The sequence below is a fragment of the Antedon mediterranea genome, chromosome 10 (assembly GCF_964355755.1).
Source record: "Antedon mediterranea chromosome 10, ecAntMedi1.1, whole genome shotgun sequence".
NCBI classification, from domain to species: domain Eukaryota; kingdom Metazoa; phylum Echinodermata; class Crinoidea; order Comatulida; family Antedonidae; genus Antedon; species Antedon mediterranea.
The window spans coordinates 23953526-24239243 of record NC_092679.1 but is presented as its reverse complement, the minus strand read 5'-3'; the positions used below and the strand labels follow the sequence as shown (position 1 = coordinate 24239243).

At 33.2% G+C, this 285718-nt stretch overlaps 13 protein-coding genes, 1 non-coding gene and 1 pseudogene across 19 annotated transcripts; 9 read left to right on the top strand and 6 right to left on the bottom strand.

Moving 5' to 3' along the window:
• The first annotated feature begins 27093 nt into the window (after positions 1 to 27093).
• LOC140061398 (5S ribosomal RNA) lies at positions 27094 to 27211 on the top strand (annotated as a pseudogene).
• Positions 27212 to 29483: 2272 nt separating this feature from the next.
• LOC140061340 (CUB and zona pellucida-like domain-containing protein 1) lies at positions 29484 to 32642 on the top strand. The gene is made up of 4 exons (XM_072107849.1): positions 29484 to 29566; positions 30252 to 30360; positions 31895 to 32081; positions 32482 to 32642. The coding sequence occupies exons 1-4, from the start codon at positions 29484 to 29486 to the stop codon at positions 32640 to 32642; spliced, it is 540 nt and encodes a 179-aa protein (XP_071963950.1).
• An 11854-nt stretch (positions 32643 to 44496) lies between these two features.
• On the top strand, positions 44497 to 49167 carry LOC140060344 (netrin receptor UNC5B-b-like). The gene is made up of 5 exons (XM_072106506.1): positions 44497 to 44816; positions 45788 to 46614; positions 46959 to 47099; positions 47544 to 47711; positions 48014 to 49167. The coding sequence occupies exons 1-5, from the start codon at positions 44654 to 44656 to the stop codon at positions 48362 to 48364; spliced, it is 1650 nt and encodes a 549-aa protein (XP_071962607.1). The 5' UTR covers positions 44497 to 44653; the 3' UTR covers positions 48365 to 49167.
• Positions 49168 to 49736: 569 nt separating this feature from the next.
• On the top strand, positions 49737 to 69669 carry LOC140060689 (ciliated left-right organizer metallopeptidase-like). Of its 3 annotated transcripts, none has more exons than XM_072107003.1 (18): positions 49737 to 49800; positions 50436 to 50896; positions 51132 to 51219; positions 51533 to 51584; positions 52611 to 52751; positions 53275 to 53388; positions 53696 to 53774; positions 54251 to 54399; positions 57263 to 57328; positions 57941 to 58110; positions 58364 to 58451; positions 59090 to 59188; positions 59469 to 59594; positions 59701 to 59839; positions 64327 to 64471; positions 64635 to 64720; positions 65006 to 65108; positions 68690 to 69669. In XM_072107003.1, the coding sequence occupies exons 2-18, from the start codon at positions 50605 to 50607 to the stop codon at positions 68931 to 68933; spliced, it is 2181 nt and encodes a 726-aa protein (XP_071963104.1). In that variant the 5' UTR covers positions 49737 to 49800; positions 50436 to 50604; the 3' UTR covers positions 68934 to 69669. The 3 variants fall into 3 exon arrangements, with proteins under 3 accessions (XP_071963104.1, XP_071963103.1, XP_071963105.1); XM_072107002.1 differs by having other exon boundaries at positions 49740 to 49795; XM_072107004.1 differs by lacking the exon at positions 68690 to 69669 and adding an exon at positions 68063 to 68654 and having other exon boundaries at positions 49740 to 49795.
• Trnad-auc (transfer RNA aspartic acid (anticodon AUC)) lies at positions 60498 to 60569 on the top strand. Its single transcript has one exon. It is a non-coding gene; the product is annotated as a tRNA-Asp (tRNA).
• Positions 69670 to 76038: 6369 nt separating the features above from the next.
• LOC140059886 (cyclin-dependent kinase-like 1) lies at positions 76039 to 99565 on the bottom strand. Its single transcript, XM_072105862.1, has 10 exons — positions 99168 to 99565; positions 98010 to 98271; positions 85179 to 85300; positions 84362 to 84434; positions 83926 to 84016; positions 79801 to 79998; positions 79087 to 79169; positions 78422 to 78478; positions 77090 to 77245; positions 76039 to 76885 (listed from the first exon to the last, which is right to left on the bottom strand). Exons 2-10 carry the CDS (start codon positions 98175 to 98177, stop codon positions 76754 to 76756), a joined length of 1080 nt encoding a protein of 359 aa, XP_071961963.1. The 5' UTR covers positions 98178 to 98271; positions 99168 to 99565; the 3' UTR covers positions 76039 to 76753.
• A 1685-nt stretch (positions 99566 to 101250) lies between these two features.
• Positions 101251 to 156412, bottom strand: LOC140061142 (mitogen-activated protein kinase kinase kinase kinase 5-like). The gene is made up of 25 exons (XM_072107602.1): positions 156231 to 156412; positions 145138 to 145195; positions 140701 to 140856; positions 134325 to 134428; positions 133117 to 133159; positions 129458 to 129582; positions 124598 to 124677; positions 123846 to 123990; positions 121018 to 121137; positions 120492 to 120558; positions 119170 to 119305; positions 114498 to 114536; positions 113413 to 113484; positions 111153 to 111179; positions 109817 to 109865; positions 109097 to 109372; positions 108818 to 108902; positions 108545 to 108624; positions 107951 to 108011; positions 107407 to 107589; positions 107099 to 107202; positions 106873 to 106970; positions 106045 to 106190; positions 105743 to 105906; positions 101251 to 105391 (listed from the first exon to the last, which is right to left on the bottom strand). The coding sequence occupies exons 1-25, from the start codon at positions 156330 to 156332 to the stop codon at positions 105248 to 105250; spliced, it is 2664 nt and encodes an 887-aa protein (XP_071963703.1). The 5' UTR covers positions 156333 to 156412; the 3' UTR covers positions 101251 to 105247.
• A 987-nt stretch (positions 156413 to 157399) lies between these two features.
• On the top strand, positions 157400 to 162301 carry LOC140060286 (protein arginine methyltransferase NDUFAF7, mitochondrial-like). Of its 2 annotated transcripts, none has more exons than XM_072106434.1 (11): positions 157400 to 157504; positions 157882 to 158033; positions 158190 to 158270; positions 158648 to 158758; positions 159075 to 159276; positions 159712 to 159770; positions 159937 to 160050; positions 160325 to 160468; positions 160950 to 161055; positions 161322 to 161389; positions 161621 to 162301. In XM_072106434.1, exons 1-11 carry the CDS (start codon positions 157408 to 157410, stop codon positions 161780 to 161782), a joined length of 1296 nt encoding a protein of 431 aa, XP_071962535.1. In that variant the 5' UTR covers positions 157400 to 157407; the 3' UTR covers positions 161783 to 162301. The 2 variants fall into 2 exon arrangements, with proteins under 2 accessions (XP_071962535.1, XP_071962536.1); XM_072106435.1 differs by having other exon boundaries at positions 157401 to 157517.
• Positions 162302 to 162701: 400 nt separating this feature from the next.
• Positions 162702 to 178261, bottom strand: LOC140060285 (ESF1 homolog). 2 transcript variants are annotated; one of them, XM_072106432.1, is made up of 10 exons: positions 178170 to 178261; positions 174539 to 175325; positions 173657 to 173811; positions 172264 to 172377; positions 171616 to 171869; positions 171081 to 171221; positions 170176 to 170321; positions 166853 to 166949; positions 164189 to 164268; positions 162702 to 163847 (listed from the first exon to the last, which is right to left on the bottom strand). In XM_072106432.1, the coding sequence occupies exons 2-10, from the start codon at positions 175301 to 175303 to the stop codon at positions 163413 to 163415; spliced, it is 2187 nt and encodes a 728-aa protein (XP_071962533.1). In that variant the 5' UTR covers positions 175304 to 175325; positions 178170 to 178261; the 3' UTR covers positions 162702 to 163412. The 2 variants fall into 2 exon arrangements, with proteins under 2 accessions (XP_071962533.1, XP_071962534.1); XM_072106433.1 differs by lacking the exon at positions 178170 to 178261 and adding an exon at positions 177445 to 177866.
• A 15359-nt stretch (positions 178262 to 193620) lies between these two features.
• Positions 193621 to 196949, top strand: LOC140060719 (insulinoma-associated protein 1a-like). The gene has a single exon (XM_072107042.1). It carries the CDS (start codon positions 193888 to 193890, stop codon positions 195241 to 195243), a length of 1356 nt encoding a protein of 451 aa, XP_071963143.1. The 5' UTR covers positions 193621 to 193887; the 3' UTR covers positions 195244 to 196949.
• Positions 196950 to 221905: 24956 nt separating this feature from the next.
• LOC140061187 (ral GTPase-activating protein subunit alpha-2-like) lies at positions 221906 to 259796 on the bottom strand. The gene is made up of 42 exons (XM_072107677.1): positions 259604 to 259796; positions 258743 to 258903; positions 256233 to 256290; positions 255133 to 255176; positions 254498 to 254687; positions 254065 to 254177; positions 252974 to 253112; positions 252388 to 252505; positions 252019 to 252268; positions 251849 to 251920; positions 251176 to 251346; positions 250595 to 250807; positions 250191 to 250264; positions 249634 to 249742; positions 249121 to 249243; positions 248231 to 248570; positions 246747 to 246875; positions 246442 to 246543; positions 245788 to 246111; positions 245202 to 245485; positions 244380 to 244535; positions 244103 to 244231; positions 243872 to 243997; positions 243302 to 243469; positions 243093 to 243203; positions 242789 to 242857; positions 242270 to 242395; positions 241514 to 241694; positions 241165 to 241235; positions 240757 to 240966; positions 240453 to 240606; positions 239935 to 240086; positions 239428 to 239609; positions 238882 to 238989; positions 238303 to 238374; positions 237730 to 237853; positions 233979 to 234131; positions 233731 to 233889; positions 231472 to 231599; positions 225478 to 225596; positions 224956 to 225171; positions 221906 to 223884 (listed from the first exon to the last, which is right to left on the bottom strand). Exons 1-42 carry the CDS (start codon positions 259737 to 259739, stop codon positions 223700 to 223702), a joined length of 6249 nt encoding a protein of 2082 aa, XP_071963778.1. The 5' UTR covers positions 259740 to 259796; the 3' UTR covers positions 221906 to 223699.
• A 4734-nt stretch (positions 259797 to 264530) lies between these two features.
• LOC140061339 (NLR family CARD domain-containing protein 4-like) lies at positions 264531 to 265838 on the bottom strand. Its single transcript, XM_072107848.1, has 2 exons — positions 265805 to 265838; positions 264531 to 265630 (listed from the first exon to the last, which is right to left on the bottom strand). Exons 1-2 carry the CDS (start codon positions 265836 to 265838, stop codon positions 264531 to 264533), a joined length of 1134 nt encoding a protein of 377 aa, XP_071963949.1.
• A 3443-nt stretch (positions 265839 to 269281) lies between these two features.
• LOC140061338 (uncharacterized MFS-type transporter C09D4.1-like) lies at positions 269282 to 270595 on the top strand. Its single transcript, XM_072107846.1, has one exon. The coding sequence runs from the start codon at positions 269282 to 269284 to the stop codon at positions 270593 to 270595; it is 1314 nt and encodes a 437-aa protein (XP_071963947.1).
• Positions 270596 to 274210: 3615 nt separating this feature from the next.
• LOC140060308 (uncharacterized) lies at positions 274211 to 280497 on the bottom strand. 2 transcript variants are annotated; one of them, XM_072106457.1, is made up of 5 exons: positions 280321 to 280497; positions 279687 to 279785; positions 278660 to 279053; positions 277065 to 277160; positions 274211 to 276793 (listed from the first exon to the last, which is right to left on the bottom strand). In XM_072106457.1, exons 4-5 carry the CDS (start codon positions 277132 to 277134, stop codon positions 274317 to 274319), a joined length of 2547 nt encoding a protein of 848 aa, XP_071962558.1. In that variant the 5' UTR covers positions 277135 to 277160; positions 278660 to 279053; positions 279687 to 279785; positions 280321 to 280497; the 3' UTR covers positions 274211 to 274316. The 2 variants fall into 2 exon arrangements, with proteins under 2 accessions (XP_071962558.1, XP_071962557.1); XM_072106456.1 differs by lacking the exon at positions 280321 to 280497 and having other exon boundaries at positions 279687 to 280077.
• Positions 280498 to 281466: 969 nt separating this feature from the next.
• On the top strand, positions 281467 to 282780 carry LOC140061337 (uncharacterized MFS-type transporter C09D4.1-like). The gene has a single exon (XM_072107845.1). It carries the CDS (start codon positions 281467 to 281469, stop codon positions 282778 to 282780), a length of 1314 nt encoding a protein of 437 aa, XP_071963946.1.
• The last annotated feature ends 2938 nt before the right edge of the window (positions 282781 to 285718 follow it).

The window sequence follows — 285718 nt, the reverse complement described above, 5'->3', positions numbered from 1 at the left end:
TTCTGTTTTCGTTTGTTATTTCAAGTGTCCATGCAGGTAAGTTGTTGACACTTATTTTTTATTACAACATAGAATTTATCCCACCTGACCTGCGACAAGAGGCGATCGGCAACCGGCGATCGGCAACTGGCGATCGGCAACAGGCGATCGGCAACAGGCGATCAGACAGCTATTGTTGCAGTTATAGTTGTTGTAGTTATAATAAATAGGCCTATACTGGAAGTATCCATATCCAAAAAAAGGTTAATTACTTTTCCCGCCAATTATACAACTTAATCCAAATATTTCAAAGGGTGGGCATATCTATACTCGTGTGCCTTACCTTGTCTAAATTAATATTTGTTTTGAAGTTTAGAAAGATGCGTTTTAAAAAGCATTGATATTTATATTATAATCTGAAGGAGAAATGTTTTTTTAATTTTTGTTTTATCATTCCTGTTGTTGTTTAATCCTAAAAAATATGTTTTTCCAACTTATATACGAAAAATTTATCTTTATTTATAATCTTAAGAAGAAAAGATTTGTATTTGTTATTTTGTCATTTTTGTTTTTTTTTCATTTCGTTATTTATTCCTTAGAAATAGAGTTGTTTCAACTATTGTAAGTTTTTACTTCGCATGTTTAATTCTTCGGACTAACTTAATATTTCTTTTTTAGTTTAGGAAGATTTTTTTCAACAAATTGATCTTTATAATAAATATAATCTTAATGAAACTAATTTTTGTTTTTCATTTTGTTTTTGTTTCGTCTATTTCATCTATTAAAATGATGTAAATGTAATGGAACATTGTTATCTGTTTTTCAGCAAATTTGTCATACAATAAGACCGTCACTGCGAGGTCATCTGCTCCAGGTTTTGATCCTAACGTACTTACAAACGGAGATGACAAGTCTGGAAAGTTTGCACAATGTTTTAAAACAGGTAAGGAAGAAATAACTACACTTTATGTGTTTACATTTTAGATCGATTCATTATTATATATGCCTATAGCGTAATATATATATTTTTTTTTCAATGAATCTCAGCAAAATTAAAAAGTTACGAGAAAATTGTATTTATAATAGGCCCTAATAACAAACAAATGTTTATTTTGTTCGGTCATCTGGTATAAGATGTTTAAATGTTAGATAAAATACAATTTAGTTTTACCAGCCTTCAGTTAACAGTAATCATTTATCCTGGCGTAGAGATGATGATTTTGGAATTGACTCCTAGTACTCCTCCTTCTTCTTCTAGCTAATACAGACGATGAATGGATTAAAATAGATCTGGGCAAAGAATACTTTATAACGAAAGTGACTATCATAAACGGAGTAACTAACTGTATGTTTTAGCTTTGTTTCCGTCGTACCTTAACAAATAAAAAACAACTTATGGCATAATATAAGGACCACACATTATTTAACGCATGATCAAGATTTCGAGAGGCATTACATTACTGTATCAGATTGTACTTGTTTACTTACTTGTATCCGGAGCTCAGCGGTGCTGGGTCCGGAGTCGAGGCTAGGCTTTGCCTATAAGCCTCTCTTGATAATTACATCAACTCTTGAATATGGCGCAATGTTTAGAGGGTGGTTGGACTATGCCCGTTCAAGACCTGACTTAAATTGATTGGTTGATCTTGAAGATACTACATCCTCCGATAACGAATTCCATAGTATAATAGCTTTTCGAGCAAACGAGTCCCTCATCCAAGTTGTGCGTGAGAACTTAAATTTTAATTTTAATTTGGAAATAGATCAATTAGTATTAATGAAAATAATCTTGGAATTTTGCTGTTAATAGTAATTTTAATCAATTAAGTTAAATTGAATAAATACAAGTTAATCACATACACAATTTATTATAGGCCTATGATATAAAAATGAGACCTAAACTCTCGAGTTTACTTTCGAAATTAGACGATACTGTAGGCTTTTGTGTATCAGTAATATTATATAGTAATTAATACAATACAGAATGTCTACTGTTCATTTACATACTTCTTCTTCTGGGAAATTAATTTTCAGCGTATGATGGAGGGGACTTGGAAGGTAGCAGAATTACAATCTCTACCGGTGATACTGAACAAGACTGTACAGAACACACTGTTTCCAAGGCTCAAATTGAAAAGAGCATTGTTATTGATCTAGCATGTAATAAAGATGTGGCAGGCCGATATGTTGTGTTAAGAAACAATAAAAGACTTCGAGTATGCCACATTCGTGTTTACAGCGAGTATGAACTTGAGACAGAACAAGGTAACAATTTTTTTTTTAATAGGGAGCTTACACACGAGCACGTACGTATGCGTAAACGTTAACTTTAATGTTATTTCCCAACTTGCAACGCGCAAGCTCCACCCACTTTTAAAACAAGTCGATCTGCGCGTGCAGTACTATAACTTTATTTACGTGCGTCTGAAAAAATTCGTCAATGAAAAACGTTAACCGAAAGGGTATCGAAACATGGAACAATCATCAATTTATGTTTTTTATTAAGTCAAATAATCTGATTTGTTAATTTCAATACGCTATTGTATCACCCAATGTGGAATTGAAAACAAAACTAGCCAGGCCCAAGAAGCATTCCATGATTTGTTAATGCGAAGGCCGTATGTTGCATGCGTGGAACATGCGTTCCTTTCTACACCGTTGAAGTGAAATCAAAACGAATTGTTAGTACGTCAAAGCTATTTGTCCGTGAACATTGTTATTATGCAATGAGTATAATGCTGACGTCATCCCTTAAAGTTAACGTTCATGCGAAACCTCCCTAATAATCATCAATAATACAAATTTGTTATGCCTAAAATACGTATTCAATATAGTAGGCCTATAATATGGAAAATAAGATGAACAAATTGATAGCACAACTTTTGTTATTTTGGTAGATGTGATTAACAGTTTTATAATTATGATGAATGCAAATTGTAGGCCTATATTTTGTATTATATTTTGCAGACCCAGCAACAATTAAACATCTAGATGCCATACATAATTTCGAAATGGATTTGACATGCTTGACCTCTTGGTTTGCCTACAAAACATCAGAAACGTACTTTTCTCCATCGATGAACCTGTCCTGTGACTTTCAATTTAAAAATCCGGAGCCTGTCAATTTTAATACCGTGTGGTTGAGTAACGAACTAATTGCGTTTACGTTAGCATTCTACGTTTACCCGCAACATTCGTCTCATTCGATAATCCTGAGCACAACCGGTAATAAAAATACTACTAAGCTTTTTAAACTTTCACAGGTATATGAGAACCACCATCCCTTTCACTCAAGCGTCAACGTCATATATGATGATGTACTTTTAACAAGAGCGCATATGCTGTTACCTTCGGAGTGGACGTTTCTTGCAGTTACATTTGATGGCAGTAAGAAGACAATTACACTTTGGAGAGATGGAGAAATCGCCAGTGTAGGATATACAGATTTTGAAAGCATAACATCACGTTTCAATGTATTGCGGATTGGAAATAAAGGTGGAAAATTCATTGCGAAATTGGCCATGTTCCAGCTATATGATCGTGCATTAAATGAAGCTGAAATGAAAGCAGCGAGAGATGCGCCGTTTCAAAGTAAGGATTGTTGATTTGTCGATGAACGAGAACTATTCAGTGCATTTTGTAGGCTGTAAACGGACACCTCTTTTATAGACACCCGAATATCTTTTTACAACGACCTAATATTTACAAAATACTGAACATCATATTAGGCCCTACTGAACCAACGTAAAAACCCTTTAAAGAGTTGGTCTTCTTTAGTCGAATCTTGTAAATGAGCACTTTCTCTTAGCTAGAATGTTTCAGTTTTGGTCCATTCGGTCTATATTTGTATCCTTTAAATGAGTGTGCATGCGCCTACTGTTTGTCGCTTTAGTGGTGACCTGTTCTCGTATCTTGATTTTCCCCTGCATCAGCCTTAAATTAAATACAGAAGTCTGGTTTGTAGTAGAAACTTGGAAAAATAATTTCTTGTAGCGTCTTGCACAATCCTTTTATTTTCACACCTTATTTAAAACCATGTGGATAAAGTAGCTTTTTCGCAGATTAATATCAGACCTTCACCATCAGGTATGAAAAAATCAAATCGCTTCATATATCGGATAAATTCGTGTTTACGAATAGATTAGCTCAACTCTAGCAACAACAACAATATTCCAAGGAGCGTATACAAAATACTTCATTACACTCGGTCGATCACTCAATGATTGATTTGTTACCAATATAATAACACTAATGCGCATGTACACTCAATCAAAGAACACAAAATAGACCGAACCCATCGTGTAATTGGCGAGTAGTTACTCGCTGTGGATGCGTATGGAATAAAACAACACAATTGTATACTAAAATAGAACTTTGTATTTTTTAACTTACAGCTTGGAATTTCGATTCAAATGGAAAATTTGTGAAGTTAAAGCCACCGAGCAGTATTACAGGAACTAAAATACTTAACAGTACCAACTCGTTGAAGTTAGACTGCGTAAAGATGTGTTTGCAGCAAACATGTTGTAAGGGAGTTCAGATTCATCTTGTGAAGAAGTCGTGTATTTTGTTCTCAAAGGTTAATTTGACCAATATGAGTGAGCCGTACGAATCTGATGTCGAGTACTATCAGAAGGAGTCACAGTCGCATAACCTTGTTAAGCACTGTTAATTTCCTCATTTTTCACTGCCATTATTATTTAGCACTATTTATCACAAATCATTGAATGTTCAAAAGGTATCATAACGTGCATTATTAATTCATTATCGTGGTAAATCCATAAACAATACTAATTGTTAAAGTATTATAATAAGTTTTGTATTAATCAGTAAAACTTTGTTTCTTGGTGGTAGACATACTAAAAGCACGTTAATGTATACAAATAATCAATTTGTTCATGTGTATAAAATATTGTACACTGTTATCAGGTCTTGACTTTTGTCCTCCCTTAAAATAGAACTATCCCTGAATGATGGATCATCGTGACCAAGCGAGATACGATAAGTGTGGCTTCTAGGCTGTTCATAGCCAAACTCATAATTAAGCATACAGGAATAAAAACAACCTCCTAGACGCCTTTGTAAATGTCTCGCTTGAGTTACGGTAGAAGAAACTTGGTCTCTGATTGGTTGAATGTTCTTGTTCTATTGTTACGCATGACAGTTTAGGCAAAGATTGTATAGCGACACAACAACTGGGTAGTTGTGATAAATTTACACAATAAAGTAACTGAAAGATAATTAAATTGTAATTACTAATAATATTTTGTAATAAAATAATCGTTTATAAAATAAATTATTATAGACACTAATTACAATCACCCTAAGAGTAAACAATATGTGTCCGTTCCAATGGCGTCCATGGGATTACAGGGAGCGTATAGTGTTGTAGAATAGGACCTAGAAACAGTTCTCTATCTTACACAGCGTAGCTGCGCTATTATAATCTTTGGTTTAAGGTCCAGGCTGTATTCAGGTAATAGCAATGTTTTACGCGTTAAGTGCACCCTCAATGTGTTACTGTACGTGGTCTTAGCTAAGATTGTTTTATAGCAATGGTCTAACAGAGGTGGCTTTAGTAAGACCATCAGCTCATAAAGCCGGCTTTAATCGGGAAGTTTAGACCATCAGTTATGTTTTATATCATACCGCCCAGGTTAAACGTCCTATCTTAATCAGGGTGAGCATAACTTTATATAATAGTTGAGTTGTTTTATTCAGTGAAGATGTATTATAAATTTTGAATTGTTCAAAACTTTTTAACATTTTAATTTTTTCATCAATATTTGTATTGTTATGTATATTCTAATATTCGTAATTTGAAATGTTTCTAGGGTGCAGTGAATTGAGATGTGTAATGTAATGCTATAAAGAATAAATACATTCATTCAATAACGTTTATCCTAATAAACGAAATTTGTCATTAGTCCCTTCATTAACTTAATATTTATTTCCATAGGTCTTTGAATTAAAGACAATTTTAACAAATTCATTTTTCTGTAAAAGGTATTTAAATTGAAACATGGCGATCGTATTGGCTGTCTACGCCCACTACTCAACATCGAGTTATCGTATTGACTGTCTACGCCCACTACTCAACATCGAGTTATCGTATTGGCTGTCTACGCCCACAACTAAACATCGATTTATCGTATTGGCTGTCTACGCCCACTACTAAACATAGATTTATCGTATTGGCTGTCTACGCCCACTACTAAACATCGATTTATCGTATTGGCTGTCTACGCCCACTACTAAACATCGATTTATCGCATTGGATGTCTACGCCCACTACTAAACATCGATTTATCGTATTGGCTGTCTACGCCCACTACTCAACATCGAGTTATCGTATTGGCTGTCTACGCCCACTACTAAACATCGATTTATCTTATCATATTTCAATCTATACTGAAAAGCTTATCGATAACAATAGAATTGATAATGTAAAATAATTAGTGATTAATTAAGTTCGAGAACAGGTCAGTAAACATATGTATTGATATATTATTATACATTCATTAATTTAATAGATAACGTACATGAACAACTTTGCAAAACACATTTCTTTAACATTGTGCAACATTTTTTTAATTAATTGAATACGAGGTCTGATAACTCTTTCTAACAATAGGTACATCGCGTGACAAAATAATTATCTTAACACAATTATTGTTTGAAGACGTTCTTAATTTCATAATCAAGTCAAACCATTCATCATAATGTCATGACTATGTCATTATTACCACGCAATCATCACTTATTATTATCAAAACGTATCACCAAACGCATCAGGAGAAAGGCGAATGGAGAGAGAAGACTATGAAATCGGAATATTTTCAAATGATTTTTTAATCATGTATCATTAATCTATTTGTAATTGAAAATAGTATACGTAAAATTGATTTTTCTTTTGATTTATGTCACTTTTTTCGTTAAATTTACATAAATGTAAGTCAATTTTCAAGAATTTCCTATTCTATATAACACACTGCAAACACATCCTGTAGCAGCAACCAAAAGAATATTTTGTGGTAGACGCCTAGAATATTTAACAATAATAATTTTAATCACGAAGCCTTTAAAGTTGAATTCAGCTCAACTTCAACGACTTTGTAATCATTAATTTTTTTGATCCCCTTTTCTGTCAATCATTACAAATCTTAGTGATCCGAACGAACTACGTTGACGTAAAACTTACAACTTTTTTTAGTTGAAAGAAAGCTTTACCTTAAGCGCAGCGCAATAATCGTCATTGGTCAACTCGTTTGCGTTGCGCTAGTCTCCCCGGAAACGTAAATATGTGAATTTGACAGATGGACAATAATATATGAATACTCTATTATCGCTATCATTGCTAGATTATTCGCTGATTAATTTAATAATTTATCTAGACTTAAATTTAACAGTGAAATCGAAACAGGTTTTTGGTCCCACGAAAGATAAACATATTTCAAAATCACCGAAACCAAGCCCATAATGACAATATAAATTGAAAAATAATAAGCCACCTTTATTGAACATTTAGCTTTCCGTGTATTAACACTGTTTTTGAAATGAGAGCTGAAATGTGTTACAGTACGCTGCTTTTGCTGTACTGTGTGTCCTATGCCACAGGTAAGAAATGTGTTACAGTACGCTGCTTTTGTTGTACTGTGTGTCCTATGCCACAGGTAAGAAATGTGTTACAGTACGCTGCTTTTGCTGTACTGTGTGTCCTATGCCACAGGTAAGAAATGTGTTACAGTACGCTGCTTTTGTTGTACTGTGTGTCCTATGCCACAGGTAAGAAATGTGTTACAGTACGCTGCTTTTGTTGTACTGTGTGTCCTATGCCACAGGTAAGAAATGTGTTACAGTACGCTGCTTTTGTTGTACTGTGTGTCCTATGCCACAGGTAAGAAATGTGTTACAGTACGCTGCTTTTGTTGTACTGTGTGTCCTATGCCACAGGTAAGAAATGTGTTACAGTACGCTGCTTTTGTTGTACTGTGTGTCCTATGCCACAGGTAAGAAATGTGTTACAGTACGCTGCTTTTGCTGTACTGTGTGTCCTATGCCACAGGTAAGAAATGTGTTACAGTACGCTGCTTTTGTTGTACTGTGTGTCCTATGCCACAGGTAAGAAATGTGTTACAGTACGCTGCTTTTGTTGTACTGTGTGTCCTATGCCACAGGTAAGAAATGTGTTACAGTACGCTGCTTTTGTTGTACTGTGTGTCCTATGCCACAGGTAAGAAATGTGTTACAGTACGCTGCTTTTGTTGTACTGTGTGTCCTATGCCACAGGTAAGAAATGTGTTACAGTACGCTGCTTTTGTTGTACTGTGTGTCCTATGCCACAGGTAAGAAATGTGTTACAGTACGCTGCTTTTGTTGTACTGTGTGTCCTATGCCACAGGTAAGAAATGTGTTACAGTACGCTGCTTTTGTTGTACTGTGTGTCCTATGCCACAGGTGAGAAATGTGTTACAGTGCGCTGCTTTTGTTGTACTGTGTGTCCTATGCCACAGGTAAGAAATGTGTTACAGTACGCTGCTTTTGTTGTACTGTGTGTCCTATGCCACAGGTAAGAAATGTGTTACAGTACGCTGCTTTTGTTGTACTGTGTGTCCTATGCCACAGGTAAGAAATGTGTTACAGTACGCTGCTTTTGCTGTACTGTGTGTCCTATGCCACAGGTAAGAAATGTGTTACAGTACGCTGCTTTTGTTGTACTGTGTGTCCTATGCCACAGGTAAGAAATGTGTTACAGTGCGCTGCTTTTGTTGTACTGTGTGTCCTATGCCACAGGTAAGAAATGTGTTACAGTACGCTGCTTTTGTTGTACTGTGTGTCCTATGCCACAGGTAAGAAATGTGTTACAGTACGCTGCTTTTGCTGTACTGTGTGTCCTATGCCACAGGTGAGAAATGTGTTACAGTGCGCTGCTTTTGTTGTACTGTGTGTCCTATGCCACAGGTAAGAAATGTGTTACAGTACGCTGCTTTTGTTGTACTGTGTGTCCTATGCCACAGGTGAGAAATGTGTTACAGTACGCTGCTTTTGTTGTACTGTGTGTCCTATGCCACAGGTAAGAAATGTGTTACAGTACGCTGCTTTTGTTGTACTGTGTGTCCTATGCCACAGGTAAGAAATATGTTACAGTACGCTGCTTTTGTTGTACTGTGTGTCCTATGCCACAGGTAAGAAATATGTTACAGTACGCTGCTTTTGTTGTACTGTGTGTCCTATGCCACAGGTAAGAAATATGTTACAGTACGCTGCTTTTGTTGTACTGTGTAGCCTATGCCACAGGTAAGAAATATGTTACAGTACGCTGCTTTTGTTGTACTGTGTGTCCTATGCCACAGGTAAGAAATGTGTTACAGTACGCTGCTTTTGTTGTACTGTGTGTCCTATGCCACAGGTAAGAAATGTGTTACAGTACGCTGCTTTTGTTGTACTGTGTGTCCTATGCCACAGGTAAGAAATATGTTACAGTACGCTGCTTTTGTTGTACTGTGTGTCCTATGCCACAGGTAAGAAATGTGTTACAGTACGCTGCTTTTGTTGTACTGTGTGTCCTATGCCACAGGTAAGAAATGTGTTACAGTACGCTGCTTTTGCTGTACTGTGTGTCCTATGCCACAGGTAAGAAATGTGTTACAGTACGCTGCTTTTGTTGTACTGTGTGTCCTATGCCACAGGTAAGAAATGTGTTACAGTACGCTGCTTTTGTTGTACTGTGTGTCCTATGCCACAGGTAAGAAATGTGTTACAGTACGCTGCTTTTGTTGTACTGTGTGTCCTATGCCACAGGTAAGAAATGTGTTACAGTACGCTGCTTTTGTTGTACTGTGTGTCCTATGCCACAGGTAAGAAATGTGTTACAGTACGCTGCTTTTGCTGTACTGTGTGTCCTATGCCACAGGTAAGAAATGTGTTACAGTACGCTGCTTTTGTTGTACTGTGTGTCCTATGCCACAGTTAAGAAATGTGTTACAGTACGCTGCTTTTGTTGTACTGTGTGTCCTATGCCACAGGTAAGAAATGTGTTACAGTACGCTGCTTTTGTTGTACTGTGTGTCCTATGCCACAGGTAAGAAATGTGTTACAGTACGCTGCTTTTGCGGTACTGTGTGTCCTATGCCACAGGTAAGAAATGTGTTACAGTACGCTGCTTTTGTTGTACTGTGTGTCCTATGCCACAGGTAAGAAATGTGTTACAGTACGCTGCTTTTGTTGTACTGTGTGTCCTATGCCACAGGTAAGAAATGTGTTACAGTACGCTGCTTTTGTTGTACTGTGTGTCCTATGCCATAGGTAAGAAATGTGTTATAGTACGCTGCTTTTGTTGTACTGTGTGTCCTATGCCACAGGTAAGAAATGTGTTACAGTACGCTGCTTTTGCTGTACTGTGTGTCCTATGCCACAGGTGAGAAATGTGTTACAGTACGCTGCTTTTGTTGTACTGTGTGTCCTATGCCACAGGTAAGAAATGTGTTACAGTACGCTGCTTTTGTTGTACTGTGTGTCCTATGCCACAGGTAAGAAATGTGTTACAGTACGCTGCTTTTGCTGTACTGTGTGTCCTATGCCACAGGTAAGAAATGTGTTACAGTACGCTGCTTTTGTTGTACTGTGTGTCCTATGCCACAGGTAAGAAATGTGTTACAGTACGCTGCTTTTGCTGTACTGTGTGTCCTATGCCACAGGTAAGAAATGTGTTACAGTACGCTGCTTTTGCTGTACTGTGTGTCCTATGCCACAGGTAAGAAATGTGTTACAGTACGCTGCTTTTGTTGTACTGTGTGTCCTATGCCACAGGTAAGAAATGTGTTACAGTACGCTGCTTTTGCGGTACTGTGTGTCCTATGCCACAGGTAAGAAATGTGTTACAGTACGCTGCTTTTGTTGTACTGTGTGTCCTATGCCACAGGTAAGAAATGTGTTACAGTACGCTGCTTTTGTTGTACTGTGTGTCCTATGCCACAGGTAAGAAATGTGTTACAGTACGCTGCTTTTGTTGTACTGTGTGTCCTATGCCATAGGTAAGAAATGTGTTACAGTACGCTGCTTTTGTTGTACTGTGTGTCCTATGCCACAGGTGAGAAATGTGTTACAGTACGCTGCTTTTGCTGTACTGTGTGTCCTATGCCACAGGTGAGAAATGTGTTACAGTACGCTGCTTTTGTTGTACTGTGTGTCCTATGCCACAGGTAAGAAATGTGTTACAGTACGCTGCTTTTGCGGTACTGTGTGTCCTATGCCACAGGTAAGAAATGTGTTACAGTACGCTGCTTTTGTTGTACTGTGTGTCCTATGCCACAGGTAAGAAATGTGTTACAGTACGCTGCTTTTGTTGTACTGTGTGTCCTATGCCACAGGTAAGAAATGTGTTACAGTACGCTGCTTTTGTTGTACTGTGTGTCCTATGCCACAGGTAAGAAATATGTTACAGTACGCTGCTTTTGTTGTACTGTGTGTCCTATGCCACAGGTAAGAAATATGTTACAGTACGCTGCTTTTGTTGTACTGTGTAGCCTATGCCACAGGTAAGAAATATGTTACAGTACGCTGCTTTTGTTGTACTGTGTAGCCTATGCCACAGGTAAGAAATGTGTTACAGTACGCTGCTTTTGTTGTACTGTGTGTCCTATGCCACAGGTAAGAAATGTGTTACAGTACGCTGCTTTTGCTGTACTGTGTGTCCTATGCCACAGGTAAGAAATGTGTTACAGTACGCTGCTTTTGTTGTACTGTGTGTCCTATGCCACAGGTAAGAAATGTGTTACAGTACGCTGCTTTTGCTGTACTGTGTGTCCTATGCCACAGGTAAGAAATGTGTTACAGTACGCTGCTTTTGTTGTACTGTGTGTCCTATGCCACAGGTAAGAAATGTGTTACAGTACGCTGCTTTTGCTGTACTGTGTGTCCTATGCCACAGGTAAGAAATGTGTTACAGTACGCTGCTTTTGTTGTACTGTGTGTCCTATGCCACAGGTAAGAAATGTGTTACAGTACGCTGCTTTTGTTGTACTGTGTGTCCTATGCCACAGGTAAGAAATGTGTTACAGTACGCTGCTTTTGTTGTACTGTGTGTCCTATGCCACAGGTAAGAAATGTGTTACAGTACGCTGCTTTTGTTGTACTGTGTGTCCTATGCCACAGGTAAGAAATGTGTTACAGTACGCTGCTTTTGCTGTACTGTGTGTCCTATGCCACAGGTAAGAAATGTGTTACAGTACGCTGCTTTTGTTGTACTGTGTGTCCTATGCCACAGGTAAGAAATGTGTTACAGTACGCTGCTTTTGTTGTACTGTGTGTCCTATGCCACAGGTAAGAAATGTGTTACAGTACGCTGCTTTTGTTGTACTGTGTGTCCTATGCCACAGGTAAGAAATGTGTTACAGTACGCTGCTTTTGCGGTACTGTGTGTCCTATGCCACAGGTAAGAAATGTGTTACAGTACGCTGCTTTTGTTGTACTGTGTGTCCTATGCCACAGGTAAGAAATGTGTTACAGTACGCTGCTTTTGTTGTACTGTGTGTCCTATGCCACAGGTAAGAAATGTGTTACAGTACGCTGCTTTTGTTGTACTGTGTGTCCTATGCCATAGGTAAGAAATGTGTTACAGTACGCTGCTTTTGTTGTACTGTGTGTCCTATGCCACAGGTGAGAAATGTGTTACAGTACGCTGCTTTTGCTGTACTGTGTGTCCTATGCCACAGGTGAGAAATGTGTTACAGTACGCTGCTTTTGTTGTACTGTGTGTCCTATGCCACAGGTAAGAAATGTGTTACAGTACGCTGCTTTTGTTGTACTGTGTGTCCTATGCCACAGGTAAGAAATGTGTTACAGTGCGCTGCTTTTGTTGTACTGTGTGTCCTATGCCACAGGTAAGAAATGTGTTACAGTGCGCTGCTTTTGTTGTACTGTGTGTCCTATGCCACAGGTAAGAAATGTGTTACAGTACGCTGCTTTTGTTGTACTGTGTGTCCTATGCCACAGGTAAGAAATGTGTTACAGTACGCTGCTTTTGTTGTACTGTGTGTCCTATGCCACAGGTAAGAAATGTGTTACAGTACGCTGCTTTTGTTGTACTGTGTGTCCTATGCCACAGGTAAGAAATGTGTTACAGTACGCTGCTTTTGTTGTACTGTGTGTCCTATGCCACAGGTAAGAAATGTGTTACAGTACGCTGCTTTTGCTGTACTGTGTGTCCTATGCCACAGGTAAGAAATATGTTACAGTACGCTGCTTTTGTTGTACTGTGTGTCCTATGCCACAGGTAAGAAATGTGTTACAGTACGCTGCTTTTGTTGTACTGTGTGTCCTATGCCACAGGTAAGAAATGTGTTACAGTGCGCTGCTTTTGTTGTACTGTGTGTCCTATGCCACAGGTAAGAAATGTGTTACAGTACGCTGCTTTTGTTGTACTGTGTGTCCTATGCCACAGGTAAGAAATGTGTTACAGTGCGCTGCTTTTGTTGTACTGTGTGTCCTATGCCACAGGTAAGAAATGTGTTACAGTACGCTGCTTTTGTTGTACTGTGTGTCCTATGCCACAGGTAAGAAATGTGTTACAGTACGCTGCTTTTGCTGTACTGTGTGTCCTATGCCACAGGTAAGAAATGTGTTACAGTACGCTGCTTTTGTTGTACTGTGTGTCCTATGCCACAGGTGAGAAATGTGTTACAGTGCGCTGCTTTTGCTGTACTGTGTGTCCTATGCCACAGGTGAGAAATGTGTTACAGTGCGCTGCTTTTGTTGTACTGTGTGTCCTATGCCACAGGTAAGAAATGCGTTACAGTACGCTGCTTTTGTTGTACTGTGTGTCCTATGCCACAGGTAAGAAATGTGTTACAGTACGCTGCTTTTGTTGTACTGTGTGTCCTATGCCACAGGTAAGAAATGTGTTACAGTACGCTGCTTTTGTTGTACTGTGTGTCCTATGCCACAGGTAAGAAATGTGTTACAGTACGCTGCTTTTGTTGTACTGTGTGTCCTATGCCACAGGTAAGAAATATGTTACAGTACGCTGCTTTTGTTGTACTGTGTGTCCTATGCCACAGGTAAGAAATGTGTTACAGTACGCTGCTTTTGTTGTACTGTGTGTCCTATGCCACAGGTAAGAAATGTGTTACAGTACGCTGCTTTTGTTGTACTGTGTGTCCTATGCCACAGGTAAGAAATGTGTTACAGTATGCTGCTTTTGTTGTACTGTGTGTCCTATGCCACAGGTAAGAAATGTGTTACAGTACGCTGCTTTTGTTGTACTGTGTGTCCTATGCCACAGGTAAGAAATGTGTTACAGTACGCTGCTTTTGCTGTACTGTGTGTCCTATGCCACAGGTAAGAAATGTGTTACAGTACGCTGCTTTTGTTGTACTGTGTGTCCTATGCCACAGGTAAGAAATGTGTTACAGTACGCTGCTTTTGTTGTACTGTGTGTCCTATGCCACAGGTAAGAAATGTGTTACAGTATGCTGCTTTTGTTGTACTGTGTGTCCTATGCCACAGGTAAGAAATGTGTTACAGTACGCTGCTTTTGTTGTACTGTGTGTCCTATGCCACAGGTAAGAAATGTGTTACAGTACGCTGCTTTTGCTGTACTGTGTGTCCTATGCCACAGGTAAGAAATGTGTTACAGTACGCTGCTTTTGTTGTACTGTGTGTCCTATGCCACAGGTAAGAAATGTGTTACAGTACGCTGCTTTTGTTGTACTGTGTGTCCTATGCCACAGGTAAGAAATGTGTTACAGTACGCTGCTTTTGTTGTACTGTGTGTCCTATGCCACAGGTAAGAAATGTGTTACAGTACGCTGCTTTTGTTGTACTGTGTGTCCTATGCCACAGGTAAGAAATGTGTTACAGTACGCTGCTTTTGTTGTACTGTGTGTCCTATGCCACAGGTAAGAAATGTGTTACAGTACGCTGCTTTTGCTGTACTGTGTGTCCTATGCCACAGGTAAGAAATGTGTTACAGTACGCTGCTTTTGCTGTACTGTGTGTCCTATGCCACAGGTAAGAAATGTGTTACAGTACGCTGCTTTTGTTGTACTGTGTGTCCTATGCCACAGGTAAGAAATGTGTTACAGTACGCTGCTTTTGTTGTACTGTGTGTCCTATGCCACAGGTAAGAAATGTGTTACAGTACGCTGCTTTTGTTGTACTGTGTGTCCTATGCCACAGGTAAGAAATGTGTTACAGTACGCTGCTTTTGCGGTACTGTGTGTCCTATGCCACAGGTAAGAAATGTGTTACAGTACGCTGCTTTTGTTGTACTGTGTGTCCTATGCCACAGGTAAGAAATGTGTTACAGTACGCTGCTTTTGTTGTACTGTGTGTCCTATGCCACAGGTAAGAAATGTGTTACAGTACGCTGCTTTTGTTGTACTGTGTGTCCTATGCCATAGGTAAGAAATGTGTTATAGTACGCTGCTTTTGTTGTACTGTGTGTCCTATGCCACAGGTAAGAAATGTGTTACAGTACGCTGCTTTTGCTGTACTGTGTGTCCTATGCCACAGGTGAGAAATGTGTTACAGTACGCTGCTTTTGTTGTACTGTGTGTCCTATGCCACAGGTAAGAAATGTGTTACAGTACGCTGCTTTTGTTGTACTGTGTGTCCTATGCCACAGGTAAGAAATGTGTTACAGTACGCTGCTTTTGCTGTACTGTGTGTCCTATGCCACAGGTAAGAAATGTGTTACAGTACGCTGCTTTTGTTGTACTGTGTGTCCTATGCCACAGGTAAGAAATGTGTTACAGTACGCTGCTTTTGCTGTACTGTGTGTCCTATGCCACAGGTAAGAAATGTGTTACAGTACGCTGCTTTTGCTGTACTGTGTGTCCTATGCCACAGGTAAGAAATGTGTTACAGTACGCTGCTTTTGTTGTACTGTGTGTCCTATGCCACAGGTAAGAAATGTGTTACAGTACGCTGCTTTTGTTGTACTGTGTGTCCTATGCCACAGGTAAGAAATGTGTTACAGTACGCTGCTTTTGTTGTACTGTGTGTCCTATGCCACAGGTAAGAAATGTGTTACAGTACGCTGCTTTTGTTGTACTGTGTGTCCTATGCCACAGGTAAGAAATGTGTTACAGTACGCTGCTTTTGTTGTACTGTGTGTCCTATGCCACAGGTAAGAAATGTGTTACAGTACGCTGCTTTTGTTGTACTGTGTGTCCTATGCCACAGGTGAGAAATGTGTTACAGTGCGCTGCTTTTGTTGTACTGTGTGTCCTATGCCACAGGTGAGAAATGTGTTACAGTGCGCTGCTTTTGTTGTACTGTGTGTCCTATGCCACAGGTAAGAAATGTGTTACAGTACGCTGCTTTTGTTGTACTGTGTGTCCTATGCCACAGGTAAGAAATGTGTTACAGTACGCTGCTTTTGTTGTACTGTGTGTCCTATGCCACAGGTAAGAAATGTGTTACAGTACGCTGCTTTTGCTGTACTGTGTGTCCTATGCCACAGGTAAGAAATGTGTTACAGTGCGCTGCTTTTGTTGTACTGTGTGTCCTATGCCACAGGTAAGAAATGTGTTACAGTGCGCTGCTTTTGTTGTACTGTGTGTCCTATGCCACAGGTAAGAAATGTGTTACAGTACGCTGCTTTTGTTGTACTGTGTGTCCTATGCCACAGGTAAGAAATGTGTTACAGTGCGCTGCTTTTGCTGTACTGTGTGTCCTATGCCACAGGTGAGAATTGTGTTACAGTGCGCTGCTTTTGTTGTACTGTGTGTCCTATGCCACAGGTAAGAAATGTGTTACAGTACGCTGCTTTTGTTGTACTGTGTGTCCTATGCCACAGGTGAGAAATGTGTTACAGTACGCTGCTTTTGTTGTACTGTGTGTCCTATGCCACAGGTGAGAAATGTGTTACAGTACGCTGCTTTTGTTGTACTGTGTGTCCTATGCCACAGGTAAGAAATGTGTTACAGTACGCTGCTTTTGTTGTACTGTGTGTCCTATGCCACAGGTAAGAAATATGTTACAGTACGCTGCTTTTGTTGTACTGTGTGTCCTATGCCACAGGTAAGAAATATGTTACAGTACGCTGCTTTTGTTGTACTGTGTAGCCTATGCCACAGGTAAGAAATATGTTACAGTACGCTGCTTTTGTTGTACTGTGTAGCCTATGCCACAGGTAAGAAATGTGTTACAGTACGCTGCTTTTGTTGTACTGTGTGTCCTATGCCACAGGTAAGAAATGTGTTACAGTACGCTGCTTTTGTTGTACTGTGTGTCCTATGCCACAGGTAAGAAATGTGTTACAGTACGCTGCTTTTGTTGTACTGTGTGTCCTATGCCACAGGTAAGAAATATGTTACAGTACGCTGCTTTTGTTGTACTGTGTGTCCTATGCCACAGGTAAGAAATGTGTTACAGTACGCTGCTTTTGTTGTACTGTGTGTCCTATGCCACAGGTAAGAAATGTGTTACAGTACGCTGCTTTTGCTGTACTGTGTGTCCTATGCCACAGGTAAGAAATGTGTTACAGTACGCTGCTTTTGTTGTACTGTGTGTCCTATGCCACAGGTAAGAAATGTGTTACAGTACGCTGCTTTTGTTGTACTGTGTGTCCTATGCCACAGGTAAGAAATGTGTTACAGTACGCTGCTTTTGTTGTACTGTGTGTCCTATGCCACAGGTAAGAAATGTGTTACAGTACGCTGCTTTTGTTGTACTGTGTGTCCTATGCCACAGGTAAGAAATGTGTTACAGTACGCTGCTTTTGCTGTACTGTGTGTCCTATGCCACAGGTAAGAAATGTGTTACAGTACGCTGCTTTTGTTGTACTGTGTGTCCTATGCCACAGGTAAGAAATGTGTTACAGTACGCTGCTTTTGTTGTACTGTGTGTCCTATGCCACAGGTAAGAAATGTGTTACAGTACGCTGCTTTTGTTGTACTGTGTGTCCTATGCCACAGGTAAGAAATGTGTTACAGTACGCTGCTTTTGCGGTACTGTGTGTCCTATGCCACAGGTAAGAAATGTGTTACAGTACGCTGCTTTTGTTGTACTGTGTGTCCTATGCCACAGGTAAGAAATGTGTTACAGTACGCTGCTTTTGTTGTACTGTGTGTCCTATGCCACAGGTAAGAAATGTGTTACAGTACGCTGCTTTTGTTGTACTGTGTGTCCTATGCCATAGGTAAGAAATGTGTTACAGTACGCTGCTTTTGTTGTACTGTGTGTCCTATGCCACAGGTGAGAAATGTGTTACAGTACGCTGCTTTTGCTGTACTGTGTGTCCTATGCCACAGGTGAGAAATGTGTTACAGTACGCTGCTTTTGTTGTACTGTGTGTCCTATGCCACAGGTAAGAAATGTGTTACAGTACGCTGCTTTTGTTGTACTGTGTGTCCTATGCCACAGGTAAGAAATGTGTTACAGTGCGCTGCTTTTGTTGTACTGTGTGTCCTATGCCACAGGTAAGAAATGTGTTACAGTGCGCTGCTTTTGTTGTACTGTGTGTCCTATGCCACAGGTAAGAAATGTGTTACAGTACGCTGCTTTTGTTGTACTGTGTGTCCTATGCCACAGGTAAGAAATGTGTTACAGTACGCTGCTTTTGTTGTACTGTGTGTCCTATGCCACAGGTAAGAAATGTGTTACAGTACGCTGCTTTTGTTGTACTGTGTGTCCTATGCCACAGGTAAGAAATGTGTTACAGTACGCTGCTTTTGTTGTACTGTGTGTCCTATGCCACAGGTAAGAAATGTGTTACAGTACGCTGCTTTTGCTGTACTGTGTGTCCTATGCCACAGGTAAGAAATATGTTACAGTACGCTGCTTTTGTTGTACTGTGTGTCCTATGCCACAGGTAAGAAATGTGTTACAGTACGCTGCTTTTGTTGTACTGTGTGTCCTATGCCACAGGTAAGAAATGTGTTACAGTGCGCTGCTTTTGTTGTACTGTGTGTCCTATGCCACAGGTAAGAAATGTGTTACAGTACGCTGCTTTTGTTGTACTGTGTGTCCTATGCCACAGGTAAGAAATGTGTTACAGTGCGCTGCTTTTGTTGTACTGTGTGTCCTATGCCACAGGTAAGAAATGTGTTACAGTACGCTGCTTTTGTTGTACTGTGTGTCCTATGCCACAGGTAAGAAATGTGTTACAGTACGCTGCTTTTGCTGTACTGTGTGTCCTATGCCACAGGTAAGAAATGTGTTACAGTACGCTGCTTTTGTTGTACTGTGTGTCCTATGCCACAGGTGAGAAATGTGTTACAGTGCGCTGCTTTTGCTGTACTGTGTGTCCTATGCCACAGGTGAGAAATGTGTTACAGTGCGCTGCTTTTGTTGTACTGTGTGTCCTATGCCACAGGTAAGAAATGCGTTACAGTACGCTGCTTTTGTTGTACTGTGTGTCCTATGCCACAGGTAAGAAATGTGTTACAGTACGCTGCTTTTGTTGTACTGTGTGTCCTATGCCACAGGTAAGAAATGTGTTACAGTACGCTGCTTTTGTTGTACTGTGTGTCCTATGCCACAGGTAAGAAATGTGTTACAGTACGCTGCTTTTGTTGTACTGTGTGTCCTATGCCACAGGTAAGAAATATGTTACAGTACGCTGCTTTTGTTGTACTGTGTGTCCTATGCCACAGGTAAGAAATGTGTTACAGTACGCTGCTTTTGTTGTACTGTGTGTCCTATGCCACAGGTAAGAAATGTGTTACAGTACGCTGCTTTTGTTGTACTGTGTGTCCTATGCCACAGGTAAGAAATGTGTTACAGTATGCTGCTTTTGTTGTACTGTGTGTCCTATGCCACAGGTAAGAAATGTGTTACAGTACGCTGCTTTTGTTGTACTGTGTGTCCTATGCCACAGGTAAGAAATGTGTTACAGTACGCTGCTTTTGCTGTACTGTGTGTCCTATGCCACAGGTAAGAAATGTGTTACAGTACGCTGCTTTTGTTGTACTGTGTGTCCTATGCCACAGGTAAGAAATGTGTTACAGTACGCTGCTTTTGTTGTACTGTGTGTCCTATGCCACAGGTAAGAAATGTGTTACAGTACGCTGCTTTTGTTGTACTGTGTGTCCTATGCCACAGGTAAGAAATGTGTTACAGTACGCTGCTTTTGTTGTACTGTGTGTCCTATGCCACAGGTAAGAAATGTGTTACAGTACGCTGCTTTTGTTGTACTGTGTGTCCTATGCCACAGGTAAGAAATGTGTTACAGTACGCTGCTTTTGCTGTACTGTGTGTCCTATGCCACAGGTAAGAAATGTGTTACAGTACGCTGCTTTTGCTGTACTGTGTGTCCTATGCCACAGGTAAGAAATGTGTTACAGTACGCTGCTTTTGTTGTACTGTGTGTCCTATGCCACAGGTAAGAAATGTGTTACAGTACGCTGCTTTTGTTGTACTGTGTGTCCTATGCCACAGGTAAGAAATGTGTTACAGTACGCTGCTTTTGTTGTACTGTGTGTCCTATGCCACAGGTAAGAAATGTGTTACAGTACGCTGCTTTTGCTGTACTGTGTGTCCTATGCCACAGGTAAGAAATGTGTTACAGTGCGCTGCTTTTGTTGTACTGTGTGTCCTATGCCACAGGTAAGAAATGTGTTACAGTACGCTGCTTTTGTTGTACTGTGTGTCCTATGCCACAGGTAAGAAATGTGTTACAGTACGCTGCTTTTGTTGTACTGTGTGTCCTATGCCACAGGTAAGAAATGTGTTACAGTACGCTGCTTTTGTTGTACTGTGTAGCCTATGCCACAGGTAAGAAATGTGTTACAGTACGCTGCTTTTGTTGTACTGTGTGTCCTATGCCACAGGTAAGAAATGTGTTACAGTACGCTGCTTTTGCTGTACTGTGTGTCCTATGCCACAGGTAAGAAATGTGTTACAGTACGCTGCTTTTGTTGTACTGTGTGTCCTATGCCACAGGTAAGAAATGTGTTACAGTACGCTGCTTTTGCTGTACTGTGTGTCCTATGCCACAGGTAAGAAATGTGTTACAGTACGCTGCTTTTGTTGTACTGTGTGTCCTATGCCACAGGTAAGAAATGTGTTACAGTACGCTGCTTTTGTTGTACTGTGTAGCCTATGCCACAGGTAAGAAATGTGTTACAGTACGCTGCTTTTGTTGTACTGTGTGTCCTATGCCACAGGTAAGAAATGTGTTACAGTACGCTGCTTTTGCTGTACTGTGTGTCCTATGCCACAGGTAAGAAATGTGTTACAGTACGCTGCTTTTGTTGTACTGTGTGTCCTATGCCACAGGTAAGAAATGTGTTACAGTACGCTGCTTTTGTTGTACTGTGTGTCCTATGCCACAGGTAAGAAATGTGTTACAGTACGCTGCTTTTGTTGTACTGTGTGTCCTATGCCACAGGTAAGAAATGTGTTACAGTACGCTGCTTTTGTTGTACTGTGTGTCCTATGCCACAGGTAAGAAATGTGTTACAGTACGCTGCTTTTGTTGTACTGTGTGTCCTATGCCACAGGTAAGAAATGTGTTACAGTACGCTGCTTTTGTTGTACTGTGTGTCCTATGCCACAGGTAAGAAATGTTTACAATATGTATTTATAAGCAAGCGTTTTTAATATTATTTTAGATTTTTGTTGTATGTTTTAACTATACTTTTCTTTTTAATTAACTTGTGTTTACTGTTTTAATTTCGAACTATTAAAATACTACCGAACTTGCCAAATGTGCCACTGTATAAAATGTATATATTATACAAACACAATTAATACACTAAAATATCAAAAACATATTTGTTGATACAAGACAACCATGTTATTACTGGCGATAAAGCGAATAATTTCTTCATGAAATCTACATAGTTGTGTATACGTTTTGATTTAGCTTTTCGCCATTTTTTTTGTATCTCTATTGAGATCCAGCCATTGATACCCACAGCATTGTCATTTTTCAGTAATTTGCCTTTGGATTTATATATAAACACATATTATACAGTGGGACATTTGGTAAGTTCGGTAGTATTTTAATAATGACGAATTGAATTTCAAAATTGATATTGTCATGAAATTGAATATCAATATTTTATTTTCTTTATTTACCATAGTGCCTATGACTGCTGCACTAGAGATCACAATAAGTGATGTGCAAGTATTTCCCGAGAATTCAGACGCGTTACTGGCATGCGACTACACGCCAACCAGTGCGACGGGGGTTGATATCTCGTGGACTCGAGTCAATGAAAGCGAAATTACTAATTTGGTAGTACGAAGTGAAGTGACTCCTGAATTCAAACCACGTATGGAGCTCCAGGTTGCTGATACTTTCCAGGGTAAAGCTGGTTTAATAATTCATAATGTCACTAAAGAGGATGCTATGTCGTATCTGTGTGCAGTATTCTCTACTAGTGATGGTCAAGAACAAGGAACAACTAGTTTACAAGTACAATGTAAGTATTGTTAATATTATTTTTCCCCAATGAATAAAAAGACTTTTTTAACTTACAAATTTAGAATCCGACAATTCTTACCAAGAATCTAAAAAATTGTAATCAGGAAAATAATTCGTAGTAAGAAATAACAATTCTCAAAACAATAATTATTATTACCAAGATATGTGAATGTTTTTTTATTCAATTAAGACATTCTTGTTTTGAGCAGTATATAATTTTTATATTTTTGTCTGAAATCAGTACTAAATACTACTCTTACCAAGAATACCCCAGATGCTCAAGTAAAAATATATTTACTTCAAGCAATATTTTTCTTAAATTAAATAAAAATTCTATTTTAGAGAATTCTTGTTTCAAGAAATATTCTTCTTAAAATAAGTATATACCAATTTTTATTTCATAGAATTCAAGGAATAATTTTAGGAAACCTGTACTGTGACAATGAGTCGTCCCAACCGAGATTTTAATATATAATTATAATTTAATGATAAATATAATAACTTATTTTTTAACTTTATCTTTTTGCAGTAGATATAGGGCCTATGAACTTAATTATTCCTCAGACACTTAATACAGTTGAATATGCCGGCGCTAGCTGGCTGTTGAATCACGGTTTTATATTAAATTCTCATTTAGCATAGTGGTAAAATATACCGTATTTACACACGAACACGGCAATTTATCGCATAAATGTACTATTTGCATTCTTTCTTTTGTTAAACGCTTCGTGGATACATTCCCAAAATTGAGGGCCAATATATGTTTTAACACTAATAGAACGGGGAAACTTATTTTGGGACAATTTCTTGTGTCAATCAATTATTGTTAATTTTGGTATATTTGTTTGTTTGTTTTTTCCGCGAAAAGGCCTACATCCCTTAATAAGGGTGTCCCCTGACTTCTATTCAGGGGACACCCCTATTAAGGAGATACTTGTTGTGGCTCCCGAAGGTGTCTTCCTTTGAATTAATCAATATATTAAAAAATGTTTCTCAGCACCTTCTTTAGAAACAAAACCATTTCTCTGTGGGAATGATACTCAATTCCTATCATCTCCTGGATATCCAAATCAATATGGAAACAACCAGTACATCGAATGGACATTCACTACTCACGTCAGAAGTTTGCTGTCTGTTGAATTCTACGATTTTGATCTTGAAGGATGCTGCGACTATGTAACTATATACAGTGATGGAGACATGATTGGTAGATTCGGCGGTTCTAATACGCCGCCAAAAACCATATCAACTATTAACGCAATAACAGTAGTTTTCAGTACAGATAGCAGTGCGATGTATAGAGGATTTCAGGCTAAAGTATCTGTCTACCCTGACGCTCCAGGTAGGAATCATATAGTTATAAGATATACCGTATTATATATAACACCTAAATAAATTCCTGTCATTTGATTGGACGAATGTGGGTCACATAGCTTGCAATAGTACGCACTATTAAACGATCGTTTATTATAACATTTAATTTTTGTAAGGTGACTCGTAGTCACATCACTCCTTTTTCTTAAACTAATACACTAATAATAAAGTAACCGATTCACTGTATTAATAATTTGCACAGTAGTACTGTATCATAGCTAATTCTGTAATACATTGTCACATATAACTTATGACATCTTGTACCCTAACCTTAACATAACACAGGCACTGTTTTACATAATTTGCCTATGATACGGCTAGGTAATGCCATAATGTGGAGATATAGAGAATCCTATGAATAAGGAAATCATTTTGAACAAAGAATACCTACATTTTAATTGAACGTTTTAACATTTAAATCATTGTTTTTCGTACATTTGGTAAAACATAAACTTGGTGAATTCAATTTAATTAGTTTTCATTATGCCTTATTATTCTGTATGTATATTGGTAATATCGCCGTTTTGGGATTATGAGCCTACGCGGACAAAACAAGAATGAAGCAATTTGAATTCTTACGCTTTGACATTTTCCTATAAATTCATTCTATTCTCAGATGGTTTTTGTTCTGATTTCAACAATGGATTTTCTGGATGGACTCATTATAGTGACAATCTATGGACAAGATCCTCAGAAAGAAATTATAATGTTGACGATTTAGGAAACCGTTATTCAGGATCAGGTAACAAGATTAATCTGATGAATAAATAAATTATCAAGTAATGTTTTCTGAGATGTTATAAATGCTTACTGCATGATATTGTAAAGTGATCAGATTCTTTTTTTTTATTCTGTTTTCTATTTTATACATTTTTATGTCTCTGTGGATGTTTAATTTTAATAGGTACAATTTTTATGTAATTTGTAACTAGCAATTTGGCCTTTGGCCACGAGATGTTACATAGATGTTATTGAATTGAATAAAAGTGATATATAGATTAGACTTTTGGTATTTATGTTAGAAATTATTATACCGTTTCAATTAAATGCACATTTTTTTAACTACATAATTGTGTTTATTAATAAGAAATTTAAATATTATTATTTTTAATGGAAATAGAAATATCATTATATATTCTGAAAAATAGAATAGATCGAAAGCATTGGTTTATACGCATGCGTATAGGCCTATATAAAGTATTTCTTGAAAATTAGAAATTAGTACCTAATTAGCTTTAACTTCTTTATCAGTTTCTTTGCTGGATGCTAACACTCATTGACCAAGATAAGCTATTTTCAGAATGTAATTATTGTTCGAAATTTACTTATGTATAATACCTTAGTAAAGCAAATGTCAAAAATAAAGAATAATAACTAAATATAACTCGAAATTAAAAAATCACTGAAACCATTTTACATATTCATTTAATTTATAAATATTTTCAGATGATTATTACATTTATGTTGGAAAAGACAATGGTGAAAATGGATACAAATTTGGCTACATTAAAAGCCCATATCTACCAGACAGGTGGGAAGAAGCGTGTGCCAGGTTTCATTACTATATGAGTGGAAATTCATACCAATACATTTACATCGATCAATATTATAACAACTACTATTCCACCAGCATTTTCAACAAATATCATGACAACATTCCAGGATGGAAATCTGCAAGTGTTACTGTTAACCTTGTGAATAGATTTAATTCTTTATTGAGAATTGACGGTAGAGTATATGGTGACACCGGTGATACAGCAATAGTTGCTGTCGACGATGTTTATATTAGCGAGGGCGCATGCTCTGATTATCCTGGTAAGTTTTGTTCAATATTATTTGTCCATGTACTGTTAGTTATAACATGTATCATACCAATTAGAACAATAAACATACACACAGTTTAAATGGCTTTTTAACAACATATTTTATATTCGGTACCGTAAAACCTCAAAAAGAAGCCCATAGGATTCTTTTTTAGTGCTCTTGGGTGGCATTCTTTTCAAGATGGTTTTCTTCAAGATTACTTTGTCTTTTTGAGATTACTTTTGCAAACTGAAGAGGAAGCTTCTTTTCGAAATGAATTATGTAAATTTTGTGAATTGCACTAAAATAAATAGATTGCCTGCCAATTTTAAACATTTGTGTTCAAAATATAATTTTAAACTGTAAAATAGATATATGATATCAACTCGATCATATCTGCAATACAAGTTATCTGGCATTAACTTCTTTGATATTAAAATTATATATCTCTTAAAATACTTTCTCTCTTTCTTCCCCATCATTGCTTTGATTTATGATATCTAATTCAACTGTTTGTGTGTAGTTGTACCTGACGTCACTACTACCGGTTATACCGTTTCGAAAACTGATTGGTCAAGAACAACAGGTAAGTCAAACATTCCTTAATGTAATGTTTTAAACCAGGGAGTACAACTCCCTGTTTTAAACTGCTGTAATATAATGTTGTATGCAGTAATTCTTACATGACAGCTTACATTGACGCATTGACGTGAGCTCTGCACATTTCATCGATCCACGTGTGGCATGATGTCGTCATTGACATCAACTACTTGTCTCTCTCGGTGATGTCACTAAAGACAAAATAACGTTCATGTCCAATAAATAATTCCAAGTATTTAAGTTTAACTACGTGAAGAGTTTTCCATTTTCTCGTTTTTCTCGTCTATAAAGATTCTACTACCGTCTTGGTTTCTACTAAATGGGCTACAACATCAAACAACATAGAAACAACAAGTGGTAACTTTATTTTTCATTTACTCTGTTACAATTTACACAAACGTAGTAAAAATATTATGATACTGAGCTCGCCTTGCCAATATAGGGCATTATTACAATACTTCGAGGGCCCTAAATGATCAGTTCCATTAGGAACTGGATAGGCTACCCTCAGTAAAGATGATAATAAATAAATAAATAAACTTTGATCTTATGATTGGCTGCGACAAATTGTGTACATTATTCATCATTATCATTATACAACCAAACATTTGAGAAAGCCAATTGACCAATCGGAAATCAATCAAAAGTTTAGGGGCGTGCAACAGATCGTGTAGCAACCACACATACACACTTTGAACTAACGAAGCTCAACATTCTGTTGTTATATTGGCTTGGTTTAACCAGGGAGGTATACAAATATAACCATTCTGATACACGATTGATAAACAAATTAATATTTCTATTTGAGTGCAACAAACGAATACCTGTTTACTGACAGAATAGCTTTTTTTTATGGATCTCTGTTCACTTTTATTTCTTCTAAATAGCTCATAAATAAATAGTACATTTGTTTACGGATTATCATATATTGAATATAATAATATACAGTATGTAATTATAATTACGGCTTTACCACGTTGAAACACCGGTTCTCCTCAGATCACCGAAGTTAAGCAACGTTGGGCCTGGTTAGAGCTTGGATGGGAGACCATCTAGGAATAGCGGGTGCTGTATACGGAGCTGGGGTCCCGTTAGGCATTTGAAATCAGCACTGCTGACTCTTATGGCAGCCCCTGTATCTAGTATCTGCCTCAGACCGCTGGTCAAGGTGGGCACTGGACGAGAGAAGCCCTTGATCAATGTCAGGACCAATCAAGCTGCTTTAAACTGTCCTGGCTTTGTTTGTATCAAACCTGTTAGTGGCGGTAATTATCGCTGTTGGTTTCGATTGAATAAAATAAAATAAAAATAAAATAAAATAAAATTTACTAATAAAATACCAGTTTTTTTATTGCTTTTCGCGTCGGGATTATGGACTAAATTATTCCTTAGAACCTTGAATAATGTTGAATATGTCTCAAGCTTTTACATCACTGTGTTTATATTAAAAGCCTCATATAGGTCTAGGTATATACATAAACACGGCAATTTATCGTAGCCTATACATTTACTCGTGTTTAATTTTTGTTGTTGAATGCTTATTTGAACATTATAACCATGGCTAAGTTATGTGAAGTTTGTTATGAAATATTGTAGAAACAAAAATAAATTACATAAATAATTGTCAACTAGTAAATAATAACGTTTAAAAACATTGATGAAATGTTGTTTTCCCATAGTATCATTATGGTTTTACTTGGGTTATAGTTGACAGATTTAGAAAGCAAAGTTAAAAGAAAATACTAAGTGTTTTATACAAATACTAAGTTTTTTAACAAATAATAAGTGTGTTTATACAATTAATAAGTGTTTTATACTAATAATAAGTGTTTTATACTAATACTAAGTGTTGTATACAAATAATAAGTGTTTTATACAAATAATAAGTGTTTTATACAAATACTAAGTGTTTTATACAAATACTAAGTGTTTTATACAAAAATACTAAGTGTTTTATACAAAAATACCAAGTGTTTTATACTAATACTAAGTTTTTTAACAAATAATAAGTGTTTTTATACAATTAATAAGTGTTTTATACTAATACTAAGTGTTTTATACTAATACTAAGTGTTTTATACAAATAATAAGTGTTTTATACAAATACTAAGTGTTTTATACAAATACTAAGTGTTTTATACAAAAATACTAAGTGTTTTATACAAAAATACCAAGTGTTTTATACTAATGTTTTTTTCATTTGATTTCCAGATCAATCACAGAGTACAGTGTTGCCTACCACTCAATCAATTATTACAACCCCTGAATATATAGAAACCGGTAAGTTTACAGAATGGAAATGTGTACACTGTTTGAACGTTTAGTAACTTGTAAGCCTACATCAGATATCATTTAAAAAAAGGCTACATTGCTTCATTCAAAATCTTCGATTTCGACATGATTTTACATCAGTATGAATGTACAGGTTAGTTTGATACTGATAATTAATTATTCATGATTTCTGCTTTAAAACAACGTAGTAAACGAACTCGTATGTGTCAATTGTTGGATTGAGGTACGGTAAACAAAAGGACATCAAATGGTTAATTTTGTTTACGGTTCCATGTTCTAATATGAGTTTTCATTAATTAATTATTATTATGTTCTATTCTTTTACATTAACAACACTTTTTCCAGATATTGTATGCAGTAATTCATACATGACAGTTTACCTTGACGCGGCTTCACTTGGAAGTAATAGCACCGCACACTTTATAGACCCGACGTGTGGCATGATGGGATACACGTATCGCAACGGAATGTATTGGCTGTATTTATATACTAGATACGACCAATGCAAAACAACAATAAAGGTAACAAAAAGAATTATACTCACATGAACAATGACAGAATATCACCAAACGGGACTATATCATTAATTTTACAAATAATATAAATCTATAAAAATGTATGGAAGAGATGAGATTAAATCGCTTGCTACATTTTACTTACAGTGTTTGTATGGGCCTTTTGTTGTTTTAAAGAACATCTTGTATACAACATCGTGTATGTCTTTATATTTTCTTTCTAGTCGACATTGATTTCGACAACTTACCAAAACCAAGTGATCGTATCAAACGAAGGCGATTCAACGGTATACAGGAGAGATGACAGTCGCATTACGGTCGAGTGTGAACTTAAAAATGCAGGTCACTCATCCGTTAGTTTTGACCCAGTTGGAACACAAAAAGATTTCCTAAAACGCGAACATGACAACTTTACATTCGCAATGGAGCTGTATACAGACAGCAGTTATTCTACTCCATACCCGAGCTGGCAGTATCCAATCGAATTGGAGCTTGGAAGTAAAGTGTTTATTGGTGCGAGTGTGAAGACTTTTAGTAACGATATGGTTCTGTTTGTCGATTCGTGCAAAGCCACACCAAACCCAGACCCTGATGCTCAGCCTAAATATGACTTAATTAAAAATAGGTAATTGAAGAATTTGATTATAAATGATGATAACTTATAGATATCCAAGTGACTATCAAAGCCGTAATTAATTAATTTCAACACATGATACCGAACAGAATTTTTAAAACATACTGTATGTTTGTATTTTCATATTTTTAAACTGATAATTACTTAAAGATGTATTGTTCCCCAAAAACATGAAAAATTAAGATTAATGAAATCAGACTTTGAATATGTTTTCATAGAAAAAATAATATGTTCACTTGTAAAATGTCAAAATTCAACCAAAAATCCATTGGCTGGCAGCCAATTTGACAATTTGTTGCTTTAAATTACATTTTTTTCAGGTAAATACATTTTTTTTTCGATCCAATTTTTGGTCAAAGTGGATAACTATTATGTTACATTAAAATGGAATATTCAAAAAATAAGTTTTTCTGAATTATTTTTTCAGGGGGACAATACATCTTTAAGATATATTTTACTACAATAAATATTTTTTAAGTGTGGATTTCACTTTATGTTGAACAAACTAACTAATTAATGTATGTTAGCTTTTCAGTTTGAATAAGTCAGCAGGTCGTTGACGAATTAATTTAAGATAAAATATCGATATGTTTAATTGAGTTCAACAAAAGGCAAACAATTCACTCTTTATATTTATTGGAAACCGATACATTCAATAATTTTTTTTCTCTTGTAGTTGTGGTGTAGACTCGACTGTCAGTTTTGATGGAAAATCAGCTTACGGAGATTTATCTCATGCATTCTTTTCGTTTGAAACGTTTGGCTTCAGCGGCGAATACTCAACGGTATGAATCAGTAGATTAGGAGAATTATTATTAAATTAGACAAACATATCGTATCATCACGATAGATGAAAAAGAAAGAATTGTTAAATATAATTTAAATAGCACTCAGCAGATTGTCCCTCGCTTAAAATAATAATAATAATGAAACAAAAAGAAAACAGAGTGAAGGTAATTCTAGATTGGGTGGGAAGATTGTTCTACAGTATGAGGAGCTGCAACTATTATCAATATATAACGCTAGCTCGTTTGGGCATTTGACTTTCGCTTTCTTTTGTTATGCTAATGAGCCAGATCTGTACATGCTCAAACATAATAAAGTTCCTACACTTTAACCTCTAATAACAACTCCCTGCTTTAACAATGTATCACTATCACTATCAGGAATACTCATACCCCGCCTCACATCCTTTTTTTCATTAGACTTTTCGCAGAGAGGGTGGGGGGGGGGGGGTGGGGGCGCTTAGCCTTGGATTAATTTACGGTAAACAGTGCAAAATAGGAGTATCAATTCCACTTATTTGCAGTCAGTTAACACATTTGTCATGCCAAACCGTAAAATAATAACATGAAACTAATTATAAATGAAGTGTAATTATCTATTATGTTTACTACATATAAAAATGTAATTGTATTGCTTAAAGATGTATTGTCCCTTTGACTAATTCCAAAAAAAAAAAAAAAGATTTCGAAAAAAAGTGGGTCATTTTGAAGTATCATAATAGTTATTAACTTTCACAAAAAATTAGTCGGAAAAAAAATAATTTAACTAAAATACAGACGTTTTTTTGTTCAAAAAATAACTTTGACTTCCAGTCAAAGTTTTTATCAAAACATATCTCATAATGCAACGCGCTCGTTTGGCTACTCTGTATACATAATCATAAAACTTCCTCGTGATCTGTGTTAAAACACCTTTTCAACCTTTACGAGTTGTAAACAATCCTAATTAGCATCATGCATAATGCATACTCGTGGTTTGAAATCTTTGTTTACTCGGTCACGACGATTTTCCAGATGAAATGTAATCAAATTAATTTACCTGTTAATTACGTAAACTTGTTGTTTTTGGCTCGAATTTTCGAGTTAAAGTGAATAACTTTAATATTACTTTGATATGGCCAATTTAAATTTAGAATATTTTGACCTTCATTTTTGTGTTTCAAGGGACATCTTTAAAAAATCATATATTTGTTTGGTTTTGACCCAGTCAGTCAGTCTGATTTTAACCTGTGACAACTATTAAATTCAATTCAGTGCAACGCAATTCTGAGCGTGCGAATATCGGGCTTATCTCGATCATTAGCATAGCAAAAGTATGTGAAAGGAAGAATGAAGCACATGTAAGACCCAACTGAGCCATCTTCACATTATGGTAAATGCAATAAGTCCTTGATCTTGGAAATTTTATGCAAAAAAATTATTATTTAAACTGATTTACAAATTAATTCGACCTAATTTGAGCTATTTTTTAAACTGCGTTATGTGAACTACACTCGATTGTAAAATCCTGTTTAAAAATCATCTTTATATGCAGGTGTTTGTTCATTGTCTATTGTCCATCTGCAATGATAGTGATTGGAGATGCTCTAGAAACTGTAACCAACGACAACGCCGTGACGTCACTGTACCAAATAAATTGTCTGATAGCATTTCAATTGAACTTGGACCTTTGGTGTTAAAACGGCCAGATACAAATTCAAACATTGAACTCGAAGCTAAAGGTACTGACAAAACCCAATACTGACTTATGCTATATTGCTATATCATAATGTGTATTAAACTAAGCAAAAACTGCTGCTTACCAACGTTTTTACATTGTGGTATGGTAGGCTTCTAATTGCAATGCAAATTTCATCGTAATTATATTTGTGTTTAATAACGTTTGTTTTGTGTTTCCCAAAAGTAAAAGATGGTGTGCCTAGCATTTTTCCAGAAGACGGTAGTAACAGAACAACCGATACATCAAGATATTCTCAACAACCATACTTTATTTTCTTTTGGAAAACACATGGTGTGCCGCAAACCTAACTTCACCAGTGTTCATTCGCCATGCAAACATTTAAACAATGTAATATGTGTATGGTACCATGTTATATTAAAGAAAAAAAATTATTTTTTCAGAGTCAAAATCAAAGAGAATATTTCCCGCAATTCCAGCAACGCTAATGGTCCTAAGTCTGATTGTCTTCACAATAGGATGTATTGTTTTCATTACTGGCTTAAGGAAGCATAGTGGCCTTTCATACCAGAAACTGGAGAACCACGTGGAAGATGTGATGTGAAAGAAGATCCTACGTTTTATTTTGATTTACGCTTAAATAATTTATTGAAAACGCCTAAATAATTTAAATTATATTTCAATGTCATTATATTGCTTTGACCACAACATTATATTGTTCTTCTTAGTAGTCAGTCAGAAATTATTTTCATGTTTTCTTAAATTTGGTGTGATTAAAATAGATATAATTAATTATATTCTTGCTTCTTAAGCCCTGTCTACACTACCAAACGTTATGATTTAAAAAAAAAGGGATGTGACCATATGGACATGATGACGTCATACACTACCATATTTGGGCATATCACTACCATATTTGTCAAACTAGTTTGATCGTGTAGACAGAGCTTTAGTTGCTATCTTAAATTTATTTGTGCTTTATGTTCGTATTCGAGAAATAATCATTCTGATCATGAATAAAAATGTTCTGGTTTAATGAAACGTGTGATTGTGTTCGTTTGTTAGGAAGAAATGGAGGGGTTGGATGAGATGTTTGTTATAAGACGTTTGAGCTGCATCATACGCGTGGATAATCGTTATAGCTATTTTTTTTATTGAAGGTTAAATTATACATTACTAATTCAGTAAGTATGGCATTTGCATCTAAGGAGTGACGGTGCATTTTTGCTGCAACATCACCATCAAGGTAAAGCATTGTTACTATTGTAATTTTTTTTCTTGTTTTTTTAATATGAAATTCATTTTCATATATTGATTGGTTAGCATTTCGTAGGACGGAAACTGAAAACACTATTAATGCATGTCCACGATTCTCAGTCGATTTAATAAACATGAACGAATTACAAATACCTAATATATAACAATACAGATATCAAAGTAAGTTGAGTAGAACTGCGTGCGAGCTTGTAGACACATATCATTTATCTAACAGTATTCAAGCAATAATGAAGATCTACGCCAGTGCAACTGTGTTTCTTTGTTGTGGTTTTATTTTAAATGTCTTCAATGCCCATGCAGGTATGTTTTTTTGTAATGTATTATAATAGGCATATAGCACTGCTGATCATGATACTTAACGTAAAATTCTGAACGGTAAGTATAACACAAAGAATGTGTTTCTAGAAGTTCCGCTTATTAGAAAAGATTAAATAAGACAAACAATAATAATTTCAAAATTAAAAAAAAAAATAAACGATAAAAGAAATATTGTTTAATTAATGTTCTCTAATAAAGATAATAATGATAAAATATAATCATTTGCTTTTCTTTTCTTCAGTAATGTGGTAAAAAAAATAAGATCAGGTAGTTATTTAGAAAATTACAATGAGATAATGAGTTTATTGGTTGTCAATTAGAAATAAGTTTTAATTTACTGTGGTTGAAACTTTGGTAAAGTGTTTCCTTCGACTAACATTCACTTTTTCTAATTACCCTGTAGAAACATTGTACCATTCATCCTAACACTTCTATTACTCTGAATTCTACTCAAATACATATACCACATTTTCATTAAAAGAAACTACGTATGCTATGTATAAACTATAATTTATTACTTTAAATTTCCTTTTAAATCTATTGGTTTTTTTTATTATTAAATTATATTTATGTATGTCCATCAGTAGTTAGTTGTCGTCTGAATAAACTTATGAATACGCCAAGCCCCATAATTGATAATTATCTGTTTTTATTTATTTATTCTTATTGTTAAAATTACCGTAATATAATTTATGTAACATTATTATTAATATTATTTTGTTAATTTCTGGTGAAATTGTTTCTCTTTTTGATTTTTTTTGTGTGTATGTTTTGTATACTACTATCCGAAATAAAGAAAATAAATGAATGAATGAAAGAATGAATAAATTAAGATGAAATTAAATGAACGCATCAAACACCATGATAATAACGAATTTATATCATGACATTTGAATTCATAGACGCGAAACATTATTTAACCTGAGAATGTTATTTGTTTCAGCATATTTATCATATAAGAAGATAGTAACTGCCTCAACTATTCAAAGCGGTGTTCCTAATAGACTCACAGACGGAAATGACGTGTCAGGATATGGTGCAAAGTGTTTTCAAACATGTTAGTCAAAACTTGTTTTTATTAAATAGTACAAAGTAGTAAAATATAATAGTTAATTATATCTCAACCGTAATAGTAATAGTAAATAACGATTATTTTATTTACCTGACGTTTCGCCAACTATCAGTTGGCTTTTTCAAAGTGTAGTGACACGTCACAGTTGACCTCTAGATGACGGGGTCAACACATTGGTCCACACTTGACTGAGTTTGTAACCGCCCTCATCTCTATTAAAATTGGGAGTCTTCCTGATCCAGATGGATTCCTTAACCCAGCGTCTTAATCTGACCGATTCCCTGTCAACTACTCTCAAATTATCCCAATCAATGGCGTGATGTTCAGTCTCCTAACCCTTGGTAGGGTTGTTGAGGCATCACTGCTGACTTTTGGACAATCCTCCTCCATCGATTTCTGTCCTCTGTAGCTCGTTGTGAGTCCTGAAAACCTGTTCATTCCTTGATGTTGTCTACCCACCTCTTTCTCTTTCTGCCTCTCCTTCTCCCTCCTGGTACGGTACCCCGTAGGATGGTCTTGGCCAGCCCACTGGATCGCGACACGTGTCCGTACCAATCCAGCTTTTTGCTTTTCATAATTGATAGCAGGTCTTTGTATGGTCCAATTGCTCTCTTGATCCTGTTGCTGACTTCCTCATTTGTGACACGGTCTTTATATGAGATGTTCAAGATCTTGCGGTAGCATCTCATTTCCAGGGCTTTTATCCGTCTCTGTAGATCAGCTGTGAGAGTCAGAGCACTATGTGAAAATAGACGCTTGGCCTGTTGAACACATCTACTTTGATTGACAGTATTTTATTTTCAACTGAATATATTTCAGAAGTACATGGCATAGTTTTCAATTATTATTATTTTTTATTTTTAGGGGGTCAATTTGCAGATAAAGCCTTTTCCGAATAATTTGTAATTAAAAATAGCAGGACATACTTTGAAAACAGGGCACTTTTGCACTTGTTACACTCAACCGTAATCTTCATTTTGTGAATTATCGTATCTACTTGTCAGATATCAATTACATTCACTACACATAGACTTCAGGTCAAGTGTCAACATTTATGCACAACAAAATGTGTTACTTACATATAAATGGATTATTACACAAACCTAAATTTTGTATGCTATTCATTTTTATTCAGATAATAAAGCATATAAAAAGGATTGGATTCAAATAGATTTGGGCAAAGAATACAATGTAACGAAAGTGACAATTATAAATCAATTAACTGAAGGTAATATATTTCGTATCCTTTTATAAACTATAAATTCGTTATTGCTGTGAAAGTAATACTTTCGTAATCATTTTATACAGAATAACAAATCGACTATTGGTAATAGCACTAACTTTTATCTTCTTAATAAATTTGATGCCAAAACGCATTGCTGTGACATTTAAAGATTCAATTACTTCACACTTGATACCGTGTGCGTAATAAATGGAAATCTCTACTCTTGATAATTCTCTGGAAAACATTGAGTGCAATCTTGATTGATTTGAGATGTGAACGGGTCTAGAATTCAGCCTCACATTAGCACCATTATAGTTCAAACCTTCTAAAGATAGTCTTCTGGTACTGAGATTTTAGTGAGTATAAAAGAGTTCTGGGCACCTAAGCATATTTTCCCTCAGTTCCAACGATTGTGAGGCTGAGTTGGTGCTGTATTTGACCACCAAGTATATCAATCCCATTCCAGAACACCGTTTTGTATTAGTTAAGAAGTAATTGTTTTTTTTTATTCCGTCGTTTAATTGTGTTAGTACGCACGGATAAACTGTGGACACGTACAATTTCTCAGGGAGCCGGGCTTCCAGGGGGATTCTCTCTAGACCCACCGGAGTCCCTTGGCGGCCCCTGACTCTCTGCCCACAAAGTAGTGAATATTTGTTGCCCTCTCACCTTTCGAAAAGGATATCCGCCATTTTGTATAAAACCAAATTATACTGTATAAGTGTTCCAAATTTAATTTGTACTACTGTAGACCGCTACGAGCAATCTTCCGGGAATATTGAGACTTTACATTTTACATTTCATTATTTTTTCAGAATATAATGGCTGGCGTTTAAGAGATGCCAGAATTACAATCGGTGCCAACGATCATTCTCAGACTGGACAGTACTGTACAAAACAACGCATTTCGAATAAGCAAACTCTAGCGAGCAGTGTTGTTGATATTATGTGTGATAAGGAAGTGCCCGGCCGATATGTTGTGTTAAGAAGCCAGATAAAACTTCAAATGTGCCAGATTCGTGTTTACAGCGAGTATGAACTTGATATAGGTAATTTTTTTTCCAAAATTAAAAAAAAAGAATTTTGTTATCACAGTGTCAGTCAAATAAATATAAGAGCCATACTGATAAAAACTATGAAAACAATTAAGAAATAACTTCGGAACATTTTTTTTAAATAGAACTAAAGATAATTTACCCATTTTTTTTTTATTGTTTCCTGAGAAGTATATATTTAATTTATAAACATTCTTTACTTGTTATCTTGTCAACAGACCCGGCAGCAATTTGGCAACGTTTAAATGCTGTCAATATGTTTGAACTGAATTTGACCTGTTTGACCTCTTGGTTTGCCTATAAAACATCAGAAACGATGAACGTGTTCTGTGACTTTCAATTTAAAAATCAGGAGCCTATATTTCAAGATTACCCTATTGACACTCGGTGGTTCAACGGTAACAACGTATTTTCGTTTACATTGTCGTTGTACGTGTATGTACATCAATCCTCTTCTGGTCTGTTCCTCAGCACAATGGGTCCAAATCCTTTACAGATTACACAGACATATACTTTTGGGAACACCCAATATTTTAACTCAAGTGTCGAAGTCACCTATCGTGACCAAGTGATAACGAGAGCACATGTGCTCATTCCTTTGGAATGGATATTCCTTGCAGTTACATACAATGCTAACAACAGAAGACTTACCTTATGGAGAAATGGAGAAATCGCCAGTTCAGGAATTTCAAATTTTGAAATAACTTTTTTTGGTAAATTACGGATTGGAAATTCAGATGGAAAATTCATTGGGAAAGTGGCCATGTTGCAGCTATATGATCGTGCATTAAATGAATCTGAAATAAAAGCAGCGAGAGATGTGCAAAGTAAGCTGCATTAGTGATCTAAGTTGTTATATTACAGACCCTTTACAAGAGATTCTTGTGTGTTTCTGTTTATATATATAAAAGATCCCGCTTCTTGAATAAAAATACTGAAAGATGAGGGCGTACAAATGAGGAACTAGTGCTGCGAGGTACACGCTGAGAGTGTTAAAGAGTCGCTATCCAATCGGGTATTGAACAATACTATGAAAGTCTCAGTGGTCCAATGGTTATGACATCTGCATATTAAGCAGAAGGCCCTGGGTTCAAATTTCGGTTGGGCGACTTGTTCTATGTGGGAACACCAGGGAAGAGTTCACTCTTCCTTGGAAACACTCAATATTTTAACCCAAGTGTCCTTGTCAGCTGTCGTGATCAAGGGATAACTAGAGTACATGTGCTCATTCCTGTAGTTCATTAATTTAATTAATTAATGTGAACGATAAAGATGAGGAAATCTCTGAGAATGAGAAAAAGTCGGCCCAGCCGAGATTCGAAACCGGAACCTTGTGCTTGATATATTTATCTTTCATTTTCCGGCTGTTTTACATCGTTTTGTTTTAGCTTTTTGCTTATTTTATTTTGTATCTCCATTGAGATCAAGCCATTGATAACCAAAGAATTGTGATTTTTCAGTAATTTTCCTTTGAATTTATATATATGTATATATTAAAACTTCATAGTTGCGAGGAACACTCTTAGAAATTTATAAATATTGTCATTGTATACTAAAGTAAGCCGAATTATTGTCTGTTTTCAGTACTATGGCAATTCAATGCAAATGGTAAATTTGTTAAGCTGAATCCAGCCAAAATTATCACAGGAACTGAAATGCATACCAGCACCGAATCGTCGAAGTTAAACTGCGCAAAAATGTGTTTGCAGCGAACATGCTGTAAGGGATTCAAAATTCATCGTGTGAAGAAATCGTGTATTCTGTTCTCAAAGTATAATTTGACCAATATTGGGGAGCCGTACGAATCTGATGTTAAATATTATCAGAAGGAGTCACAGTCGTATAACCTGGTTAAGCACTGTTAATAATCTTCATTCTCCACTTTTACCAATTACCAATATTTGGCACTAAATTTTAAATGGTAACGTTCACAATCAATGGTGTGCGTAAAATCCGTATCAATTGACAAATATATATACACGTAGAGCTACATTAAAACATGGAGTAATAATTAATGAATTATTAATCCATGATTAAAACAATTAATTTTTTTGATGACAATTACTACCGTACGCATGTATGGCGTACGGAAGAACAAAGATCTTGATCTATTATTGGATGTGTGAAGTTCTATATTCATGAAATCTCTTTTTATTGGAGTTTGTTTGGTTTTATTGTGTGTATAGATAGATATATATTAGTATTGGGATCCTTCTAGTGGTGAACTCAGGGTAGTACATGATCCTCTACTTTTTTTCGAAGAGTGCTCTGTGTACCCCATAGCTATGTTGCACACGCCACCAACGGCTTAACATCTCATATACATGTATACTAACCGTCCACATGGAGACCGACAATAGGATTCGAACCGTGGTAAAAGAAAACCGTTGTAAAAGAAAATTTTGCACATTGCACAACACACTGACTACCACCAGTTTAGCCGAGCACCAGTAGGCCCTCCGTCTCTTTTATCACATTTTCAAGGTAAAGATTATCAAACCATAATTGTTTTTAATATTTTGACGTGTAAAATTAAATCAATTACGAACATAGTTTATTTTAATGGCCTCAAGCCATAATAGTGACAAACAATAGGGGAACTTGTTGTATTATGTGTAGTAGACCCTACGTTTTCTCTCGTAATTCGAGTTTACAAATTTCAAACTGAATCCAGGTTCATGTTCATCGCATTAATAATGCAATGTAATATTGTAGACATTTGCATTATTTTAGATTGTTTATAACATTTTTTCCTCCTTTTAATTGTGAGCCTCAAGTTTTAACTTTCTGTATTGTAACATTGTTATGTAATCATGTATTTTATGTTGATTATGAAGGAATAAATGAATGAATGAATGAATGTAATATTCGCATGGCGTACTGTAGTAAATTAATGTTTGTGTAGGTAGGCCTACCGTAGACCATGTGTTTCCAAAATAAAATCAGTTGAGAATGGCTCGACGTTTCGGTTAATATGTATTAAGCATACAGGTGAGAACTCTAAAGAGTTCTATGAATATGTTAATAAACACACGTTGCTTTACTGTGGCTCGAACCATACGTACAAGAGAATAGCGTTTACTTATTGAAAATAGTGGAATCAAGGAGGATGATTTGCCATGAGATTCTGAATCCGTGGTAAAGCTGTTAGGAATTGCTTGATTTCCGTGTGTACGGAGGTTTGAGGTAATATAACTGTTTGGATAAGTACTAATAAGTAAAACTAGAAGATAACTTTTTAATTTGTGTAACGTAAGCTTAAACTGAGATGTACCAAGAAATTAGGAATACACCAATCACAGTAACAAAAACGTTGTATTACGTTCCAGATTCCTTTTTGTTATTATATTTGTTTAATTTGTAAAAGAGAATACCATGATTATATAAACTCTGACTTGTATTTTTTGACCTGGCTAAATAGCTGATCATTTGATGATGATTTCATTTGAAACCAACAGTGAAGGCAAAAGTAGAAATGTAGCTTTTATGTTTGTTGCACATGTCCTCCACTGTGGAACAATATTGACCCAGGGTTTTAAAGATCAATCAATCAAGTCCTTTAAATATCAATATAATTATGTGTTATTATTAATTCTTGTACATAGAAATATTTATTATTACTACTACTGCTACTAAGGCCTTTTTGATACTTTTTGTCTGATTGTATTTTTAAAGTAAGAATTTGCATGTATAATAAACTGTAAAATACACAGAATTTGGACGATGGCTGAGGAAAGAAAAGAAAGAATAGTTGGTAAAGATATTTTAAAATCAAATTCGAAATGATACGTCCATTTATACTAAACACGATAAATAGATAAATATTCCTTTACAAAAAAAAATTTATACTATTTTCAAAATCAAACGATGTCATAATCGTTGTTTTGTTACGATTTTATTGTTTTTAGATTATTAATTGGATTATTTTTTTCTAAAAATAAGTTTTATATATAATTTGTTAGGTTACGGAATGTGAATTAAAAGATCCAAAAGTGTACAGCAATAAGTATCTGCGTAAATTCCGGAAGGTTTGTTCGCTTTAGTCAACTTTATGTATTAAAGAAAGTGTCAGTGGTGACTTGTATTATTACTGTAGTAAACATCTTTTTCGTAGACTTTTGGTAATAGGCAACATCACTAATTCTACCGTTTTGCTTAATGTGTATGCTCCAATTATGTAATTATATTTATAATGTTCACATTCATTCACTCATCTATTTCTGTCAACTTTTAATAAACAATGAAATTGGCACTGTGACTTGTTTACAGCACTTGTAAGTTGCAATTATGTACATTTGTAATGCTTAATGAAAATTATTTTAAGTTACTATAATTGTTTAATGACCTTTCTGAAATAAATGAGAATAATATTGCCACAAAATTAGAGTACTAACATTGAAGCCAAGATCATTATTTTATACGCTTTTTAAAACCAAATGAAAATAAACAATGAAGACAAATTATTTTTTCAATTAGCTTTTCAAATTAAATGGAAATCAATGAATGAATTATTTATTTATTGTCGATCGTTATCGTGCTAAAGTACGGCTAGTAGTAGCCTTCGTGAGTACCGTTACGTGTCGTCCTCATATAGTCCTGTAGGCATAATGTTCGCCTTAATAGCTTCTGATCTAATGACATCTGAAAAACACATAATTGAAACCAACAAACAAGTACATACCAGAATACACAGTGCACAATGGCATTAAGAAAAGTGACGTATTTCTAGAATAGAACAATTATTGTTGTTGTTACTATTATTATGACAGTTTCTAATAAGCGACTTCGATAACTTTGGAGGGCGCCATATTTAAAAGGTCAAACGGAACAAAAATAGTTCCATCGATTGACCTTTGAAATATGGCGCCCTCCAAAGTTATCGAAGTTGCTTATTGATAGTGATTAACAACAAACAGATAGCTTTGCAATTGTTTAAAACCATCAAACAACAAGTGGGTTTACCAGGATACAGTCGGCTAAGGTAGAGGCTACTGTAGGTAGCAGGCCACCCATAGCAGTGTATCACCAAAGATTGTATAGCGCCGATAAATGGCTGTAAATGACACTTTATTTAGCGAAATGCGGCAGGATCATTTGGTTCTAGTAATATTTCGATGGATTGTTGCGTCGTCGACGGGTATAATTGGAAACTCTATTGCTATAGCTGTTTTTGTTTACAACAAAACGTACAAGAAGTTTCTGTCGCTTAAACTACTTTTAAACCAGACCATTATTGATCTGTTGGGGTCGTTGGCATTTTTGTTGTTTATTTGTCCTGGTAACATTACAGAAACTATTTGTAAACTACATATTGTTTTTTTCGCTTTGACAGCAGCATCTACACAGAACTTTATTACGCTTACAATTGAAAAATACATTGCTATTATCTATCCAGTATATTATCGTAAGAGGGGTCTTAGTAAAAAGAATACATATTCTTCGATTATTTCATCATACGTTTGTGGTTCCTTCTCTCCTGTAGGTTTTCAATTATTAGGAAATACAGTTACCTGAAAATGATGTTAACGTTAAAAATGTCAATCAATAAAATAGTACCGCAATCACATCAGCCAAGCGTCAGACCAAATAATTTGAATTTGATAAAAACTCTTGTTTTAATAGGAACAGTGTATGTTGTTACATTACCTCCACATTTTATTGGTTTACTGACGTTATATTTATGGAGTTATGAAGTTCAGAACACTGTGTACAACGTTTCTATGTTATGTTTTGCTATAAATATGATGGTTAATCCGTTTATCTATTGCCTCGTGTACAAAGACTTTCAACGTGGTATTAGTAAAATAAAAGAAGACATCATTTCGGTCTTCTGTCAATGAATTGGTTTTTCGTTTGTAAATATTTGAGAATTAATATAATTTGAGTATCATCATTTACATAGACTAATTTTGCCTGAGAAATTAGTAGTTACGTCAACCGAGACTGAGATTACGTTTTGTAACGGTAAAACACTTAAAGATTGATATGTGTCGGTCAAACTGATATTGATTTATGTATTGAATAGCTTCGATGTTGAATTAGATTCATAGCTCTGTGTGCCTCTGGCAGAGATGAATTTCTGTCAATCGAAACTGAGATTGATGATTTGTATAAATATGAAAAACTTTGCAATCAAATATTGAATTGTGTCGACATGGACTTATATTGTATAAATTAACCCAAACTTTTTGGAAGCAGATACAGGACAAATTGTTAATAGGCCTAACTTATAGCAGCCCGAATATAACGGTTAAAACGACCAGTTGACTCGGTGTTAGAACGCGATTTGAACCGGTTATCGATGTCTGTAACGCCAACATAACGGTTATTTTATTGAGAGCTGTAGTATCTTGAACGTTTGACCTCAGGATCGCATTGCATTTTGGTTAATGTTAACGTTATTAGTTAACAACCATCCAATGTAAACGGTTTATTTTGGATCAGAAACGCGATCGGCCTAATTTTGTTAACGGTTTATTCGGCGCTATGCAGCAGAAACAGTCCCAGCGGCCACTAAAACTTGGTTTCCACTAGAAACAACTCCAGCTGAAACTCAACGACGCAACGTAAGAACTACAGTATACTCTTATATTCAAGTTCTTTTCGAAAATAATCCCATCTCGAAATCAAGCCCACTGAGCTTTTCTTTAAGATAGTATGGGATTCTTTTTGAGATTTTTGAATATCAAAGGAACAAGATGATTTAATGCCAGATAACTTGATGCAGATAGGCCTATAATGTATGATGATGATTTATATCATACATTTATTTTACAGTTTAAAATGGTATTTTGATCACAAACTATGTAAAATTGGCAGGTAATGTCTAAACAATTACAGTATTGTAGTAGCAATTTACAAACTTTACAGCACTCATTTCGAAAAGAAGCCCCCTCTTTAGTTCGCAAAAGTAATCTAAAAAAGAAGAAGCCCATCTTGAAAAGAAGCCAAAGAATACTAAAAAACGAGCTTGTTAACGAAAGGTTGTCGTCACGATTCCTGACAAGAGGTGACGAAGTGGTCACCTATTATGAGAAGCGGTTATATACAAAAGGTGGTCGTTTAAAGTTGTGGTCGCTTACGAGAGGTTTTCTTTAACGATTATTTGAAGAGTTAGTCGTTGACAAAGGTGGTCGCTTACGATAGATGGTCGTATTGGGGAGCTGATCGCTTATGAGAGGTGATAGCTAAGCAAGAGATGCATTTGCACACATTTAGACATAGGTTTGTCAATTAATATATACAATGTTCTACATTTGCTGGCGATAGTAAATACATTAGCTGGAAGGCAACTTCCGCTACTACATATTAGCCGTTGACTGTGCTAAATTAGCTGCTGTTGATTTTTTATTTACTACATAAGCTGTTGGTGTTTCTACATTAGCTGGAGGTTTTACTACATTTCCGGTGAATTGTTGTTCCGACAATAAGCGGCTGTAACAAAGCCGAAAGGAACCTATTTGTTGCCTGAATGATTCTTAAATAGAGTATGTTGCTGACGTCTCTATCGGATATTGCACAATTTGTTCGTCATCAGAACTATGGACTAAAGAACTCTCTAGTCCATGGAACTGTATACTATATATAGAAATTCTATGTTTCTATCGTTTTAGTGGGTCATAAGAAAACTATGAATAGTGGAATGCAATGCAATAGATTTTGCTAATATGGAGGAAGATTACAATCAAACAGATGTCACACCTTATTTCACACCTTATTCGTGTGCCAACTGTGAGTGCTGCTTAGCCGTAGAAGGTAGTGGTATAGTTCTACTCGTGTCATGTGTTCTGATTGCTTTTTTTCTTTTCGCTGTTCTACCACCGTTGATAGGTATGTATATGTGTTTTTTGTGCTTTCCATGATAAAGTACGGTAACCACCGTGATAATTATTACCGGTAACACGGTCTATAAAAAAAGTGCGGTTTTTTTTAGCTTTTCAAGTTGTGGATTTCTTTTAAACATACTTGATTATTCAAATGTACAAATAACAATTAGTCATGGTATTTTATTTATTTTATATTTATAAAACTTGAAGCCTCGATTAACTCAGGCGGGGATAAAGAATAACTATAATGGAATGCTAACGTCATCTTAAAGATCAAACTTAGTATGCTGTATACATTGTGTATTGGTAAAGGCGTTGTAGCTATACTACGTTTATTAAAAATAAACTGAACCTACATGTTTGTTGCATGAGTAATGCTGGATACAGTATTGTATTTGTTATATGTGTTATTAATAGTATTGACGTCTGTGTTTAACCCTGCACTATTGTTAGATGCTTTCAATCATGTGCGTCATAAGGAGAATGTGAATATTTGAAAACATACTGTTAATAGAAAAGTTAATCCTTAATAACAAAATATTATTGTGCCAGCTGATAGATTGTTAATAAATGGATTTAGAGTAGGCCTAAATGGAGGGCATCTGAATGTGATTATTTTTGTTTGCGGCCGTTTATCAGTTGGAGAGTCCAAACCCATCTCAGCATCACCATGATTGGTGTGTTGTGGTTGAGATGAACACGAATTTTAGAATATGGCTCCTCTAGATGTGTGCAATGTTATGTTACATCTATAGCCTAAGTGTAACTCTTATATACATAGTCTATATGTTTTATCCAATTGTATTTTTGTAAGTTTAACGTTTTCGGCTTTTGGGCTGCTTGTTGTTTATTATATGTTGTTTTATTCCGTAATAAATAAATAAAATGTATTTATTAATAGACGATTTAAACCTGTTGTTTTTCGGTATATCATATTAATTCTTATGAATCATAACTGTTTTTTTGGATTTGCAGCAATTTTCCATCGCAGACGTAAATCTAGACCTCATAAAGAGAATTCTGAGTCACAAATACAAGATTTAAATGATTTGGAAACAGTTGAACTCAATAGCAATGTTCTTCAAAGAGAAACGGGCAATGTCAACGAAGGATATCTATACGTTGAGACAGAATGTGAAATTATTAATAAAGATAGTGCCTTTAGAACATGTATTGAGAAAGCAGAAGTTTGGAAAAGTGCTTTAACTTCTACGAATTATGACCAGAACGCGTTCTGCCTTCCGTATTTTCGAGCTGGTATTTTTGACAAACGTGGTGGTTCGTTAACGTTTGAAGAAGCGGGTATAACCTTGTTGATACCACCCGGTGCCATTCAGCAACCAACACCTCAGTTAATATACATATATTTACACAATGGAAACCAGAATAGTTTAGGGATAACTTCGAATATGATGGCAACAAGCCCGGTTGTATTCTGTGGTCCTTCTGGAATGAAGTTTAACGAAAGAGTATTACTGTCGTATCAACACTGTGCCAACATTATAAACAACAATGTTGAATTGATTACGCTGCGAACAGAAACAGAACCAGATCAAATTCCAAATTTCTATAACCTCTCTGACGACAATGATTCATTAACGCTAGTTAAAGGGAACACAGTGACTCTGATGCTGCCTCACTTTACTGGACACACTACTGTAGTACAGTGTGAACAAGAATCTGTACCTATTGTCCAAGAAAAGTGGCTTGATCTGATGTTGTTTTCGTCACAAATGCAGGAAGATGAGTATTACTTACAGGTTCGTCTGTATTGCTCCAACCAAACTCCTGATGCTAGATATGTATGTTGTTTTTTTTTATAGAACTAGTAACATGTGTTCTACTTTCGTAAATGTTTGGTACTTCATACATAAACTTATTAATGCAGCGACATTTAGGTCTAGTGAAAAGTGAAAGCAAATCCCATCATGCAAATGATCATTACAACATAAACCATGATAATAACAAAGATAAGTGTAAAGTTGCAGGCTGAAGTTTTTGACTTTATAGTTTACACAACCAGCAGCCTGTTTTGACTATGACGTGATATTTAAAAAGTAAAACATCAAATACATTATAGAAATTTTAAACGTAAAACAATTTTTTTTAATTTAGTAAATAAAATTTATCAATTGTCATTTGCAAGCTCATTTTGGAAGATGAACGTCTTCTCAACGGTTCCATGTGCTCGCCTACAACCCCGTTCCTGTTTGCGCATGTCAGTGACTTAACTGTTCTCTTAAACCCTGAAGGTGATTGGACAGTGACTGGAGGTAAAACCAAACAGGTAACCTCACAATTAAGTATTGGAATTTAACAACCTACCATATTCGTTTGGCGGAGGAATATTGTTTTGTATAATTTTGTTTGGCAATGAGAACAATCATACTATTTTTACGAGTCATGTATCCGTAGGCCTATTGAAATTGTGATTGAACTATTTGTTAGGCCTATTGTTGTATGATGAATAAGTATAGAAATGAACGGCAAGCACAATATGCTCGTACAACTCAGTCTCTGTAGCCCATTGCCATAACAGTACCAATGATTCTGAACTTGCATTGGTGGTTTTTAGTAGAAATTTATTCGTTTGATGTTTTTTGTTTACATTTTATGTACGCCCCTTCATAAGTGGAAATGCGTCACTGATAAAGTACAGTATAATATTTAAAACTAAAACAAACACAAACATTGTGAAGCTAATATTCCAGTCACAATTTTTAACTATTAGGTAATTTCAAGGAAATGTTTAATTGAAAATGTGCGAGTTCCATGTGTATATCTACTTGAGTACGATAAAGATAAAATGGTGACGTCAACGAAATGTCGTGTACACGTGACTCAAGATGAGCGTGAAGAATCGCATGGTAAAATTATCGATGTACTAGTAAAAACGCAGGTATAATATGTTTACATGACTTGTTATTTCATGCAGTGTAGTTGTTGCTTCAAACACTCTTGCATGCCACCTACATTACTACTGTGGCATACATACTACGACGAAACTGACACCGAAGATACAATAGTTTGAACGTCGTCAGTGAGAGCAGTTGCATGTTTAAAAATGTTTTTTTTTTTCTTATGCGAATCAAAACAGTTCAGTCAGTAACTGGTACTGTTATACATACGCGGCCTGTAAGATTTGTTACCACTATTAATACTAATACCAACATTGTTTATCATAGTATTTTCTTTTTACAGAAATCTGCTGAACCTGAAAAAGTTCCAAATACTAGACTCGTTCGTAGACGTCTTCTGTTGCCCTACCCTTTACGGGAAAGCATCCGAAAGAAGCTGGACGTGCCTAACACACTCGGAAAAGACTGGAAACACCTAGCCTACTCCATTGGTTACGACGACTGCATTCACCAATGGGAGGATCAGCTTCGTAAAGGTCTGATTTTTAGTCCGACCAATGAGCTGCTTAATATCTGGGAATCTACAAGGTCTGGTGATGAAAAGCATGATCTTGAAGAAATTCTAGAAATATTCAAAAACATGGAAAGATTAGATGTTTTATCAGATATAACATCTTTGAACTTAACTGTGTAGTTAAGTACACTAATCAGTATCACGAATTGAAATTCGATTCGATTTAGTCTGAGAAGATGAAAAGGGATCTTTAAATGAACATATTATTTTAATAGATAGGCCTTCTGTTAACTGGAGCAGATCCCCTTCCATTGTATTCCATAAGGAACGACGTGTATCATTTGTTAAATCCTTTACACATTATACAATTGACAATTTTATATGTTTTTTTAAACTTCTTTTTCATTACTATAAATGGTAGTAATGTGTTTTTTTATATCGTTTGTAAATACAATGTTTTCAGCTTTTGCTTCATTTTGTATTATCTTGTACGGAAATAAATGACAGTCGCGGGAACACAGACTTGATGGAGAGCCACCATCTCATGCACATCTTTCTTTGAAGCAAAAACAGATCGGATACAAATCTCTAATCTTCATCGAATGTAAGCTTATTTAGAGACATATATCTCTGGCTTATCGTACGGTATAAGTATCCATACTTACGGTAAAATATACATAGAACAACACACACAAAAAAGAGAATAAATGTGTAGATGGAAAGAGTGTAATCGGAAACTTTATTATTTATATTTTTAGTATTAGTTACATTAACCATTAACATTATCATTTATAGCTTCGTACAATAACCAATCATTATTTTGAAAATTAGGAAAAATTGTGTTTTCCTTCACTCATTCATTAATTTCATTTATTTTCCATAATATACAAAATAAAAAAGTAGATCAAAACTTAGAGATTGAAATGAAATAGTATAACATAGAAGGATGCCTTTATAGGACAACATTTCACTTAAGCTAAGACACAAGGAATTTTTAAAATAAAATATTTGCCATTGACTTGAATTGCGTATTGTTTTAGTGAGGTTATTCCACGGGCCAAGCTTTGAAAACGAATGTTCGGCAGATGATGATCGGTAAACAAGAGGAACATAATTGCGTACAGACAGTACGAACGAGTACCCTAATGGTACACCGAATAACAATCTTAAAGATCGATTTTGCTTTTGTAATTGACTGATCGATCAATTGTGATGATAGTTTAGTGGAATAATCTAGAAGACTAGGATATTCATAAATGGATTGGAACGGATTGTAGATTTAGAATTTTTGATTAAAAAAAGTGTAAACGAAAAGAGTTATTACTAAATATAATAGGTAGACTCCAATAATTAGAAATTATTAAAAAAATTTAGCCTACCAATACCAGATAAATACCAGAAAGGCCTAACTGATTTGATAGTAGCGTACTTTGAAGAGCAAAACTCTTATTATGAAGAACATTCGAATAATTTTCTTTTCTTCACAAAAGTTTTCACTATCAAAACGTTGATGGCGCTTTCACAAATTCAAGGAAGGAAATGTAAACAAAGAAGAAGTGAAGTTGAGTTGGGTTAACTTTTTGTGTCGTCCAAAGAATAATAAAAGAGAGGGTAAAGTATGTTAATATGAATCATTTTAATACTATTTGAACTACAGTAATGCGTTGCTAATCTATGCATTCAGGCATTCTATATTATCTCAGTCAGCGCCGGCCAGGCTAGACTAGGCCTACCTAGTAGGCTAGTGTACTAGCTAGGCCTTTATTTAGATAAGCAGTGACCAGCAGTGCATCCATAGCTAGATTACTTATAGCTCACAGTCAGGCTAGTAGTAGGAGGCTAGCTAGGCCTATACTTCTTCTCCTTCAGTCAACTACTTTAGTAGGCATTGCCTAGAATAAGGCATAGAGCACAGGCCTAGCATAGCTCCATTAAAATGGCATATTCATCAACAAATAATGTAAACAAATAATTTTTTCAGGGGAGAAATATAATGAAAACTCAGGAAAAGTCTACAAACTCTGGGAACTTTCGAACTATAAAAAGTTCCCCAGTAAAATTCTCAGTCTGGTCATTTTGTTACCCAATTACCCCAATCCCATAACAAACGGGCGATTCAAATGTACTTAGTTAAAAGCTTTCTCCGTGTAATGCCAGTCATTCATTTATTTTGATAACCCTATTTATAATTGATAAAAATGTATAATTCCTGCTTCATACTCCACAAACCATATTGTTTTTGTTTTTACAGGAAAGAAAGAAAGTAATTTTCCAGTTAATTTACAGTCGCCATGCTCTAGTTCATGTCACTATGTACAAATCATTGCAAACAAAAATAAACATGGGCAAAGTCTCCATCAATGGTTAAGCATTAGTTCTGTTACTATATAGAATTGATATGCTTGTACAAATAGTTCATCATGAACTATGTTTTATGGTTCTCAAACATTCTGATTATTCTATCAATGGTTGAATCCCACCAACAGGCTGTTCATAAATGCATTCATGATGAACAGCCAACTACTCACGTTCACAGTGCAACCCTTAACTATGCTGATCCAACGCGAAATAAACGAGATGCAAGTGCTGTATACAAAAACATACGGATTACTCCGTACTATTATGATATTAGTAAATTAAATTCAGAGAGACAAGATAAAGTGGTAATTGCAGTGGAAAAGGCTAGTAATTTAGTTCAGCATGTTTTATCAGGTATGTACAGTAAATTTAAAACCTTTTAATTGTTTTTAGGATTACTGAGCCTGTAGGAGATGAATTAGGGAGGATGGAAATCTGAGAATGGCACCCCACCCTAAAATATGAATTAACTATTGTACAGGTAGTCTATCCCCCACCTCCTGTCCGAGTGTCCTGATATGTGAAATTGTTGTTATAGATTAGTTTTAATTTACTTATCACTGTATTTTGAAACATTTTTATTTTCAAGTTATCCCTGTGGTTGGCACGCTAATCTTTCAAAGAACTCTAAACGATTACTGTAGTGGAATACTCAGTAGTGGCATTAATCAAGGAAAGTAAGTTGAATGTTATGTTACAATAATTGTAACGGACAACTACCCTCAGGACAACTACCACCCGGACAACTACCACCCAAACAATTAACCTAGGTTAACTACCCCCTAGGACAACTACCACCTTGGTTCCATAGCCGTTATACTGTGTCTCATAAATGTATGTATAAACTTGGTCCAGTCCCATTCTAAAATGTCAGTATTTCTGTAATACAGCTACAGTTACAGTAGGCATGTGACTACTTTTAAATTCCCTGACATGTCTAAATGTTTCTGAAATTCATAAGCTTTTTTTAATTTTTCGAATGGGTTATAGGTGTTCGTTAGCACAGCATGGATATGCATATGAAGTCTGTGATTCTGTACAAGTAAGTTCATACATTCTATTATAACACACCTTATTGTATTCTTGAAATTTGATTGGATAATATGCATCACATGTTGTTCGGTATTAGTTACCTAATGACGGTAATGGGCTCTAATCCATGTTTAACTTTTCCGTAAACATTTTGAGAATTTTGCCATGCGAGGTTGTTGATTGAAAATATGTATTGTGCATCATCTATAAACTGTTCTACTTCAAATTTGGAGCACTGCCTTTTTGAATGGCCTAGCTTCCTAACCCCTGATTTATGATGGATAAATTGAATAAAAGTTAATTAGTAGGTATGTTATAAAACATATAATGAATGTTTATATTCATTTGATGAAAGATTGAATGCTATATTTAACTTAAATCTTTCAACTCAACTCGCCATCCAATTCATAAACATTCATTATTGCAATTATAATATTTATTTTGTATGTTCCATTGTTTGAATAAATCCTCCTTTTGTCATTATAAAAAGCCATTAAAACCCAAATCCTGTATTTACAAAAGAACAATTTACCATATTTCTCAAGTGATTCAATTACTCATCAAGGTCCTATCAACTTCTACTAAACAATGAAATTATTTAAGTAAAAAGTGATTGTAGAATGTACATAATAATTCTGTATAATATTGAAAAGAAAATAACCCTTTGATGCTTCATTTTCGTTTTATTTCAATTCAAATTTATTCTTGTTTAAAACTGAAACTTTAAAAAAATTATTCTTACTGTTTAAAGTATTCCTGTTTTTTAAATTGCATCCAATTGTTAACTCAAGTTCATCTTCACAATCTGAGCTTGTGCATAAATCAGTATATGTAAAATTATATTAAATGATTGACTCCAAAAAAAAAGAAGAGCTAAATGTTCATAAAGTTGCAATCATTTTTGGAAATGGTTAAACACATGCAAAAAAAAACCGTAATATAGATTAAAGTGAGGAGAGAAAAGAACAAAATGAAATCAAAAACTAATTAATTTTCCAGAATTCAAATTAAAAAATGTGTTTACTTTTATTATTAGATTCCAGATGATCATCTAGAAGGAGCATGGTTGTGGGATTCGACCCAATCCTCCCCAGTACATGAGATTAAACCACAGGGCAGTGGTTTACAAAAGACAGATGTTGTTATCTATGTAACATCTATAGACTGTCCATCAGATGTAAGGAAATTTGTTTTGTTAAAGCCTGTTTGTGCGAATCGAAAGCGTCGGCTATACGCATTCGTATTCTTCCATCTTCCAAATCCCATTCTGCGGCAAATTCTAGTTCCTTGAGTGAAATTAGTAGTTTGAACAGTTTCTACTTTTAGTGAAGTGAAAAAAATCGTAACCAACAGAGCAAATGAAATGAGTTGACATGGGTTTTCATAAGCACTTACATGAATTGACAAGCTCAGCAGTCATGCAATGCAAATTAATAAATCACACTTTTGTAGTGGAAAGTGTATTGCAATTTTTTCTCTGAGAAACATTGTAGTCACAGCAACAAATTTTCTGGTGAAAATACAGTGCATATAAAAAATGAATGAAACTTAAAACAAACTATATTGCACTGGACACCATAGTAAACACAACTGCTTACCAATGTAGGTAGAGGTGCATCTGAACTCTACTTATTGCTTGATTGTAAGACAAACACTGAAATTATAAATTAACTCTGATGGTTGTTTATGTTTTTTTATAGGGAGTACTAGCTGAAGCAAAATATTGCAGAGTAGATCAAAATGGAAGGCCAGTTGCTGGTGTGCTAAACTTGTGTCCACACCAGTTAGATTCTGATCTGGATATACTCACAACAGTATGTTTAACATTTTGTTTTATTATTCAAAGGGCATATATTTCTGGGAGAATCACCACTCCTAAACATGTCCACAAATCTTGCTTACTGCCAAATATCTTCAATTTTGCTCTCAAGTTGTGAAATACGATAACTAATAAATTTTGTATTTTCCAACAGGAATGCATCCACAAACATGGTGTTGCTCATTCATTTCATAACATTACAGTAAAATTTAAAAATATATTAAAACATAACTATGTAACTTCAGAATGTTTAGTTTGGCCTAATGATACTATATATTTTATATATATTTATTGTTTTATAGGTAACGGTACATGAGATGTTCCATATACTAGGTTTCACACAGCATTTGTATGATAAGTTTAGAGACTGCTCAGATTCAGGTTAGTTTGTTGTTGTTATTCTTTCATTTATCTAAACAAAATATCAGGATTGTTTCTTATGGCAACAAAACAACTCCACTCTCGAAAGACTTTATAAAGAATTTGTTTACAATATGCAAAAGTAAGGGAAGAGAGAGAATAAAATATTGTTTTTATTTTTAAATATTTACAAAATACACAAACTCCTATATAGTAATGTCATAGTTCAATTCAAAGCAATTTTATTTTCCAAAAGAATAAATTAAGAAGAAGGTTGTTGAAAATGACCACAGTTTTAAACATCTTTAGAAAATTATTATTATTTTTTTTTTTAAATGTAAGACCATAAATGTCTCAACAAAAGCAATTACTGAGTTTTTTCATCATTGTAGAAGTCTCTCTTATACCTTCCATAAGTTCATCAAATATGAATTTCCTTTGGACAAATAATATGAACTATGAACCCTGACCTATAAGATTCTATGATGTATTTTTAGAAACAGGATTAGATTGCCCTATACGAGAGAATACATTGGCAACAGACCATAATGGACAAACTGTCATGCTCACTCCTAAGGTACAACAAAAGGCTAAAGAACACTTTAACTGTTCTCAGGCAGACTTCAGTGTTCCTCTAGAAAATCAGGTGAGACAAGTAACTTTTTATTTATAATTATTTAAAATTTCTGAAATAATCCAGTTTATGGCTATGATTAAAGTAAAGGGCAAGTGAACATTTCACTTACAGTATGGCTGAAGCAAAATTAGTCAATCATATAAAACCCCTTGCTTAGACATGCAAAATACTACGCCAGTGCCTAGTAAATTTGAGCATATTCACTTTACATGAAAAAATAAATGCGACTATAAACATTGTTTTGTATGCAATTTATTTAAACTTTAAAAATTATGTTATTTTCCATGTTGCATTCATTTAATAGAACAGTTGAAGCTATGATTTTAATACCCCAATTCTCCCGATAATCGCCAATATTGTGATTATTGTTGTACTGGTATTGTTATCTGTGGTCTCAGCTGAGACATTCTGAACATCTTTGGTTGTGAATTCTATCTCAGCTGAGGTATTCTGAACATCAGTACTCACCAGACACTTGACAGTGTATTTACCAGCTTGTAAATTATTGAAGCACCTTTCACTTGGTTGGTTTTCATCATCCTCTGAAAGTTTATCTCCATTTAAACTCCAATGGTAAATTTTGTTGTCACCAAATCTACCTTCTGCATAGCATTTAATTTTAAAGCAATTAAGCACAGGAGAAGTGTCAGACATTTTATATAACCTTTTGACCTCAACAATTAATCGTGAGTGAACTTTCAATGTTAGTGTGTTGCACCAAGTTTTTATATTATAGTTATTATATTGTGCAAAACTTAAGACACAGTAGAACAATAATCCTTCTCCAGAATAAAAACCTTTAAATGTCTGATTATACCTGACATCACTTCCAGTATCTGATTTGAAAGAATGTATAATGCTGTGATTTCCTTGGATCCATCCACTTGTGACTTCAGATTCGCCATCCAGTCTGCTTATTTTACATGGAACTACAAACTGTTCTCCATCGATGATGTCTTTCAAACCTTCACAAGAAAATGTTTTTCTGTTTCTTTGTCTTGTCCATCCGACATCTGATGAATGAATGATATATTGTAATTGATCATCATCTTGACATGTGTATAGTCCTTGTTGGTCAAGAAATGATATCAACAGTGAACATTTAACTGTAGTGGGCTTTTCTGTCCAATAATAGTGTGAGAGGTGCTTTTCAGAGTTGTCTTTAATAGTAAAATCAGTTGTAATTGTCTTAACAAATTGGTAAATTTCACTTGATGGTATGATTTTCACAGATTGAACAGAGCTATAGGAATAATGATAATAATAATAATAATTATCAAACTGAACAAACTTGTCTGCAACTCCATGTCTGAATATCAGCAAGCAGATCACCATTACAAAGACGCTATTAAAAGATTTCAAAGACATCTTACAAACTACTGTAGTTTGATCTGTTTTGGAGAATCAAAGTAATAACTGTGTTAGTGTTTGTATGTGATGTTTGTACTTAGTACAAAGTATTGATTTATCATTTTGCAACAAGGAAACAACAAAATTCCTTTGTTTTTGTTTTTAATATCAATATCAAAATTTTTTTTAAATGCTCACGTTAACTAAAAAAACATTGCATGTTTCGTTTGATTTAATAGTACAACAGTATTACACAATACTGCCACCAGGCAAGATAACTTGATCAAAATGGATTTTTTTTTCATTCATTTTTCATACGCATCCAATTGCGAGCACAAACTCACCAATTATAGGATGGGTAAACTATTTTAGGATTTATCATGCAATGTTAGTGTGTGGCACCAGATTTTATAAATAATAGTTACTATGTCTTTCTAAAGTTAAAACACAGTAGAACAATAATCCTTCTCCAGAATAAAACTTTTAAATGTCTGATTATAACTGACATCACTTCCAGTATCTGATTCGAAAGAATGTATAATGCTGTGATTTCCTTGGATCCATCCACTTGTGACTTGTGATTTGCCTCTCAGTCTGCTTATTTTACACGGAACTATGAATTCTTCTCCATCAATGATGTCTTTCAAACATTCACAAGAAAATGTGTTACTGTCACTTTGTCTTCTCCATGTGACGTCTGATGAATGAATGACATATTGTAATTGATCATCATTTTGACATGTGTATATAGTACTTGTTGTTCATGAAATTATATCAACAGTGAACATTTAACTGTAATGATCTTTTTCGACCAATTAGTGCTTAATGTCCGCTTTGAAGGCTAACCTTCTCCAACCAAAATCACCTGGTATATTTCACTTGATGCTATGATTTTAACCGATTGATCTTGATAATGATAATAATAATGATTGTCAAACTGGACACAACTTTCTAGAACTCCATATCTGAAAATCAGCAAGTAGATCACCATTATAAAGACGCTATTAATAGATTTCAAAGACACCTTTCATCTACATCATCATCTAAATAGATCTGTTTGTGGAAATCCAAGTTAATATCTGAGTGAGTGTTTGTTTGTAGTTGCTGTGTGGTACTTTAAAATACAGATTATCAATTTATCATTTCACAACAAGGAAGCAAAATAAATGTACTTGCTTTAGTTTTGAATGTTACTATCAAATCTATTTTCAAGTTTGTCTCATATAATTTATTGTATCTTTTTTCTGTTTCTTTCGTTGCTGTTGGGTTTGATGAAATAAAATAAAATAAAATACAATTTTAATCCTCCATTTACATGGAAAGCAGGTTTATTGTACTTTATGTACTATATATTGCACACAAGTTAAAACATTTTTCCATTATTTTTGTGTTTTAAACTATATAATAATATTTTATTACTTTGTTGAATCATGTTCATTACTGTAAGTTACATTGACAAAAATACTTGCAGTATCTTTACAATGATATTGTATTATTAAACGGTTTTCTTTATTGTCAACAGCAATCTCGTTCACACTGGGAAATGAGAGTAATGGCTGGATCTATCATGGCACCTGTTATTACAGAGGTAAGAATGCCAGTGTGAACTGAATGCAAACTGAAGTTAGAAAACAGATTTCCATTTTTAGTAAAGAATCTTGATTTCTAGCAATGTTAAAAGTGGGAACTATATATCTATTTTAATTGGGTAAAGTCATAGCCTGTTCTGGATCATATACAATGTTGGTTGATGTAGAAGAGGACATTGCATTTGTCCATTCCAGAACTGTATCCTTTTAATACACTTTCAGCAAAAGTTTTGAGATTATAGGAATTTAGAACTTTTACTTTATTGAAATCGTTTTACTTTAGTGAGTTTTTTCTTTTAGTATATTTAAACTGTTTAAAATAATTTGACCCTCAAATGTGAACATACCGTTTCAAAGTTATCATTGTCGTACTAAGGCCTTTGTCATATTAACACCTAACAACCTCCTAAACTGCCCTTGAGGAGTGCAATCAACACACTTAAATTTGGTAAACTTCTACACACCAATATACAAACGGCACACCTACAGCATCCCTGAATGTATTAAGGAGTGCAATTTGTATCACACATACCATCTTCAAAAGATGAGGCCTGCATATTGAAATAAATGTTAGGAATTAATTATCAGCGTTTTTGAAATTTTTATTCTAGGCCCATGTAACATTTCTGGATCCTATCACTCTAGCATTATTTGAAGATACAGGTTGGTACAAGGCTAACTTTGAGCATGCTCAGAGCATGTTGTGGGGCATGAATGCAGGCTGTGACTTTGGACTACCTGACACCTGTACAGATTCACTTTTCTTTTGCACGAATGAAAGGTAAAAACATTTTAATAATTTGGTTTTTCATTCAAAAGTCTCAACAAGGAATATGTAAAAAATATTCTACTGCAGTTATGCATAATGACTATTTGGCGTTATGCATAAGCTAATCAATTTTTATATTTTCTACAGAAATTGTTTACCCCGATTACTGACATTATTTATAGAAAGTAGAGAACTCTGTCAAAATAACATTGAAACTTACTTTTTTTATTGATTGAAAGTAAATTAATCTCTGTTTTATTTTCAGTTTACCAGGATGTCATTACCTTCACAATGACAAAGCAAGCTGCTCCACTACCACTTACTTAGATTCTTGTCTTCTTTTTAAAGTCACGGTAAGATAAAATAGTCCTATTGATATTTGAAATAACCTTTAAAAAATTGATAATTCACAGTTTGTAGTCAAATAGAATTAAACTAAAACATCGTTGAAAGAAAGAGAAGTGGAGCTGCAGAAATAAATGGTCGATTACCCCATGATTTTGTACTACATTCCCAGAAAATTATCGCGAGATCATTTGATTGATGGTTTTAGTAAACGTAAACGCAGTTTTATGACTTCATACGTCTACTTGTATCTTAGTCACAGAGCATATGGCAAGATGCACATTCTCAAATAGGCCAACTCAGACTACGTCGTACCACCAGGCCCGACAAGTCATCTTGTCGGGAGAAAATTAAACATGTTTAATGTTCTCCCGACATTGAAACTATAAACTTTTTTTTTATTCAAATGATGTATAAACATTTCTTTTTGTACATGCTTTGAATATTAAATAATCTAAAACTACGCCCGAAGTTATGACAAGACAACATGTCTCTTTGGAGTTCAATTAAGACAGAACCGACGTATCAATACTGTTTCATCTGGCCTTGTCGTACGACACTGTCTAAGTTGGCATTTGCAAATCAAAAAGTCCTGGTTGAACTCCCAAACAGCTGGCCATATTTGATTCATTTCATATCTTTGTAGGAATCTTGTTTTGTGGAAAAATATGTTTCTGAAGATTCAGAACATAGTGAAGAGCAGTTTGGCATTGGTAGCAAGTGTTTTGTCAGCAACTTAAATCAAGTAGGTTCGAATTCGTAAATATATTTTATTTAGTATCGTGGTCAGGTTTTAATGAATATAGAGAATAATGAATATATAAATAACCTGAATATTAATGACATAAAGGTAATTACTCTTGAGAACAATCTGTTCTCAGTAATCATATATACTGTTTATTGCAGGGACTGCCTCATAAACACTACATAAACAAAACTGAAATTATGCAATCAAATATATTTAGTATGCTGCAGTAGAATAATTTTGACATGATCCCTAAATTAAAATATTTGTTGCTATATAGACGTCTACAGAAGATGATCTGAGAGGGCAGTGTTACCAAACCCGATGCAACATAGAGCAAGGAACTTATGAGATCTCAGTTGATGAATCGCAATGGTATACTTGTCAATCTGACAATGTCCTTTCAGTAAGTCACCTTTGAACTCTACCGTACGCAGATACATTTCGTTTCTTGATAAACTGTCAACTTACTGGCCACAGTATCAATTGATTTTAATTTTTTCTATTTTCAGATCAGTGGTTATAGCGGTCAAGTTCATTGTCCTTCGTTTGAGTTAATTTGTCACAATTTGTCTTCCATACTTACTCTTATAAATACCCTTCCAGTCATTGCTGAACCCAGCACATTGCCTCCTACCACCAGGAATGAAGGTAAACTGTCACGATTATAGTATAATATAGAGTAAAGTTTGCCATATTATATATATATATATGCCATATATTCAGTTTCGAATTAATGTTCATTGCCTAATGTTTTAATGTATATATATATATATATATCTCTTCTGAGATCCCGCCTCGTGAATAAAAATACTGTAAGATGAGGGCGTATCAATTTGATCTCTGGTGCGCGTGCGTACAACTGAGGACTAGTGCTGTTCCGCCGTACCACGCCGAGAATGTTAAAGAGTCGCTATCCAATCGAGTTCGAACAATACCATGAAAGCCCCAGTGGTCTAATGGTTAGGCCATCTGCATATCAAGCAGGCGGTCCGAGTTCGAGTCTCGGTTGGGGCGACTTTTTCTCATTCTCACAGATTTCCTCATCTTTATCGTTTCAAATTAATTAATTAAATTTCAGTATATCACCGGGCGGTTTAGAATTAATGTTCTGTGCCTGATTTGTTTATATATATAAAAGTATCTCTTCTGAGATCCCGCCTCGTGAATAAAAATACTGTAAGATGAGGGCGTATCAATTTGATCTCTGGTGCGCGTGCGTACAACTGAGGACTAGTGCTGTTCCGCCGTACCACGCCGAGAATGTTAAAGAGTCGCTATCCAATCGAGTTCGAACAATACCATGAAAGCCCCAGTGGTCTAATGGTTAGGACATCTGCATATCAAGCAGGCGGTCCGAGTTCGAGTCTCGGTTGGGGCGACTTTTTCTCATTCTCACAGATTTCCTCATCTTTATCGTTTCAAATTAATTAATCAAATTTCAGTATATTACCGGGCGGTTTAGAATTAATGTTCTGTGCCTGATTTGTTTATATATATATATATATATGTTGAGAAACATATGCCCATTCTACAGTCCACAGAACGTCTCAGGACTGTTTTTCCGGAACCACCCATTATTGAATCTCGTAGACCTCCCAACCTTCGTGATATATTAGTCAGATCCAAATTTAAGAGTGAAATTAACTCTCATGACAGCCAAAATTTGGGCAGTCACCTTTGCGGCAAATCTTACAAAACTTGTTCATTGGTTGATTCTACTGAAAAATTTGAGAGTAACCAAACTGGCCGCATTTTTCGGATAAGACAATCAATTAATTGTCTAACCAAAAACGTCATTTATCTCATATACTGTAATATTTGTGGCAAACAGTACGTCGGAGAAACAAAAAACACTCTCCGTATGAGAATGACACAACATAGATCAGCTATCAAAACATTAAAGCTTGATCAACCTGTAGCCGAACATTTTAATTCAGCTGGTCACTCGATTGCAAATTTCAGAGTTATTGCAATAGACCACGATGTCAAATGGAGCGACAAAACTCGCAAAGACAAAGAAAACCACTGGGAATTACTACTTAAAACCACAAAACCTTTTGGACTTAACATTAGGAACATACTCCCAGATCGGTAAAATTATTATTATTTTTAGTCTCATTCCAAAATTGTTTATATCTCTACCAAGCTACCTTCTTTGTTTTCTGCTCTTATTCAGACTCCACCCTGGTTCCCTTTGTTATATTTCTTTTATTCCTGTCCACCCAGGCAGCACTCGCCAGCTTTATACTATGACGTCCAAATTCCTTCACTTGCACTGATGAAGGGCTAGTGTTGCCCGAAAGCTCTGCTAACTTTTCTGTCTGTTTACTTTATCGTTTTGATTTAGCTTTTCGCTTTTTATTTTTGTATCTCCATTAAGATCCAGCCACTGATACCCACAGCATTGTCATTTTTTTCAGTAATTTGCCTTTGGATTTATATATATATATATATATATGAAGGGCTAGTGTTGCCCGAAAGCTCTGCTAACTTTTCTGGCTGTTTAATTTATCGTTTTGATTTAGCTTTTCGCTTTTTATTTTTGTATCTCCATTGAGATCCAGCCACTGATACCCACAGCATTGTCATTTTTTTCAGTAACTTGCCTTTGGATTTATATATATATATATATATAAATGTTCGGTTCAATGTAACCGTCTAAAAAGTGCTCAATACGGTAAAGTAGAGCTAAAACCACAAATTTCTACAAACTAGACCCACCGACGTATGACAACCTCCTAGAAGAAAACATCACCAAATCATACAAGAAAGCAGAATCTGAACTCGTACAAACGATTCATAGAAAAAACAAAAGTATTGCAACAAAATTGAACATCGCCGACAGAGTGGATACAACTGCAAATAAAGATGCTTTCATAACCCTCAAAGACCACAAACCGAACTTCACTAACAAACCTACTTGCCGATTAATAAACCCGACCAAATCAGAGATAGGCAAGATAAGCAAAACTATACTCGATCGTATTAACAGCAAAATTACATCAAAACTACGCACCAATCAATGGAAAAATACCTCATTGGTCATCGAATGGTTTAAGAGCATCGACAAGAAACAACAACACAACTTTATATGCTTCGACATCGTAGAATTTTACCCCTCTATCAGCAATGACCTGCTGAATAAAGCACTAGACTTCGCTAATAGATACGATGATATTACCAACGACGAAAGAGACATCATCGTACATACCAAAACATCAATATTATCACACAAACAGCAACCATGGCAAAAGAAAGGCCCCACAGCATTCGATGTGACTATGGGTAGTTATGATGGCGCAGAAACGTGTGAACTTGTTGGAAGCTTCCTGTTACACCAATTACAACAGAAACTCGGAATCAACATAGGACTTTACAGAGATGACGGCCTTGCTGTCACAGACACCACACCTAAAAGCACAGAAAACATTAAAAAAGACATATGCCAAATATTCAAAGATAACGGCCTACGCATTACCATAGAAGCAAACAAACAAGTCATTAACTTCTTAGACGTCACACTAAACCTAGCGAGGAACACATACCAGCTCTACACCAAACCAAACGCCACGTTACAGTATATCCATCAACAAAGTAACCACCCACCGACCATCCTAAAGAATATACCCGCCGGAATAAACAAACGACTCTCGTCCTTGTCATCCGACAAGAATTCATTCAACCAAGCCGCCCCTGTATACCAGAAAACTCTCAACGACAGTGGATACCAGTACACACTAAAATACGAGCCGGTAACCCAGACAAGACGAAAAAACAGACAACGAAAAGACATTCTGTGGTACAACCCACCGTTCAGCAAGAAATTCCTATCCCTAGTAGACAAACATTTTCCAAAAGATAACAAACTAAGAAAAATCTTCAACCGAAACACCATCAAGATTAGCTACAGTTGTATGAACAATATGAAACAGATAATAGACAGTCACAACAAGAGAATACTCAACCAGCCCGAAACAACATCCATGGAAAATACGCAAGAAATCAAAACATGCAACTGCCGACAGAAAAACACATGCCCGCTAAACGGAAATTGCCTACACTCATCTATAATATACCAAGCCACAGTTACACGCAAAGACAAATCCACCTCGGAAACTTATATCGGACTCACTGAAAATGATTTTAAAACGCGATACAGGAATCACACCTCATCATTCCGTCATACACGTTCTAGAAACTCAACCGAACTCAGTAAACATATTTGGACACTCAAGGACAACAACACAGACTATTCAATCACATGGCGCATCTTGACATCTACTAAAGCATATAGTAGCGCAAACAAAAAATGCAACCTCTGCCTCAAAGGGAAATTATTTATCATCCGCCACCCTGAATTATCGACATTAAACAAACGCAACAAACTCGTGTCCGCCTGCCGGCACAGAAAGAAAGCATTGTTACATAACAGCTGACATTCCAAAACATATCACCTGTAAATGCTAATTCTACAAGTAAATGTGCTTAAGCAACGTTGTAATTGATTGTTCTCATTATAGTCTCCTGATGAGTGAGTTGCACGACTCACGAAACAAGCCTGTAGAGATCAAACTGTAGTTTTTACTGCTTTTCCAGACTTAACGTATATATATATATATTGCACTGATGAAGGGCTAGTGTTGCCCGAAAGCTCTGCCAACTTTTCTGGCTGTTTACTTTATCGATTTGATTTAGATTTTCGCTTTTTATTTTTGTATCTCCATTGAGATCCAGCCACTGATACCCACAGCATTGTCATTTTTTTCAGTAATTTGCCTTTGGATTTATATATATATATATATAAACAAATCAGGCAAAGAACATTAATTCTAAACCGCCCGGTAATATACTGAAATTTAATTAATTAATTTGTATAATTTGTATAATAATCTGTGTGTTGGGCTTGATGGAAGGCATAAACAGTGCTCAATACAAAAGCAGAGCAACGTACATAAATTAAAAAAAAATCAATGTTTTGTGTGCACACTACAGACTGTTACAGGTTGAGTCAGATAATTTGTTATTGACAATTAAAACATAGATTAAACCCTTTATCTTGAATGTCAATGTTCTTAAAATGTTGTAAACATTATCTATGGATGTCCATGCTTATTTTTTTTAAATATTTTTGACAGAGACCGGCTTAAGTCTTGCCAAAGATGACGATCTAGTGATTGAGGTTGAGTTTAATGACACATCCAATTCACTTGATGAACAAAAAGATGAAGAATTCTTAGATGCTGTCAATCAAATGGTTCTTACATTAACTAATATATCACAGTAAGTGCAATAACACTGATCAAATTTATATATTACATTACATATTTACATTGACCATAACTGGAAAAACAATATGTAATGTCAAGGTTCAAGTGTATTTACAATTTATAATATTTATCAAATACCAGATTTTTAAATATTTTTCTTCTATTTCTATTGTTAGGGATCGATTGGAAGTGTATGAGATGAAGATCATAAATGATGATATCTTTGTAACATTAACTATACAGCATGCCACTCCTCAATGTAGTAAGTAATATTTTTATTTTCTAAATAGAAATTTAGATCTTCTTCTGTGTGATCTTTTTCAAATTTTTCGGAACCTCTTTTTTAAATTGTTGCCATGTAAATGAAAACGGTTCTTAATAATATAATGAAAAAAAGTTAACAAACACTACAGTACTATTTCATGTACAGATTATAAATAGATGGAAAATACAAAGTTTGATGATGTGAATGATTTTTCGTAGTATTATTGGCTATCTTGGAAAGTAAGTGTGTTATCATGTTTTTATGTCACACATTGTTTTTCAGGAATAGCTTCATATGATGTATACAACTCATTAGAAACTGCTATTGAATCTGGCAACTTTATAGTCTCTCATAACAATCAAAGTCTCACAGCAATAACAATAAGGTATTTTTTATTTATTTCAAAAATATTAATAGATTGTGGTTCAATTCTTTAACATCTATCTAGGCAATTAGTTCATCCATTGTTGAATGAAGCCCTCCTCATAACATTTCCATTTCTGTCTAATTCTTGCTGTCCTAGTCCATGCAGCCGTTCCAATGTATGTTGTTAGATCATCTCTCCACCTTCTTTTTTGTCTTCCTCTTTTCCTCTTTCCTACCCTTGGTTGCCATTCTGTTAATCTGTATGTCCATCTATTATCTTGAAATCTCGCCACATGCCCAGCCCATCTCCATTTTGATTGTCTTACTTTCTCCATTATATCTGTAACACCTGTCTTTTTTCTTATGATTGTATGATTTACCCTGTCTCGAAGCGATAAGTTCATCATCTTCCTTTCCATTGCTCTTTGAGTAGTTGTAAGTTTCTGTTCAAGTTCCTTTGTTATTGCCCATGTCTCTGAACCATATGTCATACTTGATAGCACACATTGGTTAAATAATTTCTTTCTCAGTGACATTGGTATACTCTTGTCAGTCAACATGTGTTTGTGTCTGCCAAAATTCATCCATCCTGCTTTTGTTCTTAACATAACTTCTTCCTTCGTGGTGTCTTCCATTTTCAGTGTTTGTCCTAGATATTTATATTCTTCCACTTTTTCTAGTTTCCGGCCCTCTATTTCAATGTCTTCCTGTGTGTCAAAGTTAGTCATGTATTTTGTTTTGTCTTTGTGCATAGTTAGTCCGATTGATTTACTCTCCTTATTCAGACTTGAGAGTTGGTTTTTCATATCTGCAACTGATGTTGAAATCAATGCCACGTCATCCGCAAAACGAAGGTCTGTAAGCATTTCTCCATCAATAGTTATACCTCCATTAAGCTGAGCCTTTTTGAATACTTCTTCGATGGTTGCTGTGAATATCTTTGGGGACAGAGTATCACCTTGTCGTACCCCCCTCTGTATATGAACCTCTCTTGATATATCATTATCAATATGGATTCTGGCTATTGCATCAGTGTAGATATCTTCTATGATTCTGACGTAACCTTCATCAACATTTATTTTTCGGAGCGCCTCAAACATATCCAAATGATCAATAGAATCGAATGCCTTTTGGTAATCCACAAAGCCAAGACAGAGTTTGAGTTGGTATTCACTTGCCTTTTCAATTAGCTGGTTTATTGCTTGTAGATGATCTATTGTCGAGTACCCTGCTCTGAAACCTGCTTGTTCTCTAGGTTGGTTGTTGTCTAAAACATCTCTTATTCTGTTATGGATTATTTTAGTGAAGATTTTGTACAGATGAGACAAGAGGCTAATGGGACGGTAGTTTTTAACATCTGCTTTGTCCCCTTTCTTGAACAAAAGAATGATCTTGGCTTCTTTCCATGCTCTTGGTATCTTCTGTATCACTAAGATTTGGTTGAAAAGTTTTATTAGCTGTTGGATTATCTCCTCCCCTCCTTGCTTGATGATGTCGCTTGTAAGTTCATCTTTTCCTGGTGCTTTATCATCCTTCATGCTCTTTAATGCTTCCTCCACTTCTTTTTCCAGTATCGGTGGTATATCTGTATTTCTTGATGAAATGTTTATATGTTCAGACTGTTGGGTTGATGATTTGTAGAGATCTTGGTAGAAATCTGCACAAATATCTAGCAGTTCAGATCTCTTTGAGGTTTCAGTTCCATCTTTTTTCTTTAGTTTACTCATTCTAGATTTTTTGCATTGCTTTTTTTGTATTGTCTTTGGCCCCCTTCCTCTTTCCAGTGATTCTAAGATGAATTTAGCAGTTCTCCGCCTCTTTCTTTGTCTGCGCTTCTTCTTCACTGTTTTCACTACTTCAGCATATTCCACCTTTTCATGTACAGACATTGTTTCTTTTAATCTAAGTTCTTTCCTTCTTTGATCTAACTCCTCTATTTCTTTATCCTCCTCCGATCTTTGGACCTTTTTTTTTTCTGCTGGAGCTACAGCTCTGGCTTCTTCTAACATAATGGTTGTCACCATATTACATTGCTCATCAATATCCGACTCTTCCAACTCCAACCCTGCGAAGCGGTTTTTTATTTTTAGTTGAAATTCCTCTCTATTCTCTTTCAACTTCATGATGTTAATTCTTCTCTTCTTTTTATTTTGGATAAACTTCAGCCTGGCTAGTCTTTTGTTGATTTTGAGAGTTGCCCTGACCATTCTATGGTCACTTGCAATATCTACACTGGTTATTACTTCACAATTCTGAATTATTCCCCGCTGGTTGCTTAGTATGTAGTCAATCTGGTTTTTGTGTTTTCTGTTGGGACTCTCCCAAGTCCAGTACCTAGTTTTGTGTTTTTTGAAATACGTATTTGCCACATTTAGGTTGTGTTCCATTGCAAATTCTACCATTCTAACTCCTCTCTTGTTCCTTTCTCCTAATCCAAATGTTCCCATTATGTTTTCTTCCCCCTCTTCTCTTTGTCCAATTTTAGCGTTGAAGTCCCCCATTAGTATTGTATATGTACTTGGAAAATCTGTCATGATCTTGTTGATGTCTTCATACAATTCCTCTACCACTGCATCATCATAATCACTTGTGGGAGCATAAACTTGTATGATGCACATTTCAGTTTTTCCTGTTAGTTGTACCATCATGTATGCTACCCTATTAGAGACACTTTTTACTTCTTTGACATAGTCCTTAAATTTCGTATGAATCAGGAATCCAATTCCTTTTGCATTTTTGTCCTGTTCTGTTTTGCCCCTGTTGTAAAGCCATACACCTCCCTCAAGTTCAGTTAATCCTTCACCATGTATCTTGGTTTCTGCTAGCCCAATAACATCCCATTTGAATCCATCTAGTTCCTCTAATAGGCTTTCGATATTTTCCTTGTTTCTCAAAGTTCTGACATTATAAGTGCATATATTGATTTCAGTTTTCCCGTTGTGACCAGATTTATTACATTCATCCATTTTACAGCTTCCCGAAGGCTTTGACTGCAAAACATCATACGAAGAAGAAGCTCCTTCAATGCTTTTACTGGTCGAATTGCAACTAATGTTGCGCCCGTTATGGCCATGGGCTCTACGGCCTCCTATATAAACTTTCTCCATATTTGTTATGTGGGTTTTTTGCCATATACTGACGCGCTGGCAGGGCGTGTTGTCAGTAGGGGTAGCGACTACTAATCAAGATAGTAACACTTTAACACTGGCAAATAAATTCATATAACATTTTAAAAACAATTACATTTCAATATTTTAAAAATATTAAAACATTAAAATATTTAAAATATAAAATACCATAATAATAATAAATGGGGCTTTTACTGTATAGCGCATTATGCAAAGCCTCAGTGCACAAAAAAGAAAATAAAAAGCAGAAAACTAAGAGAAAACAAGAGTTTAAAAGGGTTAGTTTTTTCAGAGCAGCCTTAAAATAAGCGATTGAAGAAGATAAATTAAAATACAATATTGCTAAAAAATATATTTTTTAGGTTTTAAAAATAGCTATAAATATCATGGGCTGTATATTATTCTAAACAAATACAGATCTTTGGTGTTTTGATTAAAAAGACGTATTATATTATTAATATTGTTATTGTAGGATAGTTGAAGACTTCATTACAACAGATTCTAAAGGGTCATCATCTGTAGTAGTATGGGTGTTCTCAGCAATTGCTGCTGCTCTTCTTCTCGCTGTGTTTCTATGTGTTTGTAAAAGAAAGGCTTTTTCACACAGAGTTGCTCCTCTTGACATCCATGGAACAAGTAACGCTAATTCTCAACCAGATGCCAAAACAAAAACTCGTAGAAAAAGGTCACAGTCTATCAAGTTACAATCTAAATAAGTTTACTCGTTAGCAGCTGAAAGTTTTATATACCGTATTTATTCAAATACACGTCGTGAGGAATTTATTGTTTGGGAGGCGTTTATTTTTTTTTTATGTAATCGTAACATATAGTATAATCGTATGAATTTTCCTAAATACAAAAAAAAAACGAAAAGAAATGAAGTGGTAAACATTCAAAATGCTTTCGGTCAGTTGTACTGTAGATTATGAATGTTAAAAACAAATAGAAATGTGTTGTGATACAATATTGTGTGTATATTCGTGTGGCGGGCCATACAAATTTGTTTTCAAAAGCAAACGTCATACACATGGGGTATCAAAATGACCCCAATTGTACAGGGAAGGTTTTAAAACAATATTTGAATTTCTCCAGTAAAGATTAAGGATTAGGAAATGCAGCACCAGAATTGCACTGGGACTGTTTTAAACTACATTTAAGTGGAGTTGGGTTGATAATCTAATTATGTATGTTGAGTTTAGGTATGTTTTGATGAAAGTATATTTTTTTATAATACATGAATTTTATTATATTTGTTTTAAGAAAATTTTATGTTTTCATAATGGAATATAGATCTATATTTTACACTGATGTGTTTTGCGCATGTTACCTCAATACATATTGAAAAAATGGCCAAAATATCAAGTTTTTAAAATTTGATAGTATTGCTTTATATGATCATATATTGCATTATCATCATCTTATAGTGCCATAGAAACCAGTTAAGTCGAAAAATAAAATGGTCGAAAATTGGCTATTTTGGAAAAAATCCCTGTACTATAGTTCAGGGATTTTTTCGAAAAATGGCCAAAATATCAAGTTTTTAAAATTCAATTATTATTCGATAATATTGCTTTATATGATCATTTTTACGTTATCATAATCTTATAGTGCCATAGAAACCAGTTAAGTTGAAAAATAAAATGGTCGAAAATTGGCTATTTTGGAAAAAATCCCTGTACTATAGTTCAGGGATTTTTTCGAAAAATGGCCAAAATATCAAGTTTTTAAAATTCAATTATTATTCGATAATATTGCTTTATATGATCATTTTTACGTTATCATCATCTTATAGTGCCATAGAAACCAGTTAAGTTGAAAAATAAAATGGTCGAAAATTGGCTATTTTGGAAAAAATCCCTGTACTATAGTTCAGGGATTTTTTCGAAAAAAGGCCAAAATATCAAGTTTTTAAAATTCAATTATTATTCGATAATATTGCTTTATATGATCATATATTGCATTATCATCATCTTATAGTGCCATAGAAACCAGTTAAGGTGAAAAATAAAATGGTCGAAAATTGGCTATTTTGGAAAAAATCCCTGTACTATAGTTCAGGGATTTTTTCGAAAAATGGCCAAAATATCAAGTTTTTAAAATTCAATTATTATTCGATAATATTGCTTTATATGATCATTTTTACGTTATCATAATCTTATAGTGCCATAGAAACCAGTTAAGTTGAAACATAAAATGGTCGAAAATTGGCTATTTTGGAAAAAATCCCTGTACTATAGTTCAGGGATTTTTTCGAAAAATGGCCAAAATATCAAGTTTTTTAAATTCAATTATTATTCGATAATATTGCTTTATATGATCATTTTTACGTTATCATCATCTTATAGTGCCATAGAAACCAGTTAAGTTGAAAAATAAAATGGTCGAAAATTGGCTATTTTGGAAAAAATCCCTGTACTATAGTTCAGGGATTTTTTCGAAAAATGGCCAAAATATCAAGTTTTTAAAATTCAATTATTATTCGATAATATTGCTTTATATGATCATATATTGCATTATCATCATCTTATAGTGCCATAGAAACCAGTTAAGTTGAAAAATAAAATGGTCGAAAATTGGCTATTTTGGAAAAAATCCCTGTACTATAGTTCAGGGATTTTTTCGAAAAATGGCCAAAATATCAAGTTTTTAAAATTCAATTATTATTCGATAATATTGCTTTATATGATCATTTTTACGTTATCATCATCTTATAGTGCCATAGAAACCAGTTAAGTTGAAAAATAAAATGGTCGAAAATTGGCTATTTTGGAAAAAATCCCTGTACTATAGTTCAGGGATTTTTTCGAAAAAAGCCCAAAATATCAAGTTTTTAAAATTCAATTATTATTCGATAATATTGCTTTATATGATCATATATTGCATTATCATCATCTTATAGTGCCATAGAAACCAGTTAAGTTGAAAAATAAAATGGTCGAAAATTGGCTATTTTGGAAAAAATCCCTATACTATTAGTTCAGGGATTTTTTCGAAAAATGGCCAAAATATCAAGTTTTTAAAATTCAATTATTATTCGATAATATTGCTTTATATGATCATATATTGCATTATCATCATCTTATAGTGCCATAGAAACCAGTTAAGTTGAAAAATAAAATGGTCGAAAATTGGCTATTTTGGAAAAAATCCCTGTACTATAGTTCAGGGATTTTTTTCGAAAAATGGCCAAAATATCAAGTTTTTAAAATTCAATTATTATTCGATAATATAGCTTTATATGATCATTATATTGCGTTATCATCATCTTTCCATAGAAACCAGTTAAGTAAAATTGGCTATTTTTGAAAAAGTCTCTATACCAGGGATTTTCAGATTAGAATGAGTACATTTTTAAACACAAAAAATAATAATTAGGAAGTCACAATTCAATACATTTTCTGATAAAACATTTATTTCTAGAATACAGTGATGCATTTAAACGTCTATACTCGTCAGGATAACATAAACTATGTAATGCTAGAAGTAGCTTTACAGTTATAAATAAACTATGTACATTTATATTCGGCATTTAAACCTGTTTGTAACGTATATAGAGAACAAATGGTTGATTATTTTGCTGAAATGTTTATACAGTAAGGGGAAACCTTCCGCACTTTAAATTTATCCCCTTAATAGGGGTATAGGGGTTCCACTGTATATAAAGTTAATATGCAAAGTGATCATCTTAGCTTATTTTTACCATATACAGTATTTGCTGATTTAACAATAAAACATATCCTAACAATATTACTAGCTAATATTATATTTTACTATTATTTCATTCGTTTGAGGAACATTTAAGATTAATACATGAACGTTGTACCAAACATATTTGGTTCAAAGAAAAAGTACCTCGCTTAAAAAAATTATGAAAGCAGATGAATTATTATTATTAATTAAAAGTATTTAAATTTATTTTACTTCTTTAATTGTGTTACAATTTTACTAGCAAATCTAATTGGAAACAGTAGATTATACAATATGTATACAATTATGTTTAAATGACTCGTCCAAAATAACTATTTTATCACAGAGCAAAATTAGCAAATACACAAAATTGTTGTACCTAAATTGGTCTTCAATTGGAGACCTGTACTAAATACATTAAAGCAATGTTTGCAATTCTTTAATTTTTATCGGAATAATTTGTAAGTAAAATTTTAAAAAAATCATTTACTAAAATAATCATATTTATCACGAGTTATCACAAATGGCATGTTTGCAATTGTGAATATTCAATTGAGACTTGGGAAACAAAATCATAGCTGGGCAACAATGGGCCTACACAAATCTTGTAAACCAAAATGGAGAGGGGCATGTGACGTCAAATAGCAAGAAGGGAGGGCAGCAGATGGAGCAAGTGAATGACAGATTGCAACCAAGAAACAGTGAAAGAAAAATGGAACAAAAAACAAAAACTGAGACAAGATCTTGACAAGATTTTTAAGAAAAATAAAAAAGAAATTGAAGCAAAAAAAAATCAAGATGCCCTCACAACATATTCAAGAAATAGAAAAGAGGAAATAATGAGATAATATCGTGTTTACCCAGACAATACTGGATAAAAAGAGTAAAACATAAATTTGAATTGTTAAAAATGTTATAAATATTTTCTAGACATATGTTTTCAAATCAATAGTGTCTGAACGAGAGGCAGCTTTCAGATGGATATTGTTATGAACATGCAATAAAGATGGCAACCTTTAGATCAACACTCAACAGTGAATCTAGTTGAAATGCAATAAGGATAACAACATTTAGATCAACACTCAACACTGAATCTAGTTGAAATGCAATAAGGATAACAACATTTAGATCAACACTCAACACTGAATCTAGTTGAAATGCAATAAGGACAAAACAACATTTAGATCAACACTCAACACTGAATCTAGTTGAAATGCAATAAGGACAAAACAACATTTAGATCAACACTCAACACTGAATCTAGTTGACCGCATTTTTGGTAGCTAATAGCAACAAAATGCTATTAAATTATCGTAAAATATCTTGTTTCCAAGTAAATATGTTATTGTTTGTTAAAAGAAAATGACTCTTTGGCATTCAAAGTACAACAGGTGTTTTAAGATACAAACTTAAAATGATGACAAATGACTGGAATATAAAAGATTTGATGTAGCCACATTACAACATTATTACCATGGTAACAACACTTATGGGATTCTATATTTAGATTTCTGATTTATTGTAAAACGTAGCAACAAATATGTTTATGTTAATTGGATTTTAGAATGGATTTTAACATTGGATCTTACTAATAGCAATACTGCTATGATAAAGGTATGGTTTTGAAAGAAGCAAAAACCAGAAAAACCATTTGAACAATCACATACTAGAATGGGCCCTTTCATTGTTCAATCCAATCGTACATTGTTATTTTTTATTATTATTATTATTATTATTTTCCAAACTTCAAAACAATTTATGCATTTTTAAATGGGTCATTATGGCAATTTTCAAATAAAATAAGAACAAATAAATCATTTTAATCCAATATACTATATATCTAAAACTCTATTTCTCTTTTCTATGAATAAAAAAAATATATAGTGAATATAACATTCCTAGTCAATAAAATACTGAAATGTATGTTTTTTTTAATAAAGCAATTTTTTTGGAACTACCCTAGTAAACATACCTATAACATGCATATTAATTTTTACATTATATACAAAGACAAATAACATTCATTAAAAATGTGTACAATTTGATTAAATATGAAAAAAAAATAACATAAATAATCGTAACCATGCATTCTGTACGCGTTTGTGTTTACTACAAGCTGTAACCTAATCCAAATAACTGGTATGCCCGAGTTACTGCATATTCTTGTGTATACGAAATATGACCAAAATAATTTAGTTGAAAATTCTATATTTTACAAATTACCATAAAAATTTGGCCTACCCGAGTTTATTGATTTAAATGTAAAAATGAGAGATTCGTTATAGTGTTATAATTGGCCCTCGTTTGTTTCACAGGGAAAAAACCTTCAAAAACATGAAAAATGAAGGTTAATAAAATCAGACTTTCATTTGTAGTTTTAATAAAGTTAATCTCTTCCATAAAAAAAAAAATGAAAACCAATGTTTCCACTTATAAAAAGAAAAAATAAACAATTAAATTTCATTTTGTTCATGTGTTGTTGAATGCATGGATAGTAAGATGGCTGCCTTGGCACCTAGTATAGGAATTCTAATAAGTACTTTTCAATACAGTAGTTTTTGTAGATTATATCTATTGTGAGAATGATAATGAAATGAATAATAATTAAAATCCAAGTATCTTTAAAGAATATATTCATGGTGCTATTATGCACAAATTGCTGTAAGCTTTGTAGCAGCTTTAAACCGGTATTGGATTAGTTGATTCGAAACAGCCATTGTATATGAAAATCATAGTGCTTTTGAGTATTCAACTTTGATTATTTATCCTATGTTTTATTCACAAGAATATACAGTAACCAGTAATGTCTAAATTAATATAACCAGAGGACAGTGAAATACACTCTTCCCTGATATAACCAAATTAAATTTAAAGTTTACTAAAAATGATAATGAAAAGTAGAATTTAAGATAGAAATCATCAGCATTTGAGTCACTGCGATAACAGTGTTGTCGTGCGTGCAGTGAGCATACAACATCTACAGCAACAACTATTTTATTTTTAATTACAGCAAAAAGATTTGGTAAAATGAACACCAATACGCAGCAAAAAAGGAATTGGCAACTGTAGAATTCGTAAAATTACGACGGCATCCTGACCGCGGTTGGAATGGAAAATGACTTTCAAGCATTATGACAGTTTGGAATAAAGTTAGTATAATAATACTTAACAGTATATCAATAATACTTAACAGTATATCAATAATACTTAACAGTATATCAATAATACTTAACAGTATATTAATAATACTTAACAGTATATCAATAATACTTAACAGTATATCAATAATACTTAACAGTATATCAATAATACTTAACAGTATATCAATAATACTTAACAGTATATCAATAATACTTAACAGTATATCAATAATACTTAACAGTATATCAATAATACTTAACAGTATATCAATAATACTTAACAGTATATCAATAATACTTAACAGTATATCAATAATACTTAACAGTATATCAATAATACTTAACAGTATATCAATAATACTTAACAGTATATCAATAATACTTAACAGTATATCAATAATACTTAACAGTATATCAATAATACTTAACAGTATATCAATAATACTTAACAGTATATCAATAATACTTAACAGTATATCAATAATACTTAACAGTATATCAATAATACTTAACAGTATATCAATAATACTTAACAGTATATCAATAATACTTAACAGTATATCAATAATACTTAACAGTATATCAATAATACTTAACAGTATATCAATAATACTTAACAGTATATTAATAATACTTAACAGTATATCAATAATACTTAACAGTATATCAATAATACTTAACAGTATATCAATAATACTTAACAGTACAGTATATCAATAATACTTAACAGTATATTAATAATACTTAACAGTATATCAATAATACTTAACAGTATATCAATAATACTTAACAGTATATCAATAATACTTAACAGTATATCAATAATACTTAACAGTATATCAATAATACTTAACAGTATATCAATAATACTTAACAGTATATCAATAATACTTAACAGTATATCAATAATACTTAACAGTATATCAATAATACTTAACAGTATATTAATAATACTTAACAGTATATTAATAATACTTAGATAAAGATTGTTCAACGTTATTAGAGAAGAACTAATCAGTCTGCAATATCATGTCGGCCGACGGACACAGCCATCCCACATGGGCTACTGAATAGCATCTCCTGACTTTTTCAAAAGTGTTGTGTTAACGCCTCTATGCAATTCAGCTGTTTAGCTGAATGGTTAATGGTTAGTTAAGGCCAATTTACTGACAAGCGGTAATGGTAAGCTTAAAAAGAGAAATAATATAGATTCTATATTTATACCGTTTATGGCTTACCATTACCGCTCGTAAATTGGTATTTAGTTTTCCAATCAGTAGACCAACCTTATAAATGTAGTTGTTATTTTTTTAGAGAGACAGATACAGTAACTTAATATTAGGTATTATGAATGGGTCTGCTGTCATCAGCAGACACAATACTGCAGACTGTTTACTGTCATTAGATGATACTGTATGAGGATTGGCTGATGTATACACTCATGTGTACACACTTTTAAATTTATAAATGAATAACTATCAATTTCCACCACTCTTGACTCTAGGTAACAGATAGAGGGGGTCATGTAAGCGAGGTGGTTCCGGTAGATGTGGCGGTTGTAATCGAGCAGCGTCACTTTTAACGCTTAGTTTTGTTTCTCTACCGTCGCCACGCACTTCACTAGGTCCTCGAGGGTCATCTGCTACCGAGAAGCCTCGTAAGTGGAGTTGTAGGGTGTCTTTACATACGCGGACAGGATGCACAGCCAGTCAATTATTAGAGATGTGGGGAAGATGAGAGTACAGTTTGCTCTTGGAGTCTGAATCCTTTAGGAACGGTTTGGTTTTCTTGGGTAATACAACTGAAGGAGTCCCCGAAAGGTGAGGTAGCGGAAATCTTGGCTAAAAAATAAAATAAAAAGTTCATATAATCATATCATAATTTTTTAATGGTATCTGTGAAAAAACACTATTTTATTTATTTTATTTTGTGTCATACTGTATCACTACCATATTTGAGCATATCACTACTATATTTGGGCACATCACACTTTTTGATAGTGTAGACAGAGCTTCATACCAACAATAAAAACTAGTGACACTTACTCTATCCCCCTTTTGCTTAGATTGTAGTTGAGTTCGTTGTGATATCTTATGTGATGACCGCTTTCCATCAAATTCTTCTCTTATTTCATTAAAGTAGTCCATGTCCATTAACTCCTTACAGGTCTTACGATTGGCAGGATCCATTTCCAGACATGACTAGATGACGACGATGAAAGATTAGAATTATAAAAATGGATTGATTTGTGAATGTGGTTTAAGTTTTTGATTAAAGAGCTTGCCATACTCTGTTTGACACACCGGTGCTCATGATATCACCGTAGTTAACAGCATTGAGTCTGGTTGCTTTCTTGGATGGGAAACTGTCTGGTAACATCATTTCGGTTGCTGTATATGGTGTTTGGATAAAGGAATTGATCTACCATGCAATAGGCATGGGTTCAAGCTGCCATATATCCTTTTAGGCAAGATGCTTTACTCTTTATTGCCTTGTTGTTTGGATGGGAAGTACAGCTGTTGGTTCCATGTATATATAGTGCATGTTAAATACACTTGGTACACTAAAGAGTAGGGGATTGTCTGCTAGTCAAGGACAAGGCAACTAGAGTAAAGCATCTTGCCTAAAGGATACAAGCAATATGGTACGGACAAGCTTTAAACCCCTGCCACACACAAGCTACTCTGCTTCTACCTAACCTTTACGCTTTATTGCTCTTTATAATGTTTGCACATTAAGCTGTCCCACTTTACCATTGTATTACACTTCAAGTGATCCGCAAGCTGTTGATGCATTTGCCGAAACATCAATATTTTCTCAGCTTTTCATTAAGCTAATATGTCTTTTAGTATTTTTAAAGTATTGTCACCATGGAAACTTTCAAGCATCAATGATTCTTAATATAATTTATAAGTGTATTATGTTATTGTTTATTAAGTCATAATTTAATGTTCATTTGCCAGACGGTAAAGGGCCGATACTGACGACAGTCATAAATATGTGCACATTACTTTTAACAATAAAATTTACTCCATACTGTCCAGGAGTGGATCCATCATTGCGTATATTAAAAGAGGAGGAGCGAATAATAGGCTTGGAGCATGGGTTATGTATTTTTAATTTTTTTTAAAGTGAAAAATAAGGAGGGCGTGTGCCTCTCTAAATCTGGTTCTGCTGTCTACAATCATTACTATTCTGATTAGACGGAGGAATGGCATTTGAGATAAGTTTAACATAAAAATAAGGGATATTTCTACATTTCATATTGGTGAATAGTAAAACAGGATTGTTTATTTTACTATTGAAAATAATACAACACAATTTGTTACCACTGATCTCCTACTAGAAATAAATCAACATCAATTAAAATCACATACCTTCAAAAATGTCAACAAAGCATTTGGTAACCTTGGAAACTTGACTTCCAAAGGTTCCTAAATGTATTGAAAAATATCAAACATTATTAATAAAAAAAAACAAATTAAAGTGATGATATTGAATTAATTACCATTTATATGTTATGCACTTATTATATTATGTTGACATTATATAATGTGGCGCACACAAGTGAGACGCGCAATGTCTTATGCCGATTACCGTTTAAGATGTAATGTTGTGTGGCGCACACAAGTGAGACGCGCAATGTCTTATGCCGATTACCGTTTAAGATGTAATGTTGTTTGATTTATATAGCGCTTAAATACAATCAAAAGATTGTCCGAAAGCGATGAGAGAAAAAACCAAAAATAAATTACAAAGAAAAAAGATGGGTTTTTAAGAGTGTTTAATAGGATCAGGAAGATTGTTCCGCAGTTTAGGAGCTGCAACTGCAAAAGCTCAATCACCATAGGTTTTAAGGCGGCTGGGTGGAACAAAAAGTGCCGATGGATTGTGGTCGACCTTAGAGATCTTTTGCAAACTGAAGATCTACGTACAGTATAATTATATAATGATATATTGAAATGAATGTTGAATAAATTATTGTTACAAAATATGAACATTTTAGAAAAAGATTGAAGAAATTAAAACATAATTATCATACCTGACTTTTTGGTTCCGGTATTTGTAGGCCTTGAAAGAACTGGTTGGTACTAAATATTTGAATATGTCTGGGTATTAAATCACCTAGTGTAATATTAATAATAATTCATGATTATTCATTTATTTATTCAGCCACAAAAGTAACAAGAAAAATTAGCTTGCACTGGTCAAAGGTCTACTCTTCACTTTAACTAAATATTAAATTTACTCAATACAAAAATAAACATAATAAATATATCAACAAAAAAAAGATTAAATAATACTTTAAAAGTGAAGCACATGTGTGTGCCAAAACCAAAATGCTGCATTCCTGAATGAGGACGAGAGAGCAAGGATATAGCCAGAGTACAGTGTCAGAAATATAAAACAGTAATTTCAACAAGCATTTTGTTTTATATATTCAGGCAAATTGCCAAGGATAACCATAAGCGAATTCACTCATTCACTTCTTAAGATTACAATCTTAAAGATTACAATCCTGTTCACAAGACAAACATATACACAAGATGCTCTACATAAACAAAGTCTTATTACAAGTCTTTGGGAGTGGAGTTGTAAATTGTATTGTAAAATCCTGACATACATGACAGGAATTGAACCCAGGACCCTTGAATTGGTAGCCAAGCATCACAACCACCAAGCCACAACTCCACTCCAAGAAAGTGACGAAACACAGGATTGCATATTTCTTGGCACTCTACACACTATACTTTACCTAGTGTCTTCTTGATTAAGTAGAGTTGGTCAACATCAGATCTACCTGGCCACAACGGCTGACCATTACTCAGTTCAGCCATGACACAGCCGATGGCCCAGACATCAACTGGTGGTCCATATTGAGTATCACCTACAAGAAGCTCTGGCGCTCTGTACCACCTTGTTGCTACATAATCTGTATACTCATCACCAGGATCTAAAGTGCAAAACAGAAACACCAACATTATTGAAGTTTTTTTTTCTTTTATGAAAGATTTTAAGACACTCAAGGAGCTGTAGTGCTAGTGCAATGTTTGTTGATAACCATGTTCCCTCCTTCTAAGTTCTATGAGTACATTCGGAAAATCGATTTTTTGTTTCAAAACAAAAATTGAAAAAAGCTGTAATACTTTAATAACGTGTGTTTTTTCTCGAATTCTAAAAGATTCAAAGTTGCACAGAAAATGGATTGAACTTCTGTATACAATTTCATGTATACTTTTACGTATGTTAACTTGTATCAGTATACCCATAATAATGTTGTTTTTTGTTTGTTTTTTTTTTCACTCCTAGTTGAAAACCGACGGTTTTCCGACAGCATTATTATGTGCGACATGTGGTATACTACTTACTTACATTTATTTATTGAATATTATTATTTGTTATGACATGGACTTTGTTCTGAAATAAAAGTGAATTGAATTGAATTGAATTACACAAAAGGCATGCTAAAAAATGTATTAATCATATGCCATGTATCAAAATCATAATCAGTTTATACAAGTATATAACTGATGTAGAATAAATTTGATATTACAGTAATCATCCACTACTTCTTGGGTTAAAACAGAATACAAAATCTATTTATAGATATCCCCTTTCATATTTCAGTATGAAATGAATGATTATACAGTGCCATCTTATAAACCAGACCTACATCTCATATTTCATATTCAAAGCAATCATACAATTTATAGAAAATCTGTTTTTGCAATATTTACAAAACAGTAGCTAAGAGACGTTAGGAAGTAGAGGAATGGAGTAGTCTTGTTACGTACACAATATTGTATACAGACGACAAATTGATGATAGTTCTTTCACATGATTTCACAAATATAATCATTTCAATATTAAGACATCTAAATATAATTGGTTGAGACTGTATTACATGAAACCATATACTGCTGTATCCAAAAATGAACAAATAAAGTTTGAAATATTGAAACACAATAGTCTGCCTCACTTTTATTGGGATTGTTCTATATTATCATATTATTTACCATCTCATTACTTCTTGTTCAATTATCTACAGTACTGTAATTATGTTACTTAATAATACATCTTATCTCTTGCTTTTTACCTTCATTTTTTTTCATAAAAATTGTCAACAAATACAAGCAAATACTATTATAGGCTTGATTTAATTAATTAGCCTCAATCTGTAAAATCGATGTCATAAAAATAATGAGTTGAATAATATTATAATTATATAATATTTAATAACATATTCATATATTCGCTCAAGGCACGTAAGACAACCAAAGGAAAACTAATCCATAAACCTAAAAACTAATCTAGACAAAAACCCACATAACTGCATTCAGTTTACCAGAAATCTAAAGTGCACAGACCAAATTAACATTTTACATACTCACATAGAGAAGGTTGTTTTTTTATCATGATGACATAAAATTGCATTGTAAAATCGGGGTTTGTACAGAGAGTTTTTACTGCATACATTGGGGAAATTTCCCCAGCTTTTACATAATAAATATAATTATATTATAATGTATATTACTAAACTGTTTAATCTCACGCAAGTGATTACAAGCTTTACTAATTGTGAATGCAGTATCAAATGCATGCATCAATTACTACATTAAAAGATGATAACGTATCACACACTACACGACAATTACACTAATTAAAACAAGTAAATAAATAATCATAATCAACATGACGCATTGTTACAACCAAGTCAAGCGTAAAATAGAGGCAAGATTGTATCAGGCAAGTATGGTGGCAATCAATACCGTCTAGTTGGTAAGCAGCGCGCAATCGCTTTGTAATTAGGTTAACTACCGAAGCTCAATAATGCCGTATTGTAAGTCGTGCATTTGCCTAGAAAAAAACCTAATCAATTGAGAAATAAGAAAGCGTACTGTAGTCATCTGTAGAAACGACCTTTCCTTAAAGGTCACTAAAGTACTAGGAAATATGTTTTTTGTAATCTAACAGTTTATAACACAAATAATAATAATTACAAATTTAAAATTCTAAATTTAAAAGTATATTCCATTACGAAGGAAACTGCTGCCTAGTTACGTATAAATAATTAGTAGTAGAATATCATTTTTACGTCACACTCACAGTACAAACCAAATTTGACCATTGTACTGTAATGTTGCTATGCAGTCATAAGCTGCAGCCCTAAAAACATTACCACAGATAGCACATCGTCATGTGGAAGCCTCGCTGTACTGTATGAGTGTATGTGATTGTGAACAATAAAAAACTATATTAATACGAGTTTATAACTGTGTATGTGCCTAAGTTAGATCTAGTTATTTTAGTCAGTCACATGGTATACAAATAATGAATGTTATGAGTTTTAATGGTTAGAATATTTTATGAGTTTGACTGCTCCATTTAACAAGGTGGAGTGAAGAGCAGTTAATCTCTGTACCAATCTTTCATCTATTGTTTTCAACTAATCTACTTTTCTATTTTGAATCATTGTCGAAAGGCGAGGCCGGAAAGCTAGGCCATTAAAAAATAAAGCACGGCAATTGTTAGCGCTTTAGTAATATATTGTGCGCACTACAGGTTGATTTTTTTAAACTGTCAACATTCGTGTGGCAGAAAATTCTTTAAAATGTTTACAAAAAGCTGAACATGTATTACTGTAGAAGAACCATAAATTATCACTTTTTCTAAAGAAATAATACCAAATGGAAATGATACCATCAAATATGGCTGTGGGAATATACACTGCTGTGTGTGTGCCAGGAATTGTGACCTAGTTTTGTAATGCATTTACTAAGGTATACTAGTATTACTATGTGTAGACTACATACTGTTTAATCATCACAGCAAACATCAATATCATTTATTACGAACATTGACAAAGAATCAATAGTAAGATTGTAAACAAGACCCTATACAAAAGTAGGTATTATCAGATGAACTATTGTGATGAACTATGGTGATGAACTACAGTGATGAACTATGGTTATGAACTACGGTGATGAACTACGGTGATGAACTATGGTGATGAACTATGGTGATGAACTACGGTGATGAACTATGGTGATGAACTATGGTGATGAACTACAGTGATGAACTATGGTGATACAGTCATTTGTTGGCCTACAGTATAGCTACCACAACAACCCAAGGTAAATCAGCAAAATACTGTACTGTATCTTGAAATTTATGAAAGGTGTTGTACTAGCTACCTTGAATGAAAGATATGAAAAAACGCGATCCAGGTTCAACAACAATAATACCAAAACGACGTCCAGTTAACTTAGCTGCATAAGTTCCTAACAGCTCATTATCCTACTGTACATTCAAAATCAATACAGAACTTAACTTTATACCTTATTCTATTAATTTTCATATTATATTTTCTCATAACAAAAAAATTAATTACATTTAATTGATTCTGATGTCCATTGATATTTATTAATTACCCCTTTTCCTCATCCCTTCTCCCAAAAAAAAAGAAGATTTCAAATTAAAGATTTCTTTAAAGTACAGTATATTCTATTAATTCTACATAATCTACAAGAATTTTCAAATGACTATTATAACGATACACTCAATTATGTACATTTCCATGACATGTATACTTCATTGCCATGGTAACGATTAACATCATTAGTTTTACGACTCTAGCGTAATATGCCACAATAGCACGATCTAAAAAGTACTTAAAAAACAGAAATAATATTGATACTTTGTAATGCTCTATTCAAAAGTTCAAATTTCCATGTTTAAAAGCAACAATTTATTCTTTCTGTAATGAATCGCTGATGTTATACAGGATGCAGTCACAAAGTTTTTATTTCTAATCAAATGGCAACACATGAATATGTATAATAAACAAATACATTGGTTGTGACAATTATAAAATACTTACTGAGAATTCTAGCAAAACCAAAATCACAAAGTTTTACAATTCCATCCTTAGTGAGTAAAATGTTTTCTGGTTTCACATCTCGATGTATACACTGAAATAAGTCAAAGTCCACAAATCAAATGTTAACTTTATAAATAATTATTAAAATAGTAAAATTTACAAACAAGTTCAGCTGGTAAAAAGTGGCATTTTCCAACTGAGCTATCATAAGCACCATCAATGCAACTAGAAATTAATTATTAAAAATGAATTGTCCACCAAAACATGAAAAATGATCAGACTTTGAATACCCCATTTTGCAGTTTCAGAAACTTATTTCATTACGTCGAAAAAGAACAAATAAAAGTTATGATTTTGATTATAAAAATGCAAAATCAACGTTCCTTCAAAAATGTTTGCGGAACGTCGCTATGGAATCAAATACTACTGTACTTACATTATGTGTATGACAAAAGTTAACAGCTTTTAATGTCTGGTAAATAATCTTCATGTAACTTTCTTCTGGCACACTATAAAACAAATCATTATTAAATACATAGTTTAGTAAAATAAGATACAGTATAGGTATTGTAGAAAAATGTTAACATAGTATTATAGTAATCGCTAACAAATACATGACCTGCCTCAATATTTGGTACAAACTTTTAAAGCATGCTGTAGAACAACTAAACAAACCCAATAAACTTCACCTTTGCGGTAATAACACAAACAAGATGAGACAACCACAACAATGACTTAGAAATACTATACGATATAACTAGAAACATCGCTTTATTTTGAATGTTTATAATAGAAATATATGTTTGTTCCATTTGACTTCTTTAACTTATCACCTAAAGGTTAGTCTTGTATGACAGTTTGAATACATAAATACAAATATTTTAAAAATTGTAAGCTATAGAAAAAGGCTATAGAATTTATTAATGAGTTCAATACAGTTGATATGGCATGACATTAAAAAAGGACATCTATTATGAGCTACAGTAGTAATAATATTGATTATTTATGTAGTAAAAGTTTTAATACTATTGTACAAATATGTACAGTATCATCCATAATCATACAATTATTATACAATTTCAACAAGTACAAGTATGCTTTTTCATCTTAAAAAGGGGAATAAAATTGGTTTTGAAATTTTTTATATTACTGTAGGATTTAGATAATGGTATAAGCCTATTGTAGTCAGCAGGCATGATACTGCAGGATGTTTCATGTTGCTAGACATCATACAGTATAAGATCTTATCTTACCCATTTGGATGTGCTTCCAGTTCATTAAGAACTGTATGCTCACAGTATTCAAACACCAAGTGTAGCTTTCGTTTCCTCTTGAATACCTCTAGTAAGTTCACTAAGTTTTCATGTTTTAATTGCTAAAAAGAATAACAAATAAGAATCGTGATAAATACATGTAATACTGTAACATAAAACACAGAATATTGGCCGTTTTTTAACTTGAACTAGATCACAGAGATTCACCAGTAGCATACAGTAGTTCATTATTTTGAGAACCCATTTCTGGTCAGTAGAAACTGGCCGGCCCAGAAACTGGCCGTTTTTTAATTATGAACTTGAACTAGATCACAGAAATAGTTCATTATTTTGAGAACCCATTTCTGGTCAGTAGAAACTGGCCGGCCCAGAAACTGGCCGTTTTTTGGTTATCCGCAACTTAAAGTTGCGGATAACCCTTGTGATTGTAAATATCTTTTTCTTCTTCATCTTCTTTGTTATTAGTTATCCGCTTAGTAGCGGATAACTCCTTGTAATCGTCCTGTTTCATCAAATTTTTTTTTTTTGGTTATCCGCAACTAGTAAGTTGCGGATAACCCTTGTTATTGTAAATATCTTTTTTCTTCATCTTTATTCTTCTTTCTTTCCCGGATTTTTGTGCGTCGCATATCTCTCATCCTTGTCAACATAAGATTGTATAACTTTGTCATAAGATTGACCTGTAGCTGTAGATGTGCAAGAAACTTCGTTATATGACTTTAGAGTCGCGCAGCGTAAGTTACGCGCGATTTTATGAATTTCAATGATTGGTCATAGATTATAAACCAAAAGTAATTTTATATTGAAACTTGGTGAAAATTTAAGTTAAATTAAGGGCAAACTTTCTATGGATTAAAAATGACATGTTTCACAAGAAGTTACGCGCGCACGCGCATTTAAAAATTTAAAATGCGCAAAATTAATTTCTAATCAACTTTCTACGCTGATCATGACATTTTGAGCATGTCAAAAATTCCCACGCGCGCGAAAAAAATTACGCGTAAGGTGCGCACGGAGCATGAAAATCATGTGTTTTTCTCTTGAATTATAATTTTACAGTCTTTCCTAGTTATTTTAAAAAAGATTGACATCATTTCAAATTAAAATGACGTCATACGAACACGTTGATTTACACCATTTGCGTGCGTTTTAGTTGCAAAAGTGACAACATATTGTCAAAATTAAGCCTATTTTTAATCTATTATAGCTCCTCAGGATCATCCACGACCCCCAATTTTTTTAATTTAATATGTAAGCAGATATGTTGTAGATATGAATTCATGCCGAACCTTTACCACTCGAATGTTATGACGTCATCGTATGGCCACACGAATGTAAAATATAGGATTTTTTACTCTTTCGTTATTGCTCATCACATTCAACAAACCGCATCTCGCTTATACGTATTCCATTTCCCCCGAAATTGTAATATTGTCTACGTCAATCAACTATCTTTCGCATGAATTAAAAATATTTTAATTTTTATGACGTCATCATGTCTAAAAACGTAAATAACTTGGGTCACTTATTTTCATCTTTACAGTAAATATCAATCTGTTATAGCTCGTCAGATTAAAAAGTAATAATCATGATTAAAACGTTTTCTGGAAGCTATTGGATTGTAGATATGAATTGATGTGAATATTTTGCCAATCAGATGTTGTGACGTCATCATATGGCCAGTTGAATTAAAAAAGTCATATTTTCATCTCTTGCGTCAAAGTTCATTGCGTTTAAACGAGAGCGCATCTCACTTTTACGTTCCCAAAATTCTTCAAATTTGTTTTAATGTAATTATTTAGATAATTATCTTCCAAAGTGGTTATCTTTATATGTCAATTTGATGATGTCATCGTGTTAATAATTGGATTTAAAAGATGGGTCTCGTAATTCCGTCTATGCTACACTGTATATAACATATATACAGTTTATTCTGTAAAATACTGTAATATGGTGTATGCTACATAATAGGTACAATTCAGCACTGTAAACATTTTTATTTCATGTCAAAGGATGGCATAATAATTGTCGAGGTTCATATAGTTTAAAGTACGTGCATGTTGCGTATGCGCGGATAACCCGAACTCGTCAAAGTGACGAGTTCAAATCTAGTTTTCTGTATTATACTTCTTTCTTTCTGTCATTTTTGTGCGTCGCGTTTCTCTAAAACGTGTAAACAGAACATATCGTAACTTTGTCAACACATCGACATTTACGTGAACTTGTGCACCTCCTATTTTTGAATGACGTCAGAGTTGCGCAACGTGACGTACGCGCGATTTTATGAATTTCAATGATTGATCATAGACTAAAAACCAAACATAATTTTGTTTTGACACTTTGTGAAAATTTAAGTCATATCAAGCGCAAACTTTCTATGGATTAAAAATAGCATGTTTCACAAAAAGTTACGCGCGTACGTGCGTTTAAAATTTTAGGATGCGAAAAATCAACTTCTAATCAACTTTCTATGCGTTTCATGTCATTTTGAGCATGTCAAAAATTCCCACGCGCGCGAAAATTTTTACGCACGCGGTGCACACGTAGCGTTAAAAACATATTTTTTTCGCGTGATTTATGTTTTTTCAGCCTTTTCTAGTAATATTACCAACTTTTAAACAATTTCGACTTAAAATTACGTCATACGAGCACGTCGAATTACATAATTTGCACGCGTTTTTGGTGAAAAAGTTCAAAAATTTTTCAAAATTATGCCTATTTTTAAACAGTCATAGATTCTAAACTACATGGAGAACTTTTTTTTAATTACATATTCTGGAAGTTGATGAGTTGTAGATATCGGATCATGCATTAATATGGGTAACCGGACATTGTGACGTCATCGTATGGCCACGCGAATATAAAATATAGGATTTTTGTCTCTTTCGTCATAGCTCATCACATTTAATAGAGCGCATCTCCACTTATTCGTTGTCTATTTTCACCCCGATTTTAATATATTCTAGGTCAATCAACTATCTTTTGCATGAATTAAAATTTTTTTAATTTTTTTAACGTCATCATGCCTAAAAATTTAAATTACGTTGGTCATTAATTTCATCTTTACAGTAAATTTTAATCTGTTATACCTCGTAAGAATAAAATGTGATAATCACGATTAAAACGTTTTCAGGAAGCTATTGTATTGTAGATACAAAATCATGTGTAAATTGTGCCAATTGAATGTCGTGACGTCATCATATGGCCAGTTAAATAAAAAAAGTCGTATTTTCATCTTTTGCATTATATTTCATTACATTTAAAAGAGCGCGCATCAATATTTCACGTATTCAAATTTCTTCTACACGTTAATATGTTGTTGCTGAGATAATTTCATTCTGAAATTTCTACTTTTGCATTTCATTTTGAAACCGTCAAGATGTTAAAAATTACAATAAAATACGGGTCCCGTAATTTCACCTATTTTACACTGTTTGTGATATGTATACAGATTGTACTGTGTATACTATATGACACAAAATAACAGAATTCAGAAATAACAACATATCATATTCTTCAGTTCAGGTCATAATGCCTTAATATTTTTCTGTGCGCAATATTGTAACGTATGACGTGCACGTGGCGTTTGTCGAGCGGATAACTAACTCGTCAAAGTGACGAGTTTCATGTCTAGTACTTCTTTCCTTCTGTCATTTTTGTGCGTCGCGTTTCTCTAAAACGTGTAAACAGAACATATCGTAACTTTGTCAATATATCGACATTTACGTGAACTTGTGCACCTCCTATTTTTGAATGACGTCAGAGTTGCGCAACGTGACTTACGCGCGATTTTATGAATTTCAATGATTGATCATAGACTAAAAACCAAACATAATTTTGTTTTGACACTTTGTGAAAATTTAAGTCACATCAAGCGCAAACTTTCTATGGATTAAAAATAGCATCTTTCAAAAAAAGTTACGCACGCACGCGCGTTTAAAATTTTAGAGTGCGAAAAATCAACTTCTAATCAACTTTCTATGCGTTTTATGTCATTTTGAGCATGTCAAAAATTCCCACGCGCGCGAAACTTTTTACGCACGCGGTGCACACGTAGCGTTAAAAACATGCTTTTTTCGCGTGATTTATGTTTTTTCAGCCTTTTATAGTAATGTTACCAACTTTTAAACAATTTCGACTTAAAATTACGTCATACGAGCACGTCGAATTAAATAATTTGCACGCGTTTCTGGTGAAAAAGTTCAAAAATTTGTCAAAATTATGCCTATTTTTAAACAGTCATAGATTCTAAACTACATGGAGAACTTTTTTTTAATTACATATTCTGGAAGTTGATGAGTTGTAGATATCGAATCATGCATTAATATGGCTAACCGGACATTGTGACGTCATCGTATGGCCACGCGAATATAAAATATAGGATTTTTGTCTCTTTCGTCATAGCTCATCACATTTAATAGAGCGCATCTCCACTTATTCGTTGTCCATTTTCACCCCGATTTTAATATGTTCTAGGTCAATCAACTATCTTTTGCATGAATTAAATTTTATTTTTTCAACGTCATCATGCCTAAAAATTTAAATTACGTTGGTCATTAATTTCATCTTTACAGTAAATTTTAATCTGTTATAGCTCGTAAGAATAAAATGTGATAATCACGATTAAAACGTTTTCAGGAAGCTATTGTATTGTAGATACAAAATCATGTGAAAATTGTGCCAATCGAATGTTGTGCCGTCATCATATGGCCAGTTAAATACAAAAAGTCGTATTTTCATCTTTTGCGTTATATTTCATTACATTTAAAAGAGCGCGCATCAATATTTCACGTATTCAAATTTCTTCTACACGTTAATATGTTGTTCCTGAGATAATTTCATTCTGAAATTTCTACTTTTGCATTTCATTTTGAAACCGTCAAGATGTTAAAAATTACAATAAAATACGGGTCCCGTAATTTCACCTATTTTACACTGTTTGTGATATGTATACAGATTGTACTGTGTATACTATGTATATGACACAAAATAACAGAATTCAGAAATAACAACATATCATATTCTTCAGTTCAGGTCATAATGCCTTAATATTTTTCTGTGTGCAATATTCTAACGTATGACGTGCACGTGGCGTTTGTCGAGCGGATAACTAACTCGTCAAAGTGACGAGTTTCATGTCTAGTTCTTCTTTCTTTCCCGGATTTTTGTGACCAGCATATCTCTATTGCTTGTGAACATAACTTTGTATAACTTTGTCAAAAGATTGACCTGTAGCTGTAGATGTGCAAGAAACTTCGTTATATGACGTTAGAGTCGCGCAGCGTGAGTTACGCGCGATTTTATGAATTTAAATGGTTGATCATAGATTATAAACCAAAAGTCATTAAATATTGACACTTTGTGAAAATTTAAGTTAAATTAAGGGCAAACTTTCTATGGATTAAAAATGACATGTTTCACAAGAAGTTACGCGCGCACGCGCATTTAAAATTTAAAAATGCGCAAAATTAATTTCTAATCAACTTTCTACGCTGATCATGACATTTTGAGCATGTCAAAAATTCCCACGCGCGCGAAAAAAATTACGCGTAAGGTGCGCACGGAGCACGAAAATCATGTGTTTTTCTCTTGAATTATGATTTGACAGTCTTTCCTAGTTATTTTAAAAAAGATTGACATCATTTCAAATTAAAATGACGTCATACGAACACGTTGATTTACACCATTTGCGCACGTTTTAGTTGCAAAAGTGACAACATATTGTCAAAATTAAGCCTATTTTTAATCTATTATAGCTCCTCAGGATCAACCGTTACCCCCAATTTTTTTAATTTAATATGTAAGCAGATATGTTGTAGATATGAATTCATGCAGAATCTTTACCACTCGGATGTTATGACGTCATCGTATGGCCACACGAATGTAAAATATTGGATTTATTACTGTTTCGCTATTGCTCATCACATTCAACAAAGCGCATCTCGCTTATACGTATTCCATTTCCCCCGAAATTGTAATATTGTCTACGTCAATCAACTATCTTTCGCATGAATTAAAAATATTTTAATTTTTATGACGTCATCATGTCTAAAAACGTAAATAACTTGGGTCACTTATTTTCATCTTTACAGTAAATTTCAATCTGTTATAGCTCGTCAGATTAAAAAGTGATAATCATGATTAAAACGTTTTCTGGAAGCTATTGGATTGTAGATACGAATTGATGTGAATATTTTGCCAATCAGATGTTGTGACGTCATCATATGGCCAGTTGAATTCAAAAAGTCATATTTTCATCTCTTGCGTCAAAGTTCATTGCGTTTAAACGAGAGCGCATCTCACTTTTACGTTCCCAAAATTCTTCAAATTTGTTTTAATGTAATTATTTAGATAATTATCTTCTAAAATGGTTATCTTTATATGTCAATTTGATGATGTCATCGTGTTAATAATTGGATTTAAAAGATGGGTCTCGTAATTGCGTCTATGCTACACTGTATATAACATATATACAGTTTATTCTGTAAAATACTGTAATATGGTGTATGCTACATAATAGGTACAATTCAGCACTGTAAACATATTTATTTCATGTCAAAGGATGGCATAATAATTGTCGAGGTTCATATAGTTTAAAGTATGTGCATGTTGCGTATGCGCGGATAACCCGAACTCGTCAAAGTGACGAGTTCAAATCTAGTTAACTATGAACTTGAACTAGATCACAGAGATTCACCAGTAGCATAGTTCATTATTTTGAGAACCCATTTCTGGTCAGTAGAAACTGGCCGGCCCATTATTTCAAGGATAATGGCCCTTGAAATACTGCTCAAACTTGCTGGTTCACAAAGATTTAAGATCATAGTGGTTGTTTTGACTTCAATACTTTTTACATGGGGACAACCAGGGTGGGTCGCTTTCCCCTGCAGACCACCACTCTTGGCATGCTGGCAAGGAACCTGATAGTTACTCAAACTTATTGTCAAAAGATCTAGTGGCCTCATTCACACTAAAGATTTTAAATAGGCCTACCATTTATTATAAGGAAAATTTTGTGATTAGCAAACACAACCATAAAATTTACTTTTAACAAGATCCATTTATGTTTGTAAAACTACCTGTGATCAGGTGCTTGAACCAAAAATAAATCTTTAGTAATTTAATAATTCAGATACTACAGTAGAATAACAACAAAGTTAATATTTACATTATTACTATGATGAAAGACGCTGATATTACAAGCTAAGTGTTTACATTAACGAGCAGGATGTCTAATTAGAGTTAATTGAAATTGATTGCGCTAATAACACTATGTTTGATAATAGTGGTTTATTGTCCTTTAGTGGTACTGACAGGTCATCTACCATAGTTCATTAAACTGAAAGCCGAATGAAAATAGAACATCTTTCGCTGAATGAAATTATTTGTTCTATTGCACAAATTATATAAAACATTCATTTTGTTTTATGCCAAGACCTAAATCAATCGGACAGGCAGAGCACGTTTTTGGACTCGTAGAACAATTGTAGACCGCGCAAAATACAGGCTTATTTCTTAACATGATTATGGTTTAAATTAATTAAATGCATAGGAACAAGAATGATGTATGCACAACAGAATCAGCTCGCATGATATTGCATTTTGCATTAATGAAATTGCACTATTGATGATGTAAGGGTTCATTTGAGTAGTTGTCATGTGACCCATAATCCTCCAATCAAATGGCATCGTTTGGAAAGCAAGTGTTAACATGATGGATCAGGCCAAAACAATTAAATCTGGACCCTTATGTGTTAATGAGGTCGAAGAGCCCAATCATTTTGAGTCAAACATAGTTTTTGCTCAAATAATTTCAAAGGGCTCCATGGATACCAACAGACTGTAAACATACTAATTCTGACCTACTTCTAGCCATTAAACAGAAAAACAAAAACAGGACAAGGATAAAATATAATTTTATATCAATCCCATGAGGTTTATAAATCTAACTGTATCAATGGTACTATTGTGTACAGGGTATGTAGCTTATACTGAATAATCCAACCATCCAGTCCTAATGTTTGCTAGCATCTCAGAATGATGTAGTAAGCAACAAGATTATAAACATTCTTACTATGTACTCCTAAAATCAAAATCATAATTTTATTGTACTACAGTATATTTTAGTAAACCTTTAATTATATTTCAGGGGAAGAGCTATTTCAATTGTGTATCTTAAGCTCTGTCTATACAATCAAACGTTTTATGTGACAACAAAATGTGATTTGCCCATTATTATATGATGATGTCATATCACTACCATATTTGAGAATCACTACCATACCATATTTATGCACATCACACTTTTTTGTTTTGATTTAATGCAAGATACTTTACTTTCATTGCTTCGTCCTTTAAATCCGGCATAGCTGTCTGGTTATGTATAAAAATTGTACATGTGCAGTACACGAGTTTAGAATTTTGGAATCAAAAACATGTTTTCAGGGGAAACAATGGAAATTTGGGAGAAATTTAGACTTCTGGAACAATTTAGAATGTCATTTAAAAAATATGTTTCACTTTTGATTGTTGTCCTCATTCAATATAAATACATTATCATTGTTTAAACACTTTGAGGAAGGCTAGTGTACAGTTGACAATATTATTGCAAGTGAAATGTATCCACAACAATGTGAATGACAATAATGTTGCCTGAGCACTTTGCTTCCATTCTTTCAAGGCTTACAGCACATCACAAGGTATCCTAAAAAACAGCTGTAGGTATTTATCTATGACAAAACCAATTGTTACACTGTTATACACACATTTGACAGTTGCCATGGTAATGCTACCTTGAAGTTCATGGGAACAATATCCTGCTGTTTTTTGGGAGAATATAGTGGCCATTTATGCTTACTATTTTAATCTCAAATTAATCACGAAAAATCAAATCACAGGGTCATTCCATCTCAGTTCACCCAAAAAAAATGGAATTTTAAACCCTACCTCTTCCAATTTTGATGAAATTTGGTATATGGGTGATTCATAGCAATTAAAACCAAATTTTCAAATTTTAACCTTATCGGACCAACGGTTTTCGAGATATCGCAATTTCAATTTTCGGTTTTTACGCAAAAAAGCGCGCGGCCGCCACGTTTCAAAGAGCTGTATCTCGGGAACTATAGGTTCGATTTTAAAAACAAAGGTATTTTTGTAAAGGGGAGACCATAAGGAACCTAAATATACTAATTGTGTGTGTTTTATGTTAATTTTAAGTTGAATAAAACTTTGACATATATTTTGACCTTGAAATTGACCCCGTGGAACACGCCCAATTTGTTGGTGACTATCACGAAAAATGTAGCCCTACGTGTCAACTACAACATATAAAAAAATTGGAGGGGTTTTTTTCTTTGTTTCCATGAAATTACAATTTGAAGTTGACATACCTCTTCCTTTTAGTGTATTTTTGGTGTTGTTATACTTATACACAGTGTGAACACTAACTGTTAAGGTGTCTTATTGTTACGCTTTCTCATCAGGCCCACTTAAACAGTAGATATATTTTGATATGAGAAATACTGGGTAACTCACATACTTTTAAAATCAATTTTGACACATAGTTTAGTGTCCTTACTATGTTATTATGCACATTAACATATGCATAATAAGTGATTGCAGAGAACATACAACAGTTACTGTATATGCCTTTTTAAAGGTTGTCATCCCCTATAGAAAAACAAAACTACCAACCATGAAAAAAGTTCATTATTTCACAGATGGATGTGGCGGCCAATACAAAAACAAATATAACTTTATTAACCTTTGCCACCACCAGGAAGATTTTGGTTTAGACGCCGAGTGGAATTTTTTTGCTACATCACATGGCAAGAGTGCGTGTGATGGCATAGGTGGAACCGTTAAGAGGCTTGTCACTATGAGAAGCTTACAGCGTTTGACTGAATGTCATATTATCACATCTCTCAGTATGTTCGACTACTGTGTAATTTTTTATTTTTATTTTATGTCTTTAGGCAATGTGGCCAAGGATTACCAATAGTGAATTAATCACTGTCCTATCAGATAGGTGGTAATCCCCCTGATACAGGGGCTATTGTGTGAACCAGTTCACCGGGGTAACCCCCTACTCTTTTTCAAATAATGAACTGGGTTCTTTAAAGTACACACATGTTATAACTGTGTACACTGGACCTACGGTTTATAGTCCTTATCCGAGAAGACTTGTTCCACCACCAGAACTAGGAGCGAGTCGGCCTCGAACCCTTGCCGATGTTGTTGTTGGCTCTTTTAGGTACGGTAAACGGCGCCCCTGCCTTAACCGCTCGGCCATATGACTCGCTCATATGGACATTCCAGGCATCAACTTTTTTCATGAGGGAATAGATGAGGTATCTACTGTGGAAAAAGAAATAAAGCTGAGATTCAACCTCGCCCAGACCATCAAGGGTACATTACAATATCATCGCTTTGTTCCCGTTTCTCTGGCACAGATGCAGGTCTACAAACTTAGTACCCAGATAAACCCTCCGGATGTGGTAGTGATTCAAGAATCTTTCAGTGATGAAAATGAAATTGTTGCTGATACACAACCCACCATTATTAGACTTCAGAATTTTGTGTGCTGTAGTTATGATGGTGTCCCATGGATTGGTTTGGTGGTGGATGTCTCACTCTCAGAAGAGTTTGGGGATTTTCAAATTAAATTTATGCATCCTCATGGGTCAGCGAAAACCTTTTATTGGCCCTCCAAAGAAGACTGTTGTTGGATTCCTGAATCAAATGTACATTGTATTATAGCCTCTCCGTTTATAAAATCCTCTTCGACTAGGAATTACAGTATTTCCCAAAATGAGTAAAGGCCAGACATAGACAATTGTAACATTATAATAATATTTAGTTTGTAATAAAATTAATTTTGGAATACATCAAATTGACATTGAAGTAATGCATGGACAGACACCAAAAATACACTAAAAGGAAGAGGTATGTCAACTTCAAATTGTAATTTCATGGAAACAAAGAAAAAAACCCCTCCAATTTTTTTATATGTTGTAGTTGACACGTAGGGCTACATTTTTCATGATAGTCACCAACAAAACGGGCGTGTTCCACGGGGTCAATTTCAAGGTCAAAATATATGTCAAAGTTTTATTCAACTTAAAATTAACATAAAACACACACAATTAGTATATTTAGATTCCTTATGGTCTCCCCTTTACAAAAATACCTTTGCTTTTAAAATCGAACCTATAGTTCCCGAGATACAGCTCTTTGAAACGTGGCGGACGCGCCCTTTTTTGCGTAAAAACCGAAAATTGAAATTGCGATATCTTGAAAACCGTTGGTCCGATAAAGTTAAAATTTGAAATTTTGGCTTTAATTGCTATGAATCACCCATATACCAAATTTCATCAAAATTGGAAGAGGTAGGGTTTAACTCATTGGGTGATCTGAGATGGAATGACCCCACACTTAAACCATCATTTTAAATACATACAAAAATTTAATTATTGAATGACCTATGGACATTACTTATTAACTATTTTTAAATATTAATAATTAACTGATGAAAACAAACTAAGTTGTACCTTAGGAGGAGAGTCTGTTTCTCTTTCTAATAAAAATAAACAATATATTTGATAAATTAATTTAAGTTCTACATCGATAGAAACGATCCTCTTTAAAGTACTCCCAATGATCAATTTATAGTATGTATTGCTGCTTATAAATAGTTTTTATTTTATTTTTAGTTAAATAAAGCTTAGTCATTTATGTACTTTTTTTTCTCAATATGTTCTGTTTCGTTTCTTGGACCTCACCACATATTGTGAGTGCCATCAATTCAAAGGTATGCATGGTCAACAAATAACATGTACATGACTAGGTACACATACAGTATTATATTGAAGTGCAACTATGTTTCGTTTCATGCTGTTTAATGTTAAATAAGAATGAACATGCTTTGTTTGAATAGATTTCACATTTGTATGTGAATTGATTTAACATTCTTGTTACAGATGCTATCATAAGTCCTAGCCTAAGCCTACTATCACATTTTTCTGATTCATACAGTGGACCTTTTGTTCCAGTTTTTCAGTCTTACAAATTAATCTCTAGTCTTTAAAAATACTGTATATATACTGTTATATTGAAAAATCACAATCTGAATAATTCAACTTTATGTGCAGCTCAAGAGCTATTTTAAAACAATAAACATACTGTGAGCTTTGTACCACTTAACTGTAGAATGTAATTACCTACATTGAAATAGCAGAAATAATTGATGACTTGACTGTTTGAAAAGATAAATCAATGGAATCGTTTACACATGCATCAAAAGTCTGTTGTAGTCAGAGAATAACATTATTCCACTATCCAAGAATTCATTAATGCGCATACCATTTTCAATGAGCTTTTAAAATTCTATGCAGAATTATTTTACTGATAAAATAACAAAACAAACCATGTCTCAAAATTCATGCTAGCAAACTAGCATTTGCTAGCAAACTAGCATTTGCTAGTAGATGTTTTATAATTGCTAGATGAAAATTTATATTTATATTTGTTATTTGTAATTTGTAAAAAAATATAGGTACATTTTAGCTTAGGCTCATGCGATCACTGTCGGCAAGGGCTATTAGAAACCAAATTGTTGGATCACACGCCACTGCGTCGACGTCAAAGATACGTAAATAGCACTGTGAATCATGTGGTAGGACAGTTAAACGATTTGCTTTGCATCTCAAATACTTTCAGTTTCATACCTGCCTGGATGGAATTAAATTTCATGTACAGCATTGGGTATGAAGATCAACAAACATTTTACAAAATATGACCTTGTGACCTTACCTTTAACATTCTCACTTCCCTGAGAGCAATTTTCTTTATCAAGGGGTCATCTTCAGATTCAACAAATTTCTTAATGGCTACAATTTGTCTTGTGTCTTTGCGTTTACATTTGAACACCACTCCATAAGACCCCTCGCCGATCTTTCCTAATTTATCATATTTGTCCATAGTGTTCTTGTTTTATATATAAATAAATATATAAAGTTCAACTTTATTTTAAATTATTAGCAGTTGGTGCTTCAACTGGTTGAGTATGATGAATCTGTGGAAAAACAAAACAACTAATTGATTAATTTGATTGATAGCTAATAACTTGTAGACTAACATTTGTTTTAAAAAGCTAAAACTATTTTTTATCTGTACATAGGCCAAAGGAATTATGGCTCCTCACATAAGCTAAAACATTTTTGATATAGGATTTTGAAGGCATGTATTGTGAAAATATTGTGGATTGATTTAATCGCTCAGTTTTTACATTTTCAACAATTAATCTTATTGTTTGTCATTAAAAAAATAAAATGATGTGGGACAAAATATTGCACGCAGACAGACAGTAATCATGGAAGAAAACTGGAACTTGATGAAAAGTCAATAAAGAATGCCGATTTTTAGCCTTCTCAAAACTACAGGTCAGTTTTTGTTGGGGCGCATGTTAAACTCTTCATAATTTTATATATTATTTAATGTAGGCCTCCTACTAGTAATACTAATAGTTTGGACTAAAGATTTTCACATATGTGTGTATCTCGGGTGTTTGTTGTCAGATTATTTGGGGGCACACATTTCTACGGACATTGAATGCAGACCCCAGTGTCAATGGTGTGATTCGACTGACACTCCGGACTGCTGCTGTGAATTTTAAATTAAAAAAGGAACACATTATTCTGTCTAATTTTTATTTATATATCAGACATTGAACAACAATGCGATTCAATTTCAACTTATCAACAATGTTTATCTTGGGCCTAGTAGTAGGCCTAGTAGTAATCACACTACATAAACATTATACAATATAAAGTCTAATCCTAGGCCTAGCTAGATAGAATAGGCCTAGTAGTATGTGACCTAGCCTAGGTATAAGCCTACCTAGTAAACAATTGATTATAAATTACCAACACTGTCAGGTATTTTTTCTATGTTCGTCGTGTGGCTACTTACCCAACTCACTCCATCATAATGTTCGGTTATCGAGGTAGGCTATCCATATCAATTTAAGCTGTCCTATAAACGATTTAATAAAATATGAATTAACTTTATTCTAGATAGGCTAGTAATTTGACTTAAAACATGTGTTTAAAACACAGAAATATGTACCACATCGATTTACCCATCCAGGAAAAATATTGTTTACCGCGATGTCTTCGCACCACAGAGATCTCGACGAGAGAAGAACCATTTGCAATTAATGACCCCAGATACAAGATTATTCCGCGATGTGATACGGTCTCTTCTTTACAATATAGTTTGTTTTGGTAAATGAATATTAAAAAGAACATACAAATTCATGTATTAATCAAGATTTTACAATTTGTTAAAATGGGTATTTTTACAATATAAACATTGTATTAATCTTCAAAATGTTTAATATTACTCGCGAGAGACGCGCAAGCGTACTCCAGGAAAAGTAGATCGTACTTAACACCAGGGTCAAATACTTAATATGTAAATTGGTTTACCATAGCAACCGTTAGTAAACAATAGGAATTCTTAACTGCGGCAAAAGATAAAACAATACTTGACATAATATCAACCTGGAGAATCAAAAAAACAAATTTGATAAATTACTGATGAAACAAATTTGTTTACTTGTTTCATAATGATATTCGTTATCACTTTATCAAAACATAAACATAGTTTCAATGGCACTATGAGGTTTGAATGAAATAGAAAATAAACAATGCAGAGGATGGATTGCTTGCATGCATTTTTTTTATAAAAAATATAAGTTTTAATCAATTTTAATTCTTATTTTTTTAAACATTAATTGTATATCATAGTCACACATAAAGTCAATCGAAAGGGGAATTTTGAAAACTAGTACTTCAATTGGGAGGAGAGGATTTTGTTTCTTATTCCCATTTTATATTGTTTTGACAATTTTTATTTGCATATATTTTGTAAAAATTTGATAACATATTGTGTGGTGGATAAAACCATTGTAAAATGATTTTAAACATAGACATGGATAGATGATGTATATGAAAATAGAGAAAAACTGCTGTATCTATATAAATTTACGTAAGAGCGAATTCCGGTTGAGGAAAGACACTTGCTCTTCATTGAAATTTACATATGGATGATATCTTTAAAAAAAAAGAGGATTAAATTTAACCAGCAAACTATCTTTGTTTTAGGTAAAGGTTTTGAGCCCTGAGTTGGCATATCAACCCATCCTATAATTTATCGTACTGTTAACAATTTTACAATAGAGGGCAGTATATTTGTTTTAACCCCATTTAATGGTCAGTGGTCATAATATTTATTTAGATTGAAACATTAATACAGCAGCTAGTCTATTACAATTTCTTCTCAATTATTATCGTCTAACAGCATCCAGAAAATGAAATAGATTAAAACATCATTGTACTCCCTAGTGTGTTTACGAATGATTTGATTGGTGCAAAAAGTAGACATAACATCATTGTAATCCCTAGCGTATGTTTATGAGTGATTCGATTGGTGCAAAATGTTATCCTGGTATCTTGAACCAATATAAATGACGCTTGATCAAGTGGATTGATAATCAAGTATTAACAATAAACAACACCAGTAAATGGTTAAATGTTAGTTATGTTGTTCTGTATCTAATTGCAATGAGAAGAACATGCATGTGTTACGGGTCTTTCACACCATATTCAGATCTGGCTAAGTGCATATTGATTAGTGCATAGCCGCCTGGAGCATCATGAAAACGAAACATTGGTATTAAAATTGATTTTCTGCCGTCGGACTGGAACCGTGCCGGAACAGAAAGATCCTTAAAATTAGAGGATATATTTTGAGTGGACTTTGATTTAGATGCTCGGCTACTGACCCATGGGTCCTGGGTTCAATCCTGTCAGATGTCAGGATCTTATTCACGACATGTTCTACTCACAAAGATTTGTTTATAGTAGTAGTGTTTTTTGTGGAGTTAAACATGATAATAATACGGCCATCTGACAGGACTTGAACACAGAATTGCCACCTCTGAGGCTGTGTGTGTCTAAGAAAATCACAATATATTAACAAAAAGACGTAATTAAATGTATGGTCTAATAAGGCCAAACGGTAACCTTTATTATAGAGTTACAACATGAAATTCTGACAGACTTTTTCCTGACAAATTCATACTTTCCAATTATTACTTGCCCAATTATTACTCACTCATAGATACATACTGTAGAAAAAGTTTAATTTTTACATTTTGATATATGGTAATTATTTTATTGGACAAACATGAAAAACTACACATAGAAGGTAGGAGGATATTGTAAATTATTCGCTAATTTTAACAACTCCAAAATTATCCCTGTGTGTATTATATAGATAACCACAAATAAAAATAATGACTGAAAAAAGAAAAAATCTGCAACTTTTTTAAGCTATAAATTCTACAAATTAGTAAAAAAAGATCAAAAATTAGTTTTATGCATATTTACACTCTAAAATCAACAATGATTAAATACAAAGATGAAATTAATAATATTACTATTTCATTAACTATCATTAATTTTTTTAAATCTTCATATAAATACAAAATCATAGATTCTTATTAAAGTTTAATGAACAGAGGAATTGCAACATAATCGTTAGCAACTTAAACACTCTCTATAATTGTTTTAGTACATTTTTACAACAAGATAAGGACACAACTTATGTTACATATGCCCTAACACAGTACAAAAACAGAAAGCTGTTGGAATACAGTTTACAGTACAAATTCATTTTGTAAATTAAATTATTACATTGATTGATTGATTGATTGAATAATTATAATAATTTTATTATTTACCTATTAAACAATAAAAAATAAAATAATATTCTAACATTCTTTTATTTTAATATTTATTCCATTTACTAACTTTCACAAACAAATATAGGAACAGATTAGCTACACAATACCATGTAAGTAAGCTCTAGTATTGATTTTACAGCAAAATTATAACAATAATAATTATTCAACTCAAAATGATATCTTTGGTCATATATTAAGTGAAATATTTTCTTTATTCCATAGTATAATTTCATCATTCTGATAAAATAAATTCTTTTACACAAATTCATTAACGTTTATATTTGTATTACCATTGGTATAACCAGTCTATTTGGAGCCAATATGATTCTTTATCATCAATAATAACAAATACAGTATTCCAACAGCCTTCTCTAGAAACTTATTCTAAATACACGTCGCTTCATATACACGCTTCAAAACCTATACACACATATACATAAGTACACAAAACAATGCAAGTGTTTCAAAAAAGAAATCTTTATAAACATCTATTTTTATTTTTCTCTGCCGATATTACACAATTGTAAAAAATCTTACGTTTCATGGATTTTACGTACGTATACAATCCATAATTTTTTTTTGCAATTTAACAAATGATATGAAGTTGTTAAGCTGTATTTCCCCCTTTAGAAAGCTAAAATGAGTTTGAGCTAAACAAATTTTCTGCAAAGGATTGATGTAAAAATTCCATGTTTTCCCAATGAAAAATATAGGTTATACAGTACCTGCATATTGATCTCAAATTTACAATAGAAAACTGAATTAAAATTCAACTATCATCATAAGTATATTTTCAAGTGCCTGAATATTTATAAAGAATGAAATATTTTGAGAACATGATCAGAATATATTTTCATAACAAGATTGCTATATCAAATTTACCCACAACTCATCAATGAATTCGAAAAAAACAAACTTTCCATCAGGTTGAACATTATTTTCTACCCCTCAAAAAGGAATTTCTGTATTTTAATATATAGCTGGCTTTGACTTGTTGTTACAAAGATTTCATTGTTTACATTTGATGACAGCAGCCTGTTTTAGCAATAACATAATACACTATGTATTTGCTAATAAAATAAGTTAGTAACTATATCCTATTCATTTCCATTATTATAATATATTTTTGTTTCTTAAAATTGCTAACTTGTATGAGGCCAATTTTGAGTAATTATTTTATACTGCAATTAATGCAACGAACCCTTATAGGAGTTAATAGTAGAAGGAGTATACTGCAATTAATGCAACGAACCCTTATAGGAGTTAATAGTAGAAGGAGTAAGAAATATAAAATATACTTATCTTTTTTAAAGTTTTGATATTGTTATTACTCTAGGCTATTCAATAATATTATAATATCTTTTAGGAATATCGGAAAAAGAAAAATTAAATTAATTAAAGTTAAATTTGAGACCTTTGTTTAAAGTTGCCATTTTGAGTTCAAAGCTAAGTTAATCTAAATGGTAATAACAGTAAAATCTCTACTTTTGGACATGAGACATCCTTATTAAAGGACACTTCCATGTGTACATTTTGGAGTTGGGTCTCAGGTGTCCCATCAATACACCTCTATTAAGTGGACATTTTGAGTTGGGTCTCAGGTGTCCCCTCAATAAACCTCTATTAAGTGGACATTTTGAGTTGGGTCTCAGGTGTCCCCTCAATACACCTCTATTAAGTGGACATTTTGAGTTGGGTCTCAGGTGTCCCCTCAATACACCTCTATTAAGTGGACATTTTGAGTTGGGTCTCAGGTGTCCCCTCAATACACCTCTATTAAGTGGACATTTTGAGTTGGGTCTCAGGTGTCCCCTCAATACACCTCTATTAAGTGGACATTTTGAGTTGGGTCTCAGGTGTCCCCTCAATACAGGTTCTACTGTAGTGTAGTAATATTATTTTATTGCCTAAAGGGTTACATTACAAAGTTACCCCAAGTTTTGTTTCTATTACATTTTATCCCAGATATGTTATAAATCAAACAAAAATTAAATACTAGAATTTTAGTAAGTAAATCAAAATAAATTATATGCGATATGCATTTCTAAAATACACAAAAATGATATTAGCAGCACAATCAAATTCAGAGTATTCAAATTAGATGAGACATTCAACGATATTTTGCTAACTACTTGGGAGAGACAGTACTTTTCAATATCCTTGCATTTTGGTCATAGCTAAGATCATCCAGTAATGCTGAGATAATACAAGTCTTTATTTTATTATACAGCAATCGTACATAGATAGTATTTTACAAAATGCTGAGCGGAACAATAGGATTCACCCCTATTGATGGGACACAACAAGGGGTAATGCTGTAACACTACAGCCAACCCCTATTCAGGGGAAACATTTGGGTCCTAAAGGTGTCCTTTAATAAGACAAGAACATTGCGAGACAGTTTTTACATATTAAATACAATACAGATGTCAATACTTAATGTATTTGTTAACCACAATACACTGCAAAATTCTAATGTAAATATCTTATGACAAAATGTCATAAACTGCTAACAGTCATTCAAATACTGTATATAATTCCTAGTTTTAATATTAGAAGTTGGTCTCATATCTAAGTCTCACAAAATAGTACTTGATTCTCACTAGATTTGTATGTACTTGATCTTGTTGTACTTGATCTTGTTATACTTGATCTTGTTGTACTTGATCTTGTTGTACTTGCATGATTGTATTGTACTCAGATAATCTCATGACAAAACCAATTGGTTTGTAAGATTTTACTGATTCATCTTTACTCTCATTAAATGATTAGATGAATCTCACAATTCTCCTATTATATTGGTAAGAGATCTTCATCCTTAATATTATATTATTATCACTATGGAACTATACTTTAATCTCACACTTTGATAATTGTTGTTGATTATCATATATCTTTATGAGTTTTAAAACATTCTCGCACATTGTCCCTACTTCCTACGAATCTCACGCTTGTCAATTGTCAGATATTTTCCGAGTTCTGCAATACAATTCTTCATTCTCACATGTTGCTGCCAATATCCCATGATTTTGGATCTTGCAAAATTAATTGACTTTATATTTTGCTGAAAACTTTCAGATAATTTTCCATTCTTATGTGTTGTCGCTACCAAAAAAATAAAAATGATCCTCAAACTTTGTTATAATTTGTTTTTTCTCATACTATTTTTTTATGAGTTCTGCGAGAAAATTCTTCATTATAACATGTTTTTCAGCAAAATTGTTCTTGCATCTGTTGATTTTCACATTGTATTCTCGTGCCCCGTCAATAAGTACACATTGGACTTGCCTTCACTAGTGTCTGTCTGACTACTTTTTAATATAATCAGTCTTTCCGATCCTAGTAGTGTAAACATCTTGGATTTGTCACAAATTTCTTGTGTTACCTAAGCAAAAAATAATTATTACTTTTAATTGTTTCTTAACATCAAAATATTTCAAATACTGAAAATAAGAGATCATTTCATATACAGTATGTCACTCAAAGCAATACCATAATTAAAAAAACAGATGTGTTCTATTATTCTATGATATTTTTTTGTTAAAAGCATTAAATATGTTTTAAAACACTATGGCCAACACTGATTTAATGGACACCAAAAGTGGATACCAAATGGACATCAAAAGTGGACACCAAATGGACACCAAAAGTGGACAAATGGACACCAAAAGTGTTCCTTAATATAGATTCTACTCTATTATATTTATTTGTTAAAAAAATTAAATAAACGACGTACTTCATTTGTTTTAAAACTCCTTCCCTGCATGCCGTTCTTGTGGAATGCTAACACACTGTCTTGCAACACAACTAGCGCCTCAACTGGAAAGTCAAAATGCAATTCAGCTGATAATTTCTTGCTGGATTTTGGCCTGCCGTTTAGATTCACTACTTGAACAATCCCTGTAAGTTGAAATAAAATAGGTAGATGAACATAAATTTCTAATAAGTAACTTCAGGATGTTTAAATACAGAAAGTGCCTAGTATCATATTACTTTGTCATTCCAGAGTGTAAATAGAAAAAGATTTAAATAACTTACTATCTGAACAGACTAGGACTGTGTCTTTCTCCAATTGAGAAACTGTTACAACATCTAGAAGGTTATCCTGAGGAGGGTGCTCAACAAACCAACTTGAGGCTGAGTTTAAGTTGATTATGTCAAACGAAAGGTGTCTTCGATCAGCTCTACAAAAACAAGATGTCATTATTTATTACATGTATATAACATCATTTTAATCTTTAACACCATCGTTGTGGTACGGCGGAACAGCACTAGTTCCTAATTGTACGCCCTCATCTTGTATACATATTCTCTTTAACACCATCATTGTGGTACGGCGGAACAGCACTAGTTCCTAATTGTACGCCCTCATCTTGTATACATATTCTCTTTAACACCATCATTGTGGTACGGCGGAACAGCACTAGTTCCTAATTGTACGCCCTCATCTTGTATACATATTCTCTTTAACACCATCATTGTGGTACGGCGGAACAGCACTAGTTCCTAATTGTACGCCCTCATCTTGTATACATATTCTCTTTAACACCATCATTGTGGTACGGCGGAACAGCACTAGTTCCTAATTGTACGCCCTCATCTTGTATACATATTCTCTTTAACACCATCATTGTGGTACGGCGGAACAGCACTAGTTCCTAATTGTACGCCATCATTGTGGTAGGGCGGAACAGCACTAGTTCCTAATTGTACGCCCTCATCTTGTATACATATTCTCATTCTCGCATATTTCTTCATCTTTCAAAATTAATTCATTTTCTAAAACCAACCTAGAGTTTCTTTATGCCTATAAATATATAAGTTATGTTTTAATTATATATCAAAAAATATTGTATAAATTCTCACCCTCTGGCAACACCAATGCAAACTATAGGATACTCTGATTCAGGTTTAATCAGCATCTCAAATATTTTCAAATCTGGTGGCAACATGCAATCAAATATCTAAAAAAAGATAAAACAAATAATAATATCACTTATTTAAGAACTAAGCTTTAACTTAGACTAGTATTAGTTTGAACAGCTTGTGTGCAACCAGTAACATACTTTTTTTATAACTGAAAACCACTTACCTTAACCTGTAAGAATTTGTTCATAGGTTCGTACCATTGAAGTAGAACAATACCATTAGGAATAGCGCCACCTAGATAACGATGACCATTGTAAGGATTCCTCACTAAAAAAGAGATAAAATGATGTAACAATCACTCAGCAATGTATATTGATTATGTATTTATATAATGACCAAATTATTTAGGGTTGTTGAAAATTGGAAAATGTCATAAGATAGTAATAAAACTTGTGAGAATAACAAAGGTTGTAGAAACAATTTTTAATGTTGAGAAATAAATCATAAAATTCAGTCAAAAGGTTTCCTTACCAGCACAGCAATGGGTACAGCCTTTGGTATCAGATACTTTGTGACTCAATGAGTACTTCCTTGGAATCAATTTGTCTGGAATTTTTTGCAGTTTATCACCCAAATTGCCAGGCATGTGGAATCGATGTGGGTTTTTATCTATCATACCTAGTAGATTGTGTGAATATATATATTGTGCTTTCCCTATTTGAAAAAATAAAGAAGATAAAAATATATTTAAACATTTATATAATTCATTAATACTACTGGGAAACGAGCAAATAACAGTGGGGTTTCCCAATATTAAACATCTTTGGAAAAATCGACTTTGTTTGGTATAAATTTAGATGCTTACAAGGGAATGGCCAATTCACAGTCACAAATCCAGATACAGCCTACCGTTTGGACAAGCGATTTTTGGTTTAGTAAAAAGTCAGGAACATGGGTGTCATCAGCAAGTCAGAAAACGTAACTGCGATAGACGGTTTAGGAATATGAATTTTTGATAGCATACAAAATTACATAAGCGGTCCATAATTTGAAGATAAAAAATGACGCAACAAACCTGAGAGAGACATCATCATGTTGTTGACTACATAGATCCATGTTGTCTTTCTTGGAAATATCTAACAAGAAAAAGTCACCTTTTATTTACTAGCCTTAAGGAAATATTTAATTTCAGCTAACCAAGCCATAAGCTTGTTTGCCAAAGATATATAGCGCATCTTGCTATGCAAGAAAGATCTGTTGCTTCTATCCTATAACACTATGTACCCAAGTAATTAAAAGACCTTAATTGATCAAGTTCAATTTTTTTTTATTCAATTCATTGCTTGTGTCCTTAGACAAGACACTTGCATTTGCCTCTCTCCACCCACATAATTACTAAGAGCAATAATATTGTGGTGATACGATTCTATTTTGATTGGATCGTTTGATTGGATATTAAAATATATAATTTTTATCAACAAAGGCATAAATGGTTATTCTATATTTCTAAAATAAAAACTTTTTGAATTTCTATTGGTTTATGCAAGAAAAATGTACGTTTATCTTGTTCTCTTCGATCTTTATCATCATAGTGTGTCGCAGCCTTAATGAAACAAACACCCTGACATTTTAAGGTAACACCAAGCCCTTACTAAAAATGTAAACTTACTTGGTCCATGACACCTTCATGGATTTCTGTTAGGTTAAAGGCATATATACCTTCATCTGCACCAAATAGTACATATTGATCTAGAAAGTACAATTGTATTTTAATTGACAATGTCACCTTCACTATCATGAAATCAGGGCCTTTAGTTTATGTAATGCACCAGATATGTAAACATGCTGGTTTAGAATATTAACAGGAGTGTTTTTAAAATAAAGAAAAATTATATCATTATATAAAAAATTGTTGCCCACAAAAGCACAACACAATCCTTACCTTTTTTCTCTGGATGCACCCAACTTGCTGAGCAGTGTATATTCAATGGACATTCATTGAATATTTTTGAAAAACAGGCTCCCATCTGAAAAAAAAAAATAATATTGTTATTATAAATCAAATAATTTCTGACAGTTTTCAATTTTCTCAATTGAAGATGAATGATCGTAACAAACAAATTTTTCAATAAAACTAAGAACCAATAAAAGTTTTACATTTACATTGAGACAACAACAGCCGATGTATTGATTTAGTATAATATCGGAGGACATAACCTACCGTAACCTTTGGTGTCTTTGGTAAGCCTTTACTGTCTGCATACGGCTCTCTAGTGTGAAATCTATTAATAGCTTTCCTGGGAGGAACCTTAGGGATATCCGTTGCTTCTTCGTCGTCAATGCTTTCTCCGTTACTCTTTGGTGCCAGACCGTTTGATCGTGTATGGTAGATAACTCGTGCAGAGGATTCACTTGATGTACCTGAGGCGGATGAGGAAGGCCTACTAATTTGCGAATTACCATTTTGATGTGGTGGTGCCGATGATCTACTAGACAACTTTTAAAAAAAAGAACCAAAATATTATTATCAACTTCAAACTTATTTCTCAAATGATAACAAAAACTGATGATTGGTACCCACTAAAGACACATTATATATATGATAATTTTTAAGTTTAATCATAGTTGCATAATGAAGTATGATAGGCCTGTGTAAACTTATTCGTGACACATAAACTTTAAATGCCTTATTTTATGTATTTTATGAGAGATACGTTTAAAATTAGTATTATCTAGTATAGTACAACCCACGCCAATAATAATTGATCGAAAATGTATATCACTAGAGTATTAAAATATAGTAGAATAGTCCTGCATAAAGCATTTGGGTCAACTTAAATTAACATTTGAAAACTTAGACAGAATAAATTTATTTGCAACATAAACCTTAGATTTAAACATATTTTATAAAATAATATAAAACAGAGTAGAATTGCCGTACCTTTGGTGGAAGGGGTGGTGGATTTTCCCCACATTTTGGCAAGGTTTCTCTGTAAAGAAAAAAAAAAACCTTCAATATAAAAAAAATATTTTAAATCATTCATTCACTATTTGCATACCAAATTGTCATACTCTTGACGTTCTACGCAGCTTCACATCAGTCAGTCTGCACATGCTCATAAGTTTCTAAGCATGGGCAGAATAACTTTTCAACAGTTTAACCGTTTCATAGTCGATCAGCGCATTGTGAAAATCTTGGGTCATCATTACTATTAGCAACCCACATTGAACATCGTTCATGTTTTGTAAAAGTTGTTTAGGAAAAAATGCATTAATTAACAATGTCTGTTGTTATGTATGTATGTATATGTATACATACAATAATATAGCAAACATTATAATAAACAGTAAGACAACATCATGCAAATATAGCAAACATTATAATAAACAGTAAGACAACATCATGCAAATATATAACATACTACCATTGATATTAAACCATAATTATGATATTAATGTATTGTAATACAGAACAGTAGCAATACAGTGCACCACATTCTACAAGTAGTAATATTCAAACAATGATTGGACACATAGATTAAATATAAAACAAATTATATCAATCAAGATCCACATGCGTCAGGCCGTCTCATTCTCATTTTCCCTAAAAATGCAATAGCATTAAAGTTAACATGCAAGCTAATGTAATTGTAGCTCTTAGAAAAGATGATCGAAATAAAAATATCAATAATGAATGATCAAAAAACGTTGTTACAATTGTAACTTTAATGTTTTTTTTAGTCCATTGTGTTTTTAATTTAAAGTCAAATTACAAAAGGATCTAAGTTACTGTAAGATTTGGTACTGAAAAAATCCAACAAAACATATTTGAATTGTTTCCCTTATAAATTTGACACCAAACAAAACAGTATGAATAAAATACAGTAGAACCCCTATAAAATTGACACTAGGACACTTTGGGACGCCACAAAGGACACTTTGGGACGCCACAAAGGTGTTTCCACTGAATTGGGGTAGGTATTGATGTTAACACATGCCCCATAAAACTGTCCCCCTTAAAGTTGACACTAGGACACTTTGGGACGCCACAAAGGTGTTTCCACTGAATTGGGGTAGGTATTGATGTTAACACATGCCCCATAAAACTGTCCCCCTTAAAGTTGACACTAGTACACTTTGGGACGCCAAAAAGGTGTTTCCACTGAATTTGGGTAGGTATTGATGTTAACACATGTGTGCCCCATGAAACTGTCCCCCTTAAAAGGGTTGTCACAAAGCAGGGATTCTACTGTATGTACTGTGTTAGGGTTATTTACCTTGTAGTATAGTCAACAGTGAAAGGCCTAGTAATAACGAAAACCAAGTGTTTTACAAAGAGATACTTTAAAAATGAATCAAATTTAATTCAGTGACCAATTTAAAGTTTCTATACCTATAAAACAAAATGTACAAATGCCAAAGGAAGGGCATGTTTACACACAATTTCACATGAATCCACAATGGATCAAAGCACACTCATTCTATACAGATGATTATTACATAACTGATTACATGTGTGTTCACATGGGACACTCAACGCTTATCACTGCTAACACACAACATTTACAAGTACCAAATTTAAACTGTGTTCACATGAGGATTCAGCACTAATCAATGTTATTCTTAGAAATGCATTGTTTATACACGCAATTAACAGCGTATTCACATGAGACATTTTTTCTGGAATTTATTACATAGCTATCATACGTCTTTAATAATTTTTAAAAAATGTTTTAGCAATTTAAGAAGTGCAAAATAGAAAGTGGAATAGTTTAATTATCAGATACATTTAAGTTTGTCGCTTGTGTGCTAGTCGGTTTCTCTCTGTGTACCGGCCAATTAAAAAGCCGGCAAGCATGTACTAATTGAATTTTTCAGAGAGTTGCATCTCGACATTCAAGATGACAAGGAAGTGTATCCTTCCAGAGGAAAGTAATCTAAACAGAAAGTAAATAAGGTGATAGAAATCAATGCAGGAGGTATGCTGACGTACTTGCACTACCTACACGCGTACAGTAGTATCCATGTTTTACAGCATTGCACTACCAATTACTGTAGCCCTATGCATGCTTTTATTTTTCTGTATGTTATCGATTTTCTTTACTTTTAAAACTTTGTAACTAGACCATTTTTAAAAGCAGTACTACGTTACTGAAAATGCAATCCAGTCAAAAGAATAAATAAATAGTTAAACTGCTTTATGGATAATGACTAAATTATTATAACAATAAAATATACAATAAATAAACCTCAAAATTGCTTTATAATAGTCTTATTTCATCACAAGTACAAAAATAAAAAGTTGACCTTCGTAAAAAGGTTAACAACAAATGGGTGGAGTAGTTGTCTTTATTAATTAAGATTTAATGACAAAATTAATTAGTAAGCTTCCTTGGTGTGATGCATACCTAAGTATGTGTAACTAATAGTTTACGTAAACATTAGCAACTAAACATTGAAAAACACATGGATGGCAACACTACTTTTGAGAAAGGGTCAAATAAAAATGAGAAAGGGTCAAATAAAAAGAAGAAAGTGTCAAACTAAAATGAAAAATGGTCAAATAAAAAGGACAAGGCACATTTTAGGCACAGATTTTGGCAAGATCTAAACAGCTTTAGTAACCCCCTAAAAAAACAATTAAGAGACATGATCTTTTTTACTTAAAAAAAATAATTAAATACTGACTTAGTACACATTGATCGCAAATAAAAACGAAACATCATCGATTCACTGTGCAAGGTTCTCTATGTGAAGAGCCTGTGGCTCAAATTCTTAGTGTCTGAGCCTCCACCCCTATTTCAAATTCATGGATCTGCCCCTGCATTTATCAAACACCTTATGAATTATCAATACCTTAAAATATGTAATATAACACAGCACACACATATGGAAGGATTAGTATAGCACATGTCATAATACAAAATAATGTAATGTTCACACAGAATGAATTTAAGATACTTTTAATTTTTAGGGGACATTTTACTGTGAGCAAAGTGTCCCCTTTGTATGTCCAGCTGAATAGATTGGCCATAGTGTAAAAATTCACATGAATAGTATTCATATAGTATAAAGTAAGGTCTCTGCTTAAGTGGCAACATCTAAAATAGACACCAACCCTGTCTAACAAGCAACAACCTAATAATACTATTCTAGGTATGGCCGTAATATTTGAATATTGTAACATTACAATCCAGGACTAACCATCACCAGGCGACATTTATACAAGTCAATCGAAAGTGTCAGTTTATCGCATTAATTTTCTGCTGAACACTTTCTGCGACAATTTTTAATTCCGTCTATTTTTCACTTCACCATAATGAATAGCTTTCAAACAGTTTCAGAGTTCTCAATGCGTTTATGAGAAAAGGTCAGCACACACAACAAGATGGAAATGAAAACGGCAAGTATTATAAATGGCACAATGTACTACATAAACTTACTATGTGCACATTAGAAATAACGAATATTGAACACACATCAAGTACGGTACAACTATAATGAAAACAATGAACACACGGCACAAGGTATACTCACTCTATAGATGGTTCTTTGCTCGTTTCTTTCGTTTTCTCTTCAAGTTCAGTAAGTTTTGAACTTGTGTGTCCCCTAGAGATAGAGTGAGCATGCATATATTGAAATATATAACAAATTTCACCAGTAATATAATTTTATCAGGAATAATAAATAATTAGAAATGTTTTAAAAGATGATACTGTATACTGTAGTAGCTACCAAAATTATAAAATTATTATACTATACTTTATAGTATAAAGTATAAATAACATATGAACATTAATACTAGATGATAGGTTTGTAGATCTACAGTAATGTCTAGTAACAGTGCATACTATGTTAGAACATAGAAAATACAGTTATTTATTAACTATAATAACTAAGCTACAGAAAACATTAAGAGCAACACAAACTATATTAGTTGACTAAACAAACCGATGATAAATATAAAATATTAACAAATGTTGTAATAGTCTAGCTAAAGAATCTAGTTAAAGAACTTTTTATTTAATTATTTCAACTTTCTTTTTTAATTATCGGTTAAGAATCCCAAATTAAAAGTATAATCAATAATTCAATATCCAATTTGGAAAAGCCACCGTAAGGGTTATTGCACACGACAGTATTACATGTCTGTTTATGAATGTGCAGTATGAGAAATTTCAATATGTTTTCAGGAGTTTTTATTAAATAACTAAGCAATTGTAAAAGTTTACCCCCAAAAAATAATTTGCAATTACTTAATTTATGCGTATTATGCTTCAGTAGGTTTACACTAATTTATAGAACTATAAGGTATTATGTATTATATGCAGTTAGGATAAAATGTTAATGGACTGGCCTCTCCAGGAGACCTGTTTCCAAACTGTCATAAAATAGATGGTAAAAGGTTTATGGGTTCCCTCGAAAACGGCCTAATAATTAGTTCATGTCGGTTGGCCGTGCCTCTACCAATCTCATTTCTCGCTCCAATTGCTTCGTGATTTTTTTGTGCGGCAAAGAGCAAATAAGAGTTCCAATTGGTTAGTAATAAAGTGAATCGCAGGACAGCAGATAGTGAATAAAACAACCTTATTATTAGAATGCAAATGATGTGTTAACCATACCGTTTGCTTAACTCTTCTTCTACACACTCAAGCAGACTTCTTTCAGAAACAGAAAGAAAGAAAAAAGTAGATTAAATCTTAATTCAACTCTTGCTTTAATGCCTTTTTTAGCAGCAACTCTATAAGGTGTACTTTACATGCAGCTAGATGGGGAGGTAGGTATGTAGGTGATGAAATGTCAAGGTGTTGTGTCAGAAATATAATATTATGAAGCATTTCCATTTAAATAATATAAATGTATCCTAGTACTGAAATAAGATTTTCTAGTATAATAAACAATAGTCTGAACATTTCAAAAGTATTCTTATGAAGACTGTATGTTTTACATAGCTTTATTGTTTTAATAATAATATTAATTAGGTAACCAATAAAAAATAAACAGAAGTGAGAATAGGCCAAAGTTAAAACAGATTCTGCACTCACTCCATAAATAAACCATTCTATTTCTTATATTGGTCTAAAATGCCTTTAAAAACAGAATTGTGCGCTCAGAACATAATATTAGTGGACTTTTCGACTCAACAGCTAAAGTGGCGCATTATGAAAACATAATGGTCACCCATACTAACATTGTTCTCTGGTTCCCGGCCATGGCAAGAATTTTATAACATATACACTGTGAACCTAGCTATAGTAAAAATACCAATTTTATGAATGAACTTTGTCAAATTAGGTGAACAGACATGTGGTATAAGACAAGATATTACTGAGCTGCAATGTGACAGAAGAATTGAGTAATATACTCATCCAATCAAAGTCAAATTCCATAATATAAATAAAAAATATTCCATATGCTATGCTATGCTATTTAAAGTCCAAAACAATTTAGATCAAAATATTCAAGTCCACACTTATCTACCTAACTTTAATAAGAATTCATACAGCTGAATATATTTACAATAAGCAATATAAAATCTGTTTTTAACTAGAAAATCAAATTAATAATAATAGGCTACATGTCAAGCTGGTGTTCTCAAGACATGCTATCAGTGGGAGTGTTGTTGTGTTTATGTGCATTAGCGTAGCCCCTACTCCTCTAGCTCAGCCAGTTTCAAGAGCGTTTAGTTAATAAACATATTAGCCACACAGATTAAGCACTTCCTGTCAAGCAATAGTTCAATTTCAAATAAATCAGATAGGAAAGATGTTGGCGTAGAAACACACAGATGCGAAAGCTACTGTGCCACTGTACAATATCGAGGTCAGGAGGTCGGGAGATAGATTTCTACTCAACCTTCAAATTTAAACTGCCTTTATGTGAAAAACTATATTTGCCTATAATTCTTACAAATATACTGTATTTAAATTCAGTTTAAATCCTAAATGGTAAACTATGGCTATTAAAAAATTCAATAAAGTGTCCCTTTAGAATTGGAAGAGTCTAACTGGGAAACAATTGCCTACTATTACTAAAACAAAATGTTGTCTTTAACTAACAGTACTGTATATTACTCAGAATAATTTTTTAAGGGAAGGCATGGACCTATACATTTATAGGTCCATGGTGAAATTAAAAAGTATCTTACAAACAAGTCTTAACCTTATACTTTGTCGCACATAAGCCTGAATAAAAATAGCGACAACTTGCTCTCACACCGTTCCACGACAAAACAATAATAGTCTATAATAAAATTACATTGACATCGTTTGTAGGCAATGTGCTATGAAGCGTAACACTGAAGCTATGTGGTCAGCCGTCAGCGGTTGATACGGTCTAGATACTACTGCGGTAGTCGTGGGAGCATTTGTTGGCATTTCCTAACACCTTGGTGCCTACACTCAACTCACTCATCATCAACGAACTAACTGCCGGTTATTATCAATATTTTGCTGTGCACTCAATAACAAGAGGTCAAGCAAGGGTCAAATGAATGACTACAGTATACAAAATCAGATTATATTAGTGTATTTACACTGTGTGCAAAGTGTATATTCATATTATTATTATCCTTAGGCACCTTACACATCCATTACTCATATTATTATGGTAATTCAGTGTGAAAGGGGTCTGGAATGTCCTAGTGCCTAGTCAAATTCTGGTGTTTTAGCCCTCTGGTATATGTGGCCGGATTACACATTGTGTTCTCAGTAAATGAGGACCTCTATATCAACATCATTCTGCCTTAATACCTCTCACACATGTACACATCACACACACACACTGTAGTTGAAGACACTACAATCAATTCAATTCATTGATAAATTAAAAACAAGCTTTTCAAGTGGATTGACCTTGACCTGATGTCTAATGTAATTAGGACTCTGTCCTGATTAAAACTAATACATCTTATGATGAGGTATAATGTACTATGCAAGTGGCAACAGCACTCTTTTTAAATTTAATATAAATATAATTTCCTATGCAAATGCATCCCACTGGCATATAATGTAAAAAGTGGATAACAAATCATATTTTTCATAATATTTTGCACTACAATCAAATATTTGCCAATGCTTCTCATTATATTTGTTGCTACTGTACTAGTACTATGAAGTAGTAACTGTAAGGTAAGGTAGCCAAGTACAGTAGAACTCTATTAAGGGGGGCCTTTATCTTCTTACTAAAGCTCTGTCTACACTATAAAACTTTAGGTGACAAAAAAAATGTCATGTGCCCATTACTGTATATGGGCATGACGTCATATCACAAGCATATTTGGGCATAATACTACCATATTTGGGCATACCACACCTTTTTTGTCAAACTAGTTTGATAGTGTAGACACACCTTTAGAGTGTTCCATGAATATGGACTGGCCACGAGTTCAAACATATATTTTCCCTGTTTATTTCACAAAGGTTCCCCCCCCCCCCCCTAATAAAGGGTGTCTTCAAGGAGGGGTTTCTTGTAGTCAGATGTTTTGCCTATGATTATAATTACATTGAATACCCAATACATGAGAATATGTGAACAGAATCGGCACGTTCTCAAGACTCAATTGCCAGACTAAGTCATGAATTAGAGAATCTCATCCTAGAATAGCTTACAAATTTATACCCATTTTTCTCATAATGCGTCTCAACATTTTTGTTTTTCAGCGAATCATTTTCTTAATTTGACTACCTTTTAAAAACATAGGGTTGTGGTTTCCGCAATAAAGTGAACTTGTGTCGAAATTAAGACTATGCCTTGCATTGCTCTACTTAACCGTTTGGCAACTATACTCTATTAACATATTATATATAATAGTATCCTATACTACAGTATTGTTTAATTAGTTTTCTTTTTTTTTATAGTTTTATGTTTTCATTTCAGTTTTTTAATAATATAAAATCTGTTTATGCTAAAGAAATAAAAAAGAACTTATTTGCATTTACAGTAATTTGCTAAATGCTAACTGTTAAATGATTGAATCTATGGGAAAATAGATTAACCATTGAAGTAAAAATGTAAGAGCTAAAAGCCATAGGTCGTTAAAGCACCTGTTGATGACATCACGGTAGCAGACTGTCAAAGCTAAAGGATGTTGGTGTTAAATACAGGCAACACAAGAAACACAGACATCTTGCGACACTTCTTTGCTAGAATATTTAAACGTTCAAAATGCAACAAAATATTAAGCAAGCAATAAGCAGAACTAGAATACAGTGAATTCATACCGTAAAACCTCGACAGAAAACGTGAATAATAATAAAATGAATTTTGACACAGTAGCGGCCCTATTAAATGGACAGGGCTAGGGTGTATACGGATTGGCGGTAGTGTTTACAAAAACATAAATTTCCTGATGGCTTTTTTCACAAATAAGGGTGTCTCAACGGAGTAGATGTATTTAGTATAATGTTAAAAGAGAAATACATGTATTGTACATAATACACTGTTTTTCTCGCAACATTAGAACTCTTTAAAAAAAAAAATTTTACTTAATATTTTATTCACACCGGGTAGCCGGCCACTTACAGAATGGAAAACAAATTGTAAAAAGCAAAACATATAAAACTGTTGAAGGTTTTACGGTATTATTAGTAAACAACAGCTGTCTGACACTGGTGAGTTAGACCCACAAACACACCTGTATGAAGATGATTTAGATGATTTGGATGATTTAGATGATTTTCGTGAATATAAATTTCTTGACCTGAAATAAAGAGCCTGCCATGTTGAGTTAGGGGTTGGACAACTATCTGTTAAAAGCATCATTTCATAATAATACAAGTGCTAATAAGGGGTGGGGATAGGAGCAATGAGAATGGAATAAAGGGATGTTATTACCAACACCAAATTTAAGAGGAAAAAATGAAATATTTCTACAATTGTATAAAATGCATGCATGTACCCCTATGTGTATAGCCTGATTTTGATAATATAATATTAGTATTGTGTATTTTGTTATATTATACTAAATATACATGCAATTAAATTACTTATTATTAGAAACAAATTATTATATTGCATTGTAGACAATTTAAAATTGAAATTGACATTAATAACAATATTTCATATTCAGCAAAAATAAAACATTTAAATATTAATAAAAATCAATAAATATCTATTTATTATTATTATTATTTGTAAAAAATATTCAAAAAGTGAAATGGCTAACAAAAACTACTTTCTGGCATTTAATAAAAATCTAATCTAAACTCCGTGCCAATAAAACTTCAATTAAAATGTGCCATTTTAGCATAAACAAAAGTAGTAATTTATAATGATACAGCTTGGATAACTTACTTCCTATTTTCCCTGTTGTTAACTTCCGGTGAAGGCTTATATTCCGTAGAGGATCCATTCTCTGCTTTACTGTTGTTCCTCTCATCCGACTCCTGTGGAATGTCCTGCATAGGCAGAGCCTGCCTAACTTTGTCCACTATCAAACGAGTAAAGAATAAGTTTAAAAGATGTAGGGGATGTGGGCAGGATCAACCAGTCATCCTAGAATACCACTGATTGTGAGATTATGTTTAAAATACATTGGGGATGTGGCCAGTCATTCATCCATGTGAGATCATGTTTAAACTAAATTGGGGATGTGGCCAGTCAGTCATCCATGTGAGATCATGTTTAAAATACATTGGGGATGTGGCCAGTCAGTCATCCATGTGAGATCATGTTTAAAATACATTGGGGATGTGGCCAGTCAGTCATCCATGTGAGATCATGTTTAAAACACATTGGGGATGTGGCCAGTCAGTCATCCATGTGAGATCATGTTTAAAATACATTGGGGATGTGGCCAATCAGTCATCCATGTGAGATCATGTTTAAAATACATTGGGGATGTGGCCAGTCAGTCAGTCATCCATGTGAGATCATGTTTAAAATACATTGGGGATGTGGCCAGTCAGTCATCCATGTGAGATCATGTTTAAAACACATTGGGGATGTGGCCAGTCATTCATCCATGTGAGATCATGTTTAAAATACATTGGGGATGTGGCCAGTCATTCATCCATGTGAGATCATGTTTAAAACACATTGGGGATGTGGCCAGTCATTCATCCATGTGAGATCATGTTTAAAACACATTGGGGATGTGGCCAGTCAGTCATCCATGTGAGATCATGTTTAAAATACATTGGGGATGTGGCCAGTCAGTCATCCATGTGAGATCATGTTTAAAACACATTGGGGATGTGGCCAGTCAGTCATCCATGTGAGATCATGTTTAAAACACATTGGGGATGTGGCCAGTCAGTCATCCATGTGAGATCATGTTTAAAATACATTGGGGATGTGGCCAGTCAGTCATCCATGTGAGATCATGTTTAAAATACATTGGGGACGTGGCCAGTCAGTCAGTCATCCATGTAAGTGATTATGTCAACATTATTCTATTGCAGTTACTGCAGTAACTGTATTATATGCAATAACATTATAGTAATTATAATAAGATTATAGTTTGTTTCAATGTAGAATTATGAGGCAATCCGTAACAAACAGTGTCATTCATTTTAATTTTGCTAAACAAATACTGGCTAAAAGAATTGTTTTAGTGAAAGAAAACGTTATGCTAGGGTGAGCCTAATATGGGGATACCTGGCAGGGTAACTTACAGTTAATTTCAGACACTGGTCGATCGCGCCGTTCACTGTGTTTTGAAGATACTCGTTGTGGTACCGACTAAAGAAAAAAAATGTAATCATTTTTTTTGTACATTTAAGACACATTGGCCATTCAAAAATTTGTAAATGAGAATAACATTATAAACTTTCTTATAAAGTTAGTTAGGGTAGGTATCTATGAAGCAATGTTTTCGTATCGCAAGCTTACAGTCACATTATAATTAGCGTGGTCTTAACAGAAAAGTGTTTTAGACTCAATTCTTGCACCACATTTTACAAAGGGAGTTATTTCATTACAATCTCACTGCTATCTAAAACTTAGTAGGGTTAATATCAATTACAAAGGGAGTTATTTCATTACAATCTCACTACTATCTAAAACTTAGTAGGGTTAATATCAATGTTGTTGTAATGGTTTATATTTTATAACAAATATAAATTTTAAACCCGGAGGTCCTATAAGTACTATTAGTTATGCATCACTGACTTTGTCTCTTCCTGGGTCCACATGGCTTACCTGTAGTTCTTCCTCATCTACATCAGGTGCATATGATGGATTTGAGTTCCTTACTTTCTCCAGTAATTTCTTGGCAAGTTCCCTATTTAGTGACTCGCTTGATCCTGTAAAAAATGGATTCTACAAAAACAAACAAAAAATTTTATTTTAAGAATTGGATAAAGAACAACCTTGTTTTCTTTTGTAAACATATCATTAATCGATATCAAACGAGCAAATATAATTAGTATATTTGCAACCCTTTTATCAAAATGCCGGTATAAAGAACAACCTTGTTTTCTTTTGTAAACATATCATTAATCGATATCAAACGAGCAAATATAATTAGTATATTTGCAACCCTTTTATCAAAATGCCGGTATAAATGCCTGGAACATTACTGGAACTTTTGCGGGCATCACCCATTATAATCCCATGGTAATTCTATGTATATTTCCAGTACATATTTCGGTCAGAAAAGGGATACAAATGGGGAAATGGAATTTTCTGAAAATAAATTAGGCCTAGCAATTTTGAATAAGAGGGCCACCATCATTTAATTTCGACCCATGCTGGCCACAGTACTACTGTACTACTACTACTAACATTTTGACCCATGCTGGCCACAGTACTACTGTACTACTACTACTACTAACATTTTGCCCATGCTGGCCACAGTACTACTGTACTACTACTACTAACATTTCGACCCATGCTGGCCACAGTACTACTGTACTACTACTACTAACATTTCGACCCATGCTGGCCACAGTACTACTGTACTACTACTACTACTAACATTTTGCCCATGCTGGCCACAGTACTACTGTACTACTACTACTAACATTTTGACCCATGCTGGCCACAGTACTACTGTACTACTACTACTAACATTTTAACCCATGCTGGCCACAGTACTACTGTACTACTACTACTACTAACATTTCGACCCATGCTGGCCACAGTACTACTGTACTACTACTACTAACATTTCGACCCATGCTGGCCACAGTACTACTGTACTACTACTACTAACATTTCGACCCATGCTGGCCACAGTACTACTGTACTACTACTACTAACATTTTGACCCATGCTGGCCACAGTACTACTGTACTACTACTACTAACATTTCGATCCATGCTGGCCACAGTACTGCTGTACTACTACTACTAACATTTTGACCCATGCTGGCCACAGTACTACTGTACTACTACTACTACTAACATTTTGCCCATGCTGGCCACAGTACTACTGTACTACTACTACTAACATTTCGACCCATGCTGGCCACAGTACTACTGTACTACTACTACTAACATTTTGACCCATGCTGGCCACAGTACTACTGTACTACTACTACTAACATTTTGACCCATGCTGGCCACAGTACTACTGTACTACTACTACTACTACTACTATTTTGACCCATGCTGGCCACAGTACTACTGTACTACTACTACTACTACTACTAACATCTTGACCCATGCTGGCCACAGTACTACTGTACTACTACTACTAACATTTTGACCCATGCTGGCCACAGTACTACTGTACTACTACTACTAACATTTCGACCCATGCTGGCCACAGTACTACTGTACTACTACTACTAACATTTTGACCCATGCTGGCCACAGTACTACTGTACTACTACTACTAACATTTCGACCCATGCTGGCCACAGTACAACTGTACTACTACTACTAACATTTTGACCCATGCTGGCCACAGTACTACTGTACTACTACTACTAACATTTTGCCCATGCTGGCCACAGTACTACTGTACTACTACTACTAACATTTTGACCCATGCTGGCCACAGTACTACTGTACTACTACTAACATTTTGACCCATGCTGGCCACAGTACTACTGTACTACTACTACTAACATTTCGACCCATGCTGGCCACAGTACTACTGTACTACTACTACTAACATTTTGACCCATGCTGGCCACAGTACTGCTGTACTACTACTACTACTACTAACATTTTGACCCATGCTGGCCACAGTACTACTGTACTACTACTACTAACATTTTGACCCATGCTGGCCACAGTACTACTGTACTACTACTACTAACATTTTGACCCATGCTGGCCACAGTACTACTGTACTACTACCGTACTGACGCGGGTATAAGCCCATACTCGGGTATAAGCCCACCCCCGACTTTTGACTAATTTTCATGAAAAATGAGGCACTCGGGTATAAGCCCACCCATTAATTCGAAGATCTACAGTGTGTGTCGTAATACATTATTTTGTATTTGGCGACGTCCATACACAGAATACACCTACCTTTGATCATAACCAAGCTAGGCTAATATACGCTAGGCCATATGAGGCCTAGCGGTCCTGTTTTGTTTACACTCCATCGCGGTCGAAGATCGCTTCACACACGACGCTACATTTACAAGTCGCCAAAACGGAAAACCACTATTTGGTATCGGCTGCCATAAACAAGCTTATTAAATTTCTTTGGTACATTTCTATTTAACGAACATTGTATACTTGCTTTTCTGCTTGATAAATTCTTGTTAAATTGATGTTTAAAATAAGATATTATACGATAAATTACACGAACTATAAGCTTAAAATTTTCCGACACTCTACACCTCGTGTATTTAGAGGCAACGTCGTACACGTGAGGGCGCTCGCTCGCATGGTGGAATACACAGTGTACATGTGCTGTTTTTGACGATCTGCATTTTTGGATCCTCGGGTATAAGCCCACCCCCCAAACTTGACGTGATTTCATGTTCGAGGGGGGTGGGCTTATACCCGCGTCAGTACGGTACTACTAACATTTTGTTAACTAAACATTATCTATTCATACAGTACCTTCAATAGAACGTCTGCTGTTGGACGTCTTTTAGGATTCTTTACAAGTGCACATTTAATAAAACCTCGGAATTCTCTAGACCATTTTGTGGAATCTTTTAACTTTGGTGGTACAAAGTTACTTTTAGACATGAGAAATAATGCTCTGTAATGACAAAAAAAAAATATTATTTATGCTGATTAGCAGTATGTAAAAAAGGTGATAAAATTTGTTCAATATAGCCATATAACCTATCTATCTGGAAAATATCATAATTTTGGTTAAAATAAATGAAAATAAAATAAATTTAACCAAATTTATTTCTTTTTATAAGCTAAACAAAAATCATAATTTTGTTGGGGTTTTTTTTCAAATAAAATAAATAGATTTAAAAATAACAAATTAATGTGTCAAGTTTGATTTGTCACAATGTTTTGGGACACAATACATCTTTACGTCATTTGGTAGTATAATTTTAGATATCTGCTTTACACTCAGTAGAAAAATAAAGTAGATAGAATAAACCTTGTAATTTATCATGATGAACAATTTCATAACAAATTCCAATTAAATTAGATTGATTAAATTTTTGTTTCTCAGAATCAGGATATGATTAAAAGATTTGAGCAAATAAAAGAACATATATAACTATGTATCCTGTTAGAAAATGATTTATAAACGATGATGTGACATCATTACATTCATACCTCATAGGATGTAGATCAAACATTGGAGGTTGAAGCTCAGCTAGTTCAATAGCTGTTATACCTACCTCATTGGATGTAGATCAAACATTGGAGGTTGAAGCTCAGCTAGTTCAATAGCTGTTATACCGACTGCCCATATATCACACTGTAAAAAAAGAAAAACAAAATACACATGAGCAATGACTGTTGGAATGGCGCTATATAAATCATACGATTGATTGATTGATTACAGTGAAATATAAATATAAATTGTACTTTAATTTCGGGTGGGAAAAGAAAAGTAAGCTTTTAATATAAATATTTATTTAAAATTAAACCCATTAACACAAATTCATTTCTATGTACTTCATTATATTATGTAGAATTGTCTGTATTTGATTATAATTTTTGTTAACAAGCATCGTTTTAGCAGAAACATTAATTGTTGATGAACTTTGAACATTTTTTTATAAGTCTAACTCTCATCTACGTTGTTTATTCAGAAAACCTAGGAATACTACCAAATCAACATATAGCACCTAACTCCGATAATTGCGCAGGGTTGGAAAAAGTTGACAGAAATGTAATATAGTATAGAGAGAAGTTTTCCATGATACGATAATAATAACCAATACTATGTCATGTACTTGTGTACAAATTTGAGCACAGAATCTTTACAATAACTGACTTTGCTATCTAATGTTCTGTTCTACAAACAATAGGGCAACCTTTGTATGCCAAAGTAATATTTTAAGGCAAGTTGTAAAAAGGAATCCATTGCACTGAGGTTGACACAGACAAGTTCAAAGGTGATAGGTCAAACATTATCACTGTAAATAATCTTTTAAATCTTCAGATATTTCACACATAACCTTTATAATTCTAATAGTAACTTTATACTGTACATATGAACCCAACTAACTGTAACTATTTCTTTTTATAGACATGGAATGAAAATGGATGATAACAAATAATGTTGTTATGCAATTTTTTTTAAAAGCAATTGCTGTAAATAATGTACAAATCTTGGCTTAGAGTCTAGAGATCTCCTATTATACAGTCGATCATTTTACAGTGCATTTTGATATAGCAGACAATTTTGTTTTTTGTTTGGCTAAATTAGATCATCAATCGCATATTGGAAACTGGTATTAAACCTACTGTATACAATGTCATAAAGCAAAAATCGGCCGTAAAAACCTTTAAAATATCTTCCCCATTAAAATGTATAAGTTATCTATCTGAAAAGGGTATGATATTGATATTCTTTTTACCTCTATTATTCAAACCTAACTACTGTACAATGAGGGATGCATTGTAATGTCACTGTACAAATGTATCTTTAATTTTAAATATTTATGAAGGAAAAAGGTCAAAAACCTTAAAGTAATTTTTCAATGAAAAGATCAACATTGGTTAATCTAAGCACTGACCAAATTACTTTCATAGTGTGAACCAAGCTTTGAATGATAGATCCAATTCATCAATTTCATTTGCAAAATGACTTTCATAGTGTGAAACAACCTTTAAATCCGTATAATTACACTACATGAAAGTATTGTGTGTTGTGTGAAACCTGCTAAAGGTCAAGTTGGTGATTTGACTACAATGCACATTTGGTTGCTGCCATTTGAAATCAATATTAAATGATTGATAGTTATGTATTGTATTAGAGATCATGAAAAAATGATTCTACTGTAGTTTGCTGCAGTAACCAGTGTATAGTATCTAGTGATTCTACTGTAGTTTGCTGCAGTAACCAGTGTATAGTATCTAGTGATTCTACTGTAGTTTGCTGCAGTAACCAGTGTATAGTATCTAGTGATTCTACTGTAGTTTGCTGCAGTAACCAGTGTATAGTATCTAGTGATTCTACTGTAGTTTGCTGCAGTAACCAGTGTATAGTATCTAGTGATTCTACTGTAGTTTGCTGCAGTAACCAGTGTATAGTATCTAGTGATTCTACTGTAGTTTGCTGCAGTAACCAGTGTATAGTATTTAGTGATTCTACTGTAGTTTGCTGCAGTAACCAGTGTATAGTATCTAGTGATTCTACTGTAGTTTGCTGCAGTAACCAGTGTATAGTATCTAGTGCTAGTAATTGCATTTCAAAGGAGAAAACAAATGTAGTTTAACTGCAGTAGTATAAGTTTTAAATACTTACACAATTTGAAGAACAAATGTTTAATATTTTTATTTACAAAAATGCAACATACTTTAGTATTGGATATTTTCTTATCCATTTTATCATTATTTCAGTATTAGACAAAAACATGACAGGGCTTTAGTAAAAACTATCCAGTGGTTAAAACATTGAAATGCTGAATAATAATAATAAAAAAACTAATTCACCAAAAAAAGTAAAGAAAACACTTTCTTATGATTATTTTTTTGTAATAAATTTTCCGTTGAAATTTCATAGAAAAAATACAGGATGGTAATTACTGTACTGTAAAGGATCTTTGAGTAATGTATGGGTAAGTTGCCAAATGGATGTCAGCACAAATCACCATTCACCTACTTTATGTTGTTAGCAACAACAAACATGACAATAACACTGGGGTCCCAAGTCTACCGCTACTAGCGGTAGTCTACCGCTTTTAGTACCCATCTACCGTGCTACCGATATCTCGACGTTTTCTACCGCATTTTCAAATTTCTCCATATTTTTGGCCAAATTGATTTACGGTTACACCTAGGCTCAACCCAGGTCAACAATAGTAAAAAAACAAAAGTGAGGCAGGATGTTGAAACAATGTCTATTCATGCAGTCTCCGTGGTCTATTATTGTATTTTTATTTGTATGCACTGCCTTTGTTAAACCGTAACAATAATATAAACATGCACAGTACTACACGCCGGACGTGTAAAAAAAAGAAGCGTGCAACCAACCGTGAATCAATCACGTGGTAACCGGAATACGCGATTATCAATTTTGGGAGGATCCAAGTTTTAACTAAATAAACGCTTTGATTACACAGTGGTTGAGACACGTTTTTAATAGTTATTACATTTTAAACACCCTCATAATTAATGGACTCTACCAATGTTGATCTGCTGCAAAGAACAACAGATCGCACGAGGTTGTTGAGGCAGTGTTATTTGGTTTTACTGTACGATCCGATTACGAACTTGTTAAATGATTTAAAAGGTATGGATTCGCCAAGCAAGTAGTACCTAAGATTGTCGTAAGCTCTTTTGTTCAAACTTGTTATTTATATAGCAATAATCCACCCATTCCGGCATGCACGCTAGGCCTCTAGCCTAGGCCTACTCCTCGATCGATCGATGTCGCTGGTGGGGAATTTCCCCGCGATAATAAATCGGCGAAATATATAGCTCATAAACGGCCTACATTTTACTCTTATATCTGTAATGCCAGTGTAATTATGTGTGGATAAAACAATATAAAACTAAATGTTTTTCATCTGAAATAATATGTTAATTCGCTTAATGTAGCATATAAGACGGAAATAGTTTATTTCAATCTTGATTGTTTTTGGGTTTAAAAATGGTAGCTAGGGCCTAGAAGTAGAAGGCCTAGGTCTGTTCCTAAAAAAATGTATTAAATTCTATTGGGCAATACTATCATGTGGGAATATTATACATTATGTAATTAAGTTAAATTATGTTATGTCATGAATTTTAGTTAAAATATATATTTTTTTAATTCTTTGTACTGAGGAAGTGTCCATAAAAAAAAATATATATAAAAATACTGATGGATAAACTTATGTAAACATTAAGCCAACTTATGTGTAAATATTGTATGTAACATACTGATCATGATGGATGAAAGACTTAAAAAACTTGCTATTTGTAAATATTGTAAATAACAAGTTTTCAAGAAGTTGTATATTTGTTTGTCTGATCATTAAATGCCATGTTATGTTGCATTATTAAGTTAATTAAGAGACGTAAACAACACGCGTGTTGATTTTCACTTCCCTGCGCGTTGACTTTCGACGCCCCGACGAATTGAATGAGGTTTACAACAAAATCTCCTGCGAATGGACTTTCCCAAGTTGGGACCTCTGATAACATGACATAACAACAAGTACTCATTCAATTGTCATCTAGTAGTAGTGTTAGGTGATGTTTTATCATCCCTTAGCATAGTGGACCGTACTACTGTACGTAGCCATGAGGGTTTATTAGGTCCACAAAAAAAAGTTGGAACTTCAGTAAATCAAACAAATGGAATAGAGCAGCTCCATTGAATCAATTTTTGATTAAAACATGGAAAATCAATCCATTTTATAAAGCTCTGTCTACACTATTAAACTTTATGTGACAACAAAATGTGATGTGCACATGGACATGATGATGTCATATCACTACCAAATGTGGGCAAATCACACTTTTTTTTTTCAAAGTAGTTTGATAGTGTAGACAGAGCTTTAGATTTAAAACATCCCTTCATTATTTTCCATTATAGGATCTACTGTACTACTACAGTATAAATAGCTGTAGAGATGTTTGGCTTTAATAATATAGTAATACAAGGTGTACAGTATCAATGTCACTATAAGTCTAGGAAAATGATGCTATTACTGTAGCTGCAATCAATAATGGACCTGCACTGCATGAAGCAGAATAATTATGCCATTAGTCAAGATAGCAGCAGTACACCAACAAAAATTACACTTGCTTATCCCTATCAAGGCATAAAGTAGACTACAAATCAACTTTTTACTAAGAATTTGCAGCAATATTTCGGCAAGCAACATGAGGACTGGGCTGCTAAAATGTAGAATAAGCCTATCCAGCACACGTTTTAAAATAGCTTTTCTTTTACCGATGTGTGTGGGAGTAGTAACTTGAAATTTGCCCTTAAGAAAGGCCATGAACGCACAGACATCACCAACATCCTATAAAATGGCGGAACAACACGATATTTGAATTATCTAATTACCTAATTAAAATCTTAATGAAGGGTTACTTACCTGGTAATTGTAGCCTCCTTTACGCTCAACTGCTGCCACCTCTGGAGCCATCCAGTAAGGGGTACCGATGAACGATTTTCTTTTTGCTATCGTTTGTGTGATTTGAGCAGAGACTCCAAAATCGGCTGTGTATTAAAAAATGTTTGTAATATTTCAACATTGTATTGTATATGTAACTTAAAGGCATTGGAATGTTGATAGTTGAGTTAGATAGCAAAAACAATGCTGTGAATCTGAACAGAACCTTAATGTTTGAAATTCCAATCAAATCAAATCAATTTATTAAAACAAATCACTACAGATCAGTGGCCGTATTCAACAATCACACTTAAGTGAGATATTTCCCTTAAATATTAAGTATTTCACTTAACTCAATAAATATTTTAGTATTCCCTTAAATTGTATTCACGTAGGAGATTTTTACAATTTTAAGGGTAAGTGTTTCCCTTAGCCTAAGTGAATACGGCCACTAGATCACAGATCTAGGAAATAGGCTATAACTATAATAGATCATAAAGCTATTCTAGGAAATGAAACACAGTTTGAATTTAACTTTCAAAGTCTAGGCACATCGCTGAACATCTCCAAGGTGAACACAGGTCCGTCCGCTGATGCATCAGGATGCTGGTACAACCATGGGTACCTCTTCCCAGGGGACATAGTGCTATGATATAACCCCTCCCTGGGAGATCAAATCATTAGTACGGTGGCTAGGGGTGCTTGGTCTACAGAGACACAACCCACATGCAAAGATCAACTACAGATAGAATATTTTCCCCTGAGACATAATTGGGAATGCATTACTTCCTCTGCTAGAAGATCAAATTTTATACACATTCACTGATTATATAATATTTAAAGCTTTGACTACACTATCAAACTATAACAACAAAAATATGATGCACCCAAATATGGTAGTGATGCACCCAAATATGGTAGTGATGCACCCAAATATGGTAGTGATGCACCCAAATATGGTAGTGATATTCCAAAAAAATGGTAGTGATATGACTTAATCATGTCCATATTATGGGCACATTGATTTTGTCACATAAAGTTTGATAGTGTAGAGAGAGCTTAAAATATTGATCTATATCATAGTCAACTAAAAGTATTGTATCATTGATAATATTTTTCTTATTATTGCGTTTAGTTTATTTAAATGCCTTTTTGTATTTATTATCTAAATGTTGATTAATTTCACTTTCACTAATTTTTACACAAACTGCAATTAACAGTTTTTAAGCTAGTATTGTTAATCTTGTTATTAATATCAGAGAAATAAGGGACTGTGTCAAAATTAAATATAGTTAATGCAAAAGAAACATTTTGTTTGCTCTTTTTTGTAATCATAATTACACACAACCTGTTTATTCTCAACCTGGTACGTTGAAACAAAATAAAATCAATTTAGAAAACACAACACAAACAAACAAACACTACTGTACACTATCAAACTAGTTTGACAAAATGTGTGCTGTGCCCAAATATGGTAGTGATATGACATCATAATGTCCATAATGGGATCATCACATTTATTTGTCACATAGTTCACAAGTTTGATAGTGTAGACAGAGCTTTACATACAGTACTGTATACTAAATCAATACAACTATTTTCTAGACTATTTAAATACATTGTTAAGAGTGGGGGACATGGTTTTTTAAACAGTAGGATAGAGTTTTGACTTGACTGTGGACATGACCTTGATTGGTTGTCACTGTCACCCATTCAATGTCACCCATTCACTGTCACCCATTCAATGTCACCCATTCAATGTCACCCATTCAACAGTTTTAAAAAAAGAGTGGGAGTTTCCTTTGATATACTTGACAATGTTTAAATGTTATAGTACAGTGGCCTACATTCATTATTTTTTAAAGGTTTGTTTTAAAAAAGTTTTGATTCTCTGTTAGTAATTATTTTGTGATGAACTTTGTTTACTATCAAATATTTACTCTAAATATTTCAGCAATATTTACTCTAAATATTTCAGCAATATTTTGTGATATTTTTTATTTTTATGATGCGGTATTTCAAATAAAAAATGGAAAAATAAGTTTTCTAAAAATTTATTTAAAGAAGAAAGAGATTAATTGAATATTTGTATATTTTCCTTTTTGAAAGATCAAAATATTTCAAATTTAATAATTCAACACATTTTAGTTAAATTTTACAATCTAATTCTAACATGTATTTGCTTAAATTATACTGAATTAAAATAAAGAAAGTTAAAATTAGTAATATTTCAGTAAAACTGTAATTTCTTTGTCATCGGTATCAAGAATATTTTAAGTATTATATTGAATTCAATTTTAACATACAGTATAATGATTAAACTATAGCATGGCAATTGGCATTACACAATTGTAATAACTAGTTCAGTATTAACTGAGTAATATCCATACTAGATCTAGAAAGTTGGCATCTCTTTCAAGTTAATATCTTTTTCCTTTCATTGGTAATAAGATAACAGCAGGCAGTAGTGAAATCAATGCGGTTTAGTACCTACTATTGGTATTCAATGACTGAATGAATTAAACCTATTGAAGGCTAATGCTCTGTCTACGAATATCAAACTAGTTTGATAAAAAAAGTGTGCCCTAATATGGTAGTGATATGCCCAAATATGGTAGTGGTATGACATCATCATGCCCATATATTGTATGGGCACATCACATCTTATGTCAAATACAGAGAATAAAACCCTTCGGGTGAACTTTTAAACCAATAGTTAAGGGTCTGTTCAGACCTACAGAGTTATGCTTTTGTATCGTAAGCAGCGTACAATCCATACAGTAGGTCTGAACACGGCACTGGAAGCTTGCAAGAATCCAAAATAAAAATCTATTTTCCATGTTCTACATAGTATTAGTAATATATTTGAGATGTTCAAGTTGTATTGAATGCTGTTACATTCTAAAAAAATGTGATTTTAACCAAAGTCTCCCTGTTTGAAATGTATGCCTCTTAAATATGTACTGTAGGTTTCAGTACTTTTTTCACAAAAGTAGATCAGTTTGATTTTTGACAGTTATGTATTTAACATGGTCTATAGTGATCAGCATGACAATGATGCATTGTATGGTAATATCCCATCAATGTTATGTTGACATCTATCACTGAACATTATTGATCAATATAATGTTCACCTGTCATGACATATGTATTTAATATGCACATGACTTTTATGAAATGACAATCCAAACCATAAAGATATATTTTTGTACTTATTTTAAATAGCATAATGGAATCATGTGGGAGAGACCGGTAATTCAGACATTGTGACCGAAGAATTTCTGGCAGAGTAATTGAATGGCCTACATTTATGATTCAGAAATGTTTTATTTTGGACTAAGAGAAAAGATAGGTTAGGAAAATTGTCCTACTGTAGGTGTATTAGAATGCATTAGTCCTGGGGATTACATTAGTCTAGAGATAATAGTCTCATGATAACTATCCTAGAATCAACACAAAAACATTGTAATGACCCGTTGACACACATTTTGGTCCCGCACTGTTCTGCATTGAATGCCGTTAAATGTATACACATTTACATTCAACGGAGTCCAGTGCGGGACCAAGTGTCATTCACACATTCAATGCAGGGCAGTGCGGGATCAAGTGTCTGCAGGGCTTACGAATATAAGTTGCCTTACCTAATTTGACATCACCATTATTTGTAAGTAGTATATTTGCACCCTGTGAAAAGAAATCAAAATGTATTTATAGTAATACAGGATATTTGTGAACAAATATTGAAGATCAGAATAATAAAGCTTGTTGATATGTATTACTGTATTCTATTATTTATATACAGACGATACTTTAATAGGAGTGCCTTCTGAATAACAATAATAATAATAATAGTGGTAAAACATACTGAAAACATATTCATACAGAATAGTGTCCCATTAATAGGGATGTCTCCTAATTTGAGGTGTCCAAAATGAGTTTTTATATAATTGTCTATTTTAATTTCTTTATTATTAGCAAGTCAAAACACATATTCAGGGAATTTCAGGTTATATCAGCAGTACAGTTTAGAATTGAGTATTGTTTTTCTTTCTCTTTCATTTGTCATTGTAAATTTCCTTCTAAATATAGAAAGTTGAATACCAAGATAGTACTGTACAGCTACAGTTTTACTGTAGATATATAGTAGGAATCAATAACAAGTGATTCTCAATTGCACATAACATTGAACCTTAACACTTATTTTAAGATATTACAGACTTCCTGGTGTATCGATCAGTGAAGTGTTGCTGACCCTGTCATCATAGTAGCATTGTGTACATCATACTACAATTATGTACAGTACAAGAATGAGCAATATCTGATTTTCCCTGTATGGCTTGCCATGGCGTATGGTACAGTACAAGAATGAGCAATATCTGATTTTCCCTGTATGGCTTGCCATGGCGTACAATGGTACAGTACAAGAATGAGCAATATCTCATTTTCCCTGTATGGCTTGCCATGGCGTATGGTACATTGCAAGTGTGCTGTGTGTTTAAATCTGTGTTTTTTGTAAATTAATTTAGCATGGTGGAATAAAACAATGGGTTTTTTTAAACTTAAAGCAAATGTATAAACTACAATACACTGTACAGTAGATAGTTATTATGCTCCATGAAGGTTTATACAATCAATTGCAAAATATTTTTAATGAAACATATTATTATAATTCTATTTAATGTGACATTTAAAGTATTTTTATAAAGTCTTCTTATAGTCTCTATTATACATCCGTTTGTGCATCATCAATGCTTTGGTAAAAGCACTGTCAATGTTGAATGCAAAAATTGTGGATTGCTCATTCCTGCTCATTAATATACTTGCTATGCTAAGATCAACTATACTGTACCTTGATATCTCTATGCATTTTCCCTTTGTTGTGCATGTACGCCAATCCTGTCAACGTTTCACGGCAAACATACGCAATCTGTAATTCCGTAAGTTCTCCACTTTCTAATAAAAAACCAAAAAAATACGATTCTAGATTCTAGAATTTACACACAAACCTAGAGGAAGTTTACAGAAATGATAAAAAATATAATTTATTTTCATAATTATCATAAAGATCTGTCTACACTATTAAACTAGTTCGAAAAAAAAAGTGTGATGTTCCCAAATAGGGTAGTGATATGCCCAAATATGGTAGTGATATGACATCATCATGTCCATAATGGGCACATCACAATTTTTGTCACATAAAGTTTGTACACAGAGCTTAAGACTATCATTTGCCAATTTTTACTTTTGTATGTCAATCGTTTACGATATTCTGAAACTGACCAGCATTGTTATAGTTTTACATTTCCTTAAGTCTAGTGCGCCGTCATAACATACTTTAGATCTAAGTAAGAACATTGACACGAATGAATTTGAGTTTGAAAGAGGTACCTACACTAAAGGAGTTGGATAGCCGAGTGGTTAGGACACTTGACTGTCGTACAGATAGACCCGGGTTCAATGCCCGACAACTCCCAGTCCACTCAGCTGTAAAATGAGTACCTGGTTGAAAATACTAGGGAGAAAAAAGGCGGCGTGGAAAGGAACTGGCCACCCTACCACATAATGCCGAGGCTTAGTACAATGAGCTCCTAACAGCTTATTCCCCTACGTTCAGAGAACACGGGACTCACCTTTACCTTTTTACCTACTGTACAGTAGTACTGTACATAGGCCTAGACCATGTACACCATTTCTTTACTTTAAACATCCTGGCCAAAGCTACTGTAGGATGGGATACATTCAATCAAAGTTCTTTCTTCCACTTAGTCTACAGTAAAGCTAATTGTATAACCTTGCACCTAATTAATTTCAACAACAGCGCCCTCAAGAAACCTCTGGATACTTGGAAAAGTACAGCAAAGTACAGCAAAGTACCATTGGACATCTCCACCAACCCTAATAACATTGGACATCTCTACCAACCCTAATAACATTGGACATCTCCACCAACCCTAATAACATTGGACATCTCTACCAACCCTAATAACATTGGACATCTCCACCAACCCTAATAACATTGGACATCTCTACCAACCCTAATAACATTGGACATCTCCACCAACCCTAATAACATTGGACATCCCCACCAACCCTAATAACATTGGACATCTCTACCAACCCTAATAACATTGGACATCTCCACCAACCCTAATAACATTGGACATCTCCACCAACCCTAATAACATTGGACATCTCCACCAACCCTAATAACATTGGACATCTCTACCAACCCTAATAACATTGGACATCTCCACCAACCCTAATAACATTGGACATCTCCACCAACCCTAATAACATTGGACATCTCCACCAACCCTAATAACATTGGACATCTCTACCAACCCTAATAACAATTGGACATCTCCACCAACCCTAATAACATTGGACATCTCCACCAACCCTAATAACATTGGACATCTCCACCAACCCTAATAACATTGGACATCTCCACCAACCCTAATAACATTGGACATCCCCACCAACCCTAATAACATTGGACATCTCTACCAACCCTAATAACATTGGACATCTCCACCAACCCTAATAACATTGGACATCTCCACCAACCCTAATAACATTGGACATCTCCACCAACCCTAATAACATTGGACATCTCTACCAACCCTAATAACATTGGACATCTCCACCAACCCTAATAACATTGGACATCTCCACCAACCCTAATAACATTGGACATCTCTACCAACCCTAATAACATTGGACATCTCCACCAACCCTAATAACATTGGACATCTCCACCAACCCTAATAACATTGGACATCTCCACCAACCCTAATAACATTGGACATCTCTACCAACCCTAATAACAATTGGACATCTCCACCAACCCTAATAACATTGGACATCTCCACCAACCCTAATAACATTGGACATCTCCACCAACCCTAATAACATTGGACATCTCCACCAACCCTAATAACATTGGACATCCCCACCAACCCTAATAACATTGGACATCTCTACCAACCCTAATAACATTGGACATCTCCACCAACCCTAATAACATTGGACATCTCTACCAACCCTAAGAACATTGGACATCTCCACCAACCCTAATAACATTGGACATCTCCACCAACCCTAATAACATTGGACATCATAACTCTTTGACAGCTATATCCCTGTTGTAACTGCTGTTTTATAACTGATTTTAACAGATTGTAACTGGTTAACTGCTAACTTTTTATCATTGAATTGACATTTAGTGTTAAACTCAAGTTTGCTAGTCTTGTACTATATTCAAGTAAATAAATAATATATCATCATTTATAAAACAAAATTAACAACATTTTCCTTCTATTTTCATAACCATAACAAAAGTATTCAAACTATAATTGAAGCAAATGTTTATTGAAACTATTTCACCAAACTATTTCACCAAACTATTTCACCAAACTATTTCACCAAACTACAGTATTTCACCAAACATTTGATCTCAAAATATTAAGTTGTAATTGTTTATATTGTTCATTCAATGCAGCTTGTTTTTAATTGGTGTATCTCATTATAACTTTGTTTTGTTTTGTTTTTTAACTTGTGCTACTTAGTTTAGTTATTTTAGTTTTGTTATTTTTGTATTTTATAAGTAATGATGGATTAAGAGCAGTTTTCTGTTTGGGCTCATGCCTATTACTTGCTCCTGGCAAGATGAATTGTGAAATGTACTTTTATAAACTTTTGCCGAATAAATATTATTATTATTATTATTTAATAATTACTGTAGTATCTAAGTTAGTATCTAATTTCTGAGTAGTTCCTTAAATTGATTATGTCAGTTTTTTCAGAAAATCAAACTTTTGAGATGAACCCCACATTTTGGTCTGGACGAAAATAATGGAATATTCCAAACACACATTCACAGTAGAACATTTCAATATACTGTACTGTGTGTGTGTGTGTGTGTTTAGAGCACCTAAAAGTAAAATAAAAATTTTTAAAATTGTTGGTGCCAATTTAAAAATTTTCTACATTGTCTTCACCTAAAGTATGTTATAAATAATTATGCTTTATAATTTCAAACATTGTTAGAAATTCATATTGTTATACTGTTCCTAAATTTGTAAATATTGTATTAAACGACACTATTTTTCACCTTTAATGGTCCCTTTGTGTTGCTGCCACCCAATGACGTTTCATGTCGATTGCAATCCACAGGGGCCGAGATAAACCAGTACCCCAGGGGTAACCCCCTACTCTTCCGAAACATGAAATGACATTATGTACACCATTTTATTCATTACCGTATCACTACGGTCGACTCAACATTCGTCCTTCGCCTACTGTACTATCTCATTATAAAAGCTATGATCTAGTTCTAGTTGTCCCGTGACCTAGAAGATCGTAGGGCGTAGTACAGTAGATGAGGTTCAGTGTAGTGCATCAAGTTCTTCCACCTTTGACGGTATTTGGCAGAATCAATAGAAAACATTAAATATTTCAAACGCCTCTTTTCAAATTAGTTTTTTATTTGACACCATCATTTAAATTTTCTAAATTGTTTTAACAAATTTTCTGTATGATCGCCGAACTGTAACTTTTAAACTAGAGTAAAAAGAAAAGTGAAATTGTTGCGGTTTGGATGGATAGGCGACAAGAGGAATATAATTGAATCTTTCCTGCAAGAGTTTAGTGATTTGCATTGAGGAAGCCAGCCTAACAGTTGGGTATTCCCTTTGATTGCTGATAAAAAAAAATACACTGTAACTATACTTACAGTCTAAGTGAGTGTCCAGGTATTTAACGGTGTGAGGTGTGATGAGTGCATTAATATCAATTAAATGAAAGCTTGGATGCAATGGTCAGATGTACAGTATATGTTAAGCCCCAGTGACAATTGCATGCATGTGTACATCTTTGCATTGTGTCCGCATGGGAAACAAAGTTTTACTATACTGTATAGACGGTACAGCTACAGTACATGTCATACAGTACTGTACGTATGAGAGAGAGTAGTGTGAAGTGGTGAAAGGGGGTATATATGGATAGGAAGATGGCCTGACAGGGAAAAAAAGATGCTACAGTATTTTAAATATTAAAGAAATCTAGTCTAGTTTCCTGTGAAATGATAAAGGAGAAATATATTTTTTAACCCTACAACGATCTACTATTCATTTTGAGCTACCATTTTAGTCTCAAATAATATTATAAATTTTTGTTGAATTCTAACATTGTTTAAGACAACAATTTTGCGCATGACTTATTAACAGTATTGTCACACATGTGCAAAATGTCATTGCTTATTTTAAGCTCTAGAACTGTCAACATGTCTTCAACAAATAATTGAATGTCACCTTACTTTTACATGAACCACCTTTGTGTATTGGTTAGTTTCAATAGTACTACATACTGTACATACAATTGCATTTGTATTGACAATCTATTTTTAATAAATCAAAAGCTTATATTTTAAGCTCTGTTCAGACTGATATTGTGATATAGCACAAGCCACTGATCAAATTCAGCATTTCTACCGTATTCTTAATCACATGGGTTAGAAAAGAATAAATTTGACTTGGAAAAAAGCAAACTACTGTATGCTTGATTGATCTTATCAATTATATCATGTTTAAAGTGAAACGATATTGTTGTCCAAATTGGTTCAAATGTAGGGTCAGCTTTTTTTGTTATTTTTTTAGATGGGAAGGGGAAGTGGGGTAATTGAACATTAATTTTTGTTGTTGAATTTTGCATGCACGATGAGTGATTCCATTTTATTTTATTTTTTTTTTTTACCTTTTAGGTCCCATTTTTTAGGAAGAGTATCAAAATGATCATCGTTAACACAAATTAAACTAAAAATCTGAATAAATACCATATAAAAACTCAATTTTTTTAGGCCTTATAATGGTTCAAGGATTCTAACAGTTTTTGTTTTTAAAAAAGCACAATTAAAACTAAGGAAACTAATTACTATTGTTAGACATTACGATTGAAAGCTGGAAAATAAATTTCCTTAATATTCAGTTGCAAAGAATTAGAGATGAAATGACCCAGTTCAAAGGAATCATAATAGTGTAGTCATCTTGAGTCTCAATAAGTGACCTCAGGGGTCTATGTACAGTACTACAACATACAGTACTGTGTCTTGGAAGGGTTCAGGGTTCAATCCTGATAAATTTCCAGGGTTGTGACCGATACTTATACCGTAACCAGGTTTGCATAGTGTGAAGACAATTTTGTGGAAAGTGGAAAATCTCCCAACATTTCACAATCACAGGGGAATCTATCTAGAGAAAACACACAGTGAGAGTGTACTGTTTTTGTCCCGAGTTGTTACTGAGCGTGCATGTATTGCCCTGGTATTAAACTGACCAATCATTGCAATATTATTTGTATTAGTTACAACTTACTGTAGGCCTATCATACATTACTTTCTTAGATACACACAAACCCAAACCGCAATGCTCACAATGGAGGCATGTCAACTACTTGGCAATTTCTTGGTAGCCAGCATGTACAATGCAGTAACTCACTGTGCACAATATCATCAATCAATTTAATATCAATGAGATATTAAATATAACTTGACAGAAGCTGCCTGTTCTATCATTTAATTACAGAGACTTTGGAAGAACAGTGTATCAATTCTCATGATACACTTTGAAGTTACTGTAAACTGTACAGTCCAATAAAATATTATGAATAAATACATTTGAAGATGCAGGTTTATATTGCAACTAACATTGATACAATATTGTCTGACGGGATTGGGGCGACCTCACTACTACAATCGCTAACTTTGGTGTTTGGTTGGGTAGCCAGGATTGGGGCGACCTCACTACTACAATCGCTAACTTTGGTGTTTGGTTGGGTAGCCAGGATTGGGGCGACCTCACTACTACAATCGCTAACTTTGGTGTTTGGTTGGGTAGCCAGGATTGGGGCGACCTCACTACTACAATCGCTAACTTTGGTGTTTGGTTGGGTAGCCAGGATTGGGGCGATCTCACTACTACAATCGCTAACTTTGGTGTTTGGTTGGGTAGCCAGGATTGGGGCGACCTCACTACTACAATCGCTAACTTTGGTGTTTGGTTGGGTAGCCAGGATTGGGGCGACCTCACTACTACAATTGCTAACTTTGGTGTTTGGTTGGGTAGCCAGTTAGTTAGCACAGAGTAGTGGAAGTGGAAATAAGGTGTAATTATCATCATTACTACAATGATATTTAACCATCTGAGCAGAATGTTTGCTGTAGAACTTACGATGGTAAATGTCTTGTAAAGAGCCACCTCCACAATATTCCATTGCAATCCATAGTTTATCCCGACGTAGATAACTTCCAAAATAGCCAACAATGTTTTCATGTTTACAGTCTTTCATCATAAGTATCTCCTGTTGTATGATAGTAAAGTCATCCCCTGAAATATGAAATAAAAAATGTTAATTTGCGGACTCATTTCAAAAGAGGGGTGTTTCAATGAATTAGTCTGCATCTTTTAATATTTGTTCTCTCAAATTTGGAGAGATAGGTTAATGTCAGTTTATCCAGGTTAAAGCTAGGCAAGAAGAACCCTAAAAATATGTCTATTTTTTAAAGATTATGTTAAGTCAGTATTTATGGGTTTCTAGTATCTCTTGACTTTTACTTTGAATTTAAAAAAAAAAGTAGATAATAAGTATTGAATATAAGTATTGGCTTGGATCACCAGTGTCATCATCCCCTTAATCTCCACTTCCCCCACCAACAGTAATCTTTCCTTTACTGTCTATTTTTATTTTCAACAGTTGTTTTAGGATCTGTAGCATTTCAACTTGTGCTGGTTGAAAGAATTCAGGTTTATCATTCAAGTCAAAAAACCTAACTACTGTACAGTTTTACTGTCCTACGACACAATTTCTGTGTGAAAGGCTTTTAATACACAGGTACAGTAGTGTACAGTAGTATAACAGTACTACTGTATGTATGGGCTCTTCAGCTCTTTACCCAAAGCAAACATTATAGAATGATAATATGGGTGTGGTCATTGATTAATTGTTCATTGATGCAATGTATCTCCTATAATACACACTCTTCTGTGTTGCTTGTTTTTACAATGTTTGGACAAAACTTAAAGAACTTTAAATTAAGTTTATTAATACTGCAGACAATGGGATGTACAACAGTACAAACTACAATGTGATGTTTGAAAAGAATATTAAAATACAGTACACATGTCTTCAAAGGTAACCAGGGTCTATTTCTGCTGCATACTGTAGCATCGACTAAACTGTTTATTCAAAAAATATACTTAAAATATCTTTTTTTACTGCATTTCTGCTAAATTTGTGCTTCCACAAAACTGTTTACATCAAATTCAAAAGTGGTCATCAATGAAAAACGTTATAATACCCACAATGCATTGCACTCAGCCATTCAAACATACAAAATCCTACAGTAGCCGACAATTATTGTTATTAAAATATTATTTGTCATTTCCATTATTTTCATGCCATTCTGGTTAATGAAAGCTATCTTGTTTACTGCTGACTATTCAATTGAGTACTAGTAATTATTATATTAATCGGTTATATTTTGGCATCAGAAAATGACAGTTAGTCTATAAAATTGAAAAATGTAAAACTGTAAACAAAGATTTCTTTGTTTGTTCAGAGCTTACTCATAACCTATGGAAAGTATCTATTATTCAAAGTATTGCAGGTTTCTAAACTGTGCTGGCTACTGTACACCAGATGTTTAAGGCCCAAGCTATCCTAAGCTCTACAAGCTCTGATGGGTACAGTACACTATTAAAAAGACAGATACAAGTAGATTGAAAACAAAAATGTAAACACTAACAGTATATTATGATGTCGTATGCTACTTATTGTCAATGATTTCACAATTGTATTAATCAATCCACGACAACGACCAGTATGCTTAGAGCGGTCATTAATGAGGAATCACGATGAGAGGCCACACCAAGGGTGACGCGCCTGTTGATGAGAGGCCACATCATGGATGACGCGCCTGTTGATTAGGGCCCCATCATGGGTGACGCGCCTATTGATGAGAGGCCACATCATGGGTGACGCGCCTGTTGATTAGGGCCACATCATGGGTGACGCGCCTGTTGATGAGAGGCCACATCATGGGTGACGTGCCTGTTGATGAGAGGCCACATCATGGGTGACGTGCCTGTTGATTAGGGCCACATCATGGGTGACGTGCCTGTTGATTAGGGCCACATCATGGGTGACGCGCCTGTTGATTAGGGCCACATCATGGGTGACGCGCCTGTTGATTAGGGCTACACTCGGTGGCAATAAGATCTTATTATTATATTGACAATTAAACCTCAGAAATAATGTAAATCTCAAACTACTAAAATACTGGCATAGCACAAACAGTTTTTATATGATAATTTTGTTGTTTTTTGACAGTTTTTTTAATTCTGGCTAAAAGTAGTATTGGCTAAAGAAAATTTTATGATTAGTGTGATCCTAGAATATCATGTGATTACTCCATTTGAAGACAATAAAAAAAGAAGGTTAAAAAACACTGTTAATTTGAATACATGCCCAATAAGTTTTTTAAACTGGTATGTGTTTAAATGTTACGGTACAGCTGATCCTAAAGTGATTCTGTAATCTTTAATGTACAGTTGCGTATGTGGATTTTAAACCCTTTTGTTTAACCGGATTCTTAAACATAAACACCACCATAGGAAATCTCATTTTTTAGGTGTGTTTTTTAGATAGATCATTTTTATCATTTTGACACGTACAGTAATGTATAGAAAAATAGTCCTTTAAATAATACATGCAATTACTGATTAATGATATTGAATGCGGTTCTTGAAAGCTGCATTTTGGTAGCTATTAGCAACAGAAAAGCGTATAATTAAAAGTATAATTAAATGCTGTGTATGTATTGTAAAGTATACTGTATTGTACATCCCATATTTATCAGACAATATGAAAATGACTAACAACCTATTGTGTGGAACTAATGACTCACGCACTCCTTCAAATCAATTGGATACCTAACCTGTATTTAACCTACCATTCATTCTATTTAGGACATTTTGAAAACCACAATTTCAAGAAGGTATGTTTACACACTAAATGCAAGTTTGAGGTTTATCTTTTTCATAGTTCAAACAGTAAAACACAGTGTAAAACACAGTGTAAAACATCTAAGTATTAATGTTTAGTATAGGAGTATACAGGACCAATACTATAACAACTATACACTGTACACCTAAGAATGTCATTTGATTGGACTTGGTCACATGATAAAAAATAAATGTAGCACTTTAAATGTAGTAGATTCTTGATAAGTTATCAACATTGTGTATTAATAATAAATAGTGATTATGATAAAGGTGTGATGAGGGTTGTACACTAGAGATGATTCATTGGTGGTACAGTATTTGCAAGTACAGTACAGGTTTTGTTTGCTAGTCATGTGAATCATTTGTATTTATTTAATTCAGGTTTAAACATCAACATTTAAAAAAAAACTTTATTTTTACTGTACACTTAATGTATCTAATAGTAATACTGTAAATCCAAAATAAATTTAATTCAATATCAGTGTACTGTACTGTACTTGACACACATGTTAAAGCATTGCACAGTAAAGCATTTTATTCACTTTTGAACAGACACAGAGTTATTTATTAGTGGTTTTGAACAATGGTCACTTCACAGCCAATGTTGACATTTTATTTGATATTACTTACAGGTCACAAGACAGATATTTGAACAATTTGCTTTATTACTACTATAGTATATAATTTAACCTCAATCATCAGATTTTTTTTAATTTAGTTTTAAAACACAATAGTATCAGAAAACCAATTGGTTCCTACTGTATCCACCAAAGTTAGAGAGATAGATATAATATGGCCTACTGTGCATTTATGTATTAGTCTGTGAACCATGCCCTAAACACAGAATGTCCCTCCCAACATACTGTCCACCCATTCTGTTCTGAAAGTCATAGTGACCACAACACACAAACTATATTGTTTTGAATGGTTCAATTGTACAATATACCATGTCAATGAAAGTAAACCACTATATGTTTTGAATGGTTCAATTCAATTGTAAAATAAATATACCATGTCAATGAAAGTAAACCACTATATGTTTTGAATGGTTCAATTGTACAATATACCATGTCAATGAAAGTAAACCATATTTGGCTGATCTCATAATTTCCTGTAAGTAATCCAGATGTCCACATTACATCATAGGACAAGAATATAAATACACTTCAAAATTATTAAATTGCAGACTTGTTCATGTAAAGTGCAGTAAAGTATTCTGGGCTAGACATTACTGATTTATCCACTCGCAAACATTTGATGGTTGTAAAAAAATATAAGCAACTCAACTACTACTACTCTAGTAAACAATAAATGTGTTGGTAAATTAATTAATTCTACCAATTAAACAAGATAATTGGCAATCAAGTACCTTTTATGCTATAACTTTAATTTTAAAAATGACAAGTCCAGCAAACACTAACACTAGTATATATGTTTACAATTTGTAACTATAAAGCATTTATTTAACTAGTTTGCTAGTGTTGAAGTTCCCTGGTTGGTAGGCCTACTGTGTATTTAAAGGATTCAACATTTAAAGCAAACAACTGGAGTATAACAATAACATAAAACAAAATGTGTAAGGAATATTGTGTAGTTAATAAATACCTGGTTCGATCTTGATCACTTTTATAGCAGCTAAATCTCCAGTCGTTATCATTCGTGCCTAAAAAATATAAAAAAAAAACTTTACACTGTAATATTTTAACTTAACAACATTAATGTACAGTACTTGGAATCAGCAATCTAGGTCAGCAAATACTGTACTACTACTGTAGGTCATCCCAGAGCACCTGCGGTATTAATGTACTACAACAAAAGATGTCTGTATTGTCGATCCTCAAAACGAAAAATAATTGAATTTCAAACAAAATTTTGAATACCATATATTATTAAGGGATAAATTTTTTGGGGGACAATATCTTTAAGGAATTTAAAGGCATCCTCTATTTTTAAATTAAAAATTAATTGAACTCAATTTGTTTTATAAAAATTTCTTAAAATCAAGACAGTTGTAATCTTTATCAAGCAGGTCAAATGTCCAAGTGGTTAAGGCAGGGGTGTAATTTACCATAGACCAACAATATCGGCATGGGTTCGAAGCCGACTTGCTCCTAGTTCGGGTGGTGGAACTAGTCTTTTTAAATATTGGAATATAAACCATAGGTTCATCTTTCACGACAAGTAAGGGGTTACCCCGGTGAACTGGTTCACAGAAAGAGCCTGTGTGTCAGGGGGATTACCACCAATCTGATAGGACAGTGATTAATTTATTATTGGTAATTCTTCGTCACATGTGCCTAAAGACATTAAAGCTCTGTCTACACTATCAAACTAGTTTGACAAAAAAAGTGTGATGTGATCAAATATGGTACGCAGTGATATGACATCATCATATCCATATTAAGTATCAAACAAAAAAATGTGATGTGGCCATAATATTAGGTATCCCAATGAAAGCGCACAGAGGGGTATCACTTTTGAAATATTGACGAAATTCGAAAAAGTAGTATGACTTTGATGTTAAATAAATCGTATTCAATCTTAATTAATACTTACAAAATTTATATTGTTTGAAAGTACTTGTTTTAATCTATGTATAAGTGGGTTTATAATTAAAATTAATGAATTAGTTGCCGAGAAAATGCGATTTTAAAACGGTTCTAAAATCCCGTCGAGCCGATTTCCGCGCGTTGAAAACCTCATCGGAAAATCCCCATCAGTTTTCAAAACACGATCGCACGATTACCATTGAAGCTAGCGGATTAATTTTTGTTGTATGTTATCAGGCTTTAAATAAGCTTTAATTTGATACAAAAATCGACTTCTATAAATAGGTTTTTCGTAACGAAAAGTCAATTTTTGTGACAAAAATCCAATTTTGATTCACCGTTTATGGAAAAATATTATGGATTTTGGTATTAAATTATAGCTAAATCTACATTGAAATCGATAAAACATAGTTTACAAACGTATTGTGCATGGTAATTGTGCGAACTACATTTTAAAATAGTGTATGAGGCGTAAATCCCGTTCAAAATTTTAAAGATCCAACCATTATAATCCGGTGAATATTGTAAATACATTAATGCACCCTATCAGCGAATGGTACGTTCCATATTTTGAACACGTTGTTTAGTTTTCCTCGCTCGAGTTCGACCGGCTCGACGCAAGATGTGTGACAGCAGCGATGTCGGAGATTGACATGTCCTTTTCCGTCGTAGAATATCTGGTTTTACACATTAATTTAACAACTTAAAATTGATGTAATGTGCGGAAGATTTATTATGCAAGTATACAATACAAATGCGTTAGGTTAAAATGTACCGAAGAAATTTATTAAGCTAATTTAGCAACGTTACATTTGACTCTGTATACGGCGGTCGAAAGTCATTAACTGCGACCGAAATACTTTAACGGGAGCGACTACTGATCGCGAGTAAGCCGTGACTTGGCCTAAACTTTAGCTCCGTATTTCAATTTAATAACGTAATAATACGAAAAGAAAACAATTTTTATAATGTTATATATACTATTCAGGTAAACAATTACCGTACTGACGCGGGTATAAGCCCATACTCGGGTATAAGCCCACCCCCGACTTTTGACTAATTTTCATGAAAAATGAGGCACTCGGGTATAAGCCCACCCATTAATTCGAAGATCTACAGTGTGTGTCGTAATACATTATTTTGTATTTGGTGACGTCCATACACCGAATACACCTACCTTTGATCATAACCAAGCTAGGCTAATATACGCTAGGCCATATGAGGCCTAGCGGTCCTGTTTTGTTTACACTCCATCGCGGTCGAAGATCGCTTCACACACGACGCTACAAGTCGCCAAAACGGAAAACCACTATTTGGTATCGGCTGCCATAAACAAGCTTATTAAATTTCTTTGGTACATTTCTATTTAACCAACATTGTATACTTGCTTTTCTGCTTGATAAATTCTTGTTAAATTGATGTTTAAAATAAGATATTCTACGATAAATTACACGAACTATAAACTTAATTTTCCGACACTCTACACCTCGTGTATTTAGAGGCAACGTCGTACACGTGAGGGCGCTCGCTCGCATGGTGGAATACACAGTGTACATGTGCTGTTTTTGACGATCTGCATTTTTGGATCCTCGGGTATAAGCCCACCCCCAAACTTGACGTGATTTCATGTTCGAGGGGGGTGGGCTTATACCCGCGTCAGTACGGTAATTGTTTTAATTAACATTGATTATTTTAAATGAGTTTATTTTGACCCATATTGTGCGTTTGCCTTAAAAGAGCATATCTTACTTAGCAGCCCGGCTTAGATTTGGTGTCATAATCATACGGGCCTAAAATCTTGTTTTACGTATTCAAAAGTTATATATAATAGTATTTATGATTGAAATTATAAATATAAAGTATATTAAAATATTCTAATAATTATACTTACCGAAAATTAGTGTAAAAGAAAGGAAACAGTACACACCGTTTTTAACATACTTTTTCATTTTTTTTTTTTATAATTTTAAATTTCACCATTAAAAATATTTTTTTTTTCATATACACATCTAAAATATATTTATTAATGAAATATACACTACATTCTAACAAGTACAAAAAAAATTAAATGAATTAGTACAGTAGTTCAAAAGTTACAGATCATTGAAAAATTGCAGTTTTTCCTTTTTTTAGGGAATTCCAGCAAAAATGGGCGCTAAATGCTTTCCTACCACTTTGCGGACCAATAATTTAAAAAATAGGTTTCGTTGAGGCTCCAAAAAAAATAGAGTTGTACAACTCTGTGATATCTATAGGTTTAACAAAATTCAAAACTTTTAACTAATTATTGTAAAAGTTATAACCTTTTAAAAATGCTTCCAATTTCAACTGCAAAAAACACCATTTTTAGGCAAAAAATCGTATATTTTTTTACCACTTTAAATAACCATAACTTTAGAACGGGTAATCGGATTTCAATCATTTAAATTGCAAAATTCTAATTACATTAAGTTCTTTATGGTTAACTGAAAGAAAAAGTAAAAAAATTAATCTGAATTTTTTCATTGGGATACCTATGATAGTGTAGACAGAGCTTACAAATTATAAATCATAAGACTGGTGGACAATATTGCTCCCTTTAGTAGATGCCTAGATTGGAGATAACCAGAAGAGGACCGTAAACCGACATATTTTATCAATTCCATGACACATCACTCAGAGTCACATTATGCAAAAATGAACATTTCCACATTTGTTTCCTGCTATGTTGGTGTCGGACTTTATCACAATTTAAAAATAGTATAAAAAGTGAATTTTGACATTGATTGAGTCTGAATTTGGATCTGGCACAATTCCTAGATAGTATAGAATCTTAATGAAGTCTATGGTACCAGGGTAGACTATGTCGTCAGTAGACATACTATGACACGCCAATGTGGTCAAAGTGGTTGCTATCAATTAGCAGCACAGGAAACAGACATTTACAGGTAAGAGCATTTAACAAGCTTATTATTAGACACTTTAACCTCACTTTCAAATGATTTGGTTAAAAACTTATCAGCAAATCTATTAACCCTTTTATGTAACCATGTCTGTAGGCCTATTGTATATTGGGTAAAGTTATAGAGAGAATACAACAAATTTACTGTTGCTATATTAACAGTACTGTAAAATAATACCATTAAGTTGTAGTACTGTTGTACTATAAAAATATAAGATTTGACAAGTCATATTTGACCTTGACCTTTACAAATAATGCTGATTAAATACTGATTTTATATTGAACATACTGTAATTAATTACTGAATATGGGTTTTTTTATATTTAAATTAATCAAACACTGTTTAGTAGCAAATAAAAAAAAAACATAATTAAAACATGGAAGCTGAAATCAAATTAAACTTCAATAAAAAAACAAAACCAAAAATATTATTGATGAATAATAACATTGTAATGTTGCTGATATTTTACAACACCACCACAGAAAACATCTAATCGACAGTAGCCCTGAATATTGGGATACGATGAAATGACTGATGATGGCAACAAAATAATTGCCAATTGACAATGATCATTTTGAAGGCTGATTGGGTGTTGGATTTCACCATTTAACCAGTTGGCTAAAAAATGCAAATTATTTACTTGACATGGTTGACCTTAATGCATTTTGGGTAATGACAATGTTTTATAGTCAACAATCATTAATTGATTTTGAATTACTTTTAGAACTAGAACACAAACAATACAAACTGTACAGTACAATATGTAGTTAGTATAGTATTATTGTTTATTTATTTTCATAGATGATGCTTAACATTCAAGTACTGTACATGATATTAGAAATTTAAATCCTAGGAAACCATCATTCATTCTTGACCACAAAGATAACTACTGATTAGTTCCTTCTTTAACAATTTATTAAATGAAACCACAACAAACTATTCAGATTGTTGACTGGGTTTCTTTATGGCAAAAAAAAAGTAGAACACAAACATTTTATTATTTAATAAGTTCTTAAGAGCAGAAATAGGCCACATAATGGATGCATTCCCCAGCACCATACTACTAGTGGTCATGGCATTAAAATTGTTTATTTCAATTTTTTTGCCATTTCAAGGTTGACCGAGTTTTAGCTCAAGATTCTTGATTCCCATGCATGACTGAACACATGAAATTGACCTTTGAATGTCATGTCACACATTGTACAATACATAACAAACGCTCTAAAAAAATACAATAAAATAATACAGTAGTTCCTACCATAGAGATATTATATAATATCTCTATGTTCCTACTTAACATTTAGTTGCAATGCTCCTCCCCTTGATGCTGCCGTTCACTAATATTCTAAAGTGTGTATACTATAGGGTTGAATCCCACTCCCTACAGGTACAGTAGCTAAGCTCCAAATGAGATTCAGTTTATTAAACATGATATTTTAATATCTTTCCTATAAAAATTATCAAGTTACTCGCTGTTTGATCAGGTCATCATAATACAGTACTACAGTACCTACAGTATCTTGCATTTTGCCAATTTCTAATACTGTCCATAAAAAAAAGTCAACAAATAAATAGTGCACAATTCCAGTGTGTAATTAAATTGAGATTTCTATAATATTATTATTAAACAAATTGGGAACTACAGTATTTTCATGACTTCAATACATTCAAATTATTTTGTAATGTAATTTAGTTACTACTGTACACGAACATGGGGACAGTATACAAAGTTGATAGATATTGAGAAGAAGAGAGAATGCTAAGAAGGGAGTGGCTGCAGCATTCATAATCTAGGTCAACAAACAAATTAGTATCCAGTTATTTTCTTGCACTTTCTGACCTTTGAATTAAATTCCCTTCCTTCAAATCCTAGTACAGTTATTTACAGTAGTAGTAATTAGGCCAGAAAATGCAGAGTCTAAGTACTTGAGGTAATATAATGTTCTGTAATGTATAAAGCCTAAACCAATGAAATTGTGTGTACTACTACTACTACAGTAGCGTTAATTTGGGACTTTCCCATTCTATTTACTATAGTATCTTTCAATGGATCATTCATATTAAGTATCAACACGCGATATATTCAACTTCATTTTTTCCTGATTCCCGAGCTGAAATAAATCAATATTTTGCCAATGTTCTTTTTAAAGATGGAGCTCATCACATTCACAATGATTCCAAATCATTATATAACTTTTCCAATTCCCTACTCCTTTAACTCCCCACCTCTCCCTCCAAACCACATCCTGGCTGTACTGTAGTGTAAAGGTCCAAGCATCATCATTTAAGCCTGTGAACAAAACTGTGTTTATCTACTGCACCCTTGTCCACTTTGATTTTTGCATTAAAACATTTTGTCTGAATGACAGACTTCTATGTCAAAACAATGAAATAATTATAATTTGGTTGTCAACCGATTTAAAATATTTAACCAAATTAATTCCTTAAAAGCAGAGGCCATTGAAGAGTACTAGCCCAATGTTTATACAAGGTTTGAGAAGTAAAAGTAAAATTACAGTAGGACATTTGGGTTAAAAAGAAAAATATTGTAAAGTGTAAATACATCAAAACTTGTATACATTTTTTTTTTAATGCAATAAAAATTAAACTATACAGCGAGCGAAACAAATTGTTTGTACCTAGAGAATATCCTCTACACAAAATAATAGCACTGTTAAATTTGATAAAAGGTTTTTTCACATCTCCTTAATTGTGATTGGCTTAGATTAGTTGTGATTTTGAAATTTCAAAGCACTACATACTGTAATAAAGCAAGCTGGAGACCTGTGCATTTTAACTAGGTTACTTGAATTATGCTACAGCTTGCCATTCAAGGAAATGTTCACTTAAAATCAAATGTCACTTTCTCTACTGTCGAACAGCTTAGGGTTAATCCTAGGCCAAGTTTAGTTTTGAAAAAAAAAAACCATTTTCAAAATTGTATTTCATCCTCAGTGAAGAGTTAGTAAAAATTCTTTTCATATTGCGCTGTGAAACTCCAGTGAAGAGTGCTTTATTTTATAAATGTTCGATATTATTATTAAGCCTGAATAAAAAAAGGCTTAATAAATGTTTAAGAGTTATTTGTAAGGCTGCACACTAGGATGATGACGATTGACGATAAAGAATTACATTTAAATGCATTTTTCACACATAAAAAAAAAGAATCTAGAAGAGAACACATTCTAAAACTACAGTATAGCATAACCTACCATGAATGCTGTCTTAGATAACATTTTTTTTAAATTCAATCAAGTAATGACTTGATCAATTATAAAAACAATAAAAACGTCATTTGATGTTACATGTAAAAGTACAGTTTATTATTGTGATGAAAGGCAGCATAGATGGTTATTAATTATCCCATAGTTCTATGATGAAAAATGTTTAGATTCTTAAATCGTTTATGTAGAAAAAATGAATGCATATCATTATATGGGCCTTTAGCATTAATGAATGCATAATATCATCCTATGGGCCTTTAGCTTGTGAAATACAGTACAGTATCTCAAGTTTGTTCTTCTTTCCATCAAGTGTCAAGTCTAAATTGTTAGAGGAAGTAAAGTAATTGATAATCAGTTGCATGGCCCTCTAAAACCCAAAGGCAATTAATCCAACCAAGGTTACGATAAACAACACTAGAATTTATATTTAGGTCCCCATTCTGAAGCGAAAATATAACCGGTTATTAACTGTGTAAATAAATTAGTTAACACCAATTTCTTAGCAGCAGAAATAGGACCAATTTTCAGTAACTGGTTGAATAGCGGTCTGAAAATAATAACATGATCGATCTGGTGTTAACGCAATTTATCCAGTTATTGCTGTGAAAATTTTAACAAAATAATAGTTCAGGGCTCGCAGAATCCTAAAATATTTGGTTGCCCTTCGGGCAAGTAGGTTTTTGATTTTGGTTTCCCTCATCATTTTTTTACTTGCCCACTATTTTAACTTAATTTTAACGTTTTATACCGCGACTGCACCGCGAAAAAACGTCGGTGAAAAACGCCTATGCTTAATACACTGTGGTGTTTTTTTCGATGGATTTTAAAGTAGTGAAAACAATTTTTCAAATTTTTTCAATTACACAGTGATGTAGGCCGATCTTTTAAGAACATTTTACAGTAATTTATTTTCTCATACGATCCTCCGTACAAGAGTTGCGATTGTTTAATTAACATGGTGTCCTGAAATCCCTTGAAAACGCTATGTTATTTCTGTTGGTTACGCTTCGTTGCACGGCATTGTTTGTCATCGATCGAAGATGTGTTTTCGTGAATGAATTCACGTGGGTAATACTTTGGGAGCAAAAACGTTTTGCTTCTATTGTGCAATGAAATTCCGAAATCAAGCTATTTTGCGATATTTAAAATGTAGTGGCCTAGACATGGCACTAATTATCTTACAATTATTTAATAGATATATCTAAAATATTGCCTATAGAAATGTAGGCCTCCTAGGCCTAAAAAGTTTAAACAAAGTACTTATGAAGGTGATGAGCTTGTAACGCGTTGAAATCATAGAGAAGAAAAAAAAAACAAACATCAACTGACGTCCGTCTACGTGACGTGAAACAATACGCATGCGTATAGCAAAAAACCTCACAGCAGCTGCCGTACGTAGTAGGAGCACATGGGTATGGTGTGTGGAGAGTGCGGGCTTGTGGAAGTTTACTTGTTGTTTCAGTAGAAGCTCGCACAGGTTGGATAAAAACAACCATCTGCTCGCACAAGTTGGTGATTGAAAACAACACAAGGGAACTGTGCCGAATTGTGGTGAAAACCACGTGCTCCGCCAAGTTGGAGTTTTTGAAAGTTCAACTCTCGGCAATACCCGAAGAAGTGTATTATTTTCAATGTTGATAATAAAAAATATACTTTAACTATTTAAGTATTCAATGTATTTATTAAATAAATTATTAGGCCTATTAAATTTATATTCTGTAATATTTATAAAAAAAAATGGTAGGCCTACTTGTCTGCGTTAAAAACATCGGCCGCCGCCTATTTGGCACAGACAATTAAAATTACGTATCTATTATAATTTAATAATATACTGTATTTTCAATACAACTGTACATTTGAACAATAATTACAGTAATTCAGCAAATTATTTATTACACACAAAATACATAACATGAATGTAATTAAACATAGGCCTAATCTACTATCAGGCTGTAGGCCACATAATTAATACTAAGTAGTAGATTCAGATTTTATTACCACCGTAAAATGATGTCGATAATTGAGAAAAACAAAAACATACTAGCCCCTATTTTATTTGGTTTATAGTATAACTAGGAAGTTGTTAATTAGAAACTCCCTGGTATAATAACTTCAAATAAGTTAAAAGCCGAGAGTTCAACGCTTCCTATTTCGCGATCAATGGATGCCGCAAGAGACCGCGTGCTATATGACAGACCTGGAAACTCTATACGCAACGACTTGATACGCCCGACTGCATAGAAACACATGTTTTGGCTCCTGGAGATAACGTTCCATACCACCGAATTCCGATCCATACATTTACTTAACAAACACTACACTGGTCTCGACGTCAAGAGAATTCGTTCGTGCGCGACTATTATTTTCATTGTTACAGTTTTTCACAACCCCTGTAAAACATCGTGGACATTTTCGGTGATTTTAAGAGGTTGCCCGTCGGGACATGTTAAATTTTAGTTGCCCGACGTATTTATTTGGTTGCCGCGGGACGTCGGGCAAGCGATTCTGCGAGCCCTGTAGTTATTTGATTGACAGCCACTGACCTAAAATCAACTATACTGCAGCAACGTTTGAATTGACCGACAACGCCCATTGCATTTTGGGTAATGCTAACGATTTGATTTCTGTCCATGAACTACCACTGATTTCAAAAAGTTCTCCTGGGAAATATCGGGGAGAATTTCCTACACAATATGCCAACCTGGTTCCAAGTTTTTACAAGTTGTTTACTTTTAGCAATGTGAAAATTATTTAGCATAAAAGTATATTTACATACTATAAAATAATAAAAAGGTTGACAAAGTATTGATTATCATGTTATGATGCCTTGTCACTATAAAAACAAGAGATTTATCTCATTTTCCCAGAAATGTATGAACGAACTTGTAAACACCATACATAATTAAGGCATATTAAATGTGTTATATACATAATGTGCAAGAAAAATGCTTCAGAAAGAAATTGACTGGTTTTAACCATGAATATAATATAACTTAGTTTCCAATGGAAGGAAATTGATGGAAAGAAGGCCAAATTAAAAACGAAAGGAAACAATCCAAGTGGCATTTCACTGTCAAAAAGAATTATATAGTGCAACACAATTTATTTTTAATAAATGTCAAATTTTTTCCCCATTTTTTTTGTATAAATTTACTAAAGCAAGTAGCATTGCATTTGAGAAGTTTCATATTTATATAAAGCAATAATTTGTCATTTATCCAATGTCCAATTTGAAAAAAATAGTTGGATTATTTGCTTTTAACATCGGATGTGAGTACCAATGTACTTGCTTGCTAAACTAACTGGTATGTTTGTTTAATTACTATTGTGTATGATGTTGGAAACGGAAAAAAAAACAAGGTTATTATACATGATCAATTTATTTATAGCACAATTAAACGGCTTGCACTGCATTTTTATTGAAATTTTGTTTATGTTGCTTTGTGTTACAGTGCTATATAATCATTTCAAATAACAAGGCAAGTACAAGGTGCATGTATCCTTCCTATTCGGAATGGTAGGCCTTCACACAAATTACAAGGCTAGGCCTACTACTTCTACTAGCTAGGGGGCTAGGCCTCTAGCTAGGTCAAACCACAAGAAACAGACTTGCTTGTCTGTCCATGCCATGTCTAGCCATTCTATAGCTTTAGCTAGAAAGTAGGCACTAGGCTAGCCTAGCCTACTCAGTCAGTATATTTTTAACGCATTTTTAATTGATGAGAAATACAACAAGAATGTCCACTTTATGTTATTCTTTTTTGACAGTAAGTGTAAAACTATCAATGACAGTAGGCCTAAATGTACATTATATTTCCGCAATTTATGTACCATTTAATTAATCAGAGGGATAGTATTGCGTACGAAAATCGACGGAATCCTGTGTGATCTTCTCTCACGTCAATAACATCAGACACCACCACTATCCTCATACTCAGTCAGGCTAGCAAGCAAGTATTTTGACTGACAACAAGAAGACTCACCTTGTAAACATCTCCGTATGTTCCACTACCAATTCGCTGCAATAGCTCAAAATCATCTGTAGGATTCCTTCTGGATATCTCCGCACTTGGAGTTCCAGACATGGTTGCTGTAACTATTATCAGTTAAGGAGAAAAATATGATATTTTCGGCATCAATCTGGTTAGGCCAAAGTCAAAAACACCGATCCGCTATTTTCTATCCACTTCCTGTCTTGCGCATAAAACATGTTTCAGAAGTGCGATCGCTATATCATCATCAGTTGGTTTCAAACATAGGGGGCGCACCAGTCATTATTTCTTCAGAGCCATATATGGCTGATGCGGTATTTTATTTCTTTTAAAGAAACTGTATTTCGATTATTTTCAAAGATCGATTGTTGCCCCAAAAAACATGAACAATAATAGAATCATATTTTGAATATGCCATTTTGTAGTTCTAAATATAAATTAAAAAGAAAAATAACGTTGAAGAAAAGAGGAACGACGTTTCGACTCCGGGGAATGGGGTAAATCCCAGGTTACTTCATTCTCAAGTTTATACACAGAATTTCAACAACCAAAAATAACACACATTAATTAAAGGTCAAAGACATTTTTTTTAAATAAAATTTAGAAAAATGTTTTAATGTTTTCACTTAAATTCAACTAAAATCCCATTGGCTGGCAGTCAATTTGACTATACTTTTTAGATAAATAATGGGTTTTTTTTCGATCCAATTGTTGGTCAAAGTGAATATAATATTACTATTATTAGATTAGTGCGCCTTTGTAACATTAAAACGGCAGGGGATATTCAATTAATCCAAATCGAAAACGAACTGTTTGTATAAAGTACCGTCGTACAGTAGCTAGTAAGTTAGGTATTTAAGTTTGACCGACAATTATAATATTCTATTTCTAAAAGATCGTGAAGGATTTAACTTAGTATCAATAACAAGTTTCGTTTCCTGCCGAAGAACAACATTTTTCATTTATTAATATTACTACATTAAACTTAAGCTTATTTAGGCCTATAGTTGCAACAGCTAACTGCTGAAACTAATTCATCAAAAGACGCAAGAAGACATAAAATAAAACAAGTACTGTACATAGACTCAAAGATAGTACACCATCTTTGATAGACTTAAATCATCTCGATTTATGAGGGCGCTATAGCATGTAAATAAAAACACATGGTATGGTTTGTAGAGGATCGAAAAAGTTTATAAAAAAAATGTTTAAAATATATTCGTTTTGCAGAAAGTGTCTGTCTACTTGTTTACGTTTATTAAGTGGTAAGAGATTTTGGTTAGTGATGTGTAAAGTATTGTCATAAAATACTAATAGATCCTAAAAAATATAGGCTTTGAACACCACCTCAAGGCCTAGCTAGCCCAGGCTAGCCTACTCTACTACTATAATGCCTACCTATATTCGCCGGTGGGTGCTACTATAATGGCGCTACTGCTGTTTCGCACCGTTATATCTTCGATTTCTCACCATTTTTTGTTATCGCAGTCACTCACACTCACACGTTATGTAACATGTAATATACAAAATTATAGACTATTCAGCAACACGAGAAGATTTTCATCTTTCACCACTACACACATGAAATTATTTGTGCCATTGCACTAACAAACATTCATTATTTGTATATAATGAACTTAAGGTAAAACAAGAACTAATGCATTGAAAAGAACGTTTTCATTGAGTAATGGACCAGAGAGGGCGCTTGCCAAGTACATCAGTAGCAAGATTAAAATGTCTGGGCCGATATCAGTCGCAGAATACATGAAGGAATGCCTGACAAATCCTCAATATGTAAGTTAACGTTTCACATGTTTCTTCTAAAAATAGAAATGTATATTTTCAACTGAATGTTTATCATTATATGCCTTATCAATCAATCAATAATCAATCAATCATCAATCAATAATGGAAGAATTTGATATTTTTTTTCTTCATTAATAATAATAGGGATATTATATGAACAGAGATGTTTTTGGACAAAAAGGAGATTTTATCACTTCACCGGAGATTAGCCAAATGTTTGGAGAGGTAATTAATGATTATCCTATTTGTTACCAGAAATGTTGTACACCTTGAACATAATATAAATTGAATGATATACACCATACCTATTAACAGTAACTATTAATATATAATGTGTTGCATTACATGACATATTTTGCTCATTCCAACCTTCCAATGTACATTTTGTTTACCAAACTATTTTTTTCAATTCAATTCAACTTTATTTCAGACAAACTGTCCATATGAAACATATACATACAAGAAATACAAAGAATTATATGACAACTGTCATGGAGAGAGGACAAAGAATTATTTATTGACATATAGTGCCTCTCTCCACAGTTGAATGTGACCTTTTGCAAGCATCATGGAATGAAAGGTGTTGTGTTTTTACTTGGTAGTTACTTGGTATCTGGATATTGGATGACTGGATGAAAGCTGGTAAACCACCTTGTTTAAACATTGTTGAGCTAGGGCCTGGAAGAGGGACATTAGCAGATGATATACTGAGAGTAAGATACAACTAACGTTCTAATTTTAGCAGTGTCCTGTCATGCAAGCCTTCTTTTGTTAATATTGTGAATTTTTATTTTAAGCACTTTGGGACATTCTGTTTAAAAAAGCGCTATATAAATATGACCACATTAACACTAAGGCACCCCTGTGTCATGGTATTCATAAGGTATGACAAATAACGCACCTCTCCCAGGAGTCGTATAGTGGGTCATACAATTGACAAGTGCATTATTCTTAGGTCTTTATCTTAAATACAACACTGCTATGGAAATAGATACTATTATTTTTCTAATAAATTAAATTATTATATAGGTGTTAAATAAGTTTAGTCATGTTGTTGAAGATGTATCACTTCATCTGGTTGAGGTGAGTCCAAAGATGAGACAGTTACAAAGAGTTAAATTGTCGGCGCCAGAAATGAAAAAGAAAGAATTGGAAAATCCAGTGGAAAAAATTAACAGTAAATATGGAATACCTGTTATGTGGCACAACAATGTAAAAGGAATTCCCCAAGGTAAATATGGAATAACTGTTATGTGGCACAACAATGTAAAAGGAATTCCCCAAGGTAAATATGGAATACCTGTTATGTGGCACAACAATGTAAAAGGAATTCCCCAAGGTAATGAATTCACGGAAAAGGAATATTCCCTCCATGCTTTTGTCAACAAATATGGAATAATAGTTGGATGTGATTTTGATATCAACATACTGTCATCATACTTTAAAACCTCGAAAAGAAGCCCATGGGGTTCTTCTTATTTAGGACTTTTGAGATGGAGTTCTTTTCGAAATGGGCTTCTTTTCGAGTTACTTTTGAAAACTGAAAAGGGGGCTTTTTTACTAAATAAATGCTGTAAATTTTGTTTCAAAAAGAAGCTTTTACTATCTTACTATACAGTATACAAAACAAGAGGATCTATTTGATTTTTTTGTTCATATTTTCAAGGTTTTTCCTGTTTCGTTGCTCATGAGTTTTTTGATGCATTACCAATCCATAGTTTTCAGGTAATATAGTTTAGAGTAATATTAATTTAATTGCATATATAACACAAAGCTAATACAAATTGAATTGGTAACTATATTATATATGTATATCATTCTTAAATAATAATAATTTTATTCAAAATCTAGTCAAAAGTGTATGGTTTGAGATGTTTAGTATTTTTATTAGAGAACCAAACATGGCTGGCGGGAGGTTCTAGTTGATGTTGATGAAGCAGCAGGGTCAGATAAGCTAAGGTTTGTGCTGTCAGCATCAAACACACCACCAACTGTCTATATACAGGTATGGTATTGCCCTGCATTGAAATTATAGGAATTGAAGGACTAAAAAACAGAATGAAATACAAATTACCAGTTCCCTAAGGCAAACACACAGTCATCACATAATCCACCGCTCTGTCTACACTATCAAACTTTATGACAAAAAAAAGTGTGATGTACCCAAATATGGTATGCTTAAATATGACATCATCATGTCTATTTTGGTGTCACATAAAGTTTGATAGTGTAGACACAGCTTTAGTTTTATTTTTTAATCTTTAATTTGTCGACATTAGGAGACTGAAACAAGAGATCATGTGGAGATTTGTCCAGAAGCTGGTGTTATTGTCCAAGACATTGTGCAGAGAATAACAGAAGATGGCGGATCAGCCTTGATAGCTGATTATGGCCATGATGGAGAAAAACAAGATACATTGAGGGTACAAGTATTGAGACTACTGTCGATACAGATAACAACAGATATCTTATATTGCATAAAATTATAATAATCTGTTGGGGGCACTCATTGTTTATGTTTATGTTGTAAAGTATTGTTTTTTTTAAAATACATAATATTTTAACATTTACTCCACTTGCAGTACTGTACTACTATAGATTTTGAGAATGCAGTAATTCTAGGAAAAAGGCAGCCTTTGTTTTGATCGTGTGAATTTACTCATGGCTCTGAGGATGTTTCTATAATTATATATGCCCTGGAGTTAATGACGCTAGAAAGAATTGTTGGTGCAACCCCACCCAAACCCTCCAGCCCACTACTTCATTCCTTGAAAATCTTGCATATTTGCTTGTATCTAAGTAACTTTTGTTTTCTTCCCCGCAGAAACCCCTATTTGTTTTTTGGTAGTCATGTCTACTGTTTTTATATGAAATATAAGTAATATTAATTATCTTCTGTGACAGGCATTTAAAGAGCATAAATTATTTGACATCTTATCTGAGCCTGGGACAGTGGATCTAACTGCAGACGTGGACTTTTCTTACCTTCGGACAATGTGTGGCAAGTCAGGTGAGGACAAAGAGATAACAGCTGCAGCATAGAGGGCAGACTAGCCGATAGCTAAATAAGATGATTAGAAAATTGTAGCACTAAAATATTAATTGTTAAAACAGTAAAAATGTGGTTAAAAATGTCTTACTTTTAAATTCTCCATGTCAATCTTAATCTAGTTTCCCTTTTAAGACAGTTCCCTGTAGAAATATGAAAATACAAACTGATTACATTATATCTTTATTTCTTTTACATAATGTTATACTGTACTTCAATCAATAAAGTGAGCACATATGGCCCGGTGATGCAAAGTTACTTCCTCAAAAATATGGGCATTGAAACTCGATTGAAAGTAAGTGTATTTGGGGATAATTGAAAGTAACTGATTCTGCTTCAAGGCATCGGGTATTGAGAGTTTTGAACACCAGACTAGTGATCTGGAGTTCTCCTAGGTTTGAGTCCCACCTGAGAACAACTTGTACATATAGGGCAGTGTTTTACTACATTGCATATTGAAATAAAAAAATAATAAACCACTTAAAGATTAAAAATTGACAAATTTTCTTCCAATCTTATTTTCTAGGCCCTGATGATGAACGCCTCAGAAAAAGAGCAGAGTGACTTAGTATCAGGCTATAGAATGCTTACTGATCCAAAGCAAATGGGAGAAAGATTTAAGTTCTTTGCAATTAGACAGAAATCAGACATTACAGATATTCCAGCTGGATTTACTAGTCTGACATGACCATATTGAAACAAGAAAGTTATATTTATACAATAGTGGAATTGCATCCATTTTGCATCCCTATGTACCAAGAAAATGATACCACCCAACCATCAATGAAAACCATCAACTTATCTTGGTTTCTATGGAAATCATTCACGAAAGAGGTACAAGGCGTATTCGACTGGTCACTCGCAAACAGTTCGCAGTGAGCTACCCCCACTGCTCACATAAAAACAGCAAGTAATTTGAGGAACTATATCTGTGGATCTGAAGTCAAATATGGTTATTGCACAGTTTAACCAACATTTGCTGTTTACTGCCATCTGGAGGCTTGCTGCAGATTTAACAATCACTTAATAGTAAAGGGAAATAATGAATATGAGTAATAATGAATATGAGTAATAATGAATATGAGTAATAATGAATATGAGTAATAATGAATAAAAGTAATAATGAATAAAAGTAATAATGAATATGAGTAATAATGAATATGAGTAATAATGAATATGAGTAATAATGAATAAGAGTAATAATGAATAAGAGTAATAATGAATATGAGTAATAATGAATAAGAGTAATAATGAATAAGAGTAATAATGAATAAGAGTAATAATGAATAAGAGTAATAATGAATATGAGTAATAATGAATATGAGTAATAATGAATAAGAGTAATAATGAATATGAGTAATAATGAATATGAGTAATAATGAATAAGAGTAATAATGAATAAGAGTAATAATGAATAAGAGTAATAATGAATATGAGTAATAATGAATAAGAGTAATAATGAATATGAGTAATAATGAATATGAGTAATAATGAATATGAGTAATAATGAATAAGAGTAATAATGAATAAGAGTAATAATGAATAAGAGTAATAATGAATAAGAGTAATAATGAATAAGAGTAATAATGAATAAGAGTAATAATGAATAAGAGTAATAATGAATATGAGTAATAATGAATAAGAGTAATAATGAATAAGAGTAATAATGAATATGAGTAATAATGAATATGAGTAATAATGAATATGAGTAATAATGAATATGAGTAATAATGAATAAGAGTAATAATGAATATGACCACTAAATACACTGTAAATACTGTACAATGAAAGAATTGATACAATATACTTTACTCAAAGAATTCCCATTATTGATAATCTACTGTTTACTTATATGGATAAACATATAGACAATATAGTTTATTAACAAAATATGAGCCAATATTACTTATTAAACGTTTACTGTGAAACAAATGAGGGGCAATAATGTTATAAAACTATTGCAAATCTCTACAATATTTAGGAGAAATCACTATTTAGGGGACAATGATATCTTGGGTCCTGAATCTCTGTGTCATCTTAATGGTGGTTCTACTTTCAAAGTCAGTGTTTTGTGCATACCACTTAATATACTGTACAATAGTATAGAACTTGATGAAGACATAAAATAAAGTTTATAATGGCCTGGCTCAGAACGTTGTTAACCACATGTCACCATTTGTTCCTTTCCAGTCGTACAGAGGTGGTTTGCTAGGCCTAGGCTGAATATCATATGTTGGAACAGGAGGGCCTTATTACAGTAAGATCACTTGGATTAAATATTATCTTCCGGTAACCTAGTAATTATTTTATTTTGTGGCTCACTCCTTTTTGTTTTTCCGTTTATGAAACTGATTAGTTTTATTCTTAATTGATTTCACTAAGATGTTAAGTTCATCTTTGCTACTCTTCAATTTATCTTCAACTTCGTTGTTTTCCATTAATTCACGATTTAAATTTGTTTCTTTCTCCTCCCTTCGTTTCTGCTTCTCGTCAATCAGGGCTTCTGTTGCTTTTGTCCGTTTAAAATTAGGATCCGACGGATCAAGTGCGAAATGATGCGAAGTGTACATTGCATTGAATCGTTTGTCATCCACATCAATTTTAAAGTCATCCTCAAAAAGCTCAGTTTTCTTCTTTTTATTCTTCCTTTTATTCTTTTTCTTTAAATTCTGTTCATTTTCAAGAATTGCATCCATACTGAAATGTTTCTTGCCGTCATCCTCTTCTGCCATCATAAGAAGCTCTAACTCAGCCTGTTTTTATAAAAGAATGATAAATAAAACAATAAACAGTTTATAAAGCTTTGATTACACTATATTGGCCCCATTCACTCCTTTAAGGGCACTAGGGCGGATTGATATAAAACAGTTTTGATTGATGGTCATCACTCCACGATTAAAGTCAGCTTTATCAAATATACTTCTTGCCAAAGCCACCCCTGTTAGACCAATGCTATCAAACAGTATAAGCTAAGACCACGAACAATAACAAATTGAGGGCGCACTTTAACCATAGAATACCAAATAAGGCACATGCTAATCTATACACTGGTCTGGGCAAACTGCTTTATCACTTTGTTTTTTTCATTTCATACCTTTTTCCTTTCATTTTCCTGTATCTCTTCAGGTGTCAAAAGCAGATCTTTCTTCTTTTTCTTTTTTACACCTTTTTTACCTGCAAGAAAAAAGTACATTGTTTATTGACTGATAAAAGAAATAATTGAAAATAAATTTAGCAGGGCCGATCCAAGGGGTAGAGCGTGGGTCCCCTTTGACAGCTAAAATAAAACTACCTGTTTCCTCAATTTAATAAATACTGGACTTGCCCGGTTTAGTATTTAACTCTAAACTATTAAGGGGACACTTTCAGGACCCAACAAAGCACCTCTTTAACAGTTGGTTTCTCCCCAGAATAGTGGTTGGCCATGGTGTACTGTATCAAACATATAGTTCAAAGCACCTCTTTAACAGTTGGTTTCTCCTCAGAATAGTGGTTGGCCATGGTGTACTGTATCAAACATGTAGTTCAAAGCACCTCTTTAACAGTTGGTTTCTCCTCAGAATAGTGGTTGGCCATGGTGTACTGTATCAAACATATAGTTCAAAGCACCTCTTTAACAGTTGGTTCCTCCCCAGAATAGTGGTTGGCCATGGTGTATCAAACATATAGTTCAAAGCACCTCTTTAACAGTTGGTTCTTCCCCAGAATAGTGGTTGGCCATGGTGTATCAAACATATAGTTCAAAGCACCTCTTTAACAGTTGGTTCCTCCCCAGAATAGTGGTTGGCCATGGTGTATCAAACATATAGTTCCCATTTTTTGTTTTAAAGCAAAGTGTCGACTGAATAGGTATACCGAAGAGTGGGTCTACAGTATTTATTGTTAAATTCTAAAATCTTTAGTCTACATTGAAAGACAAAGAGGGACCAAATGAATATGACTAGTATCATAAAATAATTCTTGCATGACCATCACATTATAAATAATAATGATGCATTGTATGTTGTTGGTGTTACATTCTTACTCTACATTTAAAGATGGAACATTAATGTTAGACTGGTATCATAAAAATATCCCTTGCATGACAATAACATTTATATAAAAATGATGCACATTTTATGTTTTTTAAGTTAAATAATCTCACATATCGATGTTAGACCAGCAAATCTGATAATCGCTAAAATAATACATAACAATTGAAATTCATAAATAAAAATGACGCACGTTTAACATCTTGTCACATACCAATCATACTACAGTATTTTGATGACATCATCATGTTCAAAATATAGAATATATGTAGGCTTCGTAAATACAACTGTAAGTGCACTGTATACAGTTATATACATTATACTATTGCACGATACAAAATAGACACAATTCTGCACTATATAAACATATCTACTGTACTTCACGTGATAGACTATGATGGTATCGTCAACTTTCTGTGCTCAAACATACTTGTATTTGTGCGTCGTTTCGTTTGTGCATATCACCTAATTCGTAAATGGTGACTTTCATTTCTAGTTTATATTTTGTAATTTTAAGTCCATTGTTCTTCACCTAAAACACAATCATCTAAGTGAAATAGTTTCTTTGTTTCAATGTATCTCGGTTGTATCTCGGTATGTATAAACACAATCATACAATACTGCCTTAAGCTATTTGCACGCCGACAATGAAACATATAAAAAAGAAACCAAACTAAACACAGATCTTACTCTAATGCAACATTAAATCAACATATTTTCTAGGAAATAAAGCAGGAACATAAAATATGCAATTACTGTAGTTTGAAAAAAAAAACTGAACTTGAAAAAACTGTAATTTAAAGCAAGAAATAGTCAAATTGTTTGTGTGAAGTGAAATCATAATTTCTTTTAGTGAATGACTTTATTAAAAATACAGAATGCCAATTCAAAGTCTGATTTTATTAATCTTTGTTTTGACAATACATACTTTAACTTTGTCTTTTTTAATTACCGTATAAGCGAAATTATTTTAAAAATTATGAAAACTACAAAAAGAATCGGCTGGTGTTTATTTTGAGAGGGGCATTTATTAAAATAAACATGGAATGAAATGCCATATGGAAACATAATTCTAACCTTGTTCTAGAATTTACACATAGTTTCTTATACAAATGGTTTATTTTATTATTTTTTTTAAATTCCTTTTTATCATTTCATAAAAATAAGTTTAGGACAGTACCTGCAAAAATCATATTTTTAAGAATGCAATTTAATTTGCTACCATATAATTAAGACAGACAAAATTGAAAACAATTTTTTTTGGATAGAAACTATTGTAGCCCATCAGCTTAGAAAAGGGCAATTGGCGGGTCTATGCCTTAGCAGACGGGAACATTACCAGTACAGCAAATTTGGTAGTATAATTGTTTGTATGCAATTAATATGAAAATGAGATATAGACAATACAGTGGTAGACATTACCGGTCCATCATCTCTCGTACAAATAGGTTTTGTAACAGCTTTTGTCCAGCGGGCACTGAATGCTTGTCGTATACGTATGAGAGTGATGTGACACTTTGTAATTGTTTATGTTGTGTTTGATAAGATAAGGTAACTTTATTTCGTCCACAAATAAATGGCAATAATAGTGCTCGTCTCATACAAAAGGTCAAATCATCAACAAAATAGAAATAAAATTATCTACCTACCCTGCGGTTGTACTGGATGATCCAATAACATACAAAACGAAAAGTAAGAAATAGGTACAAAACTAGTATACAACTCACCTGACTTGTCACCACTTAGACTCTGAGTGAAAAACGAGTCCGTCAAATCAACGCCCTCTGGAAGTTCATCATCGCTAAAGGTTGCTACAGACTCGGGCTACAAACAAAATTGAATTGACATACATAGTTTAATAATAGAATGTTATTCTTTGTCAAGTCAAACTAGTTTGACAAAAAATCACCATCACCATGTCCATATATGTTCACATCACTTTTTTTTTTCACATAAAGTTTAATAGTGTAGATAGAGCTTTACTCCATAGATCTGATCATACACTTTGTTTTTAGGAATTAGGTCAACGTTGAGGAGTGTTCCTATTGTGAAGTACAGTAGTCACAAATAAATAAAATAAAACTGCAGATAATACCCTAAGGCCACAAATAATAAATGAACTTCAAAATACATACTAAAGGTGTTGATACAACTGACAGAACACCAAGAACTAAGCACAGAAATCATGAGCTCAATTATATCAAACTAAAATTTCTTGCTTTTAAAAAAAATTCATTAAATTTGGAGAGAATTTTAACATGTAGTATAACTGCCCAACACTTTATGAATAGGTTAATTAGCATTTGAAATTGGCTGAAGATACGACAGTAGAAAACGTATCTAAATGTAAATGAACAGGCAATATAAACTGCCACTGTTTTAACGACATATACTGTGTCACAGTGTGAATGAGTCGCCAAGTCATTCAGTTGTGTCTATTAGTACACTCTATAAATGTGTTTAGTTTTAAATGGGTTTAGTTTGACATAAAACAAGGTGATAATAGTACACATGTCATTTGCACTGATGCAGTCTGGATGTACTATGACTCTCTACTCAGAATGGTGCCATGGGACAGCATTTTAAAATAATCATTTTCTTCTTGAAATCAAACAATCAGTCAACACATCAATTTCTACAGTATATTGTTTCATTGTTCTTGTAATGTGCCCAAATATGGTAGTGATATGACATCATCATATATGGGCATATTTTTTTGTCACAAAGTTTGATAGTGAAGAAAGAGCTTAAGGAAAAGAAGGATTAGATGAGATCTTAATGAGATTGTAAATAAAGAGCAAACAACTTTTATGGTTATGTAAAAATTTTACTAAATAGTTTTACTACAATTTTAAAAAATATGGTATGATTTCAGTCTGTTTAAATACAGAAGCTTATGAGGCAGCCATTGCAATAAACAGACTGTAGGTCTAGATTTTCCAAAAAGCTTGCTAAGATTTGTATAAAACAACAAAAGAGAGCAATCAAAATATAGTTACTGTAGAATAATTGGACTACAGAACAGCAAGCGCAAATGATTACTTTGGAATGAAACAAATAACTATAAAAACTGCAATATTCTTTTACAATCAAAGAAATAAAAATGAAATATGTTTATCAAAGTAAATGGTCAGTCACAATATAATGACATTGCCTTTAATATGCATTGCTGACCATACTTCACAATAAGATGACCTTCCAGAATGTTTTATTGGGCAGATTGCGAGGGTAATATCTTTGATACAAATATTAAGTTCACAATTATCAAATTTTATTAAAGGTTTTATTAAGAGTTAAAAATGATAATATTCTTTAATTATTCAAGATCTAAAGCGCAATACATACTTCAAGCAAGCAATCAAATGCATGCCCCTACCTTGATAAAATTCAGTATTGCAAAATATCAAGTCAAGAAAATTTAACTTAAATTGTAATTAAAATTACAAAATATATTACAGTACAAAACAAACACAATTTTTATTTGAATTACTTTATTTACAGAACTGTATTTATATTATTATTATTAATATTACTATATTATTTTACAGATACAGAACTGTATTTATATTATTATTAATTTATTATTATATTATATTACAGAATTGTAAAGTATTTACAGAACATTACATATATTATTATTATTAATATTATTATATTATTTTACAGTACAAAAGTTAAAGGTTCTGATTTTTACATCAACAAACAGTCTTTAGAGTAATGCTACATTTACTATTTCCATGTAAAATCAAAACTTCCTGGAAACCCAAAATTGAGATCCTTGAAAACTGAAAACTTTCCAAAAATCTTGATCCCCGAGAATACAAGAAAATCTCCCAAAGCCAAACCCCTGAATACTGGAAATTCTCCAAAAATAAAGTTCCCTGGAAAATATCCCAAAATCAATTTCCCTGGAAACTACCAAAATCTCCTTAAACAACAACATTTTAAAATATGGCCAAAATGTAAATTTGTAGGCTCCTGGTTTGGATATGAACAGTAATACTGTAAGTGTTTTGTTTTTACAATAAAAAGTTATACATAGCGTTTTAATACTTGGTGAATATATCTAAGCACGGCATTGCCATGATAAATATTCATAGTATTATGTTATAATGTTATTACATAGCGTTTTAATACTTGGTGAATATATCTAAGCACGGCATTGCCATGATAAATATTCATAGTATTATGTTATAATGTTATAATATTCTACAATATTTTAGAATCACTAGTATAATTTGATCTTATATTTGAAAATTTACAAATTTAATATGGTTTTATAATTTAATTTTATAGATTCAAAGAAATGTAGAGATTTTTAGAGATATAAAAAAGGTTAATAGATGATGTTAAAATCAAAACAAAAAAGAGATATAAAAAAAGTTAATAGTTGATGTTAAAAACAAAATAAATAAGAAATATAAAAAAAGTTAATAGTTGATGTTAAAAACCAAATAAATTTCAGACATCCAGATGCTTCTGGGTGGATGTTGTGTTAAAATAGTTCAGTTGAAAAGTCTTAAATAAGCTTTAGGTTTAATAGCTGGAATACTTTAAGATGCATGTTCTCGCATACCTCAATCTGTGTGGGCGTGGAGTGGGAGAGGGGAGGGAGGAATCATGTCTTGAATACTGGACTGAATTTTAGCACAGGCGTGGCAACAACATATGTCATCTTTTATAGGGTCTGTTTCGTGTCAATCGGAATGTCCCAATCCTTTTCCAAAAAACTCACCTGGTTCTTTAAAGTGCACATGATCCACAGACGGAGATGTAATGCAAATTAAGTTCAACACTTAAATTCAGAACTTCATTTCACTACTTTTAGGCCCTGGGGCCCATATTTCAAATTCCTGGATCTGCCATTGATCCAGACGTGTACACCAGACTTCCAGTTTTCAGTCCTTATCTAAGAAGACTTTTTCTACCACCAGAAGAATGGTCAAAGAAACTTAAACCTGTTTCAATATTATGGCCATGGTTTGTCCATCCTGCCTTAACCACTCTTGCACTCGACTAGGCTATTTCAAATATAATATATGTATCTTACTTTTGTCTGTTTTGAATTCTTTCTAATTTCTATTTTTTCCATCTTTTTTTCTCTTCTTTTCTTTAAATATTTTTCCCATGGTGTCATTTCTTCTTCTTTTGAAGATAATTTTTTCTTTACCAGTTCTTCAGTCTCTTCTTTTAAGCCTAAGAAAACCAAACAATGGTTAACAGATCAAATTCAATTTTCGTTTAGACTGTCAACTGTTTTGACGCTTTCGTGACCAATATTTTGACCAATTTCTCAATTCTAATAAAAAAAATCATACAGACAGCTATTTGTAAAAAAAAAATTGAGGACGATACCGTGAAAAATTATGAGATATCATGCAGAAAACAAGAACACAAAGCATATAATAAACTTATACTTACTTTAAGTAAAATATAAAATATTATTATGTTTTTACTATCGAAATTTAATTTTATTGCAAATGTATTTAACCTACAATTCACGATAGTCTGATCATAAGTTGATTCATAAATAAACTCACAAGAAAAACAAAATTAAGTGTTCTTTGTTCATATTTTTCGATAGACAACCTCATTATTCCAGTTTAATATATCAAATAACAAGTTTAAAATCTAGAGTGATCCTTTTATCCTTTCATTTCTTTATTCAACTAGCAATACAATAAGCTAGAGGCCATTTTAAGAGGGCACCTCCACCTATAGTATAACTTTTTTTTGCATGTGGTCAGCAGAATCAATTTGTTGGGAGTGGGTTCTGACTTTTCCCTTGACCCTTCCCCTTTAAAATTGAATATAGACATGATGTCATATCACTACCATATTTGGGCATATCAATACCATATTTAAGCTTATCACTACCATATTTGGGCATATCATACTTTTGTCAAATAATTTGATAATGTAGACAGAGATTTAATAATGTAATAATATTTGTACCTGTTTCCCATGTAATTTCCATTTCCATGTCATTGTTTTCAGACTCTTTCTGTTCAGATTCATTCACTTCTTTTAACAGACTTCTGTACTTGGCAATATCATCACGAGTACCTCCTTCATCGCTACTATTTACTGCATCACCTGCAAAGAGAGATTCAAATCAAATAAATATGGATTTTGAAATGAGGCTTGATAATATGCTCAGCTACTGATCATGGGACCTATGCTCATACCTCCAGGATCTCTTTAAAAAAATCCACTCTCACATTTGTAATGTAAAGCATCTTGTGTATATGTTTTATTGTAAATAGGGTTGCTACCTTAAAGAACACATTTATGGCTATTATTGGCAATATGCCTAAATTAGGAATACTAACTATAACTAGATATATTTACATAAATAAAATACTTCTAATTGCTTCTCATTGATTTTAATTTTAATATATTAAAAACTTTAAAATAAAACAATCATTAATAAATCTGTCTGTTAATTGACTAAATTTATTTTTCAATTGTTTTTAAGTTCAAAACCTACCTTCATCATCATCATTGTCATCATCACTAGATGCTATCAGCATTTTTACATCATCATCGTTGAACTCCTTGCTTTCAAACGCCTGTTGCATTATCCGTGACCTTTCTTTATCCGTCTCGTCCCACGTCAACACCACCTTCGATTGGTGCAGTGCGGTTGTTTTGAAATCTTGTGGTTTGTAGTTTGTCATATTACCAGTGTCTGTTACCTGACTGGTAGGAGCAACATCAAAGGTAACATCATCTGGGATAAACCTGAAAAAAAATAAAATTTAATTCATTTCTACAACCTTTAATTCAAAGAATGAAATATAGATTTAAAAATCAAGGACATGTGGCGCAGGGTGTTGGACTGCTGATCGTGGGTTCGAATCCAACTCTTGCAACAATTGCGTTTACTTCTCTTTACTCAGGTATGCAAATGAGTACCTAGTAAGGTCAAGTCACAACTCTGCGCGGATTACTAGCTGCATTATGGGAGTATGTTTTTATAGGTGTTTGTACAGCACACTTGGAGATGCTTTATAAATCCAGGATATTATTATTTTCAAATATTATAAAGCAAAAAGCGCAACTATGCATTGCACCAAAAGGAGCGCTTATTTTGGCGAGTATTGATATTTATGTTGAGTTACCTCTTTACGCTTACCTGAGATCTAACTTGGAAGAACTACTTTCTATTTCCATATTATCACATTGGTCATAGATGGCCGAAGCTGTCTGAGGAGAGTCACACTCAACTACCGCATAATAGTATCGCAATCTATAAAGCAATGCATGTATAAAACATGTTAGTGTTATGATATAATTAATAATTTCTGAGCTTTTAATACAGAACTTGTACAAGTGTGACAATATCCAAGATATCCCTATAATAATGGTACTTTGTTTTGTTATAGTAGTACTGTAGATACTGTACGTATTAAAACTATCTATCTAAGGATTAATAACCATCAGCTTGAACAAAGTGTCCTCTTTTTGGAGTCCATTAAATAAGGGTTGGCTGGCTGAGTCCCTTTATTAAGGCTGTCCCAAACAATTTGTTCTTTCAGGTCAAAGGTAACATTTTTCTGATAATTAGTCTGATTTGAATGAGATAATTATGTTAATTTTCGGTTAAATTTTTATAGGTTAATTATCAGTTAATTTTTGGCTGCAGAAACAGTACACAGTCTTTAATAGAAAAGCTATTATCCAAAACCATTTGTGTAAACTTTATTTTACCAAAGCAGCCAGTTACTCAGAATGTACTTGTTAATGTTAAAATGAAATCATCACCCAACATTAGCCTGGAGCCTAGACAACTTCATTCAATTGTTTTATCTGTGAATCAGCATCATTACAATGAAATCACAGCCCATGTTGTGCAATGACACTCCAGGGAACAAGCAAGATGTTGAGCAATAGCAATTACAGTAATTGCCTCAAAATTAAACTTTATTTGAAAGTAAATTGACTTGACTGATAGTAGTACTACCTCATAATAGTAAATAAGATATATATACAAATATCCATAATGTAAACTGTTTTACTGTACTGTGTACTCACAGACCAAAATATAATGTAGTGGTTCACATAACACAAAGGAGTGGTTATGATGCTTGGCTACCAATCTAAGGGTCCTGGGTTCAAGTCCTGTCATATGTCAGGATTTTTTCTCGTGACAATTTGCAACCCCACTCTCAAAAACTTGTAATAAGTCTTTATGTAGAGCATCTTGTATATGTTTGTCGTGTGAACAGGAGAGCCACCTTTGAGAGAAGGACAGTGATTGAGTTTACTAGTGGTTATCCTTGGCAATTTGCCTAAAATTGAATAATAATAAAAATAAATAAAAAAGAATTGGAATATACAACTTTTGCCAGATGTACAGCATGGTTCAATTGTATGTGTAAAACATATTGCCCCTCGTTTCACAGGAAAGTGTCCCGTTAATAGGAGTATCTAAGGGTCCCTCAAAGGAGGCGTTCTACTGTATGTCAAATCCCAAGACCTCACAGCTCAGATCACATGACCTCAAAGCCCAGATCACATGACCTCACCTTTGCAATTGATATGTTCGTAGTCTTTCCATCTGGATCTTCTGACCTTCAAGACTGTCAAAGTCAATTTCTTGTTCATCTTTGTGTAGCAGTCCTGCTGGTCCATGTTGGTCTTCCTCTTTCATCTTCTGTCGACCAAATTCAGATGGAAATATCTATAAAAAAATAATAATTGGTAGCAAATAATTGATAACTAAGTCTGTGAGCTTTTACATAAGATCTTACATATCAAATGTTACAATTGCTCCCCACTGATTGCAAACAGTATCTAAATAGCTTTTACATAAGATCTTACATATCAAATGTTACAATTGCTCCCCACTGATTGCAAACAGTATCTAAATAGCTTTTACATAAGATCTTACATATCAAATGTTACAATTGCTCCCCACTGATTGCAAACAGTATCTAAATAGCTTTTACATAAGATCTTACATATCAAATGTTACAATTGCTCCCCACTTATTGCAAACAGTATCTAAATAGCTTTTACATAAGATCTTACATATCAAATGTTACAATTGCTCCCCACTGATTGCAAACAGTATCTAAATAGCTTTTACATAAGATCTTACATATCAAATGTTACAATTGCTCCCCACTGATTGCAAACAGTATCTAAATAGAAGACAACAATCAAACTTGAAAGTCCCATAATTATAGTAAATGTTGGATATATCAAATCAATGAATTATACGACAAATAGAAAGTTTGAGTAAAAAAAATAAAGGCCTGGGGTATTTATTCGAGGGGCATTTGTTCAAAGCGGGGCTTTTTTCAAATAAATTTGGTACTTGTCTTAGAGGAGTGGTTGTTTGGGTGGTAGGTATCCCGGAGATAACTGTCTTGGGGGTGGTTTTTTTCTAGACTTTTGAAGTATACCTTAACAGATTTGACAAGTCCTCCAGTAGGTTTGAATGAGTTAAAGACAGCCATCAAGTCTGTAGCCTTGATGCGATCCCAATCAACATTGCACACTGCCAACCTTGCTGACGTGTCCTCGTTCCGCGGTGCATCAGCGTCAAGTTCTCCCCATTCGTGCTCCAGTTCATCTTCACTTTCCGACTCGGATTCAGAGCTTGATTCCACGTTGCCCATTCCTCTGGCAACATCAATTCCTAATGGATCTATTTCTTCTCCACTATCATCAGACGAATCTTCTTCTTCTTCCTCCATATTTATTTCTTTTTCATTTGCTTCTTTATTTTGTTTAAATTTTCCCATTTTAGTTGCATTTTTAGATTGACTGTGCATCAGTGATTTATTTCGTAAAAATTCTTTTCTTTTTTTCAGTAATTCTATTAACTTCTTTTTATGACTTTGTTTTCCTTTCATCTCTGGTAATGACTGCGTTGATAATCTTCTTTTTTCCTGTCTTTCTTTCACCGCTGAAAATGCTTTATTTGATTGGTTATCAGTTTCTTCTTCGGAATCTGAAAGCTCATAAAATTGTTTTAAATTTTCAGACGATGATTGATTTACGGGACGACCTCGCTTATCAACCGAGTATTTCAGTTTGAACTGATTGCTCTTGAACATAGCTTGGAAACGTTTGTCTATTTTCACCTTCCGGTCTTGCTTTGGCATCATCCGGAATCTTGGATCTTTCCCAATATGGGAAAACCTTTCGTCAACGGATACATCCATCCTTGTCCTGCTACTTTTCAACCTGTTAATTAATTAATAAAAAAAGTGCAATTAGTGTTAGGCTAGTCATGCCGGTATGTTTATACCTCCATGCCATGGGCTAGTAGAGTATTACCATTAATAGAATAGTATTAGTAAACCTATATACAGTAGGGCTTAGCTAGTCTTTTATTTTATGAATACCATCATTATAATAATAAGCCATCCATAATAATATCCGTCATCCACACTACTATTCTATTATTAGTCTATTAGTTATGTTATGCGCGATTTGAACGATTTGCGCAATTTGAAATTGTGCAAAAAAATCCTTGCGCAAAGAATTCTTGCGCAATTTAAAATTGCGCAAGGATTTTTTTGCGCAACTTTCAAATTGCGCAATCAACTTGCGCAATTTCAAATTGCGCAAGAAAATCTTTGCGCAATTTTAAATTGCGCTGCACAATTTGTAAATTGCGCAAGATAGTTCTTGCGCAATATGACACCTTTGCGCAATTTGAAAACGAACTGTAAATTTTCAAATTGCGCAACAAAATTCTACCAGACAATCGGTATTATAATAATTTAATAAATACATAACATTTATTATTACAATTAAATAATATTATCACTGTAACTTGAAATAAATCAAAATAAATGTAAAAATTAAGTTTTTAATATTAGTTTAAGCTAGGACATGTAACCTAGTCAGTATCAGTAGTCTAGACCCTAGCTAGGCTAGAGTAGTATAGCCGGACGCCCGCGCCCGCCTGGTGGAACACCACCGCTTCGTTTTCCTTCGTCGGTTCTTCGACGGCATGCTAACTTATAACAATATTTGCACTACTAAAATAAGGAAATGCGATATTTATCTTTAATTTTGAATCATTCTTAGAAATTACTATAAAAATATGGGTGTGCATGATTTCACAATCTGTCAAAAAACCTTGCGCAATTTGCAGATTACTTGCGCAATTTAATACGTTGCTTGCACAATTTGAAACACATGTTTCAATTCAAATTGCGCAAGGATTTTTTTTGCGCAATTTCAAATTGCGCAAATCGTTCAAATCGCGCATTTGAACGACAGATTGTGAAATCATGCACACCCATATTTTTATAGTAATTTCTAAGAATGATTCAAAATTAAAGATAAATATCGCATTTCCTTATTTTAGTAGTGCAAATATTGTTATAAGTTAGCATACCGTCGAAGAACCGACGAAGGAAAACGAAGCGGTGGTGTTCCACCAGGCGGGCGCGGGCGGCCGGCTATACTACTTTTCGAGACATGCTACCTCCTTGCCGCAGGCAGAAGAGAACCCTTAGGTCTAATACAACTAGTACCGGAAGTCTCCTTCCCCCCAGGTGTAAAACTGAACGATACCAAAGGTCTGCCATACCTACGATTGTTAAGTTCATTAATGCTAACTGATATAGGTTTGATTTCCATGATTATTTCTCACTTTCTAGATGCCGTTTCGACCTTTTATTATAATTTTAATAATGTATATATTAATAATAATCTTAAATAATAATAATAATAATGACGTGCTCAATTTTATGAACGAATAATATTGTATTTTGTGTTTTATAATATATAGTTATTTTTCTATGCTGTTTGTAATTGTGCCTCTTTTACTTTTAATTATATATGTATATTGATTGTAAACAAACGTTATCAGCCAATGGCTGCTGTTTTGTATGTGTTTTTAAACCTAAATAAATAAATAAATAAATAAATAAATAACAGTTACACTACTAGGCCTACAGGCTACTAGCTAGGCCTAGCCTCCTAGTAGCCTAGTAGTATAGTAATGTTATGCGCGATTTGAACGATTTGCGCAATTTGAAATTGCGCAAAAAAATCCTTGCGCAATTTGAAATTGCGCAAGGATTTTTTTGCGCAATTTCAAATTGCGCAATCAACTTGCGCAATTTCAAATTGCGCAAGAAAATTTTTGCGCAATTTTAAATTGCGCTGCACAATTTGTAAATTGCGCAAGATAGTTCTTGCGCAATATGACACCTTTGCGCAATTTGAAAACGAACTGTAAATTTTCCCATACATGGCTAGGCTAGGCCTAGGCAGAGGAGTTTAAAATTTAGTATTTTATTATATAAATAAGACCATTTCAATGAAGATAATGTTTAATACTCACTTTTTAAGTTTTTAATATTAGTTTAAGCTAGGCCATGTAACCTAGTCAGTATCAGTAGTCCAGACCCTAGCTAGGCTAGAGTAGTATAGACGGCCGCCCGCGCCGCGCCCGCCTGGTGGAACACCACCGCTTCGTTTCCCTTCGTCGGTTCTTCGACGGTATGCTAACTTATAACAATATTTGCAGTACTAAAATAAGGAAATGCGATATTTATCTTTAAGTTTGAATCATTCTTAGAAATTACTATAAAAATATGGGTGTGCATGATTTCACAATCTGTCGAAAAACCTTGCGCAATTTGCAGATTACTTGCGCAATTTAATACGTTGCTTGCGCAATTTGAAACACATGTTTCAATTCAAATTGCGCAAGGATTTTTTTTGCGCAATTTCAAATTGCGCAAATCGTTCAAATCGCGCATAACAGTAATACTATAATAGGCCTAACTAGGCTTGAGAGGTCTTTAACGAAATTAATGTATTATCTAAGCCTTTATCATCCAGAACAGCTTCAGTTCAGCGACGAGATGCCGACGACAGGCACGGTTGTTAAGTTCCTATATAGCCTAGGGTACCTAGGCTAGGGGCCTAGCTAGCTAGAGCTAGGCATATAGCCGGCTAGCAGCTAGGCCTAGTTTACTGAGTAACTGTATATTAAAGAGACGAGACCCTACTCTAATGGTGGTATCCTAGCTAGGCCTACAAATAATTCGGATCATAACTAACCTCCAATTGTTCTTTAGGCTTAGTTTATTATTCTATAATATTAAAATGCTATAAATAAAACAACGGAACCAGCGTTGACATGAAACAGGACAGCAGGAGCGAGTAGTAGCAGCAGCAACACGTACATGTGCGTGAACTTCGACCTTTGTAAGACTCTGGTTAATGTTATTTACTGAAAAAAGCAGGTTGAAACCACAGCTAGTTTTGTACATATTTAGGTCAGCTGATTCCTCTAATAATAAGCCCAAACTTGTGGAAAAAATAACATAAATTAAATTATAATTTTTTCTCTCCTTAGTAAAAAATTAATGTTTAAATGTAGAGACCGTACGCATCAATAAGGCAAACACAGTTGGTAGGCCTAATGATTGATAATATTTTGCATAACTTCTTAGCTTCCACTTATGACTTATGATTTTTATTTAGTGTGACCTCATCGAATTCTGTCCGATATGTATTATTATACCATGGAGAAATACTTATTTCTCCATTATACACATGATCAGTGATATGGGACCTGATATAACATTTTAATTAAGGCATTCTGTTAGCAACAAAAGCTGATGAGCATTGGATTGGATGACTTCGTCTTCCATCGCTATACCACTCTCCCATGGGGATATCAATGCCGTTGTCTCCTCCTCTTTGTTCCCACGTCGCGTACCAGCCGATGTCGGACAATAGGCCCGCAGCAGATAAACAAAACAAAAACAAAAATTAACCAGAGCAGTATTTTTTTACTTTTACGTTCCACCAAAAGCATTTCGATAAAGTATTAAAAGCCCTTAAGCAAAACGCCTATTTAAGACAGAAAATCAATTTTGAAATGAATCAAATTATATGCATACACAATCAACAAATACCGTTGGATATAGGCCTACCGCAGGGCATCATCAACACCAAATTATTAGCATAAAAAAACAAAAGGCTGTAGACGGACGAACTCGAGAAGCCGCAAACAAATTTTCTTTTATTGATAATGAATAATTGGTTAGGTCTATGGTTTTTTTACTTGAATTGGAACATTTTTTTACGAATAAAGTATATAGGCCTATTTCTATGCCTATATTCTCTAAATCAAAAAATGCCTAAATATAAAATGTACACAAAATATTTCGGGCATAGGCCATCATCAATCTATACCAGCCCAATGTCTGTATATAACTACAACAGATCAGAACAATAATTACAATAATTAAAAATAATAATAACTACTACAGTAGTAATGACTATAATTTTAATGTGTTTAAATTTTAAATGTAAATATGTATCATTATGTTTGTATGATGTAGTATGTTTAAGTGGATATTAGCCCTTGATGGCATTTGCAGCAATAAAGAAATTGAATTGAATTGAATATATACAGCAAAACCACATCAAAATAATTCCTTTGACAAACATTGTTCAACATTTTATAGGCATTTAAATTTATTTAGACGTAGCATGGATAATTGAACAGCTTACAAGTTGAAAGGATCAATCATTATGCTGTTACTTGTTCAATTGTGTTCTTCCGCTCTGCTAACATGTTTTCATTAGTTTTGTATTGCATACCATACGCGGATTGACTTGAAATATTGACATATTCTTTGCTTTAAAAATGCAGAGTGACAACAAAGGAATTCTGGTAGACATGAATAACTACACATCACTCAATTATATAATTTTAATATGTTATTTAAATTATTATTTTATTGCGAATTACAAAAAACTGAAAACTAGGAAAATAAACAAAAGACTGAGATATGATGAGAAAACAATAAAGTGAAAAAAAATCTAGTTTGCCCGAGTGACTCAGGTTACATAAATAATTATCATTACATTTAAATATATTTAAATTATAAAAACTAAATTAATAATAGAAAAATAGAAACAAAAAAGGAAAAAGAGGAGTTTAGTGGAGTTTTCAGATTGTTTAGGAATGTGGAGAATGAAAAAAAAAATAATATCCTTATACATACAACAAAATAATCGAATATATTGGTTTACTCAATCAACTCGCTGTCAGATGATCAACCAAGCTGGGTTTTTTTTCAAGTTTTGGCGTTTTTTATTTTAATATTTATTAAACTTTGTCTAATGAGTGTACGTGGCTCAAAACAGCAAAATCAGACATGCATGAGGTCCTCAAACAATTAAAAACGAGAACGATAAATACACAGAAAATGAGAAAACGTTAACTAAAAGGAAAATAAAAATAGTAACTAATGATGTTTATAAATAATTATACTTATATTAAATTAACAGGCACAGAATAAATTTTAAACCACACGGTGATGTATGAACATTTAATAAATTAATTTGAAACGACATATATATTTTTAGTCGATAAAAAATACTAGTTCTTGTTTGTGGTACATTTCAGATTTGTGTGCATTCACTTCAAATTACGAACTAGCTTTTGTTTAAATCACAACATTTATCAACAAACTCTCTGATTCGAATCAAAGAATAAAGACACAGGCCCTCTGTGTGAACATGAGATCACGCCTACTTGAGTATGTGAACTGCACACACTGAACATTTCTAACAAAAGCTGTGATTAAATGTTATGGGGCTTAGGATAGACATAGAGAATTAGGGGGTTGTTGGATGGGAACGGAAAAATTGCATAATGAGTAGCCAACACACATAACAAACGTTTTATTTTATTAAAATCTATAAGATAATTTTGTTAGATTTTTTGTTTTGTGTCGATACTAAGAAGCCAAAAGGGAGCTTTAGGGCTGAGTTTCGATTACATTGTACATTATAGGTTAAAACACATTTAAAAAAAACTTCCTAAAACATACTTTTTGAAATGTTTTAGTTTTATAAATTAACCACATTTTGACGCAATATCAACTAGTTTCAGCTTTCATTATTACTTTGTTGTAATTGTGGGAGGGGAGGTGAGCGAGCAGCCAGGGAATTAAACGCCACAAATTGATACATCTATGATACCATAAAAATTAATTTGTTGTAAATATATACAAAACTCGATTTTTTTTTCTTTTTTATTTTGGCTTTAAATTCTATGAGTGTAACTCTTGAAGTCTGAAATTCAGATTGTGCTGAAAAGCTTCCTTAGAATTTTATAATAGACATTATAGCTGATGATATGCAGATAATTGTTAATAAATCAAACATCCAATACAATGTAATCCGATGTTTGCTAAGAGCTGACTTGATTAATCAAGACTGGAGCAGTACTTTAATGAATATAATTAATTATTAACCAAGCTGATGTGTTCAAAATAATGTCAGAATACTTATACAGTATAATTACGGTTGTAGAATAATATAAGATTTTTTTTAATATTCATTAATTTATTTTGTAACTTTTAAATTCCTAAAATCTAAGCATATTAATTCTTCTATTTTTTATAAACTCTTATGATATGAGGACGATCAAAGTATAGGGTATTGCTGCTTGAAACATCCAAGTTGATTTATATTGTACATTATATTGTTTATTGGGATCTCATATCTCTGTAACTATGTGTTATATGAACGATTTTGACTTAATATTAATCTAATTTTAATTTTATATATAATTATTACTTTTTTCGTTAAGGATTGAAATTTGATTGTGATTAAAATTATTATTTATTACAATACAATAGTATCTCATTTATAATTAAAAGCTACCCTATATAGATCATTGTGATGAAAAATTATAGCATATTTGGCACGCACCTGTCGATGTTGATTGTGTGAACCGTCTTGTGGTGACAACTGTGGTTTAGTGCATTACGTCATAGCTTGTATTTGGTTATAGACTGGACCTGGACACTTCTTCACAGCGTCGTTCCTTTGGTTATAGACTGGACCTGGACACTTCTTGACAGCGTCGTTCCTTTGGTTATAGACTGGACCTGGACACTTCTTCACAGCGTCGTTCCTTTGGTTATAGACTGGACCTGGACACTTCTTCACAGCGTCGTTCCTTTGGTTATAGACTGGACCTGGACACTTCTTGACAGCGTCGTTCCTATGGTTATAGACTTGACCTGGACACTTCTTCACAGCGTCGTTCCCTTCCCATTCAGCATTGCTGTCTTTCAGCTGAACAAATAGATAATGTAAGTCCATTGACTATGCGAAGTAGGCCTACTTTGCTTCAAATAAAACATTACAAACTCAACGGCAAGACGTGCTTGAAAGGGAAAGTGCTGTTTAAAATGTCTACTCTTTTAGACAAAAAGATTAGTCTCCGATTAGTTTTTAAAAATCAGAAAATGTTCATAAATTACTTTATTCATGCCATGATAAATATTTGAAATATTATTATTGATATTTAAAAAAATCAATAAGTGATTAATCAATATCTATCAATAAGTACTCAATTAGTTAATCAATTATTCAATCAATCAAAGCTAAGTAATGTAGGCTTTTAAACGCAAAGCATTCATCACTTCACGCTTTTATTATAACGGACTTACGGCACGCGACATCCAAGTATGTGGTTATCTGAGGCTACTAAACAAAGGTGTCCTTCCGCTAGGCCTCCAATCCACATTACCAAGTACTTTACGCTTTGTGTCAAGATGTAAAGGTTTTAATCTAAAAGCAGTTGTGAACATCGAGTGTCCGTCTATTACCGTTGGTCATTGTTCAACATAGAAACATCATTTTTCGATTGTGGAAGACAATTATACTTCAATACTCTAAGGGATCGTGTAAACATTTTTGTACTGCAGTTACTCCGGTAACTATATTTTTAGTACAATTTGTTTAGTGTGAATAAAAATTAAAATTAACAAAAAATACATAAATTAAGTTAAACAAAGCACATCTTATACAATGCAGAAATTATCATTAAAATGCAAAAAAAACACGACCAACCCCTATTAAGATAAGGATACTTTGTATTATACTTATAGTGTCTCCTTAATATGGGGTATAATAAAAAACAATTTAGGTTTTTTTTGTTCTTGAATGCTACAGTATTAAAGAACCATTCATTTTGGACGGACACCCCTATTGAGAGGACAACCCTATTAAAGGGACACCCCTATTGAGAGGACAACCCTATTAAGGGGACACCCCTATTGAGGGGACAACCCTATTAAGAGGACGCGTTCCTGTAATATATTGAGACGTCATAATATTATTTTTACACACGGTCCCTCCAGCGGGACTCCAATTAACAGGACACTTTGTTGGATAAGGAAGATTTATCCTTAATAGAGGGTCTACTGTATAAGAATATTCTGACCAAATGATAAACGCATCACAAATATGATGTTATTAAAATCAAGGTTGCAATAAAGTTATTTTTTATCAGATTGGCTCGTTAACTGATAAGGTGACTATCGCTTAATAAAGCAATCGTATTGCATGACTGGCTCGTGTTGAATATTACGTTCTGTTATCTAATATTCTGTAGATCGTCGCTTTACTTTTGCCAAGACAAGCCGACTGGAAAATATAATTTCACTTCTCAAGCAAAATGAAATACAAGCCAGAGTGTTCTAATGTATTGTTTCAACACTTCATTAAGCGATTCTCAATATTGAATAAAAGACCAAATAGGTAATTTGACAAATCCTTGGTATTTTGGGTTTTAAAAAAAGTTTGATTATATCCTGAACCATTTTAGTAAATAAATCCAAACGTAATTTTGATTAAAACACTATTACTAAACCGTATTATAATAATCATTATACTATAGACATATTTGTATAATTTGTTTTACTGTATTTTACCAATAATGTTATAACATCAATACATTTACAGTAGGCCTACATGAACATAATTTTATGTATTAAACAAATTAAATTAAATTCATGAAAAAGGTGGGAATTAACACAAAAATTAAATTAAAAGTTAATCATGGGCATTTTTGGGTTTTTCTTTGTGTGCATATTTTCTGTAATTTTGTTTTTGTTGTATGAATAATAATAAATAAAATGACGACCTGGGTTAAGACAAGATACGATAAGACAAGATACGATAAGACAAGATACGATAAGACAATTTCAGATATGACCTCTCGAATTCGTAGCATTAGTTTGTAGATAAATTGAAATGTATTCAATTTAAATTATACACCCTCATTCTGTTTAAAAAAAATATTAAAAAATGTTGTTGTCGTAGCTCAATAACTACATATTAACAATGCATATCGTATATAATACTTCAATAACAAATATTCAAAAGCAATTATACAATTTTAACTAGCGTTATAAAAATCAATTAATTACCGCTTTAGGCTAACGTAGTTACGGTGTTACAGCACTCTCACAAAATATACAATAGTACATGGACCCATATTAAAAATAGCTCTATAACTATGCTAGACAGAACAATCAAATATTGATTTGTTTACAATAATTTTGTCTGATGCCATCTGACATAGATTTAAAATAAAGTAATGAATAGTGCGGCATTCTTCTTTGAACCTTCTTGAAATATAGTTTAATAATTGCCACTAGCAGAAATCATTTATTTAGTCAATCACGACAAATTCCATTACTAAGGAAATAGTTCATCATATCTAGTGTCGTCATATTTTGCCTCTCTCCGCCGTCAGACCATTTTAAGAAACATATTCATTCATTCATTCAGTTTATATAACGATCCGGATAACGGAGCTTGCCATTGATAAATTCACTCACTTTATATCATCAATGATTTTGACTAAAACTCACTTTTTATTCTGGTATGCGTCATAAACATTTGGCAGTTTGTTGGAAATGATATTTGAATGAATGAACGAATAAAGACCAAATTAAAATAAAACATTAATAATTAACCACGAACGCATTAATTATAATAAACGAAATAATAAAATAATAATATGGATGAATCAATAAACCATATAATAATGAATGAATGAATAAAGAAACAAACGAATAATGGAAGAACAAACCAATGAATGTACCAAAGAATAAACAAACCAATAAATGAAGAAAACAATTTTAATGAACGAACTAATTTAACAACGAACCAAGGAATGAACCCACGGATAAATAAACCAATGAATGAACCAAGAACGAAGCAATGAAGAAACTAATGAATGAAGAAAAGAATGAATGAGCAAACGACTAAATTAATAAATAAATGAACGAATGATTTTTTTTTTTTATAACTGGGCGACCTCTTCAGTCAAGAGAGGCCCAGTTGGTGATCAGTGGCTGTGATGTACCGTACTAATACACCGGGGTAACCCCTACTCGTCTCGACAGATGTACTAGGTTCTTTAAAGTGCACACGAGCTAGTTGTGTACACTGGACCTACGGTTTATAGTCCTTATCCGAGAAGACTCGTTCTATCACCAGAACCATGGAGTGAGTGAGCCTCGAACCCTTGCCAATGTTATGGCTATGTATTAAGGTTCCACTGTATTAACCGCTCGGCCACTCACTAAAATAAATAATATATAACGAATAAATAAACGAAAGAACGAATGAATAAATAAATAAACGAATGAATGAATAAATGAATGAACAAATATATGTATGAACGAACAATAACGAATGATTAAGAAATACATACGGTAAGCAATCGGCTGCAAAATAAATAATTACATTATTAATCTTCGCCGCATGTACGCATATTATAAATCATATACCATTTAATTTGTGTCAGTGTAGGCTATATTTAAACAGATCTACTGTGGTAATATTCCAATACTAAGAATCTGTAAGGTGAATTTAATGCAAATACTCAACGTTTAAATTAAAAAGTTAATTTATTGAGATTTTACACATGAAGTCAATTCATCGTATAATAATTGAGCCTCCTGATTATTATCACCATAAGCAGATGTAAAGTATGTTGAAACCATGGTAACGAGCAGGCATAATTCAACTGTGGGAATTTTCAAATAATGCGATATTGACAATAAATCTACTAGTTCGGTTGACGTATCTAAAACAAGGACCTCTAACAATTCAAATTTAATTCATTGTTAGGAATTTTATATCGAATAATACTGAAGCCTAAGGTTTAATGCAGCTGCGTGCTAATGCTCCGTGTGCCGTGTCTTTAATCAAAGTTTACTTAAAGCCACTTTCTAGTGTGTCCGATGATAAGTATTATGCGCGTGGAGGCATGATTAAATCTTTTGTTCGCACATCAACATTCTGTGGGATTATTTTCAGTGTATCTTACCAAGAACATTGTAGAATGCAGTTAATGAATTCTTGTCTTCTTTAGTTTCTGCCAGCATAGCGTGCGCATGCCATATCAATGCTTAACCTACTCTTAGCATAACGTTGTGTGCGCATGCCCGGCCCTCTTAGCCACAATTCAAGATCAGCAATTGTCTATGACAGGGTCTCGTGCGACCAGCTGCGACAAATCCCTCCTCTGAATGTGGTCAAGTCTTTGTCCACTAAACTTTTAAATACATTTATTATGTTTCGTTTTGTGTCTATAAAGAAGAGTGCACCTTTGTCGCAAGGTGATTTCCTTTATCTTTAATTCTTTGATTACAGAGCCCCTCATCATTAGCCCACAGTTTGCTCATTTAACTCGGTGTGGCCGGATTTGCTTGTTCTTTGCTCTCTATGCTTTGTGGAGTCCCAGCTGCTAACGCTTGTAAACATGGCTAGGTAAAACGAAAGCTTTCCCCTTTCATGTAGGCCTATAATGATGCCACTAACTTTTCTTTTCTTTTGTGGATTGCAATACAAATTATGTGATAATTATAAACAAGGCATTGTAGACACTGGTATGTCGCCGACTGATTCATGGCCTAATTATACTCATAATTACTATATTATAATATTATTACCAAATATTGACAATCCGCAACCTTTGAAACGTTTTATACAACAAACCTTCTAAAAATACGTAATATTGTAATATAAGTGTTAAAAACAAACGATTCGTGAAGATAAGATGAGTAAGAAAAATGACAAAAGCAAGACCATAAGATGTTTATCTATTGTATAACATTTATTATTAAGACGAATAGAATGAAATGGCCTTATACGATTCAGATGTCTACTCCTTTCTTAAGATTATTTTAAAATTTATATTAATAATCTTAATATTTCTTTTGCGTTACTATAAATACATTGATAATAATTATCACATAACTTACTTATTCATCGTAATGATAAGAATGCATTTATTATATCAATTTATTTAAATTGATGTATCACCATTGAGGAAGAAAACATGCTCTATACAATATTTTAAAGTTTTATAGGCCTACACAAAACATTATTTATATATAAGTATGTCAACTCTATAACTGTTTTAGTAGCGGCCTATAGTTATTGCTTTGTTTGTCCTAATTAAAGTTAATTTCTCTTTTTTTTCTTAATTTTTTTTATTTTTAGGTTTTCGATAATCGATAATCAGCCACAGTTTACTCAAAGAATTATCGACAATTCTGAAATAAATATTAACGGTAAAAGGCCTACTTGGAAATAACACGGGTGCCAGTTTTGTCCACAATCTCACAGATTGTCTCAATACGCTTCATGCATGTCAACATGTTGCTATTAATAATATAGGCCTCCTATCATCATATTCAATCGTTACTCTTATTATTATGTAATATTAATAACAATCAAATATTGATAACACCTGTTGAAGCGTCGCTTTTCTGATAGTAATCATATCAACGTGATTTAATATTCATAACGATCGCGTTCTCGTTATTTCCTTGTTAAAGCGGCTTATTATAAGCTGCTGTCGTGCAGCTCAAACGTGTAAAGCTAAACACTATCAAACTGTGTGGTGTGCAAAAGTATGGTAGTGATATGCCTACATATGGTAGTGATATGACATCATCATATCCATATATGGACACATCACATTTTTAATCACATTTAGTTTGATAGTGTAGATAGAGCTTAACTAACGCCATATACCTTACACTACAACGACAGATTTAATTGTTTACGATTGTTATGCCGCCTATCATAATAATATAAATTAAATTATACTACAACCTCCTTCCTTGTACCCCGTAGCGCAACTTTTGCATACATTTGCGCAATACAAATTAACACATTAGAATTACATTAAAATCAACAATAGCGGTGCAATATTATATGTTTTAACATCACTACCAACCTCAATAGAAGTCAGGTGACATATTAAGGGGGGGGGGGGGCACTGTTTGGTTTCCCCGACGGGATCGCCCAATAATGGGGTTGTATTTTTATAAGAACGGTAACGTAAAAAAAGTCTTACCTTCATTTAAAGAATTTTGATTAAGTAATTAGATTAAATTAAGATTGTTAGAAAAACGTTATAATATATATATACTAAGCATGTTATTGGGTTCATATTAAAGCCTTTTCATATTAATTATTATTTTTACGTAAATTACGATTTAACTTTAACTGAAACTTTTAGATGTCGTATTAACGTCGTCGCTTTAAGTTTTACGTAGAGGATATCTTTATTTAATGAAATATTAATTTCCTGAAATTACAGAGAAAATCTTCTGCTTAAAGTTAAATAGTGTTTACTGAATGCAGAATGAGTTTACACACATCAGGAAATGAGTTAAAACAAAATTTAAATTAAATTTGAAAATGAATATTTTAATTTTAATTATATTAACAGTAGATTATTGCAGTATAATAAAACAATGACGATGTTTAACAAAGAAACTATTGTATACATCAATATTCTAAGAAAGACACTGAAACGAGGTCCACTGTTAGGCTGCCGGTCATGAAAATATACATTCATAATTTTACTCGTTATCGGTCGGTTATGTCTTTATTGTATGCAAGGGATGCTTTAAGTTCTATCTACACTATCAAACTTTGTGACAAAAAAATGTGATGTGCCCAAATATGGACATGATGATGTCATATCACTACCATATTTGGGCACATCACACTTTTTTGTAAAACTAGTTTGAGTGTAGACAGAGCTTAACTTGTCAGAAGCGGGGTTTATGGGGTCACCAGGGTCTCCACCACAAAGAAAGCAATTTAAAAAAATACGCGTGCGTATAATAGCTTTTGATCTCTGTTTTATTAATGTTATTGCGCGCATCAGAATTGTCTTTCCCTTCTGAAACTGAACCAATTCACTCCAGATATTTCTTCCAATACATGCTTAATTTTACTTACTAAAATTTTGTACTTGGCATAATACTATATTTCAGTTTTTTTGTAGGGGGGGGGGGGGATGTGGTTAAACGGTAAAAGAAATTGCCCGCATGTAACAAAATTGTCTGACAATCCTATCCAGACATTACTGTGTTCTTAATGCAGCGTGAACCATGTTTAAAATGAATAACACCAACGGTATTTATTTGCTGTACCTAAAGGTGTTGAATCTACCCAGTGTTCATGTTAAGAATTAAATAAATAACACCATAAAACTTTAACATTGTATTTGTTTTTATAGTAGGGCCTAGCTCATCCTAACAATAAACATTCAACATGTTGTATAGCAAATATGTTAATTGCTTGTGTAATGATAATAGTGGTATTAGTTGGGAAACAAAGCGTCAGTTTCGGGCGCAGCAGATGGACAAGATTTTAGGCAACCGGTCAGACTGATATACCAATCAAACAAGAAGAAAATATAGAGATTTGGATAAAGATTTAAAATGCTTATCATATTCATATTTCTGTATAGGCATAATATTTTCAAGGAAATTTGTTCCAACACTATGACAACGTGTTTTATGCAAACTTCTGTATGTGTCATTACTGCAAAATAGGAAACACAAACTTTGATGCTCTTGGGTAAACGCTACAAATGCGTAGAATATACGCACGTACTGCTGCATGAAGAATATTACAAACGTTGATAAACCCGTTCGAACGCGTTTTATGCACTCATATTAAACGTAAATATACAAAGAGTGACGCACGTCAAACACCACGATAGTAACACTACGTTCACACATCTTTACAGTATTATAATCAACGTTATGTCAAGAAATACATACGTTGATAAAGCGGCGTTCAAACGAACGAGTTGTATGCGCACTTCTTTATGTTCATTAGTTTATTTTATTTTTTAGGCAAATTGCCAAGGATAACTATAAGCGAATTCATTCACTATCCTTCTTAAAGGTGGCAATCCTGTTCACATGACAAAAACACAAGATGCTCTACATAGGCCTAAACAACACAAGATGCTCTACATAGGCCTAAACAACACAAGATGCTCTACATAGGCCTAAACAACACAAGATGCTCTACATAGGCCTAAACAACACAAGATGCTCTACATAGGCCTAAACAACACAAGATGCTCTACATAGGCCTAAACAACACAAGATGCTCTACATAGGCCTAAACAACACAAGATGCTCTACATAGGCCTAAACAACACAAGATGCTCTACATAGGCCTAAACAACACAAGATGCTCTACATAGGCCTAAACAACACAAGATGCTCTACATAGGCCTAAACAACACAAGATGCTCTACATAGGCCTAAACAACACAAGATGCTCTACATAGGCCTAAACAACACAAGATGCTCTACATAGGCCTAAACAACACAAGATGCTCTACATAGGCCTAAACAACACAAGATGCTCTACATAGGCCTAAACAACACAAGATGCTCTACATAGGCCTAAACAACACAAGATGCTCTACATAGGCCTAAACAACACAAGATGCTCTACATAGGCCTAAACAACACAAGATGCTCTACATAGGCCTAAACAACACAAGATGCTCTACATAGGCCTAAACAACACAAGATGCTCTACATAGGCCTAAACAACACAAGATGCTCTACATAGGCCTAAACAACACAAGATGCTCTACATAGGCCTAAACAAAATAACGAAAATAATAATAGAAAAAAAGAATCTTGTGCTTTTTTTAAATTTAGGATTTGAATGCATAGATTTAATCAAGTAACATCCAACCATCACGTTTCTTTAGTTAAGTCAGCAGCAAATAATATTGTTTTTTAATGATGAGATGGACATGTTTGTGTTGTACTCATTACGGGCCAAGGTATCATGTATTTCAAATACATTAACTCTTTGTATTAAATTCCTCCTTTACGTGATTAATTCGTCTCATTAGTTATGAAATTAAAAACTGACTTTGAAACGAAATTAAGTGTTTCATTTTACCGCATTTTTAATAAGTAATGTGTAATTATCAAGACTGTGGCTATAGAAACGACATCCTATCAAACTAGCACGTCGAGTCTTATCGGGGTCCACACCATATTTAGCACGAGTCTTATCGGGGTCCACACCATATTTAGCACGAGTCTTATCGGGGACCACACCATATTTAGCACGAGTCTTATCGGGGACCACACCATATTTAGCACGAGTCTTATCGGGGTCCACACCATATTTTACATTATTTTATATACTATATTTTCTATTATTCACATTTACACTGTATGGTACCCTATTTGTTTTCCTCTCTTAATTTACACCGGACAAATGTGTAAAAATGTAACATAAAGATGAATAAAATCATTTAGAAATAGGAAATAAAATGGCCTATGCAAAATCTAAAAATATTTATTTTTTTTAGGCAGAAAATATATTAATTTCTTTTAAATTTAGATTTTTAGAATAAAATATTACATTATGGTACATAAACAAAACAATTCTTATTTTTTTATATGAATACTAAATATTACGTGAAAAATAGTTTGTTCTTGACGGTAATAACTAATGAAATCAGATATAAATGAGCATAACTTATATATAAATATTGTTTATGTCTTCCTTTATGCAAAACCTTCGTAGCAATTGAAACATAAATATAATATTAGAATAAATAATATACACATTATTATGGTGTATCTGCTATGTTACTTTAGTTTAACCTAAAAATACAATGTCGAATTTGTAAGAAGCTTTTAAACAAATAAATACTGTACAAAAGCAGAAAACAACGATAAACGTCGAATACAAACCATCATGTTATTGGCCTATGTCATATACAAAAAAACCATCATGTTATTGGCCTATGTCATATACAAAAAAACCATCATGTTATTGGCCTATGTCATATACAAAAAAACCATCATGTTATTGGCCTATGTCATATACAAAAAAACCATCATGTTATTGGCCTATGTCATATACAAAAAAACCATCATGTTATTGGCCTATGTCATATACAAAAAAACCATCATGTTATTGGCCTATGTCATATACAAAAAAACCATCATGTTATTGGCCTATGTCATATACAAAAAAACCATCATGTTATTGGCCTATGTCATATACAAAAAAAAAGAATTATTATGAATCTACAGTATTTTACTTTTATCTTTAAGCTCTGTCTACACTATCAAACTAGTTTGATAAACATTTGTTTGTGATTTGTGATGTGCCCAAATATGGTAGTGATATTCCCAAACATGGTAGTGAACTGAACTGAACTTTTATTGTATCTCTTTTAAATCAGAGGCACAGTCTCAATGAGATGTGCAACAAGTTTACAGTGAAAAATAATACATACACACTTAAATATAAATACAAAACAAGAAATGTCTGCTTTTGTACAGTATTTATTTGTTTAAAAGCTTCTTACAAATTCGACATTGTATTTGTAGGTTAAACTAAAGTAACATAGCAGATACACCATAATAATGTGTATATTATTTATTCTAATATTATATTTATGTTTCAATTGCTACGAAGGTTTTGCATAAAGGAAGACATAAACAATATTTATATATAATTAGTGATATGACATAATCGTGTCCATATATAGGCACATCACATTTTTTTGTCACATATAGTTTGATAGTGTAGACAGAGCTTTACAAACACAATGTATTTATATATAAATATATATACTTTCCATCAATTTACTCCACCAAAACATTTTATCAAAATCAAAAATTTGATTGTGTTGTGATTGATATGAAGGATGCGTTGGATTTTCATATTGCATTCTTCCAGTGTTATTCAGCCTGTTGATTGAAAATACCCTTGTAAGTAGCGTTCACAACAGATTAATAATAGCTTTTTACATCGACATATTTGATTAAATAATCTTTGTTAAGGATAGCGTTAAAAACAAAAGCTAGCACTCAAGCACACTGGCATTGATTACTCCAGACGCCTTTGTTCCGTCACTGAGTCGTGTGTTACGTAGCCTCACTCTGATTGGTCTATACTTACAGTAGGCGAGCCTATACACTCATTGTAACCAATAAGAAACCTGCCATTTATAATTGCAATATTGGCATAAAAACGTAACATATAGCTGTAAGACTTGTGGTTCTTTTGAAAATTCTTTTATCGAAATACCAAGATATGTTTGTTGAATTTGTTCATTTTATTTAAATACGTATTTCATATGAATATTATTAGTTTGAATACATTATGCGTGATATTGTTCAATACACTGAATAGACGACCGCACAGCAAACAAAGCCGGCACACGACTACTCGCAACTGATAGCACAAAAGCATTCGAGAAACAAAGAAGGCGGTGCTAGAGAAGTGCGCTGATTGGTCGAGACCAAATTTAAATATTGTTTTAAAAGCCTGTATTTTAAATCTTGCTCAGAAGTTTACGCTGGCACTTCACCTCGTGATTCAGCACAGCAACTTATATCTTTAAGGTTTGCATTGGGAAACAGATGGTTGTGTTTATAGAAGAGGAAAAACTGTGAAGTTCTAACTTACTTCAATGACATATGTTTGGTCGATAACTCTAATAACCAGCTTAAAAACAAAAAACTATATTTGATTTCGCTGTTTGTACGGAGACATTTCATCAAACTTTTTGATATAGGTCTAACTTTGGTGGATACTCAACTGCTGTGAGACGCTTAACTTATTCGCCAATATGCCTAGAGGATTTCTTGTTAAACGAAGTAAGAAGGCATGTATGGTTTCCTACAGATCGCGGTCATCAGACGAAGAACAAGATGATATTGTACTTGATAGAGTGCCTTCTGCTTTTTCACAGCAATTTTCGCCCTATAAGCCGTTTCATTCACCCGATTCGGGTTACGGACAGAGCCCGGTCACCGTGTCCAACGTCGAATACGATGGTGGTGCATTTGCCTTTGAAGCGGAATCGGTTCGTAGCGTACCTAGTCCGACGTTATCTACTCGGTCCCTTCCTTCCCCTGTGTCATCAAGCCATTCACCTGTACCTATTGTACCCAGTCTAATGATGTCTGCCGTGTCTGCGCCACCAACGCCTAAGCACCAGACAACAGGTTCGCATTCCTTGAAAAGACCGTTTACAGATAGTGCCGTCAAACCATCACAAAAAGTTAAAAAGACAAAATACAAAGCGGCACGTAAGTTGAACTTTAATGAGCACAATAGTTCACCGGTGAATGGCACCATCATTATGGCAGATGAGGATGTAAAGGATAATGCAGATCAAGACACCAAAGACATTAAGATAAGTAGCAACCCAGGAGATATAGTCTGCCAGTTATGTAAAGGATGTTTCAATGACCCGTTGTCTCTGGCTCAGCACAAATGTTCAAGAATTGTTCACGTAGAATACAGATGTCCAGAATGTGAAAAAGTTTTCAATTGTCCAGCGAACCTCGCATCACATCGCAGATGGCACAAACCAAGACCGCAAAACATGTTGCGTCAAACAAACTCATCTCCTAGAATTTTACCAGCTGCTATCAAAACGAACTCAAAACTTGCACAACTTGATGCTAATATTGGACTGAGAAAAACAACATCGCCTTTATCGGACACGACAAGTTTAAGCGACCGCAGTACACCGAGCCCTCGATCCGGCGACGGTGTCGAAGAGCACACTTATGACTGTAACATGTGCGGTAAGAAGTTTCGTCGTCAGGGTTATTTACGGAAACACATGCAGCAACACGGTGAGTCCGTAAACCATCCATGTCAGTATTGTGGCCGTATTTTTGATAGTCTGACGTCCAGGGAAAAACACCTGTTGACTCATCTATCTCCACCTCACGAAGTCGTCTGCAAAATTTGTGGCGGCGTGTTTCTCGATAAAAATTCACTAGAACAACACGTCAAAATGCACGAAACACGTGACATATACCACTGCAAATACTGTATCAGTTCGTTTCCTTCTCCTGCTGGTCTCACCCATCACTTGAATAAATGCCATACTGTGGACAATCGAAATGTCCTCCTTCTACACGTCCCTCGGATGACTCAAGAACTTGAACGCAGTATGATTTCAACATAGTTGGAATGTAATTGACTTTTAAACAAAATGCTTTAGAATATTTTCTTTAAAACATGTTTGCTGTTTTAAGGAAAATTTATTTTTAGAACAATTTAGAGTACACAGTGAATATAAACTATAAATGTAATATCTTTAACATTGTATACAACTCTTGGACCGTTCAGGCTTTATAGTTATTTAGCCGATTGTTGGTTTCATTATCAATAATTTCGGTTTGGTATACCCGGGTAATAATAACGAAGCCTGAACGGGTCCTATGTAACATATCATTTTGCCTGCTTGTAAATGCATTTGGTAATCATTTTATATTCTTAGCACCCGATTTCCGTACGGTATCATGTTTAAAGACCATAAACAGAGACATAGTTTTCTAGTCTGCTGACTACAAACATGACATTGTACGTAACTCGGTTATTCTTACAGTAGTACCCCATTGCTATCTGCATGGGTCATGTGACGAATAGTGCATGCTTAGTACCCTATGTGTATGGCATACCATTATAGTGTCTTATTCTTAAAATAAGTAGTTTTTATATTGGAATTGTTTTTATATTTTCATAAATAGTTAATTAGTATTATTATATTTAAAACAAAAGTGCATCTTACTAAATAAGCAAGCGAAGAGAAGATGTTTTTCACAATAACATTATTGATTGAGTTATGTCTACTCTATATCCAAAAGTATTAGTCTCATAGATCGATTAGATTGAATAAATATCGATCGTGTCTAACTGATTTCGTTTAGAATTTAGCTTTAGTGCCTTCAGAAATAGACATTTTACGATATAGTATAAAACAAACGTAACACTGTTGTCTCAATGATTTTTAAAAGGTAGGCCTATACTTTGTCATCACATAACGATATTTTCCCGTATAAACTTAATATTGTTGATAAACACCGATTGTATCAATTTATTATACATTGCATATTGCATCAATAATTATTGATACACTACAGAATGTAGCTGATAATAATTGAACTTCGTCCTACTCATAAATGGTAAATTTTACATGGTGAAATTAAGTGAGCGTATATTGTTATATCGTAATTGTTAACTTTCAGATTTTCATTTCTTCATTTCTGACCGACTGAACTTTGCACAAACATTTACGAACTTTGTAATATTCGTGTGTGTAAAATGATATTAACCTCTGCAACAAACAACTTATTATGCCTCAAATATTTTGATATTTACTTGTAACATTTAATTTATGTAAGTGCAATTACTTAGCAATGTTGTATTATTTTAATTTAATTACTCTCCGTTGCAATGAATGAATTATGTTCTACAATGATTAGGCCTATTTTTAGTGTGTGCATATGATTTAGCAGAATGTGTGGTCGGGCATATAGCAATACAATATGATTTCTTCAATCCGTTTATGTTTTGAATTGACTTAGAGATCTTTACGTATACATTCCTAATGTTATTTTGTTTAAATAGATAAAGATGCACTGTCTTAGTACACTTAATTGATTAACAACTGTAATTTAATTAATTAAGCCATTATTAAGTCATTTAACTGTAATTTCGTTAAAATACTTTGTTCGGTATATATCTGTTTTAGACAAAATAGGTTCAAAACCATCCTAGTTATTTAATAGATAACAACTCATTATATATTACCTAATTTATTATTATTTTGTAAGAACTGAGTTTGTTTGTTTATATAGTACAGACACGCTTTGATGATGATGAATAAATTCATACCAATTATTTGAAAAGCAAGTATTATGTGTGCTTCTTGATAGCGTTATTGTATCAATAAGGATGATCGATGAATTCAATATCAACATAGGATGTTTAAATAAAATACCTTTTGTGATAATAACAATCCCGAGGAGTAACAATCAGGAGAAGTATGAGTAGGGTACAGTGTAAGTTAGGGTACAAGGTGAGTGTTAGTGGGGTAAAGGGTAAGTGTGAATATGGCACAATGTGTGAGTATTGGTACAAGGTTGTTTGTTATTATATATATATTTTTTTAAATATTTATTTTCTGGGCAACCTCTTCAGTCAAAGAATGGTCTCCCAGAGGGCCCAGTTATGATCATCAGTGTATGTGATGTACTAGTACACTGAGGTTACCCCCTACTCGTCTAAAACAAGCACGAATGTGCAATACTCGGGGTACAGCGAAAGAAGCTGTATACAGACGTATACAGTTAGAAAGTAAAGAAAAATAGGTTTCGCCAGGGCTCGAACCGGGACCTTCTGCGTGTTAAGCAGACTTGACAACCACTACACTACGAAACTTCTTACATTAAAAATGTGGGTTACAGAAAGTTTTTTAATCCATTTAAATTACAAATAAATGGTAATAAGCACAAAGCAAAATAAACATGTGTAAAAGTGATAATTACCGATTACACAAAATAAGTATTTTAAAAAATAATAAAAATAAAATATACTCTGTATAATTATCATATTGCGTATACAGTACTTTTCACCATAAAGTTAAAAAAAAAGGTTTCGTCCGGGCTCGAACCAGGTACCTTCTGCGTGTTAAGCAAACGTGATAACCACTACGCCAAGAATCTGCATATAACCATATAACTACATAACGCTGTGGTGTGTGTCACACATTGTGGCTTCTTAATTAAACAAATTAATTTTAAAAAAATTAAAAATCCGGCTCTATAGCTTTGAGGACATGTCCCTGTAGTATGTTCATGCCAAATCCCAGCTCAATACTATAACGAATAAGGGAGGAGTAGTACTTTAAAAATCGCACTTTTTACTCAATAGTGTCCAGATGGAGGAAGAGAAGGAGAAAATGAGTAAGTACTAGACTCGGGTACCTCGAGTAAAAATTTACTAGGTTCTTTGAAGTGCACATGAGCTAATGTGTACACTGGAACACGGTTCATAGTCCTTATCCAAGAAGACTCGTTCTACTACCAAAAGCATGAAGCGAGTGAGCCTCGAACCCTTGCCAATGCTATGGCTACGAAATTACGGTTCAACTGTCTTAACCACTCGGCAATTGTATTTATCTTTCTTTTCTTATTTAAAAAATTAAAAAATTGTCTTTATCACCGTAGGCCTACATTTTTGCTATGTTTTTAAGCATCAAGAAATCATTTTTTAATTTCCAATTGTGTTAATGACAATAAATATATCTCTTATTTAATCTTTTCGTATGATGATGGATAATACTTTGCTATTTAATCCATTCTTTGTTTTAGAGAATATTGTTTTAAGTCAATTCCATTACCTATTATAAATAATATATACTTTACCGTTTTGAGATCCAGCCACTGATACCCACATCATTGTCATTTTTTCAATAATTTGACTTTTGATGTATATAACTATTATACACTTATATAACTATTATATGTACATATTACATTAGTTTTAATGGTCGAGTCTTGCCTACCAGTTAATGATATAAGTGAATAATAAAATACGAGACCATCCGGAGCCGCACGCTACATAATGTTTCATGTCTTTCCTGAAGTTTGATCGTTATTCAAACATGAAGGTGAAATCGATTATCATGTTCACAAACTAAATTACCATGTTGGCAGACACGTTCTTAGAAGAACATCATGCCAGCATTAAAAAAAATGACAAAAAGAATGAAAAAAATTACAAAATGAAAAAAAAAAAAAGAACACAAAGCTTTGTTGGAATAGGTTTACAGTTTATATTGATTCTCAATACTCGTCTATGGAGAAATCAAACTCTCCTTCCTCTCTTCGAATTGTAGATTCAACCCCTATTAAGGGGACACTATTTTAAAAATATAAAAAAAATAAATAAATAAATAATTATATTAATGTTTACATAATTGTTAATACAAACATGGATATCATAAACTTAACATAGGCCTACTTTCTCTGGCTTGATCAGTTATCATTGGTGGCTGCTAAATGTTCCATTCTTAATTTCCTAAGTTCATATCAGATTGTTCATTTTGGTATATTGCTTTTTTATTCTCTCGTGAAAACCCCTATTAAGGGGACAATTTGCTTTGTTTTTTTTATTGTGTCCCTTGTATACCCATTCAGTGGACACGCCTATTAAGGGGACAATTTGCTTTGTTTTTTTTATTGTGTCCCTTGTATACCCATTCAGTGGACACGCCTATTAAGGGGACAATTTGCTTTTGTTTTTTTATTGTGTCCCGTGTATACCCATTCAGTGGACACGCCTATTAAGGGGACAATTTGCTTTGTTTTTTTTTATTAGTGTACCTTGTATACCCATTCAGTGGACACGCCTATTAAGGGGACAATTCGTCGGATCTCGAAGTTGTCCCTTTAATATGGGTTCTACTATATATCAACTGATCTCCACTGTTTCTATCGCTAAAACATCCAGTTTAGTTTAGACAATGCAGTACCAGCAAACCTATTGACGTTCTTGACGAAAATCAAATCAGCCAATCACTAAGTACCCCAAACCATATGATTATCATAAAATAAATGACATAACTATTTAAGAGATACAATCCTTTCATTCAACCTAACTTTGGTTCATGGATGTTATATGGGGGTGAATTAAAGGGTTTGTCCTCTTGCTGCATCCTGTGATATTCTCATAAACTAACACATGTTGATAAATCCTGTACAATACGAAGGCAAGCCCGCATCGTGTATGCTGTCCGTTTTAATTTCTATCGTCCTAACCCTAAATAAACCGTCCTGATTTGAGATCATGTATCGTCCTAATCCTAAATAAAATGTCCTGATTTAAGATCATGTTTACGACTGTAGGTCTACCTTAATCGTCCTAATCCTAAATAAACCGTCCTGATTTGAGATCATGTTTACGACTGTAGGTCTACCTTAATCGTCCTAATCCTAAATATACCGTCCTGATTTGAGATCATGTTTACGACTGTAGGTCTACCTTAAACATTATTAATATCACACAATTGTTGCTAATTACGAGGCCTATCGATATCAAAGGAAAAACAGAAATCAAATTATTTGAAACAATAGATAAAAATTTCTTTTAATTTAGGCCTATACCTCTCAATATTAATTATAAAAAGAACGTTTATTTACATAATTATAATATAATTATGGGAAAATTTTATAATTATTGTACTTCCTTCTCAAAATGTAGGTTTCATAACGTGATTCTGCATTATGTATTATTGGACTGAAGTAAAGACTTTTTTTTTTAATGAATTATTCTCACGGTTTCAAATTATTATTCGGCCAATACTTAGGCACACTGCAACACTATACATAACCCCTCATTTGGGATTACCCCTATATTTAAGAGAAAGAGGAGAAATATACTTTTAACACTATAGCCAACCTCAATTAAAACTGCTTATGCTGCCTTGTTTAATAGCCACACTATATAATAATTACTGTGAATGAACTATGGATACAAGTAAAGTGTGAACAATTAAGTATATGGGATGACTACATAAACTATCACCTGCATATTATTATTACGTGCACGCAGATAATATTTTACACACTTTAAGAACTTTTACTAAAGATATTAACGAGTGCTCGTTTCGGGATTCAATTCATCTTTTATTGGTCTAATTATTCATATAAGAATAAAAAATCAAAAAATCTTTGTTAATACACTGCAGTTAAATAAATGAACAATGTTTAAAACAATAGAAAAATACAGACAGGAGGAGACTAATTTTTGAGACAGTATTTGGTCGATTTAACATTCATTCTTCGTCTACCGTCTTCAAATGAAAGTTTGGTAACAGTATTTTTAAGTATGTTCAATGTATTGTTAACTTTTTTTATTTATTTTTTTTAAATGTATTCTTCTACGTCTTGAGAACCCCATTTGGAAATAAGTCCCACACGAGACGCAACGTAAAGCCGATTTTCCACTAGGCGAATTTGTTCGCGCGAATCGAAGGCGTCAGCTAATACGCATGCGTAGAGAAGGATGTGGAAGATGCAAACATGAATACACATGCGTACAAGCTGGCGCTTTCGATTCGCGCGAACAAATTCGCCTAGTGGAAAATCGGCTTTAGCGAGAGAACCAATCACAAAATGACAAACTAATCTGTTGCTTGTAATATTATTCAGATTCACGCGTTGCGCTTATGTAATACTCTTAAGATAAACACAACAATAATATATTATTTTGTATAAAAATTCGATCTCAATAATTATGATGATTAGAAACAAAACAAATGCAACGTCTTATAAGTTTTATTGACGAAATCGAATACAAGACAAGAAATTATACCAATAAAATCATAGTGTTTTTATACTGAATAGCTAAAGATGAATTACTAGGGCGCCACAATAACTATAGCTATGGTAATTGTGTTATGACAATGTTAGACAATAATATACTAATTGTGTATGTTTTATGACTTCTCATAATTGTATTTCAATTTCATTTTTTAAATATTATAATCACACTGTTAAAAGAAGATGTACAAAGGAAGACTAAGCGATCGAAATTTAATTTTAAGAGGTTTTTAACGACTCTGTGATTTCTTAATGGCTTTACGTTAGTCACGAACTCATAGCAGTTTACTGGTAGACATAACTGTATATTATAATCTTCGATTGACGACGAATATCGTTTTATTGTAGGCCTAGCATTAATTATTCATTACTATACCGCACCCAAATCACCAGTTCTAAATCATGTTTGTTGATTTAGATGATATGAATGGCGTGTACATTGTTTTTTTTTTCTCATTGTGATTTCGACCGCTTTTATTTCTTCAAAAGTAAATGAAAACCGTATCATACATGTATTTAAGTAGACTCAAACCCTACTAGTTACAATGTACTGTACGGTACTACAATTATGAATTATTTATTTATTTTTTGTTTCAATAACATTTTTCAATACCACTCAACATCTTTCATTGAGATTTAATCGATTAATACAAAAACTATCTTTATAATGTTTACCATTCTTTGTTGTGTTCCTCTTGAAACTTGTGACGCGCTGTGTAGAAATGCTATAGTTCGGACAAATGAAAAATGTAAACCAGTATATATTGGTAGGCCAAAGTACCTTTAATTTGTGATTTAACCAATTTATTTGTTCAGTGATGAACCGGCTATGAAACTTGGTTCCCACTAGGACGCAAGGCAAGGACGTACGCGCAGTGCAAGAAGCGCGTTGACCAATGACAATCCATAGCTTGTGATTGGTCAAATTACTTACGTTGCGTCACGTCCTTGCGTTGCGTCGCTACTGGAAACCAAGCTAGACATTTCAGACATTGAAATTTGCTTTGCGCTTACAGTCCTTGTTGTGCGTATCGTATCGTATTGTCACGTATACAGGGTAGGAGGAATATCAGATCACATTATAATCTAATTTCACAGATACTAATTAAAAGGTGATTCTATAGTTGCATTAATATCTGCTTCTTTATCCTGTTAATGTCCTCCTCAGTGCCTAAACACATGACCACATCCCAGTCGAAGTTAATCGTTTCAGTTTAAGTTAGCACGCGTAAAACAACAATACGTAATGAATGCGATCGGATAGTGTTACGTAACATTGTCGGGTAAGTAATTCTATTATTTAAAAAGGCATCATGTCTTCATTGTATTATATTAGAGGCAGATGCAATGTGCCACGAACTGTCAAGTTATTAACAGATAGTATAATACAAGTAAAGTTGAGTGACGTATGCTGAATGTGACGAACCAACAGTGAAACTGTTACAGTATATGCCTATACGTTTTGGTTACAAAATATATTCATATTCTTAAAGTAAAAACTACAAAATAACCTATTCACATTCTTCATTTATCATGATTTTGGGGGAAAAACATTTTTAACAATATTAAATTGTTTAGCAACAATTGTAGTAACATTACCAATATAGAGTTATAAATAAACTATGCTAAAATAACGTTAAATCCTTCCTTAGGCCTAAACGATAGAATATCTTTTTTGAGTTACGCCGATATCCGTCTAACATACTATAACATTTTACAACAATTAAAGTTCATAATAATATCAAAGACAAATGATGACCGTATACAAATTATGAATACAATAGCATCTAGCTCTATCAAGGCAAGGCAATCACTTTACATTTAGTTTGAAAAAAAAATCTTCATATATCGATTTTATAAATTTTCAAACCTTAGCCTAAATATTCGGTGGTGGATGTTGTTACCTCATTGGGAAACCACTAGTCAGGGGACATTTTTCTGTGAAACAAACTGAGACCGTGGCTATATTTTGACACTTACGACCAAAACTGCTGTCCGGAGAAGGGGACACTTGGGTTCTATTGAGTGTTCACACAAGAATACAACGACGACGACGTGCAAACATAAGCCAAGTAGATGATGACACGGATTGCGGCGAATTGGAAAAAATACCAAATGGATTTAAAACACTTAGCTCTGAGGGGCACGCGTACATTGAGCTAAATTAAGGCTAGAGTATTGTTACATGTTACATAAGAGCCAAGGATTGGAATTCTATGTATTGTGTAATAGAGGAGCCTGAGTATCTTCGGTGGTTCAGTATGTATATTGTTTGGGAATTAAACGTTTCTTTATATCAAAAACAAAAGAGGGGCACGCGAACGGACTAAAATACCAAAGCACCTTAGCGTTCTGATTGCAGCATCTGTTGATTCTCGCATTGTGTTTAGTTTTATGTAAGTCATAAGTAACTGGTCTAGTATGAGGGAATGTCCACAAAACCAAATTAAGTAGGGTTAGGCCTTATTGTATTGTTTAGGAATTAAACGGTTCTTTATATCAAAAAACAAAAGATGGGCACGCGTACGGACTCAAGTATGTCAGTTTATAAGCACCTTTGTGCTCCCTATAATAAGTGTTCTAAGGAGCTTGAATATGTAAATTCATCTTATGGATTGCATGGGGTGTCTTAAGTCCAGTTAAAAACTCAGTTATGCTTTCGTATTGTTTATGAAGCTTTAAGATGGACGCACAATAGGGGGCACGCGCACACGATGCTTTGATCATCACTCTATATTCCGCCTACTGTCTGTATTTCTATTGTTATGCCTCCTCATTGTGTGTCTAATCTTCAGTTGCAAACTGAAGAACTTGAATGTACCTGTCAAGCTATTGTTATGCCTGTCAACAACGTTTTTATATAGCAAACACAAAGATGTTTGCTAATTAAACATCATGGAATATTACCGTCTATGCCGCCTTATACGTGCCACCGAAGATCCCTATTAAAAACCTCTATTTGAAATTAAGATATCGCTATTTCAAAGATATCTCTATTTTGTGAATAAATTTGACAATGACGCGTGCATCAGTGGACGTGCGATGAAATCAAAACTACAAACCTTTAATGATAATTAGCTTTCCAATTTAACTCGAAATTAGTTTAATTTGTGGCATAAATTGACTCTTATTATATTCTTAAATATATTTAGGACTTCAAATGGGTTATGTTTTGAGTGCTATGCAATATATACAGAATACCAGAAATAATGATTATATTGTATTGTATTGTATTGTATTGATTATATTGTATTGTATTGTATTGATTATATTGTATTGTATTGTATATTGATTATATTGTAAACCGTAATGTTCGGCCTGCCTAATATCTGTGTATTGAATGAATATTTGAAAGCAATTTTCTCAAATATTGTCAAGTTTCATCACACCAATTACGGTTCAAAATAGAAATCATTTTAATGAGTATTCATCCACATTTATTTATATGAAAAAATATTTGCGTCTTCCTCATACAAACATGATTATTCGATAAATACAAGACTGAGACATTTTGTGTATTGGTATTTACACGGAGAAATCGAGGAGGAGGAAGCAATTACGGCATTTTATTGAGCTTAGCACTAAGCATGTGCTCATTGTGCATCACTTAACGTACTTTTACTCTGTTTTATTTATGTAATATAGATGATAGGAACCTTGCAACAAAAGAGTATTAATGACATGGATTTAGACGAATCTGTGCAGTGATTGACCCAAACGATTTAGTTTCTACAATACCATGTCTGTATATATGTTGATACTAAAGCAAAAAAAAAACCTCTCTTTAGCTTTTTTGATTAATTCAAACAATTAAACAACATATTGTTTATAGCCAATAGAGAGCAAAATTTAAGAGATTAAAACAATTTTTGTTTTCAAGTTTGACCTTACGTAGTAAATTCTGTGTCATGAAGTTTTAATTTTGTTATTGATAAACTATCAGATGAGATTGAAGTGTCTCGTGGGAACGGACGGATACATCTTCACAGCGCGTAGTGCTATTTCACTTCGCACGACACGCTATAAACTTTTAAGTCGCTAACGATTGAGCTGAAATGAGCGAGAAATTAACGATGGTGTTTAGAACAAAGGACTCCTCCGAATCAACAATCTGGGCGATTGTAAGCGTTTGTTTACACCAAACAAAGGGCTAAGTGAACGCTGACAAGCTACGGTTACTATTGAAAATGAAACAATACATTGATTTTATTCCGTAGGCCTCCGTTGTAGGGCCTTACGCACTCCGATAACTTACGATCACATTGAATCAAATGAATTGATTTTATTTCGTTACAGTTGTGAGCTTATATACTCACGTACTCCGGTCACATAAATCAACACCTTAGGCCTAATTATGTCTTTATTTAAAATATATAATATATACCGGTAGGCATATTAATGGAAGAAGCCAATAATATCCATAAATCAAAGATGCTCTAATCTAAACAAAGTATTTGAGTGTTGGAGTAGTTTTTTGTTATTAGAAAGAAAAATCTAACGGGATTTTGATCCAGGGCATTGGTAGCCGAGCATCTCAACCACCAAGCTACCATTCCATCAACCTATAGGCCTATCTCAATCAGAATAATTTATTTTTTATCTGTTGATTCATTTTCTATGCAGAACTACTGTTGCCTGTCTTATCGACGTTTTAAAAAATAGTAATACTGCAAAATTATAGAAGATTTCACGTGTTTACTGAAGAGCTTTAGCCGCCTGTCATAATCTATAGACATTTTCAAAATCTCAACACTGCGAAATTATTGAAGATTATTCTTGTTTACATTCGGACAAAGGAAGATCAAATTGAGTAACCGCCGCACATAGCAATGCACGCACCAGTCCAGTGCGGGCATTTCATAGAATATCGATTAATCGAACTCTATTGTTTATAGGAACAAAGCCTAAAAGACAGAGCGTTCATAGTTTAGAATGCGAGCGTGAAATTCGAGTATGTACGTTAGTGTCAATTTTAATGAAGAAACGCAGTTAAAAGCTGTGATTTCCAATAGCGTTTAATACATTGGATTGTGAAGAATGACACGTTTTATATAGCGGAACTAAATGATATTGTTTTTGAAGAATGACACTCTAATGAGAAATATAATCAAGTTAATTAACAGCAACTGTCACTTAACTCGTTCTCATTGGAAGTGGTTCAAATCATACAAGAGTGAAATTAATGTAATTTCACTCTTCTTGCCTGATATCGTACAACCACTTGTCAGAATGGAGCCATGGAGGATACCTCCATGATGGAGCTAACGAATAAATAGCAACAGTTAATGGAAACCACATACTACGATGGAGGAAATACTACAAACAAGGAGGACAAATACAAATCATTAATCGGGTTTTTGATCAATCATAAACATTAACATCGTTAAAAAGTTATAAACAAAGGTTTGAATATTGAATGATTATTTTTCTACAACAAACGAAACAAATCATTTAAATCAACAACTAAAAAGAAACACATTTATTTTAGTAGTTAGAAACATGCTGAGGCTAAAACCTTATGTAAGCGGGACTATAATAAATCAATTGCAGATTATATTTGGCATGAATAATTTATGCCACATAATGATAGATATATGCTAACTGTAACATTTAACTGGCACGACATTCGATAGCAACATTATACCCGTACAGTTATTAAGTCAAATGATTTATATTGAATTCAACAGGTTGTGATTTTATAACAATAACCGATTCTGCCACCCACTGAATAGGAATCACAAGATGAAATGTATAATAAATTTATATTATAACAAATCTTATACTGATTCTTTAATACGCGCATGACAGTACACCCTTTTAAAATAAACCCTTTACATTTCTGAATATCAATTATTAAAACAAATTAATTTTGTACATTAAAAATTCTTTTTTTTTAATCAAATACAAGCATATTAATTATTATTTAATAACCATGACTTATTTATTTGTTTAAAATGTAATGATTTAATTAATCTGATAATATAAAACAGATCCCCCAAAGCAAAGATCACTTATTTTGTATTAGTAAGCCGAACTCTTTGTAGGCCTATTTCTAATTATTGCACTTAATGGCCCACTGGGATGCAGTAAATAGGCCCAAAGTACCTGCAAGTTCATTTAGTATCTCAACATGCCATCACGAGGAGAAATGTTTAACAATTATTGTTGTTAAATTCCAATATATTGTGACTTTTATATACACTATGTACTTTCTAAAAAGATCGAGAGTCAGTGGGTATATTCAAATAATATCCATGATTCGATTCATGGGACAGACCATCTGTTATGTCTGTCGGACTGAATTTATAGGCCTACAATTTATTGGAGTTGCATAGATGCAAATCACGGGAAATTAAAATAAACATCTGACATCTTTTATTATTTGTAAATATCGTTTTACTTTGTTATTAGTGTGTTCTATTGTAAAGTTTGTATTTATAAACTCTACTATTGTTTTGATTCATTGTACTGTACTCTCCAACGCGACTAAACAAAATATCAAAGTTATAAAGGTTTATTGTCCCCTAGAAAAAAAGTTTGGACATAATTTTTTAATACGTTCTCTTAGATCAAAAGTTGGATCGAAAAACATATTTGTTTTCTCTTAAATTTAATATCTAATAAACATGTTTACAATATTGTATTCTTATGCCATACTAAGCGAGTAGGCCATGTGGAATTCTTTAAAGCATAGATATGTCGCTTATTTTTATTGTTCTTTATAAGTAAATTACACTGCATAAGCTGCCATTGGATTATTATAAGTCCCGCTAGCGTAAATTACGTACACCCATTATTAGTTTAGCCATACACGCGAATTACTCGCCGATTTGTACATCAAATTTGTTGCTGTCATTCAAGACGTTATTGCCTTCAACGGATTATGAAAAAACGCTTATTATCTGCTAAACGATGGAGCGGCGGAGAATCTTGACTCGTTCCATTGTACATAACCTCCTTTTTGTGCGGACATAATTTCACAGCTCGAAGGTCAATGACGATGTTGATTCGGTTAGCGACGACGAATACTGATTTTTAAAATACATTTCAAGTGTCTTTTGAATGCGGCGCGATGTCTAGTAATGCTTGCGTACCAAGGACATACTCTTCAACACGGCGCCTAATAAAATTACAATACTCCTATAATGCTTTCCATAGAAAATTGAAGGCGAACGAATAATAATCGAACTTATTACATCCATTAAAATCAAGGTATGTCGAGCGAATATTTAAGTTGGAGGAGGTCTGGATGATTGTATATTTAAGAACACTTTTAACTGAAATCACCGACAAAATAAAATAAAGTATATTGAAATAAAGAACGTTAACGATAATCGATCTTAAGATTGAGTTTATAAATACAACAATAATGATTAATATATATATAGCTTCTTTAATGTGGTTGTCGTCCCTGATATGGTATACAGTAGAGAGCAAAGATATCTATCGATTTTCACGTTCCCCTCTCCTTTCCAATTTTCCCCTTTCATCATCACCAACCCCCCCCCCCCCCCTCCCCCCAAAAAGGCCCAAAGAGGACTGACTCTGTTTTTCGGAAATATTTCACCATATGATAAAAAGGTATCGAATATCTTAACTTACAGAAAACTGACGGATTCCGAAAATTACCATTCTAGAACTACCGGTAAAAGATAACCATTTATCCAGTCGTCGATGAAAATAATTACATCACATGTTCAATCAAATTACGTCATGATCAATTAATATTCTATAGTTACAAGATGACAACTTTTCTATTTTGTTTTTGTTTTGTTTCTGTAGGAAATGTACTATCGCCGTTCATTGTCTACAGTTTATTATAAACATGCCTGAAATATATTTTAATTTTTATTATGTTTTTCTAATAACATACCACTTCCTTACTTTTTTATTTATTTATTTATTATGGTTTAAAACATCTTCCACAGCAGTAACAAAACTGAAAAGGGTGAATTACAATAAAAATCAAGACATCAAAATGCAAATATAAAAACACCAATTACAGGTTAACCTAAACATTACAAAATTCTAGATAAGTATGGTATAGTTGATTTTTCTTGTAGTATTTCAGCCCTAACTATATATCTTGCTAATTACTGTGTCATAGGCCTAATTATTTAATTGATCGATACTTAGGCCTATATCTTGACCTAATTACAAGTTACAAATTATGTGTACTTAATTTACAAATAAATTCTTTGTTATTCCTTTCCAGTGTTTTATTTATTTTAATTTGGTCATTTCTGGATCAAGCAAACTACTTTGTTTCTTAATTCAGGTTATACAAACACTTGCATGAGCCTGCAGTTGCCACATCAATTCGGCTTAACTCTCATCATGCAGTTACTTTCCGCGTATCAATATTTTGTCGCTAAGCCTACAATCACTCCTGCCTAAGCTTACGAGTCACACGATAATTAGGAAAAGTCTTTCTCGCGCCAAGCAGCAGTAAGCTCTGATTTCGCACGCTCAATTAGCAAGATGAGTTAAAGAAAAACGTTGTCTTATCAAAATCAATGACTTGCTATGATGCAATTATTGTTATTTAAAATGCAATGAAATCCGAGTTCAGTATCTGACAATCTGATGATAGAGACGTATCGAGGGATTGCATTGTTTTCTTACATTTGATACCGGCCTCCTTTAGATGGCAATTACGAACTATAGGCCCTAATATAGAACATTAGTACAGTTCTTCCGAATGCATCGAATTATAATCAATACATGTTACAAGGAATATTAAAAGTGGTCACCATATCTTCTATTTGACGGGTTCTTTATTATGTATTATCATGTTACTGTGAATCCTATTATTTTAAACAATAGAATGATTGATTGTTCTAGAAAACCAACATAATAAACACATACTGAACAAAAGGGGTAATATGGAATACAAAGTGAATTTAAAAGATTAAAAAAATGTCACCGATGAAGTTGATCAAATGGTAATGACATTGGAAATTAACAAAAATGAGATAATAATGAAAATAATATGATTTTATGGTGATGACATGAAAGATGATATTAATATGAATAAAAGTGGTATTTACGATCATACAATAAAAATACGTAAGTAATAAGTAATAATATCCCTTATTCTTTTTTTATATCACAGAAATACATTCTGAATTCTGAAAAATGTTGATGTACCGTTAAATCGACACATTTTATACACTTTTTAGAAGAACTTCATGCCGGACCCGCCAGCTATCTTTCACATGTGTCCCCAATTTATGTACGAAAAAAAAAATCACGACCCGCCAACAATAGTATATACAATTCTGAAATTAATAGGCTTAGGCCTAATCATACATTTTATTTCACTATTTAACATTTTCGTTTTACTTATATATAAAGTCAATATTTTACAGAAACAAACAGAAAATAAATGCAAACGCCCAGCTTTCTTTACAATAAAAATATATTGATTTATTAGTAGGGCTTTAATTAATTTTGAACAATTAGTTTTGAGTATAAAAGGGAAACCTTACTAGTAAATCAGAATACTATTTTATTTGACTAACAAAATAGATATACAAATGAGCGACAAGGTCATTGATGAAATAAATCTTTATTTGCTTTTAGTTTGTTTGCGTACGTTGCACTTTCAAAACAATAAAATATTTTTGTACCATAAAAATTATTTTAAAAATTGTGTGAAAAAGTATGGGCAACAATATACGGCACAGAGGGCGTTACCATTATGGTCAGACAGACTAAATAAAACTGGATTTTAGTATTTTATATCTCGGTACCAAAAACAAATTATCAAAGTAATTTTATGAACTACGTTAGACAGTTATTTCTTAAAAGAAACATTGTATACCTTATTTTACATATGATTATACAGCCCTAATATGTTACTCTCATGATAACACTTTGTGTCAAGGTTAAAAATAGAGGCGTGGCGTATAAAATCAGAAAATAACGAAAAAGGTAGAAAACGGAAATGTAACATATGAAATGAAGTCTAATTATACAAGTACTGTAGGGCATAAAATATTTATGAAAGATTGAATGAATAATGGGGGCCGTGGTTAACCGCAAAACATGAAAAAAAAAACAAGAATTAGGTCTAAACATGGTAAAATTAAAACTATTTGCTGTGAGGGATATTGAACCACCAATTACAAACACAGGTCCGTCTCCTAATTTAAACCTATTACTATTTTGGGACTTAAAAGCGATCTGACATAGGCATAATGGTGTGCACGGGAACTATAAAATATATTAAAATACTGTAATATTCATATAAAAACAATATAGTCTATTAAATCTGTTAATGTTAATTATGAGTTATGTTGCAAAATTATTTCTCAGATATCCGGTATCTATATTCATACACGGAGAAACCATGTAAGATTCCATCTTCCCCTGTGAAAACCAAGGAAATAAATTCATCAAGTTTACCCAAAAGCATGATGCCCGAGGAAGAGATCTTGATAATTCCGAGGACAGACTTGATACGACACTTATTAACACGGAACCTACAATCCATTTTGTGTCTTAAAGATTATTACTAATTATGATTACAATAATTAAAAGACTCTTTCGATCCGTAGTGTCGTCATTAGGCGATGTCCCCAGGGGTTTGCAGGCTTTCTGTTTGGATATATTACCGCTTGACCATCTAGGCCTAGTGTCAGGTGTAATGGGTCGACTACAGAAATGTTCAAAGTGGTTCGTGTTGCATATTTTACAGATTACAATTAATTACCATCTGTGACGTATCTAAAACTAGCGGTGGATCTTACAAAATGCCTATAGGCCTATTGTATACAGCACACGGCATGGTTTAAAATTATAACTTCTGTAGTAAAACCGATGTTGCAGTATTTTAACATTTACTAATACCGTTTTTTTTGTTGCAATTTGATGTATTTTTCTTTTATTGTCTTAAGTATGTCAAGAAAAATTAGTTTCAATTTTAAGTAGACCAATAACATTTCTTGAATCTTTAAGGACAAATAGATCAAATGGACGCTGGAAGAAGTTCCGTTTTATCTATTTTTAATCTTTCTACATAGGTACTAGGAAATATAGTTTTTTAGAGGTTTGTGGAGGAACAGCAAAAGTTACATTTGCTTAAACGCAATAGGCCTACTAAAGTTGACGAAAAAAGGAATAAATGAAACCACAACATTATATACATCTATACTTTTTAATGAGCACATATATATGTTCTAAGGTAAACAACATTTGAACACCTAAACCCTTCCCATGATGCAATATTACGAAAGGCATATCATATTGTTGAACTTATGTGTAGATCAAAAGTCAAAACTGCAATAAGATTCAAACATTTAACATGCAGTACTTTTTCGTCGCAATTGTCGTTTTATTGCTACAACACAGCGCCTGTCTATGTAATTACATCTAAATGATCGTCGTCGTCAAACCACCGGTCATTGAACTTAGCGATTCTAGGCCATGTCATCATTTTCACTGTGGTTTATGAAATATGGTCATGTGACAACTAAATCATAATTATTATGACGCTTACATGCAATTGTACACAACATTTGAGGGCGCACTTTTTAAACGAACTGTATACCACATTGCGGCGTTATTGAAAACGTCTTCAGATATAAAACGTCAGATGCATGGCTATGATTGGTCAGTCACTTTCGTTACTTCGCGCAGAATTTGCAGATAAGCGCAGTCGTCACAATATGAGATTTCGAATATGAATTATGAACAAAATATCAATATGCGCATGTGCATACGCCATGGGCCTTGCACTGTTGTTAAGTTTTCAGAACTCTGATATTCGAATTCGATACAGAGCGCATGACGTCATTTTTAAGCTTTGACTTTTAACAAATGGCCACGCACCAAGTGAGTGAATGCATGCTCAAAACTTGGTGGCATGAACCTTACCTGCAAGATTTTTAAGTTATAATAAATATAGGCATATCAAAACGATCGAAACCACGACACCATATGGCTTTGAATATGAATTTTGAATTAAAGAAATGTTTATGGGCTATAGGCATGGGTCTAGACTTGCAGCCCTTTATAGAAAGTTCGACTACCTTGGCCACCTCTGTTAGTAAGTAGATGGCCCGTACTAGTAGTAGTAGGCCTACAGTCAGTGGTACTGGTGGCGATGCACACCTTTGAGGTCTAGCCTAGTTTAGCAAGACTTAGGCCCATTTTACTTACGCTTACTTTGTTGTCAAGCTCCACTATTCAGCATCTGTGATCTGTGTTTATGTACGCTATTTCCTACGTTCTTGCACGTCACACCGTCAGCCCACGTAAAGAAAACGCCATTTATTTTACGCGGTAACATTTTTAAATAATGATCACCTGTGTTTTTTTATATTTTGAAAAATGGTGGCGCTATATGTATATGTATTATGGGTAATAAATTGTGAAAGGCGTTTATTCCTCCTGAAAACTCCTAATTATATCCTTGTTAAGGTTTACGTAGTTGACAAGTTTTATTCAGAAATTATTTTTTAGTATTTAAAAATACTTGCACTACTACATGCAAATCATGCAAAGGCCAAATATTAATTTTAAAAGTACACTGTAGGCCTACAGAACTTAATAATAAGGTTTAATTGTACGCATGAACGCTTTATCAATATCAGCGTCTTAAAAATGTTATTGTTTCTTAAATGTATAATGTTTACAAATTTACTTGCGTAACAGTACAAAACAGCATATGGCAGAGCTAACTACATCGACAATTGGACTCAACACGCCGTGTTAACGGCTCCCATGTGATTTACCAAATCCATTGCTTAAGAACGGTGATAATACCTTTCTCATTTTTACCATCTTTCACAACCATTAATAATGCAAAGCTATGCATAATTAATGAGATTAATAATAATAAATCCTTTTGATCATCCTGTCTCGGTATGCCTGCAGTACGATTAAGTTAGTCCATTACGCAGACGGACGCGAGCATTACGCAGACGCGGGCAGGAGACAGAGCACTTCGGCAAACAATGGTAGCGCGATCAATTCATTTTTCGCTACTACTGATCATTGTCGGACGACGAGCGTATTATCATGGGTCTAATTGATATGACAGTCTTCAACGCGTGGTTGCGTATCTATGTAGATATCATATTAAGATATTGATACAATGCTTTATCGTGCAATTAATATTTTATTGGTAACTATGCCGCGGAAGTTGTTCCATTTGTCTTGTTCATCCTTGTTGATGTACGAGCGAAGGGATATAAAAAGATTGTTCTTAATTGGTGGTTTAGATTTCTGAAATGTCTTACGCTCCACTTGTTGAATTTCTATACATATTTAAATGATAATTAAGTATCAACTCTCTTAACTGTAAAGTTAATATTAAAAGCGGATAGCTGATATTAGACATATCAACAATGTGTCTAAAGCCATCAAATAATTCGATCTGGTTTCGTAACGGACTATGAGCATTTGTTGCTCCATGCTATGAGAAATTCAAATATCAATAATAATAATATTCTTATTAATATATAATACTTTTGATATGTCGTCATCATCATCATCATTATCATCATCATCATAATCATAATAATCATTATTATTATCTTCAAATCATCTGCTTCCTCGGTAGCTTTCATATATCCTTACAATCATCATTATTTCATCATTCATTCATTAGTGGAAAATTACTTTCATTTAATGTCATTTGCATATAAAAATACATATAATCATTCTCTTCATCACCATCTTCATTAATAACATTTATGTAGAGAAAGAGATGACATATGCCTTTCTTTTTAATACCATAAAAACTATACAAACAAAATTATTGAAAAAAAAACACCAAAATACAAAACATTAAATAAGAACACACTTTTTTAACGATCTGTTGTTGATTAAATTAAATACATCTCGTATACAACATACGGTAACAAGCAATAAGCTTTCGTTTACATACACGTTATGAATAGCATCAATCTTACATGATTTTATTGTCACAAAGCTGGTTACTAATACATATTGCAGCATTTGATAGTATACGTTAATATCCGCGGGCTACTATGCTGCGCTACCCCTCATTCATTTCAATTGATCTATCAATTAGATTGTAAAGTCGGTTAGATCCCGAGGGGCCCACGAGTAGCAATGTATAATGCCTATTACGGACCGTCGAGTAAGCTTTCTGATCATCAATATAGATATTACACGCCATTCATAGCTCAGCTCATTGTACACTAGACTTATGATAACGTAAACACGACAAGATAATAATACGCCGCCTCTACGGCTTATTACAAATTCAATAAATCACTAATACCAAGAAATTAATTTCTTTAAACTCTGAACACAGTATAAAATGATTATAATTGAACAAAGATAGCGTAGATGTTTTGAAAGATTGTTATTGTTGATTAATAATGGACTTGTGGATTATCCTATGTAACATCTACCGCATATCTATTTCTCAAAATCTTCAGTGACATTACAACAATACGCGCGCGTTTGATCGTTGATGAAAATGGTACGCGCACGTTTTATCGTTGATGAAATTGTACGCGCGCGTTTAAGCGGTGATGAAACGTTACGCGCGCGTTTAAACGCTGATAAAATAAGTACGCAACAACATTTTGTCTCTTTGCGTGGGTATTATGAATGTTATGAAATTATTAAACGGATACTAGTGGATCAAGTTACATGTTGATGAATTTAAAATCTTGAATAGAGTTGAGGATGGGATGTAGTAGATATCATCTGATTGCCTTTATGGCTCCGTTATATCACATGGGACTATCGGGTATCTGCTTATCACATAACACGACAGCTCACATGGGTCGATAGCGTGTGCTGATGAACCGAGACTTGACCAGCTCATCACTACATAACCATTAACTGAATTAATAAGTCATGATTAGGTGATAATAAGTAGAACTCCAGATTGATTTTTCTATTTTGAAATACTGTAATATTACATTGTTATGGAAATAGACCGAAAAGCACAGGTATTACGTTACAAGCTGTATAATCTCGCTTAAAATTCGTTAAAAATAATATATTTATACTGTAAAATAAAACAAAAAAAATGCTTCAAATTATTTGAGATTAAAACCCTTTCTCGGAATAATACTTGGGATTTCACCAGAAAGAATTTATATACATATTATTATTGACCATTCTTTTGTATTTATTCATATCTATTATGTAAGATGGTAATATATATATTTACGACTTGTATAGAGGCGATTATAATTCACTTTGCCATCAAATCACAAATATAGACTACAATAGCACATAAGTCGTAAAACCAATTGTCAGTCGTCTGCTGCCGACGTCGTTCTAATTATAATAATAGAAGAATACAAAGAGGGCGTTTCATTAAACATATTATAATGTCCATATATCATTTCTGCATAATTATTTTACTTATATGAATGATTAAATATAAAAGATAACCACTGAGTAGGTATTTAGTATTGTAATTTTAAATATAGGACATAAGCGCAAGGCAAGTGATTTGACCAATCACGACGCAGTGGATCATCGGAACTGTCGCTTGTGATTAGTAAAATCATTTAGGCTTGGTTCCCACTAGAACGCAAGGACGTAAACGCAACGCAAGCGTTTTAACCAATGACAAGCGAAGTTATAGTTATGTGATTGGTCAATTCACTTGCGTTGCGTTACGTCCTTGCGTTGCTAGTGGGAACCAAGCTTTACGTTGCATGTACGTTCTTGCGTTGCGTCCTCTAGTGAATATCCGCCATGGTAGGCCTATGGCATTGTGTAGCCGCATCTCAGCGAAGAATATTATATATCACATGAAATACTATTAAAATACTGGACATGATGGATTAAAATCCCCAACGAGACGTTGATTACAAACCCACGACTGCCAGACTAATCTATATGAAAACATAATCATGTTAGGCGCCCTCGAATGTTGTAATGACGACACACTTATGGCTTCATTATACGGCTTTATGTTATCGTTAGGACAAATGAATAATTTTACATTATTTTGAAATATCGTTGAATCGAATTAAAAGTTTCTCGGTTAAGTTTGACATTATTTGATATAAAATTGGATAATTAATTTTCATAATACCACGGTAATGTCATCCCCTATGTTGGCCACATGCTTTTGTTGTACGAATATAGGTATACAGAGTATCAATTCTTACTCCTAAGGACGATCAAAGCATATTGATCAAAACGTCGAGAAACTCAACAGTTCTTTTCAGAACTAATAATATACGTGGTATACCGCAAACTATTATATCAATAGTATCAATTCGTTGTTTAAATTTTAGTGAACATCAATTCTCAAATAAATAAAACGGACAGATATTTATGGGGATAAATACTACTATAAAACGAATTCGTTTCAATTAAGCAAATACTGAATGTGGCTTGGTTTGCTAGTGTAACTGCACAGCAAATAGTGAATGTGGCTTGGTTTGCTAGTGTAACTGCACAAAAATAAGTTTGCAGAAGTTTATTGCAAACTAATTAGCTGTTGTTTGTGAACTTATCAGCCAATCAAATGAAAGAGACTGCAGTTGTAACTTATATTATCCAATCAGTAGTAAACTGAGAGTTTGGTAAATTTTACTTTTAGACTAGGCCAAAGATCGCATAACAAACGTGTAATGGGGAAAAATGAAAGATAAAAGTAGAAATTATCTCAATACATTATAATACATAATTTTGATATTGAAAATATGTGTAGTTGGTCGCTTTCTTGTAGATGCTTTAATTGTAGAACGTAATTTGTTTTGGTTTATTTGTTGTGCTCTGTTCTGGGTTGACCAACTAGCATAGGTGTTTAGCACCTGTTTGATCTTTACTTGCCTTTTATATTTGTTTTTTCTTCTTTGTATTGTATATGGTAGAACATTGGATAAATTAAAATAAATAAACTAGAACCAAAATTTCATATTTTCCTTATTAATTTATTCACGAATCTTCCATATACATTTTTATAATTATTTTGAAGTCATTGATTTCTCTGTACATCTTTGAAACATTAAACATTACATTAAATCAGCTATTTTGATAATTAACAGGCAACCAACTACCATCTATACAAATTGTATTAGAAACAACTATAGTCAGCCGATAACAATTAAAATAATATTGAATATCGACAACCACTCGTTCTACTGAGATATAAGAGTTATGGCACGCCTTCACTATCAGAGTTATGGCACGCCTTCACTATCAGAGTTATGGCACGCTTTCACTATCAGAGTTATGGCACGTCTTCAATATCAGAGTTATGGCACGCCTTCACTATCAGAGTTATGGCACGCCTTCACTATCAAAGATATGGCACGCCTTCACTATACACGACGTTAATGATTACCATTTATATACATTACGCATTATAAATTATTTTAATTTGAAATCATAATATTGTAATTTAATATCTAAAAGTTACATTAGACTGTTATCACCAATCAAGTCCGTTATCTCTGAATATTCATATACATACAGCATAATAACTTAAGTACGACTGTATTAATAATAAGGATAATTTCATTAAGTAAACTATATAATGTTGGTGTATTACATCATTATCATTTTAACATATATATTAAATTTCGTGTTGTTCTTATATTTATTTGTAGAGGTTGAATAAAGAACGAATTTAACCCTCAAATAGCCCCATCACCTTAATAATTCTACTAATAAACAATATTGGTGACAGTAAAATAACTGTAGTATAACTATACAGTATATACATGTATACTATAGCATACTATACAGTATATACATGTATACTATAGCATACTATACAGTATATACATGTATACTATAGCATACTATACAGTATATACATGTATACTATAGCATACTATACAGTATATACATGTATACTATAGCATACTATACAGTATTTACATGTATACTATAGCATACTATACAGTATATACATGTATACTATAGCATACTATACAGTATATACATGTATACTATAGCATACTATACAGTATATACATGTATACTATAGCATACTATACAGTATATACATGTATACTATAGCATACTATACAGTATATACATGTATACTATAGCATACTATACAGTATATACATGTATACTATAGCATACTATACAGTATATACATGTATACTATAGCATACTATACAGTATATACATGTATACTATAGCATACTATACAGTATATACATGTATACTATAGCATACTATACAGTATATACATGTATACTATATAGCAGAAAAGTGAATAATAATAGAATATATTCTCGTTTAACTTTGCATTCACATTTAAACAGACTTGTAACGAGCTACAATTTATGACAGTATTTACGGCATGTTAACGCTATACCTACATTATCATTACTGTGCATTCACACGATCAACAAAGTACAGAGCGTTTCTTCGCGAGTCGGAACCGTTTACACATAATTATTAATTATTTAGTTAAGTTGGTTCCTTCTCGCAAAAGTTCTCACGATCACTGAGCTTATGAAGCTAACATAAGGCCAATTTACACAGACGAGCGGTAACGGTAAAGCGTGGTTCGCAGCGACGTATCGATGCAAAGTACTGTATTGCGTAATCACAAGTGGGAACCGACGACGCAACAGTGCTGCAAACATCGCATGTTTGATTTCACGCTGGCGGGGGCAAACGCAATGATTAGAAGAACATTTTCTTACGTTGCGTAGATTGCGTCGCTAGTGGGAACCAAGCATTAGCGGAAAACCGCGTAGCTTGTCCCACATATAATCTGCATCTATCCTGAGCGGCAACAGCCCGTCCTCTCCAAGTTTTGTGTAAATGGTCATAATGAATAAAGATTCTATATTTGTATTACCGTTAGCGCTCGCCTGTGTAAATTGGCCTTTAGCCTGCTAAATGGCCCGATTAGTGCCAAGACGAGGCTCGCCTGTGTAAATTGGCCTTTAGCCTGCTAAATGGCCCGATTAGTGCCAAGACGAGCGTCTAGTCATCTGTTGGCACAGAATGTGGAGTTAGTTAACAACATACATACATACATTTCGAGCACCCCTAAATGAATGTACATCGGAAAACTAATAAAATATAAAACATATCAAAATGCAGTACCAATTTATATAGTGATAAAACTTTAAACAAGGTGATAATTGTTTGCTAAAGACATTTTAAAATAAAAACTAAAATTATTTAAATTCTCATCATACAAATTATCATAAATGCTATGTTTACATTATTACATTTTTTTTCTTTGATAGAAAACGTTAACCACTATCTATACAGTAATAAACGTTAACCACTATCTATACAGTAATAAATAATATTTACAGATATTTGTGTTGTATATTATTAGCAATTATAAAATATATTGCTGATTTTTATGTTGGTAAAACATGTATAAAATAAAAGAAAAGTAAAATTAATAAATGTTGTATAATAACGAGTGATTGAGAAATAATTATTATTATTTTTAAAAAAATTTAATGCGTAAATACCGGTATATAGTGTATAATATGGTAAAGGAATATACAAATAAATAGACTATATATTTCTAAGAAAACACGTTAATCTAACAATTGATAGTACAGTTATTTTGATATATGTATATAGCCTTGGCTATTTAAAAACGAAAAGGACGGCAGACTAAAATTATTTTTCGAAATATGATAAAATAATTTTTCCAAGTATGAAGTATATTAAAATGCAAACTACTGCGTTACTCATCATGAAAGATAAATATTTTATGTGTGGTATTATGACCGCATTTTACAAAATTTGTCAAAGTAAATAATTAACAATATATAGGTCTAGATATGAAATCAGCAACATGTCAAAGTTATGTGTGAGTACTGGGTATAATAATAACGAACATTTATTACGCGCTCTTTAAGCTTGGTTCCCACTATCGACGCAATGCAAGGACGTACGTAAAATTCATGGTTTTTCAGGTTTTCCTAACACTGATTTATTGAAAATTTAATTTGAAAAACACAAACAGCTAAGTGAACAGATACAGTACATCTATACGTTTGTCCTAGTTTTATGTGTACTGACTATATAAAATGTAAGTTACATGTCCGAAATTATGCTGAGAATTAGGTATAGAAGCTACCATATAAGTGACCATGTTTATAGTTACTGCAGTAATCATATTTTGTATACTCATCAACCTGTTTATGAAATGATTTAGCAAGCCCTTATTTGGTAATCATACACATTTATTGCAGTAACTCAGTGTCTCAAAAAACTTGGAACAAACTAATATTTGAGTGAAGAATGTAGCTACTGCAGTAACTGCAATCCAATGTATACATAATCCAAAGTCTCCAAAGAAAGCAAATTTAGTACACTCAACCTTTTCACAAGGAATTAAGATAGCAACGTTCTAACACTACACAAGTTCTTTGTTACATTTTAAATTAATTACATGATAAAACATTAATTACCAATCATAAATTAGTTCATTACAATTCATTATCATCAGCAAATATAGATAATGATGTCCTGAATACTGATTTTCATTGATTTTTCTACATTACAATGTAAATTATTTCTATAACAGATAAACATAAACAATACCAATGCATTAAGTAGACTAAATAAATAACATTTGCTTTTTATGACAAATGTAAATATTTAAGTTGATCGTAACATGGCTCCAAAAAAACTAATTTGAATATCTAGTCTTTTATTGTGCAAAGTTCAACAAAGTAAAAAAGTTATAGAAGAGAATTGAAATAAATAAATGAATTTGTGATTATCAATATCTTACAAGTAGATGCCACTAAAAGAAAGAAAAAGAGGCGAAGACCATGTAACTGTTTACAAATAGACGTCACTAAGAGAAACGAGTAGATGCGAGTCACTCTAAAAGGAAGTGACAGAGGTTGAGGTCTGAATATGATACTGTAGATATGAATCTGAAACAAGTACTGTAGATGCGACTAAGAGGAAGAGAAAGAGGTGATGATCTGCGCTGACCAGTTTTCAACGAGTAGATGCCACTAAAAGAGTAGATGCCTATAAGACGAATAGGAAGAGGTTTAGGTCCGTGGTAACCAGTCTGTTGCGAGTAGATATCACAAGGAGAAAAGGAACATGATAGTTGCTCTTCCACAAGTTGTCGCTATGGAAACAGGTGGAGATCAATCCGTTTTTAGTAGATCTAACAGAAAGGGAAGGTGATGTAGTTCTGATTTTAGCAAACAAACTATGAATAGAGGTCACTAATATAAAGACCAAGAGATGTCAATGACCAAACAAGGTTCTTCTATTCTTTGTACTTGACATATTGTATGTGCAGTGGAAATTAAATTAATTTAAATTGTAATTAAAATATTAAATGTTTCACATCAACATGGTGGAGATCCAAATTGATGGTCAGTTTGGTAGAGCGCCCTCAATTCAAATACCATGAAAAAAAAAGTGTTTTAATAATCTATGATCATTTCATAAGTGCATCCGGTATTGATATACATTTTTCAATGAATCATTTATAATGCATTACTATATCTGGAAAATCTAGTGACAATGCTGATGTTATGATAATTTATTTTGCTTGTGACAATAGAGTTACTTAATATAACATGAACTTAATCAGAATAATAATACTAGAGAATGTATAGTTGTTTCATATAAAAGTTCATAGAATAATTCTGAAATAAATTAAATTAAAATATAAATTTTTTTTAATTGATTTGTTTTTTTATTTTAAAAATTAATTTAATCTTTGCATTAGTTAAAAAAAAGAAAGAAAATATGATTCTATAAATGTAACTGGGTGAGTGAGTACAATGGTTTATCTTTTTTTTGTATGAGTTTTGTTTTTCATCTTTTATGTAATTTGGCAATTGTAGACAGTGTCGTTTATACCAGTGTGCAAGTCACCTAAGTAGGCTGCAAGTCAGGCTATTCTCCTATGAATTTAAATTCAATGTATTAATTAGTATATATCAGTGAGGGCTCTGTTACTTTTCTTTGAACATAAATTTCTATTTGCTAGCTGTCCGTGAAGTAAATGTGTTTTTAAAATTTCTGTTGTAAAATGTAAAAGGTTACATTGAAATTAATTTTGGGTCCAAAAGCTCTGTCTAGTTTGACAAAAAAATGTGATGTGTCCAAATCTGGTAGTGATATGATGTCATTGTGTTCATATGGGACACCTCAGTTTTTTTTGTCACATAAAGTTTGATAGTGTAGACAGAGTTTTAACAAATATTTGTTGCTGTAAAGTTGACACAGAAAACTAGAATTGCTATAAATAAATAAATTTGAAATATATATAATATAATTAAAATAAAATGGTATGGTAAAAAGAACAAGATAAAACTACCATTAAACTTTGAACCCTTTAGATGTCGGGCTTTCTGGTGGCGTTACTTCTGATGAATTGTTAGAGACTACTCGTTTAGATTTGGTACGGCCTTTCGGAAAGGGTGCATACGTGTCCCCCGGTGCTGAATTGGTAAACTCAACTGGTCCCTTATCGTCTATTTTTGTTCGGTCTTCAGTTACCTTGCCTATTAAAAAAAACACAAGTAATTTAAAAAGTGTACATCCAAACAATTTAAAAAAAGAAAAATAAGTTTATTATGAGGAAATAAAGCAAATAATGCTACATAAAATAATATTATATACAATTATATTTCAATTTGAAAAATAAAGATTGCATACAGATTTTTATAAAAAACTTCTTTAAAAAATGACCGCTCATCTGTGTAAGTTGGTATAAAATTGTAAGTTCAAATATGTAATAACTATTGGTAAGTAATAATAGTTGGAGGGAAGAACCCAAAAGACAAAAACAAATATTTCAATTTGATTTTGGTTTGCAATTTTACCTGTTGAAAAGAGAAAAAAGTACATAAGATCATAAAGATGATGAAATGGCATTAAACGCCAAGAACCTGCAGCTCAACAATCAATCAAATATACCAATATCTATATTATAGTTTCAAAGTATGATTGTTATTGTAATCTCAGTAACTACTCTAAATGTAAGGCAGAGCTGGTAAATAGAAGCATGATCATTTAACTAAGAGTTCATTGCAAAATTATCGTAAATGCAACTCTATACTTACAGTAAGCCAAAAAAACTAAATCAGATCAAACAAATTAGAAACACTGTATGTATTGATTATTAAAACACTCAAAGAAATTATTTTTGAATATCTTGTCTTTTATTGCGCAAAGTTTAACAGAGACAAAAAAGTTATAGAAGAGAATAGAAATAAAGAAATGGATATGTGATTATCAACATGTCATGGGTAGATGCCACTAAGAGAAAGAAAAAGAGGGCCAGACATGGTAATTCATTGTACTCTTGGACTCCCTCTATTTTTTTCTTAAATCCACTTGTTCAGCGTTATGGGTTGTTCAGCTTCGACCCTCTCCTCCTACCATTTTTGTTGTTTATTGTTATGGATTTAATGTAAGTTTAAATGTAGGCGTTCATGGTATTTGTTAGACTGTTGCAGTTAGCAGCCACGATACTGGTGGTTTTAGACATGATACTGTATGAGAATCGCCTGGCGTAATATACTTGATCGGAGGCTACAGGTTAGAAACAATTACAAATAACACTTTATTACCTAGCTGGCTTAAGCCCGTCCTAGCAGCTGTACTGACAGTCTGAACAAGCTTAGGGTAACTGCGTCGGTTTTTAGTACTGCTATCCAAATGACCAATACTGTTGGAGCGAGATGACTTCTGCGATTTTGTTGTTTTGATCTGTGCATCAAGAATGGCTGCTGCTAAGCTGGCTGAATCTGGATCTTTCAGCTTATTGCCAACAATGAATTTTACACCTTTAAAAACAACATAAATTAATAATTCACATCTGAGAAATTGAATGACTTCTGAATAATAATTATTATATAATAATAAGGATAGAAAAAAGCATTTCTTGCTTGGTTTTGTAATTATTGATGGAACTTAAGTCTTGACTATGTCTATCTGTTCAAATTTCCTTTTTTTTTGTTTAAAAAGTACTACCTTTACAATATTAGGTTTTATTCAATATGGTACCATTTACTATGGCTCTCATTTAAACAGGCACAGTGGTGCTTACAATAGTGAATGCAATGGTCAATTGCCTAAATTAAATTGTTTACCTGGCTTGATGTTACGACTGAGTGAGGGCGCAAACACTTGGGCGGAGAATTCCTCAAAGGTTGTTGGTTCCTTGTGATTGGTTATAATGTTATCAAGATTGGCACTTCTTTCTTCAAAGCTACACGTTCTATGTTAAGTTTCAAACAGTCTGTTCATGTAATATTATTATTTATTATAAATCCAGAAATACATTGAAATTGGATTAAAAAGTAATAACAAGTATTACATAAAAAGATAAATGGGACATTATTTAAATTGTAAATTTTAATTTTAAAATTTCCACGTAGAACAGAATTCAAAATTTACAAAACTTGTAAATTTTGGAAGAACAAAATAAGGGGGAAAAAATACATAAAATTGCCTTATTTGAAAATAATTAACTTTTTTAGCAAAAATAAAAGAATACATTTTTAGACAAAATTATTTGAACAAAATTTCATTTGAAATTAAACATTTTACACAATTTGGATGTTTTAACTAACTGGTTTTGTTAAGTAAAGTCATGTGCTAAATATAAAAAAAAAAGCATTTACAAAAATATTAGCATCAACAATGAACTCATTTATAAGTATTTTCCATGTTGCAACTTTATACACATATAAACCTGTAAATACTGACATGCTAACAAGTGTTTAAAAAAATGGCAACTTTTGAATTTAACGGTGAATGATACCAATTTAATTGGCATTTAAAGCGAGTTGTATTTGATATGTCCAGCTGTTTATTAATTTAATTAATTCTCAAGTGACGCATCTTTACAAGCTTACATTCACAAAACAAAACAATAAAAAAAAATTCAAATTTTAAATGACACATTGCCTAAGGCATGATAATTGCATCTACAATATTGGAATTATAAATGGAATAAAAAGACTAGTAAAATAGCAATGATAAAAAAAAAAATTCCACACACTTATGCACACGCACAGAGAGATGCAGCTGGTAGCTAAATATAGTACTTAACAATAGATAAACCAACTGTAATTTGGTTGTTCTTATAAACGTATATTTTGTGTCATTGTACAAACACTAGAAACTATTGGTTTAATTTCGTCTTTCTTTTTGGCTTATGAATGGTTTAAAAGACCAGCTGGAAGTGTAAATAGCGTTAGCACGATACTTTGTGACACTCTTAAAATGACATTGTCAACAAAGTATTTGTTCGTGATTGGTCTATCGTTTTCTTTTTTGCCTCTTTCAAATTACTTATAGTAAACATACTTAAATTTCCTATAAGTGAATAATAATAATTTATAAAGAAAATAAAATAAATTAATTCTGTTCCTATTCATTCATAATTATTAATTATATAAATTATTTTGTACTTTTTATATATTCAAGAAAATATTTGATTGGTCTACAATTTAATTTTGTTCCCTGTTTCCACATAACATACCGTAGTTACATACAATTCTTTTGATTTTTTTGAATAAGTATAAATAAATAGTATAAATTAAATAACTAAGTGAATACAACATAATAATAAGATATAACATTATAATATAATATAACACTGTGAAAATCAAATTCATTTATTATTATGATTTCTATTTAAAAAAAAAAGAAATTTTAATTTATATGTATTTTTACTTACAACCACAATCATATTAATATAAAAAGAAATAATATTTTAATGTGTATGTTTGCTGTTGTTTTATTATTAATTTAAATTATCAGAATTAAATGAATTTTGTATATAAATTATATTTATTACTTTTTCAAATTTTTTTTATAATAAATCGTTTATTAAAAATATATAAAGAACAGTATACTTAATCACGTACAGAACTATTTAAAGACATTTGATGTCTCAGGAGTTAATTCATAAATATACGCATACCAGAGTACAAAGGCTTCCGCAATAATCTACCTAATTACAAATACACAAAGCCATAAGACACTTACGAAACAATAAAAGTAAAAAGTTTTATTAGCAGATGGTATAATCTTCTCCATTCCATAACTAAATGTTCATTTGTCTGAGTAAATATTGTTTTAGTTGGCGTTCCTTGTCTAGAATCTATTCATGTTCTATGAACCGTACCTAATTAAGTGGTAATGTACTCAGTATACATACCCAGAGGGACGTGAACAACAAAGTTTGTCGCCAATCGGTAATTTCTAGCAGCTCATTGTCTTTCATGTAAAGCTATTAACACTTAGATCTTCTTATTGTATCTTAATTGCAATGTAACAGTCTATTTAGATTTCATCTATCGTGTCCAACTTTGCTTCTTACTCTTTCAACATAAATTTTATTTTCCTCTTAATATTTATTTTCATAATAATAATAATAATAATAAGCTTCCAAGATTCCCTCTTTCAAATCTTTTTTTTCTCTTTGTACTTTTCTTATTTATGTAATGCTTATGATGAATAGAAAAAAAGAAAGAAATAAACGTTGGTTGTTCTTTCAAAATAGATTTCATTTTTTTCTTAATATTTATTTTCTTTATAATAACATAGAGATATTATATAATATCTCTATGATAATAATAATATCTTTTATTTTAGTAATGGTAAAAAACTTTCTAAATTTAGACAATTCAGTATTGGAAATGCCATTAAAGTCCATGTGTTTGAAAGCCTTTTGGGAACAATTGTACAGTATGATATACAAAGAACTTAACCAAATGCATTGTAAAAATTAAATAATAATAATTATGTAGTTTACTTAAGAACTTTAGGACAAATTTAAATTGCTTTCATAATCTTTTTAAATATGGTATGAATTTTTATTTTTTTGTTCACATTTTGAAGATTTTAAGACGACCATTGTTGTGAGAACTTTTGATTATCAAATTTACTATTATCTTTATATTATGTCTATATTATCTATCTTACAGTTGACATTATTCAGGTTTATGCGAATATACTTTACTGATTTATAAAACAAATGGAATATATATATATTTTCTTATAAGAATAATATAAGTGTACTAAACCACTAATAAAGGTCACATGACTAAGCGGCAAACACTCCCGTCATTAAAGAAAGATCGTAATGATTATAGCTGAGGAATTTGTGCCGTAATAATCATTAATACGCACGCCGACTACTTGTTTGCGAAATTTATACAGAGCAATCAGTTGGCCTTGCTTCGGGCTACATTTTACTTTTTAGTAATGATTCTAAAACCGTAATTCTGCATATTTCTGTCTGTTCTACAAGATAATTAAGACCTGCTCTTAAGTATTACGAGTACTTGCTCTATGACTTTGCTAGGCTTTAATTTTTATGAAAAAGAAAAACTTTTACTTAGTTGTAAAAGAAGTGATACATTTATGCTGTTACTTTAATAAATTAAATTATTTTAAGTTTATTTATTTTTTTGCATTAATCAATTTAAAGCCTGGCTTGTGGTCAGTGAACTGGTCAGTGAACTAATAAATGAGATAAATCAAAGATTGGTAAAAAAAAAATCTTAAAAATAAAGAAATATATTATATTTCTGACAATAAATTCATTATTTATTCTGAGAATGGCTCCATGAAACGCCTTAGGTTTTGTAAATTGTTTAAATCGGGATTATTATTTAATATTAGCTTAAAAAAAAAAAACTCTCTATACAATACAGTCAAACTATGAAGTCTGATGTCACATATACTAATATATACTGTCACATATGTCTGATGTGACATATGTGACATATACAGCAGATTTCAAGGGTAAAACAAATATAAACTACAATGAGTGAGTAAATTATTAAAATTAATGAATACAATTATAAAACTCCACAGCAAAAATCACTTTTTGAATATTAAAAGGTTTAGTTTTATCATGTGAATTATTTAACAACATTAGCAATTCATCATTTTTAACGACGTCAATTGATCAAACAGTCACTAATCCTACCGGATACGATAGTTAATTTGTCCCCTATCTCACAATCCAATACAATGCGTCCGATAATGTAAGTATCGTAACTACTTCCGCACCCATTATCCGTAACGTCGACGCCAAATTCCTTTTATCGAACAACCTTGGGTAATTTCTGTAATGCTTTTTTTTTCGTGTGTAAATATTACTTTTTGGAATTGATCATGTGACCTTGGCGAAGAATGAATGGTTTAAATAATAACAATGCACAGATAATTGTAATTGGCGTGCGATACTTCACACAAGCAACTTATAAGCAAGACACTAATTTAGAAGATTCAACGTGGCACTGCCTATAATGAGTACATTAACGAGTATTAGAATTTGGTATCTGATATTTGACTTTGGCGAAAATATTAAGTATTAATTACTTTGTGTAAGGTTTGTATCTATGTATACAGAAAGGTTAAAAAGAAAGGTGAGGAAGGTTGGAAAGGTAAATAAAAAGTTTTTCTGGGCAGGGGAAAGAGGGGGCTGGGGTTTATTTTTATGTTTCACTATACTGATAGTAATCTTATTTTATTTTCTGTTTATTTTATTCGATCAAAACCAACAGCAATAATTACTGCCACTAACAGGTTATTGATACCTTCTAAATTGAAATGTTACCCATGTTCACACAGCGATGATTAACAATATGTTTTTAGTGGGGTGGGGTGGTTGGTGGGGGAGAGGAGATTTTGGACGTCCAATCAACTCAATAGTTTTATTAAGGTTTCCATACATGTGTAATTAAACATAACCTAATATGGTGTGAATCATACTGTACTAAGTTATTATCATTATTACAATACAGTAACTGTCTTGCTTAATCCAAAATAATGAACTCTTTCTCATAAAGTAAAGATGTAACGCATGGTACAGCACTATATGCAATTAACCAGTAGGGCATGAATCATAGGTTATAACCATCCCATAATCGGTTATAACCATCCCATAACCCATCTCATAATGCTAGCATTACCAGTAGGGCATGAATCCTAGGTTATAACCATCCCATAACCCATCTCATAATGCTAGCATTACCAGTAGGGCATGAATCCTAGGTTATAACCATCCCATAACCCATCTCATAATGCTAGCATTACCAGTAGGGCATGAATCATAGGTTATAACCATCCCATAACCCATCTCATAATGCTAGCATTACCAGTAGGGCATGAATCATAGGTTATAACCATCCCATAACCCATCTCATAATGCTAGCATTACCAGTAGGGCATGAATCATAGGTTATAAACATCCCATAACCCATCTCATAATGCTAACATTAGGTTTTAGCATTAAGAGATACAGAGATAATCACTCCACTTTAAATAAGTGACGATTCTGAATATTTCTGCATATTAAATTAAGTATTTCTAAAGCCCCGATGCAGTTGATTAGGAGAAACCATTACTAGGTATTATTGTCTCCACCCTTTACATTAATCCAAAAGCCAGATTATGTTACAAATTATTTAAACAGTCAGTTTCAATATTTATAACTGTATTCTTATATTCATTCAGTATTATAAGCTGGGATTAAGCTGGGATTAAGCTAAAATGATACATAATCCCTTTGTCATTATTTTCCATTTTCAGGTTTTTGAATAAATGGAAATGTTTAATATTCAATAATTTATTTGAAAAAAAAAATTACTTAGAATTATATCGACATGATTACAGCAGGATAAAGTATACATAAATATTAAATATATATTGCTCTCCTGAAAAACCATAAAAAAAAACATTTTTTCTAATATGTTACTTAAAATTTAAAAAAATTTACCCGAAAAACTGTAATTTAACACAAAAAATTATTTGTTAAAAATTATTTACTTTATTAAAACTGTGAAATGGCCTATTCAAAGTTTTAATTAATAAATTTGTGTTAGAGATATTAATTAGTATTAGAGAAATAGCATTTTGTTGTGTTTGTTCATATGGATTCACACTATGTTTAGCTCTAAAACTGGTAGTCCATTGAACAACATTGCTGGAGCCAAGGTAAGGACTACTAGCATTTATACCCAGGAATCCAACCACATGCATTGGTGCTTAAAATATTAGAAGATGATGTTAAAAAACTTACCTTTTCCCTAAATGTAAAACATTTTTAATTGAAAGGATACAATTTCTGATATAATGGTATAACCGATCGCTTAGCTCGGCTGGCACTGACTGCAGTGGCACGCACTAGTTCTGGTAAAACCTTGTGGTCTACAATTGCACCGTCAAACAATGGGCCAAAAAACGGAACCTGAAACGGAAAAAAACATGCTGTTTAATTATGTATTACTTTAAGGCCAGTCAGAAAACAAACAAAAACAAAAAACAAAACAAAAAACAAAGTATCCCCTGATTGAATTGATTGATTGAATTTATTTGATGCTCAACATTAAAATAACAAACAGACAAAAGACAAAATAACGAGCATCAGGAACACCCATTAGGCCGGAAAAACCAGCCCATTTCCAATGGGGTCCAAATTGCACATAACAAACAAGAGAAAATACAACATTAATAAAACTATAAATATAAAAATATACATTAAAATAAAGCCCAGTAAAACAGAAAAATTAAAAGAGAAAGCAAACAAGAAATGAGAAAAATTGCACGTAATCAAGACCATTATAGTTATCAAAATTATTCTAAATATAAAATATTGCGTTCAAAATGTTTTTTAATATGAGATTTGAAGGTAGTTAAGTTGGAAATTAATTTTAAGTTTGATGGAAGAGCGTTCCAGTCTTTGATAGCAGAGAAGAAAAAAGTAGAATGAGACTGTTTATTTCCTTTAAGTAGAGGTAAAACCAGATTAACATTACGTTGGCGTGTGTTATGTGTGTGGATTGTGGATGTCCGTGAGAAATGTTCAGATAGATATGGAGCTGCATTGTTATTGACAATTTTATGAACATTACAAAGCCTGAGAAATTTTACTCTACTTTCCACCTTAAGCATGCCAATGCCTATTGTATGTTATAACATGCGCTATGTCTAGGTGTATGGATGCATGCAATAGTATACAAATAATGAATGTTTATGAGTTGGATGGTAAGAATATTTCATGAGTTGACCAATTGACTAATAGCACCCTCTATGGTTTGATGTATTATTATAGCGCCCTCTAAAGCCTCCCAATATTTCTTTTTTGCAAGGGAGGTCTGCATATAGATATCAGCAATATTTCCAAAGCACTTTCCTATATTATTAACCTACATAGTAGTGGATAGATAAGAACAAATATCTCATTAATATTCATGGCTTCATGATCCACCTGAGAACATGCTAATTAGTATTTTCAAATGTAATCGCATTCAAGTTGGGAAAACATCATCTCACCATCATACAGTGTTTTGATCATTAGTAATATTTCAAAGCACTTTCCAAACTTCTCTGTATTAGTAGATAGATAAATGGATAGATAAGCAATTCCATACAACCCTAATAAATCCTGTGCATACAAAAGTATTCGTGGAAAAGACATAGAAAGAAGATAAAATCTCTTTACCAAGGACATAAGTAATTGGTACAATTTCAATAATAATACATTTTTTGGAGCACTTTCAGAAATGAGGATTGGAATACAAAGACTGGATTGATTAGTGCATGTTCTATATGCTTTTAATTGTTTTTGGATTCTTTGTACTTTAAATGTTCATTGTAGAATTGTGTCATTATAATATCAATGTAAAGCTTTTATTATAATTGTTAAGTAAACCTTTTTTTCAATTTGGATTGATTAGTTAATTCATGATCTCTACTCAAAGTGATTACAATCATATTTTATTATTATTCAATGTTGTGTTGATTTCCAACTGTTGATTCGATTACATTTCCATTTAAAGACTTCTCTCCGGATTAAAATCAAATAGTCTAATTGAAGTTCTCTATCCCTGGTTTAATAATAAGGTGTATATTACATTAAATATTTATATTTAAAGTTACTTTTATTTTATTTATTCAAATTTTTGCCAAATAGGAAATAAATAAAACATTTATGTAAGTTGTCCTATATCCAGTTAGATGCTTAGGATATAAGATTAGCGGAAATGGACTTGTTGTGTCTTTGACTAGACATGAAACGTTGCCACACACAGTTATGTATGTTGCTTATATCTTATACCATATTTATCCAAATAAACACCCCACTTTGCGGTATATAGAAGTTATTACAATTAGTGTGCAATATAAGAGTGAAAGTATATTCTTCTTCAGCTTTTTTTTAAATTTTTAGTGTAAAAATATGTCTTTTATATTCTTTGATATACATTAAATATAAATCCAAAAGCAAATTACTGAAAAAAATGACAATGCTGTGGGTATATAATATTAACAAAATGCAACCAACATTCAAATCAAATTAATTAAATTTAAAGTTGACATACCTCTGGTTTTCTTAAAATCTGTATCCTGAACAGTTGATTGGCTAATGGATAAATAACAATTATGACATCACCAAACTCAGTTGCTAAGATACCACGTCTGTAATCACGGGTGTGTTCTGACCAAACTATATGAATTTCATCATTTCCCAGGTGCCTTAGCTGCAAAAAATATGTTTAAAATTCATTGAGCATATCCATTTGCTTTCATGTTTCTACATAAAATTAGTGATAGAAGGTTTTGAACTTACTTTCTTATTGAGATCATCAGGACTGGATGGCATACGAGTTGAAACATGGAAGATAACTTCCATCGTTGACGTGGCGTAGTAAGGAGCCGTGTCACCGGTACTTTTATTTCTTTGAAGCCCACCCATGAAGCCAGGGTGCTTAGCCAAGTCAACCTATTAATATAAACAAACATACATAATCACCTTATATTAAATGTATTATTAAATAATAGTTGGTTGTTTGGAGAGTTCTAACTTGCCACTCTTAGTTGTTTACATTGTTTACATTGTTTATAGTTTTCATTAATTGAATAAATGTGAATTGAAATGAAAATGAAGGTAATCATTTGATACATGTAATAGATGAGTAAGTGAGATACATTTAAAAAGGGGCAGAAATCTATTTTTATATTTGAATTATTTAAGCAAACACACATTTATTGAATCTTTATTGGATCACGACTAAGTAATTAAACCATGGAAAAGATTATATTCATAATTTTAACAATAATTGTTATTATTATTATTAATAATACATTTAGTTGTTGTTTCCAAATTATTAAATTGAAAATGATGAGACGGAGTAACAGATGGAACACTGGATACAACATTACGGCGGCACATTGTATACTATTAGGATAATCATGAAAAGGCTAAATAGACAGAAGTACAATAAACTTTACATGACAAAGATACATGAAAGTTCACTTTAAAGACCTGACCCATATATCAAAGTAAAAAAAAAATGTCATACTTGCTATATATTTATATTACTAAACCAAATAAATTCAGTTTCTTATATTTTTTAAACCAAATAAATTCATTTCTAATATCTTTATTATGTACAGTATTATTAAATGCTAATTTTAGATTATTAAATTTTAATAAACATTATTTAGCTTTATGCATTGTCATAAGTAGGTTCAATTAAAATCAAAATGTTTACAATAAAAGTTTAACATTTTCTTATAGTATACTAAATTTATCAAATTTGTTCAAAAATAAAACATTTATAATGTGCCACCCCTTTAAATGTTAAAAAATGAGGTTATTTGTTGTATTGTTGACGATTTGTATTATTTGCACTATCTCTCAATGATAATTAGCTTTTGTAATTAAGACTCATCCAACAGACATCTGTCTTCAAAATCAATTGTCTACTTTTTTTGTGTATTTCATAACCATTTAAAGTTTTGTTAGTAAAAAAAAAATTATTGAGTCTTATTATTTCATATGATAATTCATTACCAATGTCAGGAAAACAAATGGCTATTTTAAAATTTAATTTCATTAAAATGATTCGGTTTGCCTATGTTTTTCGTCTTTTCACATGAATTGAGTTCAATCTTAAGTTCTGTCTACACTATCAAATTAGTTTGACAAAAAAAGTGTGATGTACCCAAATATGGTAGTGATATATGACATCATCATGTCCATATATGGGCACATTTTGTCACATAAAGTTTGATAGTGTAGACAGGGCTAAAAATGTACAAGTCTACCCCTTTATTTAACATTTAATAGCATAGCTCGGGAGTTTACACACACTGGGTAATCAACACGGGCGTTTTCAATTGTGTGCACCCCAGCTATGGAAATGTCAGAGTTTTACTTCCCCACCAACAGTTGGAGCAGTAAGGATACAAAAACAGAAAGAGGCAAATTAATATTTTTAAAATAATTAAGAATGGTGGGTAACATATCTCTATAAGAAAATACGTATATTTTTATGATTCAATCTGTTTTCATTTAGAGTTATATAATTTACAAAGTAATTTATCTTCTTTGTATGATGAATGGAGATCACCGATGGCTGCCTATTATATCATAATAATACAAATTCAATTTGTTTCCATTTAGTTTAATAAAAAAAGATAACAATAGCTCATCTTCATTTAGTTAGCATTATCTATTAATTCAATTTCTCGTTCATTCAGAATTGCAGAATTAATAACATCATGTTTTATCTAGTGTTATGTAAATTCTATTTTTCCTTTTGTAAAAAAATCTTTTACAAAATCATCTTCATTTATTTAGAAGCACTTTATATCAATTAATTTAATTTCTTGTTCATTTATACACACACAATTATTATACTTTGTACTTTAGTAGACTATGTACAAGTTGAAATTGCAAATTTTGTTTGTTCGCAGAATTTTACAGCTTAAAGCAATATCAACTTTGTTTTGTCAATTTTTTGTTTCTTCAAAGATGAATAATATCATATTTTATCTAGTCTATGTATGATATAAAATAATATTTAAATTCTATTATTTTATTTATTTGAAAATTTATTGTGAAAAAATAATCTATGAATTAAATTATCCTCATTTATTTAGTAAGCACTTTATATCATTTAATTTAATTTAATTTAAAAAATCACAATAATTATATTTTAGATTATGTGATTTAAATTAATAAAAATTCTATTATTTGTTCGTAGACTTATTAAAAAAATCTTTATGTATTAAATCAAGATCTTTTTATTTATTTAAAGCACTTTATATTAATTAATTTAACTTCTCTTCTATTTCGACATACACAATAACTATACTTGATCTTGTTTATGTATGATTTAAATTAAATTTAAATTCGATAATTTTTTTTTGCAGAATTTTACATCTTAAGCAAGAGCAACTTTGTTTCCTAATCACATCATTTAATTTTTTTATTTATTCAAAAATAAAATTATTTTATCTAATCTATGTATGATATAAATTAATACTTAAATTCATTTTTGTTTGTTGGCAGACTTATTGTAAAAAATCATTTACGTATTAAAGCAAGAAGCGTTTTTTTTCAATGAAAACATTTGTGGAATCAATCTTAATGTATTATAAATCAACCCCCGAAAAGGAACACACAACTTAATTAAAATATAAACATTTAATTTCATCATCAAAAATGAATAGCAGATTACAATACAAGTATGAGAGGAGGTTCCATTAATTTTATAAATATTTATATCTGATATATGGTTTCATCTGGTATAGTCATTAAGGAAAGTACATCAAAATGTTGTTAAAAAGAAATTGATGAACTATTTTTAGAATTGCAGTCAGTTTATCATTTTAAAATTTTCAAGAATTTGTATGGAAAGCTTATTCCCAAAAAAATGAATTCTGAAAATACAATGTATTATGGTTCCTTGAACAGATAGTATACTGAGGTCCCTAAGTTGACATACTTATTTTACAGTAGTTCACTCTATAGACTTAAAATAGGCCTACTGTAAACTATCTAGGCAGGAGAAAGTTGCCACCTCTCATATAGTAATATCGTATCGTAGGGCCATCATTATTTTTTTTAGTTACATATCTAAACTCTAAACAATGAACAGGGATCCTATTACTTAGAAATGTTTAATATTGACAGACTTTATGAAACCATAGCCAAACAGTAGAGGGCATAATCATTTTTTTGTAGTAAGATCGTTGTAGCGCTCATTTCCTTTTAATTACACATCCAAACTCAACAAACTTAAATATCATGGGACTTTATGAAAGCATGGCCAAACAGCGGAGGGTGCTATAATTAAAATACATACAAACATAGAGGGCACTATTTAGAATCAACAGGTTAGCCAAGCACTTTCCAGGCATGAAGAATGTAAAACATGCATTGGAAACACTAGAGGGCACTATTTAGAACCAATGGGTTTATCAGACACTTTCCAAATATGTAAACGGTAGAAAATGCATCGGCAACAATATTTTTCACCTTTATAATTATAATAAATAAATAATTATAATCTGTGTAATATTCAACTCACCTCCCATGCCAAAGCTGCTACAAAGTCTTCATACTGTCTGCTGCCCCCATTGTTCAGAAGTACAGAATTCTTATCCTCTTGGCCTTCTGCTACGTAAAATATTGCAATTTTGTGTGTTTCCCGGCTGAAAACAAACAACATGTATTAGACATGTTCCACCATTTACCAAATATTCTCCACAACTTTATTCTCTCTTCTTTATTGTATCAAACAAAAAACAATTTAATACAAAAGGTAGCCAAGATATAGCCGAAGCTAATCAAGCTTGGTACCTTTTATCTTAACTAACTTAAGCTACAAAATTAACAAATAAACAGAAACTTAAATAAACAGAACTTAAAAGAAAATAAAAATTTGATAACGTCAAAAACAAAACAAAAAATGTTGAATAATAAATAAATAACATAACATAAAGTGCTGTATGTACTGTACTGTAATAAACAAAACCATATCAGTTCAATAGATAATATCTGATGAATTAACAATATATAAAAACATTGTAAATTATAGATTACTCTTTTATATACTTACAACAACAAAAGAAAACTAAACTACTATACAGTAACTACTTACCATTGTCTTGAATCTAAGTTTTTAAGTTCCCTCGCCAATTTATCATTCTTCTTTAAAACACCCATCTGAGGTCTGTTGATAAAAAAGAATAAATACTTAATAATCTAGCAAAATTAAAGAGATTCGTAATTTCTTGTTGTTTAATTGAGTTAAAAATAAATCCATAATAAATTGCACATTATATAGTATTTAAACACAAATTTATATATTTTTTTTAAAAACCTAATGTAAATTGTTTGCCTTTATTGTTATTCCCACCAAAAAAAAACTTAATGGAACTTAGATTGATTTGGAAATCATTGAATAAAAGATGATTTCTTAGCTTATACCCAGGTTTGCATAGTGTGAAGACAATTTTGTAAAAAACACACCAATGAGAGGCCTGTTTTTGTTCTGAGAAGTCCCAAGTTGTTACTGCGCACATATATATTACCCTGGTATTAAACTGACCAATCATAGTAATCAAATAGCGCACAACTATGTTTTCTCTCCCAAGATTTCTTCTGTATGAAACGTGTAATAAATCAAACCTGGTTACAACAAATTATGCAGATGTGAAAAGGGTCTTGAAATAATTACCTTTTCTCCCAGTTCATGAAGCCTAACTGACTAAACAGTTGACGGCATAGTTGGAATGCGGATGATGGTTCCTTACATGCTGTCTCACTCAAAACTTCAGCCGACATTCTGAAATAAAGTTTGATACAATATATTTGTAAAAGTATATGTTGCATAATTCTTAGCTTTGCAGAAATATGGAAATAAAGTCGACTGCGATTCATATGGACGTGAACGTCATACAGGTTCACTGAAATCAAAAAGTCCCCAATACTAGACAACTTCTCCTACTAAGAGGGTTCTAAAGAGGGTAGTTGTCTTATGGGGGTTGTTGTCTGGGTGATAATTGCTCAGGGGATATTGAATAAAATGTGCAGATACAAAACAGCATAGTAGAATTACATACAGTTATGGACACCTGGAGAACCAGTAATCATCATGCTAAATCAAAAGTTTTTTTATAATTTACTTAATTTAATTTTGGCAATTGGAGGAAAAATTTAATTTCATGAACATTTTTTAAATAAAAAGAAAATAATTCAAAACTTCCTAAATAATATCATTTACCTATTGTCTGTTTTATGTTGTTTGTAGTACTCTTGTTCTTGACTGCTCTCCAGTAGCAGACTCTCCGTAGTGAGTGATTCAAGATCCACTGGCATCTGTTCAGGACCAGGTGATGGCAAATTAAGTGGAATACCTGGTCTCAGTAAACATTCACTGCTTGTGTATCCAAGGTATTGTAAAAGCTATACAAGAAAAACAAAAAGGTTTAGTAAACATATACAGTATTCATTCTGCTAACGATATCATAAATACCATATCTAATTAGAAACCATTTTAAAATATACTATCTATACATACTAAACAAATAATATATGCTTATGAGTGCATTGGATAGAATAGTTTTATGTGTTGAAAAATGGGATACGATGATGTAATATCACTACCATATTTGGGCACGTGACATCACACCTTTTTTTGTCATACAAGTTTGATCGTGTATACAGAGCTTTAGTACATAGTTTAAACAAATAAATAAACATTAATAAAGATATATAAAAGCTTATTAACCTCATCAATCATATCACAGTTTCCCGTCTCATCTTCTTCCCATGTTGGTAAGTCATCAAGGCTTTGTTTCTGGTGTCCTGGTGTTGTACTCTCAACACTTTGTTCTATAGGTGATAATGCTCTGGTATTGATGTAGCCTGGACGGAGAGTACCTGACAAATAGTAAAACCATGATGAGTTATTTCAAGCTATTCATCCAAAGAAAATAAAAAGCTAGAGTTTGTACATGGTTGTTGAATTTGTAATGCTTGAAAACAAATGACAAATTCAGAAAAGACAAGATGACTGGGGAGTCAGTGAATACAGATAAGGTGTATTAGAAATTAGTTTTGTTAAGTAGGAGTGGGAGGAGAATAGGGATCTTGGAAGCTTGAACATGGAAAGTGTAACACTATGTAACTTTTAAAAAATGATGTAAGTGATTATGTAACTGTATTATCTATTTATTTAGGTCAAATATGGTCCAATTCATAGGAACATTTTCTTTTGCTAATTTGAGTTTGATTGTCTTTTCTCACCGGTGGCAGTCGGAGTTGGTTCAGGAGCTGGTGGCGTAGCATACAATATAGCGGCATCCCATGAATATTTACCACTGCAATCTCGTATGATGAGCCTAGCTCTCGTTGACCTTGTAGTGAGGTCACCTGTCATATCACCATCTAAAAAATCATACTGCACAACAGAGAAAAAAGTTAAATGTGTATACACAATGTTCATCAGTATGATTTAAAGGCGTACAGTTGGCATGTAAACATTTTAACAGTTTTCAGTTTAGACCTTCAAAGCTATAACTCCATGATTCAAAGAAAAAAGTAAACTAACTTGATAATTTTCAGGTAGCTCAACAACAGACACTAGAACCGATTCGTTGTAAACGAAGAATTGCATGTTTGGCGACTGGAACATAGAGGGAGATATCTCATCCAGTTCAAGATCAGGAATATCATCATACTCGTTGATGCTCGCAGTCAAGCATGCTGATCCTCCGTCCAATGGGAATTGATTTAAATGATTGACAAGGTGACACATGACCTGTAGTATCAATGTAATATAATTGTATTTTTAAAGATTTTATAATTTTAAACCAATTAGTTATTTTGTCATGGACACACCCCACATACAGAAACATTAACGTTTTTGTCAACCACAGTTAAAAGGAGTCTTTAAAAAATAAGTGTGCACATTTTTACCACCACTATCACCATATTCTATAAAAACATATTCACTTACTGTGGTTGCCGCCAGACGTATAACCCTCACTGATTGGTCAATAGTACCTTCAACATCTATAGATGGCTTACCTGTGACAACAACAAATTTAAAAATAGAAGAGCATATATCACATTGTATGTCTTTCTTTGTAAATATTTTTATTTTCTTTCTCTCTCTTTCTCTCAAACTAAACTTGTTACATTTTGTTTATATTCCTAAGATAAAATCCAGCTTGAATTAAAAGACGTAAAATCTAAATTTAAAATCAATCAAATATTTGTTTTGTTTTTTTATTTTTTAATTGAGTGAGACCTCAAAATTTATTTTTTAATACATAAATTATCAAAAATAAAAACAAGTTGAATACCTTCATTAGGTAAGAGGTCATTGGGGTCAAAGTGCGTTGGACTTCTTCTGACATACGCCTGGTGAACATCCTTTAACGATTCCAAGGTCACATGTGGATCGTAGTCAGGTGATGATAGCTCCGACAGATTGATACTGTTCCTGGTTCCTGCCTCAAGTCCTTCTGCTACTGATTGGACAACCTACAAGAAACAAGCGGTCATCATAACACAATACATGATTGGACAACCTACAAGAAAACAAGCGGTCATCATAACACAATACATGACTGGACAACCTACAAGAAAACAAGCGGTCATCATAACACAATACATGACTGGACAATCTACAAGAAACAAGCGGTCATCATAACACAATATAAGGCGATTCTGATGATTCTACATTTAATAAAAGGTAAAGGTAGTACTGTAATTGAGCGGGAAATTCAGATTAAGCCCTTTACGGCAGCCAGTGCAGCGCTTAATAAATCAACACATCTTTTTCGGCTTTACGTCCCATCTGAAGGACAAGGCAATGAGAGTAAAGCATCTTCCCTAAGGATACAATCAGTATGGCTCAAACCCATGCCTATCACATACTAGTCCATTCCCTTATCATTACACAGTCTATACAGCAGCCAACGTAGTATTTTTGTATAACCTCCCATCAGGTCAACCGCTAACTTTGGTGATCTGACAAGAACCGGTGTTTCAACGCAGTACACTCATCTCTAGTAGTCAACAAGTAAGAAAGAGCTTTACATATCAGTAAGAATTACCTTGAAGACTGTCTGAATAATTGGAGCCTTTTCTTTGGATTGCTTGGTTTCTGCTGGTTCTCGTAATGATGATAATGGTACTGCCATACACCACTCCAACAAACAGAACATTAATGACACTAAAAACTAAACAAAAACAACACAGAATTGGTAATCAATGGCGTATTTGGATTTCCATGCCAAAAAAATGATAGGAGCTGTTTGGCAATTCATTCACATATATTTAAAAAACCAACTTTTTTTTTTGCATTAGAAATTGCATGCATGAGTGAATCTACAGTGTATTTATGCTGTAAGAAAAAAATCAAAAAATCTGACCAACTCAATTGATGCTGTGGTCTAGATTCATTTCTCAAAAATTCATTTTAGAAAAAATGGGAAAACATTTTGTTAGGCCTTGTATTGTAATATAGGGGTAGCATTAACAGATCTGGTTTGATTGGTTTAAAAGTATGTTAGCAACAAAGTCTAGATTGTAATTTATATATTATTTATTTTATTAAATGAAACACTATATACCTTTTTATCTTCATCTACATCACTGAGTTCAGTATTTAACTGTAAACCTGATATTGTCATTGAAAGAACCTAATACAAACACAAATACATAGATTATTAATATATTTATACATAGAAGTGACTTATGTTACTTTAACACTTAGTGCAAACATTTATTCATAATTCTACCAGTCATTTAAACTTAAGAAATTTTTTTTTAAATTTTTTTTTATATTTAAAGTTTGTTTAATTAGTATTTTTGAATGGAAGATTTGGCCCTCAGTGTGTAAATAAAGTTGAACTTAAGACAAAAACAGTACAATACCTCTATAATTTTCTTTGGCATTTCTGGATAATGATGACCCAGCCTATCTGCTCTGCTACTCACAAGTAACAACATATCACACGCCACTTGAGCAACAAGTTTATAATTAAACTGAAATTTAAAAAAAAATTTTAAAACACTTTTTCGTACAAATTAAAAAATTTGTAATCACTATACAACTCAAACTGATTTGTTTTGAAATGTGTTACCTTTAAGCAAGCTAGTAAGACATTAATTGCTTCCTTGATCTTGTAATGAAACGTACAATGTACAAGTTCCTCAAACAGGAATATGCCGATACTGCAAATAGCAATGCAACGAGCCTCACAGCTTGGTTCACGTCGACCACATTTCAGCAGAATTGTGATAAGATGGTCCTTAAAAAATGTAGAAAGTTTATTGTAAACAAATATTATTGTTGAATCAATTTCATTGCAGAAAATGCGAATACAAAAAGAATGAATTGGCACATTTATAAAGAATGAATTACAAAGATAAACAAGTTCATAAGACGGTGTGCTGCGTTCATTTACAAGGCAATATAAAAAAAAGTTTAGTCTGATTTTGAGTATATATTTGAATATAAAATTTAACCAGTTTGACTTGTGTTCCTGGTTAGGCTATATAAAGCTCTGTCTACACTATCAAATTTTATGTGACAAAAAAAAGTGATGTGCCCATATATGGACATGATGATGTCATATAACTACCATATTTGAGCATATCACTACCATATTTGGGCACATAAATCTTAAGGAAATAATATATAGAATGTTTACCTTTACATCCCCACAGGTCATAGTTGAAATCTCCTTTGAGGACGGTTGCAGTAACGGTATCTCACAAAATAAATTAGGAAAACAAACCAGTGATCCAATTAGTGAAATAGCTTCAGTCCTTGGTGCCTGGAGAAAAAGAAACAAAGAGTACGTCAAACAAAAGTTATATTAAATTTTAAGACTTCAAATTTGAGCCAGCCCAAGTAATTCCCTCGTTGGGAGTATACTTACATCCAAGTCTATTGTTGCTGAAATCATGTTGGCTGCCTGGATGAAATCTAAAATCAACATTGTTGCCCCTGGCAACTGGCAAGAGAAGAACGCTGGAGCCGAATGCTGTATGATAATATTGATTATCTCCTAAAATAATAAAAAGATAAATAAGTAAAAAAATCAGTTATGTATACATTTTCTATTAATGTTTTTTTGTTTGGTTTTTACCATGGAATAATTTAGTATATTATTTTACAAACATATGAGATTTTAAAAAGAACAAAAAAATACTCACCTGGTCAGTTCCAACCAGACCAAAATGTAAGACACGATAGAAATGAAGGAGATGATCTTGAGGTAGCGGATGGTCATGTCGTCTAACGGTCATCATGCATAACAACTTGTACGCAAATAAACGACCTTTCTGAAACCGATCTGATAAATATGTTGCCTACAAAAGAAATTATATTAGAATAATATACTAAATTTTTGAAATTCAAAATAAAAACACAAAAAGATATAAGTTTAATTTGTTCTGCATATTTATAGAATTTCTATGGCTGTAAAATTTATGTATAAGACATGTCTACGAAATATTCCGCCTTGTGAATTAACATACAATAAAATGATCATTTGCTTTATGTACAAACATACACACGGGAACTAGTCTTGTTCTTACCCTACCAAAATATTAAAGAGTTCCTACTTCATTTTATGTGAACCATACCATGAACACTTAGTGGTGATATGGTAGGATGTCTACATATCAAGCAGAAGGTTTTGGGTTCGAGTCTCTCCGGATTTTTCGCATTTTCACATATTTCCTAATCTTTACTATTTCAAAATTAATTCATTGATCAATTTCCAGTATATATATACTTTATCCACAATCTCAGATTAAAAGTATACATAAATAATTATGTTTGGAATATTAAATACAAAGTAAATACAAAATTACCATGATGAAATACAAAATTATTTTAAGTTGTGAATGGGGTTATAAACTTTAGACGCAAAGCCCCTTTAAATTAATAAATTGAAATAGATAAATAAATATCATAATGACAATAGGTGCTTTAGAGTTTCCCTATGCCTGTCAAATTAATATATAGCATACCTGAAATAGCCAAGGTGAGAACATCTTAAGAGGTGGTATAAATACTGGTGGCGGTGGTGTTGTCTGGTTATCCGTACTAATTCCAAGATTTTCACGCATCTTTGCTAACATTTGCCAATATTCACAAAGACAGTCCATGACTTCCGCATGGAGACGTGGATTAGAGATCTTGTTTACATCTCCAAGGATACCAAGCATCCGTTTCCATAGCACCACGGCAACGTCAGGTAACCAGCCAGCTCGGTTACCACCTGATATTATGCTTGTATCTGGAACTAGCATTTCTGAACAAAGGTAATAAAAATCAGCACATGGTTTCCCAATTTAATTCAAATTTACATTATTATTATTATATTATTTAAATCCAAAGGCAAATAACTGAAAAAATGACAATGCTGTGGGTATCAGTGGCTGGATCTCAATGGAGATACAAAAAAAAAGCGAAAAGCTAAATCAAAACGATAAAGTAAAACAGTCAGAAAAGTTAGCAGAGCTTTCGGGCAACACTAGCCCTTCATCAGTGCAAGTGAATTCTTAGCATAACCAGAAGATGAAATAAACATGAGTTAAAGAAATAAACTATTACCATCTTCATATTGCATGTCTTCATCCTCTTCTTTATTATGTTGTCTCAACAGCAGACGATTCTTAAATTCAGCATTTACCTGATCTTCTAACGAAACGGAATCTTCCATTGGAGAAACAGCTGAAAAGGAGCCCAGCAGGGAGATAGAATGGTTAGAGCATGTGTGTAAGATAGGGGCCTGGGGATCTAGGACATCAGATAGACTTGTAGGTGTGAGCCTGCAACTCTCTGTGTTACTTGGATCTGTGATTTCTGAACTGGCTAGGCTCATACCATCCTCTGTCGTCCGGCCTTGATAGTTATCATCCTCATTTATCGTATCATCTACAAAAATATATAAAAATATGACAAATTAATACCTGGTTAGAAATTGGCCGGGATTAGTAGTATTATGTAGCCAAGCTTCTTGCTTACATTCAACAGAATTAGTTTTCTTGGATGAAGTTTTACATGATGGAAGTTAGCGAGTCAAAACGGCCGAGCGGTTAAGTCAGGGGCGCCGTTTACCATTACCTGGGTATGAAAGGTTTTACTTATCATTTTGATCCTCATCAATACACCAATACCAATTTCATCTTGTATTTTTACCATCATCACATTCTTTGGTCTCATTTTTTTCGTCTAAGTGATTGCAAATAAATGAGATAAACGTACCATTTTCCCCTACATCTTCTTCGTTAAAATCGCTTGATATTAACCGGATTTCACTTTCTGTAAATGCCTTTCTCATACAATTGGTAGTATAAAGAGGCATTTCTAAAATAAAAAATTTAAAAAACAAAGGAGTTAAGTATTTTGAATTTTGATAACTACTGAGCGTTTCAATTGGGCTGTTATGGGTAAGAGTTTAGTTATATTACCAGTCGTGGAACTCATTTCTTTTTTAAAATTCCTAATTTACCTTCTGTTTATACTTTTAAAGAATGAATATTTGTTTTTTTCTAAATATATTCATTTACCTTGTAAACGGGTAATAGCTGCTGCCTGGTGAACATCCCCCGTACTACTACTTCGGATTAGTCGATTCTTTTCAGATCTATCGTCTTCTGGAAACGATCGTTGGCGTACCATACCTTTCCTTCTTTCATCTACCAAAACAAAATGCAGTAAATGTTATGTCATTTGAAAACAAGAATTATCAAAAAGCACTGATTAACCATAAAAAGAATAGGAGTATGTTAACCCTGAAAAAAAATCGAAAGGTTATTATACAGATATTGACTGTAATATGATTGATTACAACTCTCCAGATAATGGTCTAACGATAGCCATCTCTAGATAATGGTCTAACGATAGTCATCTCTAGATAATGGTCTAACGATAGTCATCTCCAGATAATGGTCTAACGATATTCATCTCTAGATAATGGTCTAACGATAGCCATCTCCAGATAATGGTCTAACGATAGTCATCTCTAGATAATGGTCTAACGATAGTCATCTCTAGATAATGGTCTAACGATAGTCATCTCTAGATAATGGTCTAACGATAGTCATCTCTAGATAATGGTCTAACGATAGTCATCTCTAGATAATGGTCTAACGATAGTCATCTCTAGATAATGGTCTAACGTTAGTCATCTCTAGATAATGGTCTAACGATAGTCATCTCTAGATAATGGTCTAACGATAGTCATCTCCAGATAATGGTCTAACAATAGTCATCTCTAGATAATGGTCTAACGATATTCATCTCTAGATAATGGTCTAACGATAGCCATCTCCAGATAATGGTCTAACGATAGTCATCTCTAGATAATGGTCTAACGATAGTCATCTCTAGATAATGGTCTAACGATAGTCATCTCCAGATAATGGTCTAACAATAGTCATCTCTAGATAATGGTCTAACGATATTCATCTCTAGATAATGGTCTAACGATAGCCATCTCCAGATAATGGTCTAACGATAGTCATCTCTAGATAATGGTCTAACGATAGTCATCTCTAGATAATGGTCTAACGATAGTCATCTCTAGATAATGGTCTAACGATAGTCATCTCTAGATAATGGTCTAACGATAGTCATCTCCAGATAATGGTCTAACAATAGTCATCTCTAGATAATGGTCTAACGATAGTCATCTCTAGATAATGGTCTAACGATAGTCATCTCTAGATAATGGTCTAACAATAGTCATCTCTAGATAATGGTCTAACGATAGTCATCTCTAGATAATGGTCTAACGATAGTCATCTCTAGATAATCTTTAGATTTGTTATAGTGCTCTCTATTGTTTAGTTTATTTTGTTAAATATTATAGCGCCCTCCTATAGTTTGGACATGCTTTCATAAAACCTCCCAATATTTAACTTTGGGAGATCTGTAAGTATCTAAAGAAATTACATGGCTATTAACCAATCAGATGCTGTGAATTGCAAATTTACATTTCTTATTAATAAAGATTCTGTACTGTCTATGTCTATGTCTGTATTCAATATACCTTCATATTCTTTAAGTTTCGTCAAAATCTCAACAGCTTCTTTTTTCGATGCAATTTTCATCTGTTGCATTCCTCTGTTCCGTACAACATTTATGTCATCGTGACTAGACATCGTCAGCATCCTACTACGCTCAGGACTACCAACCGGCGGTGGAGATGAGCTATTCCAGCCTTCTTGCGAAAACGTCCTTTCATGCTTCCCTCGATCTTTGTTGGTTGATGATATGCGATGGCGTAGTTTCTTTTCTTTTTGTTCGCTGAGTTTGTCCAGAGGTAGATCTTTGAGGTCAAGGCTGTACACCTGCTTTGCTAGGATTCTTGTTAGTGTCCCCATAGTCTTCTATGAAAAAAAAAAAAAACAATAAACAACAAAGTCAAAATTGCTATTTTATCTATATTTATTTTATTTTATTCAATGCCCAGCCAACAGAGATAAAATCAGGCTATAACTTAAACATTTTCTCTTACAATAAACAATATAATTTGATTGGGTTTGTATTATTTTCATTGCATTTTAAAATTTGAGAGGCTGCTGACTATTGCACTTTAGCTTACATCATGTTTTACTCTTCGGACAAAATCAGAGCATTTCGTCTCTGCATGACACAGTTTTGACGTCCATTCAAGATGGAAACAGAGGATTAATTAAATTTACTTTAGAATAGTAAGTATGTTTATAAAAATAATAACTATGTTTATATTTAAATGACCGTGTTTGATAACATAAATCTTACTGGCAAATTACAGAAACAGTGCTCATATTCAGAACATGGTCTTATAATAGCTTATTGGCAAAAGTTTCATATTTTTAGTTGTATGAAAAAAATGTCTCTGTGTTTGATAAACAAATACAAGAAAGTGAAAATAGAATGAGAAGTGGAAATACTCACAGCCCATTCGTCAATCAGCTCCTTCCAATGCGTAAGGGATGATAATATTCGTAACAACTCATCCCATAATTCAAGAGGCACCCTAACTACTAAATTAGCTTTTATCCAAGTTACTATTAACGTCTGAAAAAAAAAGCAATGGATTTTTTTAACTACAGCAATTATGTTTTGGTTGTAATTTTGGGGCATGATGTAAATTTACAATCTTTATGTAATTTACATTGATGAGGGTGACTTGCTTCTAATTCTGGTGGGAGAACAACTCTTTGCGTATAAGGACTAAACCGGAGTCCAGAGTGCACAGTTTATGCATGTACTTAAAAGAACCTAGTTCATCATTCGAGATGAGTAGCGGGTTACCCTGTTGAATTGGTTCACAAAATAGGCCCTAAAACACTTATCTTACTATTGATAAACCTTGTCCACTTATGCATAAAGACATACAATACAATATACTGTTTGACACAAAACCCTAAAATTTCTATACATCACTGAGTGTTAGTAAATACAAACCTGAAAAAGTACTTGTGACAGCTGATTGGCTAGAGTCAGCTTAGCTTTGCTGCTCTTACTACTTAAAATACTTTCGGTTATCTTTAATAAAACTTTCAATAGTTGCTCTCTGGTGGAAAAAAACACAATTAAAAGAATTAATAGTATAAAAATAATAAAGTTATCAGTAATTATGAAAACATAATGAGCCAGCTACATATTGAATATTGTATGTACACAAATTTGTGCAGCAGGGCTAGTCCAATTCATACTTTTCATTTTAAAATTTTGTTTAGCAATTATTGCTAATCAAACTGATGTTTTAGTCGAGAAACATAGTTTTGTATTGTATTTTTTGCTACACAATTTTAGAAATGTGTAGCAATAAGGTTGTTTTGTATAGCTTTTTGCTATGCTACACTGGCGAAATTATTCCCTGACTTTGCATAATTTTCAAAAGTAGCATTTCTCTAAATGTGTTTTATCACTAGATATAATCCCTACCATTATGTACAGGTAACTCAATTTATTGAGTAGCACAATATTAAATGAAATAAGGGTAAACATGTTTCACTTACACAGTCTCTTGTTCCATCTTAACATACATTACAATATGACGAAATACACCAAGTACACGTTTACAAATATCAATCTAGTAAAGAAAAACAGAACGCTGAAAATACCACCTTAAAAACTGACTTTATTGCCAAAATCAAGGCACACAAAATGTGTGTGATTATAATGCAGTATCATAGAGTAAAACTTCATAGTAAAATGGCATGGTAGTTTTACTATGTAGCAATGTTTAAGCTTACACATAGAAGAATGAATTACCATGACAACATAGGTCATAGGTCTGTAATTAAAGATACTTTTAATTACAGAAGGAAGGATTTTGATGTTAAATGTTCAGAGTATGAATATTCCCTTTGATGTTTAGGTCAAATGTCATTATAAATAAAATAAAAAAGGCTGATCTTACATGATCTTTTAAAACTTTGTCTTCACTCTCTGGCTCAAGTAAAAACGCATTTGCCGAATTTGTAATGAAGACTTGCAACGTAGGCTGAAGACCAGCTTCTAAACAATTCTTTTCTTGTTGCTGCGTTTTGTACGTTATTGCACTCAGATACGAATCTGTCCGTTTCGTCTTGGTACCCACTTTAAGATGCTTGTTTATCGGAGTACTGCTAGTCTGAAAAGGTTATTACAAACTATTTCAATAGTATTTGTTCTTTCTTTGTATTACACCAAAGAAATTGAATGTGAACAGATGTAAAGTATTATAGCAATAAGAACTTGTACAATACACCTGAACAGGACAGGGGCGCCGTTTACTTATGAGCCAACAATATCGGTAAGGGTTCGATGCGAGGCCATCTTGCTCCTAGTTCTGGTGGTGTTTTTTCTCAGAAAAGGATTATAAACCGTAGGTCTGGTGTACACAGTTTGTCCATGTGCACTTTAAAGAACCTATTTCAATATTCGAGACAAGTAGGGGTTCACAAAATAGCCCTGTATCAGGGGATTACCACCTGTCTGATAGAACAGTGATTAATTTACCTGTTCTTCAATTTCTGGAATTAACCCTTGTACTTTGTCTGTTGGGCTGTCAACTTGAGAGACACCTGACCACTCTTCAAATCCTTCAGACGCGCTCTCTGATCGTGGTGAGTAAGCAATGTCAGGAGGCTTCCTCAAAAAAACTGGTTGATTGTCTGCTCCATTTGAAGACTGAAAGAAAATGCGAGTACAATGTGTAGGTAATATTACAGTGCGAATATATAATAGTTAGTGGTTTAACATTTCTACAGAAAAATGTCTTAAAGAAAAAGGGTGGGATAAAGGGAAAAGAAAAGGTTAATGCCTGCACACAAACTGAAGTATGGGAATAACTACTCTTTAATGGTTGACCTCATTTAATTTCACTTCCTGTGACCCCCATCCTTAAGAACTAATTACTTTATTCCACAACTTTTCTTAAAGTTTTGCAGTGAGTCATAAAATGTAGAACAAATTATATTAGAGCAGAAAAACAAATAAAAACAAAATAATGTACCACATAGAACACCTATAAAAGGGGTACCTTCAGAACCTCAAAGTCTCCCTGAATCGGTTGTTGGACGTGTTTCAGCGTACATATAACTTATTTTTTTTCACATGGAATGTACCTTGAATAGGCGTGCAAACATAATATATCTACTGCATCCATAAATAATGGTATCAGTATATTTACCTGTATCCATTCTTGATAGACCTTTAGTGATCTTTTAACAGCTTGTGACTCTGACATAGGCAGCAGAAATCCCTTAAAAAAAGAACAAAACAAATTAAAATAGTAGATAATAGTTAAGTATAAAGGAAATATAAATTATTAATATATATTAATATCATTTATGTATTTACCTGTCGTAAGATCTCATGAACAAAGTTAATATTCTCTCTATTTGAATACAGCACTTGCCGTACAACCGCTTTATCTTTATCAGAGACAAGGTCCTCTAACTGGGTGTTTAAGGGGCCTGAGTTCTGCTTACTGCTGTTTGTTATTACAGCATTGTGGCCAAGTACCTCAGGTGAATCTTGACTGATGGAGGCAGTGAGAGATCTGTCAAGGGTGTTTCCTTTATCCTTGGCGACATCAGGTTGAGGTGCTCTATAGCATAACAAATAAGTTATTCAAAAATTAAAGATATTTTGATTATTTCCTTATTACATCAAAATATTAGGTCTAAGAATAATTTGTTTTCAAACATTGCTTTAATGCATACTTACTGTACTTTTTCTTTCTTGTTGGCAATAAAAGCCACAAGCCACCTGACCACACTCACTTTACAGTGTGTTATTTGACTGCTAGATACACTTGGTTGAATCTTACGTGTGCTTGGAATGTCTGATGAAAAATAATATAATAATAATGTATACTTCATATAGTACAAAATGCAGGGAGCCTCTAAGTGCTATCAACAAAAAATGTAGAAGCAATAATTAATTAGTTAAAGTTGAAAGTTGAAAAATGCAAATTAAAAGGTGGGATTTGAGGAGTTGTCTGAATGTGTGATAAATACAATCATTCATTCAAACTATTCAATAAAAGTGACTTACAGGGCTTGAAATTATTACTATGAGTTATTAATCTCTTACTACTATAGGCCCCTTTTGGTTAACTTATTGTATCAACATCAACTATGCATAATGCACATTCCTTGGATGCCAGATATCTTTTGTAATAGCCCATTCTATGTTTCTTCTCCCGATATTTCATTCTTTCTAGCTAGAAAAAGTATTGAAATACATATTCTAATGGGATTTAAACAAAATTTGGATAATTCTTGTTTCAGGTGAACCATTAGTGTCTTACCAAGAATGGGAGCATACAGACTGGTAGTGTGGGAGAACTCGGGGAAGACGTGGGGTAAATAAAACTTCTTAAAATTGTCCAATAAAAAAACAAAACATTTCCTTGTTTGATCTGGATCGTTCCATTGTAGCTTGCTAACCTAATAAGGATACAAGGAAAAAAATATGATTACATATCAATGTACAGTATTTATACATTAATGTAATCTCAATTTCTTACATTTCGGAAATTCATGCATATCAACAAACGTACAAACAGAAAAAAAAAATTCGCAAACTCTAAGCTCAAATATATAGGATACTACTACAAAACATTTTTGAGTTATGGAGCATATGTTTGAAAACACAAGCAAGAATATTACAACTATTCTCTCATTTTCTCCAATTATACAACACATTTAAGGGACACTTTCATTTTCATTCATTTTTATTGTTCCACATTAAATAAATAAAAGATCCAGGCAAAAAAACCTGGTAGAGTCTTTGTGTGGAACCTCAAATAAGCTAAGGCTAAAAAAAAAAGGTCAACATACTGTATGTTGCATGAAACATGACACCTTGGTGACAAGCATGTTAATCATTGAATCATACCTATGTTGACATTAGCGAGTGAACATAAAAAAACATATATTTTTCCTTGTCCATTGTCCAGTTCCTTTTTTATAGAAACTTTAAACATTAAATTATCACCAACCTTATTTTCTTTTAGGAAAAATACAAAAAATACTTAACCCATAAATATTCATTAGATAGTTTACTCCTATGGAATTTACATCTTACTTTTTCGTTTCTATTGATATTCAACTAAAATCTGTTTGGCCTTTTTTTTTAGTTAACATGTACAATGTGATGTATTTTGGAAACTCAGCCTTGGCTTATTTGAGGTTCCACACAAAGACTCAACCAGGTTTTTTTGCCTTGATCTTTTATTTATTTTATGTGGAACAATAAAAATGAATGAAAGTGTCCCTTAAATGTGTTGTATAATTGGAGAAAATGAGAAAATAGTATCATAAAGTTTCCAAAAGTTTCAGACTAAATGATTTGTTTCAAGATCTTGTCTTTCTGATAGTCATTTTGTAGGTTACTTACTTGTGCTACAGTATATTGCAGTAACTCATCAAACATGATCTGTGAAAGGTTACCAATTGAGTCTCCTGATTGGGTGGGCAGGATAGGACAGATTTCTACTTCATTTATGGGATCTAAGAAAAGAAGAGACAAAACATGAATAAAAATTGTCACATAATGTTTGATAGTGTACAGAGCTTGAAGAAAATGCATCACTGAGGGAGAGGGCTTCAATTACAAAGGGCTTGACTTATGGAGTTATTATACAACTCTATAGGTCTGGATTAGAAAGAGGTTAGTGAAAGCCAACTACTATGAGATATTTTGTACAAAAGCATTAGTAATCGAGACTTTGCAGTTATGCTGCCGATTATGTAACTGTGTCTTGCAAAACCATAATAATGTACGTCTGAACATATTTTAATTACATAAATATTATTAATTAAAAACTTACATAAATCAATTTGTGTCTGTTGAGTTTTACTATTTTGTGTCATGATGCCATCCAGATCACTTCCTTGAACTCCATGAGGTACAGGAAAGCCAGGGATCAGAGTGGCATAGATCAGGTAGCACTCTTCATCGGCTGAATCTTGAAGGGCTTGGAACCAGAGAATGAAAAGCTTCAACCCCTCAATTCGAACCTGTAACAGAGCATACAGTATTTTATTTATTCAACTTCCACTAAGATGTACATTAGTGGAGAATGAAACACTTCTGAAAACGGTCCAGGCCCAATTGTACAGTGGCTGTGTGTGTGGACAGTAGTACATCGGGGTAACCCCCTACTTGTCTCGAAAGATATACTAGGTTCTTTAAAATGCACATGAGCTAGATGTGTACACTGGACCTACAGTTTATAGTCCTCGCATGGAGCGAGTGAGCCTCAAACCTTTGCCGATGTTATGGCTACTGTACACAATTACTGTTCCGCTATCTTAACCGCTAGGCCACTCACTCATTGTGAGATCATTGAAAATAAAATAATGATCACCAATGATTTGTGTCATGTGGGAATACTGTTGTTTTTCTGAGTTTCCCAACAGAGGTCCTAACTTGTAAAAGCACCATGGATTATAGTATACCTACCTTGACAGTGTTTCCTACATGAAGTAATTTCTTTAAAATTCGGCCTAAAGAAACAAACAATTATAAAAAAAATAAAAGAGGTGAAGTTTTGTTTTTCACCATCACAACATTTTTATTCAAAATTTATTGGTCGTTATTCAATGAAAAATGAAAGCTCCCTATTGTATGGATGAAAACATAACCTCTAGACAGAGGTAGTGATTCCACCAAAATTGTCATGAATAACAATACATGAATTGTCTGGGCTCTCGGCCTCTACCATACAGTACTCAGTATGGAGGGTTGGCAAAACCAGTGTTTCTTTAGGTGGTGTGAATTCTACTATGCCAACTAATTTTAAGCATAGCAATATTTTCTACCACCAAAATGTTTGTAACAAAGAAAGTTGCATTTTAAACCATACATAATAATGGTACAAAAATAACATACTGTACATTATTTATGCATCCAGTATTTAATACATTAACCTTTGGACATTCATAGTAATTGATTGTCTAAATAAACTCAATTTAATATTGGTCGGTAGAATTCAATGGCCGCAGCTGGTACAATTTTTCACTGTATTATTGTGCTGAAGCCCTACCGTATGCTATCCTGTCCTGTCCAAGGTGAACGTTTCAGACCCTGCATTACTATAGTTTGGTCCATACAATAAATGTTCAATAATTTTGTTCCTGGCAGATCTAACATTGAATTTGATTGAAATATATATTTATACTGGGTAACCTCTTCAGTCAAAGACTGGTCTCCCAGAGGGCCCAGTTGGTGATCAGTGGCTGTGATGTACTAATACACCGGGGTAACCCCCTACTCGTCTCGAAAGATGTACTAGGTTCTTTAAAGTGCACACGACCTCGATGTGTACACTGGACCTTCGGTTTATAGTCTTTATCCGAGAAGACTCGTTCTACCACCAAAACCGATGTTATGGCTGTATGACCGTAATTACGGTTCCACTGTCTTAACCGCCCGGCCACTCACTCACTAAATTTGACACTCTAAAATATTGTTTCAGAAAGATAGAATCTGCTAACCGACAAACCCTGTTATAATAAGGCCTACAATATGTCTATATCATCACCCACAGTATAAAAACTCACCTATACTATTAAACTGCCACCTCTGATGAATTAAATCAGGCACAAATAGTAAAATTTTCTGGAAAAAAAAGACAATACACATTAATAACAGAAGATGTAGGTAGGTTTGGTAATTCTCACTTCTGAGGATGATCAAAGCAAATTGATCGAAACATCAAGAAACTCAAGTTTTTTTCAGAACTAATATACCTGGTGTACTGCAAACTTTATATCAACATTTGATTTCGCCATGCAAAACTTCAAACAATATATTAATAATAAAATGTTTGTACTGTAATTGACAAAGATTGATACAGGTACATACATACTATTTGTTTCAATGTAACATAGTCTGCACTATCATTTTTATACCAATAAAATAACTAGTCAATAAAACATGACAGCTGTTATAGACTGCACTAGACCGGATGTTTCATTATTCTCTCCGGGAAAACGAGGCTGAAATAATTCTTTAAATAATAACACGTTTTATAATTGTCATCATTACCAGTGTAAAACTCCTACTTGATAGGAATTGTGTTAAGAAAAAAATAGTTTTTTCAAAATGAGTTAAAAACGAACCAACTAGCTACAAGGTCACTTGAACATTAACAAAATGGTAATTTGCATCATTTTCCAACGTAGAAAAATAAAATAATTTGCAAAAAAAAAACAAATTTAAATTTCACCCGTTTTCCTTTAAAAAATCTCCGCACCAAGGTCGGATTAACATTGTACAATGAAAGGGGTAGATATATGCTACGGACTTGATCTAGTATATACTGTAGTTAAAGGAAAGGATGCTAACCACTATATAGTTTGGTTAAGTCAATCACATTTATTTTTAAAGGGAATACAAACTGACCACCTCAATTTTGGTTTTTGACTAAGATAAGGGAAAGGGCCTTGTAGTTGTACAGTAAAAATATACCATGTACAAAAGTATGTACAGTACTACTGGGATTAATTAGTTAGAACCTTATTCAGATCCCTAATTAAATCAAGGGGACACTTTCTCATCAAAGAAAGTGTCAAAATACAGTGTGACACGATGGCCAACCCCTATTTAGAGGAAACACCTTATTAAGGGGACGCTTGTCATGAAATGAAAGGGCAATATGTTGTAACTAACTATCAAACTTTATGCGACAAAAAAATGTGATGCACCCATATATGGAAACGATGACATCATATCACTACCATATTTTTGGGCATATCACTACCATATTTGGGCATATGACACATTTTTTGTTAAACTAGTTTGATAGTGGACATAGAGCTTTTAACAATAACAGTAAATCTCTATTTTGGGAACACAGTGCTATTAAGGGGACACTTACTAACTGTATTTTTACAATATAGCAAACCCAAATATACCTAGATTGCATTTTGTACTCCAGACCTACAGTAATTGTTTACAGCAGGAAATAAAAAGGTCAATTACTGTATCAAATGAAGCATACATTTTATATTATTTTCAAGTTTTGCCTCTTTGTAAATATTGAATCAGATCATTAGAGTACACTTCAGCATACTTCCTTGTAACACATCCACATCACCTTGTTATGTTAGCCAATGCTAAGCATACTAAATGGTAAATATCCTAATTCATATCGCAGTATCCTGTTTTTAATGATTCAAATAGCATTTTTTTTGGCACATTTCAGAAAAAAGAACCAGAAAAGAAACCAGAAAAAACAAATTAAGTAAAAGTAATTTTTATGAAGATTTGGAGAAGATAGACAAGTTTTCATTCAAGATGATAACCATTTATACTCTCTTGAAAATAATATATATTTTAATCCAATTAAATGATGGTCAATAGCACAGGAACGCATATCTATTCGTTGGGAAATTAAACATAGAGGATGCTTTTCCTAGTTATTAAAACATAGAGGGTACAATATACTTTTAATTTGTGTTGTCTCACTCATTGGCCACGGAAAAAGTTGCCAAGTAAGGCATTTATGGGGAAGGGGATGAGGGAGATGTCAGAAAATGTTATAAATTGTATGTAATTTTCATAAACTTTTAATTTACATAGCGATATTCAATGTCTGGGAAAACGTTTAATATTATTAAATTAGATTTTTTCATTTGAATGGGGAGTGAGTCGCTGTTGCAGGATGGAAGTACAGTAATTACTGCCACAAGGTTTTAGAAAGAGTAAACAAATGTGGAAAAAGACCAACCACGCCTAAAACAAATCTATAGTGTTATAACATTGTGACCATTTTGGATTCATTAAAAATTACTTTACAAAAAAATATTATTATTTGAAAAACTCATTTATTTCTTCTTTATACTTGGGGACCTCTTCAGTAAAAAACTGTTTTTCCACTGGCCACGGTGGTTATAAAGAAGAAGAAAGGTACAGTAGTCTGATGATGATGGATGATGATTGATGAAAATGATAGCAGTAAAGAAGAGGACAAAGTTAGGTGATGAAACTAGGAAATAAACATAGGAATAACGATAGGATAATGTTCGCGCACTGAGCTAACAAAAATAATGAATGTATCAACTCGTACCTCAAATATATATAAAACGGAGTCTAATTCTTCTCTGTGAGTTCGGTGGGCTTTTTGTCGGAGTGTGGCTTCAACAGATATCAGGTTCTCATAAAAGATGTGATATACATGCGAATAGTACTGCTCAAAAAATGATTTTGCTTCTGTGATGTCATAGTTCTCTGAAATTTGGAATAAATACAGTATACTGGAATTCAATACAGTTTGGATTTTTAAAAGACCTGATCATCTCGCATCTAATTTCTTTAGGCCTAAAAGGTAAGAGACTTTTTAAGTTAAGAGGCCTATCACTGTATGTATGTTTTTTAGTTTGTAATTTACAATGCTAATCGTTTTTGTTGCTCCAATCATGGAGGTATACCTCCATGCTCCAAAAGTCTTGAAAGGCCTAATAATATTGTATTCAGGCATAGGCTAGGCCTAGGTAGGCTAATTACTGTATTAAATATTAATTTAAATTAGGTCCTAGGCCCTATTAGAGGCCTAGGCTAGATAGGCCTAGCTCTAGGCTTTTAGGGCCTAGCTAGATAACAGGCTAGCCCTAGCCAAGGTAAGGTAGGCATGGCCTAGGCCCTATAGATAGGCCTACTAGCTACTACTAGGCTAGGCCTACTAGCCTATATTAATATTAATTATTATTACTAATTTTAAAGCTTGGGATCAAAGTTTGCACATTGTTAACTAAGATCAGCCACTGAGCTTAGCTAGGCCGATAAATGCTTATTATGTGGTATCCGCCCATCTTTGAGCCTAGGCGGGGTTTCCAACATATCCTAGGCCCTAGCCTAGCTAGCTAGACTACAGCTGACGTGCCGAACACCACCAAGACCTCATCCAGAAGAGATAAACAAACCAACCTACCGAGGATAACACGGAGATGTTTGAGACGCTGTGAAGGATCTCTCTTGGGATCAAGAACTTTCGATGAAGACTTCTTTAAATCTCCATGAGCCTTTTTGCTTAGCATTTCTATAGGTTTTGCTAAAGAATTTAACATATTTATAGCTTTTTGACAATAATAATACACAGGACAAGTTGGTGGTATTCATCACGTAGAGAGATCGCTGCTCCAGATCAAATACAGTAGTGCGCATGTGTACAAATTCACTGAGATTTGCGCCCTCAATTTTCTGAAGCAAAAGTTTCTGTTCGATCGATTCCTTAACACTTAAGTACGTACACTTCAACATTTCTAATTGCACACTTCCCTGGTTTACCATTGGTTTAGGCGCAGCCTTGTTTTCATTTTTATCGCTTCTGGACATTCTCCTCAGGAGTAAAGCTAAAATAAACCTCCTGATGTAATTTTCGATTTCCTTAAGTGAACACATGTTTTTATGACTTAGTCCAAAAGTCTTTCTACAAAACTCCGTTTGTATATAGCATTTCTATAAATCGTTTTACAGCAGTTTTCGTTTTACTTGAAAATTAGGCCATCTATTTACTGTATTTGTTAAGGGCAATTTGCAAATGCTGCGTCAACAAAATGTTTTTTTTTTTTATTTCAACATTTAATGATTGGTTCCATACCATGTGATAGTGAATAGATAGCTTTTCATTTTTATCGCTTCTGGACATTCTCTTCAGGGGTGAAAGCCAAACTAAAGCCCTTTCTGATGTTATTTATTTCCTTAAGTGAACACATTTTGCGCCAACCAGATTGACAAATGAAATTGAACTAATTGGGAATGTACACACCAATTCAACGCGTGGAGTAGACAACTTAAATGTTGTTATACCTCATTATACCCGTAGCAAAATGGATTCGTCTTTTAAAGTTGCAGGCGAAAAAATGGAATGACTTGCCAGCAGATATAAAACACTCACCCACGATTATGTCCTTTAAAGCTAGATACAGATCTCATTCTTTTCATAACATTTAACTTCCAGTTTATATTTTTTGTTGCTATTATTATTAATTGTAATTGTATAAGATTTAAATTTGTATCCGTTTTTGTCGAAAGGACTACAATGCAAAGCAAGTTTATTTCTACTTGATTGTGTATTATCTTGTATAAATATGCTGTTAAATAAATAAATAAAAATAAATAAATAAATGACGTAGCCGAGGAGTCAAGTTACTTTATACAAACATTTCTTTAAATCGTTCTACAGCAGTTTTCGTTTTACTTGAAAATTAAACCTTAAAATATCATTCTTATTCTCTTCATCATGTGGTAGTCAGAGTAATAATACACTTTTTGAACCATCATGGAAAATTACACAAGGTAAACGAACTTTTGGCTATTGATCAACCAAATTATTGGTATTTATTCAGCTTTTAAAAAATCAATCCAAAATATTACTGATTAAGTATCTTTTACCTTGAATTCCTGCCATGTTTTTAGTCACGTGGACGCGACTCTATAGTTCACTATGTCGGTCGGTCGGTCGGTCGGTCTGTCGGTCTGTCTGTCGGTCCGGTATCACTATGCATTTTAGCACGCAACTTATGGATGTTGGCCTTGTTTATATACTGTATAGTGTAGATAGTTTACCTTTTTGTAAATGTGTGTGTACTAATGTAAATTACATTGTTAGTTGTCTTTGAATTATTTTTATTATATTGTTAATGTTTCTCTACTGAACCACTTTGGAAATCAATGCTTTAGAACTGAAAGTGTCATTTCGTATAAAGATAGAATAAATACATATGTGAAGGTAATTAAAATACCTGCTTATACTATTATATTTTGTTTATATTAATTTTGATTTGCGGCTGCACGTGGCGTATAATTTACTTTAAATGAAAAGTTCATCGCAAAATTGTCTTTTTAAAAACGTACATAAACTAAATAAATGTCAATGCATCGATTTTGTTTTGTAAATGTTAGACAGTAAAGAAAAAATGTTAAAAAATGAATAGTTGTAACTATCTTTGTATACTAATTAATAAATACCAATTTATTTCATTTCATTTATTTATTTGACAAAAAACAACAATAAAAACGTCAGGAAAAACAAAAGCGACCTAGGCCACTACGATTTATGGGTCAGTAATTCCTTCATACGATATTAAAATACATAAATTTAATTATTATGAAAAAACACTAATTACAATCTTATCTAATTACAGTATAAACAAATAGAAGATTTCAGATTAAAAATATACAATAAAAAAACACAGCAATGTTACTTCTAATCAATGTGAATATCATAGACTTACTTATACTGCAACATAAATGGTTGATGGAGAATGTTGTATTTTGTCTTATTTAAAGATCAGATGCACAGGATGTTGAGGGCGGGGAAGATGTCAGGGATGTGAACAGTAACAAGGTTAATATACAGTACACTACTACAATTATGTATGTTAAGAGTATCAGATTACATAATTTGTAAACTGGCACTCTTACTTAAAAGTGAAGATTTCACCGTCATTTCAATGTCAGTGAAGCCATTGCCACTGATATTGAGGTTACGTTATAACCAAATGTAGGCCTACTTCTTTATTCGAACACTCTGTGATCATAGCATTCATTATACCATCTGATAGATTGCAACTGTGCACGTCAAGTTCACGCAGCTGAACGCATAAGCTTAATAAAGAACCCAGTAATGTACCATCAATGTCACTGAGGTTATTGCCACTGATATTGAGGTTACGTATTCCCAACTTTACTTCACTATTCAAACACTCTGTGGTCATAGCATTTATAACACCACCTGATAAATTACAATCATGCATGTCAAGTTTAATCAGATGATCACATAAACTGATTATAGAACCCAGTGAAGTACCATCAATCTCACTGAGATTATTTCCACTGATATGGAGGTTACATAATCCCAACCCAACATCTATATTAGAACACTTTCTGATCATTGCATTTATTATACCACCTGATAGATTGCAATCACGCATGTCAAGTGTAGGGAACATACTCAACAAAGAACCAAGTAGAGTCCCATCAATTTCACTGAGGTTATTGCCACTGATATTGAGGCTACGTATGTCCAACTTTACTTCACTATCCAAACATTCTGTGGTCATAGCATTTATAACACCACCTGATAAATTGCATTTATGCATGTCAAGTGAATGCATCATAGGAAACATAATTAATAAAGAACCAAGTAAAGTACCATTAATATCACTGAGATTACTACCACTGATGTCGAGGTAATGTAATTCCAACTTTACCTGTCTATTTAAACACTCTGTAATCAAAGCATTTATTATACCACCTGATAGATTGCAACTGTGCATGTCAAGATTATGCAGATCCAATAAGCTTAAGAAAGAAGCTAGTAAAGTACCATCGATATCACTGAGATAATTAGAACTGATATCGAGGTTCTCTAGGTGCCACAAATCGGATCTTAAGTTGACTCCTCTATCATAAAACTCTACCATCATAGCATTTATCACACACCCAGACAAATTACAATCATGCATGTCAATTGAACGCCACCATTCATGTGATGCCATAATAATGTTCAACATAAAATAACCCAGTAAAGTACCATCAATGTCACTTAGAAAATTACCACTGATATTGAGGGCAGTTAATATCCCTATCTCAGAACACTCTCTTATCATAGCATTCATTATGTCACCTGATAGTTTACAGCGATGCATGTTCAATGAAAGAAACCATTCACCATCCGAATTATTTGTAAAAAGCCACAATAAAGAACCCAGTAAAGTACCATCAATGTCACTAAAATTATTATCACTAAAATTAATGCCACAGAATGCCAAGACAAGACCTTTATTAGAAAGTTCTTTGATCACAGCATTCATGACACAACCTGATAGATTACAATTATACATGTCAAGTTTAAACTCCTTTCCACAATACGTTTGTTGAATCATAGAAAACAAATAACCCAATAAAGTACCATCAATGTCACTGAGGTTATTACAACTGATATCAAGACTACCTAATGACAAGTAGCTACATCCTTTATCTGAAAGTTCTGTAATCATACAATTCATTACTATCCCTGATAGATTACAATTATGCATATCAATGTCTGCATGTCTATCTTCATTGTCAATCAATAACAAAAAAGAACCCAGTGAATAACCATCAATACCACTAAAATTATTATCACTGATATTCATGTCAAGTACCAAAGTAACTCCTCTATTAGAACATTCTTTAGTCATATCGTTCATTGCGCCACCTGATAGATTGCAATCATACATATCTAGACCATTTATCTCGTCACTCCATTCAAACTTGTCGGGATCATACCAAGTTGAAATACATAACATGTGTGCAATAACCTTTCCTTTACTACCGGGTGATATTGTATTATAAAAACTGCGCAAACATTCACTAGAGTAAGATATGTTATGAAGTTGCCTTAAAAGAACTATAAAATGTCCTTTAATGTTGTCATCTCGTCTAACATGCTGAATAAACATTCTTAATGAATTAGATATATCATTCAAATGTTGTTTTATTTATAAAGTTGTATTGGACATATGATTAATCAAGTCATGTTCAACAGTATCAATATGGTGTTGTTTAACAAATCCTCAGTAACTACTCATAGATCGATATGTTGATAAATCATTTGTTATCCAATGCTTTAGGAATTTACCAGCATTAGCCCCAAGGAACCCAAATGCAAACTCTCTTACCATTTCGAAATGGGCACTTTCTCGAATTTCCTTCCAGTCTTTGTCATTTAACGGTGTAAGTAATTCGTTGACATTTAGTCTACATTTATCCGTTATACCTTCACTTTCACATAGTTTGCACAAATAAAATCCTACCAATGACTCTACTATCAACTTATGTGGAGCCATGTACATCTTTTCAAAGCTGGTTTTTTAAACCAGTGCATCTTCATAAACAAACCCGAGTTTCAATGCCATATCAACCATGTTTTTGTCACCTATCATTTTTTGTTTGTTTATTGAAAGTTGATTAATTTTTAAACTATGATACATGCATTCTCCTAAACAAATCATTGGATTCACATATTCCACTGGAGCGGCATCAAATTTAGAAAGAAGATTGTTCTGTTGTTGCGGCTGTTTTGCAATGAACTGATTTAAAATACTTCGAAAAAGTTCTTTAAAAAGATCGGATTCATCCTCCGGAAGATTTTGTTTGTCTTCCCACATAAAACAAATCGAAAGAAGTAACATTGGGTTTTTGCACATTGAATGTATTTCTTTGTGATAATTTTGATGCAAAAGTTCTTGTTTAAGTGATTCTCCCAAGGCGGGTGTTTCAAAATGTTCAAAATGTTTAGAAATATAATTTTCAATGCTGTCGTTGCCAAAACCTTTAACTCTTACATACACATCACATGAATTTATGAATTCATTTATGTTTTCTGAACGCGATGTGAGTATCACAGTGCTATTCTTTAACTTTTCTTTTCTGAAAAGCTCAATCAAAGTGTTACTTTTAAATCTTAATTCATCTAGTCCATCCAACAACAACACAATTTTGTCATCATGGTTTAATATGAATTTTTTGATTATTTTGGAATCATCCCCAAGCTCTGTTTTCAAATCAAATTCTTCCATGTCGAGTTGTTTTACAATAAGATTAAGGATTCCCTTCCCTTCTTCTAAATCTCGTACATTCAACAAGAAAACAATTTTACCTTTAAATACATCAACTGATTCATCTGTAGCTGCATTGTATGATATGTACCTTAATAGTGTCGTTTTACCTATACCACCTTCACCATCTACAAGGACTCTACATGCAGGTTTGGATTTGATAAAAGATAAAACATCTTTTATTGTTGTTGGCTGACTTATACTCGTTCGTTTACTATGTTTGAGAAGCTCCAAATCTGTGAACAGTTCAGAAATGTCAACTTGGTATCTCGGATTCAATATTGCTGGTGTAAAACACTTGGCATATTGCAGGACCGTCTGTTGTTTATCAAGTAGATAGACTTCAACCTTTTCTATTAGAGGGAAAAACGATAAAAACAAAATAAAAAAATACACACACAATTGTTAGACAACTACATTATATAGGAAAGCTTTGGACAATTACCCTCTTTAGGACAACCCTACATCTCGGATGTAACTAACTCTTTTATTAAAACTACTGTAGATAAACCGTTTTTGATAGTTACGTATGTTATTAACTATGAAACGGTAACAACACATTTATTTATCTAATCTGCTTTAGAAAACAAATATTCCGTCAATAGTGACATATAGTTAAAGTTAAACTTATGATAAACAGACAGACACAGTCAGACACAGCAAAGTGGAAACTTTCTACTATATAATAACAGACAGACACAGTCAGACACAGCAAAGTGGAAACGTTCTACTATATAATAACAGACAGACACAGCAAAGTGGAAACGTTCTACTATATAATAACAGACAGAAACAGTCAGACACAGCAAAGTGGAAACGTTCTACTATATAATAACAGACAGACACAGTCAGACACAGCAAAGTGGAAACGTTCTACTATATAATAACAGACAGACACAGTCAGACACAGCAAAGTGGAAACGTTCTACTATATAATAACAGACAGACACAGTCAGACACAGCAAAGTGGAAACGTTCTACTATATAATAACAGACAGACACAGTCAGACACAGCAAAGTGGAAACGTTCTACTATATAATACCAGACAGACACAGTCAGACACAGCAAAGTGGAAACGTTCTACTATATAATAACAGACAGACACAATCAGACACAGCAAAGTGGAAACGTTCTACTATATAATAACAGACAGACACAGTCAGACACAGCAAAGTGGAAACGTTCTACTATATAATAACAGACAGACACAATCAGACACAGCAAAGTAGAAACGTTCTACTATATAATAACAGACAGACACAGTCAGACACAGCAAAGTGGAAACGTTCTACTATATAATAACAGACAGACACAGTCAGACACAGCAAAGTGGAAACGTTCTACTATATAATAACAGACAGACACAGTCAGACACAGCAAAGTGGAAACGTTCTACTATATAATAACAGACAGACACAGTCAGACACAGCAAAGTGGAAACGTTCTACTATATAATAACAGACAGACACAGTCAGACACAGCAAAGTGGAAACGTTCTACTATATAATAACAGACAGACACAGTCAGACACAGCAAAGTGGAAACGTTCTACTATATAATAACAGACAGACACAATCAGACACAGCAAAGTGGAAACGTTCTACTATATAATAACAGACAGACACAGTCAGACACAGCAAAGTGGAAACGTTTTACTATATAATAACAGACAGACACAGTCAGACACAGCAAAGTGGAAACGTTCTACTATATAATAACAGACAGACACAGTCAGACACAGCAAAGTGGAAACGTTCTACTATATAATAACAGACAGACACACTCAGACACAGCAAAGTGGAAACGTTCTACTATATAATAACAGACAGACACAGTCAGACACAGCAAAGTGGAAACGTTCTACTATATAATAACAGACAGACACAGTCAGACACAGCAAAGTGGAAACGTTCTACTATATAATAACAGACAGACACAATCAGACACAGCAAAGTGGAAACGTTCTACTATATAATAACAGACAGACACAGTCAGACACAGCAAAGTGGAAACGTTCTACTATATAATAACAGACAGAAACAGTCAGACACAGCAAAGTGGAAACGTTCTACTATATAATAACAGACAGACACAGTCAGACACAGCAAAGTGGAAACGTTCTACTATATAACAACAGACAGACACAGTCAGACACAGCAAAGTGGAAACGTTCTACTATATAATAACAGACAGACACAGTCAGACACAGCAAAGTGGAAACGTTCTACTATATAATAACAGACAGACACAGTCAGACACAGCAAAGTGGAAACGTTCTACTATATAATAACAGACAGACACAGTCAGACACAGCAAAGTGGAAACGTTCTACTATATAATAACAGACAGACACAGTCAGACACAGCAAAGTGGAAACGTTCTACTATATAATAACAGACAGACACAATCAGACACAGCAAAGTGGAAACGTTCTACTATATAATAACAGACAGACACAGTCAGACACAGCAAAGTGGAAACGTTCTACTATATAATTTTGCGTCAGTACCTAAAATGACTAATTACAGTTTATATTGATTTAGTGAATTGATAATTATTATATTTTTTAATCTTTGTTTTGCTCTATACCTTCAGGTCGGCTTTTGGAACTCAATACTTCACAAGGATCATCTTCATTATCGTTACTTCCTAGAAATAAACCATTAACATTTTGTGAAGGTGTTATGATTAAACACATACGATAAAACTGGCAATTTAGGGTAATATGTTAATTTACTAATAAAATGAGAAAAGTGCGATTTTAATAAAAAGTGGTTTTTATATACCTTCTTGTATTTTTCTTTTTCTGCTGTTGTGTTGTTGATTTCCATGATGTACAATTTCTTGAAGAAGATTGTCAAATACTTTCCTGTCTGGTTCATCTGATAAACGTTTGCTAGTCTCCAATCTGAACACAACATCCCAAATGTTGGTGTAGCTATATCTTGCCAAATCATAGTGAGCAATAACCCTCTTCAACGCGTCTGGACCAACATTTTGCAAATCTTTGAACAGCCGTTTTCGATGCGTTGATAGCTTTTCTCCATCAGCATTATCAACATTATTATCTGTAATGTACTGGAGTACAAGATCTTCAGCTTCCTTTAATTCACATAATTTGGTGATCTCTAGTAAAATGTTAACACTATATCATGTTTGATTTTACCAGTGTCATGTAGTTTATTGAAAAAATCATTTCCAATATAATTTGGTTGTGCGAGGTCCCCTATGTTTAAGTGTTCGAATAGGATAAACTTTAATCAAACCAACCTTTCACCGTCAAAACATCTACTGAGATCAGACTTTAAGTTGGTGAACTCGGGATTAGATTCAGATGTTGCCATTAAGCCCTTTGTATCGTATACCGTGTTGCGACAAACGGAAATCCGCGTAGCTTGTCCCACCTACTGTAGAGTCTCCATCCGTGCGCGCTCCGCGTTAATTGTGTGAAAGGTCAGAAGGAATAACATAAGATTATATATGTTTATTTCCGTGTAAATTGGCCTTAAGTGAGAGCAATGGGCCTAGAAAATGTATGACAATGGCGTTAAAAAGTAGATGAAACGTAATATAAAGTGAACACTCATGGGCCGCGCCTACGCTTAAAATTATTTTAATTAAAACAAAATATGTATACGCGTAGGAATACTTTCAATGAAAAATTGTAAATATAAATCATTTCTACAAGCACTTTTATAAAAACATATACTTTCAAATAAGGTAAGAATAAAACGTTTAGGGCTACCCAAAAATGACTTCCTAAAAGTAGTTAACAAAGATATTTACAAGTAGAATTTCAAAAGAATTAAGTTACACAATTCAACCTTGGTCAACAATTCGTCACTATTCTACCAATTATTCAAACAATGTATTTTCCAGTCCATTATGGTAATGGGGAACAGTCCATTATGTGGGCGGTTATTGTTACTTAATCGGGTGGATCCAGTGGGCCTACTGAAACTACACTATCAAATATATATAGGCCTACTAACAGTTGAACATTATGGATGACATTGAAAGGGAAAAACTGTTTTTAATTGACTCACCGTGTAAACTGTATACCAGACGATGGGCAATGTTAGTGATATTTATGTGCCTGCAATTGTCCAATGGAATGATGTGGGTGCAGTATGCAGCAATATCAAGTGAAGTTGAAAAGTACTTTGACGCTCCTTCAGCCATAATTGACACGTTCGGTGCAATTTATTTCATTACGTATGTACTCTTTATATTTCCTGCTCTATATATAGTAGAGAAAAGAGATATTAGAACAATATCTGTGCTAGGCGGTGGTTTTCATCTAGTCGGATCATGGATTCGTTATATTGGAATTGTTTATCATTCAGTTTACGTAAGCATGCTGGGTCAGACGTTTTGTGGAATTGCACAGACATGTTGTTTTGGAATTTCTTCGCTTTTTGCCGGTACTTGGTTTGGATCTAATGAAGTTTCTTTAGCCAGTGGCCTTGGATACACCGCATTCAACTTTGGAATAGCAGTAGCTTTCGTCTTACCGAATCAGTTACTAAATATACAATACCTAACTGAAATAAAGCTGAAATATTACTTTCTGGGAACTGCCATCTTTATGTCTATAATTTTTGTAGTCATTTGTTTCTTTTTTGAAGCAAAACCACCATCACCCCCCAGTTATCAGAAAAAGAACTCAACTCGTGGAAAACAAGACTCTTTTTGGAAATCTTTGAAAGCTATACTGATGAATTCAAACTTCGTTTTACTCGCTTCTGCATGTGGAATTGGCATAGGGTTATCTGCACTTATTATGATAAAAATAGATTATTTAATGTTATCTATTTGTCCTGAAAATGATTACATAACTGGTACTGTTGTTTTGGCTACAATGATTCCAGTTGTTTTCGGTTCAGTATTCGCTGGTTGGGTGCTAGACAGAACTAAAAAGTTTTTATTGACCACACGCGTAACTGTCCTGTTAATATTTCTGACATTGGGATGTTTTGTGTTATTTATAAAATTTGAACAAATCTGGTTGGCTTGTATAAGTTTTGGTTTGTATTTCAACTTTTCGCGCGCTTTTCTTACAATTGGCGCTGAAACTGCAGCAGAGCAGACATATCCCGAGTCGGAGTCATTGTCTGCGTCGCTAATACTTTTATGTGTTGAAATAACTGGTTTCGTCTCAGTGTATGTATATGACGCCCTTGATAAGCTTCACGGGGTCGACGTCGCTAACATTATGACATTTAGTGTGTGTGCAGTCGCTGTGTTTTTTACCATGTTCATTAAACGAGACGATAAAAGACACCAAGCTGATGAATGTTACATGTCTGAAGATTAAATTGTCACACCAATAATTGGAGTGAGGAAAACTAGAGCGTGGTTCCGACTAGCGACGCAACGTAAGCAAATGGCCTTCCAATAATTGTGTTTGCCCCCGCACTGTTGCGTCGTCGGTTCCCACTTGAGATTACGCAATACATCACTTTGCGTTGATACGTCGCTGCGTTGTGTTCTAGTGGGAACCACGCTATAAGCAATACTAATTATGATCACTAGATGGTACGCTCGCTTCGCTCGCGTACCATCTAGGTCGTACCCACAGATGGTTCTCGAATACACAGTCATTTCAGCGTAACAAAACTGGCGATTTTTCAAATGTACGTACCGCAGGACTATAATACATTGTCGTTTACAGAAACGAATAAATAGACACGATGATTTGTAGTCAACTAAAATTAGCACCCTGAGAATTACTTCCGAAGGAGAAACTTACCACAAAATGAGTCCAAATTTTTGAATTTGTGCTTTGTAGGCCTATGTAATAGGGTTGAGGGATGGGAAAGCGGATAGGTACAAAGAGGAACAATTTTTAAATATATTCTTTATCCACTCAGTAACGAAATATTTTGTTCATGATTTATATGCCTATAAATAATATACCTCTAAATACAGTAAAACATATGTGATTTAATACTTTGTTAAAACTGTCACTGTCATAATCGATTGAATAATATTAAAGTACATGTCACGATACACCACTACGACGTTTATATTATTGGTAATTATTAATTAATACAAACGTTGAGAAGGAACTGTCAGTATAACGTTTATTTGTATATCTAACAGTAGAGCCTATCCACAATCTCAGTAATAAAGTTTATTTTTATATATTTTTATATTACATCTAACAGTACGAACATTCACAGTAAGAAATGCTCGATTCAAATGAGGACCAAAAACAGTTAATATGTATTTACAGTATTGTCAAAGTATTGCAAGTTTATTCTCAAAGGGCCCATATATTTACCTACCGTAAGTGTTAAGCCAAGGGCTCATAAATTTACCTACTTCTGTTAAACCAAACACTGGCAGACTGAGAGATTGGGATGTTCCATTCATCGCAAATCAATACATGTGTATAATCGTATATTAAATCTATCAAAATAGTATTTTTTAAAGAAAATCGGCGCGGCCTGTCTTCAACATTATGATGCTGTACTCTAGCTGTTCAACCGGTTTTCAGCTATTAAAAAAAATTATCGTAGGAGGAGATGACGAAGACGCCTCGCATTTTTGTGGCGGGTATTTTTCAAGATGGACATCCATTAGACAGTGTATACCAAGATCGGAAAACACCCCTATTTGGGGCAAATCGTTGAACCTAAATTCGTTTTAATCGTCAATAACTAATTATCTAACATAATTTAATTAGTAAACAGGGTTACATCAGGCAGTTAAAATCATTACTGAGATTCTAACCAACTTTATATACTATCGAGTAAACATTCTAGAAATAACGCGCGATTTACCGAATTTTGCCCTTACGTAAATTTATATATATAGATTGTCTGGTGGTGGAAGATTGATGAAAAAAAGCTTCGGTGGAAAAATAAAATCTTAATCTGTTAACACATTCAATTTATTGATAAATATATATTATAATGTGCACGTTTTGAAAAATGAGTTTTTAATGATTAATTATATTTATTATTATTAGATTTATTATTATTAGTCTTACTAGATTATTTTCAGCGTTTTAATGTGTTGTAATACAGTAAGGTAGTCAGGGATATTATCGAGTATTTACGACTATTATTTGCTGAAATAACAATAATTATGAATAAAGGTGGAATGTTAAAAACGTTAGAAGCACTTCATTCATTGTTGAACAAAGCATGGATTAAGGAATAAAAGGATAGGCCTATGCATCAGGTTGAGATCAAAGCTAACTCTAACCGGCAGAGCGTGGACCGACCACATTGTTACAAAATAAACACAGTTAAATTAACGGTCGCACACAACAATGAAAATGACTATCCATCAACCCATGGTTTAACCTAGACAAGATTAGAACAGCATTCATTTTTGCTGTAGGTACTTCCTAAGACCCATCGAACAACATAAAGCAAGTTAGTGTTTACCGACCAACCGACCGACATAGTGCGCTGTAGAGTTGCGTTGCACGCGACTAAAATGGAGAAAATGGGGAAAATAGCTAATTTGAGGGTTGCGGTTGCGATAGTGAGAGGAGAAAGAAGGCCGGGGGACCGCAGTATCAACATTATATATTTTTATTATCAGCCAATATGACACCTACTCATTTACACAGTTTACAACGTACTGAAGCCATATGCCTATCATAGCTATGTATCTGGGGTGTGTTGGGAGGTAGGAGGGGGAGCGGAAATACTGGCGTAATGAAGTATATGATTGGAATTGTACTAGGAAAAGTTACTACATTTGAACTTTCCAGAGGTAGAGTTGTTAAGGTTTGTTAATTGTGGCTGGGATGGTAAGAGGAGAAAGAAGGCTGGGGCCCCGCAGATCAAAATTAGATATTTAATTATCAGCCAATATGACACCTATTCATTTACAAAGTTTACAACGTACTTAAAAACCATAGGCCTGTCGTAGCTATGTATCCCATCTCATTTGAACTTGTCCTGGGAAGAGTTTGTTTTCAAAAAATAGTGTGGGGTGTGGTAAGTATAGGGACATACTGGCGTCGGGTGTTATATACTGAGAAGGCTTTAAACTAATTTTGAAACCCGCCCTGGGGCGGGTATAATTGCTAGTATAGTATATAACAACCACAGGCACAGAACAAATTTAACTGCCCGGCGACGATATACGGAAATGTATTAATTAATTTGAAACGATAAGACGAGGAAATCTCAGAGAATATTATATAGGCCTACCCATAGAAGTTAGTCAAATTACTTTGTTTTGTTTAACGTTAATGTAAGCGCTCGCAAAACAGTAAAAATAGCTTTCGCTAGTAATCGATATTTGACACCTTAAACTAACAGAAAGGAATAGACTAAATGTTTAGTATATATACAGTATAATATATTTTAAAAATAAATCACCACCTAGCGTGTGTCATTGTTACTTTAAATAATTTATCTTTAGCAATTATAGTAATCTAAATTGATAACAATGTAAACAATACAAATGTAACAAAAGTAATTAACAATGTAAACAATTCATAAATATAGATATAGTTTACAACAACTACAATAAAACAAAAGCAACCTTTATTACTAATAAATTAGACCATTCATGAAATAGCCTAAATGATTAGAATCAAATCATCAATATTTCTATCACAACCGAAGTAAATTTCAGAAAAAAATGGAGATGTTTTCATAAGAGTAACTATAAGACATAGGATTATAGAAAAAAAAACAGGTTTATATCGCGTCGATAACAATCATTTAAACATTCTATACGTGCACTCATACAAAGTATGCTATGGTAATAACTAAAAGATTTCAATCAGTCTGAACTACAGTACCAGAATTTCTTTCTTCATAACTATTCATAATTGACACAATTAAGAAAATATTGTCGAGTTCATGTTGTTAGATTTAATGTATATTGCCTGCCGTTTATATAGTAAATGTAGCGTTTATTTGAAATAAAAATATGTATAAAATCCTCTAGTTGAAATATAAAATATAAATAATAATAATAATAACACTAACACTAATAATAATAATAATAATAATAACACTAATAATAATAATAATAATATGATAAAATAATTATGTGATTCATTATCGACTATGAATGCGCTTTACAAGTTCATGAGCTAATATAATTCCTCTATTTGAGCACTCTGTGAGCAAGCATTGGATTCCGTTACCTGCTAAATTGCAATTATACAATCCAAGTCTCTTTAGTTTAGGAGACAGGTTCAATAAAGAGATAAGTAAAGTGCTATCAATATTGCTGAGGTCATTACCATCGATATAGAGATCGCCCAATGTCAATTGAATTCCTCTATTTGAACCTGCTCTGATCATTTGATTCATTACCTTACCCGATATATTACATTTACACATGTACAACCTCGTCAGCTTAGAAGACATAATGAACAGTGAACACAGTAAAGTACCATCCATTTTTCTGAGCTTATTATGATCTATATTTAACTCTTCCAATGCTAATTGAACTCCTTTATTTAAACACTCTTTGGTCATGTGTTTTATTTCTCCTCCGGATAGATTACAATTACACATTTCAAGGACCTTTAACTTTGGAAACGTAATCAATAAAGTACCATCTATGTTCCTGAGATTGTTATCACTGATTTCTAACCATTGTAATGGCAGTTCAATTCCTCGATTTAAACACTCTCTGACCACGTGGTTCATTACCTTACCTGATAGGTTGCAGTCATACATTTTAAGTTTCAACAGACAAGGAGACATAATCAATAAAGAACTAAGTAAGCTACCATTAATGTTATGGAGGTTATTACCGCTGATATCAAGCTTTTCTAATACTAATTGAACTCCTATATTTAAGCACACTCTTATCGTGTGCTTCATTAGTTTCCCCGCTATGATTTGGACCTGGTTACATTTAGCTTCTATGCCTAAAATGTGTGCAATAGCATTTGCCCTACCGGCCGATGCCCTCTCTTCACAAAAGGATTCTACTTTATCTTGGTAATATTTCAAACAATACAGTTGCCTAAGTAGTTGTATGAAATGTCTCTCAACATGTACATGTGGACAAATGGAATGAATAAACAGTTTTATGGAGGTAGATATATCATCAATATGTTGACTTATAGCTAGGTCTTTATTGGTCATGTGGTCGATTAGTGCACTTACCACAACATCCTCGTGTTCGTTTTTAACAAACTTCAAATTACTCGGTAGAGAGCGATATGTTGATAATTTATTTGTAATCCAATGATTAAAAAATAAACCGGCTTTCTGACCAAGAAAACCAATTGCAAACTCTCTTACAGTATTAAGATGCTTACTTTCTCTTATTATCTCCCATTCACTATCATCCAATGGTGCAAGTAATTGTCTCATATCTTCATCACATTCATTCTTCATACGTTCAGTTTCACATAATTTGCACAAGTAAAATCCTACCAACGCCTCTACTATCAACTTGTGAGGAGGCATAAAAACGTTTCCAAAGTAAGATTTTGAAATTGGTGCATCTTCATACACAAATCCTAATTTTAGGGCCATGTCAACTATATCTTTCTTAGCTTTCAAGTCTTCTTTCTTTATTGAAAGTTGATTTATTTTCAAGCTGTTATACATACACTTCCCCAACAAAATCATAGCATTTACATATTCTGTTGGAGCATCTTCAAATTTAGACATCTTTTTGTACGTGTCTTGTTGTTTGTTAGACTGATTCAAAATACAGCGTAATATTTCTTTAAAAAGATCAACCTTGTTATGAGGAAGATTTTCATTTTCTTCCCATAGGATGCATATTAAGAGAAGTAACATTGGATTTCTGCACATGGAATGTACTTCGTCTTTGTTAGTGGCCAATTCTTCTCTAAGAGATTTTCCCAATTCTAGTTTTCTAAAATAACTGAAGTGTTTTTCAATATACTTTGCTATTCCATGATTATTAAACCCCGTAACTCTTATATGTACATTACACCTCTTTCTGAATTCATCTATGTTTTCTGATCGTGTTGTGACTACCACAGTACTCTCTGTCAGTGTCTCTTTTGTGAAAAGACGAATTAGACTTTTATTATTAAATCGTAACTCATCTAACCCATCTAACAACAAGACAATTTTATCATCATGAGTCATCAAAAACTCTTGAACCATCGCTGAACCTTTTACAATTTGGGTGTTCCTGTTAAAATCTTTCATATCCAGTTGCTTTGTTATGAGATCGAAGATGTCTTCATCTTTATCTAAATCTCTTACATTAAAAAGAAATACTGTTTTACCTTTAAAATACGATTGATCAGTAGCCCAGTTTGATGCTAAACGCCTTAAAATACTGGTTTTACCAATACCGCCTTGTCCCTCTATAAGGGCTTTACATTTAGGTGTTGATGTGATGATATCTGCCACATCTTTTATTGTTGATGGTTTGCTGTCTTTCTTGTTTTCACTTTCTACGAGTAGTTCCATATCGGTAAACATCTGAGACATGTCAACTTTGTATCTATCATTCATTATTGCTGGTGTAAATATACTGGCCTGGTTGCACAATATCCTTTGTCTGTTAAGCAGATATTCTTCAATCTTTTCTAATTTATAAATAAATAAACTTATTGAGGATTTAAGTTTGGTCACTGGTCATTCTTATCAAGTATCATTAGTGACATTTTTAATCTAGGCCTACATGTATTTCAATTTAGAATTTATTGACTGCAGGTGATCTACAGGTTCCAAGGTGAAATTTATTTGAGTATATTTGTTATCATTTTCACAAAATAAATGAAATAAACGCTTCCCTTAAAATAAACTCCTCCACAGCAACCCTATTAAATAATAATAACATACACTGAAGTAACTTACCTGTGTCTGATTTATGCTGTATTCGCAATCCCTGTTCTTCGTTACTATTGATGGTTGGCACGTTCTTCATAACCGAACAATGGGACTTCAATTCCTCTGTAAATATTAACGAATAAAATCTGACTTTACAATGTTTCTATCAGTAAAAATGTTATGTCGATGGGGACAGCAGATAAATGATGATGATGATATGGAGACGTAACATGTCTACCACAGAGCCATGTGGCGCTGTTTTGGAGTTGGCTTAAAGAAATGGATGAATAAAGATTTGTGGCAAATGGACCCTACTGTATGACTATAGCTATATAACGTCCATTCATCATGTTTTGATCATCTAGTGACACACTACTCTCTAATAGTGTTTCCTTTGGGACAAGATGAACTATAATTTTATTATTAAATCTTAACTCATCTTAAAATCATCATAAACTTTTGTAGAACAAATAATGAATGTTCTGTATTCGTTGAAAGATTGACTGTAATTAAATCCACCACGTAACTATTTCACTCTTTCTTTGGTCATCTCTTTAAAATCAAATTATTGATTAAGTATGTTTTCAAAACAACCTAAGCAAATCATTTTACGTATTTGTTTTTGTCTTATGTAGGATCGACCCACTTTTATTTCTTCATCAATAAAATGTTCGTTTACAATGCATTGCACATGAGTAATGTAATGATACAATACAATATAATTAAATTAAATAACTTTCAGTACATTTGATATCTCACTCCTACCATTGCATTATATATATAATAGTATAAGGAAAGAAGAAAAAAAAATATTTTCCTGTATGTTATACACTCTTTAATACACGTTTTTCAATCCTTAACAATGTACGTATAATTTACCACAGAATTTTTTATTTTATAACTCTTTTTATCTCTTTCAGGCAATCAAAAAAAACTTATATTTTACTTTACCTAAATATCAATTTTATAAACGTTAATTTTATACCTTGCTAAATTGTTACGGTCCATATCTGACCACATTTTTTTAATTAAAAACTCACAATTGATTATACCTTCTAACTCCGCAGTGAACATTAACCATGGACATTTTTAGTCTATGCTTGACTTTACTTTTATAAACACAGAAAGTTAAAATGGAAAATATTTCATTAATTTTGACATCATATTTTTCAAGTACAATTTTCTCCCATGTAACTTCCTGAGTAAATGCAAAGCATGTTTTTAGCATAGCGCACCATTTTACACAGCAATGTTTTACTTCTTTGCATGTACATAACATATGCTTTTCATTTTCAACCTCCTCATTACAATATTCACAATAATTACTGTTTGACAAATTCCATAATTTTAGCTTACACCTAGTTGGTAAAATTTTATGTAGCAACTTAAAATTAAAGAAAGCCACTCTTTTTATGTGCAACATACTCTTAACTTTGTTTTTTCCAACATAGATTCCAGTCAATAAAACAATTTTGAAGTTGGTTTTCCCATTTATCTTGTGCTTTTGGTATGCACGCTTTATATGCTACATCGGTAAAAGTGGAATAGAATTGTTTGACAGTTCTATAATTTGAAGTAACATTAACATTTTACGTATTTGTTCATAAGTATTATAGACATACCTTGGTGTAACAGCTGTATCAGTTTTAGACATTAAATCTCCATCAAAACTATTAACTTCTTGAATTGCTTCCAAGGAGGGTGGTATCACAGCATCTCTGGTAACTTTAACAGGAATCAACCTTGCTCGATCCAGTGTGTTACTGTCTAACATTCTTTGAATAGCTGTTGCCACAACAAACTTGACCATATCGGTCTCAGATTGCGATGCAAAGCCTACTACAACTTTCTTTGATTGTTTCATGAGTTCTATCATACTGTCTATTTTAAATTTTCCAGGTTTTCTTTCTCTTCTCGTGACACATTTAATATCTGGTCGTATTCTTTGTAGATCTTGTAACATCTTGTTTTCCCACTCGACATGGTCACTTAATATGTAAAAGTCATAGTAACATTCTGAAAGTCAAAAGTTTAAAAAAGGTTCTAAAGAATCACATGCGTACTGTCGTGCGGTATTTTTCATGTCACATCATGTAGATAAACTTTGAGTTCTGAAGATTATATGGATTACTTGATAACATAGTACCCGATCTAGCGACGATACTATTTACACTATATAATAGCAATGATATATTAAAGTACCAAAGATGTTGGCCTAAAAGTTATTGTAAGGTTATGCACTACGGTATTCAATAATGCTCATTATTATAAATATCAAATAGATGAGATTCAGTAATTTGAGAAAATTAAATACTAATTACTAATGACTGCAAGCAAAGTCAACACTCAGTCAAAGTATATCAGCGAACTGTCTAACAAGCAACAAACGTTAGTCCATGGTTAGCATGGTTTCTACATTCATCTAGAATGATGCAAGGTATAACATCTACACTATGAAACTTGTTTGACAAAAAAAGTGTGATGTGCCAAATATGGTAGTGATACAACGTCATTGTATCTATCTATGAGCACATCACACGTTTTTGTCAATTTAACAATGTTGACAGAGTAAGCCTACTATCTAACACTAATTGAGCCTAGTTCAAACACACGTAATTATTTAAATAGAGTAAATTCATTTTTAAATACCTGTTTCTGCCATGTTGCCAGGATCAATTTTCTGCGTTTTCCTTTGAGATTCTATAATTAGACTTCCAAAAGCAGAGTAGTTGACAAACACTATACAAACTATACAATAAAGGAGATAGGCCTATGAAAAGGAAATGTCGGTTTTTGTGTTTTTATTGTACAATACCATCAATACAACGTTACAACATGCACAAAGCATGCATAATGTTGGAAGAGCCACAAAAGGATTAATACAGACATCCTGAGGAGGGTCAATGGTTCTTAAACCAGGGGCGTCGGCCATCACTGGTCCTGATACTTTAAATTAGAGAGAGCTAGGTGTTATTTTCAGCATTTAAATGTATCTTGATTTAATATTCCATGCAATATTAAAAGCATGCAATCGTTGCATTAGTCTGTGTGTACGTACGTAAATTTGGGAAAAGTTTGTTCTTATTAGTAGCTTCTTACTAGTAGCTAGATCAACTTTCGTATGCACTTTAAAGGTCCAGATATTTTGTCTTCAGAATATTATTATGGTTTAGGCTTGGTTACACGAAATTGATAAACCAATCAAACAAGCATGAATACTATACAGAGATCCAGATGAACCTTTTCACTAATGCAAGCAAGTATAGTTTAGTTTGTAACTTACCTTAATTTATTGGTCCATTATAAAACAGATAATAGAAAATAGATAAAGATATTCTAATACAACACACTCCTTATTTCTTGATTACTGTGTAGGCCTACATTTAAAATACTTCCTTCTCAATCTAACTAAGGAGGCCTTTCAATTAAATACAGTAGATTCATGCGGTACAATTGATCTGGGTTTTACTTGTGACGTGTTTCAAGGTTCTCAGAATAGCACAATCAATTCTTTAATAATTATTCAACCAGAAACACTGTTTTGGTGAATATATTTCAGCACATGTACTTCCCTATCAGTATGAAAGAACATGATATTAGGAAGTGTTCGCATAACGTTAACTTTAACGGATGACGTCAACATTCTACTCATTTGCATATTAGCGTAGTCACAGTTGCGCAACGTTCATTTTTAATTCGCTTCGACGGGAAGTGTAGAATGCAATGCATGTGCCGCTCACGCATACGCCGCTTGTTCAAAAGTCAATAGCCATACAATAGGCCATTATTGGACAACATGTGTCATTAGACTCTATATAAATATGTATGTTCTAAACAATTTGACACTAAAAATAATTTCATATGTAGGCCTACACTATATTCAAATTTATGCGATTTTATGTAATGTAAAGTTCAAAGGTCAATAATGTTAGAATCGGCCACTTAGACTATAAATGTGTAGTTTCTGAACAGCGTAAACCATATTGTTGTGTTTCCGACCCGGTTTCCGATTAGGCCTGTTGTTACTAAGATACGATACATTAAGGTCAAATGTCATAATGTTAGAATCCGCTAATGTGAACTATATTTGAAATTAGATTCTACAATATTTTAACAATTAAAAGAACCAATCTTAATTTGATAATAAGCAAACACGTGTTTGGAAGAAGGCGTTACACTTTCAGTGGAAAGTTCATTATAGGCCTAATTTAGGAATTGTTCCGCATGTTTGTGGTGGGCCTACCTCGGTTTAGTATAGTCCTGTCATTACTATTCTAAAAGAATTTTTAGACCAACAAAAAATTGATTCAATGACCGTTGTGAAGCGTGAACAGTTAATCCATTATATAAAATAGCAGAATTAGATACACTACTTCAATAATACAAAAGAGTCAACAGCAAATTTGCGAGTTTGTAAATTACAACGAATATGGGGGAAGAAATTAAAACTGAAAAACAGCTTTTAATCGACTCAAAATGTCACCTGTATACAAGACGATGGGCAATGTTAGTGATATTTATGTGTCTACAATTATCAGATGGAATGATGTGGATGCAGTATGCAGCAATATCAAGTGAAGTTGAGGAGTACTTTGACGCTCCTTCAGCCATAATTGACACGTTCGGTGCAATTTATTTCATTACGTATGTATTCTTTATATTTCCTGCTCTTTATATATTAGAGAAAACAGATATCAAAACAATCACTATAATAGGAGGCGGCTTGCATATGGCTGGATCATGGATTCGTTACATTGGAATACTTCAACATTCAGTTTCCTTAAGCATACTGGGTCAGGCCTTTAGTGGAGTTGCGCAGACGTGTTGTTTTGGGATTTCTACGCATTTCGCTGGCGCTTGGTTTGGATCTAATGAAGTTTCTTTAGCCAGTGGCCTTGGATTCACCGCATTCCAATTTGGAACAGCAGTAGCTTTTATCTTACCGAATCAGTTACTAAATTTACAAAATCAAACCGAAATAAAGCTGAAATATTACTTTCTTGGAACAGCGATTTTCATATCTATAATTTTTCTAATCATCTGTTTCTTCTTTGAAGCAAAACCGCTATCACCTCCAAGTTATCAGAAAAATAACTCAACTATTGGAAAACAAGATTCATTTTGGAAATCTCTGAAAGTAATACTGATGAACTTAAACTTTGTCTTACTTCTTTTGGCATGTGGAATTTGTATAGGATTATCTGCCGTTATCATGGTTAAGATAAACTATATTATTTTATCTGTATTTCCAGAAAAGGGTTACATAATTGGTACTGTTGTTTTGGTGACCATGATTGGTTTTGGTTCAGTATTTGCCGGTTGGGTGCTAGACAAAACTAAACAGTTTTTATTAACCACACGCGTAACTGTCCTGTTAACATTTCTGACATTGGGATGTTTTGTGTTTTCCATAAAATATGAACAAATCTTGTTGGCTTGTGTAAGTTTTGGTTTGTATTTCAACTTTTCCCGCGCTCTTCTTACAATTGGCGCTGAAACTGCAGCAGAGCAGACGTATCCCGAGTCGGAGTCATTGTCTGCGTCGCTAATAATTCTATGTATTGATATTACGGGATTTGTTGTCGTTTATGTATATGATGCTCTTGATAAGCTTCACGGGGTTGACGTCGCTAATTTTATGATATTAATTGTGTGTGCAGTCGCTGCTTTTCTAACCATTCTCATTAAACGGGACGATAGGAGACATCAAGCTGATGAAGAACTTTATCTTTATGACGAATAAAATATCCTATTTTATAACATCGCTATTCTTTCAACAAAAGTTGTATATTATATTAAATTATAATCGACTCTTTCATGGAATTCCATAGACCTTGACCACAGGAGAAAGGAACAATAAAATAGATTTACCATTTTGAGCATAGCCATGGTGGCGTACTTATAACTATTGGAATACTGTACGCCTACTATCGTAGAAAGCGCCCTTAAGAGATCAAACCTTTGTCTATTCTGATTCATTAGTTCTAGTCAAATTAACAAAAGCCAGTGTGCACTGCTTAAATAAAGAACAAAATAATAATAATATATTGTTTGAAGGTTTGCAGGGCCAAATCAAATGTTGATAACAATTTGTGGTACACCATATTTAATTTATAAATGTAGGCCTATTGCAAGCTTTAGGCTGTATCAACAAAATAATAATAGTCATAAAACTGCTATTGTGGTTTTTCACAATTGCTAAAAGCTTATCTACATCTTTATTTGTATTCAAACAGAAATAAGACTCTTGAACTTTTTCAGGATTATAAGGCAACAAAATGTTTCAACCAGTAAATACAGTAATTCATCCATTTATACCTCCATGATTGATCCATGACTATTGGACAATCCTGGCTGAAGCTATAAAAGCATTCATTAGTTCACGTATCATTAAGCCTATAAAGCCAAGTAAAACTAGATTTAATTTGTCACTATGACGAATTATAGGTTATATGCATTGATTTAAATAAAGATAATTGATTGATTTAAGATATTTTGATTGATTGATTTTCTCAGTATTATTTATAATATGATAGGATCTTGCTAACGCAAATACAATAGCCGGTATCATAATCCGATCAAAGATCCTTCTGCGTATATAATGTCATAAACCACATTTGTGTTTTTATCTAAATTTCATTATAAATCATCTGTTTAATCTATACACTAAGAAATACAATTGAACAAACAATACAGATAATAAAAAAAAATCTTATTTCGTTTCGTTTCCCAAGATGAGACTCGAACTCGGTACCTTGAATGCTAAAGACACGAGCAAAGACCACCGAGCCATACACAACTGACTAAAAGTTATGGAAAGATTCCTTCGTGTATTTAGTATGCAGTAACCACTTTGGTGCAGATAGATTATTACATACCGCAATGAATTATAATGTTTTACTATGATGACATCTTTAAAAATTAAAAAAAAATGATGCACTGTCAAACTATATACTTTTAACTTAATATATGAACTTCTTAAGGAAGAAAGTTAATGTTAAGTTTGTTATTTTGGCCTAAGAAAATGTTATAATTTGTTTGATTGTCGAAATTAATTTGGTTAAATTTAATATGCCATTAATGATGACTTAATCAACTTTTGTTCTTCTAATTTCATAATAAATCATACATATGATACATACACTTCAAGAAAAAAAAAAAAAAAAATCGGTGTTCCAGAGCATTCTAACGATATATATTAATTTTAAAATTTAGCATATTTTCACCATTTTATTAACTTACACGTGCGTAGCCTGTCAGTTTTGACGTGCTCGTATAACGCTGTTTTGCGTTGAAAAGTGAATAAAATATGATGATATTATTAAAGAAAGGTTATACAACAGTAATCGGACACAAACAGTGCGCATTAACGTTTGACGCGCAGTGCGCGTGCAAAAATCTGCGCACTCATGGCAATTTTTTAAACGCTTAAAATTGCCTGAAACGTACTCTAATTTCATCGAAAATAAATTCTGACAATTTTCAACATTTTAAGCGCGCGTACGCATGCGTTATATGCGCTACGCACGTAATTGTATTGCCATATGATAAAATATGACCTGAAATTTATGAGTAGCAAATTTTGTTTAAAAGTGATTCATGCTTGTGAAGATATGATTACAAACGTGATTTCGTTAAATCGCGCGTAGACCGCGTAATGTTTGATTGCGCACCGTGAAAACATAACCACATCGATTCCTGGCCATAAGGAATATACTCTGAAAAATTGATTTAGTTAGATGAAACTGATATCAAGATAATGGACGGACAAATAGTGCTAAGGAAAGAATAAATAAACTAGATTTAATTCGTCACTATGACGAATTATAGGTTATATGCATTGATTTAAATAAAGATAATTGATTTTTAAAAGATATATTGATTGATTGATTTTCTCAGAATCTTTAATTATTTATAATATATGATAGGACCTTGCTAACGCGAACACCATAGCCGGTATCACAATCCGATCAAAGATCCCTCTGCGTATAATGTCATAAACCGCATTTGTTGTTACATAATAATAAAGACATAAAGTAACTTTTTATCTAGATTTCATTATAAATCATGTGTATAATCTATACACTAAGAAATAAATTTGAACAATACGGATAATAAAAAAAAAATCTTATTTCGTTTCCCAAGGTAAGACTCGAACTCGGTACCTTGAATGCCATTGACACGAGCACAGACCATCGAGCCATACACAACTGACTAAAAGTTGGAGAAAAATTCCTCCGTGTATTTACTATGCAGTAACCACTTTGGTGCAGATAGATTATTACATACCGCAATGAATTATAATGTTTTACTATGATGACATCTTTAAAAATTTAAAAAAATGATGCACTGTCAAACTATATACTTTTAACTTTAATATATGAACTTCTTAAGGAAGAAAGTTAACGTTAAGTTTGTTATTTTCGCCTAAGAAAATGTTATAATTTGTTTGATTGTCGAAATTAATTTTGTTAAATTTAATATGCCATTAATGATGACTTAATCAACTTTTGTTCTTCTAATTTCATAATAAATCATACATATGATACATACACTTCAAGAAAATTAAATAAAAAATAGGTGTTCCCGAGCATTCTAACGATATATATTAATTTTAAAATTTAGCATATTTTCACCATTTTGTTAACTTACACGTGCGTAGCCCGTCACTTTTGACGTGC

Excerpts from the sequence above, each read along its gene's own strand:
- LOC140061340 (XM_072107849.1), top strand. The coding sequence starts at position 29,484 with ATGGTTCTGTTTGTCGATTCGTGCAAAGCCACACCAAACCCAGACCCT. Across the intron at positions 29,567-30,251 it reads TATGACTTAATTAAAAATAG|TTGTGGTGTAGACTCGACTG; the intron begins GTAATTGAAGAA and ends TTTCTCTTGTAG. Across the intron at positions 30,361-31,894 it reads TCAGCGGCGAATACTCAACG|GTGTTTGTTCATTGTCTATT; the intron begins GTATGAATCAGT and ends CTTTATATGCAG.
- LOC140060344 (XM_072106506.1), top strand. The coding sequence starts at position 44,654 with ATGGAGGAAGATTACAATCAAACAGATGTCACACCTTATTTCACACCT. Across the intron at positions 46,615-46,958 it reads AAACTCCTGATGCTAGATAT|CTCATTTTGGAAGATGAACG; the intron begins GTATGTTGTTTT and ends GTCATTTGCAAG. Across the intron at positions 47,712-48,013 it reads ATGTACTAGTAAAAACGCAG|AAATCTGCTGAACCTGAAAA; the intron begins GTATAATATGTT and ends TTCTTTTTACAG.
- LOC140060689 (XM_072107003.1), top strand. The coding sequence starts at position 50,605 with ATGAACTATGTTTTATGGTTCTCAAACATTCTGATTATTCTATCAATG. Across the intron at positions 54,400-57,262 it reads GTGTTCCTCTAGAAAATCAG|CAATCTCGTTCACACTGGGA; the intron begins GTGAGACAAGTA and ends TATTGTCAACAG. Across the intron at positions 64,721-65,005 it reads GCATGCCACTCCTCAATGTA|GAATAGCTTCATATGATGTA; the intron begins GTAAGTAATATT and ends ATTGTTTTTCAG.
- LOC140059886 (XM_072105862.1), bottom strand. The coding sequence starts at position 98,177 with ATGGACAAATATGATAAATTAGGAAAGATCGGCGAGGGGTCTTATGGA. Across the intron at positions 78,479-79,086 it reads TACCGGAACCAAAAAGTCAG|GAACCTTTGGAAGTCAAGTT; the intron begins GTATGATAATTA and ends CAATACATTTAG. Across the intron at positions 76,886-77,089 it reads CTAAGCAAAAGGGGGATAGA|CCAAGATTTCCGCTACCTCA; the intron begins GTAAGTGTCACT and ends TTTATTTTTTAG.
- LOC140061142 (XM_072107602.1), bottom strand. The coding sequence starts at position 156,332 with ATGTCTGGAACTCCAAGTGCGGAGATATCCAGAAGGAATCCTACAGAT. Across the intron at positions 134,429-140,700 it reads TTTACAAGACATTTACCATC|AAAGTGGAGAACTTACGGAA; the intron begins GTAAGTTCTACA and ends GTTTTTTATTAG. Across the intron at positions 108,903-109,096 it reads CAAAGACACCAAAGGTTACG|ATGGGAGCCTGTTTTTCAAA; the intron begins GTAGGTTATGTC and ends TTTTTTTTTCAG.
- LOC140060286 (XM_072106434.1), top strand. The coding sequence starts at position 157,408 with ATGGTTTGTAGAGGATCGAAAAAGTTTATAAAAAAAATGTTTAAAATA. Across the intron at positions 157,505-157,881 it reads TTGTTTACGTTTATTAAGTG|GTAAAACAAGAACTAATGCA; the intron begins GTAAGAGATTTT and ends AATGAACTTAAG. Across the intron at positions 159,277-159,711 it reads TGTAAAAGGAATTCCCCAAG|GTTTTTCCTGTTTCGTTGCT; the intron begins GTAAATATGGAA and ends CATATTTTCAAG.
- LOC140060285 (XM_072106432.1), bottom strand. The coding sequence starts at position 175,303 with ATGGATGTATCCGTTGACGAAAGGTTTTCCCATATTGGGAAAGATCCA. Across the intron at positions 171,870-172,263 it reads TCTTCCAAGTTAGATCTCAG|GTTTATCCCAGATGATGTTA; the intron begins GTAAGCGTAAAG and ends ATTTTTTTTCAG. Across the intron at positions 164,269-166,852 it reads TCTAAGTGGTGACAAGTCAG|GTAAAAAAGGTGTAAAAAAG; the intron begins GTGAGTTGTATA and ends TTTTTCTTGCAG.
- LOC140060719 (XM_072107042.1), top strand. The coding sequence starts at position 193,888 with ATGCCTAGAGGATTTCTTGTTAAACGAAGTAAGAAGGCATGTATGGTT.
- LOC140061187 (XM_072107677.1), bottom strand. The coding sequence starts at position 259,739 with ATGTTAAATTCTTTAGCAAAACCTATAGAAATGCTAAGCAAAAAGGCT. Across the intron at positions 249,743-250,190 it reads AAGATGGAACAAGAGACTGT|AGAGCAACTATTGAAAGTTT; the intron begins GTAAGTGAAACA and ends TTTTTCCACCAG. Across the intron at positions 249,244-249,633 it reads TGTCACAAGTACTTTTTCAG|ACGTTAATAGTAACTTGGAT; the intron begins GTTTGTATTTAC and ends TTTTTTTTTCAG.
- LOC140061339 (XM_072107848.1), bottom strand. The coding sequence starts at position 265,838 with ATGTGTTGTTACCGTTTCATAGTTAATAACATAC. Across the intron at positions 265,631-265,804 it reads TTTCATAGTTAATAACATAC|AAAAGGTTGAAGTCTATCTA; the intron begins GTAACTATCAAA and ends TCCCTCTAATAG.
- LOC140061338 (XM_072107846.1), top strand. The coding sequence starts at position 269,282 with ATGGATGACATTGAAAGGGAAAAACTGTTTTTAATTGACTCACCGTGT.
- LOC140060308 (XM_072106457.1), bottom strand. The coding sequence starts at position 277,134 with ATGAAGAACGTGCCAACCATCAATAGTAACGAAGAACAGGGATTGCGA. Across the intron at positions 276,794-277,064 it reads ACAGCATAAATCAGACACAG|AAAAGATTGAAGAATATCTG; the intron begins GTAAGTTACTTC and ends TTTATAAATTAG.
- LOC140061337 (XM_072107845.1), top strand. The coding sequence starts at position 281,467 with ATGGGGGAAGAAATTAAAACTGAAAAACAGCTTTTAATCGACTCAAAA.